Genomic DNA, 271,937 nt, shown 5'->3' on the forward strand with positions numbered 1-271,937 from the left:
ATCCTCCTCCCTTCTTATCATAACCATTGATGCCCTGACTAATTAAGAACCTATCAACCTCCACTTTATGTACACCCGATGACTTGACCTCCACAGCCATCTGTGGCAATGAATTCCAGAGATTCACCACCCCTGGCTAAAGAAATTCCTCCTCATCTCTGCTCTAAAGGGACGTTTTTCTATTCTGACGCTGTGCCCCCGGTCCTAGACTCCCCTACACATTTGCTATTGGATTAATGGAAATATAATGTGTGAACTAAACGTGGCAGCTGCAGTGAGCATGTGTCCTTGTAGCAATGGTCACCCCTCCTCCATGTGTCTTCACTGAACATTACACACTCCCAGCGTTTGTGCTCTTTTAATCACCAAGTTGGAGAAAGAAGTAAAACAATCAGATATTAGCCAAGATTATTGGGCAATCACTAAATGAATCAGAAATGGTTGAAGTAGAAAAAGTGCCAGTATAAACACCAGGAAGAGTTAGAACATAGAACCTAGATCATTACAACACAGTGTAGGCCCTTTGGCCCACAATGTGTGCTGACCTTCTAACCTACTCCAAGACCAATCTAAACCTTCCCCCCTACATAACCCTCCAGTTTTCAATCATCCATGTGCCTATATAAGAGTTCCTTAAATGTCCCTAATTGAATTGAATTGACTTTATTTCTTACATCCTTCACATACATGAGGAGTAAAAATCTTTATGTTACGTCTCCAGCTAAATGTGCATTGTGCAATTTATAGTAATTTGTAATAAGTAGAATGTACAACAGGACATTCAATATAACATAGAAATACAGTTGTATTAGCATGAATTAATCAGTCTGATAGCCTGGTGGAAGAAGCTGTCCCGGAGCCTGCTGGTCCTGGCTTTTATGCTGCGGTACCGTTTCCCAAATGTTAGCAGCTGGAACAATTTGTGGTTGGAGTGATTTGGGTCCCCAATGATCCTTCAGATCCTTTTTACGCACCTGTCTCTGTAAATGTCTTTAATAGTGGGAAGTTCACAACTACAGATGAGCTGGGCTGTCCGCACCACTCTCTGCAGAGTCCTGCGATTGAGGGGGGTACAGTTTCCATACCAGGCAGTGATGCAGCCAGTCAGGGTGCTCTCAATTGTGCCCCTGTAGAAAGTCCTTAGGATTTGGGGACTCATGCCAAATTTCTTCAACTGTCTGAGATGAAAGAGGTGCTGTTGTGCTTTTTTCACCACTTAGCCAGAATGTACAGACCATATGAGATCCTCGGTGATGTGTATGCTGAGGAATTTAATGTATCTGCCTCTGCCCAGATTCCAATCTCATACGGGTCACATGGGTGGAGTTCGACTCCGTGTAAAAACTTACCTCTGACATTCACCCCCCCCCCCCCATGCTTTCCTGTAATCCCCTTGTTTTAGCCATTTCAAAAACATAAGAGATTCTGAAAATGCTGGAAATCCAGAGCAACGCACACAAAATGCTGGAAGAACTTGGCAGGTCAGGCAGCATCTATGGAAATGAATGAACAGTTGACATTTTAGGCCACAAAATGTTGGAGGAACTCAGCAGGTCAAGCAGAACCTATGGAAAGGAATCAGCAGTTGACTTCAATGTCATCAATTTCTCTAACTTCCATTCTTCAACCAGATGCATGAACATAAGATTTCTCTAACTTCTGGTAAATTCTTTCTCTCCCTCCTCCTCCTCTTTCCCCTTCCCTCTTCACCACTCTGGCTCCTCTCTTACCTCTTCTCTTGTCAGCTGCCTATCACTTTCTCCTGTGGCCTCTCCTCTTTCTCTTTCTCCATTGGTCAACTCTGTTTTCCTATCAGATTCTCCATTCCTCAGTCTTTTCATCTCCACCTATCACCTCCTAGCTTCTCACTTTATCAACCCTCCCCCACCAATCCGGCTTCACCAATCACCATCTAGCTTGTACTCCTTCCCCTCCCCCCACCTTCTTATTCTGGCTTCTTTCCCCTTACTTTCCAGTCCCAATGAAGGGTCTTGGCTTGAAATGTTGACTGTTTATGCCTTTCCCTAGGTGCTGCTTGACCAGCTGCATTTTGTGTGTGTTAGCCATTTCCACCCTGGGCAAAAGTCTCTGGCTATCCATTCACTATTATATTGCTTACCATTGTAAGGGTGTACCTTGAGAAGTGGCAGCCTCCTGAGGTTTGGGATATGGTTGTAACGTTTTCTGTGAAGTCCCTCATGTAATGAGTAATGATTTTGCATCCCATCTGTTTTCTGGTATAGGTCATCCTTGACTTCAGCTGATACATGTGACTTTCCTCAAGTTAAGTTGGTAGTCCACGGAGTGTAAAACGAAATAGCTTTATAGTTCATTTTCAGAACAACACAAATCAATTCAGAAGGTCACAAGATAAAAAGAGATGAGGAAAACTGTTCAGCCCATCAAAAAAAAATCATTAAGTACTTTAAAATCTTTTGGTCTGCAATCAAAATCATTCACAAAACTAACAGCTTTATAAAACACTAATTAGGCTGCATCTCCTATAAGAGGACCACAACTTTGTTGCAGGAATTAGAGGCCTGTGTGCCTCATTGACCCGGAGAGCTCTGTTGGCTAGAGTCGAGGCTTTATGCTTCGGTTACCCGTGCCAAACAGGTCAAAGGGTAAAGGCCAGAATAAGAGTGGTCCATCGGTCCTCCAAGTTGTGGGTCAGCTCAGGGCTAACAACTCTGATTGGTAAAACAAGATGGTTACGTAAGCAGCAATGAAGAATCCTACATCTGAGTGCAATGGTAATACTGGGCCTCCACTCAGGAGATGCGTGACTGACAGTAGGGAAAACCAAGAGGAAGCTACTGACGTGATGAAGGAAACCCTGAACAGCACAAGCGATGGAGGACCTTCATTGCTGCCAAAAATACCACAGGAAGTAGGTAAGTAGGCTGCATCCGGAGTATTGCACAGAGTTCTGGTTGCCTCATTATAGGAAGGGTGTCGAGGTTTTGGAGAGGGGGCAGAGAAGGTTTACTGATATGCTGCCTGGATTAGAGGGCACGTGCTACAGTGAAAGGTTGGACAAACGTGGGCTGTTTTCTCAGGAGCGGCCAAGGCTGAGGAGAGATCTGATAGAGGTTAATAAGATTATGAGGGACATAGATAGAATACACAGACAGTTCCATATTCTCAGGGTTGAAATATCTAATCAGAAAGCATGTGTTTAAGGTGAGAGAAGGAGATGTGGGGAGGGGGGTGGTGCAACTTTTTTTACACAGAGGTTAGTTGATGCCTGGAATGCACTGCCTGTGGTGTTGTTAGAGGCAGATACATTAGAGGCACATAGATATGCACATGAAGGTGAGGGAAATGGAAGGATATGGCCATTGTGTAGGCATAAGGGATTAGTTTAGTTGACCACTTGATTACTAATTTAAATGGTTTGCAGCAAAATAGTGGGCCGAAGGGGCTGTTCCTCTGCTCTATAAATTCTCTAACAATTTAGGAGGGAGGAGGTCATTCAGCCCATTGTGTTCATGCCAGCCATTTAACTCCTGTGAGGACCTCGATGCCACAGCAACTCACTTCGAGTTCAGAATTCCCTGAAAACGACAACACAAGTCGGAGTGGGGAACACTCGCCTTCCTCAGTCGGGGATTTCAGTATGACTCAAGAAGTCATGTTGCAGCTGTGTAGAACTTTGATGAGGCCGCACTTGGAGCATTGCCTGGAGCTCATTACAGGAAAATTGTGGAGTCTTTGGAGAGGGTGCCATAGCGGTTCACCCAGATGCTGCCTGGATTAGAGAGTGTGAGATATAAAGGATAGTTGGTCAAATTTAGATTGTTTTCTCTGGAGCATCAGTAGTTGAAGGGAGAGCTGACAGAGGTTTATAGAATAAAGAGAGGCATGGATAGATTAGGTTGTCAGAATATTATTTATCCATTTTTATTTAAAGGCGATACAGCTTGGTAACAGGACTTTCCAACTCGTTAAGCCTGCATCACCCCCAGTCCCCACCCATGTGACCCGTATGAGATTGGAATCTGGGAGGAAACCAGAGTCATGGGGAGAATGTACAAACTCTCTATAGACAGCGGTGAGAATTGAACCCGGGGTGCTGAGCCCGTTACGCTCACCACTGCGCTTCTGCTGGGTGGAAAAAGGGCACTTCCACATTCCCTCTCACCCACAGTTGCCAGCTCTCCCAGCCCCACAGCAATCAGCAGCTGGGGAGAGCCGGGCCGAGCAGACTCCCCTGCTCACTCAGTAGGTTAGTGAGTCCGGCTGGCGGCTGCTCTTCCTGTCCCAGCACCGCTGTTTCTGAGCTCCTCTCCCACACTGTTCTCGGGAACAGAATCCTGTCGTAACCAGGGATCGCCTCCCCGGCCCAGGGAACAGCATCAGCATGTCCAACTGATTTCTCAGCTTAGTGAGTTGGAATTGGTTTATTATTGACACACACTCCGAGATGTTTTTAATTTTAACTTAACCAGTTTGGAAATTTTTAATCTTAAGAGATACAGCATGATAGCAGGCCATTCTGGCCCAACAAACCCACACTGTCTAATTGCATCCCTGTGAACAACTAATCTACCAACCTGTACATCTTTGGACTGTGGGAGGAGACCAGAGCACCCAGAGGAAACCCATGCAGTCACGGAGAGAACATACAAACTTCTTTCTTGCATCAGAAATACCTACGTCCACTTACAGTATCAACGGAATCAGGACTCAATTTCTGTTGCACTGCCACAGGTTCCTCTTCGGGATGGCAGATCACCGAGTGCAGAAGGAACGAATTAGGCCTGTCAAATCCCTGCTGACTCTTTGCACTGGTCCCACCCCACATCCCTTCCCGCCGAGGAAAAAAAAAAATCCAGAGCCATCTCATTACGTTTATTTAAATTCTTCAGTTTGCGTGATGGGGTTTAGAAACAGAGAAGTAGCTCAAAGTTATAATTGAAGTTAATATATGTCACCATATACTACTCTGAGATTCATTCTCCTGTAAACTAGGAAGCCCAATGCTCAGCCCAGCGCAGATGGAAAGCATGCAGTGAGCCTGCTGGATTCGAACCTGGGACCACTCGCCTCCAAGTCCGCTGCGGATGCCACCACACTGCTGGCCGGACTTTTGGTGTCCTTAACACTGAAAAATACCAGCAAGTGGATGACTGCCTTGGGTTTGGGATCTGATATGGGCCTGACTGAGTAAGGTCAGCAGATGTTCCCTGTTGGACATTCATTAGTGGACCATATGAGCTTGTGTTCTTTATTTAATGATCTGGAACGCTGGCTGTTAGTCAGTTTCTTAATCATAGGCAGTCCTTTAAAGGATGCTGTTTTGTTATTTTCCATTTAACTGTTGTAGATCTGGGCAGGGCTTCTCCAGCCAGAAGCTAAGGAAAATTCAGCACAGTTGTTGAATAAAGCCAAACCTTGCTCGAGGACAGCTTGTTGCTACGCGTTTATGAGAAGGTTGTAATTAACGTACAAATTGTGCTTGGGCTGTATGACACACAACGATGCTTCTTTAACTGAACCAGAATTTTAAAAGATAGCCCTGTACAGGAACCAAATGGCAGCAGAAACCAATAAGTTTAATTATAACGTTGAGCAACTTTGCTTGCTGTCCCCATTCAAGTCTTAGTGTGAAGTTAACAGAGAAAAAGTAATTTTTCAGGACTAAAATAATGCAGCACTTTTTATCAAACTGTCACAGGAATCCTGCAAGATTAAACAAGTTGACATTAGTTTATTTGGCTTGTTTGGTGTTAATAATATTGAATACTTGACAGCCATTGCCAATGCCATTTGTAACTCTTCAGCTGAAGTAAATTCTTGTGGGGGACAATTATTTTTATTATATTGAAAAATGAATTAAGTCCTTTTCCAGTAATTAACTCATATCCATCATATTCTTTTTAACTGTGTTGTTTTAATGAGCGAGCTTTCTCCGAAATTGAAAACAAAAATTGCTAGTATTTTTCTGCGCTTGACTCCCACATCTAATTGGACATGCAGCTGGTCCTGTTAGCATGAAACAGCAGAAAATACTGGAAATATTTTCAGTTAAATGTGCTGTAGATCTCATTTGTGCACATTTCATCTGGGCCAAAGCTGACATTGGTCAGGAGCAAAGATTCAGTGACATTTCTGTGTAGATTATTCATCAGAATTAGTCAGTTAGCAGACTTGGCAACAGGCTGATCATTTTCCATCTCATCTGGTATTTTAAGATATGTTTCCCCTCCCACAGAGTACATCCTCTCTTTTCCCACCCCACCCCTGATACTTTTACTAACCCTGTTAACCCTGCTTGGTTGGAGGCCCTCCTGGATCACAAGGCTCTGGCCCACTCCAGAGGCCAGACTCAACACTCCAGGTGAACACTCCAATGCACTGCCAAGGGAATGCTAACCCAGAGGAGGGCTGGGTCCCTCAGGTGACGATCACCTGGAAAGAACAGTGATGTTTTCCCCAGTATCCTGGCCAATGATTAACATTCATTCAATGTCACTGTCGTGGAGAGTCTGGTCAGTATCACATGCTGTTTGTGGGCACTGTGTGTAGATTGGCTGCCCCATGGTCATTGCCTCCTGGCCTGTGCTGGAAGGGGGAGGGTGGGGGAGATCTCATAGAAACCTACTGGATAATGAAAGGCCTGGATAGAAAGGACATAGAGAGACCATTCCATTAGTAGGAGAGTCTACAATTTGAGGGCATACTGTTGATCCAGAATAAAAGGAGGTCCCTTGAAACCTGAGATGAAGAAGAGTTTTTTTTTCAGCCACAGGGTGGTGATCTGTGGAATTTGCAGTCACAAGTGCTGTGGAGACCAAGTTATTGTGTGTATTTAAGGCAGAGATTCATAGGTACGTAAACACAAAAGATTCAGCAGATGAAGGAAATCTGGAGTAAAACACACAAAATGTTGGAGGAATTCAGCAGGTCAGGCAAGATCTGTGGAGAGGAATGAATTGTTGATGTTTTAGGCCCAGGATTCATAGGGTCTTGGTGGGTTTAAGAGCTACGGGGAGAAAGCAGCATAACTGGGTTATAAAAAAAATCAGTCATGATTGAATGGAGGATGAGATTCGATAGGCCTGATTCTGGTCCTGCTGTCCTATGGTCTACAGCAGTGAAAATACTTCAGACAGTACTTCTGGCTGTGAAGCTCTGTAGGACATCCTGAGATCGTGAAAAGTTCTACCACCTGACCTACTTCCTTGGCACCTTCTTGTTGTATCATGGTCTACTCAGCAAGCCTCCCTGACCCACCGTAGGAAGCCCCAGATAACTGCTGTCTGCAAGTATGTGCACTAGCTCTCTGATTAGGCTGGGCTATTGCTTTGTCCAGCAGTAACATTTTGATCCTGTTCCATCTGAGATACATTACTCTGACTGCGGCTCCCCCACTTCCCCTGACTCATCTGATCCCAACCCATCTCCTTCAGCGTTCCAGCACAGCTCCAAGCAGGCACCAGCAGTACTATTCCAGCAATTTAACACATTGAGACATTTACCACCCCCCCCCTCTATTTGTTTTCTTGCTTGCTTTCTTTCTTAATTCACTCATTTGGTCTTTTCCACCTTTTATCTGCTTTCTCAAACGGTTTCTCTAACCTCTGGTAATTTCTTCCCACCCCCCCAATCCCTTCTTGCCTTTTCCATTCCCCATTCTGGCTCCCCTCTTCCCCTTTCTCTCCTCCTCACCTCCCTCTGGTGACCCTCCTCCTTCCCTTTTCCCCATGTCCTACTCTCCTATCCTATTAGATTCATTCTTCTTCAGCTTTTACCTTCTCCACCTGTCACCTCCGTCTCCTCCCTCCACCCTCTTCTTCTGGCTTCTTTCCCCTTCTTTTCCAGTCCTGATGAAGGTTCTTGGCCCGAAATATTGGCTGTTTATTCCTCTCCATAGGTTTTGCCTGACCTGCTGAGACCCTCCAGCATTTTGTGTGTGCTAATCTGCTTTCTGAAACTAGTTTTTTGTCCCTTCTCTTCTTTTAACACCTCGTTCCTGCCAAGATATTGTGACTATTGTAATTATTCAGCTTTTCAACACTCTCTAGTTATTGATCAGAACTCTTTGAACTTATATTTCAAACATCTACCTGGATTTGTCTAATACCTCATCACATCTCACTGATCTTCCCCAAGACATGCCAGTGGTGAATAGCTTTGAAGTTCCAGTTCTGTTGTGATTGACTTGGATACAGCAGCCATTCTGAAGGCAGCAAGATACTGTAAACTGTGGAGTGCTGAAGGACCCATTTTATGGTTGTATGGGGGCAACACTGTGGAACAGCTCCAGAGACCCAGTTTCTACCCTGACCTCCGGTGCTGACTGTGGAGACCCTGTACATTTTCACAGTGTTTGCGTGAGTTTCTCTGACGTGCTCAAGTTTCCTCCCAGTCCCAGAGAGCTGCAAGTTGTTAAGTTACTTGACCGCTGTGTGTTACCCCTTGTGCACCACAAGAATCCAGGGAGGAAGGGTGTGGCTGGGAGGGGAAATAAAATGGGTCTACAAAGAATAGTGCCACACAGGAGCAAGCCCTCTGGCCCACATTTTCTGTGCTAACCGCGATGCCAATCCAAACTAATCTCATCTCCAGACATACATCTGCATCAGCGGATGTGTCATGCAGAGTATTCTGACTGGTTGTGTCACCGTCTGGTATGGCAGCACCAAAGCGCAGGATCAGAAGCAGCTGCAGAGAGCTGTAGATTCAGACAGCTCCATCACGGGCCTTTCTGTCTTTGAGGTTATCTTCAAAAGGCAGTGCCTCAAGCAGGTGATATCGATTATAAAGTTATAGAACATTACAGCACAGAAACAGGCCCCTCAGCCAACATAGTCCTTGCTGATCTATTACTCTGCCTAGTCCATCAACCTGCACCCTGGCCATAGCCCTCGATATCCCTCCAATCCACGTATCTATCCAAATTTCTCTAAAATGTTGAACTCAAAACAGCATTCAACACTTGAGCTGGCAGCTCGTTCCACACACTCACCACCCTCTGAGTGAGGAGGTTTCCTCTCATGTTCCTCTTAAACATTTCACCTTTCACCCTTAACCCATGACCTCTGGTCTCACCCATCTCCATGGAAAGAGTCTGCTTGCATTTAACTTATCTATACCCCTCATAATTTTGTGTACTTTATCAAATCTCCTCTCATTCACCTATGGTCCAGGGAGTAAGTCCTAAATCTATTCAACATTTCCTGATGGCTCATGTCCTCAAGTCCTGGGAAAATCCTTGGAATCTTTGAATCAGCTACTACCGCAACCTTATATTTCTTGCAACAGTCTACAGTCTCTCTATGAATTTGCTGCTCTAAATCCCGTGGACTGTTGGGTAGTTTGTCATATAAAACCATTAACTTGATCATCCTTTTTTATTCCTCAGTTCCACCCATATAACTTCAGTAGACGAGCTCTTCAGACTGTCCAGTATCCAAGCCCTACGTTCATCCACCTTTCCTACAATCCTCCTTGCACTGAAATATATACAGCTCAGAACATTAGTCCCACCAGGCTCAACCTTTTGATTCCCGACTTTCCATGTAGGCTTAACAACATCTTTCTCCGCAGCCATTCCACTATCTGTTCTGGCACTCTGGTTCCCATCCCTTGCAACTCTCGTTTAAAGAGAGCTGTGATGAACCCCAGTGCAGAGCAAGGTCTAGAATTGAATCAGTCTCGAAATAAACAAGGCAGCACGAACAAAATCCCAAGGTGAAATCACAAACAATGGTGCTAGAAATAGAACTGCTATGATTTGAACACTCACTGCTCAGCATGAGGCTTTTAACTACAGACCTTCCATGAAGGACTGTGGCAGGTGATAGTTGGCAGTCTGAGTGTTAAACAGACAGCAGCATCTAACCATCCTCCAGTGAATTAAGTGTCGAAGCTTGGGTTCTGCTGCTGTTCATTCAGGACTATGATAAAGAGTCCTTCATGAAGGACCCTTACTATCCCTGACATGCCCTCTTCTCGTTATTACCAACAGAGAGGAGGTGCAGGAACGTGAAGACGCACACTCACCATTTTAGGAATCGGTTCCTTCCCTCTGTCATCTAAACGATCCATGAACCCTGAACACTACCTCATTGTTTTGCTCTCTTTTTCCACTTGTAATTCACTTTTTATATATTATTGTAACTTACAGTAACTTTTTTATGTATAACACTGTACTGCTGCCACAAGACAACAACTTTGATGATACCGAGCTTAAGGTAAAAGAACTCTTAGGGGAAAGTGGACATAATATGATTGAATTCACCCTGAAATTTGAGAAGCTGAAGTCTAATGTATCAGTATTACAGTCGAGTAAAGGGAATTACAGAGGCATGAGAGAGGAGTTGGCCAGAATTGATTGGAAAAGAACGCTGGCAGGGGTGACAGCAGAGCAGTAATGGCTGAAATTTGTGGAAGCAATTTGAAAGGCACAGGATGCATACATCCCAAAGAGGAAGATGTGTTCTAAAGGAAAGATGACACAACTGTGGCTAACAAGATAAAGATGGAATATGAAAGTAAGCAGGTTGAATCAGTGGTGAAGAAGGCAAATGTGATGTTAGCATTCATTTCAAGAGGACTAGAGTATAAAAACAAGGATATAATAGAAACACAAACATAGAAAAACTACAGCACAATACAGGCCCTTCGGCCCACAAAGCTGTGCTGAACGTGTTCTTACCTGAGAAATTACCTAGGATTACCTATAGCCCTCTATTTTTCTGAGCTCCATATACCTGTCCAGGACTCTCTTAAAATACCCTATCATATCCGCCTCCACCACTGTCGCCAGCAGCCCATTCCACGCACACCACTCTCTGCATAAATAACTTATAATGTTGAAACTGTATAAAGCACTGGTGAGGCCTCACTTGGAGTATTGTGAGCAGGTTTGGGCCCTTATCTTAGAATTATGTGCTGAAACTGAAGAGGGTTCAAAGGAGGTTCACAAAAGTGATTCCAGGATTGAATGTCTTGTCATATGAAGAGCGTTTGATTGCTCTGGGCCTGTATTCACTAGAATTAGGAACGAGGGGTGACTTCATTGAAACCTATTGAATGGTGAAAGGCTTTGATAGAGTAGATGTGGAGAGGGTGTTTTCTATGGCGGGAGAGTCTAAGACCAGAGGACACAGCCTCAGAATGGAGGAGCATTCTTTAAGAACGGAGATGTGGAGGAATTTAATTTTCCAGAGAATGGTGAATCTGTGGAATTCTTTGCCCCAGGCTGCTGTGGAGGCCGTTCTTGTGAATACTTAAGGCAGAGCTTGATAGACTCTTGATTAGTCTGGGCATGAAGGGATACGGGGGAGAAGGCAGGAGACTGAGGCAGAGAGGAAAATTAGCTCAGCCATGATGAAATGGTAGAGCAGACGGTGGGCCAAATGGCCTAATTCTGCTCATATACCTTATGGTCTTCTAGTCTTATATATGTCAGTTATAATAAACCTGATTCTGATTCTGCTTGCCTGGTGGTCTTTATGCCACCATTACCTGTAGTAGTACCTGATTACTTATCTAATACACTTGCAGTAATTCACAGTTTTTTTCTTTTTATTGTGCACTGGATTGTACTGCTGCTGAAAAGGTGACAAATATCACAACATATGCTGGTGATTTCTAACTCTGTTCTAAATTTCTCTGAAACATTGATATTATATCTACTACCCACACTTCCCCTGCCAGTGTGTTCCCGGCACCCATTATTTCTGTGTTAAAAAAAAAACTTGCCTTGCACATATCTTTTAAACATCCCCCAAGCCTCAAGTTAAATCAATGCCCTCTAGTATTTGACATTTGTGATGACTGAGACGTGCAGGCTCTCGTCATCTTTGTTCCACAGCTGTGATGCAGAGAAAGTTAACTGGACAACTTAAATGCAAAGAAACATAACCTTAAGAAAAGGGAGAAGGTTTTTAAACATTGCAGGGACAAAGTGCTCACAGCATAGATGAGAAATCAAAATCAAATTAGAGGGTAGATGCAGTGCCTGTGGTCATTGCTAGCTTAGGCAAATTAAATTAAACAAATGCACAAAGGCAGTAATGAGGTCCCTTCACAATTTGATTTAGGGTTCATTTGAAGTATACAGTCTGAACATGACTTGTAAACAAAAATAATCTCAGCTGCAGTTAATGTGATAATGAAGGCTAGCTTTACTTGAGATGTGTATAAATGATACACATGCTGACATAAAAATATAACAGGCACTTCCAGTTTACAGCCATTATTGACAAAGTGGGCTGGTAATTGATGTTCACCATTTAACTCTTGTGGCGTTGGTATGTTCTTTTTCTTGATCAGAGGCAGCCCGAATGTTCAGATCTAATTATACCGAAAACTGAAATAATCTCCACTCTTGAATAGCGGGCTGCAAAAAGGTCTCTGTTATACAACCATAAGATATAGGAGTAGAATTAGGCCATTTGGCCCATCGAGTCTGCTCTGCTATTCAATCAAGGCTGATTCTTTTTTATGGAGCTTTTTGGATCTGTCTCGCAGCTGTCTAACCTGTCAGCTACTTCTGCAAGGAAGAGACTTGCAAAAAGTGCTCACCTGTCCGCCACACGATAACTGTAGGAGTAGAATGGATAAACCCCACTCTGACGGAAATTTTCAAATATTCTCAGGCCGTAGGAGGTGCTGAATTACTGGAGAACCATCAATCAGATGCCCTTGTTCATAAGGGCAGCAGGGAAAGTCGAGCTGATTACTAACCGGTGAGTCCGACACCAATGCGAGCAAAATCATTTCTGTAAGTAATGAGAGACAAAGTTAATCTTGGTTGGCAGAGAGTGATGGGTGACGGTCAGCTTGCCTTTATTAATAAGAGATCCTGCCTGCCCAATGTGACTGGTCTTGAGGAAGTGACCAGGTGTGGGGGCGGCACTGTCAATGCCAACAGTGTGGACTTCAATGCCAATGTGTTACAACCATCTGGGAAATGGAAATTTACCTTTTCAGAATTCACAAAGCACTACCCCAAACCTTGAGATATAGATTAAATCCGCTCTTACAGAACCTGTATGCAAAATAAATAAATAAATCGACACATAATTAATTATTTTACAGCTCATGTTTGTTTTTGACAAAGGTACCGACGAAGCGACTTGTCATTATGACAAATTGTGCTATGGTCCACTTTCTAGGAATGCAACCATCCCTCTGTAATGTAGGGCGCGCTTCTAATGACTATGATGGAGTTCCAACTGGGAATTTGAAAGGTAAGAGCCCATGGAATCCAGGATAATATAGCCAACTGGATTTGAAATTGACGTGGTTACGGCATTCAAGTAAAGTGTTCAAAGAAATGGGAATTGAGTTATGTGACGGAAATTGTTCCATTCTGTTGATACAACCTGCAACTGGAAATCTTACACTCTTTATTAAACCTCAGGAACTCAACCTGCCTTTTTCTATTTGCTGATACACACTGATCTCCATGCATGTTGGGGCTAATTTTGCATTTTTCTGTGAAAGGAGACAAAAACCACAATGTGGCCGGCTACAATCCAGTTCTCATTTTGTGAAACTTTTACTGTAATGAGATGATTGAAATACTTGCTTTTGGCAGTCGGACCCTTCCCTGATTTTCCTGACACCATCTGAAGCATGGTTTTATTTATAATGCTACCTCACGTGAAGTTGAAAGTGAAAGCCTCGGAAACAAAACAGACAATTGTAAAAGTCAGAGGAGCAGGAGGTGATGCTCAGTGAAGGAAAACTGCTGACTCCTATTCACAAAGCTTATTTTCTATCTGAAGGAAGTGTGAAGAGAGAGTGAAGAGCAAAGTGCAGGCAAGAAGAGAGGAGTTGGAGGCTTCATCTCCATCTACTCCCTCTGGTGCCACTCCTCCTTCCTATTTCTCCTATGGTTCAGTCTCCACTCCTATCAGATTTCTTATTCTCCAGCCATTTACCTCTTCCACCTGTCACCTTCCCAGCTTCTCAGTTCATTTCTCCTCATCTATCCACCTTCCCCCCTCACCTGGTCTCACCAGTCACCTGCCAGCATGTATTTCTTCCCCTCCCCCACCTTCTTACTTAGTCATCTTCCCCTTCCTTTCCAGTCCTGATGAAGGGTGTTGGCCCAAAACATTGACTGCTTATTCTCTTCCAGTGAGGGGAAATTTTCAATGTGTTGAATTGGAGACTTTGACAGAGAGAGGGAGAGGGAGAGAGGAAGAGAGAGAGAGAGGTGTGAGATAATTAAAAGGAAAAGGATGAGAACAATTTGTTGTGAATTTGAAGGAGAAGGGGATATATCACTGAATGTAATGATGGAAGAATTGAATTTTTCAAGGATATATGAAGGTAGGTTTAGAATAAAAATGTACAAAATGATTTCAAGTAATTTGCTGGAATCAACATGAGCCAGGAAGCGTGGTTTCAATATTTCCTGACTTGGTCTACTTGGAAGTGTGCTCACTATAACAAACCTTATGGCAATTTGTCAGCAGATATTTTCTTTGGCAATTTTGATCTATTATAAAATAGATTCCATTCTTTGCAGTCCTTTCTTCACTATTGTCAGGACAGACAGTTTGTGGCATTCCGCTATAAGCACGACAGGTATATGAGGCAGATACTATTCCCACGGGTGGGCCCATCCAGAACATGGGGGCACAATTAACATTACAGCTAAACTGTACAAGAGTCAAGCCAGGAATAGATCAGTGGAAACCCCGAAACCCTTTCTTAAAGGCTGATACTTTACCTGATAAACACCCAGATAAGACCACAAGATCATAAAACATAGAAGCAGAATTAGGCCATTTGGTCCTTCGAGTCTGCTCTGCCATTCCAACATGGCTGACTTATTAACCCTTTCAACACCATTATCCCACCTTTTCCAATATAATATTTGATGACCTTACTAATCAAGAACCTATCAATGTCTGCTTTAAATATGCAGAAGTAGAGTCCACAGATTCACTACCTTTGCCCCTTCTCCTGTCAGTAGAGACGGTTCTGCCAGGCTTGTAGCTAAGTCACATGTGAAAACCAGAAACTGGACTTGACTGTCAGAGGCTATTTGAGGTGCACACCGTTGGGAGCATTTAATAGGTAATGGGAACTTGTCCCCATTGCCACCCCTCCTCCACAGCTGTAACAGACTTAAGGATACCATAGAAGTATTTATTATGAGTAATTATACACTCATATATTATGCCAAATACAAATATTCATTTACAAGATTTGTGATATTCTATAAGCTTCAACAAGGTCCCCATAATTTTTCCTGTAACTTCAAGAACTCCTCAGAGCCGGGGTAGCAGTCAGTCCTTCTCTGCAAACTCTAACATCAACAAGGCACAAGCTAGGATCTGAAATACTCCCAACTTATGAGGTTGACTGCAGCTCTGACAACGCTCAAAAAGTTCAGCAGAGATGTCCACTTGGTTGGTCACCTATCAACCAGAGCATCTGAGTCAGGTTTAATATCACTGGCATATGTCGTGAAATATGTTGTTTTGCACCAGCAGGATGTGGCCATACAATAATTAAAAGCTATAAATCACAGTAAGAAATCTGTGTATATAAAAAACAAAATAAATTATTAGTGCAAAAAGAGAGCGAATAAAAGAAGAAGTAGTGAGGTCACGTGAACGGTTTCATTGTCCATTCGGAAATCTGATGATAGAGGGAGAGAAGCTGTTCCTAAAACATTGAGTGTATGTCTTCAGGTTCCTGTACCTCCTCCTTGATGGTGGCAATGGGAAGAAGGCATGTCTTGGATAATGGGGTCCTTAAGCATCCAAACATTAGGTTTCTCGACCATTGACATGTCAGTTACTGACCTAGGCCACCAGGGCAGCATCTCCCAAACATCAGAATCAGAATCAGACTTTAATCGCCAAGTACCTATGCACATACAAGGAATTTACTTCCAGCAGATGTTGTCTCTCTGCTCATAACAATAATAATGATAAATATAAATGAAAATATAGATTATACATACAGGTAGTGCAATCCAAGTAATAGTTATCCGACAGTTAACCGGCAGTTAACTGTTCAGCAAAGTGACCGCAGTAGGGAAAAAACTTCTCCAGTGCCTATTAGTCTTAGTCTGGAGGGATCTGAAGTGCCTACCAGACGGAAGCAGATCAAACAGTCCGTGCGCAGGATGGGAGGAGTCCTTTATGATGTTCCCCATCCTCTTCTTCAACCTGGAAGAGTACAGGTCCACAATAGAGGGCAGGGAGGCTCCAATGATGTGCTCGGACCTTATCACCTGGAAGAAATGGATATTAGTTTGATGGGAACACCACCACAAGCAAAGGGACCAGAGATTCATACATAACCCTTCTCCCGCATCTTTTCTTCACCTAAACTTCCAGCTCCACTCCTTCTCCTACTGCCTATCTCCCATGTATCCTTCAATCCAGAGGAACGGTCTCAACTTGAAATCTCGACTGTCCGTTTCCCTCCACGTTGACTGCCTGACCCGCTGAGTTTCTCCAGAAATTTGCTTGCTTTCTCTCTTTCCCAGTTCAAATGAATGGTCAAGGACCACAAAAACTGACTGTTTCCTCTTCTACAGATGCTGACTAACTTGTGGAGGGTTGCCCGTATTTTCTGTTTTTGCTTCACTACCAGCAAGTTCACCTATACACCCAGAAGCCACTTTGGCCATCTGCTGCCGTAGCCCATCCCCTTCAAGGTTCGATGTGTTGTGCATTCAGAGATGTTCTTCTACACACCACTGCTGTAACTTGTGGTTATTTGAGTTACTGTCGCCTTCTTGTCAGCTTGAGCCAGTCTGGCCATTCTCCCCTGATTTCTCGAATTAACAAATTTTTTTTTCACCTCACAGAACAGCCATGCACTGGATTTTTTTTTTGTTTTTCTCTATACGCTCTACAGACTGTTGTGCATGAAAATTCCAGGAGATCCGCAGCTTCTAAATCCTCAGACTACTTCATCCTGCACCATCATTCCACAGTCAATGTCCCTTACATAGATTACACTTCTTCCCCATTCTGATGTTTGGTCTGAACCTAGAATATAGAAATCTACAGCACGTTACAGGCCCTTTGACTCACAATGTTGTGCCAACCATGTAACCTACTCTAGAAACTGCTTAGAGTTACCCTACTGCATAGCCCTCTGTTTTTCTAAGCTCCTTGTACTTATCTAAGAGTCTCTTAAAAGACCCTATTGTATTCTCCTCTACGACTGTCACTGGCAGTGCATTCCACACCATTCTCTGTGTGAAAAACTTACCTCTGACATCCTCTCCGTACCTAGTTCCAAGCACCTTAAAACTATACCCCTCGTGTTAGCCATTTCTGCCTTGGGAAAAAGCCTCTGACTATCTACATGATCAATGATTCTCATCATCAAGTCACCTCTCATCCTCTGCCGCTCCAAGGAGAAAAGGCCACATTCACTCAACCTATTCTCATAGGGCACAACTGAACCTCTTGACTATGTTGGCATGCTTTTATGGCTGATTAGATATTTATATTAAAGAGTAGGTGTACCTAATGAAGTAACCACTGAGTGTATGTATGAACTTGGACCATATTGTTATTCCTTTATGGTCTAAACCATCTCTTCCCAGCAATATTGTGTGGAGCTACCTCACCAGGATCACCACCTTTCAGAAAGGTTGATTGCTACTGCCTTCTCAGGGGCAATTAGTGAATGCTCTCCTTACCACTGATGACCAGAATCCTATGAATGAACAAATAAGATAAAATATTATTTTAAAAGAAAGAAAACAATAGAGTGTAACCTGTTCTCACTTTAGAAACTTTAGTTGAGATTCAGATTCAGAACAGGATCACAGGCCTTAGAGACAATTATTTGACTATTGTATCAAAACTACTGCAATCTACTCTGTGTATTTATAAGATCTCCAGTATTCCTGTTCATCACATAATTTGATTTGTGCAGGAGAGAGACATATTGTACACTACAGCATTGTATGAGCAGAGAGCTAGCTTCAGATTCTGCCAAATTAATTTTTTGCCAAATGCTTTTCCATTGCAATAAATCAACATCAGTGACATATCTCCTTTCACTTCTCATTGATTCCCCCGGGTTTCCAAAATATATTCTCTTCAGATTTGTGAACATCTTTCTACAACTCAGATGCTGTCTGAGTCTTACCCATTAATTCACTCAAGTCAACTTCCAGATGGACTTAAACCACAGGTCGCGAATCAAACTTACTCAAAATCTTTATGACACAGTTTTAGTTTCAAATGGGGTTTTGATTGGCGCTTGGAGTTTATTTGCTTTAATTTGGTTAAGGGAGCATAAACTTTTATTAATAAACATTTTCCAGAATAGGCTACTTTTTAGAATAATTGAGGAGCTGAGCATTCTTGTGCACCAAAGAAGGAATATGTATCCATGGATTTCCATTTTTCCAAGAGATTCCAGGATGTTGGTTGGTGTAGAGCAGGACAATGTAGATGGGAGAACATGGACAGAATTACCCAGTGTTTGAAGTTGCAATCTGCAGATTGTGAATTGGAATATAGCCATTGTCATGACATTATCCAGCAACATTGTTTTGCTTGTTATAGGGCATTTACATTAACTTCAGAGCAAGTGGATTTATCTGTGTACTAACCCTAACCTTGTGTCAAATAAACTTTGTATGAAGTCCAGATATGACTCTGAAACACTTCCATTCTCCAGGCAGTCCTGATTCTGATAACAGGGTGATCTTGGCTCTGGATTCACAAAGTGGTTCAAAAGTTCAAACATTCAAAAGTACATTTATTATCAAAGTATGTATTCATTATACAACCTTGAGATTCATCTCTGTACAGGCAGTTGCAAAACAAGAAACCCTAAAGAACCCATTAAAAAGTCTTAAAAGCACCCAATGTGCAGAGAGAGAGAAAAAAACAAATTCTGCAAACAATAAAAGCAAGCAAACAGCATTCAGAATGAAAGTGAGTTTATCACTGTGAGAGAGAGACAGAGACGATGAGAGAGAGAGAGAGAGCGCGCACACGCTATGTAATGAACTTATGTTACAAATCTAAGGCTCTTCAGCTTCTCACCACACTTCAGTGCAGATGCACCCCTCAAGAATATTAGTACATTCTTGCTATCATTAATAAATAATACAATGATAGTCACATTAATAGGAATCTTGTTCCTTGTTTTATGAAAGCTCAAAATTAAATTATGGTATGATTAGTCTGAACGTTGGTTGATAATAGACTCAGACTCAATGGGGCGAAGGGATGGTTTCACTCTACGTCGCTGTGAAAGCTTTCGCCAGTGGGTCCCAAACTTAAAAACAGATAACAAATATACACAGTGGCCACTTTATTAGTTACGTCCTGTACCTAATAAAGAGACCACTTGAGTTTATGTTCATGGTCTTCTGCTGCTGTAACCCATTCCCTTCCAAGTTCGGCATTTTGTGCAGTCAGACACGCTCTTCTGCACACCACTGTTGTAACACACGGTTACTTGAGTTGCTGTCGCCTTCCTGTCTGCTTAAATCAGTCTGACCATTCTCCTCTGACCTCTCTCATTACCAGACATTTTGTCCACAGAACTACTACTCTCTGGATTTTTTTTTTGTTTTTTGCACCATTCTCTGTAAATTTGAGAGATGGTTATACGTGAAAAATCCTAGGAGATCAGCAGTTTCCGAGATACTCAAACCACTCCCTCTGGCACCAACAATCATTCTATAGTCAAAATCACCTAGATCACATTTCCTCCCCATTCTGATGTCTGGTCTGAACTACAACTGAACATCTTGACCTTGTCTGCATGTTTTTATGCACTGATTTGCTACCACAAAGATTAAACATTTGGATTCATGAGCAGGTGTACAGGTGCACTAAATGAAGTGGCCATTGAGTGTATAAACCCACTACTTCCAGCAATTTGTGCTTTTCAACCACAAAGATAATGCCTAATGTTCCTCAGTAACACATAACCTGACGACGAATGTACCAACTGCAAAAACATAACGGTGCAGTTGGTTTTGTTTTTTTAATGTCACATGTGCCGATATGTAGTGAAAAGCTTGTCTTGCGTACTGTTCATACAGATCAAATCATTACACAGTGCTTTGAGCTAGAGTAAGGTAAAGCAACAACAATGCAGAATAAAGTGCCAAAGCTACTGAAAAAGTGCAGTCCAAGCAAACGATAAAGAAGAAATGATAAACATTAGCTGCAATGCTGCTTGATGGTCAGCGCCAAAGCCCCAGTCTGAATGGAGTCTAACTCCATTCGATCCGAGACGCTCCCCCAGTCTGGTTACACAGGATTAGAGAGCATGCTTTGAAAATTATCGAGTCACTCTGCTCGTTTACATCATTTGCCAAGACAATACAGTTGGCTGAGTTCAAAACTCCTTAAGGCTTCCTGAGCCTATGGTAAAATGCTAGTGATAGACTTATCAGGCGCAGATACAGAAGACACCCAGAGACATTTTCCCAGGGCAGAAGTGGTTAATCTGAGGGGATGCAGCTTTAAGATGTTTGGAGGAAGTATAGAGGGGATGTCAGAAGTAGGTTTCTCACACTGAGAGTGTGGTAAATGCATGTAACGCGCTGTCAGAGGAGGTGGTAGAGGAAGCTACATTAGGGACATGTAAGAGACTCTTAGATAAATACATGGATGAAAACAAAATGGAGGGCTTGTCGAAGGGAAGGATTAGATTGTTCTCAGAGTAGGATAAAGGGTTGGCACACCATTGTGGGCTGAATGGCCTGTACTAAGCTGTCTTACTCAATGTTTCATGTTCATAGCAACTAGTCACTTTTCTACTTGAACAGAATTTAATTATTGTTCCTGATGAGACAGAAGAGTCTATCATTCTTCTCCCATTTCTGGGACCATGGTCGTGGAGATGTGACATAACACTGTATTTACCTATTCAAGACCCTCATGAATAAGGAGTTTGAATACTTTTGTGCCCTCTTTATTTTTCTTAATATAAACTCAAGCTACTGTTCAATACAAAGGACTAGATAATTGTCCTTAAACAGAGGACTGCTCCTCTGATTTAAAAAGGCAATGAGAAAATTCAGTACACTACAGGCCAGTCAGCCTTACATCAGTGGTGGTGAAATTATTGGAGATGATTCTTAGGGATAGGATCCACTCAAATCAGAAAAGGTACATACTTATTAGGGATTATCAGCATGGCTTTGGGTGCAGGAAGTCATGGCTTGCAAATATAGTTGAGCTTGTTGCAGAAAAGGCAAAGATGATTGAAGAGGGTAGGGAAGTGAATGTTGTATACATAGACTTCAGTAAGATCTTAGCCAAGATCCTTCCTGGTAGACAGTCCAGAAGATTAAGCACATGAGGGACATGGAGAACTGGTCGATTGGATTCTAAATAGGATCAAAAACAGAAGATGGAGGGTAGTGGTGGAAGGGTTTTATTCTGACAGGAGGTCTGTGAACAGGTAGGTGCTACAGGGAACAGTGCTGGGACCTCTGTTGTCTGTGACATTCAGTACATATAAAAAATAGGAGACGTAAGACATTCTACAGAAGGTGGAAATCTTGAGCAACGCGCACACACAAAACATGGAGGAGCTCAGTGGGTCAGGTGGGATCGATGGAGGGAAAGGAACGGTTGGCATTTCAAGCTTGACCCTTCATCAGGATTCATGTGGGAGGCTGAGAGGCAATCGGAAAGATGTATATAAAATTATGAGGAACATAGGTAGGGTAGATACCGTAGTCAGAATCTTTTTTTCCCAGGGTGGAAATGTCAAATGCTAAATTCAATTCAATGCTAGAGAGCAAAGATTTAAGGTGAAAGGTGACATTTTAAAGGATACTTGTGAGGTAAGTTTTTTATGTTGAGTGGTAGATATGTGGATGAAGCTGTCTAAGAGGTGGTGGAAACAGAAACACCATAACTGCACTTAGACAGGCAGGCAGATTAACAGACAGGAAATCGGGGAATGTAGATCTTGGGCAGGCAGAGAAGGTTGGTAAAAATTGACATAGCTAGCAGAGACATGATGGGCCAAAGGGCCTGTTTCTGGGCTTGCTATTTAATGTTCTATGTTCTGTGCTCTCAGCTCAGAGATTTTGCCTGTGGCGGTGGTGTTGCAATTTGACCTCTTCCTGATAGTGGATGTTGTACCTCAGGGTGTTCCTGTTCTCCCCATCATGGGCCTGTGGTCAAAAGAGTCACTTTTAAACCCGCCACCTGTCTGAGGGAGAAAAAAAAGTCATAATCTGGCAAATGGTGCAAAACTTAATAAAATCACAAAATTCTGGAAACACACGGCAGATTGGGCAGCATCTGTGGAAAGAGAAACAGACGTAATGCTTTAGGCTGAAGACTTTTCATCAGAAATGAAAAAAGAAAGTAGGTTAGACGATGAAGCAGAAAAGGTTGGGAAGGCAATGATTCTAACAAAGGGAATTTCTGTAATTTGGTGAAATGGTGCTGACATTATGTGGACAGATAAGTTCCTTTGCTTAGATAGTCTGATAGAAACTTGTTCAAAACACAACATAGTTCAGATAGAAACTTGCATAGACACCAACATGGCTTTCCTTGATTAACAATGCCGCTCCTCAGGGAGAGCTGGAACTGCCTTAGGTTAATGACTAACAGTCTGGGCTCCGAGTCAGAAACCTCTGGGTTCTAATCCCATCCCAGATACTTGAGCTTAATCTTGGCTGAGGTTCAGGGTCAGTAATGGGTGAGTGCATATTGTGATTCTGGCTTTCCTTTGGATAAGATCTTAAACCAAAACCCTATCTTCCTCCACAACTAAATGATCCATTTGATCTTGCCATCCGTCTGGGTTCTCACCACACTAATGAAACGGGTCTACCACAGTCATTATTACAAAGCTCCAAGTACACGTGATTTTAGTCAGACCATTCAGCCCATTGAGTTTGCTCTAACATTCCCGATCCCTCTCAACCCCATTCTCCTGCCTTGCCCCCATAACCTTTTACACCCTTATTAATCAAGAACCTATTAACTTCTGCTTTAATAATACCCAAAGACTTGGTCCCCACTGTCACCTGTGACAATGAATTCCACACATTTACATTCACTATAAATGGACATCCCTCTAGTCCGATACTGCGCCCTCTGGTCCTAGACTCACCCACTATAGGAAACATCCTCGCTACGTGCAGTTTATCTGGACTTCTCAATATTTGATAGGTCACCCTACCCCACATCCTTCTAAACTCCTGCAAGGACAGACCCTTGGGGGCCCAGAACAGCTCACAAGTGCGGCCTCACCAGTACCTTTGAAAGCCTCAGCATCACACCCTTGTTTTTGTATTTCTAGTCCTGTCAAAGTGAATGCTAACGTTGCATTTGCTTTCTTCACCACTGACTCAACCTGCAACTGAACCTTCAGAGGCTCCTGTACAAGTACTGTCAAGTCCCTTTGCACCTTGGATTTTCTGAATTTTCTCTCTGTTCAAAAACAGTCTATGCTTTTACTCCTTCTGCTAAAACGAATGACCCCACACTTCCTGACACTGTATTCCATCTGCCACTTCTTTGTCCATTCTAATTTGTCCAAGTCCTTCTGCAGCCCCTCTGTTTCCTCAATGCTATCTACCCCTCCACCTATCATTGTATTGTCCACAAACTTGGCCACAAAGTCATTAATATCCATCGTCATATTCTTACCCTCACCGGCACGTGGCACAGGCAGCAATCTAGAGAACACTACCCTGGAAGTCCCATGTTTCAGTTGTTACGTACTCGTGACACGTGACAGTGGTACCCTTGTCACGTGACTGGGGTTGAAGTTATACTGGACTTGAGGTAATGGTCTTGTGATGGTGGAGTGACGTCATTTTCCCGCCAGTAGAGGTCATGTGACAGGTTTTTTTTACAGGGTATAAGAGGAGGACCCCACCCTGTGGGGAGGGGCAGTTTGTGGCTGGATTTGCCAAGTTGACTTCATGCCACTGCGTGATTTAATGTTATGACGCAGTTTAGTTGAAAGATGAAGTTTTATATAATGCCTAAAGTTTAAAAGGTCATTGCCAGCAGTTTCTTTACAGTACTGTTAGTGGAGAGTGAAGATAAGAGTTCGGGAGTTAAAGATCGAGGAGAATCGAATTTCGACGGTGGAAAGTTCGACCTTGTGTGATCCTCATTCGGAAGGATTTCGTTGACTGTTCTCGTGTTAATCTCTGCGGGATAGCAGAAGATTGAGGACAGTGTGATAAAGGGAAGGTCAGTGCCTTTAAGCCGTTACATTTCATAAAATTCTTTGTGGGAAGAGTTCGATGCCGGGGATTGAAGGAAAACGTCGTGGAAGAGAATTTAAAACGCCTTAAAAAGTCTCTCCTTTTAAATGGACTGAGCATTTTGAACTTTTGGCAATATCACTTTAAACAACTGTTAGAGCTGCATCGCTTTAAGAACTGTTAAGCTGCCGCACAGCAGCTGTTTTCCGGTTACGTTAGTGTTTGTTTACTTTTGGGGGGTTTGTTTTCAGTGTTTAATAAACATGTTATTTGTTATAAAAACCCTTGCCTAACTCACATATATTCATTGTTGCCTGAATACGTAACACAGTTTTCTACATAATTCCCTATATTCTGTCTTCAGCACCTCCTCCTGTTTCCTACCTATGTCATTGGTACCAATATGTACCATGACTTCTGGCTGCTCACCCTTCCCCTTTAGAATGACGTGGACCTGATCCAAGGCATCCCTGATCCTGGCACCTGGGAGGCAAAATACCATCTGGGTGTTTTTATCACGTCCACAGAATCTGCTGTCTACTCCCCTAACTATGGAATCCTCTATTACTATTGCACCCCTCTTCTCCCACCTTCCCTCCGAGCCACAGTGGCAGACTCAGTACCAGCAAGCCACTTACTGTGGCTTCTCCTTGGTAGGTTGTCCCTCCCAACAGTATCCAGTGCAGTTATTGTTGAGGGGAATGGCCACAGGGGTACTCTGCACTGGCTGCCTAATCCCTTTCCCTCTCCCGAATGTCACCCAGGTACATGCCTCCTGCAATTTAGGACTGAGTACCTCCCTGTTGCTCCTATCTATCACCTCCTCGTTCTCTGGTTTGAGCTGCAGCTTGGTGTACTTTGTACAGATTTAGTTATTAGGGAGGCCGGAGGTCTCCCGAAGTTCACTCATCTCACACAAGGAACATACTGCACCACTAACTCTGGACCCATTCTCAGTGCACTTGCTATGCAATAACACAAAAGAAAAACTTACAAGAAGCTTAACTAGAACCGCCACCTATGCTCGCCCAAGCTTTTTCTTGTCCAAACCTGTTGAGCCAAAGCCGGGCCGCTCTAACACTGCCCCACTCCAACAATGGCAGCTCCGCTTACAACTCCTTTCTTTTTATTGGCTCAAATGATACTCACTCCCGATGAGACTTGCAGTTTCAGAAAGACTCCCGCCCTGCAAGTTGTCACTCTCTCACTTGCTACTTCAAACAATGACTCACTCCTGATCAGACTTGCTGTTTTCAAAAGGCTTTCACCCTGCAAGATCCATTTGTTGCACAGCCAGGTTAGCCCACAAGGTACCCAGCTGCGTTACATTCTCTCCTGGCACATACTTCAGTGATTGGTAAATGTGCATCTCACTAGATAACCATATAACAACTACAGCACGGAAACAGGCCATCTCGGCCCTTCTAGTCCATGCCGAACACTTACTCTCACCTAGTCCCACCGACCTACACTCAGCCCATAACCCTCCATTCCTTTCCTGTCCATATACCTATCCAATCTTTTTTTTAAACAACAGTATCGAACCTGCCTCTACCACTTCTATTGGAAGCTTGCTCCACACAGCTACCACTCTCTGAGTAAAGAAGATCCCCTAAACTTTTGCCCCCTAACTCTCAACTCATGTCCTCTTGTTTGAATCTCCCCTACTCTCAATGGAAAAAGCCTATCCACGTCAACTCTATTTATCCCCCTCATCATTTTAAATACCTCTATCAAGTCCCCCCTCAACCTTCTACGCTCCAAATAATAAAGACCTAACTTGTTCAACCTTTCTCTGTAACTTAGGTGATGAAACCCAGGTAACATTCTAGTAAATCTCCTCTGTACTCTCTCTATTTTGTTGACATCTCTCATATAATTCGGTGACCAGAACTGTACACAATACTCCAAATTTGGCCTCATCTGGGAGATTACCCGTCTTCCCCAAGGAGTAAGACTGAGAGTATTACTGAATAACTCAGTATCTACTGACAGGGTTCATCTCTGATTTGGAGTGGAAACATGCCCTTCAGCCCATCATGTCATAAAGGTTGGTGGTATTGTGAATAGCGTAGAAGGTTGCCGTAGGTTACAACAGGACTTTGATATGATGCAGAGCTAGGCAGAGAAGCGGCCAGTGGGTTTCAATCCAGAAAATTCTGAAGTGATTCACTTCGGAAGATTGAACTTGAAGACGGAGTACAAAGTTAATGGCAGGATTCTTTCCAGTGTGGAAGAACAGAGGATCTTGGGGTCCTTACCTGTAGATCCCTCTAAGTTAAATTTAGGAATACTGTTGGTAAAAATTACATATTGCATTTTCTGTCCTTTTCTACCTTGAAAGGAGATTAAGCTGCACTTACCTTTGTAAGTGGATCAGTAAATCTGGCTATGGTAGACATCACCCCTTCATCTAAGTCATTTCGACTATAAGACCATAAGAAATAAGAGCAGAATTAGGCTATTTGGCTCATCGAGTCTGCTCCGCCATTCAATCATGGTTGATCCTGTTTTCCCCTCCTCAGTCCCACTCCCCGTAACTTCTGATGCCATGCCTAATCAAGAACGTAACAAGCTCTGCCTTAAATACACCAAACGACCTGGCCTCCACAGCTGCCTGTGGTAATAAATTCCACAAATCCATCTAGCTAAAGAAATTTCTCCGCATCTCTGTTTTAAATGGACACCCTCTATCCTGAGGCTGTGCCCGCTTGTCCTAGATTCCCCCACCATGGGAAACACCCTGTTCACATATAATCTGTCTAGGCCTTTCAACATTCGAAAGGTTTCAATGAGATCCCCCCTCATCCTTCTAAGTTCCAGTGAGTACAGACCAGAGCCATCCAATGGTCATCGTATGATAACCCTTTCATTCCCGGAATCATCGTTGTGAACCTCCTCTGAACACTCTCCACGTAGTATATGGTAACATATACGCACTTTGAACTTTGAACTTTAATAAAGATGCACCTTCATAAAACATGCTAAGAAATATTATTGGGAGACATCAAAGATATGCAATAAATCTCACTGTTGGAAGTTCATGGAGGGAGCTATCTATCTTACTGTTACAGGGAGGAAATTTTCCATTTCAGTATTGCCTGTGTTCCTGTTTATAACCTTAATGACTAGATATAGTCATGTTGGTCTGCTCTGCATTTATTATTGTTATTTTAATAGCTACAGGCCTCCTTCCGTTTCCAAATAGTGGAGGGAACAAATGGATCTTGCTTCGTTTATCTGTGGATACAAAAAAATAGTCATTTCCAAACTTAATGGCAGCAAATTTTGATCAGGATACTGCAGATGCTCATATTACCCATACAGTGCATCTGTATGGACTCCAGATGTCAAATAACACACCCGGTAAAGCTATATTACCAAGAGAGAACACAGAACATAGAACACTACAGCAAATTACAGACCCTTCAGCCTATGGTGTTGTGCCAACATTTTAACCTACTCTATCTAAGATTAATCTAATTCCACACGCAGCAGCTCTCCATTTTTCTATCATCCATGTGCCTATCTAACAGTTTCTTAAATGTCCCTAATATATCTGCCTCTACCACCACCTCTGGCGAGCATCCCACACAACCACGACATTCTGTGTAAAAAAATCTACCACTGACGCCACCCCTAGTCACACAGTGCACCTAATAATGTGGCCACTGACTGCGTGTCCGTGGCCGTCTGCTGCTGTAGCCCATTCACTTCAAAGTTCAACATGTTATGCATTCAGAGATGCTCTTCTGCACATTACTGCTGTAATGCATCGTTACTTGTGTTACTGTTGCCTTTCTGCCTCTTCGGACCTCTCTCATTAACAAGGTGTTTTTGCTCATAGAACTGCCACTCACTAGATGTTTTATTTTTGTTTCTCGCACCATTCTCTATAAAGCCTAGAGACTGGTGTGCGTGACAGTCCCAGGAAATCAGCGGTTTCTGAAACACTCAAACCACCCTGTCTGGCACCAACAACCATTCCACAGTCAAAGTCACTTAGATCACATTCTGTTGTTTGGTCTGACAACAACTGAACCTCTTGACCATGTCTGCATGCTTTTATGCGTTGAGTTGCTGCCACATGATTGGCTGATTGGATATTTGCATTAACAAGCAGGTGTACTGGTGGACTTAATAAGTGGCCACTGAATGTACTTTCCACCAATCACCATAAAATTATGTCTCCTCCTTTTAACTATGTCTGCCCTGAGAAAATATCTCCGCCTGTCCACACAGAGACATTTTCTTTTGTTATTTTATACACCTCAGACAAGCTACCACTCATCCTCATTCACTCCAAAGGGAAACGACCTAACTCACTCAACCTATCCTCATAAGACATGCTCTCCAATCCAGGTAAATCTCCTCCGTACCCTCTCTAAAGCTTCCACATCCTTCATATAAGGCAACCAGATTCCAAGCATGGTCATATCAGAGTCTTATAGAGCTGTAACATTACCCCGCAGCTCTTGAACTCAATCCCCTGACTAATAGAGGCCAACGCACCAAACCCCTTCTTAACATCCCTGTCATCTTGTGCGGCTCAGCTCTTAAAAGGTTTGATTGCTTATGAATGTATCTGACTTGGAACATATCCAAAAACCTGAAAAGGAGATTCACATTGAAACATTCTAAATGATAAAAAAAGTAAATACTTAAAAAAAGATGTATTACATTGAAATTAACATGTGATTTATTAAAAAGGCAAATGACCAGAAATGTACCTCCTTCTTGATTGAAGTGAGTGATTCCACTGACCTGCACAGGTTGGATCTGTCGCAGGTTCAGCAGGCAGATATCCTGACATTGCTGACGGGGAACTGTGGAGAATGACTCTCCCCGACTGGAATCCACAATGCCTAGCTTAAGTGTGCAGGGATACTGACAGCAGCTATCAGCTGTATGGAAATTCAGGAGCTCCCAGCTTGTACGGAACAGAGAGGCGATGCCAGGCTTTTCCACTGGTACAGGGGCAAGTACCAGAATATGTAATTTTGCAGAAATTTTGGGCCAATATTCATTTCCAAAAGTCAAATTTATGAAGTCTTAGAGAGTGTCCTCAGTAAAACAGAAACTTTATCCACAGAGAACAGAGATAACTAGCAGTTAGTGTGATGCTATGACAGCTTGGGGCATTCCAAAGTTCAATCACGACGCTGTTTATTAGGAATTTGTACGTTTTCCCCGTGAACTGTGTGAGATTCCTCCGGGTGCTCCAGTTTCCTCCCACAGTCCAAAGAAGTACCAGTTGGTAGGTTAATGGTCATTGTAAATTGTTCTATGATTAGGCTCGAGTTAAGTCGGGGGTTGCTGGGCAGCACAGCTCGAAGGGCCAGAAGGGCCTGTTCCACACTGTATCACTAAATAAATAAATATATACATATATATAATGGGTAGCGAGTACCCGATTTCTGCTAGAAGTCCTTAATCTGCAACCGTCCTTTCTCTCTGTGAGCCAGCAATGATGATGTAATCATACATGCTACCACCGTCGTTCATTATTTTGGAGTTGGACTTGGTTAACTTTTCCATAGAAAACTTGCATGTTGATTCATCTCGTGAATGGCAGAGTTAGATCAATAAAAGAGGAACTTTCTTTGCTGTTTGTTTTAATTATTCTACATGTATTTGAAGTTTGCAAGCCTGGCTGTGTTAACAATCGCTGACTGTATCTTCACTTTGATGGGCACAGCTGTATAAACAGTTACAATATTGGCTCTGAATAAAGCCTACTTGCATCCAAACCCTGAATCTGTTATTTTCCCATCAACCTGTGCTTGCACACATTAGCATGTCTCTTAAAGGGGAATTTACTTTCTCCCCTGTCCCCTTTCCCAATGATCCCACTTGCTTTCACTGGCCACATTCCAGTAGGTCCATTGCTCCCTGGGGCTGCCAAACCCTGAGGTTTGACTCTGGGATTATAGGACTGTGTATGTGCGTGTGTGGGATAGGGAAACGGGGTGTTTTTTTTTGCTGTTGTTGTTTTGTTGCTTGTTGTGTTCTGTGTTGTTCTGCTGAACATTGTGGGCATGTCATGTTAGTGCCAGAATATGCGGGGACCCTGGGGGCTGCAAGTGACGCCACGCATCCCTCGGGTGAACTGGCTGTTAACGCAAATGACGCATTTCACTGTGTGTACACTTGACAAATGAACTTGCATGTTGAATCTTGAACCTTGAAACAATTCAAGTCAGCTTTGACAATAAAGCTTACGACAGTAACCAAACAATGGGGTGTTGGCATTCACCTAGGTCTCTTTTGGGGGGGTGGCTTTTGTTATTAGTTGTATCATGGGGAGGGTGGGAGTCAGTGTTTGTGCTGGTGCAAGTGGGGAGAGGGTTGATGTTTCTGTCGTTGGTTGTGCATGGGAGGGGAGCTTTGGGGTTCTGATGTTTCTATCATTCATCCTATGTGGCTTCTTGTTTCATGGATGTCTGTGAAAAGTAAGAATACTGTATACATTCCCTGATATTAAATTAAACCATTTGATTCGAACCTCTCACACTGCTAGCGTGGCTACTGGGCTGGTATCACTAATCTGGTTGAGCCATCAGAGATTTTTGGAGGGGTTGATACAGCTTTCCAAACATCATTGCTAATTTAACTTGTGGCATGGTGATTTGGGCCAAGGCACCTGTTCTTCATATCATCCATTGTTGAATTGGAGTATAAAAGTGTGACTTGTCTTGTAGTTTAACTTTTCTGTATTTTTCACCGATATACATGTAACTGTTCATTGAATTTTTCAATAATTGTAGTACTGATGATTTGGTATTTTTCCAGAAGTTCCTGTGCAGCAGATGTCAAGCCACTGAATCTGGCTATTTTATAGGTTATTCTTATAACCATATAACAATTACAGCACGGAAACAGGCCATCTCGGCCCTTCTAGTCCGTGCCAAACGCTTACTCTCACCTAGTCCCACCAACCTGCACAGCCCATAACCCTCCATTCCTTTCCTGTCCTTATACATATCCAATTTTACTCTAAATGACAATACCAAATCTGCCTCTACCACTTCTACTGGAAGCTCGTTCCACACAGCTACCACTCTTGAGTAAAGAAATCACTAAAATCACAAGAAATCGCTAAAATCACTAAAAATGTATTGGTTTGGTCAAGTCTGAGCTCGCTTTTAGTATAGGACAACCACAACTTTTTTGGTCATTTTGTTTTTTCCTTTGTTTTTAATAATAAGCACATAATAAATGACCAAAGCCAATCAACCAAAAATGAGATGTTCTTATAACACCTAATAAATGGCTGAAATACTCGAGGTGATTTTTGCAGAATCCAACAATATGATTCCATAACACTAAGAATGTAGCATCATAGAAATCTCGGTGATTGTTCCAGGCTTCCTGACTTTCCCTCTTATTCTGCTTACAAGACACACTGAAGTTACCCACCCAGATTTACCTCTGCCAGCGAACCCCTGACCTCTGTCATTAGGAAGGACAAGGAGAGCAGGTTCCACACCAATCAGAAACCAGTCTGACTTGGAAACGTATCACTATTTCCCCACGGTCACCGAGTCTACTTCCCAAAACACCCTCCCACAAGCAATTGAACCTCAGGGTTGTACATGTACTTTGATAATAAATTTACTTTGAACAATTGCAGGCACTTACTGGTCGGCAAATCTGAGTTTTCCTAAAGCTCCCTCCTGGAGAGCGCTATACAACAAAAAGTTAATACCATCCGAAAAGTTTCTTCCCCTAGGTGTTTAATCTGCTCAACCGTTCTAGTTAGCCCTATGCCCCCCATCTATTACCTCAGTTACTGCACTGTGAAAACACTTTAAAACTCTTTTTACAATGCTGTCTACATTATAAATGCATGCTGGTGTTAATGTATTTATGCATATTTATTCTATATTCATACTTTAACATTTAACTTTACTTTTTATATAATTCTTTGTTCTTTATAGTTGTTGAATGGTGTCTTTTTTTTGTTGCATGCCACTTCCTGACCAACAAGCCACAGCAAATTCTGAATACATTTAAATGTATATGGGGAATAAAATCGACCCTTGTTCCTTGATTGTTCTACTGCACTGAGGGTGACCTGACATCAGAAGGACTACGGCAGTCCAGGAAGCTGGCTCATCATTACTTTTTCAAGGACAAGTAAGGATGAGTAATAAATACTGGCCTTGTTGATGACCGCTGAATCTAAAGGCTAACTATAAATAACTAAATGTTGAACAGTAAAGAGTAATTAATGGAAAACAGGCAGACCTAAAGCTCAGTATTTTCATTTTATATAATTGGTAAATAATTTAGAACATAAAACATAGAGCAGTAAAGCACGTTACAGGCCCTTTAACACATGATATGGTGCCAGCCTTTTAACCTACTCCAAAATCAATCCAATCCATCCCTCCTACATTGTTCGTTTGTTATGTGCTGTGTCGTATGACGTGGGCCATTGTGGTCTTTTTGACCATGATTGTTCTTGGCAAATTTTTCTCTGGAAGTGGATGGCCATTACCTTCTTCTGGGCAGTGTCTTTACAAGATGGATAACCCCGGCCATTATCAATACTCTTCAGAGATTGTCCGTCTGGCATCTGTGGTCGCATAACCAGGACTTGTGATAAGCACCAGCTGCTCATACGACCATCCACCACCTGCTCCCGTGGCTTCACATGACCCTGATCGGGGGCTACACACTCCTACACCTTGCCCGAGGGTGACCTGCAGGCTAGCAGAGGGAAGGAGCACCTTACCCCTCCTTAGGTAGAGATATATCTCCACTTCCTACATGTCTATGTCATACAGGGGGGCATTGAGACTGGACCCAAATGCAGGACACAGACACTGAAGTACTAGGAACAGGACGGGGCAAAACCAAAGGACGGGATAGGTCGCAGACAGGGCTGGGGAAGCAGGACCGGGATGAGGGACTGGGAACAAGGAGCCTGGGGTGGACTCCGAGCTTGAGACTGGACATGGACCCAGAGCCTAGGCCTTGACTCAGGCTCGGACCCCCAAACTAGGCAAAGACGTGACAAGGCCTGGGTTCTAGGAGTTGGAGACTTGGATTCCTGGAGTTCTCGGGTAGCTCAAGCTAGCCTCCTGGGCAGGACGCAGGACACAACCCGACAGAGACAAGGAACAGGAAGGGACAGAACCAACCACAGGGTAACGGCAATCAGCCTGGCTTACCCGACAGAGACAAGGGACAGGAAGGGAGCTCGGTCTGGGGTGGCTCCAAGACTCAAGGCGGCTGGTAACCCCGGCAGGCTGCAGAACAGCCAAATCCATAACTCACTGAATGAGCTAGCCTGCCACTGGTGGGCTACTCCAAACAGAGACTGACAAGACAACCTCCCCCCACCAACTACACTCAATCCCAGAGCCACTTATATTCCCAGCCAGCAAGATGAGCATCAGGTGCAAATGCTTGAGTCCAACCAAAACAAGGGACAGTCGGAGGACCCGGAGTCCGCGGACTGGAACGTGAACCGGAATACGGACTTCAGACCGGACCATGACAGTCTATTGTATCTATTATGTATTGTATTATACATATCTACTGTATCTGGTGCTCTCTGTATATCGGTGAGACCTGACGTAGATTGGGAGACTGCTTCGCCAAGCGTCTACGCTCTGTTCATCAGAACACGCGGGATCTCTCAGTGGCCACCCATTTTAATTCCACTTCCCATTCCCATAGCTCCATCCGTGGTCTCGTCCACTGTTGCAGTGAAGTCACACTCAGGTTGGAGGAGCAATACTGATGCACCATCAATAACTCTCAGAGACGGGAGGCGAACGATAGGCTTTTATTTGCAGCAAAACGGAGCACAGCATCTCGGAGACTGAGGGGGGAGCAGTGCCTCCAATCGCCTTTATGCAGGGGTCCGTGGGAGGAGCCACAGGAGCAGTCAGCGGGAGGGGCGTGTCCAGACAGGTATATGTAGTTTACCACAAACACCTTATGTTCTGTCTGGGTAGCCTCCAACCTGATGGCATGGACTTTGATTTCTCAAAGTTCCGGTAATGCTTCCCCCCCCCCCCCCCCCCACTCTCTATTCCCTATCCCCTTTACCTTGTCTCACCTTATCTCCTTTCCTGCCCATCGCCTCCGTCTGGTGTTCCTCCCCCCTTTTTCTCTCTTCCACGGCCTTCTATCCTCTCCTATCGGACTCCCCCCTTCTCCAGCCCTGTCTCTCTCTCACCAGTCAAAGTCCCAGCTCTTTATGTCACCTCTCCCCCCTCTCAGTGTCACCCTATCGCCCCGTGTTTCTTCATCCCTTCCCTTCTAACATGGACTCCTCATCCTTTTCTCTCCAGTCGTGCTGAACAGTCTCAGCCCAAAACATCAACTGTATTCTTTCCTATAGATGCTGCCTGGCTGCTGAGTTTCTCCAGCATAGCCCTCTATTTTTTTTTATCATCCATGTGCCTTTCTAAAAGTCTCTTAAAATGTTCCTAACGTATCTGCCTCTACCACTAACCCTGGCAGTGCATTACGTGCACCTACCACACTGTGTGTAAAAGGCCTGGTACTTTCTTCTAGTCACCTTAAAATCATGCTCTTTCGTATTAGCTGTTTCGACCCTGGGGAAAAAGTGCCGACAGTCCACTCTATCTCTGCCTCTCGTTATCTTATAAAAAAACAGGCATCCGTTAGTCTTGAGAGACCATGGATTTGCGCCTTGGAAAGTTTCCAGGGCGCAGGCCTGGGCAGGGTTGTATGGGAGACCGGCAGTTGCCCAAGCTGCAGGCCTTCCCCTCTCCACGCCATCAATGTTGTCCAAGGGAAGGGCAAGGGCTGATACAGCTTGGCACCGGTGTTGTCGCAGAGCAATGTGTGGTTAAGTGCCTTGCTCAAGCTTATCTTATACACCTCTCTCAAGTCACCTCCCATCCTCCTTCACTCCAAAGAGAAAAGACTTGGCTCTTTCAAACTTTCCTCATAAGACTTGCTGTCTAATCCATGTAGCATCCTGATAAATTCAACACACCATATGCCTTCTTAACCATTCTATCAACTTGTGCAGTAACTTTGAACGATCTATGGATGTGGTCCCAAGATCCCTCTCCTCCTCGATTCTGCTAAGAATCCTGCCATCAACCCTGTTCTTAGCCTTCATTCCACCTTCCAAATTGAATCACTTCACACTGTTCCAGATTGAACTCCATCCACCACTTCCTAGCCCAGCCTTGCATCATATCAGTCTTGTTGTAACCTAAATATATATTTATCATAGATGCATCTCATCACTGCAGAGTTAGGATTCATTTTTACACTTAAGTTTGTTAACTGGAATTATTTTTATGATTAAGTTCATTAACTGGAATTATTTTTATTACTTTTACAAGTAATATGGGGAAAAAGCCGGAAATTAGAACCAGATGGGAGAATAGTTTCACTCAAGGTGGAGTGGCGGAGCAGACTCGATGGGCTGAATGGCCTACTTCTGCTCCTTTGTCTTGTGACCTTGTGAATACTCAGCAGTGTGCGGCAGGGGCTTGTTGGGCTTGAAAGACTTGTATCTCTAAATAAAAGAACATAATCTTCTCTCTGATGCTACCCCAGTCAGCCCGAGCGTAAGGTCAAAGACTAGTTCACTTCACCAGGGGCCCTCATCCTGGAGAACAGGGAAAATAAACGTTCCCTCTTGAATTTATTTTGATTCAGTGTTTTTGTAAATTTGTGAATGTCGTAGCAGCAAAACTAATCCAAAATCAAAACAAAGCAATTACCACCAGCCTGCGACCACCACGGCAACGTTATACACACCCTCAGCTCCGACGAAATGATGGTTCCAAAGAGCTGAATCCTTAATTTGATCCTTTATTAGCAATTAGCAAACATACAATCCTGAAGTGATGGTAAATGGTGAGCAAAGATGACCTCCGCTGGTCCCAAGCCACAAAATAAGCAGGAATACGCAATTTATTCCCTTGGCTTTTTCCACGCCCCCACTCATGCAGCTAGTTACCATAATGAGCGTAATAAAGGCACAACACAGAATACAATGAAGACAGAACAGATGTATACCTCCTACAAATCTTCTTGTACATCTGAATCAAAGTTACTTTTCAATTTATTTAGGTAACCGCAATGCGAAATTTCTCAAATTATTTAATTATTTCCACCACGTAACAGAGGAAGACAGCTAGGAGAATTGCTGCATTACAGCCCCAGAGACTCGGGATCCATCATGACCTCGGTCCTGTCTGTGTGGAGTTTGCAAGTTCTCCCTTCATTTGCATGGACTTACCCAGGCTACTCAGGTTTCCTCCCACATCCCAAAACCTTGCCAACTGGTAGTTTAATTGGCCACTGTAAATTGCCCCCAGTGTGTTGGCAACCGGTGGAATCAATGAAAAGTGATGACAATGTGGGGAAATTACATGGGATTAATGTAAGATTAGTAAATGGGTGCCTAAAGGACAGTGCAGCCTTAGAACCATAGAACATTACGGTACAGTACAGAAACAGGCCTTTCGGCCCTTCTTGGCTGTGCCGAACCATTTTTCTGCCTAGTCCCACTGACCTACACCTGGGCCATGTCCCTCCATACACCTCTCATCCATGTACCTGTGGTGAACTAGATATACCTGTCTGACTGCTCCTGTGGCTCCTCCCACAGACCCCTGTATAAAGGCGACTGTGGGCTGCTGCTCTCCCTCATTTTCCCCAGGATGTAGTGTTGTTTATTCTTCCAGTCAATAAAAGCCGATATCTCGTTTCCTACGTCTCAGCGTGAGTTATTGATGGTGCCTCAGTACCTGTCCAAGTTTTTCTTAAATGTTAAAAGTGAGCCTGCATTTACCACTTCATCTGGCAGCTCATTCCACACTCCCACCACTCTCTGTGTGAAGAAGCCCCCCCCCCAATGTTCCCTTTAAACATTTCCCCCTTCACCCTTTCAACCTTATTAATATCTACTTGTTGGGCCAAAAGGCCTGTTTCCATGCAATATCATTCTATAGCAATTCTAATGCCTTTTGAAGTGTCTCTGATACTAGATGTTTAAAAACAACAAATCAGCCCCACACAATTTGAGCAACACACACAAGGTACTGCGGGAACACCAGCAAGTCAGGCAGCAGCTGTGGAGGAGTTGACATTTCGGGTCAAGACCCTTCATCAGGACTGGAAAGGAAGGGGGAAGAAGCCAGAATAAGAATCGGGGGGAGAGGGGAAGGAGTACACAGAGGCAGGTAACGTGGAAAAGGTAAAGGGCTGAAAAATAAGGAATTTGATAAGATGGGAAGGTGGGCTACCAAAAAAAGAGAAGGAGAAGGGGAACCCGAGGGAGCTAATGGGCAGGAGAGAAAAAGAGAAGGGGTAAGAGGGAAATCATATGGGGAACGGAAAAAGAGAGAATGGGGTGGGCGGATTACCAAAAGCTTTAACTTCTTCCCCTTTCCTTTCCAGTCCTGATGATGTGATAGTGGTTTGTTCTGTTCTATAAATAACCTTTCAGTGAGGGCATGCGGCATTTTCAACTCACTTTCAAGGACTCCTTATAATTCTTGTTCGCAGTGTTATTTTCATTTGCAGTTTGTCTTCATTACTGTTTGTCAGTCTTTGTCTGTATATGCAGTTTTTCATTAAATTCTATTGAATTTCTTTTCCCCCAGTAATTGCTTGTAGTATATGGTGACATATATGTACTTGGATAGTAAAATTACTTTGAACTTTGAAATAATGCAAGAGAGAAAAGAGCTTCAGGTAAAGGAGACGTGTGACAAATGGGGTTGTTGTGCAAGAAGCGTGAAGCTAATGGACAAATTAGCTAATGGAAGCTCTTGCTTCATGCTATAAAGTAGCCACTTTATTAGGTACACCTGTACACCTACTTGTTAATGCAAATATCTAATTATCTAATTATGTGGCAGGAACTCAATGCACAAAAGGTCAAGAGGTTCACTCGTTCAGACCAAGCATCAGAATGAGGAAGAAATATGATCAAAGTGACTTTGACTGCAGAATGATTATTAATGCCAGACAGGGTGGTTTGAGATTTTCATGCACAACAGTCTCTAGAGTTTTCAGAGAATAGAGCAAGAAACAAAATAGAAACAACATCCAGTGATCGGCAGTTCTGTGGGTGAAAATGCTTTGTTAATGAGAGAGGTCAGAGGAGGATGGCCAAACTGGTTCAAGCTGACAGGAAGGCAACAGTAACTCAAATAACCACGCATTACACAGCGGTGTGCAGAAGAGCATCTCTGAATGCACAACACGTCGAACCTTGAAGGAGATGGGCTACAACAGTAGAAGATCATGAGACTGTAAGATATAGAAGGTGAATTTGGCCCATCGAGTCTGCTCTGCCATTTCATCATGGCTGATCCATTTTCCCTCTCAGCCCCAATCTCTTGCCTTCTCTCTGAATCCCTTCTTGCCTTGACTAATCAAGAATCTATCAACCTCTGCTTTAAATACACCCAATGACTTGGCCTCCACAGCTGCCTGTGGCAACAAATTCCACAGATTCACCACTCTCTGCTAAAGAAATTCTTCCTCATCTTCATTCAAATGAATATACATTCAGACCATGAGCACACATTCAGTGACCAGTCTATTAAGTACAGATGGCCCAATACATAATCTTATGTTTTGGCAGGCCTGGTATGGTGGGTCTGTGAATTCTGAGCTGCACTTTGGGATTGGTGGAAATTGCATGCTCTTAAACATTTTGTGGTAACAATAAAAATGAGAGACCACAATGTCCTTTCTTGGGAACGTGAGGCACAGATGGGGGTCCAGTGATGGCGGGCAATTGAACCTTCTTTAAAACTGCTCAAGTTGTGTGTGGCTCATTCAGAATGAGGAGTTTCGATTTGATACCTTCTATATTTCAATCTGTCAATAATTAATAAGAGAGAGCTTGGTTCAAACTTGCTTGGATTTTTTTCGCTGTTTTCCTCAGCTCTGAACAGTCTGTTAGTGAACGTCTTAAGATGAAATGCTGGTACATGTCAGCTCAGGACACGTGGGAGGGAGCAACCAGTGTTTGCAATCTGTGTTGCTTAAGCTGGAGATCATCACAATTAAGATGACATGAGCTGGAACGGAGGTAAAGCCATTTGTTTTGTCGCAAGTGTGCACACAGATGTGTGTCTGTGTGCCCGTGTGTGTCTGTGTACCCGTGTGTCTGTGTGTGTATGTTTGTGTGTGTGTGTGTGTGAGATGTATTGTATGTTTGTGTGTGTGTGTGTGTGTGTGTGAGATGTATTGTATGTTTGTGTGTGTGTGTGTGTGTGTGAGATGTATTGTATGTTTGTGTGTGTGTGTTTGTGTGAGATGTATTGTATGTTTGTGTTTGTGTGTGTGTGAGATGTATTGTATGTTTGTGTGTGTGTGTGTGAGATGTATTGTATGTTTGTGTGTGTGTGTTTGTGTGAGATGTATTGTATGTTTGTGTTTGTGTGTGTGTGTGTGAAATGTATTGTATGTTTGTATGTGTGTGTGTGAGATGTATTGTATGTTTGTGTTTGTGTGTGTGTGAGATGTATTGTATGTTTGTATGTGTGTGTGTGTGAGATGTATTGTATGTTTGTGTGTGTGTGTGTGTGAAATGTATTGTATGTTTGTATATGTGTGTGTGAGATGTATTGTATGTTTGTGTGTGTGTGTTTGTGTGAGATGTATTGTATGTTTGTGTTTGTGTGTGTGTGAGATGTATTGTATGTTTGTGTGTGTGTGTGTGTGTGTGAGATGTTTTGTATGTTTGTATGTGTGTGTGTGAGATGTATTGTATGTTTGTGTGTGTGTGTGTGTGTGTGTGTGTGTGTGTGTGTGTGAGATGTATTGTATGTTTGTATGTGTGTGATGTATTGTGTTAAGGTTCTGCTGTTGCTCCTGGCACTTTTCTGCCAGTAGTGACAGAAAGCTGTCAGTAGTGCCATCTTTCAAATATCTGGTGAGCATTCTCTCTGAGGATAACGACATTGACAATGACATCCAGAACCACATTAAACTGGCATCAGCTGCCTTTGGGAGACTTTGGCATAGAGCCTTTCAGAACAGGAGCCTTCGTCCCTCCACAAAGGTCGCCGTATACCAAGTGGTTTGTGTCACCATCTTCCTTTATGACTGTGAAGCTTTGGTAACCTATAGCTGTCACATCAAGTCTTTGAAGCGCTTCCACATAAGCTGCCTTCAGTGCATCCTGGGAATTACCTGGCGTGAGCGGGTGCCTCACACTGAAATACTTGTAAAGACCAACTGCAGAAGTATTGAGGCCATTATCGCCCAGCGTCAGTTGCAGTTGTCTGGGGCACGTGATAAGGATGCCCCCAAGTCGGCTACCCCGCAGAGTGTTACACGGCCAGTTACATCATGGTCGATGCTCAGCTGGACGGCCAAAGAAGCACTGTAAGGATCAGATGAAGAATGCTTTAAGGAAGTGCAAGATCAGACCCGAGGACCTGGAGGATGTTGCTGCTGACCATACTACTTGGCGACAGCTGTGTAGGGGTGGGGTTTGTGTTCTGGAGATGGAAAGAACAACCAGAGGACAGCAGAAGAGAGCCAGGAGAAATGCAGCCATGGTTGCCATCACTACCACCACCACTACCACATATACATGTCCCACCTGCAAAAGAGCTTGTGGGTCCAGGACAGGACGGTGTAGTCATCAAAGATCTCACCGTTAAAGGAGTGGACGTCGTCATCGTATTTCAATGGACAACCGAAGAAGAGAGAGAGAGTGTGTGTGTGTGAGTGTGAGTGATGTATTGTGTATGTGTGTGTGATGTATAGTGTGTATATGTGTGTGTGTGATGTATTGTGTATATGTGTGTGTATGTGTGTGTGTGTGATGTATAGTGTGTGTGTGCGCGCGCGTGTGTGTCTGTGTGTGTGTGTGTGATGTATAGTGTATGTGTGTGTGTGTGTGTGATGTATAGTGTATGTGTGTGTGTGTATATGTGTGTGTGTGATGTACTGTATGTATGTGTATGTGTATAGTGTGTGTGTCTGTGTGTGTGTGTGTGATGTATAGTATATGTATGTGTGTGTATATGTGTGTATATGTATGTGTATGTGTGAGTGCGTGTTTCATCACCTTCAGCCCTTTGTTGCCTCCACCTATCACCTCCCAGCTTCTGGCACTATACCCACTTTCCCCTTTTCCATCTACCGATGACTCCCCTACCCTGCTCCTCCACCTTGTCCCTCCATCCCTTTTTACTGGCTTTCTCCACTATCCTTCAGTCTGGACCCACATCTCGACTGTCCATTCCCCTCCCTGGATGCTGCCTGACTAGTTGAGTTCCTCGGCATCTTGTGTTTTCCTCTCGATTTAATCACTGGTCTAGATACTTCTTAAGTGCTGTCAGTATTTAAGAAGTGCGTGTAAGTTCTGTGCCAATGTGTAATCTGGTTCTGTGCATAAGACTGCGAAGATGGCTAAAATCCAGTTTAAGGTGGAGTTCGGCTGCAATATACAGAGAAGCTGGTGTTAAAGCAGGATTTGCATTATTTCCATTGGGACCTTGCTAAATTTCACACATCATCCAGCATTTTGCTATGAAGAAACCAGTGATGCGCACTGGTTCTTAAAGGAACACGCCCCGCAGCAGCACACGTGGCCTGCCGTGGAGGTTTCAGGCACGGGAGGGGGAGGGCTCTCAAAATCACTCAAAAGGATGTGTAGATCTGCAGTGCATCCACAGATGGATGTGGGGAATTAGATCCCATCTGCTGGGAGTTAGCTGATCAGCACAGTTAGCATAAGTGACTTGTGTTCAATTCCCGCTGCGGTCGGACCACAACAAACTGTAGAGAGTGATGGACACAGCTCAGCTCACCACAGAAACCAGCTGCCCCTTCCTGGACTCCGTCTACATTACTCACCACCTCAGTAAAGCAGGCAGCGTAATGAAAGACCCCCACCCACCCCAGACACACTCCCTTCGCCCCTCTCCATCGAGCAGGTTAAAAAGGCCTGAGAGCACGTGCCTGCGGTCTCAAGGACAGATCCTGCCCCTCTGTTATCAGGCTCCTGAACGCTCCTGGTTTGCAATAATCTGTACTTCCAGCCTCACAGTCTACCTCGTCATGATCTTGCAGGTTATTGGTTACCTGCACTGTGCTTTCTCTGAATCTGTTACTGTTACAGTTTGTTCCGTATTTAATGAATTGATCTGTATGAAGTTAAGCTTTTCACTGTATTTTGGTACATGTGACAACAATAAACCAATTTCAGTTCCACCTGCTACACATGGAATTTACAGTAGAGTAAGCTCCTTATAGGTCCTCTCCTGGTTACAAACACGGATTCACGTACTGCTTGTACAGATGATCGAGTGTTTGGAAGCCTGGCAAGAAGGACTTGCTGACTGCTGCAAGGCAAATCCACCTGCCAGGCTCCCAAACGTTCTCTGCCAGCTGGGAATTCAGTTCACATCCGCACTTGCGACTTGCGAACGGTCCAGAGCCCAGCCTTGACCCGGGGACGAGTTAGTGCCGGAAGCAGTGGTGAGCAGTGAGTTGGGAGAGTTGGGGGTAGGTATCTGGGGAAGATCCTGTGGTGAAAAGCAGAGAGCCAGAATCAGTATCAGGCTGTCACGGTGTGCGCTGACAGACAACTGATCCCAGGTGCGGAACAACAACAAACTCCCATGTTGAGACAGAAACAAGAATTTATTCATCGAACGCCAACTGGACTTTGGCGGTTTGACTGAGTGACACCGCGAGGCGAATCATTCTCAAAGCACACACACGTACAAGGACCCTGCTGTAGGGGTTAACTGGGGGGGGGGGGGGAGGGTCCACATTAAAAAATCACAGAATGCAGAAACCCCATGCCAGTAATAATTACCCTGACAAGGTTAAACAGAAAGTTCAAAGGCTTAACGACTCTAGTGAAGACAACAATTAGTAAATACAGGTGCTTGAGAAACCCGGATGCCCAGCGCTCTATGGCAAGTGCAAAGACCCAGCAGCTCATGACGGAGTTTATTGTCAGTGACACAGGTCAGGGAATTTGTTGTTTTCTGACAGCAGTACAGCGCAGGCATAACAAATTACTATATGTTACTATTTTAAAAAATACATAGTGCAAAAGAGGAAGAGGGAAATATCATTCATGAGTTTGTTGCCCAGTCATAAATCTGATGGCGGAGCAGAAGGAGCTGTTACTAAAACATTGAGTGTGTTTCTTCCGCTCCTGTACCTTCTCCCTAACGGAAGTAGTGAGAAGAGGGCATGTCCTGGATGGTGAGGGTCTTTCGTGATGGTTGCCACCTTCTTGAGGCATTGCTTTTTGAAGAAGCCTGTGATGGTGGGGAGACTAATACCCATGATGGACTGGCTGTGTCTACAACCCTCTGAAGCCTCTGGTTGTGCTCCTAGATCTGGTCTCCAAGGACAGTTATGCTGTGAAGCCTCCCGCACCAGGTTGGGAACTCGCACTACATGTCCGACGATGTTATGACGAATACCAGGAGAAGATCGGGTGAGTTAGCATGGAAATAAGAAAGAATAAACTGCAAGGCTGTAAGGAAATGGGGAGACTGGGATAGATTGGATTGCTGTGCTGGGATTCAGCCTGCCCCCTCACCCCCATGGGCCAAATGTATGGTCGTAAGTGACGAGTTCCTGGATCAACTTCACAAATGCTTCAGTGGTGGGCAAGTTGTTGGAGAAGATTCTGAGAGGCAGGATATATGAGCACTTGGAGAGACATAATTTGATTATAGATAGTCAGCATGGCTTTGTCATGGCCAGGTCATGCCTTACGAACCTGATTGAATTCTTTGAGGATGTAACAAAACACACTGATAAAGGTAGAGCAGTGGATGTAGTGTATATGGATTTCAGTAAGGCTTTTGATAAGGTTCCCCATGTGAGACTCATTCAGAAAGTAATGAGGCATGGGATCCAAGGAGACCTTGTTTTGCGGATCCAGAATTGGTTTGCCCACTGAAGGCAAAGGGTGGTTGTAGATGGTTTGTATTCTGCATGGAGGACGATGACCAGTGATGATCTGCAGGGATTTGTTCTGGAACCCCTCCTCTTTGTCATTTTTATAAATGACCTGGATGAGGAAGTAGAAGAGTGGATTAGTAAGTTTGCTGATGACTCAAAAGTTGGGGGTGTTGTGGATAGTCTGTAGGTTTGTCAAAGGTTACAGCGGGACATCGATAGGATGCAGAATTGGGTTGAGAATTGGCAGATAGAGTTCAACCCAGATAAGGGTAAAGTGGTTCATTTTGGTAGGTCAAATATGAAGACAGAATATAATATTAATGGCAAAGACTCTTGGCAGTGTGGAGGATCAGCGAGATCTTATTCATATTCATTGGACACTCAAAGCTACTATGCAGGTTGACTGTATTGTTAGAAGGCATATGGTGTGTTGGCCTTCATCAAGCATAGAATTGGGTTCAAGAGCTGTGAGGTAATATTACAGCTACTGTATATAAGACCTTAGTTAGACCCTACTTGGAGGATTGTGTTGAGTTCTGGTCACCTTATTCCAGGAAGGATGTGGATGCATGTGGATTCAGAGGAGATTTACAAAGATGTTGCCTGGATTGGAGTGCATGTCTTATGAGAAAAGGTCAGAATATGAATCACAATCAGGTTTATTATCACTGGCGTATGACATGAAATTTGTTAACTTAGCAGCAGCAGTTCAATGCAATACATAATCTAGCAGACAGAAAAATAATAAATAACGTCAAAATAATAATAATAAATAAACAAGTAAATCAATTACGTATATTGAATAGATTTTTTTAAATGTGCAAAAACAGAAATACTGTATACTAAAAAAAAAGTGAGCTAGTGTCCAAAGATTCAATGTCTATTTAGGAATCGGATGGCAGAGGGGAAGAAGCTGTTCCTGAATCACTGAGTGTGTGCCTTTAGGCTTCTGTACCGCCTCCCTGATGGTAACAGTGAGAAAAGGGCATGCCTTGGGTGCTGGAGGTCCTTAATAATGGACGCTGCCTTTCTGAGACACCGCTCCCTGAAGATGTCCTGGGTACTTTGTAGGCTAGTACCCAAGATGGAGCTGACTAGATTTACAACCTTCTGCAGCTTCTTTCGGTCCTGTGCAGTAGCCCCTCCATACCAGACAGTGATTCAGCCTGTCAGAATGCTCTCCATGGTACAACTATATCGAGTGTATTTGTTGTCATGCCAAATCTCTTCATACTCTTAATAAAGTATAACCACTGTCTTGCCTTCTGTACAACTACATCAATATGTTGGGACCAGGTTAGATCCTCAGAGATCTTGACACCCAGGAACTTGTAACTGCTCACTCTCTCCACTTCTGATCCCTCTATGAGGATTGGTATGAGTTCCTTCATCTTACCCTTTCTGAAGTCCACAATCAGCTCTTTCGTCTTACTGACATTGAGTGCCAGGTTGTTGCTGTGGCACCACTCTACTAGTTGGCATATCTCACTCCTGTGCACCCTCTCGTCACCATCTGAGATTCTACCAACAACGTTTGCATAAACTTGGCCTTTACTCCTTGGAGCAACAGAGGATGAGGTGACCTGATAGAGATGTATAAGATGATGAGAGACATTGATCATGTGGATAGTCAGAGGCTTTTTCCCAGGGCTGAAATGGCTAGCACAAGAGGGCACAGTTTTAAGGTCCTTGGAAGCAGGTACAAGGGGGATGTCAGAGGTAAGTTTTTCACACAGAGTGTGATGGGTGCGTGGAATGCACTGCAGAGAAAGGTGGATACAATAGGGTCTTTTAAGAAACTCTTGGTTAAGTACATGGAGCTTAGAAAAGTAGAGGGCTATGCAGTAGGGAAATATCAAGCGTTTTCTAGAGTAGGTTACATGGTTGGCACAACATTGTGAGCTGAAGGGCCTGTAATGTGGTGTAGATTTCTGAGTTTCAACTGGATATGAATAGGCTCAGGGTGAAAATGTATTCCATTGCACTGAGTGGAAAGTACACTGCTTCTTATCTTGGTAGAAAAGGGAACTTCAAGGATGCCCTATATAGATAGCATGCTAAACCCTGATAAACCAATATCACTTTTTCCAATGTCAGGTCACTCTGGCAATAGTTAATCAGCTCTGACGTTGTAGCTAGCTACAGAACTAAATTAAGTTTAATATGAAGGATACACACTTAGCAATTCATGCAACCTATCCTTTATCTGTAATATAAGACCGTAAGACACAGGAGCAGAATTAGTCCTTTTGGCCCATCAAGTCTGCTCCACCATTTCACCATGGCAATTTATTATCCCTTTCAATCTTATTCTCCTTCCTTCTCCCTATAACCTTTGACACCCTAACTAAACAAGAACCTATCAACCTTTGTGTTAAATATACCCAATGACTATCACAGAGGAAACAGTCAGGAACCTGAAGTGTGAGGCTTCTGATGTCAGAGGATTGAGGATTAGCGCTGGAGTTATTAATTCCTGTTCTTGTGTCAACAATGCAAGGTGTAATCAATGCACACACATTGCTGGCAGCATCTGCAGAAAGGAATGAACAGATGATGTTTCGGGCTGAGACCCTTCATCGGGACTGGAAAGGAAGGGGGATGAAGCCAGAATGAGAAGGTGGGGGGAGAGGAAGGAGTACGAACTGGAAAGTGATCGATGAAACCAGGTGGGTGGGGGAGGAGGAATGAAGTGGGAAGCTGGGAATGATAGGTTGGAAAAGGTAAAGAGGCGAAGAAGGAGGAATCAGATAGGAGAGGAGAGTGGACCATGCGGGAAAGGCTATTGCAGTAAGAAACCTGAAGAAAGAGGCTTTTAATGTCAGAGAAGTGAGGATTAGTGCTGGAGTTAGTAATTCCTATTCTTGTGTTAACATCACAAGCCTTAGTATGAGTTTCAGCCAACACAGTTTGTTCTTTCCATTGATAAAACTTATCATTTTATCTAAGTGGTGGTTTACAGTCACTGCCGTTTGTGAGGGCATGTCACTACACTCCCTCTTCTCATAACAAATGCTACACTTCCGAAGCACCGCCTGCAGCAAAACCCTTTCTGACATCCTGTCGCCGTGAAAGGTGTTTGATTTATTTATCCCATGTACATCGATAACGTACAGCAAAACATGTCATTTCAGTGAAGTGTACGCTCTGGGAGTGTAGCAGCTTGCATGACACTATTGCAGCTTGGGATGTCGGGATTCGTCCAAGGGGACCACAATCTTGTCGTCGTTTGGGGGTTTGACCCACAGAACTATGTTGGCTGGAGTCAAGGCCTTGTGCTTTGGCTCTTAGTAGGGTCACCCATGCCAAACAGGTCAAAGGGCAGAGGCCAGACTAAGAGTGGTCCACCGGTCCTCCAGGTTCAGGGGTTCAGCTCAGGGCTGACGACCCCGCCTGGTCAAAAAAGTTGTTACAGAAGCAACAATGAGGATCCCATCTATATCTGTGTGCGATGGTTTCACAGAGATGGAGGACCTTCACTGCTGCCCAAAGAAGTACATGTCAGAGTTCAGAGTTCAATTCCAGCGACATCTGTAAGATGTTTGTACGTTCTCCCGATGACCAAATGGGTTTCCTCTGGGTGCTTGGGTTTCCCCCCACGGTCCGAAGACGTCCCGGTTGGTAGGTTAGTTGGTCATTGTAAATTGTCCTTTGATTAAGCTGGTGTTAAATAGGTGAGCTGCTGGGCGGGGCAGTTCATTGGACTGACACGCTTAAGGGTGTTCTGGGGTCAGTCCACAAGTGTCGCCACAATAAAATAAAGTTTGCTCTTTCTTTAAATGATTGAAATGATAAATTGACGTATATTTACATTTTACAAATACCCAGCAGACATTTTCATGAACTATTTGTAAGGAAGTCCGAGTAATTAGGATCACCCTATGGTTATGGTTAACCATAGCGTAAGCTATGGTTAACTCTAAAGGCTTAAACTGCTGCTGTGAGAAGCACATTAAAATTGACTTGTTTGTAAATGACAAATTGATGTTCATATTTTGGCAGCAATTTTTCTGCAAAATTACTATAATTATGTAATACTAAGTGGCATACGCTTTCTACAATTCCACAGATGCACCTCGTCTGCCACAAGAAAACAGGGAGCTCCTCCACACACTTCCAGTATCTTAAATAAATCAGGATTCCCAAATGTCACACGCAAAGAGCCAGGTCAATCAGGTTGTTTGCAATAGACAGTTTCCTGCAACTCGGTTCAGTTCTTGTCCTTTTTCCCGAGGCAGCCCTTCGGTCTCAGGAGTTTCCTAGCTCCGGTTCTGTAGGCTCTGGGGTCGGAACTCATAGACCCTGCCACTGGAGGGAGAAGAGATCACTGGGCAGGCAGGCAGGTCGTAGGAGAGGTTGCAGGTTTTGTAAACTCCCATCGCACGGACTCAGGGTTCTTCCTACCATCCCGAATGCTTCTTCCCCAGAACGTTATGGCAATGTTGGAGCCTTGGAAGAGATGTTTATTTTATTCATCTCGCGATATAGCATCGTAATAGGCCCACCCAGCCCATTGGGCCCACACAGCGGGTGACCGATTAAGCTGCTAACCCAGGCATCTTTGGCATGTGGAGGGAATCCAGAGCCCCCAGAGGAAACATTGGGAGAGCATTCAAACTCCTTATAGAAGGCAACAGAATTCAACCCAGATCTCTAACACTGTAATAGCATAACGCTAACCGCTAAGCTACCATGTTGTCCTAGATTTTTATATCTTTATCACCTGGAGGTGAGGTATCAGAAGACTAGAGGGTAGCTAACTGTCTTTTTTTTAATAAGGGCAGTAGTGAGCTACAGTGAACCCTACATCAATGGTGAGAAAGTTACTGGAAGTGATTCTGAGGGACAGGACTTATTTACGTTTTGAAAGGCGAGAAATGATCAGGGGTAGTCAACCAACAACACGCACAAAATGCTGGTAGAATACAGCAGGCCAGGCAGCATCTGTAGGGAGAAGCGCTGTCAACGTTTCGGGCCAAGACCCTTCGTCAGGACTAACCGAAAGGAAAGTTAGTAAGAGATTTGAAAGTAGTGGGAGGAGGGGGAAATGCGAAATGATAGGAGTAGACCGGAGGGGGTGGGATGAAGCTAAGAGCTGGAAAGGTGATTGGCGAAAGTGATACAGAGCTGGAGAAGGGAAAGGATCATGGGACGGGAGGCCTCAGGAGAAAGAAAGGAGGTGGGGGGGGGGGAGCACCAGAGGGAGATGGAGAACAGGCAAACAACTAAATATGTCAGGGATGGGGTAAGAATGGGAGGAGGGGCATTAACGGAAGTTAGAGAAGTCAATGTTCATGCCATCAGGTTGGAGGCTACCCAGCCGGTATATAAGGTGTTGTTCCTCCAACCTGAGTGTGGCTTCATTTTGACAATAGAGAATCAGAATGGGAATGGGACGTGGAATTAAAATGTGTGGCCTGTAGTCAATGTGGCTTTGCACGTGGGAAATCTTGTCTCACTAATTTCACTGAGTTCTTATGAGGAAACGACAAAGGGGCTTGTGGTAGGCCGCTCTGGAAAGCTGGAACACATGGGGACCATCCAAAGTAGACACAAAATTGTCTTGGTGGTAGGGGGTGGATGGTGGTTGTGGGGGCCTGCGATCAGTGGTGTGGTGCAGGGATCAGTATAGTGTCCTCTGCTCGTCATACGTATAATTGAAAATGTAGGTAGCATAGTTAGTACATTTGCGGATGACGCCAATATTGTTGGTGTGGCGGACAGGTTTCTTTTATCGATGCACTATAGAAAGCCTTCTATCTGAGTGCATAACGGCTCGGTACGGCAACTGCTCTGCACGGGACCATAAGAAACTGCAGAGAGTTGTGGACACATCACAGAAACCAGCCTCCCCTCCACTGATGATGCCTATGTATCTCGCTGCCTCAGTAAAGCAGCCAACGTAATCAAAGACCCCACCTATCTTACCCCCTCCCTTTGGGTAAGAGCTACAAAAGCTCGAAAGCACGTGCCACCAGGCTCAAGGGCTACTTCAATCCCACTGTTATCAGGCTCTTAAACAGACCTCTTGTCTGATAAAATGGACTCTTGACCTCACAATCTAACATGCTACGATTGTGCACCTTATTGCCTGCACTGCACTTCCTCTGTGGCTGCTACACTTTATTCTGCGTTGTTATTGTTTTAGCTTGTTTGGCCTCATGGATTGTGAGATGAATTGATCTGTGTGCAAGACAGGCTTTTCACCATGTCTCAGTAAAGTGACACTAAACCAGTTCCAATTCCAATACCTTCCCTTTCTTGAATTGGCTACTTTTCAAACACATCCCCCTCACCCACCTGCCCCTGGCCTCTAGTCTCCCCTTCCACAACCTCCATCCCAACTCCTCCATCCAACCTCCCTGGCTCTCTAGCTCTGAGAGATCGCTAGCCCATGTGTTGCCCCATCACCAACGAGCCAAGGCAGCTGCTCCCTTGAATCGCAACTGAAAGGACCTCATGGCCCTTTGCTCAGTAAGTCTGAGAACATCCATGGAGATGTCCCCTCCTCATTCCTGTTGTCCCTCGGCCACCAAGCCATGTTCCTCCCATAATGAAGGGTCTCGGCCCGAAACCGACTGTACTTCTTCCTATAGATGCTGCCTGGCCTGCTGTGTTCCACCAGCATTTTGTGTGTGTTCCTCCCATAATGTTGCCCAGGCTCCCACTCAGAATTTGTTTCTCTCTCTATTTTCTCTTCATCTCCTCCTGTGCCCTCCTTGGACTCACCATGCCCCTGTTCTCTCGATCTTACTCCCATGTAACTTTCCCTCTAGGACCCAAATGAGATGATATCATCAAAAGCTCCTAGTCACTGGTGTTGGTTAAGGCGTAGAATTATTATCCTCTTTGCTCTTTTCTTAGTTTAACTGTCCTATGCTTGCTTGTATTTTTAGACAATCACTTATATACATGTAATTCTTCAGGGAATTTTCCAGTAGTTACGATACAGTTTGCTTCTGTTTTTTTCCTGGAACCTTCTAAGTTTTCAGATGTAGGTGTCACACCACTTGAATGTGGTTATTTTACAGATCATCACTGGAATTTGTGTTATTTTTGCTCTGTGTGTGAGACGGCCGTGACAGTTAGTTTCCTTTGTCTTTGTTCTCTCAGCTCCTCTTTCTTCGTAGTTTGTTCTTGTAATGCTAAATAAAGTCGGGTAGTAGCAAGTTCTATGCCTCATCCTTGACTTCCCAAGAGCCTTTAGATTGCAAAAGCACCAGAATCTGACACTGGGTACCACCTCCCTTGTTTTGAAATCTGCAGAAGTCAAAGGTTACTTTGTCCCAGGATGCAAAAGGTCATGTTTCAGCATCATTCCAACTTCCTTCCTTCTATGTGACCATCAGCAACTGAATCATCGTCCATAGACCAACTCTCCTTGCTGCTCTGCAACACATTTACAAACCAAGGCGTTTCTAAATGGCCATGATGCGTGAACACTCCTCAGGCTTCTCGATCCCTCTGCGGCTTTTGACACAGTCACCCGCTTCATCAGTCTCCCACACCTCCACTCCACATGGTGTTACTTCTAAAACAAGCACACCCTCATTCTCTGACACCATTGTCCTGCTCCCCCATCTGCACTCTGATGTCCAACCTTAACTTCCAGCTCTTCATCGATTCCAAATCAATATCTTTACAATTACATGCACGTCTCTTCACTGCTTTCCTCTCCCTCTCTGTAAGCTCATACAACCCGTCATTGTGTGCAGTTCTATTCAGCTATCTACAGGGAAGGTATCAATGGGATAGAAAGAGCACGGTGGAAATTTACTTAGGCCAGAACTTAAGGACCTAAGTTATAGGGAAAGATTAAATGGAATATAGAACATAGAACATTACAGCATAGTACAGTCCCTTCAGCCTACAATGTTTTGCCAACCTTCTAACCTACATAGCCTTCCAATTTTCCATCAGTTAGGACATTATTCCCTGGAGCATAGGGGAATGAGGGCAGACTTGATAAAGAGGTATACAAAATTACAAGGAATATAGATAGAGTAAATGCAAGCAGACTTTTTTTCCACTGAGCATGGGTGAGAATAGAACTGGGGTCATGGGTGAAGGGTGAAAGGTAAAGTATTTAAGGAGAACCTGAGGGGGAACTTTTCCATTCAGAAGGTGGTGAATGGGGGTTTGATTGCAACATTTTTGAGAGAAGTTTAGCTAGGTTCATGGGTGGGAGGGATATGGAGGGCTATGCTCCATGAACTAGGCAGAATAACAGCTCAGCAAGGTATAGATGGGCTGACAGAACTGTTTCAGGTCTGTGGTGCTCTATCTTCTATGACTCTAATCTCATGTTTCTCCAAGTCTGGCCTTCTACTCATCACTCAATCTCTTCATATGGGCAATGTGAGCCATGTCTTCAGCCATCTTGGACCACAGCTCTACAACTTCCTCTGCAAATCTCTCCTTCACAGTAACTTTAATAAAAAAATAATTAAACCTCCCTCTTTGGACAAAATTTTAGTCATCATATCTAATCTCTTTCTTTAGCATGCCAACTTTGTATCTGATACTACATCTATGAATCATCTTAGCACTTTTGATTAAGTTGAAGATGCTCTCTAAGTTCATGATGTTGCCCTTCATGAGGACTGAGCTGTGGTTATTTCTACCAATGTTACTCTGGGCAGAAGCACTGACTGCCAACCCTATCAGGTGGGTTGCTTCTTTATGGAGCCAAGTCAAAATTTTTCTATCTTGGTGCAACTCTGTTCGATTAATAATCACAGATATCCTGGCCTCATGCACATTTTGGCTGATGTGTTATAAGTGGAACATCTGCAAATGATTTTGACATCTGTTTCTTTGTCGAAAGGCTGTGTTAATGCTAGTTATGGCTTTATGCAGTCAAACCGCATGGTGGTAGAAAACTGATATAGCATTTAACTTTCTTTTGAATCTCCTCTAATCCGTTTGAAAGTTAAAAACCAAGCTTATTACCTTATGCACTGATACATGTCATGGTTGCACGGGTGCAATGAAAAACATAACCGCAGCAATATTACAAGTAAACAGTATCAGGTACAAAATATTCACAGGATAAATAAAACAGAAATTAAATGTAAATTACATTCCTAAACATTCGAATTACCGAACCATAAATGGAATTGGTACATGTACTGAGTCTAAACTTGTCTTGCATACACCCAGCGACCCCCAGTTTAACCATAGCCTAATCACAGGACAATTTCCAAAGACCAATTAACTTGTGTGTCATTGGCCTGTGCACCTGGAGGAAACACACGTGTTCCACAGGGACGACGTGCAGACCCCTTGCAGATGTCGTCGGAACTGAACTCTGAAGTCGGACACCCAAAGCGTTGTGCTAACCGCCATGCTACCGTGGCGCCCAAGTGTGAATATTACGAAAACAAACACTTAAAGTGCCTTTCAGTTTTCAGGCCGTGTAGAAATTCCCTGCTCCGAGATTCGTTGGTCCAAGCAGCTGTAAAAATAATTAGAGGGAACCTTGGGTATGACTTAAGTCTCACTCAGTACTCCAGTATCTAATGCACTCTCTGCATACGCAGTCCACAATCTCTGCTTCTGAATTCTGTCATTACCCCTTTCTCTATGTTGTGATCTGTCTGCGGTGGGAGTAGGCTTAGTGAAAACAGTCAATTGCACAGCCGACACATTCCACCCTGGCCGTCCATCTTGCACAGGTGGTTTCAGCAGGGAAAGGAGCAATAGTGTCATGTGAAGAATAAAGAGATTGCTCAATGACCTTTTGCTGTTTTTGATTCTGCCTCTGATAGTTCAAGAACAGAGGCCTCACTGTGGCTGTGGCCTAACTTCCCTGGCAGAAGATGTCTCATCATTGGGAGGCCATCATAAAGATATTCCAAGGTACTTGGAAGGATTCTTCAGAGAGTAACACATACAAAATGCTGGAGGAACTCAGCAGGTCAGGCAGCATCTGTGGAAAGGAATCATCAGTTAATGTTTCGGGCCAAGAACCTTCATCAGGACTGGAAAGGAAGGAGAAAGAAGCCAGAAGAAGAGGGTGGGTGGAGGGGAAGGTGTACAAGTTAGAAGGTGACAGGTGAAGCCACGTGGGTGGGGGAGTGGGGATGGAAGAGGAGGGTGCTCCAGGGGAGGTGTTACGAATGCAGCAGCAATGAAATGAAACTGAGACAGGGTTTAAAACAAATCCCGAGAATTATTAACGTCTGCTCAAAACTTAGAAAAGTAAACAAATGACTAACTTAACCGGAAGTTAAAAGTTAGGCGGCAATATCTAACAAACAGTCAAACTTAGAAACTGTTCTTAACAAGTTCTCATCCCAGCACAGACTTAAAGTGATAAATTCAAAAGTCCATGTGATTTATACAGTCAGTAAGGAGAGACTTCCCTGAAACAAACAGTTCCTTCGAAGTAACGACAAATCTGCCGATCCCACAGCCGGGAGATGTCTTGTTCGCAGAAATCATGAGGAAATAAAAGGAACTGACCTTTTGACTGGAGGGTGGTCACTGCACAAACCTTCCTGACCTTGCAGGGGTTCAACTCAAATGTGCATGCCACAATCCCTGAACAAAGTCACGAAGGTCTATCATTCCCAAGACGCTGAACGACATTGACTTTATCCAATCCTTTGCACTCAGATAACTCCGGTAATGCCTTCACTCTCCGATACCGGACTATAAGGGAAAATTAAACGTGCAACAAACAAAACCAGTGGAGCCTCCACACCTCCGACTGGCAACAGCGTTGCACAAAAATAAAAATGAGAACCGCGTCACAGACCATGGGCTTAGCTTAAATACTGTTTGGAACATGCCATCACGTGACATAACATCACCCCACTCACAAGACCATTACATCATCCCGCTGTCCCGTGTTCAAACTGTTGAGTAGGTAACAGAGGTGATAGGCAGATGAGGAGAAGAGAAAAGGTAAGAAAGGAGTCAGAGTGGGAAATGGAACAAGAGGGAAAGGGGAGGAGGAAAAATTTACTGGAAGTTAGAGAAATTGATGTTCATGAAATCAAGTTGGAGCTTTGAGATGTTGCTTCTCCAACCTGAGAGTGGCCTCATGGTGGCAGCAGGGAAGGCGATGGACAAACAGGTCAGAATGGGAATGGAGACTGGTGGCCACTTGTTGCCGACGGAGTGAAGGCGCTCGACAGAGTGGTCCCTCAGTCTGTGCCGGGTCTTACCAATGTGGAGGAAGCTGCATCAGGAGGCCCCAACAGGTTCGCAGATAAAGCATTGCCTCCAGTGGGAGGACTATTTGTGGCCCCGAATGGAAGCGAGGGAGGAGGAGAGCGGGCAGGTGTCGCACTTCCTCCGCTTGCGGGATTTAGTGGCAAGAGGGAGATTAATGGTGAGGGGCAAATGCACAAGAGAAAGCATTAATGAGGAATGGTGAGATAGCGCACATGGGCTCATTGTCCATTCAGAAATCTGACGGTGGAGGGGAAGAAGCTGTTCTTAAAACATTGAGTGTGTGTCTTCCAGCTCCTGCACCTCCTCGATGAAGTAGCAATGAGAAGAGGGCATGTCCTGGGCAGATTATTTCATGTATGGAGACTCACAGGTAGGGCAGTTGAGCTAAGTACATGAATCAGCACTTGTAATTATAATATTATTGCAATTACAAAAGCATGGTTGAGGAAAGACGAAGTTATGATGGCGCTAAATGGCAACTCCTTTGCTTGTATCTTCGGAAACAGATCTATTTCTATCTTTGATGTCTCTTTTTTCCTTTTCAAGTTTCTTTTGAAGACCCTGACCTGGAGTTACACTCTGACTTTGGTTCTTTGTGGGAATGGGACCCGCTCTCAGGGCCTCATGACCAGCCGCTTTTTGATATTCCATGGACATAGCCTGGAAAGCGATTGTACCTTCAGGGTTTCAGATCTTCATGGCTCTGGAGATGTGCTGATTCTAGGCTGATGCTCCTGACTGAAGCATCGCGGGAGAGCATGGAACATTGGGTTAGCTGCCGGGTGTTGCGTGTCCAGAGAGCTGCACCTTTCTGGGACCAACTCTCTGGGCACAGAGCTCAGAAATAGCAACGCTTTTAACGTGGTAACTCAGTGAGTCGTTTGTTATGTCTCCCCTCTCACTGTGAAACGGGGACACCTCTTTTTCCCTTATTAGAGCCTGTGTTGTGTCGAATGACCAGGTGAACGAGCAGTCTTTGGGGTACTGCAAGTCTGTGTCTTTATTGATGCTTTGCTGCACACTTGAGTGCTCAGTGGAGGGTGTTGATGCTTTTTTGCTGGTGGGGGTGGTGGGAGCTTGGTGGGAGCTTGGGGGGACTTTGGAGTTCTAACGTTTAACTGTCATTCTTTGGGGCACTCCTCCGTTTTTGTGGATGGATGTGAAGAAAAAGCATTTCAGGATGTATATTGTATACATTTCTCTGACTTTAAATGTACCTATTGACCCATTGAGGACAGGACTGATTGCTTAATGTTCTGTGATGTAGAAGCTTCAGACATTAAAGGGAGAGGATGTAAAAGAATAGCAGTGTGGCACTATTGTAACTGAAAATCTTTCTTATTTTGACCTTGCACTTCACTGTCTTCCTGCACCGCACCTTCTCTACCCACTTTAATCTGCACCGTATCGGTTTTTTACCTTGTACTACCCCAATGCACTGTTATAATAAACTGATCTGTTTGGATAGTATGCAAGGCAATTTTTTCTTTGTGCCTTCACACCAGCTGCGTATTAATATAAAAAAATAGCTCCAAGCTGAGCAAAAAAAATAGTTCTTTTTTTTCCCCATTTTTGCATGAAATGTTAACAGTATCAACATAAAAGTTACCCCTCAACTCTTCCTCACTCCGCAGGACAGAGTGATCATATATAAGAATAAAGTATAGCATTCCAAAGCAGAATAAGCCCAAAAAGAACAATTAATACTCATGCAACACACACAAAATGCTGGTGGGACACAGCAGGCCAGGCAGCATCTATAAGGAGAAGCACTGTCGACGTTTTGGGCCGAGACCCTTCGTCAGTAATACTCATGTATTCCTTTCATACAAAGTGCTGAGACATTAGATGTTTCTGTTTATGAGAATCGGGAGAAGATCCCACACCACCAAGTTCAGGAACAGTTACTACCCCTCAACCATCTGGATTCTGAACAAGCCTAGATAACTGCACTCACCTCAGCACCAAACTGATTCCACAACCTATAGACTCACTTTCGAGGACTCTGTGATTCTTGTTTTCTCAGTATTATTTATTTACTATTTACTTATTACTATAATGATTGTCTTGTATTTTATTTGCACAGTTTGCCTTCTTTTGCACGTTGGTTATCAGTCCTTGGGCATTCTTTTTCATTGACACTATTGTATTTCTGTGTTCCGCTGTGAATGCCTGCAAGAAAATGAATCTCAAGGTAGTTATGGTGATGCATGATAAATTCACTTGAACTTTGATGTGCTTCCTTTACGACAAGTAAGACCAGTGATATTTAATTATTTTCTATCTGGCAGGATATTCCTCCAATCCTCCAGAGCGAAGGCCGTGACAGTGGAATTTTTCATTAAACGTGGGGTATTCACTCCCCAGTCCTGTTAAGTGCCAAGTAAGAGGCTTTAAATCTGCTGCTCGTAACAAAGTCTTCACTAATAAACCCTCAAATGTCCCATTGATGAAAACAACATCTACAATCTGCACAGTCTACTGCTTCAGGAATCTGGTGGACTCTTGCAGGAACAAGGAAAGTTTTGATCAGTGAATCAGTGTCACTTCACCATTATCTGAAGTCATCTGGTTGATTTGCCAGCCCACAAGGAGTGTGTATTTACTAATAATCAAAAGTTTTCCTTCCAAGAGCAGAGAGGCTCTGTGGGGAACATGAAGGCCTGATTCTCCCTGCGTCCTGAGGGTGGCAGACAGGTACTGCCCTGCAGTGGCTGGGGTAATGGAAGTGATTAAAAGGGGCAATGCTGCCTTGAAGTCCCTCGTGGATACTGATGGAGTGAGGTGAGCAATGGTGAAGGAACAGATTGCACAACATACGAGCGGTGGTGAGGAAATGGGTCGCAGGGTTTGTTAATGCATCCGCGGAGCAAGAACAGCAATGCGGTACTAGGGTTAATCGTTTTTACTGGGTCCTGTTAGCCACGGTACACGCTGGGCAACATAGTGCAGGAGCAACAAACTGGGCCTGCTGAGATGAAAACGTGTGCATTCAGGAAAGCCTGTGCGAAAAGAGAGGGCCTCTGCGCGTAGAGGGCGCAATCAACTCACCGTGTGATCGATTGGCCAGGTGCGCACTTGCCACATTCATGCAATTGATCCAGTACAGTTCAGAGTTTTATAGAGAGGACACACGCGAACAGTGGTCAGGGAACGGGTTGCAGGCTGTCGTGATGATGGCTAAAAAAGGAGGAAAACTGTTTAAAAAAAATTATAGATCCAAATGAAATCATCAGTCTTTTGTTACAGGACTCGCTAATGAGATTGGTATTTACATAAAATGGAGGAGTTATATTGCCTGAAGAATAAAAATCCAAAGTAGAACTGGTACTGTCTTTCATAGTTTATTATGTATGTTAATAATCTAGATTAACATTGAACATAGAACATGGCAATCTACAGCACATTACAGGCCCTTCAGCCCACAATGTTGTGCTGACCATGTAACCTACTCTAGAAACTGTTTAGATTTATCTTACTATATAGCCCTCTATTTTTTTTACCTCCGTGTACCTATCTAAGAGTCTCTTAAAAGACCCTATTGTATCCACCTCTACCACCGTCACTGGCAGTGCATTCCATGCACCCACCACTCTCTGTGTGAAAAACTTACCCCTGACATCTCCACTGTACCTCAGTGAAATGATTAGAAAATTTGCAGCTGACACACGTTGGCAGTGTGGTGGACAGTGAAGACATTTGTCTAATGTTCCAACAGAATCTAAGCCAGCAGAGAAAGTGGGCAAGAGAATGGTATTTAACTCAGCCAAGTGTAAAATGATGTATTTTGGGAAGTTAAACCAATCTAGGGAAAGGCAGGGACCACAGGATAGAAACTGAACAGCAAGAACTTAGGGTACAAGTGGAGAAGAAGGAGGTTATGCGTTCTAACCGTGATTGCAGGGTTTCCTCGGGGTGGTCTGGTTTCCTCCCACGTTCCAAAGTGTTAGTAGGCTTAGTACATTGTGGGCATGTTCTGTTGGCACTGGAGGCATGGTGACTGTTGTGGGCTGCCCCCGGCACAATCCTGCTGATCCAGTCGATGTTGGAGGATCCCATCAGGTCAGGAAGCTTGTGTCCTGCCACTGGAATTCTACCTTGCATCGTTGTTTTTAGTATCGTGTGCTGGTCACCCACTCCAGAAACAAGGCCAGGTGTTCACCATTTAACACGGAGAGTGGGGAAGAGTTAAGCAATATCCTGCTCAAGGTGGACCATGAGGAGGCAGCCCTTTTGGACAGCAGGAGAGAAGCTGAGGTGAAGAGGTGTTAGGGCTAGTGGCAGGGGAGGGGGTAAGTAAGTGCTTGAACTTTGTATGTTGGAAGACCATAGGACACAGGAGTAGAAATAGGCCACTCGGCCCATTGAGTCTGATCTGCCATCATTATCCCTCTTAACCCAATTCTCCTGCCTTCTCCCTGTAACATCCTTACGAAAGAAGAACCTATTAACATCTGTTTTAAATATACCCTATGACTTGGCCTCCACAGCCGTCTGTAGCAATGGATTCCACAAATTCACAAATTCCTCCTCAGCTCTGTTCTAAAGGTACATCCTTCTATTCTGAGGCTGTTTCCTCTGCTCCCAGACTCTCCCACTATAGGAAGCATCCTCTCCATTTCCGCTCTAACTAGTTCTTTCGGTGGGCATTAGTGAGATCACGCCCCATTCTTCTGAACTCCAGCGAGTCCAGTCCCAGAGCCATCAAATGCCCCTGCTTTCAGGAGGAATGGATCCTGAAATTGGGATTAATTGTCAGAAATCCAGGATGGCTGGACATAATCTTGGACTAGGTCTGAAAGGACAAAGACATTGCAGATCTCCAGCAGTGCCACAGAACGTAATTGCCAAGCAGGGTGTGGACTGGAAATGACAGGTCAGAAAACAGATGCTGCCTCATAATTTGGCATCTGGATAAAGAATATGATTTAAAGAGCCCCATATGTGCTGATAAATATCAAACAGCTTGCTTAGATGGATCGTCACATTTGCCATGAGGTTCCAGTTTTAAGGATAACTGCAGAAATAATTAGTTTTCTATTGTAAAGTTCATAAAAGATGAATATCAGGATTACTCATGGTGCAATGATTTTATTTCTGGATCTTATTCAGCCTTGGTACTAACATATTAGTCATAACCGATCTTGGTTGGATTAATCTTGATGCATAATGTTTCACATCAAACTGAGCTCTGGTTTGTGAAGGTTTGATTTCTCGGCAATGAAATGTCAAAAGCAGTTAAAAGAAATCTCAATGGCAGCAGAAGATTAAAGACCTGGAAAACTTCCAACTCCAATGGTCTATTTGACACAACTAATAGGTATCACATTTCCAAAAGGCAGATATTGATCCAGTGAAGTTTACTTTCATTAAATAGAACATTATTGCTACTAATAATGTATCAAATTAATAAATGAAAGCCGTACCTAATTTTTACTAACAGGATTTTTTTAATCCAGACATGAGACAGCATTGTTAGACTTCTACGTGACTTTTCATGACCGTCCATTACCAATGACGCCCCACCACCCAGGCCGTGTTCTCTTCTCACTGCTGAAATTAGGAAGAAAGTACAGGAGTATCAGGACCCCCACCATCTGGTTCTGGAACAGTTATTATCCTTCAACCATCAGGTTCATGAACCAACATGGATCACTTCACTCACCTCAACACCGAACTGATTCCACAACCTATTGACTCACTCTCAAGGAATCTACAACCCATGTTCTCAATATAATTAATTGATTAGTTGTATTATTTCATAATTGCATAGTTCATCTTCTTTTGCACATTAGTTGTCTGTCTTTGTGTGTAATTTTTCATTAATTCTGTTGATTCCTTCTGTGAATGAATGCCCACAATAAAATGAATCTTAGGGTTGTATATGGTGACATATATGTACTTTGATAATGAACTTACTTGAACTTTGGGCTTTAATCTAACACTAAATACCCATTGTGATACAGAGTCTTTAATCACTAACATCAGAGAACTTCTGATTGTCACCCATACGATGCAAATTGAAGATTCTGAGCAGGAAGCTGCAAAACTAATGAAAAACTGTTTCCCATTTCAGCACTAGTCTAGACCACATTACATTCCTGTCATGACCAGAATATAGCAAGGGTGTAATGCTGAGGCTTTATGGGGCATTGGTCAGACCACACTTGGAATATTGTGAGCAGTTTTGGGCCTTACATCTAAGATTGGATGTGTTACCATTGGATAGGGTCCAGAGGAGGTTTACGAGAACAATTCAGGGAATGAAAGGGTTAATGTGTGAGGAACGTTTGATGGCTCTGTGTCTGTTTTCGCTGGAGCTTAGAAGAATGGGGGTGGGGGGAGTAAATCACATTGAAACCTATCAAAAGGCCTAGATAGAATGGAAGTGTTTCCTATATGAGGGGGAGTCTAAGACCAAAGGGCACGGATGCACAGTACAAGGATGTCCCTTTAGAACAGTGATGAGGAGTAATTTCTTCAGCTAGAGTGGTGAATCTGTAGAATTCATTGCTGTGGAGGCCTAGTCATTGGGCATATTTAAAGCAGAGGTCAATAGGTTCTTGATTAGTAAAGGTGTTAAAGGTTTTGGGGAAAAGGCAGGAGAATGGAGTTGACGGGGATGATAAATCAGCCATGATGGAATGGTGGAGCAGGCTCAATGGCCAAATTGTCTAATTCCGCTCCTATGTCTTTTAGTCTTGTGACTTGAAGCAATGTTCCAATCATCATATCTACATCAGTCTCTCAATATCCATTAACACAAACAAGTTGTTGCTCATTTTCTCAGACAATCGCCTCTGGGATCAGTAGGGTACGGCAAGCCAACATGCGTTAATTGGATTTGCAGAGAAGTGTGCTGGATCAAAATGAAGACAGAGCAATCAAAACAAAAGTAGGTTATAAACAACAATCATGAGCTTTGTGGCAAGAACAGGAAAATTCATATAAAAATACTTCTGGAAAAATACTTCCTTCGCTAACTATTTTATGATAAATGCACAGGATCATCTTCTGGTAAAGGAAAATATCCAAATAACTGACCTCTAATGTGCAGCAGTTCTGAACATCACATGTACAAAGTGCTGGGGGAGCTAAGCAGGTCAGGCAGCCTCCATGGAGAGGAATGAACAGACGATGTTTTGGGCCATCAGGGCTAGACTATTTATTCCTCTTCATGGATGTTGCCTGACCTGCTGAGTCCCTCCAGCACTTTGTGTGCTCCTCTGGATTTCCGGCATCTGCGGAATCTCTTGTGATTGGTATTTCTGAACAGTTGCACAAGTGCAGTGATTTGCCTGTCCTCTGCCTCTCCTCTTCATGAACAATCGATGATGGTGTTTCAAATTTAATTCCCAATGAAATATTAGTAACATCTCAAGATCTGCAAATTGTTTATGAGTAAAACGAAAATTTCTATTCTAGTTTACTTATCAACAATCTAAAATTTGGTCCAATTCACAATCGTACAGTGTTTCAATGCAGAAAGTGTAAAGTTCTCTGAATGCATTTCATATGCTTTATAGTCAAGTGCTTGGGCTTCCCACTTTTCAGGCTGAGACCTTCAATCGAGATGAAGGGTCTCGGCCTGAAACGTCCACTGTTTGTCATTTGAATAGATGCTGCCTGGCCTGTTGAGTTCCTCTAGCATTTTGTGTGTGATGCCCTGGATTTCCAGTATCTGCAGAATCTCTTGTGTTTATGGCTTTCTCCTTTGCTTTTTGTCTATGTTTTTTGTGTTAGCGTTAATGTTATTTGTTATATGCCTCTGCACATTGTATATTACCTTTCGTTTGTGACTCCATATTAACAAAGAATTTTCATGGCTCCAAATTAACAGAGAAGCTATACAAAACAGTTTTAAAATGCTGTGCTAATTTATTCCCCATTCTCTTTCTATGGGTACTTTACAATGTGTTGCATTCCACAGTGAGGGGGCAGGAAGGAAACAAAGCTTCCAGCTCTGTGCCAGTACTCTGACCATCTGCTGGAAGGTGCTCAAAAGCAACTCACAGGGACTCTCCCTTTTCGTGTTTTTCTTCCTCCCCATGGAGTAGTTCCTATGCTATACTCAACACCTTTTGGCTGCAGGATTGCCAGGATCAGTAATTTACCATTTAAGGAACCACGGGTGTAAACTTGCTGCTGACCACACTGAAACTTCCCGCTGTGTCAGATTTATACGGGCCCCTAAATACCATATAATGAAAATGAACTGCAGCTGTATTTCTCACATTCTGTTGGTACAGTTTAAGCAACTTAATATTCAGGCTAAAGGTTGTATCAAGTACCTCTACAGAGATGTGTACAAGCACGAGGATCACAGATGGATGCATATTATATACTGTCTTTTCCCCCCAGGGAAAGGGAATCATAGAAAGTTAAGGTGAGGGGAAATATTTAAATAGGACAGGAAGGGCAACCTCTTCACACAGAATGTGAGTATATGGAATGAGCTGCCAGAGGAAGTTGTTGCAGCAGGTACAATAACATGGCATGTCAGTGTAACAGTTAGCATAATGCTTTACAGCAAAAGCATTTGGAAGATTGGGGTCCAATTCCCATTGTTGTCCTTAAAGAGCTTGGATGTCCTCCCTGTGATCGTGTGGCTTTCTACCGGGTGTTCTGGTTTCCTTCCACATTCCAAAAGTGTACGGATTAGGTTTAGTAAGCAGCGGGCATGTTATGTTGACCCCAGATGCACAGCACATCCATGGTCACTGGGGCAAGTGACACATTTCAATGTACAGTTGTCAAATAAAGATGATCTAAATCTAAACACCATTTAAAAGACACTTAGACAGGGACACAAATAGGCAAGTTTAGCAGGATTGGTCAACTTAGATGCCAACCCAGACAGGCTGAAAAGCCAGGGTGTCGGGATCTGAGGCAGGAGCTGATTTCTGAGGAGTCAATTTTGGTTCGGAATGTTGTTTGCACAATTTGTGTTTATTTTCTTTCTCTTGCACATTGGGTGTTGGTCTTTTTTTTCTAAAATTGGTTTATTTTGGGTTTCTTGCTTTGTGGCTACCTGTGAGCAAGCAAATCTCAAGGTTATATAATTTATACATTCTTCAATATTAAATGTACTTGAATCTTGAAATGCAGGCAATTGGCATTAACTATGACGTGCATGGTCAAATTAGGCCAATTACTTTCCAACTCGACGTAATTCCCCTTTTATATATATCAAGAGAAGGGAAGAATAGTCTTGCAGTCGTCTAAAGAATGGTTGGATGCTGTTTTGGTGAGGAGGACTGACTGAATGAGTTAATTAAGTCTCTCCATCAGTATGGGTCCTGTAATTGGATGACCAGTTGCACGCACGTCGCAGCTTGAGATACAAGTGAAACTGCAACTGTCATGACTGGAGCAAACAGCAGTTCACTTCTTGGAAAATCCAAATATTACCTTGTTGAATCTAGCACCTTTATTTAATAAAGACAATTTCCACAGTCAATGAATTGATATACACCTTTATTTAACATAATTATATAGTATGACAAAAGATCAACATTTTTAAATTTTCACATAAATCCCTTTCCAACAGCATATGAAAAATAGACATGAGCAGAACGCAGCCCTATTAAGTAGGTACAGACACCACCTGCTAATACTTACAAAATCAAATAGTACAACCAGCAGGACTGGCCTTGTTCCTTTAAGTAAAACAGTGAGGTAGATATATTTTTAAAGGGAAAGAAAAATGAAGTATGAAGAACAGAAAAAATTTACAATCTCAATTGAATTGTTTCTCCAACAGTAATATATTATACAAACATCCAAATTTGCAAAAGGTACATATCCTCTGAAATTTCTAAGTACAGAGCTGCCAAAGTTCACACTGAATCACTAGAGTGAACCTACCATAATGTTTAAAGCAATCCAATTACCGGTACTCCCAATTGTTTCAGTAATCCTCTCCAAAAACAGATCAAAAGTCAAAGAGAAAACAAAGGCAAGAAGACGTAGGAAATTACATTCATTTTTATGCATCATTGCAATGTTAGCCCAAATGCATTCTTATATCTGCATTTAATTCCATTATACAAAATATTTTACATACAATTTAAAAAGCAGATTAATGTGCAGTTTGAAGCAAAGTGGAGGGCATTTTTTTCCCAGGCAGTGAGCTAACTTCCAAATATTTTCAACTTATATTGTGGCAAAAGAAACATTCCTGTAGGGTATTTATCCAATCATGGAAAAAACAAGAAAAAATAGTACTACAGTGACAGCAGCCTGAAAGATGCTAACTTTAATTACCACCCAACAAGCCACCAGATAATCTGTAATATTACAAAGTAGTCAGTAGGTCATGCCAGGGAAAACTTTATTTTATGTAAAAAGATTAATGGGTGATGTCATTGTTTACTTTACATCAGTGACTCCTAACCTTTCTCAACAAAAGTCCTGCATCTATACTCAGTAAAATACTACCCCTCCCAACACGCACACACACAGAAAATCTGAGGATGTCCCAAGCTACACCTTTTTAAAGAGCTGGGACTATCCCAGGGACTGCTCACAACCCCATAGGTGGAACAGCTGATATGCTGAGCATATCCTCACTTTTGGGAACTTTACAACTGTTAACCTCAACATTATTAAAACCTTGCAGAATTCTACAGGTCATGATTGGGATCCACAGCTTTACATTATTTATTTGCCTGTATCATTTAACACAAACTTTCAAAAATTTATAAAATTGTGAAATTGCCCTGGTTTGTAGAAAGAAGAGAATAAAGTGCTAATTTGCTCATTAGATCCATTCATCACTGCTCTCTCAGAAATGTTTTGAATAGGGAAATAAAAATTAACTGAAAATCAAAAACACTGCAGATGCTGGAAATCTGAAACAAATAAAGACATTTGTGGAAAAACAAAGTTAACATTCTAATGGAGGTTTTTTGACCTGAAACATTAATTTCATTTCTCTTTCTGGATATGATGTCTAACCTGCTTCATCATTTTCTCTTTTTATTAATAAAAAAACTGACAGCAACAAATGCCTCAGTTATGATGAACTTTATCATTTGCTCTTTTCCTGCGTCATTACAAGGACATGTTACTGAATGCCCATTAGCTTTCACTAATTGACATTTTTTTAATATTAATTTTAGAGCTGTATCTACAATAAAATACTTCCAAGCTCAATTACAAGCTTTGGAAAAGTGCATATATTTGATACAATATCTTCAGCTGACAATGACCATCTTAAAAATGAAGTTAAGATTTGCACCTAGAATCTTAATTAATGTGATTCCAATTCTGTCCATTAGTATGGATTCTGAATGAACAATTTCTATTACCCAAACAGACATTCTGAGGGAATGAGTAAAAAGCAAAGTAGCAGAAATCTATTATAAAATTCAATGAAAAATTCACAGTTAGCAAAGTTAATATATTTTATAAAATTGAATTTCATTTTTATAAATTTAACAATAAAGGGTAAATTCAGTAATCCTATAATTTTAAATGGGAAAGCTAGTTTCAGAGGGAGTGTGAGGCAAACTAACGTCGTACAAGGAAGGAAATCCGACATTCTCACTGCTGTCAAACCAATCCAATTGGGCCATATCTGCCTCCTCATTTCACAGGCAATCAGAGGTTGATAATAAATGCTGGCATTACCAGCAACATCCATACCCCAGTGCAGTCTGTTCCATCTGACCTCACCTGAGCCTAGATCCCCATTATCATTCGATGACCAAGTCTACCCTTGCAACATTTACACCAAAATCCAGAATACAATAAAAATATAGCTTATATGTTACTAATATACTCTGTACTCTGCTCTGGAGAGCTCTATAAATGTTTATATACAAGGTATACATTATTAATTAATGTCCTAAAATACATTCAACTGTACAGTATGCAACAGTCAGTACTGTGAACAACACAGCCTGCTGAACTGCTGAAAAATACAACATTCATGATGTGGGACAACTTGTATCACAATGATGGACAACTGCTTTTAAAAAATATTTTTTTTTAAAAAGTTAAAAAAAAAGGAATTTAGAGTGTGCTTTTAAGTCCCATCTTAAAGTAATACCAACTGCTGTCAAGACCCCTTGAAAATGAACAAAAACGAATCTTCAAAACCCACCTGTCCAGATAATTTGAGCAAACAGCAGAAAGTTCTGCTTTGGTCTATGTTTTCACTGTTATATCAATTAGCTTAAAACACTGATTTCTTAACAAAGCTGTAAATATTCTTAAAAACTGGATAACATATTTAACAGCATATTTAAATACAGATTGTCCAGAGGGAGGGTTTTGTTTGTACAGCTTTTAAACAATGTTTCTATGGAATCTATCTAACTGGTAAAAAAAAATCTGATGTGTGATGGAAACACTGAATGTTTAAAACTGTCATCTTTGGTTAATCAGAACATGGTGCTTTCATTCTCATTCAGAAAGTTGCTGGTGTTTACACAAAATATATCTAAAATTAAATGGCCGCATTCTAGAAATTAAGCAGCACTGAAAAAAAATCTGGTACAAATTTCACATAAGGAACTCAAATCGTTAGGAAGTTCCAATTCAGGGTAATTAGTAGTTTTGTCACATATGTGTATTTTGTAACTATGCGCTCGAGGGAAGTCAGTTTGCCTAAAGTATACAGCAACTTAGATGATTTTCTTTTGTCTTGAAAGTACATATCAGCTTTCAAGAGGCAACTGAAGATCTTCCTTCTATCCTCAGGATACCAACCAACAATTAGCCACTTTGAACTTTGCCTCTCTACTCCATTTCCTTGTAGCTACTTCCCTCAGGGTTAGGGCGTGCTGCTGCTCGAACAGGGAGTGCTTTGTGTGCTGCCAATGCTATGAGCTGTGCTGCTATTTTCTGATGCTGGCGGAGATGTAGGGACCTGCTGCCTTCCAGCTGTTTCACCTGCACAGATAAACAATTGTCAATTAGCTGGCTGAATCACCACACAAAGCAAAGCCCCACCACACAAATTTAGTCTCCATTTGTGAGAAGACTGACCAGTGAACTTCCTCTTTTGTTATGCACATTCATTTATCAATATTCTTCTGTGAAAGATTATCAAGTTTTGTGAATTACGTAACCTGATGTAAATAAATTCTTCATTTTTAAGTATATATTAAAACCTTCCAGAATAAAACTAACTTTCAAAACCCTAGAAGCTCTTGTTTTCGACCCCACTGCTTGAGATGTCTTTTTTTTCAAAAATATCAGAATCCCTTTTCAAGGCCTCCCAGCTCTGAGTATCACTGCCAAGTTAAAAAAAATAATTTGTCACAGATTCATGCAAAAATCAGAACAGGGCCCCAATCCCCTACTGTTATCCCAGATTAGTAGCTTAATTCAACCCTTTCCCATACAATATTATGATAAGCATTTTATTTAGGAATATAATTGCTTTTTAAATATTAATGACATTTGGTGAAATGAAAATCAGTGTAGCATTCAATAAAGGGATAAAGTTATGACTTGCATGGAAGTTTAAATAAGACTATAAGTGTCCTCCAAATTGCCAAATAACTGCAGGAATATGTATTTCTGAGCCACTCCACTAAAAGTCTTGTTGAGGGGTCTCAGCCCAAAACGTCGACTCCACTCTTTTCCATTGATGCTGCCTGGCCTGCTGAATTTCTCTGGCATTTTGTGTGCGTTGCTCCACTAAAAGTCAACTCAGTTTCAGAAAGAGCCAGGTTTATCAGATTGAATGTCGTGGGGTGTAACACAAATGATGTTCTGTAGAAATAATTTGCAACTTTCAAACTAAAACAAATATAGGTCACAGTAGATAGCTGTGCAGTATTGGAACTGGCTGCCAAGAAAATCCGACATACTTTTCCATTTGCTTGTGTCTAATCTGGGTTTGTTTTGTCAGATAACTTCAATCGGGGAAGTTGAAAATATCAAGGTCTGCAATCATGATAGTTATTTTATTTTTTAAACTCTAGGGAATAATAAGTAACTGATTCTGACAATTATAAACAGATGAAAAACAACTAGTGTAAGATCAAGAGCCTTAAGCTAAATGCAGACAATTGATGTATTTATCACCTAACATGATGCTTAATAGATTGAATCAGCTGCAATTCTCAAATATGGTTCTAAATAATAAATGGAAACTGTACTGTAAACCTGAATACTTAGCAGCTGGATATGTCCATTTTTTGAGATGAACACACTTGGATCTTTGGTCAGAATTTATAACATGCATTGAGAGACAGAGGAAAACAAGTTAAATGAAACATGTGGATTCAGTGAATTATAAAGGATGACAATGAAGTGAGTTTCCACCACAAGGGATGAATAATAGTGATTCAGACAGCTGTTGTATCTTTTGCTGAATTACAATGGATGATTTCAAGGAAATAGGGTATGTTCAGTACAACTTCATCACAGTAACATATTTTGCTATTTGCCACCTCTGGTACTTTGAGCTTTGTAAGTAAAAGACCTGATAACCAGCTTTGTCATTTTCCCTTAGAGAGAAATAAATAGCTTTCCTCTCATGGAGGTTGACTGGTTCCTATAATTTATGGAATATTTCCGAATTAGAATTGTTCAGCTGCTTTGTAAAATTAATGTCAAGACGGATGCTACAAGTCTTAATTCTAAGAAAAAGCAACTTAAATTTGTTGTACAGTTTAAGAAAAACCTGGGTTTATTCCCATAGGCTTGTAACAGCAAGGTCAACAATGTGACCTGCCAGCTGCTTTATCATTTCCCAGTACACAAATTAATGAGGAGTTCACTGTTTCAGATCTGTCATCCTTGATAAATGCAAGATTGTACTTGTGTCATATTCAAAGAAACCTCTGAATTCATCTATTGGTCCTCATGAAATGCATCAGTCTAGCTCCTTAGTTAAAAGTCAAAGTCAAATTTATGGTCATATGCACTAATCAGCGCAGTGCTTCACAGCTCCACTTCAATTCCCACTGCTGTCTGTAGTGAGTTTGTGTTTTTACCCCGTGACCTCTGGATGCTACGGTTTCCTCCCACATTTCAACGATGTTCAGTTAGGGTTAATGAGTTGTGAGCATGCTATATTGGCACCAGTAGTGTGGTGACACCCCCAGCACGATCCTTGCTGATTAAGATTTGACACAGACAACACATTTCACTCTATGTTTTGAAGTACACGTGACAAACAAAGCTGATCTATTAAATCTGGAGCGAAGAAAAACTTATTAGCAGCAATATCATTTTGGTGAGCAATCAAGTTTTACCAATAGCATCTTATGTTGTCGTGGTCATTATGAGCCATGTCGTACGACGTGGTGATCATGGTCTTTCCATGACCATGATTGTTCCTGGCAATTTTTCCTGTAGAAGTGCTTTGCCATTGCCTTCTTCTGGGCAATGTCTTTATAAGACAGGTGATCCCAGCCATTATCAATATTCTTCAGAGATTGTCTGCCTGGTATCAATTATCACACAACCAGGACTTATAATATGCACCAACTGCTCCCACATCTTCACATGACCCTGATCGGGGGTGGGGGTACTAAGCAGGTGCTACACTATGTCCAAGGGTGACCTGCAGGCTAGTGGTGAGAAGAAGTGCCTTAGACCTCCTTTGATAGAGACGCATCTCCACCCTGCCAAGCATCTTATGTACAGGAGTGAAAAAGTTTCTTCCATGTCAGTAAACAAATACTTAATCTTTTCTCAGAAAACTATTAAACTAATTATACTATTAAATCTTTGGCGCTATGCACTAAGAGCAAACCAAAATAATTTTTCACTGTGGCAATGTAAGGATTCCTACTCAACAGACAGATGATGGTGGAAAACAACATTCAAATATTTATCTCCACTCCACCCTAAAGGGAGTGAATTAATTGCACATCGCTCATTAAGTAAATGAATGAAATATGAAAGGTATACTTGTCTTCCATCAAATGTTCTCCAGATTAATTTCTGATATGGACATTATACCCATTGAGCAGAAGGGTCAATGCTCTCTGGAGTTCTGAAGAATGAGATGTGATCACCTTGAAACATACAGTTATTGAGTGGTGCAACAGGGCAGATGGAGGAGTCAAGATCTAGTTAGTATTGTTTCCAAATAAGATATCAGTCACTTAAAGCTGAAAACACTTACAAATTTCCATAGATGTACTGTTGAGAGCATTCTAACTGGCTACACCATCATCTGGTATGGGTAGGGGTGGGGCTACTGCAGAGAGTTGTAAACTTAGTCAGCTTCATCACCAGGCACTAGTCATCATAGTATCCAGGACATCTTCAAGGAACGATGCCTCAAAAAGGCAGTGTCCATCATTAAGGATCCCCATCAGCCAGGTTATGCCTTGTTCTTATTACTACCATCTGGAAGGAGGTACAGGAGCCTAAAGCCACACACTAAATGGTTCAGGAATAGCTGAAAAGAATTTCATGACCTATGCCAGCGATATTAAACCTAATTCCGATTCTGAGAGTAGAGAAATTTCTTTAGTGGATCGTGAATCATTGTAATTCTCCTCCTCAGAGAGCCATGGAAGGTAAATCAGTAAATATTTTTAAGGCACAGGCAGATTGTGGGTGGGAACAAAAACGGAGTTGAGGCCAAAGATCATCTTTGTGAATGGCAGAGCAAACTTGCAGGAAATGGACAGTCAACACTTGTATGTTTTCACATAATATAATCTGGTCTAAGAGTCTGATTATGATCAACTTTGTTCCACGTTATGCTTTTCCTTATTCCTTTTTAAAACTCTTAATTGCTATTGTGAATTTTGCTTTCTCAACAAAGATCAGTATAATAAAAAAAAGCCTCCCCTGACCACTCTTTGTTGTTTTGGTATTAATAAATATTTTGGAAGTACCTTCTTTTTCAGTCTTCAGCTAAAATAGTATTTTTAAATTACAAACGTTTGTACCTTTACCCAAACTTTTCTCATTTTGGGACCTCTGAAAGTAAGGAAATAATGCTGGAGACTAACAGTTTTGATGAATATGACCAAGTATTAAAGATAAGACCACAATACATTGGAGCAGAATTAGGCCATTCAGCCCATCAAGTCTGCTCCATCATGGCTGATCCCAGATCCCACTTAACCCCATACACCTGCCTCCTCGCCATAACCTTTGATGCCCTGACCAATCAGGAAACAAACAACTTCCGCCTTAAATATACGCACAGACTTGGCCTCCACCACAGTCTGTGGCAGAGCATTACACAGATTCACTGCTCTCTCGCTAAAAGAAAATCCTCCTTACTTCTGTTCTCAATTTTGAGGCTGTACCCTCTAGTTCTGGATACCCCCATCATAGGAAACATCCTCTCCACATCTACTCAATCTTGTCCTTTCAACATTTGATAGGTTTCAATGAGATCCCACCGCCTTCTTCTAAATTCCAGTGAGTACAGGCCCAAAGCTGCCAAATGCTCCTCATATGTTAACCCCTTCATTCCCAGAATCATCCATGTGAACCTCCTCTGGACTCTCTCCAATGACAACATATTCTTTCTGTGAAATGGGGCCCAAATCTGATAACAATGCTCCAAGTGCGGCCTGACCAGTGTCTTATAAAGGCTCAGCATTATCTCCTTGCTTTTATATTCTATTACCCTTGAAATAAATGCCAGCATTGCATTTGCCTTCTTTACCACAGACTCAACCTGCAAATTAACCTTTTGGGAGTCTTGCACGAGGTCTCCAAAGTCCCTCTGCACCTCTGATGTTTAAACTTTCTCTTCGTTTAGATAATAGTCCACACTATTGTTCCTGTTTCCAAATTGCATTATCATACATTTCCTAATGCTGTAATCCATCTGCAACATTTTTGTCTATTTTTTCAATTTGTCTAAGTCCTGCTGCAATTGCATTGCTTCCTCAGCACTACCTACCCCTCCACCTATCTTCATATCATCTGCAAACTTTGCCATAAAGCCATCAATTCCATTATTTAAATCATTGACAAACAATGTGAAAAACAGAGGTCCCAACACAGATCCCTGAGGAACACCAGGAGTCACCGGCAGCCAACCAGAAAAGGCCCCTTTTATTCGCACTCACTGCCTTCTGCCTGTCAGCCACTCCACTATCCATGCCAGTATCTTCCCTGTAATACCATAGGATTTTACCTTGTTTAGCAGCATCATGTGTGGCACCTTATCAAATGCCTTCTGAAAATCCAAGTAAAAGACATCCACCACCTCTCCTTTGTCCATCCTGCTGGTTACTTCCTCGAAGAACTCTTAACAGATTTGTCAGGCAACATTTCCTTTTACAGAAACCATGCTGACTTTGACTTATTTTATCATTTGTTTCCAAGTACCTTGAAGCCCCATCTTTAATAATAGTCTCCAACACTTTCCCAATCATTGAGGTTAGGCTAACTGGCCTATAATTTCCCTTCTTTAAGAGTGTAGTGACATCTGCAATCTTCCAGTCCTCTAGGACCATGCCAGAATCAAGTGATTCTTGAAAGATCATGACCATTGCACATGTTATCTCTTCAGAAACTTCTCTCAGGACTCTGGGATGTGGTCCATCTGGTCCAGGTGACTTATCCACCTTAAGACCTTTGACTTTGCCTAGCACTTTTCCCCTTTGTAATACTGATGGCACTCACTCTTGTTCCCTGACACTCATGGTCCTCTGGCACACTGCTAGTGTCTTCCACAGTGAAGAATGATGCAAAGTACCTGTCAAATTCATGTGTCATTTCTTTGTGTCTAATTACTACCTCACCAGCATCATTTTCCAGGGGTCTAATATCAATTCTCATCTCTCTCTAACTCTTCATATAACTACAAAAACTTTTGGTATCATGCTTTATATTATTGGCTAGCTTGCTCTCGTATTTCATCTTTTCCCTTCTTATAGCTTTTTTAGTTGTCTTTTGTTGGGATTTTAAAAGCTTCTCAATCATCCAACTTTCCACTTACTTTTGCCACCTTATACAGTATGTCCTTTCCTTGGCTTTTATGCAGTTCTTAATTTCCCTTGTCAGCCACAATTGCCTACGTCTGCCATTTGAAAACTTCTGTTTCTGTGGGGAATATCTATCCTGCGCCTTGTGAACTATTCCCACAAACTTCAGCCATCTCTGCTCTGCTGTCATCCCACCAGTAGCCTCCTCCAATCCACCTGGGCAAGCTCCTCTTTCATGCCTCTGTAACTCTCTTTATTCCACTGTGATACTGATACAGGTGATCTTGGAGATTTACTTAAATTGATCAAATCTCATATGGGGGGTGCTCCCAGTCATGGAACAGTACAGCACAGTACAGGCCATTTGGCCCAAGATGTTGTGCCAACCTTTTAACCAATCTGATGCTTTGCTAACCATCAAGTTCCTGAACCAGCATGAATAACTTCACTCACCTCGACTCTGAACTGATTCCACAACCAATGAACTCACTTTCAAGGGCTCTACAACTCATGTTCTCAGTTTTTTGTTTGTTTTGGTCAGTTTCTTTATTTATTACTTTATTTGGTAGTTACAGTTTGTCAGTCTTTGTATGCAGTATTTCAGTGATTGTATTGTATTTCTTTGTTCTTCTGTGAATGCCAAGAAAATGAATCTCAGTGACATACATACTTTGATAATAAATTTACTTTGAGTACAGCCCTCCATTTTTATTTCATCTATATGCCTAAGAGTCACTTTAATGTCCTTAATGTATTTGCTTCTACCACCATCCCCACCAGTGCATTCCATGCACTTCAATCCAATGTGTGTAAAAAAAACTTAACCTGATATTACCCCTGTACTTTCCTCCAATCACATTAAAATTGTGCCCCCTCATGGTAGCCATTTCTGTGCTGAAAGAAAAGTGCTATCTGTCTGCTCAGTGTCTTTTATCATCTTATACACCTCTATCAAGTCACTTTTTATCCTTCTTCACCCCAAAGAGAAAAATCTAGGTTGTTCAACCTATCCTCATAAGACATTCTCTCTAATTCTCATTTAAATTTACCCAAGGGATATACAAGGACACAAGAAAATGAAGCGGGGGTATGCAACCCATCTCCTTGTACTTGCTTTGCCATTCAATTAAGATAACGATTGATTTCATGCCACTTTCCTGCACTAACCCTACGTGCCTTAATTTCTTTAAAATCTGAATTATTCCTCCAGATACAAAAAGGAGAATAATAAAATGATGACAGTGCATAGTTATATGATGAATCCTAAAACCTGTTTTGCTCAGCTACACTGTTTCCCAACACTTTCTGCTGAGAAATAATGTCATTAGGTCAATGCTGGATTCAGATACAACAGGTCATGATAAAGATCTTGCCATTTCCTGGAGAATTTACATTGCCCAGAGGGGAGTATACTGCAGCAAAGGGCTCTGTCAATAGAATGTGCAGTAACACAAAGAAAAGTCTTGGAGCTATCTTTGAACTATATATTTAATTTTTAGTGTTACTTTTCCATAAGTAATTCTTTTTATTGCTGTGACCTATCACCACGTGGGAATGTCAATGACATGGGGGGGGGGGGGGGGTTCTCCATAAACACCATCAATTATATTCTGTGATCAGACACAGGTAAGCTGAATTTTTGATTGGCATTGCTCTTATTTCTCCTTTTCCTCCTAATTCCAATCTGTACTTTTCTTCTGTGAGATGTTTTCTGTGTTCAGCAAGATGGGGCACTTTAACATTGAACACGAGGAAGTTCTGGGCTCTCCATCAATCGTCTAGTAGCACACAGAGAGGGGCAGGTAGGTCTCAATGCACTGCCTGATACATGTGAATATTCTGTTTTTAAACACCGTACTGAAACTATCTGTGAAATAAGATCACTAATTTGGCTTTGTGTGGTGGGCCTACAGTTGAAATAATGGGAGAAAGTCCTAGAGTACATCAGATAAGAAAGTCTACATTTGCTAATACAAAAAAAATGAAACCCAGTCACTCAGCTCAAACCCAAATGTCAAGGATCAAGTAAATCTCCAGTGAAATAACTTATACATTTCTAAATGGAAAACGACATAAGACCTCACAAAAATAGAGAATACATATATATATATATATAAATTTCGCTGTAATAAAGAATAAAGAGATTTATAAAAATAAAAAAAACAAATCTGCCTTCCTTGAAGAGCTGAGAAAAAAAAGAATGGCCATTTTACTTGCTGAGTCAGACACACAATGCCATTAAAAAACCCATCAATTTAACTTCAGCTACTGACATAAATTATATGATTTAAAATGTTGATTATGTGAATATTTGCACTATATGATTAAACCTGCAATGGAGCAATGCATTTGCCTGGTAAATTACTGAGATTTAGTAAAAATACTTCTGAACTATTTCTATCCCTGATTACTCAGGCATTACTATGAAATAGTAATGCGTCTGTCTTATACCTGTTGTGAGAACTAACAGTTCAGTTTATTTTGTACATTAACATACCAGTTCTAAACATTTCATGTGGATATTAACATTCTAACACCAAGCTAACATATTTCCATAAAATGCTGGTAGAATTCATGCAGTTATAACAATATTCCATCAAACAACAGAGGTGAATTAATATTAGCTCTAGTTCACCAACTTGCAAAATATCTCACTCTTCTTACAAATTATACACTGTAGTATTTGCTCTATTCATATTCTTCAGCCTTGGATCAGTATGTAACTTAATTTATAACTAATTTTCCCTTGACTACATTCAGGTAATTTTTTGACAATATTTTTCATGAATCAATGATTGTATCCTAACTACTCTTTAATAGAACATAGAACAGTACAGCAGTGGAACAGGCCATTCAGCCCACAATGTTGTGCCTAACCAGCTAAAAAAGCAAATCCAAAATACCCAAACACTAATCCCTCCTACCTATGCCATGCCCTTATCTTTCCATCTTCCTTACATCCATGTGCCTGTCCAAATGTCTCTTTAAAGCCTCTAATATAGAACATGGAACAATACAACCCAGGAACAGGCCTTTCAGCCCACAATGTTATGCTGAACCAGCTAAAAAGCAAATCAAAAACACCCAAAAAGATGCAAATGAGGGACTTTTTTTTATTGAGAATAGGCCATTCCAGCCCTTCAAGTCGCATCGCCCAGCAACCCCCTCGATTTAACCCGAGCCTAATCAATGGGACAATTCACCTTTGGACTGTGGGAGGAAACTGGAGCACCCGGAGGAAACCCATGTGGTGATGGCAGAACGTACAAACTCCAGGAATTGAACCTGGGTCACTGCAACAGTAAAGTGTTGTGCTAACCATTTCACCACCGTACTGCCTATATTCAGTATTCCAGAGCCTAACTGCATCTACTTGTATGTATTTTAAGGGAATAGCCAACAATTTAAAATGTGAATAACATTATCAATGCCCTTTTTCCTCCTGTTAAAATATTATTTTGAAAACATTCCTAAACACTCAGCAAGTTTAAAAAGAAACACAACACCATGATTTGGAATCAATCAAACTGGAAATGTATATAATATTTTGCAAACGCAGACAAGGATCTGCATCTTCATCACTATATTAAGACCATGAGACACAGCAGCAGAATTAGGCCATTCAGTCCATCAAGTCTGCTACACCATTCCATCATGGCTGATTTATTATCCTTCTCAACCCCATTCCCCTGCCTTCTCCCTGTAATCTTTGATGCCCTTGCCAATCAAGAACCTATTAACCTCCACTTAAACATAGTCAACGACTTAGCCTCCTCATCCATCTGTGGCAATGAATTCCACAGATTCACCATCCTCTTGCTAAAGAAATTCCTCTACACCTCTGTTCTGAAGGGATGTCCTTCTATTCTGAGGCTGTGCTCTCTGGTCCTAGAGTCCTCCAACTTCAGGAAATTTCCTCTCCAAGTCAACTCTATCTAGGCCTTTCTAAATTCCATAGATTTCAATGAGAAAACTGAATCCTTCCCCTCCCTAACCTTCCAAAAAAAATTAATTGTTATACTGTACCCAAACAGAAAGAGGATAAAATTACTCCATGGCTATAGATAATTAAAATAATTAACAAGATACAAACCTGTATGAGAGTAAATGTACCACAAAGCTCCTGTCAGAAGTGCACCAATCACAAATGCTGCAAATGCAATTCCCACAACTGTGGGGGTATCCAGACCATAAATTATATCTGAAATAAGAAAGAAATATATTACAGGTTTACATGCATTACAAATCTAGCTGGAATTACTACTTAATAAAAATTATATTTAATGCATAAATAACTCTTTGGTTGAGATACTTAACAAAGAAATGTTATCTTACAGTGTACAGATTTAGTTATACATAGCACCATAATGACAGTTGATCTAGTGTTTAATTAAGATTTATATTTAAGTAGTTAAGCAATTAACTTAATTGCTTAAGATATGATGTATATTATTTGGTTAGAATAATAATTTAAAATTTCATTTTAAGAGGTGCAGATTTATTTATAAGTAGTATAATAATGATAATTGATCTGGTGTGTAGTGAAACAAGTACATGCCAATAACTGAGCAATTAACTTGTCCACAACTTTGATTGCCTCCTTCTCTAGTAATACAGTATCTTTTTTAAACACAAGCTGTTTATAGGGAGACAATAAGACCTATAGACATTGAGTGCATAAAGGCTTATTTGTGTGTGCTGGTTTGTGTCTGGTTCAGTTCACTGCCATCTATTTTGTCCTAATTAAAGGTTTGAAACCATGATTTAGAATGGAGTACAAAGTGCAATCTCAATAATGTTGACTCCAAGTGAGCAAGAATTTAAACAGCTCAGAAGGTAGTAGAAATTGTATTTACCGGAGATAAAGTAATTAAAAATACCAATTCACATCTACTTGATGAACTCAAAAGTGTTCAATTAAACAACCACTTTTACAACGTTATCCATTATCGTTTCACAGTAATTTGACTTCAAACAGTGAGTCTATCCTTATTGTTAGACTAAGAAATACACTGTTGGCTTCTACTGCTGGTATCTTTTGGGGTATTATTTGTGCCTCAATTCTCTTTTCATTTTTTAATAATAATCATCTCATTAAGGGACTTAAAAGAATAGTATTGCAAGTTTAGTACTTAGTGTTAATTCTCTCTAAAACAGCATTACTATTACAGTTAAGAAAATCAGAATCACTTAATTGCCAGTATGTGAAACAAACCAGAAAATATTGTGGTTCAGTGCCAAGCATGAAACATAGGACAATACCAAAACAGACAACACAATAGCAACTTATAATTTCCAAGACAGTACTACACACAGCCATGAGCAATCAACTATCAGCAGAATGATTACATGTGCAAATGTCAATAATCAGACAAATAAATGTGAATGTATGAACAGAATCAATAATTATCAACAGAACAAGGACAGCAGGTCAAACAATTTAAAGGATGTTGTGTGGGATAATTAGAATATTACACCTGAGTTAGTTTTGTTGAGAAGCTGGACAGCCACAGGAAAGAAGCTTCGGATGTGGCATCTGATCCAATTCTTAGTCCCAGACAAACAGATCAGTGTTCACATATAATTACCACATTCTTTCTGCTCTTCCTTCACGTACAAAACTTTGGTGAGCTTTTGGGGATGGATTTCACTTTGATATAAACCTGCCACAATACTTCTGCTGACAACATTAACTAATCTTGGCTGCCGAGTACATGCAAAGTTGTGGCTTGAAATACAGCTGCTACATTAATTAGCAAAACAAAGAAATGGTTGTGAATTAATGCTTTCATTTGCACACACTTTCGTATTTCTGAGTCTAGAGACAGGGTGAGACTGAATAGAAAGAGGAATTAATCCACATTATTCAACTGTTTCCAAGTTTCTAAACCAAATATAATTATATACAAAATCACTCTTCAAAAGAGGACGGATCAGAAAGAATGTATGAAGGCAACTCTGAGTGAGCGAGGCTGCTAGAACAAAGTTTTTCGTTGTGCCTCTGTATATATGTACTTGTGCAAAGGACAATAAACTTGTCATTAGCCAGTTTTGTCCAAGAATCCCAAGCAGCGAAAATACACTCTGTGGCCACTGTGTTAGGTACTGGAGTGGAAACTGCCATGGTCTTCTGCTGCTGCTGCCCCATCCACTTCAAGGTTCAGAGATGCTTTTCTGCACACCACCATTCTAATGCATGGTTATTTTAGTTACTGTTGCCTTCCTGTCAGCTTGAACCAGCCAGGTGAGAAGTAAAAGGTCAGAATGGGGAATAGGGGGGGGTGCAGGGTTGAATTTGTTTACCAGAAGAAGAAATCAATGTTCATATCATCAGGTTGGAGGGTACCCAGACAGAAATATAAGGTGTTGCTCCTCCACCCTGAGGGTGGCCTCATCTCGTAACGGAAATGGGAATCAGAATTAAGATTTGGCCACTGAGAAGTCCCGCTTGTGGTAGTTGGAGTGAATGTTAACAATGCTTGGAAGCCACTAAGTGCATGAAATATAAAAGCTGGATCAGTCATTATGCTTGTTCTATTATCCACTAAGATTATGGCTGATCACTTACTCCAGAACTATTTTTGTGCATTATCTGCTTCATTCTCCTATCACTAAAAAAATTAATAAGCATGACAGTTGTACAGCTAAAATAATATTTAATAATTTAACTTACAAGGCCGTGGTTTCTCTGCATTAGTCAGGTCTTCAAATTTTACTACAAAGAAAACAAAGGCAAAAATATGCATTACATTATTTGTATTTGGCCTGACATCATACAAGACAACATAATGAGATGTAATAAAATATTAGAACATATATTTCTATAATCAGTGAAGAACGTGACTCAGTTACATACTGGTGTGCATATATGGTGCTCCCCAGCAGTTCTACATTTCTATTGCCTAAATATATCACTCACTTACAGAATGGCTTTGATCGATGCTTGGAAGAAGCTGTCCATTTTCTCTCTTGGCTGGAGAAAAATGGGAGCAATGGGGGTGGTAAAAGCGGTTTTGATTCAACTCTGCAGTTAACCATAATTCTTCACTGCATTTTAAGTAATGTAGTGTGTTTTGGCTCTTGTTGCTCCTCCTCGGTTTTTTAAACATCATTTATCATTTATGCAGAACAAAAAAGGGTTTTAGCCCAAAATATCAACTGTTTAACTCTTCTCCATAGATGGTGCCTGACCTGCTGAGTTCCTCCAGCATTTTGTGTGTGTTGCAGAACAAGGTTTGTATTAAATATTTTCCCCACTGCTCTTGCATCCTCTAGAAGGAAATTTATCCAAAGTTATCAAAATCTTAATGCTCCTCTGGTCCACTCTGTCAATAGTGGCAGCTCTGGCAGCTGGCATAATCAAAGACTTCACCTACCCCGGACATTCTCTCCCATCGGGCAGGAGATCAAGTCAAGTCAAGTCAACTTTTATTGTCATTTCGACCATAACTGCTGGTACAGTGCATAGTAAAAATGAGACAACATTTTTCAGGATCATGGTGTTACATGACACAGTACAAAAAACTAGACTGAACTACGTAATAGAAAAAAACACAGAGAAAACTACACTAGACTACAGACCTACACTGGACTGCATGAAGTGCACAAAAACAGTGCAGGCATTACAATAAATAATAAACAGGACAGTAGGGCAAGGTGTCAGTCCAGGCTTTGGGTATTGAGGAGTATGATAGTTTGGGGGAAGAAACTGTTACATAGTCTGGTCGTGAGAGCCCAAACGCTTCGGTGCCTTTTCCCAGATGGCAGGAGGGAGAAGAGTTTGTATGAGGGGTGCATGGGGTCCTTCATAATGCTGTTTGCTTTGCAGATGCAGCGTGTAGTGTAAATGTCCGTGATGGCGGGAACAGAGACCCTGATGATCTTCTCAGCTGATATATAAAAGCCAGAAAGTATGTACCAGGCTCAAGGTCAGCTTCTATCCCACTAGACTACTGAATGAACTTCTTGTAGAATGAGATGGACTTTCAGCCTCATAATTTACTTCGTTATGATCTTGTACTTTATCAGTTACCTCACTGAACTTTTCTGGTAGCTTTTACACTTTATTCTGCCTCAGTGAACTGTACAATGATTTGATCTGTAGAAACAGTATGCAAAACGGGGTGGCACAGCCGTGTAGTTTTTAGCACAATGCTTTGCAGTACCAGTTACCCAGGTTCAATTCCCACCACTATCTGTGAGGAGTTTGTATGTTCTCCCTGTGACTGTGTGGGGTTCTTCTGGGTGTTCTAGTTTCCTCCACCAGTCCAAAGACTTAACAATCGGTAGGTTCATTGCTCATTTTAAATTGTCCTAGCAATATCTCAAATAATTTTTAAAAAAAAGCCATGGCTTTCAATGTACAGTATTGTGCAAAAGTCTTAGGCACATATATCTATTAACAGTGGAGTTCAAAAACATACGCTGTCACACACTGTACAATCAAGAGAGAGCAAAATGAATTTAAGACTTCCATTTCTGCCTCCTTCTTACTGTCTAAGTAGAACAAACACAAGTAAATAATTTAGTAAATTCTTCCCATATAAGTACAGCTTGTTTCTCTCATAAAAGAGCAGATAAACAAAGTCCATATGCTATGAAAACATGTTGTTTATAAAGGGGTGTGGTTATTTAATCCAGATGACCATTTTGTTTTTCCCAGGCCACATCAACGTCTTCAGAGTTTCGGAGGATTGGATGTGGAAGGCAAGTGAGGAAAGATTTGAAAAGTGAGTGCCAAGTAGGCCTCATCAGTTGCTTTCTCCTGAGATGATGCCAATGTTGTGAATAGTCTGCATCAGACTGTTAGGGAGTGCTGTTAGTGCATAGTTACAGAGTTTGTGGCAGAAGCAAAGAAAATTGCATTGTCCTACCTATTGTTTATTTTGATAAAACTGCATATAATCTATAATAGGTACCAACCAATGTAGAGGCAGTAAGGTATTAAGAGATGTGGGGACAACGGAAGGGGTGGTGTGGTGCTTTGTTTCAGCTTGTTTCCTCTGGTCAGGGACTCTAAGACCAAAGGACTCAACCTCAGAACAGAGGGACATCCTTTCAGAATGGAGATGAGGAGGAATTTCTTTAGCCAGAGTGTGGTGAATCTGTGGAATTTGTTGCCACAGGTGACTGTGGAGGCCAAGTCATTGGTTATATTTAAGGCAGAGGTTGATAGATTCTATATTAGTCAGGAGATAAGGGATATGAGAAGTCAGGAGATTAGCACTGAGAGGGAAATTAGATCAGCCATGAAGAAATGGCCTGATTCTACTCCTACATCTCATGGTCTTATGAATAATCACATAGGATGTAGCAGGGATAGGGAAACATCACGAATGGATCTGTGGCTGACCGAAGGTTAGAAAGAGAAAATCATTGATGGAAGTGGTCTTGCTCTGTGATCAGAGTGACCAGGCTAGAAGCAAGCAAAAACAATATGAATTATTCTAAATTAGACCTCCAATCACAGTCAATTTATGGCTTTGCCACCAAGATAAATATCCAGTTCATAACTTTTGTTTAAAGTCTTCTGTAGATTTTTCTCTAAACAACTGTTCTTAGTTATCTAAAACACTATTTTTAGGGAGCAGATTTAAATAATAGCATACATATGTATATATGGTTAGATTATCCTTCTTCTTCTTCTATTCAATGATCCTTTTAAGTAAAATATGCTGTGCTACCACATTTTAATAGGATCCAAATGCAATTTAATAAACAAATCTACACTAGAAAGCAAACTTCAAATTTCTGCCAAGGCATAAAACAATGGTTCATTCACTTTCCTTGCGAACAATGCCATACTGGTGCTCTGCTTAGTTCTAGCCTGCAGACTGCTGATCTGTCACAGTGCTTTTGGTCACTCTGTATTTCTCCCCAGAACTTTAATAAAGACATCTGCTCAGGCAGTGTCTTGTGCCAGCAACGTACTGAATCTACCACCCTCTCCCTGGGAAGGTGGATGTCCAGGACCAGGTGTGAACCCATAGTCGCTGCCCTGTGCCACCTCAGCCACGAATTGGTCAGGGGAGGGAGCTATTATCTTGGTGAGCGATGAGGCTACTCAGAATGGAGATTGGTACAATGACAAGGGTGGAGCACAATAAAAGCCTGATGAACACAAGAGGAGGCATCATCAGGGACTGGCAACAGTTCTCTGTGTTGACAGACCATCCAGATCCTACTGTTTTTCTTGATACTCCCTGTTTGATGCGATGAGAGTTGCGTTCTCTTCCTTTCTTTGCCTGCACAACTCTCCCCAGCTCAGAAACTTCTCTGTAGTAACAAGTTCAACAGTGGTCACCAGTGACCATGTACCAAACTCTTAACAAATTACATGGTACGTCATAACCCCTTGACCATCTTCAACCCCTCCAAAGTACGTGCAATGGCTGATCATATGAATCTCCTTCGCAAATACCCCAGCTTCAGATCTATAAGTTGCATTTTACTACATTGATGTAGTCATCAATTTCGGCTAACGATAAGCCTTCCTTACACACAGCATAAGACATAGGAGCAGAATTAGGCCATTCAGCCTATCGAGTCTGCTCCTCCATTCAATCATTGCTGGTTTATCTTCCCTCTCAACCCCATTCCCCTGCCTTCTCCCCATAATTTTTGATGCCTTAACTAATCCAGAACTGATCAACCTCTGCTTCAAATACACTCAATGATTTGGCCTCCACAACCATCTGTGACATTGAATTCCATAGATTCACTACCCTCTGGCTAAAGAAATTCTTCCTCATCTCTGTTCTAAAGGGTCGTCCTTGTATTCTGAGGCTGTACCATTAACTAAAGTCAATTATTTATCACTAGCTCCCATTATAGCACATTCCTTTTCCAAACGGGATTATCTTCCATGCATGTGCCAAACTGGTGCCACCCAACTCAGCTTCTGTGCCAACCCTTAACTACACTGACCTCCTGTATTCAAATCAAGGATATGTCACAATTATATTTAATCCTTCCAGATAAAGGCATTATTTATAGCAACATGCAAGGAGCCCTGTTCATCTGCCCATAATTCCAATGCTCTCCCTGAAAACTGACTCAATGTAAACAATGTAACCTTGATGGCTTGATGTACTCTGACCCAAATTTCAAACCTGTGTTCCAGGTCAAAAGCTACACTATCAGTGAAACCTTGTCATTCTACATCAATTAAATTAATGGTTTCCTTGGTGGCCTTCCATTATTCAATATCTTTTAGTCTTATATACTTCTAGATAGTTTAACAACCAACACCCTTGTCCTAACCTTGTGAAGAATCTCTTAAACCCAAAGTACATTGTGCTTTGATTCCCTGTAAGTATAAAGATGTCAGGTGATTAAATACTCTTTTAGTAGTTAGTTATATTTTTGAGTTCTAAAGTTTGGGTGTAAGAAAATAGTTCTATGGAATTACATATTAAAGATAGGAAGATATCTTTAAAGATAATCTTTAAAGATAGCACCTTTTTTGAGACAAAGTAGTTCACATCATTTTAAAAGCGGAGATTGATAGGTTTTCGATTGGCCACAGAATCAAAGGTTATGGGGAGAAGGCCGGGGAGTGAGCTGAGGAGGGGGGAAGAAAGGGATCGGCCATGATTGAATGGTATAGCAGACTCGATGGGCCAAATGGCCTAATTCTGCTCCATTGTCTTATGAAACACACACCCAAATGACTTTACTGTTAAGTATTGCTCTTTGATATCCAAATTATCTGAATTCTTATCTATAGTATCAAAACCCAAACTGCCCTTTTATATCCACTGTAAAACTTATAATTTCTTCAGAAATCTCTGCACTTTCTCCAGTCTACCACTTTCTACAATCTTCTCCAGCACAGCTCTGTGTCCTGAACCTTCTGCTTTTGACTTTCCTGTTCTCTTCAGTCACTTAAGCATTCATATCTGGAACCTTATCCTAAAGCCCTTATGCTTTTCTAATTCTCTGCCAACTTCTAAAATCCTCAGAAGTTTTGGACTGCTTTCTTCTTGCTCTTGGAATATGCTATTGCTTTGGATGTTACAGCATAAAAGTTGTTTCTGTTAATGAAGTCAGAAAATAAATGAAGTAATTTCAAAGTTCAGACAATCTAAATTCTGCAGCAAATTGGCTGTTTGGATTCAGAACTGGCTTGCGCATGGAGGACAGAGGGTAGTGGTTGAAGGGGCATATTTGAGCTGGAGGTCTGTAATTAGCGGTGTTCAGCAGGGATCTGTGCTGGGACCTTTGCTGTTTGCGATGTATACAAATGCCCTGGATGAAAATGTAGATGGGTGGGTTAGTAAGTTTGTGGGTTAGCAAGATTGGTGGAGTTGTGGACCGTGCAATAAAGATCAATTGCAGATATGGGCAGAGAAGTGGCAGATGGAGTTTAACCTCGATAAGTGCACCTTGGTAGGGCAAATAGATAGATAGATAGATAGATAGATACTTTATTTATCCCCATGGGGAAATTCAACTTTTTTTCCAATGTCCCATACACTTGTTGTAGCAAAACTAATAACATACAATACTTAACTCAGTAAAAAAATATGATATGCATCTAAATCACTATCTCAAAAAGCATTAATAATAGCTTTTAAAAAGTTCTTGTCCTGGCGGTTGAATTGTAAAGCCTAATGGCATTGGGGAGTATTGACCTCTTCATCCTGTCTGAGGAGCATTGCATCGATAGTAACCTGTCGCTGAAACTGCTTCTCTGTCTCTGGATGGTGCTATGTAGAGGATGTTCAGAGTTTTCCATAATTGACCGTAGCCTACTCAGCGCCCTTCGCTCAGCTACCGATGTTAAACTCTCCAGTACTTTGCCCACGACAGAGCCCGCCTTCCTTACCAGCTTATTAAGACGTGAGGCGTCCCTCTTCTTAATGCTTCCTCCCCAACATGCCACCACAAAGAAGAGGGCGCTCTCCACAACTGACCTATAGAACATCTTCAGCATCTCACTGCAGACATTGAATGACGCCAACCTTCTTAGGAAGTACAGTCGACTCTGTGCCTTCCTGCACAAGGCATCTGTGTTGGCAGTCCAGTCTAGCTTCTCGTCTAACTGTACTCCCAGATACTTGTAGGTCTTAACCTGCTCCACACATTCTCCATTAATGATCTCTAATTATCATTTAGATTTAGATTTAGATTCTCCATTAATGCAAGGAGACAGTACACTGTTAAGGGCAAGATCCTTAACAGTGTTGCTGAGCAGAGAGATCTGGGGATCCCATTTCATAGCTCCTTGAAAGTGGCTACATAGGTCAATAAGGTGGTTAAGAAGGCGTATAGAATGCTTTATTTTATTAAATGAGACATGGAGTTCAAAAGTCAAGAGCTTATGTTGTAATTTTATAAAACTCTGGTTAGGTTGCATCTGGAGTATTGGTCGCCCCACATAGGAAGGATGTTGAGGCTTTGGAGAGGGTGCAGAAGAGGTTTACCAGGATGCTGCCTGGTTTAGAGGACATGCACTATCATGAGAGGCTGGATAAACTTGGGCTGTTTTCTCTGGAGTGCCAGAGGCTGAGGAGAGATCTGATAAGAGGTTTATAAGATTATGAGAGGCATAGATAGAGTGGACAGGGAGTATCTGTTTCCCAGGGTTGAAATGTCTAATACCAGAAGGCATGCATTGAAGGTGAAAGGGGGTAAGTTTAAGGGGGATGGGAGGGATAAGTTTTTACTCAGTGAGTCACGGATGGCTGGAATACGTTGCCTGGTATGGTGATAAAGGCAAATACATTAGAGGCTTTTAAGAGACATTTAGATAGGCACATGGATGTAAGGAAGATGGGAGGGATATAGACATTGTGTAGGTAGGAGGGATTAGTGTTTGACTTTCTGATTTGCTTTTTAGCTGATTCGGCACAATATTGTGGGACGAGTGGCCCGTTCCTGTGCTGTACTGTTCTATGTTTTACACTCTATATTCACATAAACTTAGATCATTTGAAGAACAACTTTTATTTATAAACAAACTACAAATTATTCAGCCACATTGATGTCTTCGACCAAAGGAAGATTGCTGTAGGTTAACGCTGACTACATAATGTAAAAATGTTACCATCAGTCTAAACACAAACATATTTGAAACATAGCATTTCCTGAACATTGCAATTTTTATAGTTCTGAACCTTTTATCCTCTGCAATATGCTGGAAAATGCCTACCACAACAACAACTAGAACTTACGCAGCCCCTTTAACATCAGGATCAAAATTAAGCTAAATCTGACTAGAGATTGATTTAAGGAACGAAAGGGGATATGGAGAGATTGGAGGGTTGAGGGCAGGAATTTCATAGTTTATGGAGGGAGAGTCATGTGGCACAGTACAAGGCCCTTTGGTCCAACTTGTCCTTGCTGACCAAATTGCCCAAAGGGAGTCGGGGACGTCAGTTAGCCTAAACTGGAGAAATTCATCGCTAATCTCAATTGGATTATCAATTATGCAAACCAAGGCACACATAAACCACGGCCAGGCTTTTTATGGTGACTAACCTTGTGGGTCGGGCAGAATTATTCTTCCAGAAACAACTGCCAGTGGCTTTGTAAATGATTGCCTGTTTCTTGCCATAGCCATTATTAATTGGAAATTCACATCAACGCAAGCTTCATCAGGAGGAACACACTGCAGCAAGAGGTAAATAACAATACATGGTCAAAAATAAGCAAGCCTGATGGTTATCATGTCTCATGTTATCAGCAATGGCAAATACTGATTACATTTTAGTAACCAATGATTTGAATGCTTTTATCACTGGAATTTTTGCACAAGTAAATTTGCTGCCAATGGATAACAGGATATGTCAATGATCAATCTCAAATGTTTACATGCCACAAATTTAAATTTGTATTCATGTTTACCAATAGACCAACTGCACACATGGTGGTAGAATAAATAACCCATTAGATCACAATTGTACAAAACAAGTCTGATAACATTTTTCAAAAGGTTACACACACGCATATACCCAAGCTTAATTATGACACTGCAGAACTTAAGATACATGTTTGGAATTGTCAGGAGATAGATAAATCACTCTGGTGATTCAAATTAAATATTTCAGCCTTCAGGAAATCTATAGCATTTTTTTTTGTTTAGGCAGAGTCTGTATGTTGTGTTATTCATAACTGGATTATGTTCTAACAACTTTTATCATGGATGAGGAAATATAACTATTATAACACATTAAAGAAACATACAGCTTATAAAAAATAATTCTTTCAATGCAACGTTCTGGTATTTATTACTTTTTAACATCTTAAATTCAGATTATGTTCTATTGATTATAAAAACAAACCTTGGGAAGATTAGGAAATCCTTGGCTACCATCGTCATTTTTATTGCATAACATAATTTCACAATGAAGGAAAACCAAGGACATGTTATAGACTGGCTTAAAGATAAAGCTGAATCTCTTTTTTTCCATCTCTGCGTGTAGGAAATCGAGCTTCTGAGAACTGTAGAAGGCCACAGACTCTTCCTTTGGACAAATGTTTTCAATAATGACATAGTCTGAAGCAGCAGCAGGGTCTGATAATGGAGAAATGTAGCAGGTTTGGATGACAAAACTTATATTTGGGTTAGATTTAGTTATAGAGACCTAAATCCAAGGAGCAAGAAGAAGAAAAATCATTAAAATGCTCATTAAAATATATAACATCACAACTAAATCAGCTGTAAAGGGGTAAGAAAAATCATATGAAAAAGTTTTTTCACCATTAATTATATTTTACTTTATTGCAGTACAAATTTATTTTTATCAAGTGAATACTCTGAGTGTCTTTGTAATGGAATACAGGTTAAATTAGTCTTTCACACTATAGAAAGACAAAAAAATATAACACTATGCAAAGAACCAACATGTGTGGAATGGAAACAGATTTGTATCAAGTGTAGTTTGGAAAATTGCTTCTGCATTATTTTTTGTACCTATTTTTAGCTTGGAAGAATAATGTGGCTGATGTGAAGCTCCCACCTGACATTGCAACAAGAGAACTGATAACCAAACTGACCAAGAGATATGTCTAGCCATGATCTCCTCCACTATTGTGCAGAGACCACACTCAGGTTGGAGGAACAACATCCTTCACCATTCCCCATCCCCTTTTCCCTCTCACCTTATTTCCTTGCCTGCCCTTTGCCTTCCTCCAGTGTTCCTCCCCCACTTTTCTTTCTTCCATGGCCTTTGTCCTCTCTTATCAGACTCCCCCTTCTCCAGCCCTGTATCTCTTTCACCAAATCAATTTCCCAGCTCTTTACATCACCACTCCCCCTCCTGGTTTCACCTATCACCCTGTGTTTCTCCTTCCCCTCTGCCCCACCTTTTAACTTTACCCCTCATCTTTTTTCTCCAGTCCTGCTGAAGGGTCTTGGCCCGAAACATCAACTGTACTCTTTTCTATAGATGCTGCCTGGCCTGCAGAATTCCTCCAGCATTTTGTGTGTGTTGCTTCAAGAGATGCCTCTGGTTGGGCAGAGGTGCATTTAGACATTGATTTGGTATTATTGCCTGGGTGATTTTGATAAGATGCTGTATATGATCTTGCTGAATCATGAAATTATTTTGAATTAATTTAGTTTTCACTATAAGTAGGGATCAAGTGACTCAACAGACAACCAAGGAATTTCTATTTGTAACTTGAATGAGGAGTACCTATTAATACTATTATCTAACTTGAGAAAGAAGCTAAACACAAGAGATTCTGCAGATGCTGAAAATCCAGAACAACACACACAAAATGCTGGAGGAACACAGCAGGTCTGGCAGCATCCACGGGGGAAGAAGCTTATGAGAATTATGTAATGAGAGTACAAGCCCTCCCCAGCTTACCAACACCTGACTTATATACAGTTTGTACAAAACAAGAAAGTGTTTTGGAGTCCAATGTATCTCTTCAACTTTGGATAAAGGAAATGCAGACTGGGTGACCATTTTGTGGGATATCTGATTTCAATCTGTGGATGTGACCCTGATCTTCCAGTCGCCTGCCACTTTAATTCGACCACTGCACAGCCTAAACGAGTTCGAGGAATAGCACCTCATCTTCCACCTGGGCAAGTTGCAGCCTTCCAGGCTCAATACTGAATTCTATAACTTCTGGTTACTCTCTTTTTCTGCTTGCATCAGAACTGACCATTTCAGTTGTAAAATTATCCATCTATAAAACTGCCTCAGTTTTATATACCAGACCCAAAATGGAGGAACTCAGCAGGCCAAGCAGCATCTATAGAGGAGAATAAAAGGTCGACGTTTCGGGCCAAAACCCTTCATCACGAAAGGAAAGAAGAGGGAGGAAGCCAGAATAAGAAGGTGGGGGAGAAGGAATACAAGCTGACAGGCGATAGGTGAGATCAAGTGAAGGAAAAGGTGGGTGGATGGAGAGGGGGGAAATGAAATATGAAGCTGGGAGGTGATTGGCAGATGAGGTAAAGGGTTGAAGAAGAAGGAATACAATAGGAGAAGACAATGGATTATGGAAGAAATAGAAGGAGGTGGGAACCAACAGGTGTTGATATGCAGATCATGATGGCAGAAAGGAGAAAAGAATGGGTGAGAGAGCAACTAGAATAGGAAATAGAAAAAGAGTTTCTCTCTCTCTCTCTCTCCACCCCCCCCCCCCCCCACCCATGAGTACAGGCTGACATTCTGAGCATGTCCTACAGCCCTGAATTTCTTTTTACATTCCATTGCTTCTCACTTTTGAACTGATCTAATGCCCACCAACCGGATGACCTCAACTACTTATCCCCAAGCACCCATCAGAGATATTCCCCTTGGCCTATCCATCTCTACCCCACTTTTCCTGCAACTTAGAACGAACATGTCTTCAATAAAAAATAAATTACAAAAAGGTGTTTGACCTGAAATATTAACTCTTCCCACAGATACTGTATGCCCTAATTAATGTTTCCATCAATCTGTTTTTGTTTCACTTACTTCAACTTTTTAAAAGTAACTTGCAATTCATCTATAAAATCACACAGAAAGAAGTAGGCAATTACAATTAAATTCCCATTAATTCTTGGCAGAGCTGCAAGGATCTGAGTGAACACCTGACTGGTTTGTGGTTTAAATTTCTTGGATTAAATTAACTCTTAGCTACTTTTGTGTGGAATATTGTAGACAACAGTGAGTGAGAATGAGGTAGACGCTTTAACACAACATCTTCAACAGATCATTTAGCATCAGGAAACTCAGCAACTTGTGTTTGTTTTTGAGGACATGAACACTGGTGCAAAATACCAATCACAAACAAGAGGAAATCTGCAGATGCTGGAAATCCATGCAACACACACAAAATGCTGGAGGAACTCAGTAGGCCAGGCAGCATCTATGGAAAAGAGTAAACAGTCAACATTTCTGCCCAAAATGTCAACAATACTCTTTTTCATAGATGCTGCCTGGCCTGCTGAGTTCCTCCAGCATTTTGTGTGTGTTGCAAAATACTCCGGAGATTGCATGCATAAAAGCCTGCTGAAGATGATCACAGTGCATTCCAATGCTGTTTATTAAAATGTGAATCTCACACCAATTAACAGGAACTTAAATAAATATGAATATAATTCATACATAAAGTGAGTACTTAGAGAGACCGTTGTAACATTATTAAAGTTCCTGGTTTTATAAGTAGTATTATTCACCAGAATGAAATTATGGTCATTGCGTCATGAGAATAATCACTTTGGTCAAACCTCAGTATCACTTTTGGGCTGAAATTTCCCCGGTCAAACCAAAGATTGATAAACCACAAGCTAACCACATGTTCTTTTGCATGTACAACTGCCAAAAAGTAATTCTGCTAAAAGCACAGACTACACAATTCTTCATTTGCAAGCTGGCGAAGCCATTACCTCAACATATAATGGGCGATTTTCTGAAACGGTGTGCACTCCTTGCGAGGGAGTGCGGAACAACTCTGTGCTATACAGCTTCATATTCAAAGTTGCATTGTTGACTTGTGTCACAGGAGGGAAAAGAGGATGTGAAGGCAGTTCTGATTTCTTGCTTGCTGTCGTGTATGTGCAGTTAAACTGAAACAAGAAGTAAATTATTATTAAGAGAGCTGTTGTGGTTGCGAACATCTATTAAACTCTTCCTAAGAATTCTAGGGCACGGACTCTCTGCTTAGTACTTTCCAACAGAATGCTGATTTATTATTGCAACCTTGGTCCTGGAGCCCTAACACTCAGTGCCTTCTTTAATCTTCCTTTAACTCTGAGAATGCCATCTCTACCTATGAATGGATTCCATTTAGCAAGTGGGCTCTTCTTGTTAAGGCTTCCTCCCTCAGAAAGAAAGTCAAAGAAGGTGGCTGTCTGTGTAGAGTGGATTATACGTTCGTTGCCTAGGACAGTACGCCGGTGATGTGGGGTCTCAAGCATCCATGACAACCTCTGCACTTAGTAGGGAGCTTTGTGGTAGGCTTGGAAGAGTACACAATGTGTACCCCCCTGTACATGGAAAAATACACCCATAAGCAGGCTGCTGATGTGCTTAGAAAATGGTGTTTCATCACTGCATGGCTTGGTGTGGAGTGAACCATGGAAGCAATGATCTGTGGCTGCCTGCGAGAGCTAGTGTGGGCAGGAAGAGACCAGCGTTGCTTCCACTCAATGTAGAGGTATGGGGCGCAGAACTGTAGTGAATGTAGGCCATTGTTGCACAGGTTTATAGACAGTCTGGATTCCACACTTTCTCCCACCATCTTTTGTAGTATGCTGGATATGATAAAAGGGTGTAACATTCACTCTTTGCTGGCCAACACGGCTCTCTCCAGCCTTGAGACTCCGCCACAATAACAAACTCAACAATGCACACTGGCTTTTAAAGAAATCCACAGGTTGGGGAGAGCTGCACAATGATAACGGCAGCTGATACTCCCAGTTCCCAGTAACACCTGCACTATCTTGGTAGGCCAAGAGCAACCCTGAGCCCTGCTTTCTGATGTTGAGAGGCTGTACACCTCAACTCTATCCTCCTGACACCAGCTCTCAAGGCCATCTTCTGCACATTCTCCCGCTGGCTCACTCCACCAAGTGCTGGTCGCAATGGCTACATTATCATCCAGTTTTCATAGGCAGTGTGGAGAGGGCAGAGTCCTTGTCACTAATGCAACTCTCTACATATATTGTGACACAATCCCTTTCAGTGCCGAATCTATTAGTATTCTCATTCCCAATTCAGATGTATTTATCACATGTACAGTGAAATCTAATCGGAGAACATTAAAATTTGTTTTTACTTTATATATCAATGACTTGGATGATGGAATTGATGGCTTTGTTGCAAAGTTTGTTGATATGAAGATAGGTGGAGAGGCAGGTAGTTTTAAAGAAGTAAAGAGGCTACAGAAGGACAGGCAGATTAGAAGAATGGGCAAAGAAGTGGCAGATGGAATACAGTGTTGGGAAGTGTATGGTCACAGACTGTGGTAGAAGAGGAAAACAACATTCCAAGTGTGGTCTAGTTAGAGTGTTATTGAGCTGCAATCTTACCTCACATTTTTTGAACTTAATCCTCCTACCAAAGGAGGAGGATTAAATCATACACTTCCTTAATCACCCTATCAACTTGTATGTCAACTCAGAGCAATGCATGGACTTGCATCCCAACATCTCTCTGTTCCTCCACGCTGCTAAGAACCCTGCCATTAACCTTGTACTCAGTCTTCAAGTTTGATCTTCCAAGGTGTATCATTACACACTTGTCTCTGATGACATTCTACTGAACTTTCAACCTTTGTATCATCTCTTTTATGAAGTCTAACCCATTCTACATACACAAATGTGAATGGAAAAACAATATGCAAGCTGCATAGCATACCAGAATGGTTCTCGGTCTACTTCCAACTAGGTCATCACCATCTCCAGGGTAGCCGTTGTCTCCTGACTCTTCATTATCACTCTGCCATCCACTTCCTTCAGCAGAGGACTCTAACTGCATCACAATCTATCAGTGAGGGAAACATTTAAAAATACTTAAATTTAAATAATTTTTTTGAAATACTTGATCTGCAAAGGTCATTGGTCATGATTAAAACAACAGGAATAATATTTCATAATCTCTAATTAGCTCTCTTGCACAGTGCTACCTATCACTATTCCATGCTCTCTCCATCAGCAGCTACACATAATTTCTCCTCTGCCATCCTTAGTAACTTTCTCCTTTAACCGCCTAGCCTTACCACTCACTGGAACATTGCATTTTTGGAAGATTCCTTTGTTTCTATCCACACCTCTGTATGAATATATCTTCATTTTACCTCCTATTTTCTGCTTACATTCCTTCTCCACCACAAAGAGAAATCTCAGATACCATTGTTAGTGCAGAATTTTATAAAAGTATAATTTTCCTCTTTTTCTCTCTGTCTTTTATGGAAGAGCACAGGTTGGCACAGCAGCATACAATGACATACAGATTTACTGGCCTCTCCTTCGTGTGTGCATCACCTGTTGACAGCCAAAGTTGTACGTGCAGGAACAGGCCTACATAATATTTACAATGCCTGCTACAGCACCAGTTATAAAGTAACTGGCTGGGGCCTACGGAGTCTAGTACAGAGATTTTGCCTCAGATGGGCCTTCTTTGAAGAATATACTTTCCTAGTCTTTCCCGTGGGCTTTTCAATGACCTCCAATTACCAGAAATGACTGCTAACTACGTCCTCAATCTTTCACTTGTCAGACTGACTTCCTTCCAATCTCCAAATGCTAAACCCTCTAACTAATATTCCAGCTGAAGCCTTCTTTTAATTTATAGACTCATTTTTCTATCATTCCTTGACTGTAGATCTGTTATTTCCAGTGGAAGATCTGTTGACAATGGCATGCCTAAATGGCGCTATTCAATTTTCAAGCAATAATCTTGATCAAAGCATTACTTTCATCTTCAAAAAACATTGACAAGAGCTAACAATCAGCTGGTGGACAGGACAAAAAATTCTGCTTTGATCATTCACAGCTAGTTAAAAAAGGCAACATCAATTGTTTTACGTACCGAATTCAAATAGATGATGGAACCATCCATAGATTGATACCTGGTCGTCTCACAGTCAGTGAGTGAAGATTCCAAAATGTAATGTGTGGCATTTACTTTTGCTTTACAATTTGGATCTAGTAGAGAAATCTGCATTACTGCAGATATGTCATCCTGTATAGGGATAGTAAAATGTAACACATCTGTTCAGTACAAGTTACGTTCTTACAGCGATACAATTAAAACAGATTTTAATAGCAACGGCAGGAATCTAGTGTAATACTGTAGATGATGGCATTACTAATGTGACTGCAGGTTGTCGATTTTGGTTCATTCATAGCCACATACAAGATCTGTAAATGGCAGAATAAACTGTGTCATTCAGAACAGAACAATACAACACAGGAACAGGCCCTACGGCCCACTACGTTGCACTGAACCAAATAAATAATCAAATGGCCAACTAAACTAATCCTTTATGCACACCCTTCCATTTTCTATATCCATCTAAATGTCTCTTAAAAGTACCTAATGTATTGTCCTCTACCACCAACCCAGGCAGCGCATTCCAAGCGTCAACTAAATTAATTCAAATTATTTTTTAAATGATCGTTCCTAAAACTAACTTGTCCCCTTAAATTAGAAAAAAATGCAATCATTTTCTTTCAAACAAAGGCCAAATATCTTTCAATCACAATGTCATGGAAAGCAACAGTGATTCTTTCAAATACTATCCATGCATTGCAAATACACTGAGCATTTTATTTGAAAGTGTAGTTCTTTTGTTGAATTACCTTCAGATTAAGAATACAAGTAAAGCTTGTTCAACACTTTACACCTTCTCCACCATTCAATAAAATCACGGCTGACCTTCATCAATTTCTTCTCATGTTTGAATAGTTGAGTTTTATTTTGAGATTGTGACCCCATATTCTGGACATCTTAAGTGGCAAAAGCATCATCTCTGCATCAGACTATACAAGAATTCTAAATACTAATTTTCCGGAACTTAAGAGAGTACAAAGCTGTTTGCTTAGTCCTACAACCTCAACCAAAGGATCAAAGTGGATAACCTTAATTGCAAATTACAACCTGAAGAGAACAGATTTTTCAAACACCTTTTCTTTTCATAAATCCATGTTGATTCTGCCCATTTTAACTTTCTAAATGGCCTGTTACAATTTCCTTCAAATCTCCTTTATGGCCACAGAAAACTCAAGTACTGCTGTGTCTTTAGCCAGAAATGAACTGAGTCAGACCCATACTATAACAGTCTAGCTTGTTATGGCCTTTCACCTTATTGTCTACCTGCACTGCACTTACTCTGTAAATATAATCTTATACTACCTCAATGCACTGTTGTAATGAAAACGACCTGCATGGACAGCGTGCAAGACAGGTTTTTCATTGTACCTTCGTACATGTAATAAACCAATTTATTTATAACTAATAAGGGCTTTTAGGTTTTGCATCATTAGCATTGCAAATATATTAATTCACAAACACATCACAAATTATTAGAGTTGTTGAAGCACATAATGGAATTAAACAAACCTGCAAGCTGCTCTTTTCAATTGCAGCTATCATTTTTTCATCCTCACATTGAACGAACAGGGCCACATTATCAATGGTTTGAATTTCTTGTGGTTCAAGGAATCCATTTTTCATTAGATTTACAAGAGTACTCTCTGATGGTATCTGTGGAAGCTTGTGAGTTGTATCCAACCTGCCTTGGTCAAAGGGAAATGGAAACCGAAGCTTTTCTTTCATACCAGGCAAGGCCTGTTCAGGTGACCATAATGGCTCTCTCAGAATAGAAAGCTCTGGTGGAAGGAAGGAATCCATCTCTTCTTCATCTAAGGATGATGGAAAAACAGGAAGCTGTCAATACTTTTGTTTTAAAGAGTACAAGACTTAAAACAAGTTTTCACTTCGAAGTCAATAAAATGCAAGGTACTCTGCAGAAACTGGAAATCCAGAGTAACACACACACAAAATACTGGAGGAACCTATCAGGTCAGGCAGCATCTATGAAGAAGAATAAGCAGTTGCCGTTTCAGGCAGGTCCCTTCATAAGGAGTGGAAAGGAAGGGAAGGAAGCTAGAAAAAGGTGGGGAAGAGGAGTTTATTCCTCTCCATAGATGCTGCCTGACCTGTTGCCTGACTCTAGCATTTTGAGTGTGTGTTTCCCTTAGATCAGGTCTACTCCAGAGTTACAATTATACTAATACTGCTTTGTTGTATTTAATTTTATTGCAAACTATCAAACAGTTTGGTGATGTATAGACTGTTCTATAGGTCAGGATTAGTTTCAGCTCTTGTCTTCAACAGCTCGAATTCAAATTTTCAAAAGGCTCTCAAATCCTAATGTCAAAAACTCTGAACAGTTGAACACAACACTATTATACTATTTAATATCATGGTCTGAAAAAGGAACAATAGTATTACTGTACTATTACAATGTATTACATACTGCAAAAGTGCAATCTGAACAATAACAACATTCTCCAGCATTGAGTTTTCTGGTAGACTGAATGAATCTATGTGGGCTTGCCTCAACAACAGTATTCAGATTGAGATTGAAAAAAATTCAACATTTAAATTACTTTACATCATAACAGTCCACATCAGCTTCCAAACATTCCATGAATAATTAGATATTTTCAAATTGGAGTTGTGAATTTTCTCTTTATTCTTTCTCCTTTTTTAAGTTAGCCCTTCACCGTCCGACCCTTAGATTGAATACAAGGAATTTTCCATGAACAAGACCTACAGTGATTTCAGGAACTTATCAGTTGCAACGAGTAGGATTTACTAGTTCTTCTCCCTATATTGTTTGGCCAAACTGACTGACTCAGTCTCCAGAGAAAGGCCAAGCAGTTGAGTTGATTAAAAAGGGGGGATAGAAACTTAAATGTAAAAATGTCAATATTACTACTTCAACCACATCTATAACTCAATACTACTTTTGAAGATTGATATTGCATCCATAATAATATTTACTGCCATTCCCTTAAAAAGAAAGTAAGAAATTGCAAGTTCTGTGCATCATTAGAACCATCCAGGAATAACGAGACAAAAGACAATCTGTAAGATCATTTAATAAACACAATGCCTTAATGTTATGATAGCTTTCAAATGAATAACATGTATAATCTGGTATTTAAACTTTTATTTTCTGTTACAATATATTCTGTTGGTTAACATCAATGGGGCAACTGGACTATTTTTGTTCAGAGAATCTGTGGTTGGTGCAAACTGCTCCAGTATCTGGACCTCAAGATGACATGATCCCTATGAGCAATTCCTTTGGGTCAAAATACTGTGCAAGGTATATGGTGCTGAGGAAACCAATTCTGTTAATAGTGAATCATACCTTGAAAATTGGAAATATTTACAAGCAGAATTGCCTTGAGTTAACTGGTCTTATTGGTCCCTTATGGATCATCTGCTACTAAAATTTACATTTTATGGTGGAGAACATTTTTTTTTATAAGCCTTTGAATGCTTTCATCAAGGTTTGTTTGATAAAGCCTTTTGAAGCTGGGGCTTCTACTGCTTAGATCAAAAGTGCATGGGTATTGCAACATTATCACTTCCAAATGCTTTCCAAAGCATATGTGGTCTGATCCTGGACAAGAGAAAATCTGCAGATGTTGGAAATCCAAGCAACACACACAAAATGCTGGAGGAACTCAGCAGGCGAGACAGCACCTATGGAAAAAAAGTACAGTCGATGTTTCAGGCCGAGACCCTTGGCAGGTCTGATCTTGATCTGTATTGTCAGCCTTCCTTCATTACTGGGTCAAAATTGTGATTATCACAATCTAACAGTATACTGTGGCTTAAGCAGTCTCATCACTTATTGCAATGATTCACCTTAGAGCTACAGTGGGGGAGCCAATGTCCTCCCTTCCAGCAATGAGAAAGTGTTCAATGCTACCTTTTCCCTTCATAAGAAAACTGTTTGTCAGGAGTTGTGCTTGTTCCTTCTGTTCTTGAGTTACAATTCCTTCCCCTACTCATCTGCTTCATTTGACAGCTTAACTCATAGTAGAGTTCTGAAGAAATGTGTTTGCTGTGTTACTTCATTTTTGACATAGAGAAAAGGCACACTTCCCACCATCCACATTACATTTGTGCCGTGCCTTTAACAAAACTAAATAGAAAAAGAAGGAATGCACATTTCAAAAGATATCAATGTGAAGGAAAGTTATTGATGGAGATAAAATAGCAACAGGAAATAAAACTGTAAACCCTAGGTAACATGTTAAGAAAAATGAAAGCAAAAGTGGTGAAATAAAACACAGGAATAAAATTTCATCCTCTGGTTAATGTGCTAAGTGTCATTTGGTAATGTACACACATACAAATGGCATAGGTAAGCCAGTTTCTGAAAGGCAAACATTTTTGGAACAAATAAGTGAAAAGTGACAAACAAGAACACATTTTTAAAAAAAGTGGTAATATACCATTTGGCTCTACTTTTTTAACATACAAATTAACACAGCACTACAGCATGTTGACCCATAATTTTAGTTTACAGGCAACAGAATTTTGAGCATTTTCAGCAGCCGCTTATATTCAGTCCAACACTTGCTACAGCACATCATTGCCTCTTGTCAATTTACAGTGGCATGCATAAGTTTGGGCACCCCTGGTCAAAATTTCTGTTACTCTGAATAGTTAAGTGAGTAGAAGAAGAACTGATCTCCAAAAGTCATAAAGTTAAAGATGAAACATTCTTTTCATTATTTTAAGCAAGATTAGTGTATTATTTTTGTTTTGTACAATTTTTAGAGTGAAAAAAAGGAAAAGAGCACCATGCAAAAGTTTGGGCACCTCAAGAGATTTGAGCTCTCAGATAACTTTTACCAAGGTCTCAGACCTTAATTAGCTTGTTGGGGCTATGGCTTGTTTACAGTCATCATTAGGAAAGGCCAGGTGATACAAATTTCTAAGCGTGACTCCTCAAATCAGCAGCCATGGGCTCCTCTAAGCAACTGCCTAGCACTTTGAAAATGAAAATAAATGATGCCCACAAAGCAGGAGAAGGCTATAAGAAGATAGCAAAGCGTTTTCAGGTAGCCATTTTCTCAGTTCGTAATGTAATTAAGAAATGGCAGTTAACAGGAATGATGGAGGTCAAGTTGAGGTCTGGAAGACCAAGAAAACTTTCCGAGCGAACTGCTCGTAGGATTGCTAGAAAGGCAAATCAAAACCCCGTTTGACTGCAAAAGACCTTCAGGAAGATTTAGCAGACTCTGGAGTGGTGGTGCACTGTTCTACTGTGCAGCGACACCTGCACAAATATGACCTTCATGGAAGAGTCATCAGAAGAAAACCTTTCTGGTGTCCTCACCACAAAATTCAGCGTCAGAAGTTTGCAAAGGAACATCTAAATAATCCTGATGCATTTTGGAAACAAGTCCTGTGGACTTGTGAAGTTAAAAGAGAACTTCTCAGCCAAATGAGCAAAAGTATGTTAGGAGAAAAAAGGGTGCAGAATTTCATGAAAAGAACACCTCTCCAACTGTTAAGCACGGGGATGGATCGATCATGCTTTGGGCTTGTGTTGCAGCCAGTGGAACGGGTAACATTTCACTGGTAGAGGGAAGAATAAATTCAATTAAATACCAGCAAATTCTGGAAGCAAACATCACACCGTCTGTAAAGAAGCTGAAGATGAAAAGAGGATGGCTTCTACAACAGGATAATGATTCTAAACACACCTCAAAATCCACAATGGACTACCTCAAGAGGCGCAAGCTGAAGGTTTTGCCATGGCCCTCACATCCCCCGAACTAAACATCATCAAGAATCTGTGGATAGACCTCAAAAGAGCAGTGCATGTAAGACAGCCCAAGAATCTCACTGAACTAGAAGCCTCTTGCAAGGAAGAATGGGCGAAAATCCTCCAAACAAGAATTGAAAGACTCTTCGATGGCTGCAGAAAGTGTTTACAAGCTGTGATACTTGCCAAAGGGGGTGTTACTAAATACTGACCATGCAGGGTGCCCAAACTTTTGCTTCGGGCCCTTTTCCTTTTTTGTTATTTTGAAACTGTAAAAGATGGAAATTAAAAAAAGTAATGTTGCTTAAAATAGTAAAGAAATGTGTCATCTTTAACTTTATGCCTTTTGGAAATCAGGTCATCTTTTGCTCGCTTTGCTATTCACAGTAACAGAAATTTTGACCAGGGGTGCCCAAACTTTTGCATACCACTGTAATGTTCATTCCCTGATGAGATGCAAAGATATATTTTCACTTTGTCACATTAGAAGTGACTTTTCTTCCTCTTGTAGCTCCTGCACCTGTTACTTCACCATTTGTTGCACAGAGATTTAGATGGCAAACATCCCCCCATAGCAGCTGCAGCACATCTCTTGTCTCCCTTAAGAATTTCTGAATTATTTCCAGCATTTCAGTTTCAAAAAAGACCACAAATTTTACGGATCTTCAACTTCAAAACACGAAGAAGTAATTTATAACTCCTTAAATGGATAATGATAAACTATTGAACATTCAACTAACTTTGATCCACTAACAGATGGTGGCACAAGTCCACCTCAGTTGAAGCCATTTTCTTAATTTATCTTATAGTCCTGTTCAGAAATTTAAAGATTTTATTTCATTCAGATTCTGTGCTGTTCTACTGAGTATTGTGGGCGTGCTACACTGGTGCTGGAATGTGTGGCAACACTTGCAGGCTGCCTCCAGCACACCCTCGGTTGTGTTGGTTGTCAATTCAAATGACTCATTTCACTCTATGTTTCGATGTACACATGATAAATAAACTTGAATCTTGAATTAATACTTGGAAGCTTGCTAATGCCTGGCTTTTGTCAGCAGCAGAAAACCATGGGTCAGAAGTTACTTTGTCAGCTCATGTATCCCTGTGTGGGAATGCTTTATTTTCCACTCAGTACCTCCAACACATTTCACAATTTGGAGAAGTATGCAGATTCCAGTACTACTCACAGCTGCTCCAACAGTGAAATGGGACTTGGATAACATCCAGAAATTTGTAGCGCGTGCCAGGTTGCCTCTCAGTAAAGTGCTCAGGCAACTATACTACTTTCACTGATACCCACACTGCATTCCCCACCATCATCATCCTCAAAAGTATCTCAGTAGCTTAAACTTGTGCTTTAAGCTGTTGCTACCAAAATTGTGGATAATGCTATGCATGGCCTGGGTCTTTGTAAATGTGATTCTGGTCTCCTTATTTATTTAGAGATACAGCACAAATCAGGCCCTTACAGCCCATTGAGCCACACTACCTACTAACCCACCTATTTAACCGTAGCTGAACAACAGGACAATTTACAATGAACAATTAACCTACTAACCAGTATGTCTTTGGATTGTGAAACTTTGGAAAGTATGTTTTTGAAACCCATGTGCTCATGGGAAAGATACAAACTTCTTACAGATAGCATCAGAAATCTCCAAATTCCGATGCCCCGAGCTGTAATAGCGTCACTCTTTTGTTAAGCTACTGTGGCGTCCCTTTAAGTATTCATAAGGAGTTGATGCACAATAATACTTAAAGGATGTTTATCCCAACACTTCATTAATGCTTATGCTGCTGAACAATGAACTTTTGGGGATCAGGAAAATGATGCCAATTCTACCTATTTGTGTTTGGTTGGTCCATGCTGTTTCACTGCTCATATAAAGACAAATGGTCCTAATCAATGCACCACACACAAAATGCTGGTGGAATGCAGCAGACAGGCCTGGCCTGCTGCGTTCCACCAGCATTTTGTGTGTGGTGCTTGAATTTCCAGCATCTGCAGATTTCCTCGTGTTTGCCTAATCAATGCAGATAGGCTTAAGGTAAAGTTAAATAGCGAGTTTTCTGTGCTGTATAACTCAATGTCTTGACTACGTACTTATAAGTGACGCAAAAAAACTTACAGGTATTTCATACAAACAGGACATCCATTAGATGAAATTACTGCAGTCTGTTCTGATAATGGTGTACCATCTAATTCCTTACAATATGCTTTGATACATTGTTATTCCTTTCCATGCACATCCGGCGGCAACCTTGCCATTTCTTTCGCATTTTTGTCTCGTTTTTTTTTACGAGGCAGAGTTGCTAGCTCGACTCTCAACCCAGCACGGATTGAAAGCATGCAAGGAGCTGGCCGGATTCAAACGCGGGACCACTCACCTCGAAGACCAGTGCGGATGCCACTACACCACCCACTGCCAACTGGGTACATTGTTCACATATAATGAATATTCATTGCTGGTGGAATTTGAGATGTTCAGATTACAATTGAGCTTTAACTTTTGCTAAAGATACACCTATTCTTTAACGCTTACCAGTTTCTTGAAGCCTTAAATGTATTTGATTAGCAACTGAAGCCTTTGTATAAGAAGTGATTATGCTGTGACCACGTTCTCGAACCCAGTGCATAAGGTCAATCCTGGCAGATGTCAGATTAGATGATGTTTTCTTCACCACTATCATGGCTGCTTCTGTCTCTCGGCTAAATTTGAGACTGTCCCTGTCAGAAATCTTGATGAGGTAGAAATAGATGTTAACAACAATATTCAAATGAATTACTTCATTCATTTTTTTAAAAAACCGTAATTAACTCCAGAAATCCATGCAACTAAAATTACATATTCATAATCATTTCTAGATGTAATGTGTACTTAATAGGGGCCCAGAGCCCAACCAGACCACTGGCTCTGAGCTCAAATTGACCATCTTCTTCAAGCTAGGTTGCTTCTCATAGCGATTTGCTCCTCTGCTCCACACCACTCCCTGTTGCCCAAGTGAATTCCTTAACTAGCTCCATTCTGAAGTGCAGGAGACTGTGAATGAAAGACTACTGCTCTGATACTTACAATGTCATTGGTTTTTGCAAAAAGAGTAAGTTTCCTGGGGGTCATGGATTTATCTCTTGGCAAATCACATGCTGCATAATTCAGTGGTGGAAGTTAGTAACATGATTTAACAACTAGAGGGGAGATTTTACGTTTTCATAAAAGAATAGAAATCAAGGCAACTTCGAAGAATTATTAGACATTATTCTACTAGCTGCTAACAGATCTGAAATGGTATTGAAACACATTTCGTAATAGAACAAACACAACCGAAATTCAATTCTAACAGAACTGAAACCGAAGCTGCACGGGCACTTTAGATAGGAAAGGGGAAAGACACTGAGCCTTAAACCTCATAGCTGGGGCACAGTATGTGACATGAGAGAATAAGAACAGGGGCATAGAAACAAACTGTTCTACTTGTCCCTATATTGGAAATCTCTTTGGTTCTCTCTTCTTGAAAATGATGCTGTGCATCTGTACTAATTTATAGTAAAATTTAATTAAAATTCAGAGTGCATAGTTATAGAGTCATATCAAATTGCAGCACAAAAACAAGCCCTTCAGCCCAACTCACCCATGCTGACCAAGATGCCCATCTAATCTAGTCGCATTTGCTCACATCCCTCTTAACCAGGGATTCTCGACCTTTTTTATGCCATGGACCTAAACCAATAAGCAAGGAGTCGTGGGCTCCAGGTTGGGAATCCCCACTCTAAACCTGTCCTATCTTAGGGTTGATAAAGGTAAGATCATAATGGAAGAATCAAACCATACTTCATGACTACAAGTTGGAACGATATCTCCTAATGACTGAAGGTGCTCCATCTCTCAGCAATCAAAAGAGATGAAATGGCTCTTAAGATAGAGGATATCATAAACATTAAATAAAATCAGAGATTATAAAAGTGGAGCGTGCAAAATACAGCATGGAGAGCCATCTGGCTTATTGTCCACTTGCAGTGGGAAAAAGGCCAGTTATGGGTCCAAAGCCATGGCACCTCAAGTGCACATTCAAAAATATTTTGATTGTATTTGGGGCTTCTTATGTATGAAAACATCTGTGTGTGCAGCAGATTTATTCAGGATAGATATCAAGATATTTCCACCAGTAGAAGGGTCTCAAAAGAGGGTACAATGTCGCACAAATAGGACCCAGCATGTGAAACTGAGGTGCATAGATCTTCTTCCATTTCACATACATCTGCTCTTACCCCATCCTCTCACCACCCCACCCAGGATAGGGTTCCTCTTGTCCTCACCTACCACCTCCATGTCCAACACATAATTCTCTGAAACTTCCACCACCTCCAGCAGAATCCCATCACCAAGCACGTCTTTCCCTCTTCCCCCGCCCCCCCCCCAACTTCTGCTTTCTGCAGGGATCACTCCCTACGCAACTCCCTTGTCCATTCATCCCTCCCCATCGATCTCCTTCCTGGCACTTATCCTTGCAAGTGGGACAAGTGCTACCCCTGCCCCTACACCTCCTCCCTCACTACCATTCAGGTCCCTAAACAGTCCTTCCAGGTGAGATGACACTTCACCTGTGAGTCTGTTGGGGTTATATGCTGTGTGCGGTGCTCCCGATGTGGCCTCCTGTATATTGGGGAGACCTGACGTAGACCGGGAGACTGCTTTGCCAAGCATCTAAGCTCTGTCCGCCAGAAAAAGCGGGATCTCCCAGTGGCCACCCATTTTAATTCTAGTTCTCATTCCCATTCCAATATCTCCATCCATGGCTTCCTCTACTGTTGTGATGAGGCCGCACTCAGGTTGCACAAACAACACCTTATATTCATTCCATTTTGGTAGCCTCCAACCTGATGGCATGAACATAGATTTCTCAAACTTCCAGTAATGCCCCCCACACACCCACCTTCACCATTTCCCATCCCCTTTTCCCTCCCTCATCTTATCTCCTTGCCAACCCTCTGGTGCTCCTCCCCCTTTTCTTTCTATCATGGCCTTCTGTCTCTTTCACCAATCAACTTCCCAGCTCTTTACTTCATCCCTTTCCCCTTTTCGCTATTAGCTCGTATTTCTCTTTGCCCTCCCCCCACCCTTTAAATCTACTCCTCAATTTTTTTCTCCAGTCCTGCCAAAGGATTTTGGCCCAAAATGTCCTCTCGCATTTTGTGTGTGTTGCATAGATCTTCGTCTCACTGAGAATAGTACACCTCTAGAATCCCCTACCTCAGAAAGTTGTGAAGGCTAGACCATTGTGACTGTTTAGAGAAGTAGGTAAATTTTTGAAAGATCAGGGAAATGGCACAGTAGAGGAAATGAGAGTGCAGATCAGCCATAATCATCCTGAATAGTGACATATGTTTGAGATGCTGAATGGCCTACACCTGCTCCTACTTTCTTCTGTTCTTATGTTTGTTCTTAAAACCATGCATTCAGATCTAGGCCTCATATGGAGCCAGTGATCATTAATGGAGAATGTGTGGAGCAGGTTAAGACCTACAAGTATCTGGGAGTACAGTTAGACGAGAAGCTAGACTGGACTGCCAACACAGATGCCTTGTGCAGGAAGGCACAGAGTCGACTGTACTTCCTTAGAAGGTTGGCGTCATTCAATGTCTGTAGTGAGATGCTGAAGATGTTCTATAGGTCAGTTGTGGAGAGCGCCCTCTTCTTCGTGGTGGCGTGTTGGGGAGGAAGCATTAAGAAGAGGGACGCCTCACGTCTTAATAAGCTGGTAAGGAAGGCGGGCTCTGTCGTGGGCAAAGTACTGGAGAGTTTAACATCGGTAGCTGAGCGAAGGGCGCTGAGTAGGCTACGGTCAATTATGGATAACTCTGAACATCCTCTACATAGCACCATCCAGAGACAGAGAAGCAGTTTCAGCGACAGGTTACTATCGATGCAATGCTCCTCAGACAGGATGAAGAGGTCAATACTCCCCAATGCCATTAGGCTTTACAATTCTACCGCCAGGACTTAAGAACTTTTTAAAAGCTATTATTAATGCTTTTTGAGATAGTGATTTAGATGCATATCATATTTTTTACTGAGTTAAGTATTGTATGTAATTAGTTTTGCTACAACAAGTGTATGGGACATTGGAAAAAAAGTTGAATTTCCCCATGGGGATGAATAAAGTATCTATCTATCTATCTATCTATCTAAGTTCCTGACTCCATCTTGGTGAAAAAGAAATCCATTTATATCTAACCTTTTCAACAATTACCTTCAATCTATTCATTTAGTTTTCTCTTTGCCAAGGAAAATAGGTTCCTTCCTTTCCATCCTCTCACAAGAACATAAGAAATAGGAGCAGTGGTAGGCCATCTCCTTCCACCATTCAATAAGATCATGGCTGATTTGACCATGGACTCATCTCCACCTACCTGCCTTTTCCCCATAACCCTCATATTCTCATAATATGCAAAAATGTATCCAACCTTGTCTTGAATACATTTACTGAGGTAGCCTCCACTGTTTCATTGGGCAGAGAATTTCACAGGTTCACCACTCTTTGGGAAAAGCAGTTCTTCCTCATCTCCATCCTAAATTTACTCCCCCGAATCTTGAGGCTATGTCCCCTAATTCTAGTCTCACCTACAAGTGGAAACAGCTTTCCTGCCTCTATCTTATCTATCCCTTTCATAATTTTATATGTTTCTATAAGACATTTCTGGGCCTTGCAGTATAATGCATCTTAATTAAATCTTTGCTCAACCTCTTCTGTGTTAAAGAAAACACACACAACCTGACTAACCTTTACTCACATCTAAAAATTCTCCAATCCTGGCACAAAGTAGAATATGAAACAAGCTTTTACTTATCTTTCAGTGTTCTATCTATTGTTAGCCTTACAGACTCGCATACAGCTTTATTTGTTATTACCTGGATGCAGATCTTCTAAAAATTGGGAAAGCTCTCATGATTAAAGATATCACATTTCTCAATCAACAGTAAAAATAATTTATGTTGCCATGTCTTAAAAAAAATTACAATTGGCTTCATAAGTTAACTTGAGTTACAAGGAAATTCACACTCACCGCATGTGAACAGGGTGGAAGCGTGGTAAGGTTAAATTTTTAAATCTGTTTTGCAATGTAAATGATTTGTGTATTGTTCTGTTTGAAGACAAGGAGTTCAAGTTAAGCTAACTATATTCTGAAACTATCACCTGTTGATAGCATTTAGTAAAATAAACTTGTCCAAAGGGAACATCTAGCAAATCCTCTTAAGCTTTCAGTAGACAATCCATTATGAGGCTGGAATACACACATTAAATTAATTTCATGGTCTAAATGATGTTTTCCATTGAAATGTCTGATCACTTTACAGGCGTAATGCAGTGTATCTCTGCTAAATTCCCCATTTGTTCCTCATTCTACTTGCCCTTATTGTGACCAAATTTTAATCCTTTCCCACTGAAAATTCCCACGAATTCACCAATGCTCAACTGAGGTCCACTACAGTTACATTGCTTTTAGGAACATTTAATTTTTTTGTTATACTTCGCTGACCTTATGGGAAAAAAAGGCCACACATAATCATTCAATGGATTGTGCATTTCTTCCCAGAAGCCAATAAATTACTATTTAATCATATTTCACAAAATAGGTACCCACTCACCAGCCGTCACACATCTTCAATTGGTCAGATACCCACAACGATCTAGCCTCTACAACCCAATTGCACCTCCATTTAAACATTGCCCCACACACATGATGGAGGATCTCAGCAGGTCAGGCAGTATCCATGGAAATTAATAAACAGTCAATGTTTTGGGCTGAGACCCTTCATCAGGATGGGAAAGGAAGGGGGAAGGGAGCCAGACTAAGAAGGTGGAGGGTTGGGAGGAAGAAAGAACATGTTCTACTGGTGATCTTAACATCTACCTTGAATAAATCTGTTGCACTCACAGATATTTTGATAGCAGAGAAACTCCAAAAAAAATCTCTCCTGTTGTTTAAGTCTCACATTTATTTAGATGGTAATTACAGATTTCATTAGGTGTATTTCAATGTTCTGAAAACAATGCTACGTTCTTGCTTTAATGCCTCAACCAATGCACTACAAAGTTGTTTTTGCTCTACATAGGTTCATTTTTCAAACCCACTTATTACAATCATGTGCTGTCAAGAAAATAATTGTGATTCAGAATCAAGTTTGCCTGACTTCCTCTTCTGTGATCTTACAGATTTCGTGCTTTGCGCTGAAAGCTGAACAAATACTTAACCTAGAACTGCACTGTCATGACTAACGCATTCCCTATTTAAATTTACAAAGACAAATTGCTTATTATATTGCCACACTACATTCCTCATACACCATCTAAAGACTCATATTCAGCTCTGAAGATTTTCATTAGTAAAACCTTTCAATAACAAAAAATTATTTTCTGACTGTTCTTCAACAGGGATAATCTCTAGTTGGCAAATAATTTATAACAGCAAATGAAGTAAAGAAACCAGCATGAATAATCACAAAACTATACAAAGTGGGTGCCTTCAAAGATTCCAAGGGATGAAACACTTGTCAAGGTTAAAATGGAGAAGATGGGTGTATTCATCTTAGAACAAAGAAGGTCAGGAGATACATGACAGGTGCTTGAGATTATGACTGATTCAGGTGAAGTAGAGGGAAGCTATTCCCATTAGCAGATAATGCAAGCACAAGGGAGTAAAGCTTTAAATTCAACGTAAAAGCCAACACAAGACGGATATGTCAGAAAATATGTTGTTGGAGAGGTGTAGTCATAATCTAGAACTCATCAGCGTCAGGATGTTGGAAATTAGATTTTTAATTTATTCATTTTTTTCAGGATGTGGCCATCACTAACAATATTCAGAGATTATTGCGCAACCTGAATTTATGCTTGAGATGGCGGTGGTGAGCTGTCCCCTTGAACAGCTGCAGTCCTTTTGATGGAAGTGCTCCCACAACACTGTTAGGTAGTGAGTCCCTGTAATGAAGAAATGGTATTAATATGTTGTGTGACTTGGAGGAGAATCTGGAGATCAAGGTGTTTCTATGTCCCTGAAGCGTTGCTTTGAAGAGCTTGAGAGTGGCTTCAGGTTGGATGGTGAAATCTGAACCCAGAGCGAATCATTCGATGGCATGGTCTAGGCCCTGATCCCTTCACAGCAGCCGTTCCTAGTGTGTATAAGCTTTTCTGCACACAGGAATGGCCTGCTTCATTTGCTGAGGGGTTGTAAATGGAATTGAATATTGGAAAATCATCAACAAAAATATAAACCACTTTGCCCTCTTAATGGAAGGAATTAATGTGTTTGGACAGTTGTAACTCAAGTCATTAGATGAAATGCCTCATGATGCAGTTGTCTCTCTGATTATGGGAAAGGCTTTTTATTTAAATATAACAGACATTTCCTGCATCATAGTTTGAGTCACTTCAAAAAAAATTGTGGATAACAACAAAAATATAACAAATTCTTATCTTCCCGACTACAAAATGAATCCAAAAGTGATAGTTCACAGAAAGATGCTACTATGGATTACAGAAATGTTGAATGAGTGCACCTTCAAACATTAAATCTGCATCTGAAATTAACTACATCTGATGGCTTGCTACAGAGTATCTTATTTGTTTATGCCAATGTTTACACCAAATTTATATGCACTGCCAGTACGTAAATGCGCTATCTTAACACACGCACATCCTATTTATTTTACAGCTAAACAAAGTTCAGTACATTCATTTTGACAAGATGTAGACAACAGCACCTTCGGTTTTACAAAATAACTGAAGTTCTACTTTAAAAAAATGTAATTTTATCTTTGGGGAAAAATATTGCATTAATATAGATCACATCCTGACCTTCATGCTTTCTTGCTAGTGATCTACTTCAGAAGTGCTGCCACTTTTGTAATGTTGGCAGCCAATCTGTGCACACCAGGCTCATAATTACGGTCAGATAATTAAAAAATATATATATTTGATGCAGGGCTAAATATTGGCCTGGATATCATGCAATCTTTTACCTCCAAATATTTACGTTCTCCTCGTGGACACATGGGTCTCCTCCCACTTCCCAAGGACATGTGCGTGGTAGGTAAATTGGTCACTGTAAATGCCCCTAACATTAAGGTGTAGAATCTGGGGGGAGTTGATGGTAATATAGGAAGAATAAAATGGAGCAGGTCAAAGGCTAGGAATCCTGTGGTGTGTAATTCACCTGATTCCCCAAAGCCTGTCCACCATCTACAAGGCTCAGGTCAGGAGAGTAACAGAATACTCACCACTCACCTGGATGAGTGTAGCTCCATCAACACACTCAGGAAGCTTAACATCACCCTGTACAAGGCAGCCCACTTGATTGGTACCCCTTCCACAAGCATCCAAACCTTCCACCATCAACAAACAGTTGCAGCAGTGTGTACTATCTATAAGATGCACTGCAACAACACACCAAAGCTCCTAAGGCAGCACCATCCAGACCCACGACAACTACCATATCTAGAACAATGAGAACAGCAGATTCCTGGGAACACCACCACTTGGAAATCCACCTCCAAGTCACTCACCATCCTGACTTAGAAACATATCACTGTTCCTTTATTGTTGCTGGATCAAAATCATGGAATTCCCTCCCTAACAGCACTGTGGGTGTACCTACACCTCAGGGACTGCAGTGGTTCAAGAAGGCAGCTCATCACCACCTTCTCAAGGGCAACTAGGGATGGGCTTAGCAGGTGACACCCACATACCATAAATGAATAATTTTTTTAAAATGGAGAGGTACAAATCCAGGCACCTTCGAGGTTCCATGGGTAGATTTGCTCTTCAGCACAGCTTGCAACCTGAAGGCCTAACATATTAGAGGGCTATAGGTAAAGCCTAGGTAGTTCTAAAGTAGGGATATGTTTGGCACAGCTTTGTGGGCCAAAGGGCCTGTATTGTGCTGTATGTTTTCTATGTTTCTATATAATCTTCTTTATCATTACCATCAGACCATGGGACCAGTCCTTGCACAATGGCCAAGAAGTGACCAGTTTATGAAGGGAAACACCAACCATTTATACTTGACATTTAGTGGCATTATCCTAGGCAATCCTCCACCATACACATTTTGAAAACTCCACTGATCAGAAATTGACCAACTTAACCTATGGTCCATTTCTTAAGTTAAGCAGTGTACTAACTGAATCACTTGTTCAAACAATGTTCAGCAAGTTTAGTACAGTCAAAGAGAAGCAGCCTACCTAATTGGCACCTTAACATTTATCCTCTTCAACATGGTACCACATAGCTAGAGTGTGCATTATATGTATCAATTTACCAAGGGTTCTCCAATATCACCTCCCAAAACCCACAACACCTAAGGACAGTTGCCCAATGACAAAGCCACATTTGCACATTCCCCAGCAGTCACACCTTCAGAGAAATGCCAACACAGAAATACATTGCCATATCCAATGCTGCATGACCAAAATCCTGAAACTACCTAGCTAAGCAGCACGCTGCAAATATATTTATCCCAAAGACTGCTGCTGTTCATGAAGGAAGCTCGCAACACTCGCTTGAGCTCAGTGAGATAATGCTATAAATATATACTTACCCATGATTCTCATGAATCAATTAAGAGTACAAAATAAACTGAACATTTCACTCACAAAACAATTCTGAATAACAGGGATGTGATTCTATCTCAAAATTGGTTCTTTGATTTTAACCCACTTATACCTTTTTAATGAAACACCTCTATTTTGTACTAATCTGCTGATTATGTAGCATTATAGAAATAGCAAAAGTGGACTCCTGTGAGGACTCATCTTCAAGTCCAGAGGTGCTCCATAATGTTCTGAATGGGTGGGCATGCTATACATTTGGCTCCTCAGCTCCATTCCTGTCATACCTCCATACCCGATGAGTGCATCAATGTGTGTTTTGGCTCTATGTTTTGCCCAACTGGAGAATATAATCACATTTTTAAAATATTTTTTTTGATCATATCATAAAGGAGTGCTGAAATGTTTCCAATCTTAAATTGCTCCTGGCTTGTGTTACCAAAATCTCGAGGAAGAAAATCCTGGAAACTTACAGCAATACAAATGGAGAACTGTGTTGAAGTCATAAAAGAATATCATCTGCTCTTGAGAGCATGGCATGTGAAGCTGTAGAGTTACTCTGAGAATATTTTGTGCAAATACTGAACTCGACAGCCAACACCTCGAGGGAGCCAGCAGAAAAATGCACTCTAAGGTTGTACCTCAAATTGCACTCTGCAAGGGCCCCTAACCTGTACTACTATGCAAAGACAAGGAGTCAAACTTTTGCAAAGAATCAATTTTTTTTGGATGAACTGTGATCCTCGATAAAAACAATTTTATTTCAATAATTTTTACATGTATGAAAATAACATATTTGTAGATTGAAGTTTTCTGTAGCTTTTAGAGGAACACTTCTTTAGAAGATTTCTGCATTTTAAAAACCACTTACTTGCTAATTCATCTGGAGAGTTACAATGACTAATAAAATAACAAACCTGATTATAGTAGTTAGATTTCTGGTTAACAATTACTTAGTCATTAACAGGGCTTAATGCATAAATACTTACAATCACTTCTAGCTTTCCACTGATATCATGTGACTTGATTACCCAGTTGACTGCTTTTTCGCACTTGAGGATCAGCAAAATATTTCTGGAGAGCACAGTATCTGCATGCATTGGCCGTATGTCGACAACTACGTCCACTTTGAAAATCCTGCTGTGGAACAGCATAAAAAAGTTTGTATATGTGCCAGAATTTTTACTTATGTTCAACCTTTTCCAGCTGAATATGTCTCTAGTGTCTGGCCAGTTGATTAAAATGTTGGAATTAACCCCAGACGATAGAACATGTGCAAAATACGCTACAATGCAATATGCATTTTAAGATGATTCATAATAACACTCACTCAAAACAATACTACACACTTTTTCCAGAAGTAGTTGAAGGGTCAGATTTTTGAGGCTGCATATAGACCATTAATCCAACTCTCTTAAATATAGTTTAACTTGCACAGACAAATAAATCAACTTTGGTTTTTGTTGAACTAAATACCATCATGTACACAGAAAATTTACAAGGATGCTGCCGGGACCTGAGGACCTGAGTTACAGGGAAAGTTTGAATAGGTTCAGACTTTATTCCCTGGAATGTAGGAGAATGAGGGAAGATTTGACTGAGGTATACAAAATTATGAAGGGTATAGATAGGGCAAATGCAAGCAGGCTTTTTCCACTGAGGTTGGTGAAAGTAGAATTAGAGGTCATGGATTGTGAAAGGTGGAATGTTTAAGGGGATAATGAGGGGGAACTTCTTTACTCAGAGGGTGGTTAGAGTGTGAAACGAGTTGCCAATGGAAGTGATGGATATGGGTTCAATTTCAACACTTAAGAGAAATTTGGATAATACATGGATAGAAAGGGTGTGGAGGGCTATGGTCTAGGTTAGGACGCTGTGATTAGGCAGAATCTTAGTTTGGCATGGGCTTAATGGGCCAAAAGCTGTTCTATGACCATCCATGATACATCATTGTTACAGTTGATAATTCTTTTCACTGTTTTCTCTTATATTTAGATAATATGGTCCATGCATCGAGTATGACCAAAATGAACCTTCTCCATTGCTCCTGTTAGGTGGAGCAAGGGCAAGTACAAGCAATTCTCTGATATTTGCTTGGCACATCTCAAGCGTATCCAGCAAACACGAGGAAATCTGCAGATGCTGGAAATTCAAACAACAAAACACACACAAAATGCTGGTGAAACACAGCAGGTCAGGCAGCATCTATAGGGAGAAGCGCTGTCAACGTTTCGGGCCGAGACCCTTCATCAGGACGAAGGGTCTATAAAATTAAGTGGCACTAAAATGCATTTATATATTTCAAATTTAAAACATTTATTTTCAGTAAAGTGTCTTGCAAATGTTATCTTAACCTGAAAACTTCAGTTACTAATTGTGGCCACTTCTGATGTAAATGCTGCCTCTATTGGCCCTCTGAGGTATTATTTCTATTTCATTGTATTTTCCATGGAATGATCCTTTAATCCCTGGTGATGACACCAGTACAATTAAATTTCCTGGACATAACATTTGACCATAGCACCCTATATTGCACAATTAAACTTCAACAACAAGGAGGCCAAATATGACTATCATCCCTATAGATGCTGCCTGGCCTGCTGTGTTCCACCAGCATTTTGTGTGTCAAATCTATCCAGACAACTTTCCAAGTCAGGGCACAGCTGACCATTATATTAAATGCTGGAATAGACATTTTAGACCATATACCAAGAAAAAGAGGACAAAACAAAAAGTGCTATGTCCAATATTTTGTATTTATTACATAGTTACATTTGTGAGAGGACAGAAAAAATGATTGTTAAAATGGGAATCCACAAGAGGAACGTTTTAAAGGTCTGTTATGTGTGTTTATAAAAAGAGTTACTAAGTTTGTTAAAAGCTGAGCTGACTAAGTCTTCAGTGATGGCTAGACAACATTGTTGTAGCAGATGGGTATATTATCCTTTGAATTGCTTTTATCAAGTGATTGAAAGTCATATTTGGCCTCCTTGTTGTTGAAGTTTAATTGTGCAATATAGGGTGCTATGGTCAAATGTTATGTCCAGGAAATTTAATTGTACTGATGTCATCACCAGGGATTAAAGGATCATTCCATGGAAAATACAATGAAATAGAAATAATACCTCAGAGGGCCAACAGAGGCAGCATTTACATCAGAAGTGACCACAATTAGTAACTGAACTAAAGTTTTCAGGTTAAGATAACATTTGCAAGACACTTTACTGAAAATAAATGTTTTAAATTTGAAATATATAAATGCATTCTAGTGCCACTTAATTTTTTAGAAACATAATATTAAAACACAATGTGAATTTGCTAACACCTAACTTAAAGCTTAACAAACTGAAGTTTCTTTTGGTAAACTTAGGAATTAGTAGGGGGAGGTAATTATGGAAACTATTGCATCCAGTTACTATGACACAAGGCGTCATCAGGAACTATTTCCTGAGGTTAGATGGAGCATTCCGAGAATCCTGCAATGTGAAACACCGCTGCTCCATTAAAACAGTCACCAGGGAGTCATCTGGAAGTAGTTAGTTGTGTCAAGTAATGGAAGTTTAACACGATGCAACTAGACATTAGCCTAGAAATTCATCCTTGGGAAGCCAGAAAAACGTAACATTAACCAATTTTGCGCAGATTTCTGGAGACTTACTGCTAGTCGTAAATAAGTTCTGGACATAGTGGAAAAGATGTTAGAGAACCCTGGAACTGAATTTCTAGTATCCAGCTTGCTTAAATTACTGACAGTACAACACCCAAAATTAATTTCTACTCAGAGCACAGGTTTTGCACCATTTTGGTCTTCACACTACCTGGCGTTGTTCACTCCCAAAGGAAGAAGGTTCAACCAAACATATTTAAAATGCAGCCAAGGGCAGTGACTGTGTAACTCTCTGGAGGACAAACTTGAAGCTGTCGCTGTACCTAGGTGCTTTTAGCGCGAGTCCCTCAAGATTTAGTGAGCAAAAATGTTAGAAAATATCCAATGAAATGGGAAATGGTTCCAGGTTCATCTGATGTAAAATGAGTCAAGACACTGTCAGTCATTTCACAAAAGAGGTGGCATTGAAAGTTTCCTTCAGTCATCACCTCCTATCAGAACTATGCCTATGCAAACACTGTCCCAAAAATTAGCTCTGGTCATATCTGGGGCCGCTGATCACCTCAGTGGCAGGCTCAGACAAGTACCTTATAAACTAGATTACAACTTGCTGTAACAAAAAAAGAGTGATTTAAAAATGTGTATTACATTTAGAACTAATAAATTTTAATCATTAAATCACCTATTAAAAATAATTAGCTACTTCTAGGTAACATGATAATGTTTAGCTTCATCACACTGCAGTTCAACATTTTAAGAGGAAATCAGCATTTTAAGAAGAATCAAAGATTCAAATCAGACCAAAATTCTCACTTACCTGTAAGGACTCGAACTTGGGGATTCCAAGTCAATAACATGAACCTCCTTTTCACCTATTGGGTTTGAGGATGTACAACCCTGTGCAGGTTGCATTGTCAAATAAGCTCCGAGATAATTCTGAGACAGAAAGTTCTTCTCTATAATGCATGTGGGTAACAATGAAGGATCTAAAAAAGTTATAATTATTGTTTTATGATCTATTCAGTATAACTGTGGCTAACAAAAATCTTAAATACTAATTTTACCAAACATTATGGAAAAACTATATAGACGTATTAAAAGCTAAACAGTTGATTAAAAAAAATCAAACCTCTCATTTACCTATTAGGACTAATCACAAGGAATTATACAAGAACAACTATTACTTACAAACAGTTGTATCACTGCCAAAAAGTTAAAACAAAAATCATTTCAGATTGAAGCCATAGAATAAGATGGACTTACCTTCACCTACTTTGATGTAAATATTATTAACCTTGTTCAATTCGGTGAAAGATGTCACAGATTCATATTTTTTCTGAGTCCACTGCAGTAAATGTTTACTATCTTGAGGCATTGAATGCTCTTCCAATGATTTTGATAAGGTAAAATTTACTGTTGGAAACTGGACAGTAGAATTCTTAGTCACCTGAAATTAGGAAGAATGAAAGCATTTTGTTAAACCTATTCATGTTTATAAACTTAAAAATTGCTTAATATTTAACACTAACAGTCTAGATTGCTGGTATTCAGTAGTTCTTATTTTTTTGAACAGGTTACTTAAAGTTGACTGCTGGACATAGTTGAAGCTGAGCTTCAACCTGTGTGCAAACTAACGCAGATGGCATAAAGATGTGGCCTCCATTACTTTGCCCCGGATTATCTTTCTGAATTATATAATCTAGCATGGGATTTTTTTAAAAAACAAATACAGCAGTATCATGTTAAAAAAAGAGTATAATTATATTCTTGAAAACTTCTTGATAAATCAGGACAAATGTTTAGTATAAATAGGTAACAGGTAAGATTTGCAAATATTCTAGTGGTTCATGGTGAGTTCATTTTTCTTATAACATGAAAACTAAGGTTTCATTTAGTCATCCGCGTGAACTTCAACGTCTGAATTGAATTGACTTTATTACTTACATCCTTCATATACACGAGGAGTAAAAATCTTTACATCATGTCTCTGTCTAAATGTGCAATATATAGTAAATTTATAATAAATAGTATGTACTGTCATAGTAGAATAAAATATAGACTAAGAAACAGAAAATACTGTGCTAGCCTCCAAGGAAAATTTAAAACTTCAGAAATTTCTTGTTTTATGTTATGCCTTAAATATTATATCTGATATTAGACTTGGAAATCAAAAAGCAAAATAAATAGCAGTTGTTGGAAAATTAAAAAGTTAAGAACACTGGAAAAAACTCAGATGATCAGTCAACATCTATTGAGAGAGAATCAGAATCTGATTTAACATCAACTGCATATGTCATGAAATTTGTTAAACATCCACACAGTTTATGTTTTGCCATTAAATCAGTGTATCAGAGTTCTTCTCATACTGTTTGTGACAATTGCATAGAGTGAAAACTGCATTTCCAAAGTTCGCAGATGAGCATTTTTGGTTTTCCCTATGTAATGCTGTATTGAAATGTTTCAGCATGGTGTTCCCTTTCAACATGCCACAAACTTTTATAGATGCTACAGGCAGTCTTTGAGTTGAAGTAACACCATTTACACAACACTTTTCCAGCTACCTAGTATAGATACTGAACGATAGAGTGCTTCAACATGGTTATGGTGGGGGGACAATGTTCCTAGGGGTCCAAAGGGAACTGGATGGCTTTGAAGAAAACACTGATAACATGAGGCATGATATTTTATGCACAGGGATTAAAAAAAAGTCCAAGGTCACAGCCAGACTCTCCTGGAATGAAGTCAGCAGGGTATTCCCTGTAAGGACACTAATGCAGTCTTTGAATGCCTAATTGTTGAGGAAACCTGCAGGGCAGGAAGATGCCCTGTGAACTGAAGGCATAGTACATTACTACTCCTGTCTTTGGCTATGGAGCTTTGGCGACCTCTCAAATTCAGAACTAATCAACTAAATGTGAGCTATGGCAGCAATCAGCTAGGATGAGGAAAAAGAGTGACAGCAATTCTGAGGGGCAATGCAGTCAAGATTTTATCTGAAGTCAATGAAGTTTCCTTATCTCAGAAGGAAAAGACACAATTTCACTGTTGACACAGTTTTAAGCAAAATGGATGTAGTAAAAACAGGATGTTTTAAGAGTAAATAAATACATTTTTCAGACCACTGAAGAAGTAGTCCACAAATTTTGCAAGTTGTACTATTTTTTAAGTCACCTGGGACAGCTTTATGCCAGAAAAAAACTGATTCTAAAAAAGAGGGACAAAATTTGTAGCTAGTGCATCCAGAGAGGTAGTTAAAATTTTTAATTTTCAGTTATGGAGTTGTGTGAACAAATTTTGAGTCCAATAGATTTTAAGTCTTAAATAATCTCCCTGGTATTAGACATTAACTGGTAGTGTTATGATGTCTCATTCCTTCAGATTTTAATTAATGTAGGAGTCTAGGAGGTAGTGTGCCATTTCCAATTACTATAAACATCACTGCAAGGGTCCACAGGAAGTCCGACTGAGTGCCTGTGCAATAGACAATGGCTTACTAAGTCCAAGCTCAAATTTTGATCGCTGTTTCTTAGCCATGATTATTACCTTCATAAATTGGAAACAAGAATTTATTCAAACTTAGCCTTTAAAACTTGAAAATAATTAGGGAATAATAGTTGTGCCGGAATGAATGAAGACACTACAAAGTTTACTAACATTTAAGCATAACATTGAGTAAAATTTGGCAGCTACAGACCCAGAGCAACTGGCTTTATTGTAGCCAGTCCAATACATTTCATGTTTCAGTGATAAATAACATGTGCCCTGCCCAGCAATTTGCATTTTGATACGCCTACCTCTGGTCTAGACAGTCTCTGAAATCAGTTTTCTGCAAAAAAAACATGCTGTTTGTAGAAGGCGGAGAATAACTTACAATAGGATTTGTTTAATTTACTTATTATTATTATTTCCACTACCAACACTCCATTATAATGGAAGTTGTACACTTTTCCACCTCAAGTTTCTTCATAAGGGCTACTTTCCCAGGGCTGTATATTTTCCCTTCTAGTTCCCTGATAGCTACATGCTGCAGCACAAATTTAATGCAGATGGATTGGACTCTGACATTCCATTGATTGGTAAGAAGTTACAGATACAGCCAGCTGTTCAACCTTTAGAAATAAGCCTTTGGAATTTTTTTTTGTGCAATTAAACAAAGTAATAAATGCAAGATTTAGTTTGGTACAAACTAAAAGAACCATAATTAAGGCCTGTCATGGTATCAACAACAACGTATATTTATTTAGTACCTTTAATTAAAAGTGTTCCAGGGTGCTTCACAGAACAGTATGGCACAGGCAACCAAAAACTTGGAGCAGAAAAATGGTAATGAGGTGGTGTACAGCAGTGAGATAAATCACTGATCGAGTAATGTCGCAACAACAACCTTGCACTCAATGTCAGTAAGACCAAGGAACCGACTGTGAACTTCAGAAAGAGGAAGTCAAGGGAATACTCACCAGTTCTCACTGAGGGATCAGCAGTGATGAGGTTCAAGTTCTGTGTGTCAACATCTCTAAATATCTATTTTGCACCCAAAAAAACTGATGCAATTAGAAAGAAGGCACGACAGTGGCTACATTTTATTAGGAGTTTGAGGAGCCTTTGTATGTGGTCTCACGTGGTCTGCACATACCAGCTGCATGGTGAAAAAGGCACAACAGCACCTCTTTCAACTCAGACGGTTGAAGAAGTTTGGAATGGGTCCCCAAATCCTAAGAACTTTCTACAGGGGCACAATGGAGAGCATCCTGACTGGCTGCATCACTGCCTGGTATGGGAACTGTACTATACTTCCCTCAATCACAGGACTCTGCGGAAAGTGGTGCAGACAGCCCAGTGCATCTGTAGATGTAAACTTCCCACTATTCAGGATATTTACAAAGACGTGTGTGAAAAGGGCTCAAAGGATCATTGGGAACCAGAGTCACCCCAACCACAACTTGTTCTAGCTGCTACCATCCGGGAAACGGCACCACAGCATAAAAGCCAGGACCAACAGGTTCCAGGACAGCTTCTTCCACCAGACCATCAGACTGATTAATTCATGGTAACACAATTGTATTTCTAAGTCTTGTTGTACATACTATTTATTATAAATTACTATAAATTGCACATTGCACATTTAGACAGAGATGCAATGTAAAGATTTTTACTCATCATGTATATGAAGTATGTAAGTAATAAAGTCAATTCAATTCAATGTCACCAAGGACACTCGCAAATTTCTACAGATGCAACATGGAGAGCATTCTAACTTGTTACATCACCGGCAGGTATGGAGGGGCCACTGCACAGGACCAGAAGAAACTGCAGAAAATTGTAAACTCAGCCAGTTCCATCATGGGCACTAGGCTCAACAAGCACTGAGGACACCTTCAAAAGGCAGTGCCTCAAGAAGGCAGCGTCCATCATTAAGAACCCCCGTCACTCAGGATATGCCCTCGTATTGCTACCATCAAGGAGGTGGCACAGGAGCCTGAAGATGCACGCTCATCATTTTAGGAACAGCTTCTTACCCTCCATCAAATTTCTAAATGGACAAGGAATCCATATACACTACCCCTCTTTCTTTGCACTACTTACTTAATTTAAATAAATAAAAATATATATTTCTTATTGTAATTTATATATATATTTAAAATTATGCCTTGCACTGTACTGCCGCCATAAAACAACAAATTTCATGACTTGAGCCAATGATATTAAACCCAATTCTGAACCAGTGCAGTTTAAGAAAATCCAATTTCAAGGCACCAAACAGCCACCCACAGTTGGCTGAAAAGAAATGGAAATATGCAGATTTGACAGGGATGCAGGGCTGGGGGATAAAGAAGCTTGATGGATGGACACCTGCATGCATCTGTGGGGAGGAAGAATTAAAATTTGAGATTGTCATGTGAACAGGTGAAAGTCAATAAATACATTTCTGAATTGGTTTATCATTGTCACATGCACCAGGCTGCAGTGAAGAAGCAGTCTTGCATACCATTCATGTAGATCAATTTATTGCAACAGTGCATTGAGTTAGTAAGAGGTTAGGAAAAATAATAGAATGCAGAATAAAGTACTACAGTACAAAGAAAGTGCAATGCAGGCAGACAATAAGGTGCAAGGCATGACAAGGTAGACTGTGAGGTCAGGAGTCCATCTTTTTGACTGGTCAATAGCCTTATAACAGCGGATTAGGACTGTCCTTAAGCCTGGTGGTATGTGCTTTCAGGTTTTTTTTAATCTTCGGCCTGATTTATTTTAGGGAGAAGAGAGATTGTCCGGGATGGGGGATGGGTGGTGTCTTTAATTATGTTGGCAGCTTTACTAAAGCAATGTGACATTTAGGCAGATACAACAAAATTTCCAAATGTAGAGAAAGTTGGGAGGGGAAGAGAAAGCACATGGGCAGGTCTGTGAGGAAAAAGAAAGCAAAGATCATAGTGCAGGGAAAATATGGACAGTAAAGACATTAGTGAATAGTAATTGATCAGTCTCAAGGAAATGTAGACAGAACAATTACTTAAAACCAAGAGCAGAAAAAACTGAATGGTTAAAACATTACATTTAAATCCTGAAATTGTAGATTATTTGTAATTGCTGAACTGATTATTTAATGTGGAAGACAAAATTATGAGAAGACTTTAAAGCTTAAGCTGAACTTCATTGGAACAGTTGTATATAGTCAAGTACAGAGAGGTCACAGTTGGGTTGGGGATTAGGAGAGCTGGTCCCTGACGTACACCTTTCCAGCACTTCTTGCATCCAATACGTATATTATTTGTTTTCTTTTGGATCACTAGGTATGTGAATTTATGAAATTTACCATCCAACATAGATTACAATGGAAGACAAAATGTGCTTTTATTAATTATGACCTAATTATTGTAGTTCATCCCTTAGTGTGACTAAAACGGTTAGGGTGTTTTTGGAGTTAGAGCATATAGCAACTAACTTCAGCTTCCAACCTTCAAATCTGAATATAGACTGTAGATTAAATTTAAAATTCAGCCCTGAACAATGGGTTCTTAAGAGCTGTGAATCACAGCTAGAAAGACCAGACAATGTTGATTAAAATTCATTTATGAGTCACAGCAAGTGTGACTCTCAATTCATAATCTCAGCTACATTTTAAAGAGTCAATGTATCAGTAAATGAATGGTGCCTTAACAATGGAAATAGTAACATTCAATGAGATGCATCACTATAATTATTTGTGAGTGCAATAGGGTGCAGAAAAGACCTAATTTTCCCCAGAAAGAGGGAAAAGCTGCTATTCTTATTAAAAACATGTGTAGACATAACCATGTAGGTATTGAACCCCTGGATACAATTCAGAAAGACTTTTAATGAACTCACCAGGTCCAGAAAAGTAAATTTGTTTTTGTACTGTATCAATTTAAGACAGGGCCTACACCAATACAACCATCAAATACTCTCCAGTAAGACACTTAAGTAGGACTTTTCCATAGTAGTAATACACAGCTTGGGGTTACTTGTGGAAAGTCGTAGACTGATGGGTGAAATCTTCTCCGATTCTGCATAGCTGGACACTTATATTGAACTTTAGGAAGTTGTGAACAGAACCAGGAAATGCCACTTAGTGGGGAGTAGGGGGGAGGGGATGCAAAGACAGTAACAACAAAAAAGCACATGCCATACACTGAGGGAACTGGAAGGAATTTGGAAATTCAAAATTAAATTTTCAATGACAACACCAATTTGATGGCTATCTTATTTTAAATAATTACGTCTGCCACAGCATTGTAAACAATGTAAATTACTATTAATGGCATTGACTGAAACTACATAGTACAGAAAAGCATTATGCAGCATACTTTAATACTTGGTGCTTAAGTTTAAGTTTATGCAATGAAAATTTGAATTCTTATAATCTGGATGATATATTTCCAAAAACTATGCGGCACAGTTGTTCAGCTATTGGAGCCACAGCCTCACAACACCCATGACCTGTCTCAATTCTGGCCTCAGGTGCTGCTTGTGTGGAGTTTGCACAATCTCCCTCTGACAGTGTGGGTTTTCTCCAAGTGATCCCGTTTCTTCCCACTTTTCAAAAGTGTGGTGGTAGATTAATTGGCCACTGGAAATTGCCTCTAGGTGAGTGATAATTGCTTCCAGGCCAACTCAATGAGAATGTATGAAATTAATGTAGGATTAATACAAATAGGTGGTTGTTGGTCGATGCAGACTTGGTGGGTCAAAGGGCTATTTCCATGATGTGTGTGTCTAAGTCCTGGCAGAGGTACCATCTTACTACTCTATGCTTAATAAAATATGCAAATCTTCAGATTTTGTTGTATAATTATTTTCTCCCAAGCTTGGCCATTCCACGTTATCATTTCTTTTTAAGTATAAAACAGGAGACTGATGATAAAACAACTCTTGTTGAACGTGAACCTAGATAAGGTTGATTAGGTCATCTAAAATAATGGAATCTTTCTCATGCCTCCTGAATGGTGGAAGCTATTGATGTAATTTTTTAAAAGTTTTTGTTTTCAAATCATGTACAATAAAGTATTTTCAATTAAGCCTTTAGTTTGATTAACTCTATGCCCCTCCAACCCCTACAGATCTTTTTCTCATTCTCTGTTGTATAAATTCCTACATTTGGATCAGGATTTGTTTTTTAAAAAAGCAGTATTTATAGCAGCTACTTTTCTATAACTGGTTTGCAAGAGTTAAAAAAAGAAAAACATGTTTGTTTGCCTGTTTTGACATCCTCAGGGCATATGAAAAAACATTACCATCAATGGTACTTTTGTTGCGTGCTGCAATTTATCACAAGCATTAATCAGATTATTTAAAAATATTTTTCAATGTTGCTGGTTGGGCACATTAATTGGTCAGGGCCTTAGGTACAAGAGTAATGTGTTACTCACTTTTACTGCAAACAAGAGAAAATCTGTAAATGCTGGAAATCCAAGCAACAGACACAAAATGCTGGAGGAACTCAGCAGGCCAGGCAGCATTCCTGCCAAAGGGTCTCGACCCAAAATGTCAGCTGCACTCTCTTCCATAGATGCAGCCTGGTCTGCTGAGTTCCTCCAGCATTTTCTGTGTGTTACTCACTTTTACTGATCTGCTTTTAGTGACTTCTGAGCAATTCAAATAAATAATCTAAAATCCATCTTAAAAGTCAACACTAAATATGAAGCTTAGAACTTGAATACACAGTTCATCCTTTAGGTCAACGGCCTGAAGTGAAAACTGAATAAAGTTTGAAATGAAATATTCTGAAGTTGCAGAGTAAGTGGAGAATGGCAGACAGACCAAGACAGAACATTCTTGAGAAGATGGAGACCAACATAGATCTATTTTTGATAAATACTAAAAACATGTAGTAAAATAGAAATGAATGAAAGCAACTATGGTAAAAGAAACATCCCCCTTAGATGTTTGATTTGCTGAATATTTCCAGAATTTTCTGCTTATTTTCTTTTAAAAATAGTGAACAACAGTTATTTCACAAATGGCGTATACAGTACGGTGCAAAAGTCTGAGGAGCATATGGATGGCTAGGGTGCCAAAGACTTGCACAGTACTGTAGTCATTTTATGTACTGCACTGTACTGTTGCTGCAAAATGAAAACATTTTTCATGACATGTGTGTGTGATGATAAACCTGATTCTGACATGGGTCTGTATTGTGGACTGAGATTGGGAAGGGGGCAGGGAAAAGGGGGGGGGGGTCGAGTAGAGAGACTTTCTGTAATGATCAATGAAGCAATTGTTTGGAATTAAATTACCTTGCTTGGTATCACAGCGCTGAGTGTGTCTGCACCCATGCCACCTCCCGTCCCACCTTCTCTGCCATCTGTCCCACACCCTTCCCATGGTACTCTACTTTTGCTATTCCCAACGTCCTTTGCTCCTGCCAGATTCACAAATTCACTCTTCGCTTCATGTAGGCAAATACAGTATTGTACAAAAATCTTAGGCACTCTAGCTTTATTTGTTTCGGATGTTTGCAGAGTGCTATAAACACTGAATTATTACTTGAAACAAGTTAACAAAGGTCTTAAATATTCAATTAGTCTTTCTTTTGACAAGTTATGATTAAAAATATATGGGAGTATTGATGAAATCAGAGTAAAGTGAGCTTTTGTCATATTCAAATTAGTTGATGAAAAGTTAAAACAAAATATAATTCTATGGTGTGAAAGACATTCCTGATATAGGCATTAAAAAGCAATGTATTTGCAAAAATCAAGTTAGTTATTCAAATTATTCAAAAAATCTATGGATGAAGGTATTTGGCAATTTATTTACTCAATATTTCATGGATAAGGTAATATGTTGTTCAGTGTGACAATCTGTCAAATTTAGCACTATACTATGTTGTTAACAATTTACTTTTGTCAGCTAATTTTAAATTCTTCCTTTGAAATTCAGAAGTAGGTCTGCAAAGTTGAAAGATAATGGTTAGATCGATAACCTAAGAGGCATAGATCCAGAGGACAGCCAGAGACCTTGCCCCAGGGGAGAGATGGCTAATGCAAGGGGGATAATTTTAAGATGTTTGGGGGGGGGGGGGAATGTCAGAGGTAGTTTTTTTTTAAAACAGGTAGCTGTTTGGAACTCGCTGCCAGGGTGGTGGTAGAGGCAGATACATCAGGAACGTTTAAGAGACTCTTATATAGGCACGTGGATGAAAGAAAAATGGAGGGTTTTGTGGGTGGGAAGCTTAGATTAATCATGGAGTATGTTAAAGGGTTGGCAATGTTATGAGCCAAAGGGCCTGAACTGTGCTATATTGTTCTATTTAACCTGGAACAAAGAAAAACATTAAAATGAATGACATTTAAAACTGATTTATATGAAAACATCAATCTGTTAATAAACCTTATGGAAAGAGTCAGGAAAGAAATTTCAAAGGATTCTTATGGCTTGATTAAAAGTTTACTTCTTCACTGTATGTCAATATAAATGATTAATTTATCATGCTTGATGGCTACATAGATGGGTTCAAGTAAATAATATTAATTATATTTGCATAACTTCTGAAAGTATTCATGATGCATAACCAAGAGATAACTTTGAAAGTAATAAGCAAAAGGATGAAGGCCAAATTCCATGTTTCAGGATTAGATTAAAACAAAATTGAAAATAGTGGATGATGACAGTTTAATTGTTAAAGTAACTCTGTTTAAGCCAACATGCCATTCAAATTTGTAATTTGGTTTTAAGAAGAAACAAGACAGTCATTTGTTTAAACATCTGGAATGTTTAATTGGCTTGCTCTGAGATTATAAACATAAATTATAAATTCAGCAGAACTGGTGTATGCATTTTCCAAAAAAATGGAGAACTGACACAAATATCTTTGAGCTGCCTGCATTAGTACAAATTTAAATTTCAAACTTATGTAAGATTAATATATCTTCAGTGAATCTTTTCAGCTTCAATTGCCACCTGTTCTTCAGGAAAACTCTTAAGACTAAAGAAAATTTGACCATAAAACAACCCAATTGCTTACAGGGATAAATGTTTCCTTACCCAACTTTGGTTTTGTGTAGACAATTTGGCCCCAGACCTTTTACATAATCCAAATGGCTGAATTAAAGAGTGAAGATGGCACAACTGCCCTCAGTATTAAGGAGCCCTGGTAAAACAGAATCAAGTGAAAACTCTCTGCTGGCTGGAGTCAGACCTCACACAAAGGAAACTGGTATTGGTGTTGAATGTTGATCATGTCAACCCCAAGGCATCACTCCGGACAAAGTGTAAAACTCAACTTCTTCACTTGCTTCATCATTGACCATTTCCAATCATCATGTCAGGGATAGGGTGTAAATTCCACGTGCAACACTTCAGCAAATGGATTTGCCCTTGCCTTCATACAGCCACACCTTGACAACATTCAGACAAGATCTAATTGACAACTAACATATGCTCCGTAAGAGTGACGGGCAATGGGACAATATCTAACAAGACAGTGTTTAAGAGCTTATCCTCAATATTCAATAGCCTCCCTCTCACCAAGTCTCCCACCATCAACAACCTTTGGATCACCACTGATCAAAAAACTCAACTAGACCAAGCATACATATGGCTATCAAAGTGAGTCAGAGGCTGGGTTTTCTGTGGCAACTGATTTGTCTCCTGACACCCCAGATCCTTTCCAATATCTGCAAAGTACAACCTGGAATGCTCTCCATTTCCCTGGGTGACAGCTGCACTAGCACCTCTTAGAAAGGAGAGCGAATGAGTCCACTTGGCTGGTATCTTACCCACTTCAGAGATTCATTGCCAGTATGCAATGGCTGCCAAGTGCACCATCTACAATGTTCACTCCAGGTGCTGATGATTACTCCAAAAGAGAAGAGGCAGCAAATGTACATGAGCACCAACACCAGCAGGCACCCCTCCAAGCTGTGTATAATTGGAATAGATAATACAACCCTGTATACAATAATATGCTGCTGGCAACGCATCATCTCTAGGCTGCTATCCAACAAAACAGCAGGATTCTTTCACCAAAATGACTGCGGCAGTTCAAGAACATAGCTCAACACCACCTTCAAGGACAATTAGAGATGAGAAATAAATGCTTCCCTTGACACTGACACCCATACGCCAAAAACTTCATGAATAAATAAAAAAGAGGCTTGAATGAAATCACCTAGAGTTACTCTGTACGTTCTAGAATACCCCTATCAATAATTATGAATTAAATCCATATGAGTCATTCGCAAACTCAGCAAGTACATTATCTGATGGGAAGTATTCAAGTGCTGTTAACAATGAGCACATCTACTACTGAAACTTTCAACTTTTCCTTTGTTATCACTAGACTTGATCATTTCAATGTACATCTGACTGGGGCCCCTTGTTCTGCCCTCTTGTTAACTGAAGGTCATTTTTTTAAACTACTAAGTATTAGAGTTGTCCGTCTTAGCCCTAACCCAAACATTCAGCAGCTGTAGCTTGCCTATTACCCCAACACTCAGATTCACCAACTCAGAGTTAAGCAATGATTTACTTAAAAATTTTTTAACCTAGTTTTTAAAAAAAATTGATCGCCCTGCCTATTCGACATAGTTTATCCCTATCTTTGCCGTCTGTCACAGCCCTAAACCCTCCAAGATACCTATGCTTCTCCAATTCAGATCTTTAAAGCATCACCACATTTAACATGTAGACATGAATTTAGTTAGGCTCCTCTTTACATCCGTTTTCCTTTAGAATGCTCCTTAAATTCTAACTCCATGAGTCTCAGCGGAGACCAGATTAATACTATCACTTAGCACATCAAATAGCTGATCTATTAATAGTTGAAAGATGTGTGTACTCAGAAGGTCTCCTCTCACAGCACAAGTTGTGGGTATCTGAGAGCTCTGACCCCAAAAATTTTTAGAACACCTATGTGAAAAGTTATCTGAAGAAATATCACATTTGTGTGAAGTCACCCAAGTGGCAGAAAGGTAAAAAAAGTGTAAATGTAAGAGAGCAGTCCAGCTTATTTGGAACGGTCCAGGAACATCAAGAAGAATGACAAAAAAACAAGGTGAACTAGAATCCATTCCTCTACTTATGATTACAGACACTATGTTTGTCTACAACTCAATGGTATGTCTTTTTAGTTTATGAGAATTGTACCTGAGTTTTGGAAATAGTTTGTGTTTTAGAAATAGTTAAGTCATTTGGAAATCTTTTATAAGATAGAAATCCTGTGAGTTTTAAATGTTCTAAAAATTTTATGAAAATTTAAGCATGTATCACCAAAAGATGAATGAACTGTGTTTAAGCTACTTCGTTAGGTGGAAGTGTCTCCTCCTCGGTATGTGGGGAGGGGGGACCTACCACTCAAATAGTGAGTACTTGCAGCTAAACTCACCGTGGAGGAAAAATAGGGAAGTGAACTTGTCTTTGAAGAGTAGGTGGTTACAGTAATTGTCCTTTAAGTAAGTACTCCCATAGTTCTCTGTATTGGATAGGGCTTAAGACCTTCATTTGAGTTTAGACTTTGTGGTCAGCAAACCCAATACAATCACACCACACCCACAGCTTCTTACTAGAATAGGAAATAAATTTCTGGGCAGGTCAACGGAAGCAAAATTATGGAATAACTACATAACATTTGAAATAACAGGGGCAGATAAAGAAAAGCTGTTAGTGTGGACAATTATTGTGTTTGTCTATGGATAATTAATATGGATGAGTAATTTCTTTCATACAATGAACCTTGAATCTTGAGGTATTGTCTATCCTTCAATTTGTGTCCACTACAGATAACTTCGCAATATCACACCTATGCCTATGAACATCAATTGTGGGTGTCACTGGTGCTGCTGACCAATTAATGGATAGATACCTGATTGGCCAATTTACAGTAAAAAAAAACATGATCTCACCATTACTGCTATGGTACTTGGTTATAGATAATTGAAATTATGCCTCAAAATATTTCTTTGAAAACAAAGACATTTAGTTTATTTGGTTTTTATAGCTTAAGCAATACTAGGACTGCGACTGTTTTAATTATCCTTACTCTTTTTGGAAGAAAACCATTTTTTGGCAAAGATGGAAAATTTTACAATGTTTAGATTTCTGATTTAATATATGTCTTAATATTTTTATGGCATTTGCATAGCAAATGAATGATTCTTATGTTTGGTCCTCCTGTTGCATTATATACCCAGTGGCCACTTTATTAGGTGTAGGAGTGGAACCCAGTGTGGTCTATTGCTGCTGGAGCCCATCCACTTCAAGGTTCAATGTGTTGTGGGTTCAGAGATGCTCTTCTGCACACCACTGTTGCAACACGTGGTTATTTGAGTTGCTGTTGCCTTCCTGTCAGCTTGAACCAGTCTGGCCATTCTCCTCTGACCTCCCTCATTAACAAGACAATTTTGTCTATATAACTGCTGCTCAATGGATGTTCTTTTGCTTTTTGTACCATTCTCCATAAACTCTAGAGACTGTTGTGTGTGAAAATCCCAGGAGATCAATAGTTCCTGAGATACTCAAACCACCCCACCTGGTTCCAGGGTCAAAGTCATTTAGATTATGTTTCTTCCCCATTCTGATGCTTGGTTTGAACAACAACTAAAACATTTGACAATGTCTGCATGCTTTTATGCACTAAGTTGCCACCACATGATTGGTGGATTAGATATTTGAATAAATTAGGTGTGCAGATTTACCTAATAAAGTGACCACTGAATATGTGGGGAAAGTCTTTGTTACTTCATTCAGATTGTGGAGATAGTTTTTTTGTGTTCAAGTACATTGCCAATATGTCTGCCTTCAGAGCAAACTACTTTGTTAATGCTAGGATTTTGGCAAAATATGTGGGTAAATAATGCCCAATTTTAAATTACAGATTTGGCATGATTACCAACTTTAACATTATAATAAAATTACTGAATAAAAGAACAATTCATTGTTCAGTGAGAGACGTAATAACATATGTGCAGTTGCAAAACATTTAATAATATGAATTTAGGGCACAGATGGTGTCAAAGTAGAGAGCAATGGACACATGCGTAAAATAGGCTATTGGGTAAATTAAGTAAACATGCTGAGAATCATTACAGCACAGAATGAAGTCATTAAGCCCACTAGCATATCAGCTGTTTGTAGAACAATCCTGTTCTTCACAGACCTGTCCAATTCTCCTCTAAAAGCTTTGACGAACTTTATTTCCACCATGCTTAAACATGAGTTTTAGTCATAAGCACTCCATAAATAATGAAGATTGCTACACATTCCTGCAGTATTTTTACCCCATCACTTTAAATTTGCGGTTTCTAGACCTTGCACAATTTAATTGGAACAGCATCTGCTTATCTACCTTGTTCAAACCCATGATCATGTTGTACATTGCTATCAAATTGACTCCAAACATTCTCTGCTGCAAGAACAGCTCGAGCACTCAAGTTTAATGGGCAAAGTCCTTCTTCTCTAGAAAAAATACTAATTATATCTTTTCACTCCCTCTTTTAAATTACATACTTTTCCTAAAGTGTGGTGACTCGAATTGAATGTAATATTCCACTGGTGACTTCACCAGTTTTATAAAGAATTAATAAAAACGCCCTACTTTAATACTCTATGCATGTATTTCAGAAGCCCAGAATCAATGTGCTTTAGTAAATACCTCATCAACATGTCCTATAACTTTTAATAAGTAATGCAAGCTTACACTGAGGCACTGCCATTCCTGCAGTTAATTTAGAGCTGTGCTATTTTGTTTGCATCACTCTCCTCAATATTTCTGGCAAAACGTACAGCTATTCCTCAATTTATAAAAGTCATGCATTCCTGAAAAAATTCTGTGATGTGACTTGCAATGTCATTTGATGACATCTGACACAGGAATTCAGGATTGGTAATGTGGATCACATGTAGAACTGTCCTGTCAAAGGTAATGACTGACATGGTTTAATCAACTCTGGGTAAAAAATCTGTGGGGTTTGTGCCTAAGAGGTAGGTGATACCTGTTCCAATTACTGGTCACATTGCTGCTTCAATGACTTGTATGACGAATACAACCTGCTAGTTAGCTAGTATCATTAAGAGTAAGCCATGGGACAGAAAACTTGTTGAAGGTGGCGACTCCAACTTAGCAGAGCAGAAGAAAGTCTTCTTTAAATGCCATTTTGTGTCACCTCAGATGTGACCTTCTAAATCAAAATGTATATGTTATTCAACCTTCAGAACTAAACATTTGTTGAGCAAGACAAAAGACACCAGGCCAAATTTGTAAATACTTATAATTAAGTGATTGTAACAAACAATCTATTTTCTTCTTCATAATACAGGATTAATTTTATCTCATTAGCTTCTGCACTCTGTGCATAATAGTTTGTAGCTTAAAGAATACCACGTATAATGATTACTTAGTTTAAGTGGTATCATTAGCTCATACCTGGCATGTGCAAAGCAGACAAATTTGTTTGTGTGGGCATTTTGCATAACTAGATTGCGTGTCTGAAATATAATACATTTAATATAAATTTTGACTCAGCTAAACAAATCTGTTATTCATTCTAAGAAGAAGTTGAAATGATTCCAGCTCCCTCCGACCAGTATGGAGCACAAGTTTATGAGTTTAACAAAGTGGTACTTCTCAGATAAAATTGAGAATGGTAAAACTTTATTCAGGTATCCTCTATAATTGTTTCTATAATATAATGTTTTATGGTGGAATTCAATTCTGGATCTGTTTAAAACACAACTGAAAGGTCCACCTTTCATTTACAGATAAATAATTTGGTGAAGGAAACAAACAACACTGGTGTTCCAGCAGGTTTGTCACCCAGCCAAATGTCTAGTGTGAAGCAGCAATGCTCAGTGGTTTAACGGTTTTAGTCCTAGTCTAATGAAAGCTGACATTATGCAGTCTTATAGTAAAAAAAAACTAGAATCTGGCTAACTGAAAAGAACATGGGAATACTTTTAAGCTGTGGGTAATGAAAAGTCCATGCTGAACACAGCAAGACATGGACAAAATCCAAGCTTAGGCTGATATGCAGCAAGTAACTTTCAAATCATGCAAGCCCCAGTTAATGACAAAAGAAAGGAATTTATATCCATGAACTTATTATTCTTGATCATACTCAAGGATCACCCACACCACCCCATCCCCTCCCCCTCACTCAACTACCAATAGAAACAAACTCAACCAGGTCCTTGAGCACAGCTCTTACTGTAAGTTAGATACTCCATGGTGGACTGGACATGATCAGACTCTGGAAAGTCTTTCTACTATCTGCAAAGTATCTTAATGATGTCTAATGGCTTGGATGAGGGCAGTTTTGGATGGAAAAATACTGAACCAGGACAGAGTACACTTGATCGGCAATTCTATCACTTTAAAATTCATTTGCTCTATCATCAGAGTGATGTGGCTGCAGAGTGCATCATCTATGGGATGCAAAGCATCAACTTGTCGAGGATTCTCTGACAGTAACGCCATTTAAAAAAAAACGTAAATTTCTTTTAAAAATGCAAATAGTACACTAGTAAGTTGTTGCAAAAACTTATTTCTAATTTGACATACTAAAATGAAAGTTGAGTCATTTTCATATTAAAGCTGCTGTCTATTGTGTTCACCAATAATCACAAGTGCTGCTGCAGTGACATCAGAATGCTGGATTAAGCTACTTCTAGACCCATTTTGTGATCCTAATCAAGCAGCAAAAGTTTCACTACAAAGGGGAAAAAGCAACAGAAAGTAATAAATATTGACATAATAAACACTGATAGCCCTGCTTAAGTGTATTGGCCCACAACATGGACTGCTCATTTTCCTCCATAGATGCTGCCTGACCTGCCAAGTTCCTCCAGCATACTCAATATTTCCAGCATCTGCAGAATCTCTTATGTGAAAGCATTGTTATGATACTTCAACAATCTTTCAGAGGAAATATTTATATGATTTGCCTCTTGAATTGCCATATCAGATAGACTTTTAAAAAATCCTTTAATATTTTCTCTGCCTTTTTCACAATTGTTCATTTACATTTTCGTGGTGCCAATTTAATAACCTTAATCAAATAGTTATTTTCACACAATAGCCTTGATATAATGTCTAGAGTTAAGTTCGCTTGTAAAGCAAACCAGGTTCAAGCCTGACTAGGATGCGTAGAAATTGATAGGTCATTGTCTATGACTAGGCCAAAAGCTGAGCACTATTTTGTTTCAACTTATATTAAAAAAAAGTCACTACAAGTTGTTTGAACTCATCTCAACTTCAGTTTGGTATGTACAATGTAAAACAGCAAACTGACTATAATTCCAGAAAATAAACAGAGAAAGGTAGGGATTATAAACACAAGAGATTCTGCAGAAGCTGGAAATCGTAAGCAATATTTTCAAAATGCTGGATGAACTCAGCACATCAGGTAGCATCTTTGGAGCAGAGTAAATAATGAAAGATAGAGAATGGTGTAAAGTAGAACTCCTTACAAGTAAGAAGCAAGTATGATCATCGATAGTATCTTTTGAGGTGGTGTAAATAATAATTAGGGGATGAAAGGAAAATACACCAAAGGGTACAGTAGCAGCACAGCAACTAGCAGAACTGCCAAAAAATAATCAATCTACTTGATCAGGTATATTTGTATTCTGGCGCCGTTCGGCCACAAATTCAAAATCTATTTAACTTTCCCCCTACAGCTTTTCCTACACAACTTACCTGAAGAGTCTATTCCACATAGTCAACACCCTTTACATCAAACACAATTTACAATAGAGGATCAGACAGTTCAAAGAAGATACATAAGAGTCAGTGTTTGTTTTTTTTGCCCTTTTAGATGTTTTTAACTGAACCTTTGATCAGTAACCCTACTGCTAAACACGAGTAAGAAACTCTACTTGGGCAGGGAATAGATAGCTAAGTAATCTATTATTCAGGTTTTAGGAGAAATGGCAGGTTAGGGATAAGGTGGTTATTTACAAGGAAAATAAAGGATTCAAGATTGTTCATTTTTATTCTTTAGTACACAACGATAAAGACGAACAAAATGTTTGTTTCTCCAGATACAATGCAGCATAAAAAAAATAAGCATAAAACACAACAAATAAACAATCCTATAAAGCACAATGTTCAAGTAACTGTGTAGCCATATATACACAAGATTAGCTTCAAGTGTGGAGTGTAAAGGTAAAGTGGCAGTTTATGGGGGGAAGGATGAAGCGTGCTGAGGGGTTGTGGAGAGGAGTGGCTGATGTGAATGTAGTGGTGGTGGGGACTGCTGGAGTGGGCTAATGGGCAAAAGTGTTGATCAGTCACCAGCAGCCCAAGAACTAATATAAGCTCTGCCAGTATTATGACAGTAAGGATGCCAGCTGTTTTTTGAATGCCAAGTAACTATTTAGTTGGCGAGGAAACAAATTCTGGAACTGTCTGGATCATGACTCTTACTGAATTGATGTAGTGAGGAAGGTTCTATTTGGATATTTTCCATGTTTACCAAAAGGCTCAAAAGTCTGAAAACAAAGTCTATTACAGAGTTTTTCTGGCTGCTTTCTGTGTTCTCATCGGCTGCTGCATGGAAAGGGAAGAGATACAGTTCTTCAGATTTAGGTGTACTATTCAAAGAAAACTAAAGAGAGACTGAAAACTTAAGCTATTATCCTGTACTTGTATAAACATGCATACTATCTGGAAACTTAACTTGTGGTTCTTCCATATGCTCAGCTAAAATAACTAATTTTTCATTTCTGTGATTCCACGCCAGTCCTTCGGGCATACTGCCTAAAAGATTGTGGGTAGTGTGTCTGCATTAATTTTCCTTTCCGAGAACCTTCATCGTGTGCACACAATTTACTATTAATGGGGATGTTTCCAGTATTTGCTTAATGGGACTACATCCAGATTCAAAGAACGTAGTATTTTGTATATATATTAAAAAAAAGAATAAACTGCACCTGATTCAAATTCCATTCAGGTGCAGAGGTGTGGGAGTGTCTGTGTCCGTGTATGTCTGTGTCTGTGTTTGTGTGGTGAGGGAAAGAGTTGAGAAGATGACCAGCTGTGATATATTGTTGCCAAAGTGGTAAATAAACTGCTAAAGGTAAAATAGGGTATGTATGTCAACCCAGAGTGACTGAATGGTGTTAATAATGTTCCTTATTAATTAGATTTGTTTTATAAAGTTCATAGTGCAGGACATTTGATCCTGAACAGCCTCATGCATAATACCAACTCATTTGTATTCTGTGAATATTTTTTCTTCTTGATCACCAAATAACCTCCTGTCAAAAAGAAGGATTGAAAGCCAGACAGCTACACTTCAATGTCAATTGGAGGAAACTTACATACTTCAACTACTAATGCCAATTAAAATGTACTTGGTAAAGCTGCTAAATTGAACAAAGATCTGCAGAATTTGTTTGTCTGGACAACGTTTGTCTGAGTTAAGTGAAGCCCTGGATACTGAAAAATCACTTTTTGTACTCTTGGCATCCAAGTTCAGCATCTATCATTGCTAGACAGAGAATGAAACTTATTATAGTCTCCCAAACATCTGGAAGAGCACCTTTTCAATTTGGCTAAGTTGGTAGAATTTTTCATTCTTGAAGTCATAAAGTTGTAGCGTCCGGACTTGGTTCTGGACATAGTCTAGACGTACACTTCAATTCAATACCAATTTGCTCAGACATTGCAAATCCTAAAACGTAATTTTATGTTCTTACATAAAGAGTAGATTATTTGGATAATGTTTTCCACTTAAGCACCATCAACAAAAACAGATTGACTAGTCAATGATTTCATTACCAAATGTAAAACATTTTTAGATCATAAAACCATAAGACATAGGAGTGGAATTAGGCCATTTGGCCCATCAAGTCATTTAACCATGGCTGATCCTTTTTCCTCCTCCTCAGCCCCACTCCCCAGCCTTCTCCCCATAACCTTTGATGCCGTGTCCAATCAAGAACCTATCAAGCTCTGCCTTAAATACACCCAACCTCCTGGCCTCCACAGCTGCCTGTGGTAATAAATTCCACAAATTCACCACCCTCTGCTCGAGAAATTTCTCTGCATCTGTTTTAAATGGTCACCTCTCTATTTTTGTTTACTGAGTAGAAACTTACAAGGTCAGTGAACACATTTCAAGGCACATTCACTGACACAAAGTGAGAAGAGTTAAAAGGTTCTGCGTTAATTAGACTCTTAAATTAACTAATTATCTACCTTTAGTTTTAATAATTCAATTGGTGAATAATTTTGTCTTCAAAATTTGTATCAATTTAAAATTTTGCATCTGACAAATTATTTTATTTGTCTTTATTGGGTCCAGAATCATGAAATGGAAGGACTCTAATTCTTCCAGCTATACTGTCAAAAGCCTTTCTTCTCTAAATATCTATTAATTCTGTTTGAACACTAGAAAATCTTAAACCAAACTTTAGATTGATAAACAGATTACAGGATTGGATTTTCGCAAGTATTTTTTCTTTGTTCAACTGACAAACATTATTATAACCAAGCTACACCTCAGCCTTTTATTTTGAAACCTTTAAGTTTTCTGTTAATATTGAAATAAAGAACACTAAAACATTATGGAGGTAAAAAATAGGAGGCCAACCTTCATTGTATTCTGAAAAGCATAGGTACGATTTCTTTTATGTTTAGAACATAAAGCAGTACAGCAAAAGATTTTTCAGTCCAAGATTTGATACCAACCCTATATTAACTTGCTCAATGATTGATCTAACCCTTCCCTAATGCAGCCCATAACCCACCATTTTTTCATATATACATGTGCCTAACAGTCTTTTAAATTGCATCAGACTCTATCACCACCTTAGATTGAGATCATTAGCTTGTAATTTTGCATTGGAGAATTTTTAAAAATCAGAGTCTAACTGCCCAAAGATGTCAAATTAAGCAGAGAGTGAGCAAGTTTCTTGTCATTACACCAGATACAAAAGTTAATCTGAATAACGGTAAATATTTTCCACCACCTTAATCATGGAAAACAACAAAGGCCATTTCTTTAAAAAAACAATTTCTTTAAAACAATGCCCAAAAATATTTAGAACAGTTTTAATATCTTTTTCTATCAACTTTCTTTACATTGCACACCATCTACTTTCTTTCTGTGTCTTGTTAACTGAGTCTTATCAACTTACATGGAACAAACGTTTTACTTCTGGTGCCAGTTGCTTTGCCTTTATAATCCAAGCCACAGGTCTTGGGGAATTCAACACAAATACCAAAGACTTCTGATGGACTTCAACTGAGGAAATGGGTCTCAAGTTCAGTGTCACCTTTTGAAAAGAGTGAAAGAGAACAATTGTCATTTATTATAGCTAAAGTAGCCTTAAAATGATGATACAAGTTCATTTGTTGCATAGTTTTAATGATTGGCTTTGCTGATGTTAGTCTTCAAACTATCTGCTATCTTTGTGAAAGGTTAATAAATACACAGCCCTACATTTTTAAGAAATAATAAAACAAGTGTTGTCTCTTTTTTTAAAAGTGTATTTGCTGCTATCTGTTAAAAGGGCTCATTAGTGAAGAAGATATCCTCAGCATAACTACTTCAACTAGGAGTCAAGAGGAGGCAGCGCGCAGGTCGATGGAGCAATGCCTTATCACTCCCACTCCGACATGTCTGTCCACGGCCTCCTCTACCGTCAAGATGAGGCCGCACGCAGGTCGATGGAGCAATACCTTATCTCCTGCCTGGGTAGCTTCCTACCTGCCAGCATGAACATCCAACTCACAGACCTCCGTTGATACCCCTGCCCCCCTGTTACCCCCATCCCTATCTATTATTTCAGTCTGGTTCTCTTTCTCTCTCTTTTTTCCCCCCTCACTATAATCTCCCCCCAGCCCTACCTTTCTTTCTCTTTTATTTCCCATAATTCTCCACCTTCCCCCAGCCCATTTCCCTCCAACCTATCACTTCCTAGCTCTCTACTTTATCCCTCCCCCCACTTCTTATCCCCCCTTGACCATCCCATGTTATTTCACTCCTGATGAAGGGTTTCGGCCCGAAACATCGTCACTACCTCCTCCCATAGATGCTGTCTGGCCTGCTGAGTTCTGCCAGCATTTTGTGTTTTTATTTATTTCCAGCATCTGCAGATTCACTCGTGTTGCCTAGTTTAGAGTAGATGGAATCAGAAACTCAGAAAAGTTAGCAGAAACCATTTAAAAGAATGGCAATCATTTTTGTAACTTATATTTTAAGTATTAACACAGCCATAGTGATTTATAATAGTATATCTCAGTCAGTACTGCAAAGTGTTTTTCACTAACCTGTGGTGATAAGAGTCAAAATTGAGAACATCCTCACACAGTGTGATTAAGCAGTCACAGGAACATATCTTTCACCTAACACCCAAAACTCATTTATCACTACCTTTGATTGTGTCCTGTGCCATGACAGGAACAGGACACCTGACCATTAACTCTCCACTCTCTCCCCAGAATCATCCTTATGAACCTAAAAATACAACTAAGTCTGAGCCACTACCTCGACGCACATCACAGCTTGGTGCCATCTTGACCGGAAGTGCATTAAAGACTAAGTCATGATAGTAGGGACTGATCATGGGTAACATGCTTGCAGTCATAAAAACACAATCACACTTTGCATGCTGCCACTAATACAATTTTAAAACAAAATTTCCATGCTCTTATGGATCCCTGTGAGACACTGTCAAAGGAATTGATAAAATCAATGTAGACATCATCAAATATACTGCCCTCAATCGCTGTTACTTCCTCAAAAAAAAAGCTAATTTATCTCTTCCTCTCTTTTTTAAACATTAGTAAACTGCTAACAGCCCTCAAACTTACTGGTGCATCTCCAGTAGCCAGTGGAATTGAAAAATATGTCAGAGTCTCCATGATTTCTTTCCTGGTTTCTGGGGTATATTTAATCTGAGCCAAGCAATTTATTCATTTTCAAACATCCCTCTTTTTATTACATTTATCCTGGCCAGTATTTTCACACTTGTCTTTCTTAACTATGCACTTTTTTGTGAATATAATTGCAAGATTTTCACAGGAATGCTACCCACATCCTCTGCTTCCACAGATGGGTTACATTTTTGCTCTCCAAGAGGCCCTACTCATTCCTTAGTCATCCTTTTGTTAGTTTTTTCAAACTTGTTAGAAGTCTTTGGATTTAGATTTCTGTGCTATTGCTTCATAAACACTAGAGATTCTACAGCTGATGGAAATCCAGAGCAACACACAAAATGCTGGAGGAACTCAGCAAGTCATTTAGCATCTACGCAGGGGATATACAATCAACATTTTAGGATGATCAGGACTGGAAAGGAAGGGGGAAGACCATAAGACATAGGAGCAGAATTAGGCCATCTGGCCCATTGAGTCTGCTCTGCCATTTCCAATCTTCCACTCAGCCCCAATCTCTTGTCTTCTCCCCATATCCCTTCATGCCCAGACCAATCAAGAATCTATCAACCTCTGCCTTAAATATACATAAAAACTAGGCCTCCACAGCTGCCCGTGGCAACAAATTCCACAGATTCACCACCCGCTGGTTGAAGAAATTCCTCCTCATCTCTGATCTAAAAACAAACCCCTCTATTCTGAGACTGTGTCCTCTGGTCTTAGACACTCCGCTACACATTCACTCTTTCACCTTTCGCTAGGTAGAAGCCCCCTTCTGGCTTCTCTTGTCCTTTCTAGCCCTGATGTAGGGGTTCGACATGAAACACCAATTGTTTATTTCCCTCCATAGATGCTACCTGATCTGCTGAGTTCCTCCAGCATTTTGTGTGTTGCTCATTTTGCTTCGTACATTCTCTTTACTTTCCTAATCTCTCATTTGATTTCACTTTTACAAGACTCTGCTTTCTGCTGAAAAAGGTACACTTGGCTAAACTGTGAAGTATATTCTACTACTTTGTGGTATTGCAGCACACTGTAAAAGTAAAGTTGCCTTACTGAGAATCTACTCCTAACACAGAACGATCAGTTATTTCACAGCTGTCGTGCAACAATTTATTAATAATTACCAATTTCAGTTATTTGCAGAAATTATTATGAGTGTCAGAGACAAAGGTCCAAGTTTTAGAACTGGTAATTTCATTCAGCCAAGCTGAGCAGTCAATATAAAATATGGTGCTGGTCATCTGGCACAGGCTCTATTGCTCTGCTGCTTTTAGTGCTCCAATGGGAACTGCCTGAAAGGCCCCATTCATCCAGACAAGGTCCATCTTCTCAGATAACCACACTCACTGCCAATTAGATAATCAGAGAAAGCATAGTGCTCTGAAAATTCAGGGTTACAGTGATACCATATTTTGCAATGCTTTCAATTCTATCACATACTTTCAGTAAACAATCTATCAGAAGAAAGAAATTTAAACCCATTTTAAACATTTCAATTATCATTGAAAATATTTATTTCACAGTATTTGACAGAAGGAAAACAGCATTGCTGACCTTATCTGATGTAGTGAATTACTCAAATCTACAGAAGACTTAACCTTAGTGTCATTCACAAAAGGATATGTGACAATTTTCTGTAAGCTCCATATGTATTCTGTTTGTCTATTCTACTCAGACAATAGCAACAAAGTCAGAAGAAACTTTTCAACTGAGGCCCCATAATAGACATACTTGATGTCAATAGGCCAAAGACAGCTGCACAAGTTTTGTTTCCCAGGAGACGATAGTTTCATGCAAGGCTGAGAATTGCCACAGCAACCGACTATAAAAACAATTCCCTGATTCAGGCCTTCAGCTTCTGCTAAAACAATTTAAATTGTATCGCAAGACCAGAAAGAAATGTTGAAAATGATCAAAGTACACAGGGTCTTTAAAATGCCATTTTGTTTCTCCCACAAAGGTGACAAGTCACAACCTGGAATTGAGTTACAACAGATGAAAATGTGTGCAATCAATCTGTAAACTGATTGAACAGTTAATATTGTACGAGTCCAGCAATAAACCACTTGATTGACCATTCACAACAACTACTCCAAATTTACATTAATCGAAGGGCTTGGAAGCATATTCTGAGTTATATCAGATTTCACTGCAACATAAGCTGTCTACACTTCAACAGCTGTTGTAAGCTGAACTACAAAAACTTATTTTCAGACAAATATTCCTCAGAAGTTATATGGAAGTAAAATGTTTTAGCTATGTGGTAATGATACAAAATAGCTGGCAAGTGAAAGTAGTAAGGTATTGGAACTTGCACCAGATTGGTGAAAAGTGTGGCAAAAATATTAAAACATGCTTTGTTCTAGCAAAATAAATATCACTTTTTAAAGATCATCTGACAAATGTCAGTTGATAACACCTACAGGAATACAAACAGAAATTGCCTACTACAGTTAGCCAAGTCCTGATGAAGGGTCTTGGACCAAAATGTACACCCCCGATTCCTCTCCATAGATGCTGCCTGACATGCTTGGTTCCTTCAGCATTTTGGGTGTATCATTTTGGATTTCCAGCATCTGCAGAATCGCCTGTGGTTAAATTGGCTTGATGTATTTTTTTGTGGTGCTCAAGACTGCATGGCTAGGCACAGCTCAAATGGCATCTATAAATTTGCTGATGAATTTCAGACGGTGACTAGAAGACGTACAGGATTGAGAAAGATCAGCCGGTTGGGTGGTGTCGCAGCAACAGCCTTGCGCTCAAAGTTAGTAGGACCAAAGAATTGATCTCAGACTTCATAAAGGGTAAGACGAGGGCATACACACCAGTCCTCATCGAGAGATCAGTAGTGGAAAGGATGAGCAAATTCAAGTTCCAAGGTGTCAATATCTCTGAGAATCTATCCTGGGTCCAGCATATCAATGCAATTACAAAGAAGGCAAGACAGCAGCATATTTCATTAGGAATTTGAGGAGGTTTGGTATATCACCAAAGGCACTCATAAATTTCTGCAGATGTACCGTAGAGAGCTTTCTACTGGCTGCATTACTGCAGAGGATCGAAGTAAGCTAGAGAAAGTTGTGAACTCAGTCAGCTCCATCATGGGCAGTGGCCTCCCCAGGAGTCCCCAGTGGCCTCCCCAGGATCCATCTTCCGGGAGAGATGCCTCAAAAAGGCACCATCCATCATTAAGGACCCCATGATCCAAGACATGCCCTCTTCTCACTGCTTCCATCATGAGCCTGAAAGCACACACTCAGTGATTCAGGAATAGCTTCTTCCTTCTGCCATCAGATTTCTGAATGGATATTGAACTCGTGAACACTACCTCACTACTTTTCCCCCCTCTTTTTGCACTATTTATTTAATTTAACTTTTAAAATATATAAATACTTATTGTAATTTACAGCTTTTTATTATGTATTGCAATGAATTTCCACCGCATAAAAACAAATTTCACAACATATGCTGGTGGTATTAAACCTGATTCTGATTCTGCTTACAGTTTATCATCTACCAGTATTGTGCCAATGCTCTCCCTCCTTTTCCAGCATGCTGCTGAGGTTAATCCTCTCCAGCCATCTTCTTATCCGTGCCAAAATTAGGCTTTGCTTCAAAAAGTTGGACTGTAGATGGACAGTTAAGCGTAGCGTAAAGGCATGGGATTGCAAAGGCATGAGCTTGCTAGTGCCTGTGTTTTGAAAAAATAAAGCAACAAAATTGTCAGTGATATAAGCAGATAGAAGAATGAGCATGAAGGAATGAAAAAAAAAGAGGAAAACATTAATACAATAAAGCTTATCAGGAGCCATTTAGCTCATGGGTTGAAAATGGTTGCAATATCAGTTCACTTAAGAGTTGGAGAGTGGTAAAGAAATTGTGTAGATTTAAAATTCTGATGAACAACAGCGTACAGCTTAAATCTTAGTTTTCTGCTGTTTCTTATGTATCTCTCTATTCTGGAGCAGGAGTGAAACGATTAACGCCTATGTCAGTAGAATTTGCTTTAGGCTATTCATTTTTTCTCCATCTTTATTCTTTTTAATATGGCCACTACAACTGCGAGTAAAATTTTTATTTTGCTTTTCCATGTTTCCACTTTTAGCTTTATTCAGCCTCTCTCTTTAGCAGCCTGCTACTCAAATATTTAATCATTGATATTTAATTTAGTCAACTATTTCAACTTTTAACATTCTCTGAAAATTTTGATCTTTCAAAACTATACTTACTAGCATGAATTTGCTTCTTCTCTTCCTGCAGGAGCTTGGCATTTCTAGTTCAAAGAGTAAATGCAAGATGGTCCCACTCTCAGGGTGGAGGAGCAACATCTTAGATTCCAAACAAGAGAGAATCCGCAGCAGCCCAAAAAGCTGACTGTACTTTTCTCCCCCCATAGATGCTGCCTGGTCTGCTGAGTTGCTCCAGCATTTTGTGTATGTTACACCTTAGATCCCGTCTGTGTACCCTCCAACTTGATGGCATTAATATAGATTTTTTCCTATGATAAACAAATCCCCCCCCCCCCCATTCCTCACTCTGACCTTTTGCTTCTTCTCACCTGCCCATTACTTTCCCCTGGCTCCTCTCCTTCTTCCCTTTCTTCTACGGTCCACCGCACTTTCTATCAGATTGCTTCTTCTCTGGCCCTTGACCCTTCCCACCCACCTGGCTTCACTTTTCACCCTCTAGAAACCCTCTTTCCCTCCCCCCACCTTATTATTCTGGCTTCTTCCCCCTTCCTTCTCAGTTCTGAAGAAAGGTCTCAGCCTGAAACGTCGACTGTTTATTCTTTTCCATAAATGCTGCCTGATCTGCTAAGTTTCTCCTGCATTTTGTGTATGTTGCTTTGGATTTTCAGTATCTGCAGAACTTCTTATGTTTAAGGTTATATTAATGATTGATTAAATTTTCATCCTTAGTACGGTTTCTTGCCACCTTGTGACCACTTTTTAAATATTGTATATAATAAGCTTTCCAATGTTCTTAGCTTTCCTATTTGTGTCACAATTTATGTTCAAATCTATGCTAAATGTATAAAAATGTCCCTGATCTGATAATAAACGTAGACTACCAATCCCTTTTTAATTGGCTTTGTTCAAACAACTACCTATCATTTATAGAAATAAATTATTAATATGAATTAAACTTGAACTTCTGAAAACTTAAGGTTTCCTACCAAACAATCCATCAATCTTGTTCAGTGATGACACTTATAATTCGTTCCTAATAGCGTTGACAGTGCTGAATAGGCAGAGACATAGATGGAAATTCCAAAACATAAACATCTGCATCTACAGATTTTTTCTGTAGTAAAAATTTTTTTGCTGGAGTAGCCAGCATGGATTTGTGCGTGGAAGGTCATGTTTGACAAACCTTATTGAATTTTTTGAAGTAGTTACGAGGAATGTTGACGAGGGTAAGGCAGTGGATGTAGTCTATATGGACTTCAGCAAGGCCTTTGACAAAGTTCCACATGGAAGGTTAGTTAAGAAGGTTCAGTCGTTAGGTATTAATGCTGGAGTAATAAAATGGATTCAACAGTGGCTAGATGGGAGATGCCAGAGAGTAGTGGTGGATAATTGTTTATCGGGATGGAGGCCGGTGACTAGCCTCAGGGATCTGTTTTGGGCCCAATGTTGTTTGTAATATACATAAATGATCTGGATGATGGGGTGGTAAATTGGATTAGTAAGTATGCTGATGATACTAAGGTAGGAGGTGTTGTGGATAATGAGGTGGGTTTTCAAAGCTTGCAGGGAGATTTATGCCGGTTAGAAGAATGGGCTGAACGTTGGCAGATGGAGTTTAATGCTGAGAAGTGTGAGGTTCTACATTTTGGCAGGAATAATCCAAATAGAACATACAGGGTAAATGGTAGGGCATTGAGGAATGCAGTGGAACAGAGAGATCTAGGAATAACAGTGCATAGTTCCCTGAAGGTGGAGTCTCATGTAGATAGGGTGGTGAAGAAGGCTTTTGGAACGCTGGCCTTTATAAATCAGAGCATTGAGTACAGAAGTTGGGATGTAATGTTAAAATTGTACAAGGCATTGGTAAGGCCAAATTTGGAATATTGTGTACAGTTCTGGTCACCGAATTATAGGAAAGATATCAATAAATTAGAGAGAGTGCAGAGACGATTTACTAGGATGTTACCAGGGTTTCAGCACTTAAGTTACAGAGAAAGGTTGAACAAGTTAGGTCTCTATTCATTGGAGCGTAGAAGGTTGAGGGGGGATTTGATCGAGGTATTTAAAATGTTGAGAGGGATAGATAGAGTTGACGTGAATAGGCTGTTTCCATTGAGAGTAGGGGAAATTCAAACGAGAGGACATGATTTGAGAGTTAGGGGGCAAAAGTTTAAGGGAAACACGAGGGGGTATTTCTTTACTCAGAGAGTGATAGCTGTGTGGAATGAGCTTCCTGTAGAAGTAGTAGAGGCCAGTTCAGTTGTGTCATTTAAGGTAAAATTGGATAGGTATATGGATAGGAAAGGAGTGGAGGGTTATGGGCTGAGTGCGGGTAGGTGGGACTAGGTGAGATTAAGAGTTCGGCACGGACTAGGAGGGCCGGAATGGCCTGTTTCCGTGCTGTGATTGTTATATGGTTATATGGTTACCTACACCCCCTTATATTCTCACCAATGGCCACTGAGATTTTCATGCTTGTGCCTGTAGGCTTATCAAAGTTACTGGATAGTGAATTAACTCTTAAAGAACTAGGTGAAGCTTGACTGTCAGTCAACTGGAGAATTTCCCCATTAACTATCTTTTTAAAACTAATAAATTAACCTAAATTGTGTGTTAAGGAAACAAACCTGAATCACTTCCTAATGTTGTCAGGTCATGCTTTACACATCCTTGGGATCAACAAGCATTTCTAGGGTCAGTGTAGAATTGGGGACAGTGGCAGGCTAGTACAGAGTCACAATTAAATGGAACTCATTTGACATAATCAATTGGATGAGAAGGAAATTCATTCTAAAAAGCTGAAACTTCTAAAAGTGATTTCCCCTCTGGCTTTGCTTTAAAGTGCATAAGGCTAACCAGGCAAGAATGAATGCTGGAAATTCTAACACAATAAATGTCACTTGCACCGACGTTTTCTATTCCATGGTCCCACTGAGCATGAATCCCCATCAGAGGCACAAAAATTAAAAGAAATATGTTTTGAAGAAAACAAATGGAAAATATATGCAAATTATTACAAGTATTTGGCTGTTTGTTCCATTGGGTCCATCCTACCTCATGCCAGTCCAACTTAGCACCCCCACCTCTAGCCTTGCAACTTACTGTCTCTCAGGTACCTATAATTTCTTCTCTCATTTATTTTGATGGGTACTTCACAGTAGCCATTTAAGCTTAAAAGAATTCACTTCATATTTTTCTTCTGTGTTAAATGCACAGTGTTAATGAATTTATTTTTATAACTATTTTCTGAGGTACATTCTTGATTAACATTGCTTCCAATAAGAAGGCATTTTGGCAGTTTTTAGAAATTCACTTCAGAAGTCTGAAAGATACTATAATTTTCACTATATGTATTACAAATTCAGTGCTGAATCTACAGTTACAAAGAAAAATGAATGGTAGCCTCCACCTTGCTGTCAACCTTCATAACACTGCATTTGAATGTGTCCTTGCATCACAAAGCACTTTTCTCTGGCAAATTCAAAATACCAAAACATACATAATTCTCTCTGAAACATCACTTTCAACTCTAATAATTATTTTTGGCTCAGTATCAGACAAATACTTAACATACTCACAAGCAATTCACTGCTCTGATTCCTTCTCTGAGATAGTAACCCATTTAAAATAAACAGGTCAATGCTTGCTTTAAAAAATGTAGACAGCCATCTTATCAACTGATTATTCATTTAACTGCTGATGCCTCTGGTAATTTCCACGGTAAAATTATTTGCAAATCCTTTAACTTGACATTTCTGACTGAAATTCATGGTATTATTAAAGGTTCAACATGAAAATTCATGTTAAATTAATCTAAGTTCAATGAAACATCATCTTAGCACTCAGTGCTTGTCATAGCTGAAATATGAATTAAAACCACACAAAGCTATAGGAAATAATTCCTTTGATAATCAAATGCATTTAAAAAAGTACAAGAATATTTTATTATTGAGTGTAACAATTGTATCTGTAAAGTAATATGTTATTTAATACTGAAATGTGAATAATTAGTATTTACTACTGATGTTTTCTGAGGAGCACAAAGTTACTAGGTAGAATGCAGAGGATTCAAGGAAGACTGGTAAACTGGATCCTAAGTTGGCCTGGTAATTGAAGGACGAGAATGATAGTGAATGGTTGCTTTTCAGATTGGTTATCTCTGACCGAGGGTGTACAACAAGGATCTTTGAGTTTTGTGTTAATATATACTGTATATTAACAACTGGGACATGAATGTAGGAGGCATGATTACTAAATTATCAAATAACTCAAAAATTAGTGGCATGACAGAGGAGGTTGTCAAATGCTATAAATCAGGATATAGAATGTTGGGTAGAGCAATGGCAAAGGGAATTTAATCCCAACAAGTGCTAGATGATTCATTTTCGAAAGTCAAATAAAGGCAAGACTTATACAGTGCCTAACGGAGTGTTGATGAACAGAGATCCCGAAGGTACAAGTACATAGTTTCTTGAAAGTGGCAACAGTTTGATAGGGCGGTGAAGACAGCATATGGCAATACCTGACTTCAATGAATGTAGCATAGAATGCAAATATTAATGTCATGTTACAACTCTACAGAACACTGGTTAAGTCACACAAGGAAAATGGCGTGTAGCTCTGGTCACCATACTCAAGGAGGGATGTGACTGCGCTGTAGAGGATGCAGAGCAGATTTACCAAATGTTGCCTGGACTGGAACACCTTCATAAAAGGAGAGATCAGATAGTGTTTATGTTCCCCAGAACTAAGTAAGCAGATAGGTTTAAGGTGAGAGGGAAGAATTTTAGAGTGATTCAGAGGGTGTGGCTGATATCTGGAACATTTCCAGGGCAAGCAGTGAAGGCAGATGTAATCACAATATTTAAAGGCAACAGGACAGGTATTTGATAGTCAAGACTAAGAAGGCTAGAGATCTAATGAAAGTAAATTAGATTAATATTGGCAGGCACATAGTTGGCATGAATGTAATGGTCTAATGTGCTGTACAACCCATGACTTTAAATATGAAACATATTATTCAATTCAATATTCAAAGAGTTTTCCTGCATAGATGTTATGTAGTTGATTGTGATCAATGACAAAAATCGATCATGAAAACACCATTGCATTGTTATGTAATTTTAATCATGAATTGTACATTTAATAGTTATATATTTTCTAAATTGACTGAACATATCATTTTTTCTTCACCTGATAAAGATGTATTAAACCTCTCAAGTTTAATCAAATGCACTCCACTGCTTTGGATCTACTAGAACAAGCTCAGCTAAAATAATTTTTTTGTGAATATTCTATCAACCCAAGCTGTTGGAAATACGCAACAAGTCAGGAAGCATCTGTGAAGAGTGGAAAAGAGATTTTATTTTTCAGCTCTAAATGGTTTCAGCATTTCCTGTTTTTACTTCATATTTCCCACATCTGCGTTTTGAATAAAACTATTTCCTTGAGAACACAGTCTCCCACAGCTATTCTGATACCATCTCTTCTCAGTTTCTCTGCCTTCATCCAACACCAGTGCTTTTGAGGCACCTACATTTTGCGTTAATTTTGATTTCTCATCCACTATAGTTGAAATTCTGAATCATGTCGGTATCATTTCCTAATCTTATCCATATCTCCTGTCACCCAGAACAAAGGCAGGGTACCACTCACCCTTATCTTCTATCCCACGGCCTCCCATATTCAGCAGATGTCATCCACCACCATAAGCAATTTCTCTCTTCCATCAGTATAGCATAACTTGCTCTGAGTTAGACCATAAGACATAGGAGCAGAAGGAGGACATTCGGCATATCGAGCCTGCTCTTCCAATCCATAATGACTGATTTATTATCCCTCTCAAACCCATTCTCCCCATAAACTTTGACGCCCTTACTAACTGCCTTAAATATATCCAATAAAACTCATGTCCAAGACCATCAAGAATATCATGGCACTACCAATAGTTGCAGATTACCCAGGTGTCACACTATCTTTAGTAACCTAAAATAAAAGGACTGCAAAGAGCTCAATAAAGCTGTCTCATCAATATCTGGGAATAGGGAATAAATGTTGGCCTTGCAGGCAGCTTCTCAGTGAATCAAATTGATTTTTCAGAAACAGGACTCAATTTGTCTAATTATACAAATTTTGAACTAGAACTTTCAATTAACAAAGGTTTAATCAATACTTTGAAATTAAATCTTATCAATAATAAACAATGCTTCAGTCAACTGCCATTTGCTCACTTTTACCACCATTTAAGCAGAGCAAATCTATCAGCCTGTATACAATTTATATATTCTCAGGAAAATCTACTTTCCTGGATTTATTGCACATTTAGCTATCCTTTTTATCACTTAATATATAAAAACAAGACTTAAACATTTTTTCCCTGAGTACATCAATCCACAGCAGAGGAAGCCAACTGACCAGTGAAAGGCTACTGTTAAAACTAATCGCTGCTATTTCCTGACTTGTATTAATAGAAGGAGAGATACAAAAAAAATCAATGTATTACATGTGGGAAACAGAACTGTGGAAAGGAATCTGTCAACACAACTTGTTCAAAGATACATAAATTAAATGCTTATATTAGATCCAAGAAAGAACTTTCATTAAGCACTAAGCCAAATGGTCAAACATTCAATTAATATTTAAATATGCACCAAAAATGCACACTTTACCAATGTGTAGCATAGCAATGGCAATAAATGATAGATCAGTCTTTGCAGATGACACCATTGCGGTGGGCCAGATCTCTAGCAACAGTAAGAAAAAGTACAGAAAGAAGATAGAGAGCTTAGTGGCATGGTGTCAAGACAATAACCTTTCCTTCCATCCCTTCAGGAAGTGGATACAGAGTATGCCCTTGCCTTTATCAATGGTGCTGAAGTGGAGCTGATTGACTGAAGTGGAGAGGTGATAGGCTGATAAACTAAAGGATGGAAACAGCAACAAGGGCTAAGAGGTGATAAGTCAAGGCAAAAGAGGAGAAAATGATGGAATCTCATATGAGGAAGGTGGAGCATAGAATCAAATAAAGGAAGTGGAGTAGGCAGGTGGGAAGTGGTAAGGGATCTAGTGCTTGGGTATTGGGCCAATGGTGTAGGTAGAGGGAAAACAACTTGGTGAGGTATTGTGGTGAATGCAAACCGTACAAAATGCTGCTGAGAGATTTGGTATCTGGGAAGATGATAAAATTCAATGGCAAGGATATTCAACAGCCAATTTTTCCAAGATCTAATGGAATTACAGCTGGGAGAGTGGCAACGAGAAAGCCACTGTTGAAAAAACCTCACATGTGATTTTGGTTAGAGTCTGCCAGAAGGCATGTGGGAGGAAAGCTGGAAGAAGGTTGTATGGTCTGATGAAACCAAAATTGAGCTTTTTAAGCATCAGACTAAATGCTATGTCTAAACACTGTACATCATCAAAAACACACCACCCCTACCATGAAGCATGGTAGTGGCTGCATTATGCTGTGGGGATGCTTCATTGCAGCAGACCCTGGAAGGCTTGTGAAGGTAGAAGGTAAAATGGATGCAGCAAAATACAGGGAAATCTTGATACAGTCTGCAAGAGAACTGCGACTTAGGAGATTTGTTTTCCAATGACCCCAAGCATAAAGGCAAATCTACAGAGGAATGGCTTAAAAGCAACAAAGTTAATGTCCTGGAATGGCCAAGTCAGAGTCCAGAAATCACTCTAATTGAGAATTTGTGGCTGGACTTGAAAAGGGGCTGTTCACTCATGATCTCCATGCAACCTGACAGAGCTTGAGCAGATTTGCATAAAAGAATGGAGGGGGGAGGATTGCGGTGTCCAGATGTGCAAAGCTGCATCTACTAAATACTGACTTAAAGGGGGTGAGTAATTATGCAATTTAATGATTGTAATAAGTTTAGACCAATTTGTAGAGATTTGTTTTCACTTTGACATGAAAGTCTTTTCTGTTGATCAGTGTCAAAAAGGCCAAATTAAATCCACTGTGATTCAATGTCACAAAGCAATAAAACATGAAAACTTCCAAGTGTAGTGAATACTTTTCATAGGCACTGCACCTCCATCCAGTCATCCTTCAGCATCCTCTGCTTCAAGGAAAACAAAGTCAGTCTTTCCACCCCTCTTTCTAACAGCAGTGGGCCAGGCAACATGCTGGTGAAACTCCTCTATAACTTATCCAGAACAAACACATTCTTCCATATGGTGTGACCAGAAATGCAGATAATACCTCCAGTATGGCCTAACCAATGTTTCAGAAATCTGGAGCATGATGCCCCAAGCTCTTCATTATACACCACAGCCAATGATAGTAAGCTTCCCATGCCTTCTTCACCAGTATATTCATGTGTGCTGCAGCTTTCAAACATCTATAGTCTTCTACCCCAAGGTCCCCCTTACTTATCAACATTTCCCAAGATTCTAACATTTAATGTATCCATCCTATCCTTGACAGTCTTCTCTACCAAACTTCATCCCCTCTGCCATCAGAATTCTAAACAGTTCATGAACCCAGTAACACCACCTCAATATTTTGTTTTCACTTTTTTGCACTACTTATAAGACCATAATCTACGGGCAGAGTTTGACCATTTGGCCCATTGAGTCTGCTCCACAATTCCATTCTGGGTAATCCATTTTTCCTCTCAGCCCCAGACTCCTGACTTCTCCTCATATCCCTTCATGCCATGACTAATCAAGAATCTATTAACTTCTACCTTAAATATAACAGCCACCTGTGGCAACGAATTCCACAGATTCATGAGTCTCTGGCTGAAGAAATTCCTCATCTCTGATCTAAAAGGATGCCCCCCAATCGTGAGGCTGTGTCCTCTCGTCTGAGACTCACCCACTCTATCGAGGCCTTTCAACATTCAATAGGTTTCAATGAGGTCACCCTTCATTCTTCTGAATAAATATATATGTTATACAGAATATACAATATATATAGTATATTTATTTCTTATTATGTTATATTGCACTGTACTGCTGCATCAAATCAACAAATTTCACAACATATCTGTGATAATAAACCTGATTCTGATTCTGCATCAACTCACATCTGTTAAAATTGACTTCCATACTTTTTCCAGACTTCCAAAAAGTCTGCCCAACTTTTTAGCGGATCTAGCCATGTCTTAATCAATCTGCCTCGCTATCTACAATAGCGCTAATTTTTGTTGGTCCCTGCCTGCAAATTTTGAAAATGTCTACAAAATAGAAAAGAATAGCATTTTTTCTTAAAGCACTGAGAGACTGGGTATTAATGGGTCCCACGTGTCATTGAACGCTAGTGTGCAAGAACAGCAACCATGAAGGCAAATGATAACTTGGCCTGTATTACAAGAAGATTTGAGTACAGCAGTAAAGACATCTTACAGCAATTCTGTGTGTGCTCTTTAGGTCTCTTTACCAACTGCAACATTGGAGGAAGCTATGCTAGCTCCCAAAAGATCAATCCAACTGTTTAATTTCTCTGGCCTTTCAGGTTATTCTTTCTCAAGTGCCCATTATCTGCCCTTTTGATCAAACTAGAATCCTTGGAGCTGTGAAGCATTACAAGTAACTGTTGCATTACTGTGCTACACTTATCACTGAGGAAATGCTATTTACTTGATGGGCTCCAAGGGTGCCCTAAGAGGTGAGACCAAGTAGAGTAGGCCTGTATTCTCTAGATTTTTGAATTATAGATTTCAATTAAATTTACAAAATGCTTATAGGGCTAAGATTGGATACAGGGAGAATATGTCCTCTGATAGTGGAGCCAAGAGTCACAATTTCAGAAAATAGAGTTGGACAATTTAGAATGAAGTTGAGAAGAAATTTCTTTCTGGGTGATGAACACTTGTAATTCTCTACTCCAGATCACTGTGGGGGCTCAGTCACTGAGTTCATTCAAATCAAAGATTGAAAGATCTTTGGGTACTTAGGACAACGAGGAAATGTAAGTATACTGGAAGAAGTTGTGAGTAGAAAAATCTGCTAAATCTTGACAATGGCAAAGGCTCAAACAGACTAATCTTACTTATATAATATTATGTCTTGGTATATAGGTAGCATTAAGTGAAATTAGCTGACTGCTGTCGAGAAATGGTTTCATGACAATGTGATGAATATGCTTGCTGTCTTGAGGCAAATTAAAGTGAACAATCTCTAGGGCCTGACAAAATGTCCTCTTTGACATTCTGGGGAGCTAGTGCAGAAATTCCAGGTTTCTTGAGGTGCTGGAAGACTGAAGGATCACTACTGTTGTTTCACTGTTCAAGAAAGTCTCTGCAGCCAAACCAGGAAATTATGGGCCAGTGTGCCTGGTGTCAGTTGTGGATAAATTATTGGAAGGTATTCTAAGGGACAAGATATACAAGTAAATGGATAGACAGCGCTTGATTTGGATTAGTCAACGTGCACGGGAGACCGTGTCTGCCCAATCCTATGATTTTTTCAAGGGTACCCAGAAAGCTGATGAAGGAAAGGCAGTGGACCTTAGAGAGGCCTTCGACAAGGTCTCATGTGGAAGGTTGGTCAAGAAGGTTCAACCACTTGACATTCATGATGAAATAGTAAATTGAATTTAACACTGGATTTAGAGGCAGAAGCCAGAGTGGTAGTAGTTCATTTCCTCTCTGACTGGAGGCTAGTGACTAGCAGTGCACCACATGGATCAGTGCTGTGTCCATTGTTGTTTGTCATCTATTATTAATGATCTGGATGATAATATGGTAAAGTGGATCAGCAAATTTGCAGATAACACCAAGATTGAGGGCATAGTGGACAGACAGGAAAACTATCAAAGCTTGCAGTGAGATAGATAGCTACTTTATTGATCCCAAAGGAAACTACGGTGTCACAGCAGCATTACAAGTACACAAATTTATAAATATTAGAAGAGAAGTAAGAAAGAATAAAAAATAAGTTACCTCAAACAGTCTAACAGGAGGGGTTCCCTGGCTATAGGTTAACTCATTTTAGAGCCTAATGGCCAAGGGTAAGAAAGACCTCATACGGTGCTCTTTGGAGCAGTGCTGTTGTCTTAGTTTATTACTGAAAGTGCTCCAAGGTGGCATGCAGAGGGTGAGAAACATTGTCCAGATTGCCAGGATTTTCCGCAGAGTCCTTTATTCTACCACAGCCTCCAGTGTATCCAGTTTGACTCCCATAACAGACAGCCTTTCTAATCAGTTTATTCAGCCTGTTGGCATCACCCGTGTTGATCTGGACCAGTTGGAAAAATGGGCTGAGAAACGGCAGAAGGGACTTAATGCAGAGTAAGTATTAGGGTTGCACTTTGGGAGGACAAACCACAGTAGGTCTTGCACAGTGAATGGTAGGGCACTGAGGAGTGTAGTGTAACATATGGATCAGGGAAGACAGATCCATAATTCCTTGAAAGTGAGATCATGAATAGATGGGCTCATAAAGAGAGTTTTTGACACATTAGCCTTCATAAATCAAAGTATTGTGCAGAGAAGTTGGGAGGTTGAAGTTGTACAAGACATTGGTGAGGCCAAATTTGGAATACTGTGTGCGGTTCTGGTTACCTACTTACAGGAAAAGTATCAATAAGATTGAAAGAGTACAGAGAAAATTTACCAGGATTTTGCCAAGACTTGAGGGCCCGAATTAGAGGGAAAGGAATGAATAGGTTAGGACCTTATCCCTGAAGCATAGGAGAATGAGTGAAGATTTGATACAAAATGAAGGATAAAGATTGGGTAAATGCAAGCATGCTTTTTCTACTGAGATTGGATGAGATTATGGGTTAAGGTGAACTATAGTATTTTAAGGGTAACCTGAGGAAGAACTTATTCACTCAGAGGGTGATGCTAGTGTGTAATGAACTGACAGCAGAAGTGGTAGATGTGAATTCATTTGCAACGTTTAAGAGGAGTTTGGATGCATATACTCATGGGAGTGGTACTGAGGGCTATGGTCTGTCTAGGTGCAGGTCCATAGAACTAGACAATAACAGTTGGACATGACTAGATGGACTGAAGGACCTGTTTATAATACTGTAGCACTCTGACTCCATGACATTCCTTGCAGTGGTTCCGTCCAATTCCTCTATTTGCATCTATAAAAGGATACGAGAGCCCATTCCACAAAAACCAATTAATTAAACAAAATTCCTGTCTCCAAGATATTTGAAATGCTCAGTCTAATTTTTTGAAAATTACTTCTAACACAGTAGGAACATTACTACTAAAACATCTTTGAAGTAAACCTTTCCTGAAAGAGGAATTTTAAAGTGACCATGGCAGACGATCAAATTGCACCATGCAATATGCTTGCACCCAAGATTCCCCACCTGGTAAATAGGACTGCAGGAAATTCTGTCTGACCAAAATATGACTATTTCCTCTGAAAATGTAGTGTTTAAATCTCAAGAAGCTGCCAAACTAAGTCAAATCCAGTTATTGGCAACTTCTGCAAGGACTTTGAAAATAAGTTCTTTATGACTCTGCTCCAGAACAAATACTGACATATTCAGAGCAACTGGATCTAGATGTAACTAAGCTGCCTTAAATGTTTAGCTGTACTGTGAATGAAGTCATTTTATTTGCAATGTACTCAGATACCTTGCAAATTTGTAAAAGTAAACAGAATGTTGATTAATATGACCTTCAAATTAATTAGTGACAGTGATTCTTCAGGTTCAACTGATAAGCTTATCACTGTTCCAAGTTTTTATACTCTATTCTGATCAACACTAAGGAATGCCTTTAAGATAATACTGCAAATTACACTTTCTTTCAATCTGGTTTTATACAAAAATAAAAAAAATTAAAATACACTTTACAGCCATATATTTAACCACATTAAAATATCTTGTGCCTTCACAGACTGAAGTAAGCTTTCAAATTAATGCCTTAGCCTAAAACTTGAACTTTGCAGTAGAACCTTTTAAACTTGAAATTTTCTATGCATGTTGAGTTTTTAGAAAAACAATATGCAATTTATCCCTCAAATGAAACTGTTACACCTCAAACTTATGATGACTTGAAGTTCCTTTTCCCCAGAATTCTCAAACCTTTATTTTTAGATAGACAATTGTATTTTCTAACAATTGTTCACTTTTTAATAAGAACTACTCAAAAATACATGTAACATGTTTTCCTAGAAAAATGTTAATGAAACCAATATTTGTCTTTGTTTTGAACAGCAGGTTTATAAAGATAATTTTTGAGATGGGCATAGTTCTTTATGGAACTTCATATTTACAGAAACTCATTAGAAATGCATGTTGGACCAAGTAATTCCTAGTCACGGCTATCAAGTTTGTAAATCTATATAATCCACCACTCTATGTTTTCTTTCCTCCAATAATTTTAAAGACATTGATTGTTAAAAATGAACCCACCAACTTTCTATGCAGAATAGACTCGGAAGTGGTCATCAGGACCCAGCTCTTCTTAACCAAGGCCCAAGATGAGGGATGGTTGTGACATCCAATTCGACAGCATTCATTATTATTAGGCCTGATTTTGATTTTATTCACAAACAATGACTCAACCATTTACATTCTAATTGTTCACTCCTTGCAAAGCAAACTTGCACAAGATCACAGATTTTTAAAGCTATATGATGGATTCAAGATGCACTTTTACATTAAGTTCAGCAAAAATCTGTATTCACTAATCTCAAGTTACTTGTGCAAATTTTGGACTTCCCAATGGCTTCAGATATCTGTCTGGCAAGTATTAGTACTACAACAACCAGGAAAGCATTTGTTCAACCTCTGACTTGAGATTTAAGCAGAGACTGTGCTACAAGCAATACTACAGAACTTTACATATCTGGCAGGGAATCAGTCATGTTTACCATGCCCAGTGTTGGAAGTGAATCCAGTTCTATATTAAGACAGGGCAGGTGCATTTACTATATTAATTTTTATATACTTTCAATTGTGATTAAAATCCTCAAATAAATTGAGGCAAAATGTGATGCTAAGCAAAAAGTTGTGACTTCAAAGTGGAACTAAAATATACTAACTGCACCACAAAAGAGAACTTGTTTCAGTAAAATTTCATTTTATACACAAGCTCATAATTCTTGCAGAAATTTAAATATAGATCAGCATCTGTAAAATTGTGCACTGAAAAAGACTTATCTCTTTCCTGAACTAGGTTTCTCCGTTGAAACTGTAACAACAGCTTTTTCTTTCTTTCTGAATAGGTGGCTCCTCACTCACCTTTCTTCAAACTTCCTTGGAGATGGCAAAAGGAACACCAATGATAAGTGAATACATTCACAGATAATATTGATGAAGTGACAGTGCCTGATCAACAGTGCATTTGAATCAATAAATATATTTGTACCATGATAGAAAGGAAAAATAGCATACACAAAAGTTGCAAGGAAAAGAGAAGGGAGTCACTGGGACCAATTTAAGAAATTGTACAGAAATGTTAACAGAAGTCATCTTTAAGGCAGAGTCACTTTGAAAAATATATTAACTGATACTTCTATATCTTGAAATATCTAAAATATGTTGGGCTTAATGGCGTCTTTCTGTGTTGTGATATGTAAAGAATGTCTATGTCGAATAAAGAGCTTCTAAAAGAAAATGCATTTCTTCCATAATTGTTACCATTTCACCATCAGCACCTCAAACCATTTGTAAAGCAGATCAGTAATGCCAGTTATCACTTTCTTTCTAATATAATTTAACTGGTTTTATTACTTCATTTGTTGTTATTCTTGTCAAAGACTAACTTTAATTATGTGATTTTCTACGAAGATGTCAGACCACAAAGAGGGCAATTGGCGAGGAAGAAAAGCAGTCTTAAATCAAAGTTATATTCAGATAAACCAAGTCTAGAACCTTCCATGCTGTAAACAGATAACTGTAAATTATTTAGATTTGTTGATACTATGAATGAATAGACTGAGCCTAACCTGGCATATCATCAATAGATCCATTGAGTTTTCCTCATTAGTTTTAAGTCACCGAAGTTTTATTAACAGATAATGCAAGTGGATACATTCCTAGGGATTTCATTTTATAAAATTTCTAAATTATGAAATGGTCAGTGTTAGTATAAGTTGCATAAAAAGCAAACTCATGCAAACCAATAATAGATATGACAACAAATCAAAAGGATATCACATTCCTTAAATAAAAGATTTTGTGAACCAAAACTCTATTTCATATTTTTGTCACATGCCTTACATGTAAGTGATATACTAAGGTGCCCCACTATTTATATTATTAATTTTGGTGATCATTGGGAGACTTCTTTAAAATAAACATTTTCATGTGATGCAACTAGCTGTAAATACATTTTAAATTCCCTAGTCAAGAATCTACTGTAGGCTGCGTTAAGTAGGGTTATTAAGCCAAGACAATAAACATGTCCTCTGGCTATGGAGTGTAACATGCATAAAGGCCTGGAATGAGAAGAGATATTAAAATCCCGTGATGCAATGCAGGGTTTGAAGGAGAATTAGAAATGTATGCCAACAATCAGAGGCTTGGGAGACCACAGAATCAGGACATCAGGACCTTGGTTCTGAAATCATAAGTGAGGGAGGTGCCTGAAGGTTGAAAAGTTACACCTGGTCTCAATCTGGCACATTATCCATCTTGTACTTTCACCCATACTTTACATATACACTCAGTGGTCACTTTATTAGGTACCCAAGTCTTCTATTGCTGTAGCCCATACATTTCAAGGTTCAATGTGTTGTGTGTTCAGAGATGTTCTTCTGCACACCACTGCACCATACTAATGTGTGGGTACTTGAGTGACTGTTGCCTTCCTGTCAGCTTGAACCAGTCTGACCATGCTCCTCTGTCCGCTCTCATTAACAAGGTGTTTTCACCCACAGGACTGGATGTTTGTTTTGGTTTTTTGCACCATTCTCTGTAAACTCTGGAGACTTGTGCATGAAAATCCCAAGAGATCAGCAGTTTCTGAGATATTCAAACCACCCAGTCTGACAACAATCATTCCACAGTCAAAGTCCCTTAGATCACATTTCATCCCCATTCTGATGTTTGGTTTGAATTGAACTTCTTGACCATATTGCTTGCATGTTTTTATGCACTGAGTTGTGCCACATGATTATCTGATTCGATATTTGTATTAATGAGGTGTATAGGTATAGCTAATAAAGTAGCCACTGAGTCATATACAAGTACAGCACACAAACAGGTCCTTTGGCCCATCTAATCCATGCCAAACCATTTAAACTGCCTACTCCCATCAACCTGCTCCGGAACCATAGCCCTCAGTACCCCTACCATCCATGTAGCTATCCAAACTTCTCTTAAACATTGAAATCAAGCTTGCCTGCACCAGTTGTACTGACAGCTCACCCACACTCTCATGACCCTCTGAGTGAAGAAGTTCCCCCTCACATCTCCCTTAAACTTATCACCTTTCACCCTTAACTCATGATTTCTAGTTGTAATTCCACCCAACCTCAGTGGAAAAGGCCTGCTTGCATTTGCCCTATCTATACCCCTCATAATTTTGCATACCTCTATCAAATCTCCTCTCAATCTTCTGCATTTCAAGGATTATAATCCTAGCCTATTTAATCTTTCCATATAACTCAGGTCCTCCAGACCCGGCAACAGCCTAAGTGTGTGGATATACTTCAGCTTCATGAGTAACAACACTTAAAAGATTAGTAATAACACCTTTTCTCTACCTGAAGTTTTGCAACCACTGCTCTTTCAAATGCTCACCACATTTTGATATTGAGGCGGATGTACTTTTAGTTTGAAAATCCAATGAAGATTTAAAGGAGTATGGGAGAGGAAATAGAGTTGGTAATCCTCAAAAAAATAACACCATTGGAATGATGAAAGTCTGCAAGGGTGCCAGACAAGCTGAAACATGTTACCTGATATCACCATCTGCTAGAATTACATCACAGATGAAATCCAGTTATATGATATGGAAGAAAATAAAACATATGCACATAACTGGAGAGGCAGATCATGTGAAAAATAAGCCTGGAATTTAGGGAAAACTTTACAATGCTTTCATTCTGTTTATTACTGCCACAGGCACCTTCATGTGTTTTGTAATTAACTTCTATTGTTTTGGTTTATGCACAGGCACACAAAATATAAATTTCCAGGAGGATGATTATGCATATGAATGACCTGTTGGAAGTCATGTCAAATGGGTATTCTTGGTTTAGTTTGCCAAACTCCATTAAAGGTACAGTATTGTCTCAAGATGCGTCATTATTAGGCATTTATCTGGAACGCCGATACAAATAAACTGTAGGAAATACATAATTTTTTTTAAGGTACAGGAATTAGAATTGCTTTTTATCTAGTTTTAAAGTAATTGGGTAAGGTAACATTAAGATAACAATTAAAATCTGAGCATGGTTACAAGACTATTTAAATCCATATTTAAACGTGAAATTGGAACACTGACACTTGTAACAGCAACAATATAATTACAGATTTCTATTTTAAGTATTGTTATTGTACTTGCCTAAACTACTTCCTCTGGCAACTCATCCCACATACACACTACCCTCTTTGAGGTTGTCCTTCAAGTCCCTTTTAAATCTTTCACCTGACAATTTAACCTTCTACTTTTTGAGTCTTATTCCCTGGGAAAAAGATTGTGTGTATTCATCCTATCTATGGCCCTCACGATGTTATACACTGATATACAAAGATCTCCTACATTTGAAGGAATAAAGTACCAGCCTTCCCAGCCTCTCCCTGCATAGATGGTACCCCAGACTCAACAATGTAGGTTCCTAACTGACCTCTGAGATTAAGGATGGCAAAAAACATGGGCTTTTGAGTACTGCCAAGTGCCAAAGGACAAATAGTCTGGCTATTTCTCCACATCTCCCACCCATGCACAGATTTCTAAAGTAAAGACACCAGATAAACATTTCAATTTTAATTCACAATCTTTTCCTAGTATAATTGTATTTTGTGTTAGAAGGAATAGCTCGCAAATATAAAATATTTTTCAACCTTTGGTATTTGGCTTACCACTGTTTGTCTACATTCATCACTGTTTTGCTGAACAATTTATGACATTAGTCCTAAATTAGTGTTTTTTGTTAGTTTTAACATCAGTGAGGATTTCAGTAAGATATAAACTCACTGCACAGGGATGTGTAAATTTGGAAGAATAATATCATCTTACACATCTGGAGAAGAAGGATGCTTATGTGAGAATGCTGTTCTTGGACTACAGTTCAGCATTCAACATCATAATTCCCTCCAGGTTCGACAAGAAGCTCAGAGACCTCAGCCTTCAACCAGCCTTGTGCAGCTGGATTCTGGACTTCCTGTCAGATCACCAGCAGGTGGTAAGAGTGGGCTCCCTCAGCTCTGCCCCTCTGATCCTCAACACAGGTGCCCCTCAGGGCTGTGTCCTAAGCCTCCTCCTTTACTCTCTGTATACCCATGAATGTGTCGCCACCCACAGTTCCAATCTGCTAATTAAATTTGCTGACTATACTACATTGATTGGCTTAATCTCAAATAATAGTGAGGCAGCCTACAGAGAAAAAGTCATCACCCTGATGCAGTGGTGTCAAGAAAACTATCTCTCCTTCACCGTCGCAAAAAACAAAGGAGCTGGTTGTGGACTACAGGAGGAATGGAGACAGGCTAACCCCTACTGACATCAATGGATCTGGGGTTGAGAGAGTGAACAGCTTTAAATTCCTTGGCATACACATCACCGAGGATCTCACGTAGTTTGTACATACTGGCTGTGTGATGAAAAAAGCACAACAGAACCTCTTTCACCTCAGACAGTTGAAAATGTTTGGCAAGAGTCCCCCAAATCCTAAGAACTTTCTACAAGGGCACAATTGAGAGCATCTTGACAGGCTGCATCACTGACTGGTATGGGAACTGTACTTTCCTCAAACGCAGAACCCTGCAGAGAGTGGTGCAGACAGCCCAGTGCATCTGTAGATGTGAACTTCATACTATTCAGCACATTGACAGAGAAGGGTGTATAAAAAAGGCCCGAAGGATCATTGGGGACCTGAGTCACCCCAAACACAAACAGTTCCAATTGTTACCATTCGGGAAACGGTACCGTAGCATAAAAGCCAGGACCAACAGGTTCCGGGACAGCTTCTTCCACCAGGCCATCAGACTGATTAACTCATGCTGATACAAGTGTATTTCTATACTATACTGACTGTCCTGTTATGCATACTATTTATTACGAATTACTATAAATTGCACATTGCACATTTAGACAGAGACATAACCAAAGGTTTTTACTCCTCATGACATGAAGGATATAAGAAATAAAGTCAATTCAATTCAATTGTGAAGAAGATCCAGAGACAAGACAAAAAATAATGTTTTAAGGAGCCAGAAGTTGTAAGGTGATAAAGTACGGACAGCAAGTTTTGATGCAAACACTTCAATAAAACAACCTCAAAAGGAAGCAGCTTTCACAAAACAAGTCCTCTGAAGACAAAGGTATCTTAAATTACATTACACTAACCAAACTTAACAACAATAGATAAAAGAAAGGAAGTCCTGCAATACAAGTTTTAAACTGGAGCTAACAGATCTTAAGATGTACACAAGAATTTTAGATCTCTAGCTTCCTCTAGGTACCTACAATATTACATCACACTTTTTCCCCTTGAAAGACTGTACATTTTACAATAAAATCACTTTCCTTTAGCATTTGAACTTTGTCCTTGGGAATTATGTCAGATGCCTTTTGCCGTTTGAAGTCTGAAAAAGCAAACATTTGAAACCCCTAGGACAGGACTGTGTGTTTTTATAATTGTAATGTCTCATATTAGCTGAAAGGGATAACCACTGTGCAAAAGCTCAAAAAGACTTGCAGAAACATAGTATTAATTTTATTTTATCTCTCTCTTCTCCCTGCACCCAATTTTAAAGAATATATGGTCAATTCTTAGGAAAAAGCTTGAGGGTAAAGGATAGCCAAGACTTGCAACACAGGGTTCCCAATGTTTTTTATGCCATGGAGCCTTACCATTAATGGAAGGGTCTATGGACCCCAAGTAGGAAATTCCTGCCTTAGGAGAACATCATACCCAAGTCTGAGTGATTGTACTCGTACTATTACCTTGAGACTCAATAACCCACAAAACATCGGGAGAGACCTGGACATATTGGTCACCTAACAAAATGTAATCAAAACAAGTATTTCTATTGTAATCACATTGGAAAGAAAAAAACCAAAAGAATACCATGATGTTTAAGAGAAGCAGCCTTTCAGCACTCAAATCCCTGGAGTCCCAGAAAATGCACACTCTCATGGGAAACAGTTCTAAGTGCATGTGAGACTGAATCGGTTATGTTCTTGGCTTGTTCTCCCAATTCAACAACACAAGAGTTCCAAAAAGTTCAAACTTGTAAATTATCTACTTTTGTGCCAAACAAAAGTTTATATTTGCAAAATAACATTACGTTTGTATCTGATATCATTTTTGAATATCTTTGAAAGCTCTTTAGACAATGAGCCACTTTCAAACACCAAAATAGAGTGGCTGTTGTGTGTGCAAACACAAATAATCCAGACAGCAGAGAGAAAGGCAGGGCTAAAATCATCACTTTACTCTCAAGTTCTGTTTCAAGATTTTTAAAAAGCTGTTTAGTCCACTTTGTAGTGTATTTCAGTTACTAATTTGAAACTTGTCAGGCATTTTTCTCTTTTCTAAGTTTCCTTTCTGCATTCCCTCCCCCACCCACAATCATCCGATGGATTCCCCAAAAGACCCACACAGATAACATGTTCACTCACTCAACATCAATACTCTGCTGCACTCAAACTAGGAGGGGTGGTGAGAATCAGAATAGAGAACATTGGCCAGAGTCCAAGAGCAAGTTTCTTTTTGGGATCAAGCCAACAAAAAGGAACTGTTTCAACCTTGTGACTGGCCATAAAGATGAGCTGAGTAATACTTCGGTATAGTCATACCTCTGAGCAATTTAAAGGCATATTAATGCTATGGTAGTTTGTACTGGTAATTATATTTCTTTTGTTTTATGCACTGGTCATATTGATATATTTGCTGTTATTGACTCTCTGTTCTCTATTCTCTTTTCCCCAACACATTTCTTATTCTGCTGCTATAATAAATGAAAAGATTGCTCCAATTACACTAAAGAAAACACCAAATAATATCCCTTTGCTCTTTTTGATAATAAAATCTTGTCTTTGGCACGGGTTTCTGAAATGCTTAATAATATCCATTCACTTCTTTGTATCAGTCATTTTCAATAACCATCTTAGATGAGAAAAATTCCACAGTATGTATCACATTTAGAAAGGGATGCAAGAATTGACTTTAGTGCTGTAACATTACAAGATTTGGAGTACAAATTAGGCTGTGTGAGGATCAAATTCAACTCGCTTTCAGTATTTGATTCCAAAGTTTGCATTCAGTAGAATTAAACATCCTCTGCATAACAAAATAAATTCCAATTTGGTTTTAACTAATTCACTTCAATCATAACAAAACTGAATTCAAATGCCTTAGTTTATGCAGATGTACAACAAATATTGCAAATATTGCAAAGTAACATAACAAAATTGGCATCCCTAACTTGGTCTTTAAAAAATCTGACATCCTTCATTAGGCTTTGATAGAATTGCAGTATAAATGTAACTTTTATAATAAACGGATGCCAGCATTGGAGAAGGGAGAAAATCAGCAACTGAAAATCAGTATTAATGGTCTAGTCATTTAATGACTAGGTACAAAAGCTCAGGCATTGTATTAGATTTGGGTATGTAAAGTAACTGTTCATTTAAATACATTAATCCTAAAGTAGCTTCAGCCATTTTTCTTATACATGTGTAGAATAAACACAGGTTTTATACTTTACCATATATATGTGAAATGGAGAATTATGCTCTATAGGGATCTGAAGGCATTCCTAAAAGCATTTCAATCTTTATATCTACCATTATTGCTAATTTATCCTGTATTAATGACATGATAACTCTCAAGCCAGGGTTCCCAACCTTTATGGACACCATGAACACCTAGCATTAACCAAGGGGTCTGCGGACCCTAGGTTGGGAACTCCTGCTCTGGAGCATGCTGCACGTCCTTATATTAGCAAAGTTTTGAATTCAAGCAGGTTTCTTCCTTTACAAGTGCTGATCACTGTTTTGCTCCATATGCAGGTTAATTCAATCAACCAGAACACAATTCTGTTCCTTCCCAATCATCCACAAAAGACTCCTACAGATACTAAAGATATTCAGTGTGAATATCAAGATAGAATTATGATGGAACAAAAGCTGCTATGCTCCTGAATTAAGCTGAACATACTGGGGCAGTCTCCTGATGAAGATATAAATGGCTGCTGCTCTTCTCCTATAGCTTATGATGCCACGAGTGTTAGCATATTAAGTTGCTATTAAAAACTTCTAATTGGGACAATTTTTTAGAATGCATTGAGGTGTGCAACAATTTCAGCATTAAAAACCAGCTTAAAAAAAAAGTACGGTACTTCAAATGACCAGCTCTTTTGTTTTGCAGACATTGAAGGAAAGGTTGTTGGCATGACACCAAGTCACTAGGCTCCCTATCTCCTTCCTATACTCTGACTCATCTTTATTTGAGATGCTGCCCACTTTAAAATTGTAGATGTAGTTCTCCACCGAGGTCTTATCACTAGGACAGTGAGCTGTTTACTGATTACCTGTGCTGCACACTACAGGCATTTTGAATTATATTTTATTAACTTACTTGCGGCAATATTTTGGTTTATGTGCTGTGTGTGATATATGTTTTGTGAGTGCACCATGGTCCAGAGGATTGCTATTTTGCTTGGTGTATACAGAGTATGTACAGCCAGATGACAAACTTGAACTTGAGTTGGGGCAGAATCTGGCCAGGCAGTACTGTATAGGGAGTAGAGTTGGAGGCTGAGGATGCAGCCTTGTGAGGCATTAAGTATTGAGAATAATTGTGGCAGAGGTGTTGTTAGAAAGCTATCAGTTATATTCCTAACAGTATTGTGAGTATACACACATTCAAAGACTGCAGCGATTCAGGGTGGCAGCAAACCACCACCGATAAGGGATAAACAATTAAATGCTGGGTCTGCCTGCAAAAACCACGTATTTTGTAAGAAGGTATTTTTAAAAATCACTACTCATGGGATTTAAAGTATTTTTTACAGTAAATATCTAGTTATTTCACACACTGAATAAAAATAAAAACAAGATAATGGGTTTTTGGAACTACAAAAAGACATTCAAAATAAATGATATAAATGGCATGATACAATTGAACAAAAGGAGAAAATGTACATAAATCTGAAGTTTGAAACTGTAGGGTAAATATTGAAAATTGCAAATCATAAAAGAGTTAGAATACTATTTATCATGCAAGCCATCAAGCACAACCTGATCTCTGTGTATACTTCACTGTATTCAGCTGCCAGCAACTAGAATGAACAGGAAACTGTGAAGCTTAGGAGAGGAACATTAGCCATTACAAATTGTTATTATAGTGGTGGAACAAAGGCAGCAGACAAGTGACGCCTAGCATCAAAATCTGCTACAAAGAAGAAGAAAACCGTATTACAACATGGCACTGCCAAATCTTTGAACACAATTGTGTAGTTTATAAACATCGTTAGGAGAGAAGGTCTAAGTTTATAATCCTGCTAAATTTAGAAGAGGTAAAAACAATTTCAATTATGTTGAAGACAATTTAAAATTGACACACCAAGTATGCTTTAACAATAGAGCAATCAGTCACTAAACATCCAATACGGATTCATAGAAAATCATTTACTAGCAGAGCGGTAAATATATGTACTGTATAGTGCACAGTGAAAAATTATCTTGCATGCCATCAATAGAGATTATTTTATCACATTAGTACATAAAAGTTATACAAGGGAAAAGCAATAACAAAATGTAGAATACAGTATTAGTTACAGAGAGAGTGCAGTACAGGAAGTCAGTAAGGTGCAGGGTCATGAGGAATTGCACTGAGGTAAATAGTCCATCATATTGTACAAGATACTTCATGCATAAATAGCAGAATTGGTAAATTAAGTCAAATGACCATTTCCTGTGCTATAATTTTCGTGTGGGTTATCTCACAGATACTTCAAAATTACCTTAAATTTTACAGTGAAAGATATGCAGAGATCTCAGAGGTAAGTTTTGGCTGCAACTGTAGAAGCAGAGGGATAGTCGATGTTTCATTTTGAGACCCTACATCAGGATTTGTTCCAGATTACAACATCTGAAGTTTCTTGTGTCTCCTCAGCTACCACAGGTCTTAAGGGCAAGTTTCCCAGCGTGCTCACATGGAAATACTGAACTTAGTGGATCAAACCAGGGGACCTGTCAGCATTCTGCTGTGAGATATGGACCACTTTTGCCTGCCCAATTCACTCAGATTCCTCAGCTGGGATGCTACTGCATTATACCTTCAGGAATGCTTGGTTGTAAATGTTCAAGCATCCAGTCGTTACAGAGACGCCAGATGGCATTAAATGTCCTACCACTTCAAATGGTCCTTTACTACCATATCCGTAACACTACCTGCATTTATATAGCTCCTTAAAGCATAAGCACTACATGATGTCCCATTACACAGTGATGGTTAAAAATAAACACCCAGTCCCAGAGATAACAAGATGAATGCCCAAGACGAATTTGAAAGAGTAGAATTTAAAGTGTTTTTTAGAGGAAAAGAAATAGAGCCAGAAAAAGATAAGGAAAATCCACAGCTGGCAGAAGGTACTGCTGGCAATGATGATGAAATTAAAATGACGATAAGTAGCAGGAATGCAAGAGACTTGAAGGTATACATTGCTGTTAGGAAGTTACACAGATAAAGAGGAATAAGAATATGGGCGGTCAAACACAAGGGTGAGAACTTTCGAATATTGAAATTGCCAAATATGGGAGTTAAATTAGAGCTCAGATAACGATGAATGGAATTAGAAGTGATTTAACACATGGACTGTTAAATTTGGATGGTGCAAAGGATGAGTCAAATAGTTAAAAACTAGAGGCATCAAAAGGCTTGGGAGATTCAGCAGGAGATAAGCAGAGGAAACTTATCTGGCATTTAACATAAGCATACAATAAGACTAGTAGCAACCACATCCTTTTTCATACATCTATCGAATAAACAGATGCTGGGGTAGAAACTTAAATGAAAAAAAGTGCTAGACTAGACACTTTTCATTTCTCCCTCAGTAAGATTGTCGATACTTTGGCTTGCCTTATCTTTATGGTTGGCATCTGTTTCTGCATTTTTTCCTTTGCCTTGGTGGTCGGGGTCTTTTCCAGTACTTTTTAAGTTGATAATGTGCACCTCGTGAGGGAGGCCTGCAGTTCCTCCACTTGCACAGCCTGACGAGACAGTAAAGCTCTCCAGCAATGTCTTCACTGGGTGGGATTCATCTACTGGTGCAAGTACACAATCATTTCTTGCCAAAGGACCTGCAGATAATAAAACATAAAATCAAAGCTTACTGGAAAGATTACTCCAAAAAAACTTGATCATTTCTAATTACAAATAGCTGTTAGATGTTAGATCTAACATGTTAGATCCACTTGATGCAAGACTTAGAAACCGACATAGTCCATTTCCTGACAGGTTAAAATGCTGGAATAAATGATGACTTTCTGCTCACATAGCTGTACAGAATGAGCAGGTGATACACTGGCCCAAACAGTAAAAATAACTTTTAATTATTTGCATGATTTGGTTTAGTTTGCACATTGTTTGTTTGTCAGTCTTTGTTTTTCATAAATTCTATTGCATTTCTTTATTTTCCTGCAAATGCCTGCAAGAAAACAAATCTCAATGTAGTATGTGGTAATATATTTGTACTTTGATAATAAACTTACTTTGAACAGTCCAACAATGAATAAAGTTATCAATACACATTTTCAGATTAAAGGTGCCAATTCTAAAGAGCCACTTGGAAAACTTAATGCGTTCTTTAAGTTAAAAGAAATAGTTTCAAAATATTCAAATAACTTACTCAGTACTGAAATACTACAATTCAAAATATGTCAGCACAAGCTGAATGGGTTTATCCAGACACTGAACACTAACTTAGGATCTGAAGATTTGTATTTCTACAAAAGTAAACAAAAATCCAAAAGTAAGGAATCAATTACTATAAATTAAATTTCCATTTCTGTGCCCTGTGCTTGAAGTCAAAGTTACCCCTATAACTTCAGTATCTATTTAATCGAGACCTAATGAGAAAGCTAACAATAAGTTAATAACTTCAAAATTCTTTGTTTTGCAACAATTAAAATTGCAATGTGCATTTTACATTGTGCTTTTATCCCCCACTAGATCTGATGTCAAAGAATTAAACTTACTGCAATAGAAACCATTCATCTAAGACCGAAATAAGCTGAAGTGAGTGTTCTGTTTTCAGAGAAGGAGAACTGAAATTGTTAACTTTCAAACTACTTGTTAAATCCATATGTGGATGGAACATTCATTAATCACAACCATTTTTCCCCCAGCAATCTGCTCATTTGCCAAGTTGGCAGGGTATTTTTAGAGACATGAACAGGAGTTTTATTTCATGACATAAGTTGATATTAGTATTTTGTCCTTTTTGACAACACCTTCAAGCCAAAAGGTACAAATTAAACAACTAAGTGTACCAGACAGTTGAAATTTGAAATGGCAATGAAACATAGCACTCAAGATTGAAAAACACGACCTATACTTTTTGATTAATGGTATCTTTCTTCTGTGGTGATCTGTTGTCCTGCACATCTTGGAAAATTACTTCAGTTTTACAACTAAGAAAGCTCTTAAACATGTCCAACATTTCCCCTAATCTCACAGACAAGGCCTCCAGCAACCACCAATTGTTTTGCAGGTCATAAACTGAATGAATAACTTCAAGCTGTTGATAAATACAATAAATGCACAGCATTGCTAGAATATTCCACACTGCAAGAAAAGAAAAAACTTACATGATTTTTAGTGCATATGTGAATAAAAGGAGAATAAGCCCAAGCGATTCTAAGATATTGTGCTTGGTTATATGATCCAAGTTTAGAGCTTTGACCTAGCAAAACTCATATATTACTTTATCTTTAAATGCAGAAGAAATTCATAAATATGTTAACACGTACAACATGCTGGAGGAACTCAGCAGGTCGGGCAGCATCCATGGAAACGTTGACAGCTCATTTCCTCAGCTGCCCGACCTGCTGAGTTCCTCCAGCGTGTTGTACGTGTTGATTTGAACACAGCATCTGCAGTGTACTTTGTGTTCATAAATATTTTGCCTGGGATTCAGCTACAACAAAGAGAGAGCATAGGTTGGAGCAACACACACAAAATGCTGGTGGCACACAGCAGGCCAGGCAGCATCTATAGGGAGAAGCACTGTTGACATTTCGGGCCGAGACCCTTCGTCAAGACTGAGTTGGATTTGTTTTCCTTGGAGAGAGAAAAGGAGGAGGAACTTGACTGAAGTACACAAAATCATGGGGGATAGATAATAAGAAACATATCCCTATAGCAGAGAAGGCACAAGTTTAAAGCAAATCTTCTGATTTACAACATACAATACAGCACAGTGTAGACCCTTCAGAAGGTCATAGCTGAAAAATAAAGGTCCATACAAGGAACCAATGCAATATTCAGTGAAGAAAAAGTTGAATAGGAGAACAAAAGAAAGACAAACCAGATTCAGGTCTTTCATGTGTTAACTGGTGCAAGTAATAGATTGGAAGGCAAGAATAGTTCCAGGTATGAAAAATGTTATTTATTGGATTGATTTTAGGAATGAGTGATTTCAGCTGCAGGGCTTGGCAGAAAAAGCTGGAACATCCTCCATGTAGCAAAGATAGTTCAGAGCATATTTTATAGAGGTGTGTAAGGTACTTTTAGATTTAAATTTAGTAAACACTTCTCAAAAGTAGATGGATTAAAGACGAGAAAATAGAAGTAAAATGAAGGGCAATAAACTAAGAGGAGATGCGAGGGAAAATCTTTTTATTAACTAGAGACAATCAGGGTCTTCTTGAAAGACGTAATTTGCAAGGATAGGAGTAGAAGATGGAAAGAGGAAAGAATAGGACTTACTAGGTTCCACTGCAAAAAAAGTCCAGAATTGATAGCGCAAATGATTTTCTTCTGTGCCCAAAGGTTCTATAACTTTGTGTTTCAACATTGATGATTAATTGAGCCTTAAATTCAGATAATGCTGTTGGATATTTCCTACTGGGTAGGGGACTTGCTTATAATATCCTCTTTATTCTAGAACAAAGGTTCCTAACTTGGGGTCCATGAAACCCCTCCTTAATAGTATTGGACCATCCCATAAAAATGGTTGGGAACCCCTGTTCTAAAGCAAGGACAGGAGATACAAATCTAATTCATATTATGTGAATTTATTCCATTAAAAATAAACCTGGATAAAAAATCCAGTTGAAAATAAACCGAATGGCATCAAGCTAAGTCAGAGTCAGAGAAGTACAACATTAAAGAAACCCCTGGGCCTACACATCTATGGAGAGACAAATAAAATAGTTAATATTTGAAAATTATCTAACCAATTAGGTTGGGGAAAGCAGTATGAAAGGCACCCAAAATGATATTGAGTATTGGAACTACTGAATGCATGGATTATACATCCCATTGTTCTATTTTAGGATAAAGGGCATGAAGGGTAGAAATTAGTTTTGCATAAAACTTTGATTACTTTAAAAGCAACAAAAAGACTCATGACTGCACACAGCTTTCTCATAATAAGGGATGGAAATGATGTACTGAATAGTCTTTCTTCTTCACTAGTAACCTAGGCCGGAGTTTTTAAAAAAAATTAAATAATTTAAACAATAATATACTTATACCAAAAAAACTGCCTTTGTCCTAAATATCCTCATTCTGTTTCCACATACAAACAATCTAGCAAACAGCTTTACCAAAAGTCTGGTAGAATTGATGTCCAGGTCAAAAAGCATTTAGATTCCATCCCTCCCCTACTATTACTTTACCCTTTTAATTCAAATCCACATAGAAAGTTTGCTCTTCTAAAAATAATGAAATAACTATGAAGTTCCCGCTGCTGCCTGTAAGGAGCTTGTAAGTTCTCCCTGTGTCTGTGTTGGTTTCCTCCGAGTGGTCTGATTTCCTCCCACAGTCCAATGACGTATCAGTTGGTAGGTTAATCGGTCATTGTAAATTGTCCCATGATTAGGCTAGTGTTAAATTGGGGGGATTGCCAGGCAGTGTAGCTCAAAGGGCCAGAAGGGCCTACTTCATACAGTGTGTCAATAAATAAAAATAAATACATTCATCTACTTGCTAATTGTTCTTGTTTTCTCATGTCTTGAAGTTCAATCCACTGCAAGATCTATAAATAAAAAACAATTAAAACAAAGCAAATGTAGACCTAAATGCAAAAACTGAGGATGAGAAAATTTGACATGGATAATTTAAGATTCAAGATTCTTTAATAGTCAATTCTAGAGCACAAGTATAAAGGAGAATGAAATAGTTGTTAGACATACAAAATGCTGGTGGAACACAGCAGGCCAGGCAGCATCTATAGGAAGAAGCACAGTCGACATTTCGGGCCAAGATCCTTCGTCAGTCCTGACAGAGGGTCTCGGCCCAAAACGTCAACTGTGCTTCTTCCTATAGATGCTACCTAGCCTGCTGCATTCCACTAGCATTCTATGTGTGTTGCTTGAATTTCCAGCATCTACAGATTTCCTCATGTTTGAAATAGTTGTTACTCCGGATCTGATGCAGCACAACATAAAAACACAATGATAAAGAACACAATAATAAAAAACAGAACAAATGTAAATACATAAGGTAATGTAGAATCATAGACTTATTGTATGTCCATAAAGTGATGTTAGGCACAAGACTGTCTGTACATGAGGTGACTGACAGGAAATGATAAAATAGTGGGTTGAGGGTGTGGAGAGGTGGGTAAGTGACTGGAGATGTTGACCGGTCTTAGGGGAAAGTAACTGTTTTGGAGTCTGATAGTCCTAGCGTGGATGCTATTTCAACACTAACAACAAAATGCTTTAAAAATATGTACACATATTCAAGGTTACTTGGGGAAGTAAACAGTTACATGGGGAAGTTACTTGGTGAAGTAAACAGTTACTTGAGGAAAGTAACTGTTTTGGCGTCTGATAGTCCTAGCGTGGATGCTATTTTAACACTAAAAACGAAATGCTTTATGTACACATATTCAAGGTGGATGAACTTAAGACTCCAATGGATAAGATGGTAATTGTAGACTTGTTAATTGAACACTTTGTTTAGTTCTTCTCATGTGAAAATAAATGCAAAGTACCACTGGTATAAAAGAACACCAAAACGAGTGACGAACAGAAGTATAATCAATGAAATCATACTTGAATTAATAGAGATAATAACAGAACTTAGGATAAACAGATCTCCAGAGAATCTAATAAACTCCAGAGAGAAACTGAGAGAAATAGCTGAGGTAATTAACCGTCACTGTCAACATGCAACTAGATTCCTGAATAATACCATTGGACTGGAAAATTGTGTAATACTCCACTACTTTAGAAAGAAAGAGGGAGAAACATGATAATTACAGATCTATCAGTTTGATATCATTTGACGTTAATGAGAATTTCAACAAATTTTAATTGATCAAAGAACCAGCAAAGACTTCTGACTAATCTCTTTTAAACTTCTAAAGAAATTGCTAGCATGGTACAAAGTGAACTTCTCCTGATCTTGCAAATGTCATTAACTAAGTTTGCACACAGAGATAAATAATACAAATCAAAAACTGAGTAACTGAAGATATCCTTGGGACGTATATTGTGGAGTAGATCGGGAACCAAAAGAGAGAGAGTAGGAAAAAAGCATTTATTCTAAGGTTTGCAAAAAATGAGAGAAACCAAAAAAACAAGGCTAGCAGAGAATTGCTCCATATTTCATTACAGGTCAGAATTTAGAAGAATTTAATCTTTTAGTTACAGAAAGAATTAGAGCTACACTATTAAGCAGTGAAAGCAAGCAGCACTTTTCCAAAAGATAGCAATAATCTGGAAAATCCTTCCACATAAGATGCTGTTTTAATTGAACTCTTCAAGCTAAATATCAAAAAATTTCCATTCACTAAAAATATCATGGGATATGGCTCTTCATAGTTAAACAATATAGCTGACTTCAAGGCTCAATTAGGTTCCATCTCCTGTCTTTTCATGTTCCCGCACCTGTCATATTTACCCCTCCAGCATGAATGTTTCCAAAGCTCAATCCAGCTTCTTAAACAAAAGGTTTTCAATTACCAGACATGCCTAGTCCTGTCAACTTTTTCTCCTCTTCACATAAAATGCTTTACAGACTTAGTTAGGACTGCCCCAACTTGTCTATAAGACAAGTGTGAAAGCTGAGAGATTGAAAGTCAATTAGAATTCAATAATTTAGTGCTATGGTTACCAAGCCACGATAACTTTAAAGAAGTTACCAAAACATTATCATTAGCAAAGGCTTGCACAACATAATGCATATTGAATTAAAAACTAAATGTAATAGGATTATAAACAAATGCTATCACAAGAACATAAAGACAAACCAATAATTAACATGATTTACAAGGCCATACTTTTATTAAAATTCTTCATGCAACATGAAAAAGTGTACAAATACAAATAGCTGTGAAATGATGCAGTAACATTTGATTATCAAAGTAAAAAACAAACCAAAAACAGCTAGGTAACCTTACTCTGTTTTGCATTCAACTAGTGAAAACTTTTATCATCAGGCAGAGTTCAAAATTTGCTATGGCAACTGTTCAGCTTTGTTTATCTGAAAAGTTCATTCACTTCACAGTATCGGCCTCTCGAGGAGAATAATAGCTCCGAGTTCTGAGCATAATAAAATCAGATTCAACTCTTATGCAAATATTGAGTACTTCAAAGGGCAAAGAACCAATTACCTTCAAAAAGACACGTCCTGACATTCAGTAATACATATTAATTTCCAGAAAACAGCATACACAGTTCATTTTCAGTCAAAGGTAAGGTTTCAGACATTACCGCTACCCAAACTATGAACTAGAAGCTGTATCAAATTAGTGGCACCTCAAGCGTAACGGGAAGTTTGTTTATGCAGGAAATTTTGATAATATGAAAACAAATTTCAGTGTATTTGTAAGTCTGGAGCTGGTAGCAAACCACTGGCATTGAGGCAGCAGACATTGCCATCTCTTAGGCCAGCACAATGTGGCCCACCTGGATTGTATTGGCACTACTATTCACCTTTTATGATTTGTGATATTTCATACCCAGGATACTAGTATTTCAAGTCACTCCTTTCAAGGCCCCCAGTAACTATAATCTTTTAAAGTGAGCCATGCACAATAAAGAAAATCATTCAGGAGGCATTGAGTCATTATGTAAGGGTGTGTAAAGAATGGCGAACAGTGCATTGGGTACTTCATATTGTCTTATGCTGCTGAAGTCCAAGCTGCCCCTCTACAACGAAAAAATAATACACGTAACAACGTTCCCAAACAGGAAGGATCTGGCCCACTGCTCAGAATTAGTGATGATTCTCAGCACTTGGGAGGTGTCCAGAGTTAGAATTAAACAGCAACAAGGCCTCTGGTAAGGCTCTTGATGCCTGGCTCAGAATCAGGACTTCATCTGCTGTCAAAACCCATTTTTAAATATCTCTGAGAAGAGTTAAATAGAAAATATCCAATCTTTATAAAATAAACATTTTAAAATATTTACAAATGAATAAAATCATTAAAGCAAAACTTAAAGAAAACCACTTCACTATTTTCCAGGCTGAGAATTCCCAATTAAATTAATAGGGCAGTGATATTCTTAGGAGGCGCTAGGGGAAATAGAAGTCGTCAGAGGGCATTCACGGTTCTTGGGGGGGGGGGGGGGTGGCATAACCAATATCCTAACTCGAGGCACGAGACCTGACCAACCATGTCGATTTGCTGCTGCCGTCATCATCCGATTGGCATTCCCAGTCTCTGTTAATTTAAAATTTTTAATTTAACCCATTAATGATGGATAAATACGAGTCTGAAGGGAGTGAGGCCTTGAATTCTAATCCTGCTATGAAACAGAAACTACAGAAATACATCAATACAATGTTACATACTGGGAGTATGGTTTTATTCCATTCCTGTCAGATCAGCAATGCCCCATCTATTATTTGTAATACTGTCTAATAAAGCCATGAAACCATCAAGATTACAGGAACACTTCCATAAAAGACATCCTGAGAAGGCTACTAAGGTATGACTCAGTTCCAGAAGATAAAAGAAGCATTTGAAAAGCGTTGCACATTCAAGTCATTTGCTAAGAATGACCTTGATGGTGGCCTCATTGCTTCTTATAACATTTCCAAAATGATGGCAGTGTGGAAAATCTCATACAATTGGTATTATTAATAATGCCTGCTGTATCACTGTTACCACTGTTCTCAAAATGGATACCACCATTTTAAAATCAATTCCTCTGAGTAATAACTCTGTAGCTTGTCGTATTGATAAAATGAGTGAAGACATTAAGAATCAACTATGCACAGGGTTGCAAAAAAATAATTTGGGATACAACTGTGCAAGACAATCAAAAATGGAAACGTTTATGGAGAGATTCTCTTTTGCAAAAAAATCAAGTATCAATGGAGAATCAATCTACGGCAAGCTCAAAGTCTATATAGAGGATAAATGTAGTCCGATTAGGTACATAATTTCTTCTGCAACAGATGGAGCTCCATATATGACAGATTGCCATGCTGGTTTAGTGGCATTTATGAAAAAAGAAATTCCAAGTCTGTTTGCAATCCATTGTATAATTCATCGTCAACATCTCGCAGCCAAAAACCGCAGCCAGTGACTTTTTTCAAGCATGACTCTTGTAATATCTGCTATCAACAAAATTAAAGCTCATCCATTAAATAGCAGAATAATTTTCCAGTTATGCCAAGGTAATGATGAAGTTTGAACGTTTGCTTTTTCACACTGAAGTGAGTTGGCTGTCAAAGGGGCGGCGGCATAAAATGTTTCTTTAATCTTTTTGACACTGTTGTTGAATTTATGCTCAAAGTCAACAAGAGCTTGGGAAATAAGATTGAACTTCAATGTGGAGATGTGCCATCACTAGCCAAACTGTATGACAAAATGAACATTCTAATGTGAAAGTGCAGGGCGAGAATTTCAATTAAATCCAGGCTAAAAGTGCATTGTCCACTTTTATAAGAAAATTGTAAATATATAAGCAAAACATTGGGAGAAGAATGTTCTCACAGTTTCTCGGCATGGAAAATAAGTTACTGTCTTTCACAGATGGTGATTTGCAAGAGTACTACTTACACCTGCAGTAACTGAAGGATTTTCAGAATCAATTCATGGATTTGAACGATCTGGAAATTCCAGACTGGGTAATTAACCCATTTCTTTGCAAGGTTGAAGAACAGCAAGAGAGCTTGCAAGAAGAAATTATTGAAGTTCAGAATGAAGCAGCAAAAACACTTTTCAAAAATGTTGACTTTTGTGGTATGTGGCTAAACTGTCATAAAAAGTTTCCTGGTCTTTGGAGAAGAGCCAAACTGCTGTTGTTGACAGAGGCTTCAGTGCAGTGAACCACATTCTCACAAAAAACAGGAACTGCTTGGACATTGTTACTTGTGGGGACTTAAGGCTTTTGAAGACTCAACTTGAACTAGATATTTCAACTCTTGCTCAAGGATCACACTAATATCAAAGCTGCTCTACAGCACACAGGTACTGGGTAAACTAGATTTAAAGACAAATAAAAATTTAAAGCAGAATCATTTTTCTCATGTTAGCATATGGTAGACATGTTTTTACACTATGGCGGCACCAGAAAGTATAATGTGCCTAAGAGGGGTATTGGCAAATATGAAGGTGCTTTAGGGAGACCTTAGCAAGTATGAAAGTGCTTTAGGAGTGCGTTGGACTAAAAAGGTTGGGAAATACTAGAATAGGGTCTAATCCTAAAAGATCTGACTGAAACAAAATTAGAGATTGTTTATTTTCCACAGTTCCACCTTCAATACTATAATTCCAAGCAAACTCATTTCCAAGCTCCTAGTCAATGGATTCAACACCACCCTTTGCAACTGGATCCTTAGCTTTCTAATGAACAGTCTGCTATGATTATTCTCAACATTGGCGCTTCACAAGGCCACATCCTCAGAGCCTCCTATTCTACACCCCATTACTCATGACTGCATGGCACAATCTGCTCTAACTTCATCTACTAGTGTGCAGATGATACCAAAATTTTGGGCAGCATCTCAAATAACAATGAGTCAGAGTACAGGAGGGAAAGAGAGAGCGTGAAGATGTGGTGTCATGACAACAACATTTTCCTCACTGTCAGCAAAGCAAAAGAGTTGTCAATGACTTCAGGAAGGAGGGCAGTGCACATGCATCAAAAATGCTGAGGTCAAGAGGGTTGAGAGTTTCAGCTTCCTAACAGTAAGCCTGTCCTTGCAAACCATTAACAACATGGCCTACAAAGCCCACCAGTGCCTCAGCTATCTCAGTATACTAAAGATATTTGACAAGTCCCCTTGGACCGTAACCAATTTTTATCAATGCACACCGGAAAATGTCCTATCTGGCTGCATTATGGCTTGGTATGGCAACTGCTCTGCCTGTGATGGCAAGAAATTGCAGACAGATGTGGACAGAGTTCAGAACATCACAGAAACCAGCCTCCTCTCACAGACTGTTTATGCTTCTCACATCCAGCATAATCAAAGACCCCACCCACCACAAACAGGAAAGAGAAACAAAAGTCTCAAACCACGTATCACCAAACTCAAGGTCAGCCTCTATCCCACAGTTATAAGATTACATAGAAAACCTACAGCACAATACAGGCCCTTCCACCCACAAAGTTGTGCCGAATGTGTCCCTACCTTAGAAATTACTAGACTTCCCCATAGCCCTCTATTTTTCTAAGCTTCATGTACCTATCCAAAAGTCTCTTAAAAGACCCTATCGTATCTGCCTCCACCAGCAGCCCATTCCACGCACTCACCATTCTCCAAGTAAAAAAACTTACCCCTGACATCACCTTTGTACCTACTCCCCAGCACCTTAAACCCATGTCCTCTTGTGGCAACCATTTCAGCCCTGGGAAAAAGCCTCTGACCATCCACACAATCAATGCCTCTCATCATCTTATGCACCTCTATCAGGTCACCTCTCATCCTTCGTCGCTTCAAGGAGAAAAGGCTGAGTTCACTCAACCTGTTTTCATAAAGCATGCTCCCCAATCCAGGCAACATCCTTGTAAATCTCCTCTGCACCCTTTCTATGGCTTCCACATCCTTCCTGTAGTGAGGCGACCAGAACTGAGCACAGTACTCCAAGTGGGGTCTGACCAGGGTCCTATATAGCTGCAATATTACCTCTAGGCTCCTAATTCAATTCCATGATTAATGAAGGCCAATATATCGTATGCCTTCTTAACCACAGCATCAACCTGTTCAGCTGCTTTGAGTGTCTGATGGACTCGGACCCCAAGATCCCTCCGATCCTCCACACTGCCAAGAGTCTTACCATTAATACTATCTTCTGCCATCGTATTTGACCTACCAAAATGAACCACTTCACACTTATCTGGGTTGAACTCCATCTGCCACTTCTCAGCCCAGTTTTGCATCCTATCAATGTCCCTCTGTAACCTCTGACAGCCCTCCACACCCATCTCTCCACTTCCTCATACAGGTCATTTATAAAAATCACTAAGAGTAAGCGTCCAAGAACAGATCCCTGACGCACACCACTGGTCACCGACCTCCATGCAGAATATGACCCGTCTACAACCACTCTTGGGCTTCTGTGGGCAAGCCAGTTCTGGATCCACAAAGCAATGTCCCCTTGGATCCCACGCCTCCTTACTTTCTCAATAAGCCTTGCATGGGGTACCTTATCAAATACCTTGCTGAAATCCATATACACTACATCTACTGCTCTTCCTTCATCAATGTTTAGTCATATCCTCAAAAAATTCAATCAGGCTCATAAGGCACGACCCGCCCTTTGACAAAGCCATGCTGACTATTCCTAATCATATTATACCTCTCCAAATGTTCATAAATCCTGCCTCTCAGGATCTTCTCCATCAATTTACCAACCACTGAGGTAAGACTCACTGGTCTATAATTTCCTGAGCTATCTCTTCTGCCTTTGTTGAATAAAGGAACAACATCCGCAACCCTCCAATCCTCCAGAACCTCCCCCGTCCCCATTGATGATTCAATGATCATTGCCAGAGGCTCAGCAATCTCCTCCCTCTCCTCCCACAGTAGCCTGGGGTACATCTCATCCAGTCCAACTTGATGCTTTCCAAAAGCTCCAGCACATTCTCTTTCTTAATATCTACATGCCCAAGCTTTTCAGTCTGCTGCAAGTCTGCACTACAATCACCTAGATCTTTTTCCACAGTGAATACTCAAGTAAAGTATTCAATAAGTACCCCTGCTATTTCCTCCGATTCCATACACACTTTCCCTCTGTCACACTTGATAGGTCCTATTCTTTCACGTCTTATCCTCTTGCTCTTCACATACTTGTAGAACACCTTGGGGTTTTCCTTAATCCTGCCTGCCAAGGCCTTCTCATGGCCCCTTCTGGCTCTCCTAATTTCCTTTTTAAGCTCCTTCCTGTTAGGCTTATAATCTTCTAGATCTCTAACATTATCTAACTCTCTGAACCTTTTGTAAGCTTTTCTTTTCTTCTTGACTAGATTTATTACAGCCTTTGTACACCACGGTTCCTGTACCCTAACATAACTTCCCTGTCTCAATGGAACATACCTATGCAGAACTCCACACAAATATCCCGAATATTTGCCACATTTCTTCCGTACTTTTCCGAGAACATCTGTTCCCAATTTAAGCTTCCAATTTCCTGCTTGATAGCCTTACTCCAATTAAACGCTTTTCTAACTTGTCTGTTCCTATCTCTCTCCAATGCTATTGTAAAGGAGATAGAATTATGATCTCTATCTCCAAAATGTAAGATCTGACACCTAACCAGATTCATTTCTCAATACCAAATCAAGTGCAGTCTCTCCTCTTGTAGGCGTATCTACATATTGTGTCAAGAAACCTTCTTGAACACACCTAACAAACTCCACCCCATCTAAACCCCTTACTCTAGGAAGATGCCAATTGATATTTGGGAAATTAAAATCTCCCATCACGACAACTCTGTTATTATTACACATTTCCAGGATCTGTTTCCCTATCTGCTCCTTGATATCCCTGTTACTATTGGGTGGCCTATAAAAAAACACCCAGTAAAGTTATTGACCCCTTCCTGTTCCACAGAGACTCTGTAGACAATCCCTCCATGACGTCTACCTTTTCTGCAGCCATGAGACTATCTCTGATCAACAGTGCCACGCTCCCACCTCTTTTGCCTCCCTCCCTGTCCTTTCTGAGCATCTAAAACCCGGCACTTGAAGTAACCATTCCTGTCCCTGAGCCATCTAAGTCTCTGTAATGGCCACCACACCATAGCTCCAAGTACAGATCCACACTCTAAGCTCATTCGCTTTGTTCACAATACTCCTTGCATTAAAATAGATGCATCTCAAACCATCCATCTGAGCACGTCCCTTCTCTATCACCTGCCTATTCTCCCTCACACATTGTCTCCAAGCTTCCTCCATTTGTGAGCCAACCACCTCTTCCCCAGTCTCTTCAGTTCAGTTCCCACCCCCCAACAATTCTAGTTTAAACACTCCCCAGTAGCCTTAGCAAACCTCCCCGCCTGGATATTGGTTCCCCCTGGGATTCAAGTGCAACCCATCCTTTTTGTACAGGTCACCCCTGCCCCAAAAAAGGTCCCAATGATCCAGAAATCTGAATCCCTGCCCCCTGCTCCAATCCCTCATCCACCCATTTATCCTCCCCTTCATTCTATTCCTATACTCACTGTCGCGTGGCACAGGCAGTAATCTCGAGATTACTACCTTTGCGGTCCTGCTTCTCAACTTCCTTCCTAACTCCCTAAAGTCTTTTTTCAGGACCTCTTCCCTTTTCCTACCTATGTCATTGGTACCAATATGTACCATGACCTCTGGCTTCTCCTGTACACTGCAGGGTATCTTGGACATGATCTGAAACATCCCGGAACCTGGCACCTGGGAGGAAAACTACCATCTGAGCTTCTTTCCTGCATCCACAGAATCGCTTGTCTGACCCCCTAACTATAGAGTCCCCTATCACTACTGCCTTCCTCTTCCTTTCTCTATCCTTCTGAGCCACAGGGCCGGACTCTGTGCCAGAGGCACGGCCACTGTTGCTTCTCCCAGGTAGTATGTCCCCCCAACAGTGCTCAAACATGAGTACTTATTGTCAAGGGGTACAGCCACAGGGGGACTCTCTAGTACCTTACTCTTCCCCTTCCCCCTCCTGACTGTGACTCACTTGTCTGTCTCCCATGGTCCCGGTGTGACCACCTGCCCATAACTTCTTTCTATCACCTCCTTGCTCTCCCTGACCAGACGAAGGTCATCGAGCTGCATCTCTAGTTCCCTAACTCGGTCCCTTAGGAGCTGCAGCTCGACACACCAGGTGCAGATATAGCCATCCGGGAGGCTGGGAGACTCCAGGACCTCCCACATCCTGACACCGAGCACAGAAAACCAGCCTCACACACAAACTACTTCCTTTCCACAATTAACACAGGTAAACCTGTGTTAATTGAAAGGATTTGTGCGTGGAAAGTCATGTTTGACAAACCTTATTGAATTTTTTGAAGTAGTTACGAGAAATGTTGACGAGGGTAAGGCAGTGGATGTAGTCTATATGGACTTCAGCAAGGCCTTTGACAAAGTTCCACATGGAAGGTTAGTTAAGAAGGTTCAGTCGTTAGGTATTAATGCTGGAGTAATAAAATGGATTCAACAGTGGCTAGATGGGAGATGCCAGAGAGTAGTGGTGGATAATTGTTTATCGGGATGGAGGCCGGTGACTAGCGGGGTGCCTCAGGGATCTGTTTTGGGCCCAATGTTGTTTGTAATATACATAAATGATCTGGATGATGGGGTGGTAAATTGGATTAGTAAGTATGCTGATGATACTAAGGTAGGAGGTGTTGTAGATAATGAGGGGGGTTTTCAAAGCTTGCAGGGAGATTTATGCCGGTTAGAAGAATGGGCTGAACATTGGCAGATGGAGTTTAATGCTGAGAAGTGTGAGGTTCTACATTTTGGCAGGAATAATCCAAATAGAACATACAGGGTAAATGGTAGGGCATTGAGGAATGCAGTGGAACAGAGAGATCTAGGAATAACAGTGCATAGTTCCCTGAAGGTGGAGTCTTATGTAGATAGGGTGGTGAAGAAGGCTTTTGGAACACTGGCCTTTATAAATCAGAGCATTGAGTACAGAAGATGGGATGTAATGTTAAAATTGTACAAGGCATTGGTAAGGCCAAATTTGGAATATTGTGTACAGTTCTGGTCACCGAATTATAGGAAAGATATCAATAAATTAGAGAGAGTGCAGAGACGATTTACTAGGATGTTACCTGGGTTTCAGCACTTAAGTTACAGAGAAAGGTTGAACAAGTTAGGTCTCTATTCATTGGAGCGTAGAAGGTTGAGGGGGGATTTGATCGAGGTATTTAAAATGTTGAGAGGGATAGATAGAGTTGACGTGAATAGGCTGTTTCTATTGAGAGTAGGGGATATTCAAACGAGAGGACATGATTTGAGAGTTAGGGGGCAAAAGTTTAAGGGAAACACGAGGGAGTATTTCTTTACTCAGAGAGTGATAGCTGTGTGGAATGAGCTTCCTGTAGAAGTAGTAGAGGCCAGTTCAGTTGTGTCATTTAAGGTAAAACTGGATAGGTACATGGACAGGAAAGGAGTGGAGGGTTATGGGCTGAGTGCGGGTAGGTGGGACTAGGTGAGATTAAGAGTTCGGCACGGACTAGGAGGGCCAGAATGGCCTGTTTCCGTGCTGTGATTGTTATATGGTTATAAACCTACCTCACCTCGTTACCGCCTAAGCCCTTTGAGCCAAAGCCCTACCACTCTGCTATCTCTCACTCCGCTGCCAGCTTGAATGGTTCCCTACTATGTTAATTGTTTTACCTTGTTCAACCTTAATGTACTGCTGGAATGAATTGATCTGTATGAATAGTATGCAAGATGAGCGTTTCACCATACTACAGACTATGTGACAATAATAAGGGAAAATAATAATACAAAATAAAGGGAGGAAAGTTTAGGGGAAACATCAGGGGTAAGTTGTTTTTTTTTTTTTACACACACAGAGGGTTGTGAGTGCCTGGAATGACTTGCCAGGGATGGTGGTGGAGGCTAAAACATTAGAGGTATTTAAGACCCTCTTGGACAGGCACATGGATGAAAGAAAAATGGAGGGTTATGGGGTAATGTGGGTTTAGTACCTTTTTTAAGGATTATATGGGTCAGCACAACATGGAGGGCTGAAGGGCCTGTACTGTGCTGTAGTGTTCTATGTTAATAAACTAATTTACCAATTCATGTGTGCAAAGATGCTCATTAGAAATAAAAACTTGATTTTTCCTTGCATCTACAGCAATCTGAAACACTGTCTATAGTATTGACAGTCTTTTAGATTGTTTCTGTTTACGTGTCTCCAACATTTGAAAGTAATGATTATCTGAAAAACTTTAATGTGCACACCACCACAGACATTTCCTCTGTTCTCTCCACCCCTCCTCCCTTTGTAACATCCTTGTTTTCTCATCTTTCCGGTTCTGGTGATGGCTTTCTTGACATGAGAGTTTTTCTCCTCTCTGATTCTGCATGACCTGCTGAGTGCTTTCAGCATTTTCTGTTTGTTTTGGATTTCCAGAATCAGTGTTGCCTTTGATATCTACCATTAGCATGCTTCAGGGCAAAGTCCCACATTTTTACAACTCAGTGCAAAGAAATAATTCCTCCCAAGTATTTTGTTTGATCTGTTACTGGTAATTCCAAATTCATAACATGATGCTGGCCATCCCAGGGTAATGAAGGGATTGTCTTTAAAGATGCCCATAAGACAATTTTGTTCATAATCACTCAACATACCTCCATTGTGCTGTGAAATGTGAGGCATCAAAAGCACACAAGACTGATAAGAAGCAGCATCTACTAAACATGGAGACCGAGACCAAATTAGTTCTGACATAGGCAGATACTGATACATGTATGTGCATCAGACTATTGAGTTTATTATGGGTATGTAAGAGCATCCATAATCAGGTGTTCTCGATGGCCGGCACTACTCTTCCCTGCAAATTGAAACAAATGCTCTGCATCTGACTATGAAACAAAAGAAAGAACACTGAGAAAAGAGGTAGGAAGCAAGTAAATTTGCTTCATGAGGAATAAACAGTTGACATTTCAGACCTAGCCCTTCATCAGGACAATTTGTTGCTCCATTGCAAAGTCTTTTGTCTTTATAACAAAGCATCAATGTCGCTTTAAAATAAAGAGAACGAGCAGTTTTTCCACTTTAATGAATAATGTTTTCAGCTCTGAACTATTTGATAACAACCTTGGAAATGATCCAATTATTAGGCATGTGATCAGGCTCTATATTCATTTATCATGGTAGGTTTTTCAAGATAACCTTGAGCATTCCATCAAAATTTAAAGTTTGCTCACTTCTTTCTGATAACTAAATAAATCTATTGATAAATTGTTAGCTTGGGTGTATGCATAATCCTACACCAACAACTTTTGTTGGTTTAATTGAAAATCTGGGCTGAGAAATAGCAGACGGAGTTTAGCTGGAAAAGTGTGTAGTTACATTTAGTGAGGTCAAGTGCAAAAGTATACAGTATATGGCAGGACCCTTAGGGACACTGATGTTCAGAGGGATCTTAGGATGCATATCTATATATCCATGTAAGTGGCAATACAAGTGGATAGGATGATTAAAAAAAGACATGGGGAATGTTTGCCTTCATCACTCAAGTTATTGAGTATAAAAGTTGGAAAGTCATGTTGCAGTTGTATAAAAATTTGGTTAGGCCACATTTGGAGTATTATGTACAGATTGAGTTTAACACAAGACGGGAAAAGCTTAAAAGAGATTTACAAAATAATTTTTTTAATAAATCGAGTACTGGAAGTAGGTGCTGGAATACACTGCCAGAGGAGGTGGTAGAAAAGACTAGATAGAAATATATAGTAGGTATTTAGACAAACACATGAACAGACAGAAATTAAAGGAAAAAAGACCATATGTACACAAATGAGATTAGTTATATTGGCAAAATGCTCTGCACAAAGTGGACTGAAGGGACTATTCTAGCACTGTTCTTAGCTACAAAAGACAGAGCTACAACTGCACCTCCCAAAAGAGAAACTGAGTTTTCACATATTGTCCCTATATTAATTATATCCACTTTTTGTGGAGTTGATATAGTTTTTACAAGTGAACTGGTTCCATATGGTTAGTCCTTTCAGACAGTTTGCATTTAAATAGGTCTAACAAATCCATCTTGAAGAGAAACAAGCCAAGCTAACATAAAAATGAAGGGAAATAATAAAAGCATTGTTAAAGAAATTGTTTGGGATGACAGGATGAAAAGTGCCCAAGGAAAGTTGGGAGAGGCATCATATCTGGGCACTTCCTATTGACTGTGAAACAAAAGAAGGAACACTGAAAAAAGAAGTAGGAAACAAGCAAATTTGCTTCATGACATTGTTGGCAGAAGATTCAGGCTTTTTGATGTGGAAAAACTCATATGCAAAGTGAGCTCTGATACACCCTGAGAGTACAATACAGAATCAGACAGAGAAACATTAATAAATATATCAACCCAGATTTTGTAGTCGTTTGAATGAACAAGTTACAACTTTTTGTTTATTTGTTTGTTAGGTATCTAATTTCATCACAGATTTCATACATTTTTATGCCAAGTGTCTGAAGACCAAATTTGCATCACAAATCCAACAGTAACTTCTCCACTTTTACATTTTGTTGTCTATGCATGAACGCCAAAAATCTATGCTAATATTTAGTTCAGATAGCCTCAACATTATTAGTTATGGTGCAAACTTTAGACCAAAATTATGTGCAGCATGAAAATAAAACAAGTCTCAAATAAATCACAAAAATAGTGATAGCCTATAGAAGCAGAATCATCCCAAAGTAATAACGTTTTTACAGTATTTTTGATATTTACAAAATTATTCGGTAATGACAAATGTTGCACAAAGTTGTGATTGTCTATCCCATCATACAAGTTTATTGATTTAGGTGATAGTATGATCAAAGTAAATAGATGGAAGTTTTAAATAGCAAAGATTTAAAGACTGGAAGTGAACCAATTGTGGAAATTTGAGTTGGCAATTTTTTTTTCCATTTTTGAGATGTGGTCATGAACAGGATCAACGTTTATTGAGATTGTTTTTGTCCGATATAAAAAAAGGACAGAACACAATAGTCTGTAAATGTTGGAAAGCCAGAAGCAGTGGAGATCCAAGAAAAATTGCTTCGCAGTATGAATCCATGCAACAAGGCTGCAAAAATGTCAATACCCTGACCTGAAGTAAACAGAAAGTCAACAAAGTAAAATGCAGACTTCCACAGGATAAGTTTGTTAGTGACAGATGGACAGCCAAAGCAATTCCATGACAGAAATGTGTTGTAATTCATCCTGCGAGGAAATGTGATAATCAAGTTTTTAAACAGAGAGTAAAGATAGCCAAGGTTACAGATGCATAGAACTGGCTCTTGGGCATACAGGCGAAAGAGACTGGAAAGAGCCAAATGGGATGAAGAAAGAGGAATCCAACATGAAAGAACACAAGAATATAAATGAAAGCAATAGTCATTTGGCCTTTTGTGTCATTCAGTAAGTTCATAACCAATCTTTTATCTCAGCACTATTTTCTTCCTTAACCCTATATTCTTGATTTCTTTAATATTGAAATCTATCAACCTCAGTCCAAGATATGTTCAGTGACTGAAACCCTACAGCACCTCTTAGGTGGAGAATTCTGAAGTGCATAAATTTTTCTCCTCATTTCCAAATGATTGGCCAACCTCTTATTTTAATCCCTTGTTTTGACAGTGCAACCAAGGAGAATATTCTCACTGTTTTTCTCTCTCTCTCTAAACATTCTTAAACAGTTGGGCTGTGTTTTCTATTTTTCAGTTTGTGGTAACATTCTCAAATCTATTGAATTTGGATTATGGCAACCAATGCCAATTTCTGGATCCTATTACTGACTCACTCAAAATCACACCCTCCTGTCCCTCTTAACTGAGTAACTCTAAAGGCTGTGGCTGGATCCAGGCCAAGTTTCTCTTCCCTGACGTACTTCAATGTCCCAATGGTTTCCATAAACTCCCATGTTCCATCTCCCAGTTTGACTGCCCTGCCATGCCTGTTTATAAAACAAAAGCAAGATAAATGTATATAAAAAAGAAACTGGTTAGAAATCTCAGAAAATATGTAGCTTCCTACTTCACAAATGAGTTTCTGTAATGACAACCAATCAACTGATTGATAAATACATACAAGCCAAGCATTTGGAGTACACACCACAAGTGAACAGCGTACTGATGATGAACCTCTATGGTGACAAAACATTGGCAAATGGATTGCCAAGATTGGAGAACAACTCAACCCAACTAGCTGCTGATTAGGACATGGTTGGAACATCATTTGCAATTCTAAGCACCCAAACATATGGCTATTAAGCTACAGTAATGGAATATAATAATTAGCATATCATAAATAAATTAAAGGTATGAAGAAAGGTTTAAAATTCACAGGTGCCTGTTAGGAAATTTCACTGGGGAAAAATGAGCAAATCTATAAATAAGATTATGGAAGAGCTTGAGAGTGCAAATGGTTAAAACATGTTTCTACTGGTTGAAAACTCCTAAAAAAGCACACTGATCTAGGATTACCATGAAGAGAAGAAAGAAGAGATATCATAAACAGTGTTTGCAATCAGTGGCTGTTGGAACATGAAAAGCTTTCCACAGGTAATTACTGAAGCATATCTACATCATTTATAAGTAATTGGATAAGGAGCCAGAGTTAGTGCTTCTTTCTGCACTGTAATTTTTAACCTATCAAAGGAGTGATTAAAAGGCAAGAACAAGCTCTTCTGTACTGGTTATTTAGAAGTGAAAAACATTTTAATAAGGCTAACAGTATTGCAACACCATGATACAAGCTGCATGAAAAACAATACACAGAACAATGCACATTCAAATTGACAAATAAACCAGGATATTTTGAGTGAACAGCCCACCAAGGAACACTGCTTTTTCAGTTGTCACATGTAAAAAGTTTGTTCTAAGTGGTTGCCGGGTAACAGATTTGGAAGTTAAACAAGATAGGAGCCTGTGGTGCTACAGCAAAAATTTACTAGCACAGATAAAAAATTAGCTTAATGACAGAAGGCAAAATATGGGAATAAATGGGACCTTTTCTGGTTGGCTGCGGTGACTAGTGTGTTCTGCAGTGGTCAGTGGTGGGTGCACTACTCTTCATGTTATATGATAATGATCTGGATGACCAAATTAATGGTTTAATGGCCATGTTTGCTGATGATACAAAGATAGGCTGAAAGACAGGTAGCAGAGAGTCTACTGAAGGATGGACAGATTCGGAGAACGGGCAAAGAAATGGCAAATGGAATAGAGTGCAGGCAAGTGTACGGTCACAACAGTGCGCAAATTCAGAAATTGGAAGTGCAAAGGAATGTTGAAGTTCTAATGCAGGATTCCCTAAAGGTTAACTTGCAGGGTGAGTCAGTGGTAAGGAAGGCAACTACAAATGGTAACATTAATTTTGAGATAACTAGAATACAAAGGCAAGGATGTAATGCTGAGGCTTTCTAAGGCATTGGTCAAACCACATTTGGAGTATTGTGAGCCACTCTGGGCCCCATATCTGAGGAAGGATGTGATGGCATTGGAGGGGGTTCAGAGGAGGTTCAGAAGAATGATCCTAGGAATGAAAGGGTTAACATGTGAGGAGTGTTTGTTGGCTCTGAGCCTCTATTTGCTAGACTTTGGAAGAATGAGCGGGGGATCTCATTGAAACCTACTGAATATTGAAAAGGCCTGGAGTGCACGTGGAGGATGTTTCCAATAGTGGGAGAGTCCAGGACCAGAGGACACAGAGTCAGAATAGAAGGAGGTTCCTTTACAACAGAGATGAGGAGGAATTTTTTTTTTAGCCAGAAGGTGATGAATCTGTGGAATTGAATGACACAGAGGCCAAGTAATTTGGTATATTTAAAGTGGAGGTTGATAAGTTCTTGATTAGTAAGGGTGGCAAAAGTTACAGGGAGAATGGGGTTGAGAGGGAAAATAAGTCACCCATGAGTGAATGGCAGAGGAGATTCAATGGGCCAAATGACCTAATCCCACACCTATGTCTTATGGTCTCATGGCAACAGTAACTTGGATGAGATACTTAGTTGGAACACACCTCAGATTATGTTTAATTCTGTTCATAACCAACAACTTAAATTTTCCTACAAGGGTCATATGAGAACAAGGTATATGCAGAATCCTCTCTAAATGCTAGCCATTCAAGTCCAAAGATGCTCTGGTCTATTTCAGTACTCTCAGTGCTCAGTAAGTTGATTCAAATAACAACCTGACAGAGAAGATCAAAGCTGGGTAAACAAATTCTAAAGAGAGCAAAAATAACAGCTAAATATGCAATAAATTCATCACAGAAAGCTGTTCATCCTTCAACATCCTTCTTTACTAACAACCTTTAAGGAAGGAAATGTGCCATGAATATCTGGCCTTGCCTAAATACAACTACAGATTCTCAGGAACGTGCCTGCTGTTCAACTGCCATTAAACCGAGCACCAGATTCAGCCATAGCAAAGGCACACCATGTCCAATCAACACTGTAACATCCTCAACTACATCTGGGGAGCTATGCCAAAATTGTAAGTGCTGTTCTGCTGATTCCAGTCAATAGCATTGGGCCATCATGATCACAGAAACAAATTTCAGTCAACATTTCATCACTGGGATTCTCAGGTTCCATTGGCTTTTTGTGCAGGATGAAGATGGTGACACAATAGTACATATATCCCTGGGGAGTCATTAATATTGACCCAGCTCTCTACATTGTCACAAGAATAATGTTAAATTGCCATGTTTGCCTCACAAAGTGGAGGCATTTGTGAATGACACTACACCTAATCCCACTCTGTAACGTCTAACAGAAATTAAGCAAACAGTAAGAAGTAGAACAAAGAAGAAAAAAAATCTTTCTAATGAAAGTTAGCAATCCCATTCAAGTGAACAGGTCTGTGCTACATATGTCATCAACCCTGGCACATGCCTAGAATCAGCACAGAGCCCAATGATTATTGGGCTGAAGGGAAGGGAGATCCCAATGAAGGGAGATTATCTGACCTTCAGGTCTTCAGTTCCCAATTGCAAAAGGCCTGACCTGCACACTGCAATTAACCAACAGTTAACAAAATAATATATTACTATAGAGAACATCAGAAAGTGCCATGGATACCCATGCTATATTACAAAACACAAATGGAATTTCATTTTTACAGTTCTTAGACTCTCCTGGATCTCATGCTAGTTGACATATTCAATGGCTCCATCAACAATGCAAATTGTTTTGAAAGCCACCAGAGTCACAACATCTCCAACAATGGTTTTTTAAAAAATCATTTAGAGTATCATATCTGAAATTACCATACAATTCTTTCCTATACCTCAGTTACCTGACCCCTCTGAGATATATTATTGTCAAAGGCAGTAAGATTCAGCAAACCTCTCCAAAATCTTCTTTCACCTTCTCTGCTCCAGTTGTGGCCTTGCTAATATTCATAAACTTATTCCATGAACTTACTTCCTTTTAACCTATGCCTTGGCTAATGATGGCAAACATCCCATATGTTTTCTTATCTCACTACAACTACTTATAATACTTGAAGTATTTTAAAAGGGAGGATAAGGCAGCTGTGGCTAACAAGGGAAGTCAAAGTCAGCATAACAGCAAAAGAGAGGGCATATAGTACAGCAAAAATCAGTGGGAAGTTAGCAGATCAGAAAGCTTTTAAAAACCAATAGAAGGTAATGAATAGAGCTATAAGAAGAGAAAAGATGAATTATGAAAGTAAGAGAGCCAACAAAACAGGACAACAAAAGTAGTGTATATGGATTTCAGCAAGGCATTTGATAAGGTACCCTCTGCAAGGGTTATTGAGAAAATAAGGAGGCATGGGATCCATGGGGACCTTGCTATGTGGATCCAGAATTGGCTTGCCCACAGAAGGCAAAGAATAGTTGTAGACCGGTCATATTCTGCATGGAGGACGGTGACCAGTGCTGTGCCTCAGGGATCTGTTCTGGGACCCCATCTCTTCATGATTTTTATAAATGATCAGGATGAGGAAGTGGAGGGATGGTTTAGTAAATTTGCTGATGACACAAAGGTTGAGGATGTTGTGGATAGTGTGGAGGGCTGTCAGAGGTTATAGCGGGACATCGATAGGATGCAAAACTGGGCTGCGAAGTGGCAGATAGAGTTCAGCCCAGATAAGTGTGAGGTGGTTCATTTTGGTCGGTCAAATATGATGGCAGAATATAGTCTTAATAGTAAGACTTTTGGCAGTGTGGAGGATCAAAGGGACCTTGGGGTCCGAGTCCATGGGACACTCAAAGCTGCTGCGCAGGTTGATTCTGTGGTTAAGAAGACATGCGGTGTATTGGCCTTCATCAACCATGGGATTGAGTTCAAGAGCTGAGAGGTAATGTTATAGCTATACTGGACCCTGGTCAGACCCCATTTGATGTACTGTGCTCAGTTCTGGTCACCTCACTATAGGAAGAATGTGGAAACTATAGAAAGGGTGCAGAGGAGATTTACAAGGATGTTGCCTGGATTGGGGAGCATGCCTTACAAGAATAGGTTGAGTGAACCTTTTCTCCTTGGAGCGACAGAGGATGAGAGGTAACCTGATAGAGGTGTATAAGATGATGAGAGGCATTGATCATGTGGATATTCAGGGGCTTTTTCCCAGGGCTGAAATGGCGAACACGAGAGGGCACAGTTTTAAGGTGCTTGGAAGTAGGTACAGGGGGCAGATCAGGGTAAGTTGTTTTTTTTTTTACACAGAGAATGGTGAGTGCGTGGAATGGGCTACTGGCGACTGTGGTGAAGGCAGAAACAATAGGATCTTTTGAGAGACTCCTGGATAGGTACATGGAGCTTAGAAAAATAGAGGGCTATGGGTAACCCTAGGTAATTTCTAAAGTAAGTACATGTTTGGCATAGCATTGTGGGCTGAAGGGCCTGTATAGTGCTATAGGTTTTCTATGTTTCTAAAAGATTTTTTCCCAGATATATAAAGAGTAAAAGAGAGGCGAGAGTGGATATCAGACTACTGGAAAATGATCCTGGAGAAGTAGTAATTGGGGGCAAAGAAATGGCAGATAAGAGAGATATATTTTGTATTAGTCTTCACCGTGGAAGAAACTTGTGTTATGCCAGAAATTCAAGAGTTTCAGATGCAGAAGGGAGTGTATTTACTCTTGTTAATATGGTGCTTGGGAAGCTGAAAGGTCTGAAGATAGACAAGTCATTTGGACAAGATGGAAATGTCCAAAGTCCCTCTGTTCCTTGGGACTTTGTAGTGTCCTATGATTCACTGTGTGTATCTGACTTCTTAATTCACTCAATATGCATCACTTTTTCAGGGTTAAATTTCATCTCCTATTGCTCTGTCTATTTTACAAACTCATTAATTTTCTGTAACTAAAATCTACCCACCCTCACTTTCAACACCATCGTGAAATTTTGTGTCATCCGCCAACTTACCAATTACATCACCTACATTCACATCCTGTTCAAATCTAGAATAACCAGGCTTTAATTTCATTCTCCGCTCTACAAGAAGCTCTGCCACCTCGACAGAAATTTCATCCATCCCGGGTTGCTTGGGCTGAGACCGTGTTCCTTATCACTGAAGTCACATCCCACCTTGACGTGAGTTTCGGAAAGAGAAAGGAGCAGAACCTGCCCATTCAGCCCCTCAAGTCTGCTCGAATATTCCATCAAGGCTGATTACTTCCCTGCTCAACCCTATTCCCTTGCCTTCTCCCCATAAGCTTTGATGCCCTTACTAATCAAGAACCCATTAAAATCCACTTTAAATATACCCAAAATTTGACCTGCACAGGCCTCTGTGGCAATAAATTCCACTAATTTTCCAACTTTTGACCAAAGAAATTCCTCCTCAGCTCTGTTCTAAAGGGATGTCCTTGTGTTCTGAAGCTGTGCCCTCAGGTCCTAGACGGATCCACTACTGGAAATATCCTCGGCATGTCTACTCTATTTAGGCCTCCTAATTTTTGATTGGTTTCAATGAAATGCCCCTTATTCTTCTAAAGTCCAGTCAGTAAAGGCCTTGAAACATCAATAAATAGATACAGAATTACAGTTTTTTGGTACTCATTTGCCACCTCGACAGTATCTTAAACTTCTACTGTTAAAATCCTTTAGTCACTTCAAGAGAATTTCAATCCCCTTTTTACTGACTTCCTTATAAATGATCTAACTTATTTTCAATGCAACCACATGTCCTTATTATCACACTAAGTCAAAGTCCACCATCAAAAGGTGAAAGTACATTGACCTATAATTTTCCCAATTCAAGCTTAAACTTGTGGTTTGGATATTTAAACTTTTTTTTAAAGTAAAGGTTACTGCTCTGGTATGATTTTTTTATGAATTCAACATCAGACCACGCAAATAGAAATCTTGTTCCACCACAAATCATGCTGGGGAAAAAAAGTTTAGTTAACCACACAGATAGCACAATGAGCAAAAGAAATATCAGCAAACCATATCAATGTGCTTCAAGCTACACTGTAGGTCATCAGAACTCAAATCCAAGCCTTTGCTAGCATATGCTTGATTATCTTGGCACCACTGCCAGAACAGTACCAAAACGCCTTGTGCCTAGAACGGAAAGAAGTGGGTAGGAGGAATTATTAAAATAAATAAAAGTCAGCACTTAAGCAAGCTCTATTAACTTGCTATACAAAACGAATGCCTCAATTCATACACAAAAATAACCAAATCCAGTGAGGATCTAAGTAAGGCAGCCATCCATAATAAAATTATGGAACTATGTACTGGATAGCTTTGGCAATTAGGAAAAATTGAAGTCACAAACAAGAGGTTATGGTGAGAAAACTGTTGGGTGAGATCACAAAAGTTTCCAGTGAATATAAGTAACACACAAAATCTGGAGGAACTCAGCAAGTCAGATAGCATCTACAGAGGGAAACAAACAGTCGATGTTTCGGGCCAAGATCATTCATCAGCCCAAAGCATCAAGTGGTTTATTCCCTTCCATAGATGCTGCCAGACTTGCTGAATTCCTCCAGCACTTTTTGTGTGATGCTCCAGATTTTCAGCACCCATTTGATCTCTTATGTTTATGGTGTGCCAGTAAACAATAATACCTTTTTTTTGGTAAAGTAAAATAAAAAATACCAGCTACCGGTTGTAGATGTCCTTCTGTAATTTGGATTTCAAGCTTTTAAAAATGTTAACAAAACCCAAGATTTTTTTTAATCAAATGGCAAAATCCAATTTTCAGAAACATGTGCTTCTAAACACACTTATCCATTTCACACCTTTAACAGTTCAATACTTTTTTTTTAAATCCACCTTGGTTCTTTATTCTTTTCCCATCAAGTTCCTTTCTATTCCTTCGATTACTTAGTCAATTTTATTCAGCAACAACCATAAAAAAAAGTGTGCCCTTTTCCCCCGAGATACATTCATTTTTATTCTTCACTCTTTAGCCATTCCCTTTTTATTAGCTTAGTACTCCCCCCTCCATTTTAATCCACCACGAATAAACTACTAAATGAACATTTGAATCTTGAAGCCACACCTGGATCTTTTGGTCTAATAATATACAAAGGCGGGTTTAGAACTGTGCTTAGCCAAGTGAATTAAATCAGTTTAAAGATACAAGCGATAAATATTTAAAGAAGAAGATACAAAACTATGGAAAGATTGCAATAGTAGGAATTATGACCTCTTTTATAAACATCCTAACATACACACCAAAGGCTAAATTACCTCCTTCTGAGCTGGAAGTGTACATGCTTCTATTGGCAAAGAGTTACTTGTGGCAGGAAGCTTGGATTTTAAAGCCAGTATTTTGATAAAGAAGGACAAGTAAAAATAGGATTCTGCAGGCTACAGAAAAAGAATATTCAGTCCACTATGTACACACTGAATATCAGCATCTTTCAGCACTTGCACCTTAGCTTTCTACACTCAGTCTATTCACGTGCTCACCTAAACATTTAGATGTTCTTAGCAAACGTGCTTCCACAGCCTCTTAGCCAGTGTACACCAGGTACTCACCACACTCAAAGTCCCTCCCAGATGCCCTCTAAAACTCTTAACCCAAATCTATGTCATCTAGTTTTATTCATCACTGATTAGGAGAAAGGTTTCCTGCAGTCTATCGTGTCTAAACTCTTCATAATGTTATACATCTCAATCATGTCCAAAATAGCTTTTCCAATCTTTCCTCATAACTGAAACATTCTATGTCAGTCTGCAATCAGCCATGAACAGCATAAATAAAGACTTGCTTGGGATTTGAACCTTATTCAAAGGAACTCACCTGTAGACCCACCATGTATCAGCAAAAAGAGTAGTATTGCTTGAATTCCATTTGACGTCATGTTTAAGATACAATGCTGTGTAATTAGCTTTGCTTTCCAGTGGAGAAAGTCTATCTTTTAATGTGGCCAAAATTGCCTCCTGTACTGGGCAAGATTTACACCACTGTAGCTTTTCTTCTTAGCAAAATAAAATGGAATGTAAATTCTGATCTTCCTTTTCTCCTTTGGAAGCCTAAGGGAAAAATATACAAAATGAAAAGGTAAGTAAATAGATGACGATTCAATTTTAAGTGCATTACTATTTATTTTGACTAGGGATCACACACCAGTCCTCATAGGGGGATCAGGAGTGGAAAGTGTGAGCAATTTGGAGTTCCTGGGTGTCAATGTCTCTGAGAATCTATCCTGGGCCCAACATAGCGATGCAGCTGCAAAGGAGGCACAGCAGTAGTTTTTCTTCATTAGGAGTTTGAGGAGATTTGGTAAGTCAACAAAGGCCCTTGCAAATTTCTAAAGATGTGCCATGGAGAGAGAGCATTCTAACTGGTAGCATCACCAACCAGTACGGTGGGGGGGGGGGGGGGGGGGGGCGCTATTACGCAGGATCAAAGTAAGCTGCAGAGAGTTGTAAACTTAGATCCATCGTGGGCACTAGCCTCCATAGTATCCAGGACATCTTCAAGGAGAAATACCTCAAAAAGGCAGCATCCATCATTAAGGATCCCCATCACCCAGGACATGCCCTCTTCTCATCGCTACCATCAGGAAGGAGGTAGAGGAGCATGAAGGTACACACTCACTGATTTAGGAACAGCTTCTTTCCCTCTGCCATCTACACACACTTACTGTAATTCAGTTTTTTCCTTATCGCTATGTACTGCACTGTACAACAATTTCACGACATATGCCTCAGATATTAAATCTGATTCTGATTTTTCTGAATAGAATTTGAGTCTTACACTCATTGACAGACTGTCACATTTGAGAACAAAGTGGAACAGCCCAATGCATTGTAAAATACATGTTTTAATTTCTCACCCACCCCAAATATTTGGGGCATAAATAATATTCTGCAAATAAATTTAAGTCAAAATCATAAGAATGTAAATATTCAGTCTTTATCTAAATACAGTATATCCCATTTGATTCAGAAGCCTTCAGAATGGCTTAAATTGCGGGTATGATTTGTGAAACAATGTACCCTCAAGCAGTAATGGATTTGTTTTGCAAGAACTACCCAAAATCATCCAAAGCCAAAGAATAGTAAAGTTTCATTTGTTCACATTCAAAAAGCTACAGTCGAAATTTCAGGTTTTGCATGAACTGACAGCAATTTTCCAATGCAAGATTAGCTTAATTTCTTTAAGAAAACAACATATTACTTCGTGAATTACGAAGCAGGGAAGGTAATGTGATCCCTCAATAGATTCAGGCTAACAATCCTGTGGCCTCACACTGAACGACAGCACACAATTATGACTAAAAGAGCGCTGAAATGGGAGCATAATCCCATCCGCAACCAACAACAGACCACAAACACACTAATAAGTTCTCTGATTTTGTTGAATTAGCAGAAGTATTGAAACACAAATAAACTTTCAACAGGCAGAAATATTCTCCTTTACACCACATTTTGTGACCATGACCTCACTCAAAAGATGCCAGGAAGTAAAGGGACAAGAGGACAGGTGTCGCACCTACAGCCACTGGCACTGGAAGGTACTGTTGGAAGGAAAGCAAGTGCTCATGGAGATGGAAGAATGAATCAGTGAGTCAAAGAGAATAGCTCCTTCATAAAGCTGAAGGTCAATATGGTCCAGGTACAGGTCAATGGGACTGGGCAGATTAATGCTTCAGCACAGACTAGATGGGCTGAAGGGCCTATTTCTGTGCTGTAATATCCTATGACTCTATGAAACAGGAGACATGTATGGTGTTGGCATTCTTTCACATCTCCAAGGGCCCAAACATTCCTTCTAGGTGAAGCAGCAATCCATTTGCACTTCAAATTTAGCTTAATGCATTCGGTGCTCCCAAATGGATGAAGGGTTAGACCTGTCACTTCAACTCTCCATCTCACTACATCTGGGGCCTCTGGCATTGTTTCAATAAACCCCAATATAAACAAGGATGGGCATCTACACTCAGAACACATCTCAAACACCATTTATAAATTCCGCTGTTGTTGCCAAAATCTCAGATGGCAACGAGAAGGCATATACAGAAGTGAACAGTTTGATTGGTTGAATGGTATTGCAACAACAATCTTGCACTCAGTGTAAGCAAGTCCAAGGAACTGTCAAGGACTTCGGGAAGGGGAATAAAAATCAGAAGAACACATGCCAATCCTCACTGAGGGGGTCAATTGCGTAAAAAGCTGAGCAGCTTGAAGTTCTTGGGCATCACATTTTAGAGGGCATATCCTGGGTCCGACAGACTGATACAATCATGAAGAAAGCATGCCAGCAGCTCACTTCATTAGATATTTGAGGAGATTCGGTAAATAACCAAAGACCCTTACCGATTTTTATAGATGTACAGTGGACAGCATTCTCACTGATATGGAAGTTCCAATGCACAGAATCAAAAAAAAGATGCAGAGGGTTGTAAACACTACCAGCTCCATAATGGGCACAACCCTATGACCTTCCCCACCACTGGGAACACTTTCAACGGGTGGTGCCTCAAGAGGCAGCATCTGTGACTACGGACCCTGTCCAGCCACGACTGGCCCTCTTCTCATTACAATCATCTGGGGGGTGGAGGAGCCTGAATACTCACACAGTAATTTAGGAATACTGTATCTTCTTCCCCTCTGCTATCAGGTTTCTAAACAGGCCATGAACCCATGAAAACTACCTTGTTATTCCATTCTTTTTGCACTACTTACATTGTAATGTATAATTATAAATCTTTCTACTACCAGCTACAGCAAAACAATTTCAAAAAATAAGTCAGTGATAACAAACATGATCCTCAACTGCCATTTGGTTGTATATAGATAAAATGGGAAATATGCTACTGAGTTATATTCAGTAAATGAAACTCTGTGTAATACTTGTCGGCCTCTTCACTTGCTTTCGAAACAGTCTTTGGTACGTGGTGACATCTGGTAACCACAAAGTTGTATTTTTGATTGATCGATTCATCTACACCAGCTAATGGGTCAGGTTAACATTTGGATCAAAGAGCAAACACCATGTAACATTTGAACTGTTACATACCTTTCAATCACACTGTCAACTAAAACTGTTTACTACTCAAGACCAATTTCAAAAATCTCCTTCCTGTGTGCATCTTGAACTTGATAAGTTGTTAGTTACAGGAATTGGAAGTTTTTTTTTAATTAAAAAAACAGATGAGAAATAAACAAAAGCTGTGTAAAATGTTATTTTCTCCAAATCTGACATGAATCCACAGCTGCCACAGATCTAATCTAAAACATATGTCCAAAAGAACAAACATGGGTCAGGACCCCTGTTGTCCTATCACATGACGATTAAATCTGTGAATAGCAATCTCTTAAAATAGAAGAGATTCAGTGAACAAAATTTTCTGAATATCTTTTTGTACTCACTTTCTATATGTGAATTTATTAAAGTTTAAAGCTATTCATTGTTCAAGCAACTTGAAAAATAAATTGTGCATTTACCACAAAAAATATTTAAAGTTACAATTTAAACAGGACAACAAGAGTGAATTCAAAGGGAACTTTTTAGGTTGAATACAACTTGCTGGTGTGGTAACTGCAAATTCTCACAATAGTTCATGCATATTACAGCTTTAGTTAACATTTTCAAAAAAAAAACTTACCAGCAGATGGCACCCATAGTATTACACTGGGCCTTTGTATTTAAGACAAATTTAATAGATGTTGTTGATATGGGAAGACTAGCAGGAAAAGTTAGCAACAATGGCATGACATGCCAGAGCTAGAGTGTGTAATTTAAATCTGCATCATGATTTTATCAATATAGTAAACCAAAAAACTTTGCTGAATGCTTCTGTTGAAATTGCACCCTTTTATGAACCTCATCACACAGAGCCAAGCAAGTGGTATCCAATGTACATTCCAGTGAACAGCTGGCTGAAAATTGGCAAACATAAGATATACAATACTGACACATTCCTTATTTTCACATATTCATTACCTAAAGTCCGAACTCGCCTTGTCTTCTTTTAAAATACATCCACAGTACAGTTTTCTACAGCACTGTAAATTGAGGTTGATTGAAAGATCTAACAAGATTTGCAGGTCATTTATTACACAATACAATTCTACACTGATGCAAAGCAAGTTTAGGTGCACAATAGAATAGCTGGCTCCCAGTGAGAATGGAAACTTTCCCAGCTTGCAATAAGAAATAACTGAATTCCCTGGGCAGTTTTTCCATCAAACCAAGTGTATTTCTTTGACACTGACCTCAGTACTAATCCACACTGTTGTGAAGAAGGGCAATGATTGTTCCTCTAGCTGCACCTCACAATTCAAAGTTATCAGTCCAAGTGGATGCAGTATAACTGCAATCCATAACCAATTTGATTTGTTTTACCACATGAAGCAGTTCCAATATGCCTTTGGCATTTGAAGTGTTACTTTCAATACTGCAAAGCATTAACATAACAAATATCCATAGCCATTTTGATCCATTATAAGAGGTAGTTTTGTTCCCTAGTGCTGCACATACTGTGAAGTGTAAACCTTTACCTTATCACTCTCCTTTCAAGACAGCAGCTATATTTCATTAGATAGATAGATAGATAGATAGATAGATACTTTATTCATCCCCATGGGGAAATTCAACTTTTTTTCCAATGTCCCATACACTTGTTGTAGCAAAAACTCATTACATACAATACTTAACTCAGTAATAATATGATATGCATCTAAATCACTAACTCAAAAAGCATTAATAATAGCTTTAAAAAAAAGTTCTTAAGTCCTGGCAGTTGAATTGTAAAGCCTAATGGCATTGGGGAGTATTGACCTCTTCATCCTGTCTGAGGAGCATTGCATCGACAGTAACCTGTCGCTGAAACTGCTTCTCTGTCTCTGGATGGTGCTATGTAGAGGATGTTCAGGGTTTTCCATAATTGACCGTAGCCTACTCAGCGCCCTTCGCTCAGCTACCGATGTTAAACTCTCCAGTACTTTGCCCACGACAGAGCCCGCCTTCCTTATCAGCTTATTAAGACGTGAGGCGTCCTTCTTCTTAATGCTTCCTTCCCAACACGCCACCACAAAGAAGAGGGCGCTCTCAACAACTGACCTATAGAACATCTTCAGCATCTCACTGCAGACATTGAATGACGCCAACCTTCTAAGGAAGTACAGTCGACTCTGTGCCTTCCTGCACAAGGCATCTGTGTTGGCAGTCCAGTCTAGCTTCTCGTCCAACTGTACTCCCATTAGGAGTTTGAGGAGATTTGGTATGTCACCAAAAATCACAGATTTCTACAGATGTACCACAGACAGCATTTTAACTGGCTGCATCACCGTCTGGTATGGGGGGGGGGGGGGCTACTGTACAGGATTGAAGTAAACTGCAAAGAGTTGTAAAATTAGTCAGCTCCATCATAGGCATTAGCCTCCGTAGTAACCAGGATATCTTCAAGGAGCGGTACCTCAAACAGGCGGCGCCCACCATTATGGACCCCCACCATCCAGGTCATGCCTTGTTCTCATTGCCACCATCAGGGAAGAGGTACAGAAGTGTGAAGGCACACACTCAACAATTCAGAAACAGCTTATTCCCCTCTGCCAAACGATTTCTGAATGGGCATCAAACCCATGAGCATGACCTCACTCCTTTTTTAAAATCTCTATTTTTTGCAGTACTTATTTGACTTAACTATTTAAAAAAAATATATATATTTACTGTAATTCAGTATTTTCTCTCTATTATCGTGTGTACAGTGTACTGCTGGCACAAAGTTAACAAATTTCATGACATATGCCAGTGATATTAAACCTGATTCTAAAATTTTGTTACACATTTGGATCCAATTAAACCTAACATTTTTCAATGGACTCTTACAATCTTGCTCTTCACAGCAGTGTCTCCGATACAATAATTTAATGGTCTTTGGACATAAAGTAGTTTAGATTTTAAAAATCTGCCTTACAAGAAACCATTAAATGAATAACAGAAATACAGGGAAATGGCATCAAATCGGCACTTTGTCACAACTCAAAACCACATGGATTAGAGTACTGTATTCTGATTTCTCTGTGTTTTGACGTCAACTCTTTGTACAATTACAACTTGTCTATGTTTCGAGCTGAGATCCTTCATCAGGACTTGAAGGGTCTCAGCCGATATGCAAGCTCTTTATTGCTCTCCGCAGATGCTGCCTGACCTGCTGAGTTCCTCCAGCACTGTGTGTGTTACTCCGAATTTCCAACATCTGCTGAATTTCTTGTGCTTACAACTTGTCCAAGCAAGCTTTCTTAATATCTTCTGAATGCTGACTTTTTTTATTTAAAAAAAAATCACAGCACATCACTTTTTAAAAAATATTTCAAAGATTATAAATATCACCAAGCAAATTCTTGTATCTACAAGATAGGAAACTATTTTTCTAAAGTTTTTCATTTACAGTACAGCAATCCCACCCAATTTAGAAACATGTATATTAAATTCTTTGTTTAATATAGGGAGCAGACTTTATTTCCATGCTCTTGCCAATATCTTTCCCTCAACTAGATATATTTAAAACATTCAAACTGCCTTCCTTGCTGTTCTCCCACATAAATGGCCTGGAAAAGCTTTGGGGCATCTTGAGATATTGAATAAAAACAGTAATTTCTTTCAGACTCTGCAGTACACTGCAACTTCAACCTTCACATATTTTTTTGACGTCAAAGAGATAAAGAAAACAAAATAATTGGAAGTCTGTATCTACTTATGGCCCAAGGTACGCTTTCTGCAATCATTGCTGTCTATCTGGCCAGGATGAGCTAATACTTAGGGCTATTTGAACAATAAGTGAAGAGTCATTTTCAAGGACTCCTCATCTCATGTTCTCAATATTATTGCTTATTTATATTATTATTATTTATTTTATTGTTTCTTTTTGTATTTTCACAGTTTGTTGTCTTTTGCACACTGGTTTTCCACCCTGTTAATGTAGTCTTTCATTCATTCTATTATGGTTATTGGAATTATTGAGTACGCCCGCAAGAAAATTATAACATATATGTACCGTGATACTATATTTACTTTGAACTTTGAAATTTGGAGACTCAAGCTACAATTTAAGTAAAAAGAAATCGATCTTTCCTCCCAGTATAACATCCCTGTCAATCAATACAAATTAATACCAACTCTAATTGATGATTTTAATTCTAAGAGCCATCTAACATCGATAAAGCTCAAAACGAACACCGCAGCTTGAGCATGGGATCGCAGGAGTTGGTGCCATCAATTCAGATTTATACGAATTCAAAGGATTCACCCATTAATGTCGGGATCCCCAGGCTGATTTATAACATTAGTTTCTTTTTCAGGAGATATGCAATATTAACATTTCTCCAAAAAAAATCAATTGAACCTGCTTATCCTATCAACTGTTTAAAGGTAAAAAAAAATTACTTTTCCATATGGCAACAGATTTTACTTGGAATGTTGGCTAAAAGACAGGATTCTTCCCACCTCCAATCCCCTTTCCCTTTTGCGACTGATCCAAATAAATCGTTAAAGCTGAAAGTCACCTCTAACTGGTACTGATTCTGCAGAAATTGCCCACTGGTAAACAAATTCATTAGTAAGATTCACACATGTAGGCCTAGATGCAAGCTGCAAGTTATTATTTTGCACATCTACAACACCGTGCAACTCTTAACTCACAAATACTGCAGCATATGCATGCAAATAACAAATATGCTTTCATTCGGTTGACTTTCAGATGCTATCAAACGAGCCACGTGAAGGAAGGAACTCACCAAAAAATAAACTTCACACGGTTCGTGAAACATGAACGAGGAGCAAGGGGAAGGAGGAGAGGTTTGGGGCTATTCCTCCGGAGGCTCGGTGCAGCGGCTCCGTGGGCAGGTTCGGATCAAGTCTGCTCCTCAGCTGTTAAAAGGATCACATCCCGCAAGTTGCTCGAGCTGTCAAAACGGGGCAACGTAAAAACACTCACGGAGGCCCGAGTTTGAAACCTCACACTTGAGTTTGCAAAGGCTCTGGATCGGGGAGAGCTGTAGGTGAGAGCAGCTTCCGACCGTCAGCTTTCCTGAGGACACACACACACACACCGCCGGCTGCTCGTTGCTCCCCGGCCGCCGCCGTCTTCACGCCGCGCCAATTGACTCGTCTCGTTCTGACAGTGATTGGCACGAAAACCGCCAGGGCGCATGCTCCCCATTCGCGTGCGCCTCGGCCCCCGCGGCTCCGCCCACAGCCCGCATGTCGTTACGTCACCCACAGGTACACGTCTGATTGGGTGGACCTGCACACGGAGGCGGGGAGAGCGCGCAGATCGACAAGGGGTTGGGAACGAGCCGCGGGGCTTTGGTGGGGCTGTGGTGTCACACAGGATCACGTTTAGCGGGAATTAAAAGCTTTGAAATTCAGTATTTTGCCCCAAATTTCAGGGAAGGGTGTAGGCTTTTTGGAGGTAAGGAAGAGGAGAAAAATTATCCCGAGGATCGGGTGGAGCAATGTTTTGAAACAAGTGTGGCAAGTGAAAATTCCACAGCGGTTGCCCCATTCTGTAGCAGAGGTAATAAATTCGGACGTATGCGGCTCACAAACTGATATTTTTGACAGTTCTGTAGGGGGTTTCCCTCCTGCAAATTTGATATTTCCGAAAAGGAGTGAAATGATAAGTAAGCGAGTAAGTTGCACCAACACCGTGCTATTATTGGGTCTGAAAGAAGGAGCACTTGGAAATAGTTTAAAGTACGTTAACACTTTTCAACCACAAAAGAGATCGGGACGAGATCTTTGCAGGTTGGGAGCAAAAGGAGTCAGATTCAGCAAAATAATTTACCGCTAATTGTCTCATTTTAAGATGAGGCTAGCTAATTTTGATATAAGATTTTCATCTATTGAGGCACTTCAAATAAACTCCCTGTTGGGATGATTGAGCCGTCATTCTTTAGAGAACGTCAATTACTGCAATGAACGAGAAATCTTGTTGGTCAATAATATATTTTAAGTCCCATTGTTCAGTACATTTGCTTTATTTAAACCCGGTCTGTCACCTCTCGGCTCTCATTTTACCCCTACATCCAGTTGGAGCCATCTTCAAATTTGGCGCTTCTTTATCAAAACTGCTGGGCTAACTAGCACAATACCCTTTACAAAATGCTGAAGGAACTCAGCAGGTCAGGCAGCATCTTTGGAAGTAAATAGGCAGTCGACGTTTCGGAACGAGACCCTTCGTCAGGACGGAAACTATTCATTGCCATACAGGCTGCCTGACCTACTGAGTTCCTTCAGTATTTTGGGTGCATTAATGGTCTTGGGTTTCCAGCATCTGCAGACTTTCTCGTGTTTACAATAATTTAACAAGCACCTGTAATCCACTCTGCGTTTAGGTTTCTTCAATGCTACTATCTTGACTATCTCGAATGGTGCTATAAACTAATTGGGTTTTTTTGCATCCATCAGTTTGATTGCATTTTGGAGATACGTGTATATAACGTCTTAGAGATTTCTATAGCGCGTCAATGAATGTCTTTTGAAAATAAGGTTGTTAAGATGAAGCATGTTGCTTCTGAATCCATATTGATAACCTGACCAGATAGAGGAAATGCTATTCTGAGTAATCGATTTAACTATTTTACACATAGAGTGGTGAGCGCGTGGAATGGGCTGCCGGCGACGGTGGTGAAGGCAGATATAACAGGGTCTTTTAAGAGACTCTTGGATAGGTGCATGGAGTTTAGAAAAATAGAGGGCATGGGTAACCCTAGGTGATTTCTAAAGTGAGTACATGTTTGGCGCAGCATTGTGGGCCGAAGGGCCTGTATTGTGCTGTAGGTTTTCTATGTTTCTGTGTTTCTATATTAGATTGCTGACCCCTTTTTGAGGCTACATCCGGACAACTGAAACTTAGTGACGCCTTTACAACGATTGCTAATAGCTTAAACAATAACTATCTATGTCAGTATCGTCTTTAGTTAAGGGGGCTGATCGCTTTTAAAAAGATTGCCTCTTGGAAGGACATGTTGCTCAGGATTTTTACTCTGAATACTTGGAGAAAATGGCTATCGGTGTTCAGATCAGAAGACGCGACGTGTTGATGCTGTCGTGCTGACAAAGCACTGCACTATCACCAGTTGGAATCAACTTCAAAAGGGATCACCACCGGTCCTCTCAGGTGGGACTCAAAACATGGCGTGCCGGGGTCCACGGGCCCCTCGGTTAGTGGTAGGGGGTCCGTGGCATAAAGAAGGTTGGGAACCCCTGATGTCGTGCTATCATTCCAAAAAGGAAGTGATTTATCTTTAATATCCTGGCCAATAGTTACACCTCCACCTCGAACAATATTTATAAAACAGACTAATCACTGCACCGTCCCTTTGCAGCTTGCATGCGCTTTCTCAGCGTAAACGGACAGTTGCATTTCCACACTGCAATGCTTTATATATGAAAGTCTCTTGGGATAATGCATGGTGCTTATAAATAGAAATCTTTCTTTCTGCAGATTTCTGCACACTATATCTCATGTTCATCTGGCGTTTAGTCCCGCCTCCACCCCGCGTCTTCTATGTTCTCTGCTTCTTCTGTCTCTGGGGGTTCTGAGAGAGATCGGCACTGTTACAAAGTACCTTTGCGTCTCTTTTTAAACTCTCCGCGCTCCTGATCAAGTGATAGTGGAAATTACCTGCTGACCTGAGTTTTTGTGCACTATCTGGGCATTTCTCGTCGGGGTTGGTACTTAAACAAATCTTTATTTAAAGCAAATAAGGAATAGGGATACCGCAAATGCTGAAAATCCAGAGCAACACACACATAAAATGCTGGAGGGACTCAGAAGGACAGACAATATCTATGGAGAGGAGTAAACAGCCGACATTTATTTACAATTCTGATTTAAATCTGAATCACGAGCCCTGAGTTAAAATAAATGGAAGTAAAGGCTTCATTGGGAAAGATTACACCGTCAAAACTGAACACAAATTCCACTTTTTCATAGTTTAAAAAAGTGGAATGCAGTTCAAAACCGCCCCTTATTGCCCCATTACTCACCTGCCCCACTAAGCCAACAATATACTGTGACTTGCTGTAACAGATTGATCGTCTTTCTATCAATTGGCTGTGTAGGTTATTATCATTTTTCTAAGTTCCCGCTGTTCTAAGTATTTACTAAAAATGAGGCAAATGAGCAAATGAGGCCTAGTTAATTACCTACAGAGTGTAATTGCATGCAAGGCTGTACACAGAAGTTCTATACTGTACTTAAAGGATTAGAAATTATGTCCAAGCGCTGGCAACTGTTCGCCTGGGCATCTTGATCGGCACGGACCAATTGGGTCGAGGCATCTGTTTTCCACGCTGTATTCGTGACCGAATATTCTGGAATTGTGTAAACATTGGGAAGGTGCAGGTCGGGGCTTAACAATATCTGCTCAAAGGTAGCACTCAATATTTCCTCACAACTCTCAGTTTATTGAAATTGGAAGAGGCCCCTTCCGTTAAAGAAAGAGGAACGGGATGTGATTGTATAATACAGTGAAAAAATATAGCGCATGCTCCGTTGAGTGGAGGTACAAGTTGATAAAATATGCGTGACCAGAGAAAATATTATCATAAGCAGAGAAAAGAAAGCGAGCTAGAGATCTAGCTTGAGTGGAAAGCGCAGTTCAATCACTCCGATTCCAGGCAAGGATCCAGAAGTCACGTGCTGTGTATCACGCTCCTGACTAGATGAACATTTAGCTGATCCGTGCAATTCGTTGTTGCGATAGTGGTCCCCAAGTGCACCAAAATATTCAAAATACTTCAAGCCCCGCATTGCTTTCTGGAATATGATCTCAAGTTTGTTGCCTATTTGTGCAGTTAATTATTGGGTAGTATTTAAAATGAACACTAACTGCTAGCGATTGAACTCTTTTTAATCCTGGCTTTGAGTTATTGGCGCCAAATATTTCTGCATTCTTGAATAACTACCACGCGTTATTAAACAAATATCTACAACACCCTTGAAGGAAATATTTATTTTAAAAGCCAAAACGACACAGGACCCTAGAAGTCTTCGGAAACGATTCACGCTGAATAACAAGCTTTCTCCGCGAAATAAGTTCACATTGACAAAAGCCTCTGTTTTGGATCGCAAGAATTTTCGGATAGGATTCGTAAGTTAGCCGAGCCCAACACAAACAGTGTAGAAAGGGCGACCAAAGCACACTGCAAAACGTATCAGCCCAGATAATACATCAAATCCACTTTCTGAAGTGTTGGAGAATAATAACTCAATCTGTGCACGTTACGTTGTAGAATTTCCTTAAAATGTTAGCCGAGTGATTTACTAATTACTAAATAAAAGAAGATCTCTAGAATTCTGAGTATTATTACCACCACAATTGTCAATCCATTTAGCACCACACTGTTTACCTTGAATAATATTACGGAGCACTTAACAATATTAGTGTTACCTCAGCATACAGGTACATATCAAATCATAAAATACTGAAAATCCTACATGACTAAAAAAAACAAATATTACAACTGTACGTCTTCATTAAAAAATAGAATTAATTCCCCAACAATCTAGTTTACCGCTGCCACTTATTTCTAAGGTATCCATTACCTGCCAACAGTTGCGAAATTTGAGTTCTGGTTGCAGCTGTTAAGCCTATATTTATGTTTTAGTGAAAGCAGCTCTTTATACAAAAGCTAGATGAAAAACACATCCCACAATTGATGTCATTTTGTGGTTTGGACAAATCAGGGCAATCTAACAATATTGCACTAGGCTGCTGAGATATTGGACTAGTGTTGGTAGGTATAGGGTCATAATCACTGGTGCTTATCTGCCATCTGCTGGAACATAAATGCAATGCAACTTTAGTCCCTTGTGGGATGGTTACCGTCCATTGACGCACATAGGAAAAATGACGCCAACTATTTTAAGAAATACAGCCAAATTTTGTTTTATAGTCACCCCCCCCCCACAACTGGCGCAGAAAGTGATCATTCTTACAATATGAGATCCTTTCTCGACCTGTGTTTTTTTGCAGTCAGCTGTTTCTCAGCCCACCAGCTGCTTATCAATGTTTCAGTTGGTAACAGATGCGATTTTTTTTTACAGAAGTTGGCGTATTCAACAACTTTACCATCAGCGAGGTTAGTCAGAATGAACACGCACAGAGGTTTGTTTGCTGGCCACAGATACAGAGCGACCATAAAATGTGTTCGTGTAGTTTATACGGTCCAACGAGATGAAATCAGAATGGCAAAATCTACTTAGCTCGTCCAGCAAAATGTAACTAGTTCTACAACATCCAAGCGCTTTATCCTTTCTTTCCGGCATTACTGATCACAAACTCAGTAACTGACTGTTTTACTCAGGCGCTGATATCCCAGTACTTCAGCTGGACCTTTCTCATTCTTCACTTTCAGAAAGTCATACAGCATGGAAGCAGGCTCTTAGGACCAGTATGTCTATGTGAAAAATCAGATACTGTACCTATCTATAGTCATCCAATTGACTAGCACTTGCTCCATAGCTTTCTATGCCTTAGCAATTCCACAGCTTTTCTGGCTAATTCTTAAAAATTATGGGAGCATCGGCCAAACTTGGTGATGACCAGCCAATTTATGGACACCCCCACGTCAAGTTCAAGTTTAATTAGATAGATAGATAGATAGATAGATACTTTATTCATCCCCATGGGGAAATTCAACATTTTTTCCAATGTCCCATACACTTGTTGTTCAACCGTAGACATGTATAGAACTAAACATGTTCCTCCAGAGCCAAGGTGCAAAACGCAGTACATGCAGTCGCACACAGCTCACAGTGCATATCATTACAGGAGCACATACAATCTCACAAAAAAAAATTAGCTTAAGTCCCTGACTGGCGTGGCCTGAAGATTGATGGTGCATTGATGTTGTTGAGCAGCCATGTTTCTGCAAGAACAAGAATGCAGCAGTTGCTCATCTCACAATGGTTCAGCCGCACATGAAGGGAAATCTGCTTGTCCTATGGTGGGTCAACCACAGGCAATTCTGATTGAACAAACTCCTGTAATATTATTAAATTAAACTCTGATGCATGTATAAACATTTGTTCCTAGGAATAGCAGAATTAATTTCAACTCTCTTTTCTCTCCATTTTTTGTTTTATTTGTTTCAATATCCATATCACATGACATCCAGTGAGCCATCAGTGAATCTGATTATAGTCTTTACATATCCACTGTTCATTTTCCATTTTTTCAATGCAGGTAACTGCAAAGCATCAAAGATATCTGGCAAGTCAAACAACATCCATGGGAGGAAGGGAATGGTCAACATCTTGGTTCAAAACAGTGGACCAGGATTGAGGACACATTCATTTGAACAGCATGTTATTTAACACTGTGATGGATAGTTACTCCAGGCCAGTAGGCCTCTTGGTTGTCTGCTATTCTTGCTTTCTAAGCACAGCAGCTACCACTTACAAGATCACGAATAATTTTAAGTAAACTTCCAACTAACAGTTGTTTGACTTCAGGTCATAAATGGAGGTCAGTCTTCAGTTCTTAAAATGTAAGTGGCAAAAAGTAATCAGTTTGAAGTTAAAACAAATACTCTCTATAAAACATCTTTGCAAATGAGCTCCTCAGATAGTAGACACCCAGTCTGTGAGAAGTAAGATTTAGCTCACCACACCTGGTTTATTGCTACTTGAGATGCTGTATAAGGCAATGGGTCTTTAATTTCACTTGTTACAAACAGACAAGCTGACTCTGGGTTGCTTAGTTCAAGGAGGCATGTAGAACCAGATGGATAAAATCATTTAGCATATCAAATAACTGATGTGTTTAGAGTTTGAAAGTTTATGCACTCAAGGAATTGAATTGAATTAAATTTCAGTTTATTGTCATTTAGAAACCACAACTGCAATGCAGTTAAAAAATGAGACAACATTCCTCCAGAATGATATCACAAAAACACACGATGAAACAGACTACACCAGAAAATCCACATAACGTTTGACAACCCTCAATCCAGAGTCCGGAGAGGCTGCTGCGTATTAATATCACGCTATCATCTTAGTGCGTTCCCTGGAAAGGAGCTCCAAAACCCACTAGACAAAACAAGAGTACCCAGACACACCAAATCAGGAGACCAATTCTACCACCCAACAAACTAAAAACTAAAGCTACAAGACCCACACAAAACCACAGTTACCTATGTTACATATAGTTACAACAGTTACATCTAGTTACAACAGTGCAAACAATACCATAATTGATTTAAAAAAAACAGACCATGGGCACAGTAAAAATAGTCCAAAGATGTTAAAAGACTATAAGTTCGAAAGAAACCACCACACAGTTTCCACAAGTCCTCAGGGTCCCTATAGACTCGTCATCCCATGCAGGCGGTAGAAGGGAATACCCCCGCTATGGACTTCCACGGCACTGCTGGACTCAGCCTCGCAGACACAGCACACAGTGAAAGCGCCCCGACCGCAGTGGACTCCAAGTCTGTTGAACCTCCGAGCCTCTGACCATCCCCTCCGACACAGCCTCTCCGAGCACCATCCTCTGCCTCAGAACCTCACAAGGAGGTTAGCTTGTAACATTAATTGTGAACTGTGAACATTAAGCTGAGATCTATGTCTCCAAAATGCTTTTAGATCATTTGTATTAAAAGGGTATGTGAGGAAATATACGAGTGAAGTCACCCACGTGGTAGAAAAAAGGTAGATATACAGAGAGAGCAGTTTAGGCTTGTGAGGAGTGAAGAACATGAAGAAGAATTATAGGAAGATGGGGTGACTAAAATCCATTACTTTGGCTCCATTTTCTGCGGTGGACAATTTGCTTGTCCACATTATTGGCATGTGTTTTAAGTTTTGGAAATCCTTTGTGTTTAGAAATGGTTTATAATTTGGAGTGAGTTTTAAATGTTTTTAAGGACATCGTTTGGATTTACACATGTATCACTGAAAATACATTAACTGTGTTTAAACTACTTTGTTAGCTGGCAGTACTGTATCTTCTCCTTGGTAGGGACGGGGGACCCAACATTCAAATTGTGGGTATTGGCAGCTTGCCATTGAGAATAAACAGGGAATAAACTAGTCTTTGAAAATTGGGTAGTTACATTATAATTTCCCTTTAATGAGTGTACTCATGGTTATTTATATCTGATAAGACGTAAGGTCTTTCTTTGTGTTTAGAACTTCATGGTCAGCAAACTGAATACTATCACAACATCATGTCCTGTAGAGTCAATGAATCAGAGTAACACAGTCCAGAAACAAGTCCTTCAGCCCAGCTAGTCTTTGCTGACCACAGTCAGCCAATAACCATTCCCTATGTTTGGCCCATCCAAGTCCCTGGACTCCATGTACCTATCCAAATGCCTCTTAAATGTTGCATTTGTCCCCTCCTCAACCACTTCCTTTGTCAGCTCATTGTAGGTTCTCACAACATACTGTGTAAAGTCACCTCTCAGGAATTTTTCTTCTTCTATTTTATGTTGTGTTTGTACCTTCTAGTTTTGTATTCCCCAGCACTGGTGAAAAGATTATGACTGCCCACTTTATCCATACCCCTAATGATTTTATAAACCTGTATGAAGTCACACTGTGCACTAGAGCAGGGGTCACCAACCTTTTTTGCACCGTGGACCAGTTTAATATTGACAGTATTCTTGCGGACCGGCCAACAGGGGGAGGGGTGTGGGGGTGTTAATCACGACCGGAATATAGGTGATAAGTCAGCTATAAGTCACTTATAAATGGCTAATACACTCAATTTCATTTCTAAAAGGGTTTATCTAACAAATTTAATATTAAGCACACAGTGCTTTTTTCCTTGCATGAATATAGTGATAAGTCAATTATAACTCACTTATAAGTCAATAGCATCATAACATTTTAAGTAATGTTTGGATATTAAATACACAGTGCATATTTTCCTCGTATGAACATATAAGATCATTGCAACACACCAGTGAGAGGACAAGGTAAGGGCTGAAGGTCCCCATACCGCGGCCATGGTGGTCGCAGTCTGGAGAGAGCGACCGACTGAGCGAGGAGTGCAACAGGGCGCGTGCCCGCCCCCCCTTGTAGGTAGGTAGGATCTATTGGCCAACAAAAGTTTAGCTCAAGGGATGACTTTCAGTAGTTTGCAGCAAGGTAGCTGCTCTGCTACTTACGAAACCCTGAGCCTGAATTAGGTTGTCTGTGAATATTTTAGCACCGGGTTCCCCACGAACATTCAGTGTGGTAAACAGGTTTAGAGGCGGCGCCCATCTGTCCGTGCTCCAGGCCGGTAGCAGCGGCACTTCCCACTGGCGGGGCAAGGCAGCCGGTTACCCGATGCCAACCAGTGATCCCTGGTGCTAGGGTATCACTGCGTTTAGGTGACCGATGACCTCGCGTGGGTAATGACCTCACGTGCATTCAAGTTCAACAGTGGGCGTAACAGGGAATGAGGAAAGGTGCAGCTCACTCATAGCGTTTCATATTGCCAAATCATATCGTTTCCTCGTGGCCCGGTAGCACATGCTTTGCGGCCCGGTGGTTGGGGACCACTGCACTAGAGAATAAAGATCCATGTGCCTTTCCTTGTGCATTGGTCATCTTTTTCCTGTACCTGGACCTCAAATGACCCAGTCTAGAACTAATAGTTTTGTGTGATGTTTCAGGCCAAAGACCCTTCATCAGTCTCAGTCCGAAATGTCATGAAATGCCCCCCTATTGGGAACCTTGTGATTGCTTGTTCTCTTTATTCTAAGAATCACTTTACTATGTAGAGAGACCATATTTGTGCACAGTGTTTAAACTGTGGTCATACCAATGCTTATAACATTTTAACAAATGCTCTTCTAACATTGTTTGCTTTTCTAATTGTAAGCTGTACCTGCATGCTAATTTATTGACTTATTTTCAAGAAGTCAGAGTAAGTTTCATCATCATTGAAATCTATTATATTTTGAAGGGCCTAGATAGAGAGAAAGTGGGGGAGTCAAGGTTACAGCCTCAGAATAAAGTGACGTACATTTTGAACACAGATGAGGGCAAATTTCTTTAGCCAGAAGGTGGTAAATCCATGGAATTCATTGCCACAGGCGGCTATGGAGCCAGGTCATTGTGTATATTGAAAGCCAGGGTGTCAAAGGTTACAGAAAGAAGGCAGGACAATGGGGTTGAAAGGGATAATGAATCAGCCATGATGGAATGGTGGAGCAGACCGGAGAGTCTGAACAGGCCTAATTCTGCTTCTATATCTTATGGTCTTATGGCTTCATGGCATTGAATACAGAGAAGAGCTTGGTAATACCTCATTTGGAGTGCTGTATGCAATTCTACGCATTAAAATATAGGAATGATGTAATAGCGTTGGAGAGGAGAGGAAATTCATCAGGAGGGTGCCTGGGATGGAGTAGTGCAGTTACAAAACATGAGACTGGAGATATGTCTATCCACGGTCTCCCCTACTGTTGCAATGAGGCCACACTCAGGTTGGAGGAACAACACCTTTTGTTCATGCCATTGATCTGGGTAGCCTCCAACCTAATGGCAAGAACATCGATTTCTCAAACTTCTGGTAATGTCCCTCCACTTCACCATTCCCCATCCCTTTTCCCTCTCTCACCTTATCTCCTTGCCAGCCCATCGCCTCCGTCTGGTGTTCCTCCCCCCTTTTCTTTATTTCTTCCACGGCCTTCTGTCCCTTCCTAACAGATTTTCCCTTCTCCAGCCCTGTATCTCTTTCACCAAACAACTTCCCAGCTCTTTACTTCACCCCTCCCCCTCTTGGTTTCACCTTGTGTTTCTCCCTTCTCCAGCCCCCCTGCCGCCCCACCTTTTAACTCTACTCCTCACCTTTTTTCTCTAGTCCTGCTGTTGGGCCTTGGCCCGAAATGTCGACTGTACTCTTTTTCAGATGCTGCCTGGCCTGCCGAATTCCTCCAGCGTTTTGTGTGTGTTGCCTGGATTTCCAGCATCTGCAGATTTTGTCTTGTTTGTGATGAGACTGGAGAAGCTTGGCCCATTCTCCAGTGTCTCCTTATAACTGAAATGTTGCATGAGATGATAAGGGGACATGATTGACATATATAAAATTGTGAGTTGTATAGAGAGTGTCGACTAGGTAACCTTCCCCATATCAAAGGTAGATAAAACTAGAGAATTAGGGTAAGGGAAATGTGGGGGGGCCTTCTTCAACCAGCGAGGGGTAAATACTGCTTGACTGAGTGGTTGAAGCTTAGTTGTTGATAGAATTTAACAATTGTCCCTGAGAGCTCTTAAATTGCTTAAGCATAGACGGCTCAGGACCAAGTGCTAAGCAATAGGATAATATGGATGAGAAGGGCTAAATGGTCTATTACTGTACTCTATGATTCTCTGATTATTAATTGTATTAATTGTATTCATACGACCATTAGGCATAGGAGCAGAATTAGGTCAATCAGCTCCTTGAGTCTGCTCCTCTACTTCATCATGGCTAATCCAGTTCCTTCTCAACCCCATTGTCCTGCCTTCTCCCCATAACCTTTCACGCTCTGACTAATTAAGAATCTATCAACCTCTGCCTTAAGTACACCCAAAGACTTGGCCTCCACAGCCACCTGTGGCAACGAATTCCACAGATTCACCACTCTGTGGCTAAAGAAATTCCTCCTCATCTCCATTCTAAACAGACATCCCTCTATTCTGAGGGTCTGGCCTCTGGTCCTACACTCCCCCACCAGAATCGCTAACATACTGTACCTGCAAGAAACATCATGTATGCATTCCATGAATTCTTTCTCCACACGCATACTTCTACTTAATTTACCAATTTAGATGTAGATTATTCTTCCATATCGTGTGTTGGTGGAGTCGGTTGTACATCGTTTGCAACAATGCGGGAGAAGTTTTATAGTGAAAAAGCCATTGCATTGGGGCATTTCCACTCTCTTGGCCTCATATATCTTGGTCCAATTGTACGGAAAATTGTCACGACTGGAGATGTCCTCGGCGACAGTTGATAGCCATGACACCTTCTGCGCCTTGCCATGCCCTTTTCAATCCGCGGAGCATTGCAGCACCCCCCTCCTGGCCATTTGGTCTTGTAGTTGATCTCATCCATGCGGTCCACCAGAACTGGCTCCACATGTTGGGGTAGGCATATTGCTATCTCACCTGGTTTAGCCCACCTATCGAAGCAATGTACCGGGGGTGAATGGCCACTATCTCATGCAAACAGTTACTTGGAGCCACAGGTGAGAGCTGGGTAGCAGGTGGGGACCTGAGGAGGATGAGCTACCCTGGGTGGAGCACGGTAAACCGCCACCAGAGGTGCAACCCCTCCTGGACACCCCGAACACCCCATGATGTACATCCTTTGTTATATCCTCCTTTAATTTCCTGACTTTTACCTTTTCCGTCTATCACCTCCCCGCTTCTCATTTCATCCCCCATCTCACACCCACCTACCATCCCACTCACCTGGCTTCACCCATCACCTTCCAGCTTGTACTCCTTCCCCTCCCCACCTTCTTATTCCAGCTCCTTCCCCCTTCCTCTCCAGTCCTGATGAAGAGTTTTGGCTCGAACTGTCAATTCTTCACTCCATTCCATAGATGCTGCTTGACCAGCTGAGTCCCTCCAGCATTTTGTATGTGTTGTTCTGGATTTCCAGCATCTGCAGAATTCCTTGTGTTTATGTTTGACACCTTGCTCTGCTTTACCATGCTGTCTTAGGGGACCCGTAAACAACGCTTACCAATGTCTCCAGATCTTACTCAGTCTTAGCTCTATCCAAACTGATGCCACTTATGCTTTTCTAATTTCTTCTCAAATTTAAGCATCTGGGAATATTTAATTCCTTGGTGACTTTGCAACCACTTTTTTAAAATGATTGTTTTATCATGCCCATAATTAGACTGTATTCCTACTTGTACCATTAACTTGTCTGTCCTATTCCGAATGTAGCATGCGTTTAGATGGAATCTTCGGTCTTGTGTAACAACACTTTCCCAGGCTCTGACTCTAACTGGAGGTGTACTCTTATGTTTGTATGATCCTTTTTTTCATCACATATTTTACTTGTCATTACCCATGTCCTTTCTCATTCAGCTTTCCAAATTTCCCCCACCAGAACCAAGCCCTCCATCTCAAACCTTATTGCCAACCTTTGTTATTCAATTTGCTAGGGCATTAGTCCTACTTGAATTTAAGTGAAGTTTGTCTCAGTGGAATATTTCCCTCTTTTCCCAGTACTAGTGGCATGATTCAAAATCCATTTATCCCAGACTAATTTTCCAGACAGCTATGTAATTGACTAATCTAAATGATCACAAGCAAAAATGTAAGTGGCTCAGATAGTTATTACATATGCACAGAGCAAGAATGATAATGGAGTAATAGTAATAGATAATGGAGTAATAGAATTAAACATACTTATGTAACATGAGTCATGTTACCCAAGGTACATGCTGGGAACTTATAATGCAGGAGCATTGCTGATAAATGAAACCCCAGATCCTTGAAAGAGGTGACATAGGATTGGAAGATGTAGAGTCCTTGTGGGTAGAGTTATATACAGGTGTCCGGACAGTACCCAGATGTGAGATATAAATTTCAATGGGAAGTAGAAAGTGCATGTAAAAAAGACTACAATAATCATGGTGGATTTCAAAGTGCAGGAAAACAGGGAAAATCATGTTGGTGCTGGATCCCAAGAGAAGGAATTTGTAGAATGCCTATGAGATGGCTTTTTAGAGCAGCTTGTCTTTGAGCTCACTAGGGAAAAGGCAATTCTGGACTGGATGATGTGTGATGATCCAAATTTGATTAGGAAGCTTAAGGTAGAGGTCTTAGGAGGCAATGATCATAATATCATGGACTTCATTCTGCAGTTTGAGAGGGTGAAGATAAAATCAGATGTATTTGTATTACAGTGGAAGAAAGCAATTATGGAAGCATGAGAGGGGAGCTGACCAAAGTTCATTGGAAAGGGACACTAGCAGGGATGATGGCAGAACAGCAGTGGCTGGAGTTTCTGGGAGCAATTGGAAAGGCACAGGATAGATAGATCCCAAAGAACAAGAAGTATTCTAATGAGAGGATGAGGCAATCGTGACTGACAAGGGAAGTCAGAGACACCATAAAAGCAAAAGAGAGGGCATATAATATAGCAAAGGTTAGTGGGAAGTTAGATACAACTACCTATTAAATGTTCTCAATGGCGTGCATCTCAAATAGCCTCTGACAACCATGTCCAGCTCCTGGCCTTCATGTATGGCTTAGCTACTAAGCCCGTGGAATCATTTCTACTGACATCAGAAGGGGCAAAGGCAGGTTACTGGCACCTCAAAACCAATCGCTTTTGGGCAGAAGGGGCTCATCAGCTGCGGTTGGCAGCTCATCTAGGAGAAGGAAAACTCTGATCTCGAACCCCCACTGCCCTGCAGCTATACCCATTCATAGGGAAGATCTTTGGGAGTAAACTCTGAGGAAATATTTGGAGTTGGAGTCCCTAAGGCAGTGCTATGTTGAGTTCCACACTGACTGGCTTCTCTTGCGACGCCGCTGATGCTGAACTGTTTTGGTCTCTGCTGTTCTTTTGGATTCATCAGCTGAATGGAGAGGGGGAGCTTGCTACATGGCAACAGCTTTCTCTCCCCATTGTACTGGCTTGCATTTCACGTGGACAGCTGGGATCTGACATCTATAGTCAACCTCGACCAATGGAGGGCCTCAATGGGAAGTCAGAAGATTGGCAAGCTTTTAAAAACAACAGAAGGCAATGAGAAAAGCCACAAGGGGAGAAAAGATAAAATATGCAGATAAGGTAGCCAGTAATATAAAAGAGGATACCAAAAGTTTTTTTCAAATATATAAAGAGTAAAAGAGAATCAAGTCTAGATATTGGACTGCTGGAAAGTGACGCAAGAGAGGTAGTAATGAGACACAAAGAAATGGCGGAAGAACTTAAGAGAAAATCTGCAGATGCTGGAAATCTGAGCAACACACACAAAATGGTGGAGGAACTCAGCAGGCCAGGTAGCATCTAAGAAAAGAGTACAGTCGACATTTTGGGCTGAAGCCCTTTGACAGTCCTGGCGAAATGTTTCAGCCCGAAATGTCGACTGTTTACTCTTTTCCTAGATGCTGCCTAGCCTGTTGAGTTCCTCCAGCATTTTGTGTGTGTTGTTTGGAAGAAGTATTTTATGTCAGACACCAGCAGCATGCCAGATATTCAAGAATATCAAGGGGCAGAAATAAGCATAGTTGCTATTACTAAGGAGAAGGTGCTCGGGAAGCTGAAATGTTTGAATGCAGAGAAGTCACCTGGACCAGATGGTGTACACCCCAGGGTTCTGAAAGAGGTAGCTGAAGAGATTGTGAAGGAAGTAGTATTGATCTTTCAGGAATCACTGCATTCTGGAATGTTTCTGGAAAATTGCAGACATCACTTCTCTCTTGAAGAAGGGAAGGAGGAAAAGAAAAGGAAATTGTAGGCCAGTTGGGAAGATGTTCATGTCCATTATCAAGGATGAGGTTTTGGGCACATGACAAAATAGGCCAAAGCCAGCATGATTCCCTTAAGGGGAATTCTTGCCTGACAAATCTGTTGGAATTCTTTGAGGAAATAACAGACTGGATGGACAAATAAAAGTCAGTGGATGCTGTTTATTTAAATTTTCAGAAGGCCTTTGACAAGGTGCTGCACATGAGGTTGCCAAACAAGAGAAGAGCCCATGGTATTCCAGGAAAGATACTAGCATGGATAGAAGATTGGCTCTCTGGCAGGAGGCAAAGAGAGGGAATAAAGGGGGCCTTTTCTGGTTAGCAGCCATTGACTAGTGGTGTTCTGCAGGAGTTGATGTTGGGATGGCATCTTATCACGTTATTTGCCAATGATTTGGATGATGGAATTGATGGCTTTGTAACAATACGAAGATAGGTAGAGGTGCAGATGGTGTTGAGAGAGCAGGGAGTCTGTAGAAGTCCTTAGACAGATTGGGAAAATGGATTTAAAAAAGTGGCAGATGGAATATAGTGTCGGAAAGTGTATGGTCATGCACTTTGATAGAAGGAATAAGGGTATATTTTCTAAACGGGTAAAAATTCAGAAATCAGAGGTGCAAAGAGACTTGGGAGTCCTCCTGCAGGATTCCCTAATGGTTAATTTCCAAGTTGAGATGGTGATACGAAAGGCAAATGCAATGTTAGCATTCATTTCAAGAGGACTAGAATATAAAAGCAAGGCTGCAATACTTACATTTCGTAAGGTATTGATCAGACCTCACTTGGAGCCTTGTTGGTAGTTTTGGGTCCCTTATCTAAGAAAGGGTGTGCTGGGTTTGGAGAGGGTTGAGAGGTGGTTCACAAGAAAGATTCTGGGAATGAGAGGGTTTTATGAGGAGAATTTGATGGCTCTGGGCCTCTGGAATTTAGAAGAAAGGGGATGGGGGGGGGATATCATGAAAATCTATCCAATATTGAAAGGCCTAGATATAGTGGACATGGAGAGAATGTTTCCTATAGTGGCAGAGTCTAGAATAGAAGGACAACCTTTTAGAACAGAGATTAGGAGGTACTTCTTTAGCCAGAGGGTGGTGAATCTGTGGAATTCATTGCCCCAGATAGTTGTGGAGGCCAGGTCATTGAGTATATTTAAAGCAGAGGCTTATAGGTTCTTCATTAGTAAGGACTTCAAAGGTTATGGGGAAAAGGCAAGGGAATAGGGTTGAGAAGGGAAACAAGAAAATGGAATTGAGAGAGATAGTAAATCAACCATGATTCAATGCTGGTGCATACTTGATGGGCTGAACTGCCTAATTCTGCTCCTCTGGTCTTGTGGGATTAACCAATCAGATCTGTTAAGATGAAAACATGAACACTGGAAAGCCTGCACAAAAAAAAAGAGAGCTGTTCACATGTAGGAGGTCAGGTCGATTCATTGCGCGATCAATCAGTCACATACACACTTGCCACATTCTTGCAATCTATCCTACATGATTCAGGAGAATTACAGTGATTAATATTTCTATGTTTTGGTTTAAACTGGGACCCTAGCTCCTCATAAGCTTCAGCTGAATCACCTCCTCAGTCCAATCTTCGATCATATTTCCCACATGGAGGGGATAGCTGGATTATTCCCCTCTCAAACATGTTTCCTTTCCTAACCTGAGGAGATGTCCTTAACCCTAACACTGGCCAACTAACAGGAACTTTGGAACTAACATCTTTGAATCCGGATGAGTATGCCACAGTTATTAAAGACTTAATTAAAACCTGCGTGGATGAATGTATACCTACGAAAACTTGTTGTACATTCCAAACCAAAAGCCGTGGATGAACCAGGAGGTATGTCATCTGCTGAGGTCTAGATCTGTGGCATTCAAGTCTAGTGACCCAAGTCTGTACAAGAAAACCAGGTATGACTTGCGGAAGGCTGCTTCAAGAGCAAGGAAACAATTCCAAGTGAAGTTGGTGTTGACATCGGACGCATGGCAACTCTGGCAGGGTTTGCAGGACATTACTTCCTACAAAGCGAAACCCAATAGCATGAATGGCAGCAATGCTTCACCATCAGACGAGCTCAATGCCTTCTATGCCCTACACTCTCATGATGAAGCTTCCCCTCATGTTCCCCTTAAACTTCTCACCTTTCACCCTTAACCCATGACCTCTGTGCTATGGAGTTCCTTAAAGGAAGAGATAATGGGGTTTAAAATGGCTAAGTGCCATAGCAAATCAAAACGGGATTGCAAGTAGTTCCAACAAGAGGAGCAGTGAATTTTCATCACTGGTAGGTTTAGTGATAACGGTGGAGAAAGGGAGGGCATACAGTTCTTTAAACACAAAGGTTAGAATCTCACATAGAGAGTCCAGGGGATAGAGTGTGTCAGCAAATGTTCACATCAAGATGAACTTTGCAAAGTGATGAAAGGCAAGCCATCGGAACAGATTTTGAACAGCTGAATTTAGCAGTGACAGCTGATGGGCTGAGAAATGCTCAGATGTCGATCTGTACTTCCACGCTACAGAAGTACAAATGAACCGTCTCTGTGATACAGTAGTTATTATTTACAAGCACAGCAGTTACTCCGAAATAATGCAAGTTTATCGTTATTTTAATCCATTATTTGTTACTAAAATTGGACCAAGGTATTTGGGTGTGCCTATTTTTGAATGAGGCAAACCACAAAATTTGTGGCAGTTTATGAGACCCAGTGTGTTATTAAACAAGTGGCTGTGGTTGCAGGCTGAGGTAGGGTCGTAGAAAGCAGGGTTGTCAATGCAGGATTACGCCCTGCTCTACGTGCTTGCAAGGGCAGGAACAGGAAGATGGAGCAAAGGTGTGAGTGGCTAAAGAGCTGGTGCAGGTGGGAAGGCTTCTTCTATTTTTGACCTGGATCTACCTTACCTTATTCTAGCTTTTATCTTTTTCTAGTCTTACCTTATTCTAGCTCAATGCTCCGTGCAATGATATCATCTGTATAAACAGTACGAAAGATAAAAATTATGGCTTCCTCTACTTCCACTATGAAACCACGCTCACGTTCCGTCTGGGTAGTTACCAACCTGACAGCAAGAACATCAATTTCTCTAACTTCTGTTAATTTCTTCCCCCCCTCCACTTCTCTTTTGCTGTTCCCATTCTAGTTCCCTCACGTCCCTCTGCTGTTTCTTCTTCCCTTTGTTTCATGGTCCATCTCCCTCCCCCACCCACCCATCTTCCCCCTCACCTGGTTTCATCTATCAGCTGTCAGCTTGTAAACTTCCCCCTCCCCTCGCTTCATATTCTAGCTTCTGTCCCTTTACTTTCCAGTCCAGATGAAGGATCTCAGCCCGTAACGTTGCCTGCTCATTCTCCTCCATAGATGCTGCCTGACTTGCTGAGTTCTTCTAGAATTTTGTATGTGGTGCTCCAGATTCCCAGCATCTGCAGAATCTCTTGTGTTTAGTATATTCTTTCTGTCTTGGTACATGTGACAATAATAAACCAAAAACAATATCTTTTTCAGGGCAGAGGTGACCTGTACTAGAGGAATGGGTTGTCTCTGAATTGAGGGGAAATAGCATCCTTGCGGGATAAGCAAGTTCAGTGATGGAGGCAGAGATGAGTAGGAGAGGGAATGTGGACAGTCTGATAGGGTAAACTACCAGGAACCAAAGGCAAGGTTTGGCAGCGCAGGGTTCTGATGTTGAAGCTACTATGGAAACATACTGTAATTGAGGATAGACGGGACTGGAAGCTCAATGTTCCAGGGTTTCTATGCTTCCACTGTGATGGAGGCGGATGTAACAGAGGGGTGTTGCACTGTTGATTAGAATCAGTATCAGAATTAGAATCAGGATTATTATCTCTGACGCTTGTCATGAAATTTGTTGTTTTACAGCAGCAGCACAGTGCAAAACATAGAAAATTACTCTAAGTTGCAATAAGAAATTTTTTAAATAACCATGTCACACACAAAGGGAGCAAAAATAGTGAGGTAGTATTCATGGGTTCAGTGACCATTCAGAAATACGATGGTGGAGGGGAAGAATCTGTACCTAAAGCATTGAGTGTTTGTCTTCAGGCTCCTGTACCTCCTCCATAATGGGTGGTAATGAGAAGAAGGCATGTCTTGGATGGCGAGGGTTATTAGGAATGGATGCAGCTTCATGAGGCATCATCTGTTGAATATGTCCTCAAAGGTGGGAAGGGTTGTGCCTGTGGTGGAGCTGGTTGAATTTACAACCCTCTGCAGCTTTTTCTGATGCTGTGCACTGGCACCTCCACATCAGGGACAACATCTTGGCTGCACTTAGAGAAGATATCTTGGAGGAATGTCCAGTAAGGCCATTGGGTAGAGCTTAGAAATAAGAATAGGTGATCACATTGGTGGGATTATACGTGTTTGTTCGTTATGTACCATGTCATATGACATGGGCGATCATGGTCTTTCCAAGCACAAGGAAATCTGCAGATGCTGGAAATTCAAGCAACACACACAAAATGCTGGTGGAACACAGCAGGCCGGGCAGCATCTATAGGGAGAAGCACTGTCAACGTTTCGGGCCGAGACCCTTCGTCAGGATGGTCTTTCCATAACCATGATTGTTCTTAGATAGATAGATAGATACTTTATTCATCCCCATGGGGAAATTCAACATTTTTTTCCAATGTCCCATACACTTGTTGTAGCAAAACTAATTACATACAATACTTAACTCAGTAAAAATATGATATGCATCTAAATCACTCTCTCAAAAAGCATTAATAATAGCTTTTAAAATGTTCTTAAGTAGTTTACTTAAAAACATTAAATACAATCAACCCCGGCACTTTAACATATCTTACTCCTGGCGGTTGAATTGTAAAGCCTAATGGCATTGGGGAGTATTGACCTCTTCATCCTGTCTGAGGAGCATTGCATCGATAGCAACCTGTCGCTGAAACTGCTTCTCTGTCTCTGGATGGTGCTATGTAGAGGATGTTCAGGGTTTTCCATAATTGACCGTAGCCTACTCAGCGCCCTTCGCTCAACTACAGATGTTATACTCTCCAGTACTTTGCCCACGACAGAGCCCGCCTTCCTTACCAGCTTATTAAGACGTGAGGCGTCCCTCTTCTTAATGCTGCCTCCCCAACACGCCACCACAAAGAAGAGGGCGCTCTCCACAACTGACCTATAGAACATCTTCAGCATCTCACTACAGACATTGAATGACGCCAACCTTCTAAGGAAGTACAGTCGACTCTGTGCCTTCCTGCACAAGGCATCTGTGTTGGCAGTCCAGTCTAGCTTCTCGTCTAACTGTACTCCCAGATACTTGTAGGTCTTAACTTGCTCCACACATTCTCCATTAATGATCACTGGCTCCATATGAGGCCTAGATCTCCTAAAGTCCACCACCATCCCCTTGGTCTTGGTGATATTGAGACGCAGGTAGTTTGAGTTGCACCATATCACAAAGTCCTGTATCAGTTTCCTATACTCCTCCTCCTGTCCATTCCTGACACACCCCACTATGGCCGTGTCGTCAGCGAACTTCTGCACATGGCAGGACTCTGAGTTATATTGGAAGTCTGATGTGTACAGGGTGAACAGGACCGGAGAGAGCACGGTCCCCTGTGGCGCTCCTGTGCTGCTGACCACCATGTCAGACCTACAGTCTCCCAACTGCACATACTGAGGTCTATCTGTCAAGTAGTCCACTATCCAATCTACCATGTGAGAGTCTACTCCCATCTCCGTTAGTTTGTGCCTTAAGATCTTGAGCTGGATGGTGTTAAAGGCACTAGAGAAGTCCAGGAATGTAATCCTCACAGCACCACTGACCCCATCTAGGTGAGAGAGGGATTTGTGCAGCAAATACGTGATAGCATCCTCCACTCCCACCTTCTCCTTATACGCAAACTGAAGAGGATCCCGGGCGTGCCTGGTTTGTGGCCTCAGATTCTGTATTATCAGCCGCTCCATGGTCTTCATCACGTGTGACGTCAAGGCAACAGGTCTGAAGTCATTCAACTCCTTTGGTTGTGGTTTCTTCGGTACCGGGACAATACAGGATGTTTTCCACTGTCTGGGTACTCTTCTCTGCTCCAGGCTCATGTTGAAGATGCTCTGTAGTGGTTCTCCCAGCTCAGTTGCACAGGCCCTCAGTAATCGTGGGGAAACTCCATCCGGTCCCGCCGCCTTGCTGGTACAGATCTTCCTCAGTTGACCTTCCACCTGTGCAGCCGTAATCCTGGGCGTGGGCAAGGTCTCCTGTGAGTGGCTATTTTCCTGTGAGGGAAGTAAGACTGGTGCGGAGTTCTGTGGTGAGGATGAGATTGTGCTGTCGAACCTATTGAAGAAGTTGTTCAGCTGGTTCGCTTTCTCCACATCTCCACTTATGTTTGCCCCCCGCTTTGCACCACATCCGGTGATGATCTTCATCCCATCCCACACCTCCTTCATGCTTTTTTCCTGCAGCTTTTGTTCTAGCTTTTCTTGTTCTTGGCAATTCTTTCTGCAGAAGTCATTTCCCATTGCCTTCTTCTTGCTAGCGTCTTTACAAGATGTTTGACCTCAGACATTATCAATATTCTTCACACAGGTCTCTGTGAAAAATCCCTCATTTGGCTGCGGCTCATTCAGAACACTGTTATTAGAGTCCTCACTAACACCAAGAAAGTAACACATATCACTCCAGTTCTCAGATCCTTACGCTGTTTCCTGTCCATCAGAGGACTGACTTTAAAATATTACTACTGGCTTATAAAGGACTGTATGGTCTGGGGCCAAACCATATCTCTGATTTCTTGCTACATTGTGAACCTTTCTGAGCTCTCAGGTTGTCTGGTGTGGGTCTACTTAAAGTCCCCAGGGTCAAAACTAAACAGGGTGAAACAGCTTTTAGTTACTATGCTTCACATATCTGGACTAACCTCCCAGAGAATATGAAGACTGCCCCCAACTTTAAGCTCTTTTAAGTAGTGGCTTAAAACATTTTTTGCTACAGTTTTTAATTAGAATCTCCTGCACTGTACCTTCTATTGATCATGTCTATCTTTTGAGTGATTTTATTCTCTTATATATTGTCTGAAATTTGATGTTTGATCTTTATATCCTGTTATATATAAAGCACTTTGAACTGCCTTGTGTTTGAAAAATACTATACAAATAAACTTGCTTGCTTCAGAGGCTGTCTGCCTGGCGTCAGTGGTCCCATAACTAGGACGTGATAAGCAGTACCTGCTCATACGACCTGCTCCCATGGTTTCACGTGATCCTGATCGGGTAACTAAGTAGGTACTACATCTTGCCCAAGGGTGACCTGCAGGCTAGCAGAGGGAAGGGGTGCCTTACACCTCCTTTGGTAGAGACATCTCCGCCACCTCGCCACCTCGCCAAGGGGCGTTATACTACAGGCCCCTTAATAGTCCGCAGGAATTAGAGGTGGCGGCATGGATAGAGAAATCACCATTAGTTGTAGGAATAATAGGGTTGAAAGTAGGTGCTTTTAAATTCCCTAATGTCAGGGTTGCCTTAGATCAGAGGGGGCAGAATTTGCATAGTATGCCCAGGAAGAAATATGTTGATGCCCTTATTATAAAAGGGGTTAAATGACCTCCTCTTAGGAAACAGAGCTGGACAGTTTAGTCATTGTTATGTCAGTCAGGGAACACTTTAGAACCAGTAGCCATAATTTATTAGTTTCAAGATATTTATGGGAAAAGATTATCAAGTTGAAGTGTTAAATTGGGGGAAGGCTACTTGAGAGGCTGATTGTCCTACTCTTGCTTCCATTACTTGTGACAAGAGAATAATGCACATTGTGCTTACTTTATGACTCTCTCTGCCTTGGAATCAAACTCCAATGATGAAGCTGCACACTGTTGAGTATTAAGAGGGATATGAATTAATTCAGACAGGTGGGATTAGCATCGGTAGCCATGATGGCTAGCTTAGATGTAGTGTGCCAGAGGGTCTGTTTCTATGCTGTTCAGCTCTACGAAACCTATCGAATTTTGAAAGGCCTACATAGCGTGGATGTGGAGAGGACATTTCCTATAGTAGGGGAATTTAGAACCAGAGGGCACAGCCTCAGAATAGAGCACATGCATTTAGAACAGAGATGAGGAGGAGTTTCTGCAGCCAGAGGGCAGTGAATCTGTGGAATTCGATGCCACAGATGAGGCTAAGCCCTTGGATATAAGGCAGAGGTTTCTGACTTATTTCAGTCCACCCCAAAATACTGTATCTTATTTTTGGCACCGAAGCATAGGAATTATATATGGGCCTTATATTCATCCAGAATTTATCAAATAGGTTCTTGATTAGTCAGGGCGTCAAAGGTTATGGGGAGGAGGCAAGAGAATCAGGTTGAGAGGGACAATAAATCAGCCAAAGAGCCTAATTCTGTTCCTGTGTCTTTTGGTTTTATGGTCCTATGGTCTATGACTCTATGAGGCATGGGAAAATGAAAGCAGGAGGGCATCACACAGCCTCTCTAACCAAATTCAGAGATTCAAGTAGATTATGACCAATCTGTGGCTCAAATCAATTTATCTGCTGCTTTCCCACATCTTTTAATAGTCTTATTCAATTACCAGTCTTAGTTTTGAAGATGTCAAGAATCCTTTGCCAACAGGCTTCAGATTGAAAGCTCCAGGTATACAGTATACTATTATTTGTGCAATGAGTGCATCCTGGTTTCATTCCTAAATGGCTTAGGTCTAATTTTAAAATTATAATCTTTTGTTCTGAATTTCCCCCAACAGAGGAAATACTTATTTAATCTTTATTATTTTAAATACCTCAATTACATCACCCCCTCAACCGTTAAAACACAAGGGAAAACAAAGCAAGAGTTTTCAACTTGCCTTCTTAATTTAACTCTTTAAGATCTGATAAATTTCAGATGAATGTAAGGCCAATATGTATTTCCTATGCCTCGGTACCAAAAATAAGACACAGTATTTTGGATGGACTGAAATAAAAACTTTGGAGATGAATGGGATTATAGCAAAGTTCAATGACAATGGATTCACTCTTCCCAATATTTAACTGTTCAGGTAAAAATACGGAAAAGATCTGAACTATTTCCTTATATCTTATTATTTCTACAATTCAGTTACTTCTATTTTTTAACAACCAAATCTAGTTTTAGATTGCAGAGTTATTCCTCTCTGCCCATTCAGGACTTCGGAAGGTACAGATAGGAGAAATAATGAGAAACTTTTTTCTCCTCACCAGAGGTGTCTATATCAAAGAGAAAACTTTTTTTTTAGTGAGTGTTAGGAGATTTAAAAGGTACTCAAGCAAGCTGACTGCAAACTGAAATATATTTCCTGAGGGATTGATGGAAGCAAGTGACCTCATAACATTTAAGAAGAATTTAGGTTTGCGGTTCAAATGCCATGACATGGAAGGCCAAATGATAGTGAATCAAATTGGTGTAGATAAGTAACTCAATGACCAGCATGGACGTAATAGGCCAAAGGGACTATTTCCATGCAATGCACCTAAAATGCTGGAGGAATTCAGAAGGTCAGGCAGCTTCTATGGAAATGAATAAACAGTTGACATTTTGGGCCAAAGACCCTTCATCAGGACTGGAAAGGAAGGGGAAAGGTGCCAAAATTAAAAGGTGGGGAGGAGGGGAAGGAGGCTAGCTGCAAGAAGATAGGTGAAGCCAAGTAGGTCAGAACGGTAAAGGAATGGAGAGGAAGGAATCTGATAGGAAAGGAGAGAGGACCATAGGAGAAAAGGAAAGAGGAGGGGATCCAGGGGGGAGTAATAGGCACAAGAGAAGAGGTAAGAGGCCAGAATTAGGGAATAGAGGAAGACGGGAGGAGAGAGGGAAATTTTTTTTTAACCAGAGGGAGAAATCGATATTCATGCCATCAGTTGGGGGCTACACATTTCTATGCTGTGAACTCTAATATAATCATATTGTGTTTACTTCATTATGTTCCAGTCTCAGAAATCCTTTTGATCACTGTTGCAGCTGCTCATCAGATTGTGCATAAGTAAATCATTTTTAGCAACAGTCCCAAATCTGCCTTCATAATATGAAATTGAGACTTCTTGTTTTGCTACATTCCTTTATCTACAAGTGTTATTTTAAGCCTACATTCTCCATCCTCTTAAGTATCAGGCAGATCTAAAAGCTCCCATGAAAACTTGATTTTGAGGCAGAACATACCAAACTTATTAAGATTTACTGATATTTTCTTTGTGACCCTACAATTATTTTTGTTGCTCTCAGTTCTGCTTCAAAGGCTGCTTGTTTATGTCACCAAAACAAGTTTATACAGTTCAGACAAAAGACAATTCAGCTGATAGGTTAACTGCTTTTCTCTCTCTACAAATGCTGCCTGATCGGTTGACCATTTTACAACATTTAAAGTGTTTATTGCAAATTCCCAGTGTGTGCAATGTTTTGCTTTTTGAAAATGGAAGACGGATGCAGCTGTAGCAACCATTGCGTTGGTAAACTATAGATCTCATAAGGAATATTAATCAGAGGCCTACGAGAATTCTTTAACCCTTTCACCTCATTTCCTCATCGATAAACTATTTGCAGATTAACTATTCGCATGTAACAGATACCGATGCCTAAAAATAGCTTTCTTGACAACATTTTTGCAGTCTTGCAACATTATACCAGAAGTTTCTGGGCTAAGTGTGAGCTGAAAGCCTTATTAAGTTAGAAATTTCAGTTTAAACAACTAAATTTTGTCCTTTATGTTAATGAAGTTAGTAGGATTTTAACATCAAACAGTAGCAGATGGAGTTAAACCCAGAAAAGTGTGAAGTGATTCACTTTTGATCAGGGTTTCCCAACCTGGAGTCCATGGACCCTTTGCTTAATGGTACTGGTCCCTGGCATAAGCAAGGTTGGGAACCCCTGCTTCAGAAGGTTGAATTTTTAGCAGTGTGGAGGAACAGGGGGATCTGAGGGTCCATGCCCACAGATCCCTCAAAGTTTCCACGCAAACTGATGGGGTTATTAAGAAGGTGTATGATATATTGGTCTTCATGGGTCGTGGGATTGAGTTCAAAAATCCATGAGGTAATGTTGCAGCTCTATAAAACACTGGTTTAGACTCCATTTGAAATATTTTGCTCAGTACTGGTCATCTCTCTAGAGGAAGGATGTGAAAGTTTTAGAGAGGATGCAGAGGAGACTTACCAGGATGCTGCTTGGATTAGAGAGCATGTCTTATGAGGACGGGTTGAGTGAGCTGGGGTGCTTTTCTTCGAAGCTAAGGAGGGGTATGAAGTGACTCGATAGAGGAGTACAAGATGATAGGAGGCATAGATCAAACGGATAGCCAGAGACTTCACAAGGTGGAAATGGCTTGTAATTTGAAAGGGACATAATTTTAAGGCGACTGGAGGAAAGTATAGAGGGATGTCAGAGATAGGTTTTTAACAGAGTGGTAGGTGTATGGAACACACTGCCAGGGCTGGTGGTAGGGGCAGAAACATTAGGGGCATTTAAGAAACTCTTAAATCGGCACATGGATGATAGAAAAATGGAGGGCTGGCTACGTAGCAGGGAAGGTTAGATTGATTTTAGAGTAGGTTAAAAGGTTGGCACAGTATCATGGGCCAAAAGGCCTGTAATGTTCTATGTTCTATCATAAATATGTGATTATTTGGGGAGAGATAGCAAATCAATGGGCTCTGCAGTAATTTCATAACAATTCAGAAATAGATATCCTTCAGAGTCTGTAAAGTGGAATTGGTAAATTGTTTATTATTGTCACGTGTACTGAAGTACAGTGGAGAATTCATTACAAAGGTACATGCAGTAGTACATGGTAAAACAATAAGAATGCAGAATAAAGTGTTAGAGTACAGAGACAATACAGCACAGGTAGACAGTAAGGTGCAAGCTCACAATAATATACGCTGTGAGGTCGAGAGTCTAATTGTACTGGGAAAACAGGTTTGACACAACAGGATAGAAGCTGTCCTTGAACCTGGTGATAAACGTTTTCAGGGTTTTGTATCGTTTACCCAAGAAGGAGAGAATGTCCGGGGTGGAAGGGATCTTTGACTGCTTTAGTGAGTTAGCCAGCATTATCACCTTTCCCTCTCAGATACTTTTTGCAGTCTCCAAGACATTGGCACAATGAATATTTGTCATTGCTATAGATCATCTAAAGTATGGTCTCTCTTAACAAAACAAAACTCACTTCTGAAAATCCATACAAATAGTTGTGCATCTCTGGATATTAGGATACTTATAGAATTTATCTCAGCTCCAGTAATATTCATCCAAATCAAGAAAATATTATTCTTTTCAATTTTTCCACAAATTTTCAACAAATTTATAAATTAAATTGAAAACCCACAAAAATTATAATAGAGATGATGATAAGTAAAAAGCTTACTTCATAAAGCCATAAGACCACTGAACTCCCCACCACCACCCAGATCTCATCGCATTTGAAGCACCAATAGCACTATACTGTTTACTTTTTAACTTGTGTCTTTTATTGTGTTTCTTAATTTATTTGTGGTAATATTACATTGTGTGCTGTGCTTGCATCTTAGTCCGGAGGAATGTCATTTTGATTGGTGGTATACATGTGTAAGGCTGAATGACAGTAAGCTGACTTTGAACTTGAATTTGTACTTCCATTGAATCATGCCGCATACTCATTTTCATTAATCATGTGTGCTTCATGCACTGTTAACTGGCATCAAGTAACAGGGTGGACCCAAACTCAGGAACCCTTAACACGATTTAAAATTAGCGTGAACTGCACATAATTATCTTGCATCTTTTCAAGTGTAATGCATTGTGATTGTTGGTGGTGTGGAGAACAATTTAAACATTGTGCCGTGAAAGATCAAATAGTGGCTGATCAAGGGAGAAAATGTGCTTTATAGAATTTCAAAGGTTGCACTGGAAGGGCTAGACCACAGCGGTAGAAAGAAAGGACAATGTCTCGTACTCACAAGGGAACTGGAGACCTTCCGGGCATGTGCTCAGGAGAATATGGGACAGATCACTCCCGGGAGTGCAGTGCCAAGAACCTGACTGCAGTGCAGGAAGAAGTTTACTGCTGATAAGAGCTGTCAATGTAAAGACTGAGCACTAAGATGCAAAATTACAATAAATGCAAAGTTGCAATAAGTACACTGCTAGTAAAACAACTGTTCAACTCATTATATAGAAAAAAATCGCCTACCACCAACGTTTATGAAACAGGATATTCACATGCTTTATTTAATTTATTTATCACTGTTGGAAGCCTCAGAAATTGGAAGAGCATGGCACAGGAGCAGACATTTCAGCAGACGATGTCTGCTGTGATCATGCTACTGAATGAACTAAATATACCGCACTCTGCAAATATCTCAGGCTAGGGCGCCTAAGACTTTTGTGCAGTACTGTGGTAATTTTATGTATTGCACTGTACTGCTGCCGCAATCAAAGACAACCAAATTTCATGACGTATGAGTGATGATAAGCCTTTTCTCTGATATGGGTCTCTATTGTGGACTGAGAGTGGGAAGGGAGTAGGGAGAGGGGAATCATGGTTGGGAAAAGGGGAAGGGAGAGGGGAGGGAGCGGGAAGCACCAGAGAGACATTCTGTAATGATCAATATACCAACTGTTTGGAATCAAATGAGCTTGCCTGTCTCAGAACTGGGTGTGTCTGTACCCACACCACCCCTGCCCCTGCATTCCTTCTCTGCTACCTGTCCCACACCTCTCCCGTGATACTCCACTCTCACCATTCCCAACAACCTGTGCTCCCACCAGGTTTACAAATTCACTCTCTGGTGTCCGTTGACAAATGTAGTACTTCCATTAATGGGGCAGCCAGAACAGCACGAACCCTATGTTGGTAAACATGGAACTACCAGATCATCATAAAAAACTAGTTAGTTCAGTATCCCTTTTCAGAAAAGGAAGTCTGCCTTCTTTATCCAGACTGTGTGACATTTAACAACAACCTATCATTGTGGTTGACATCTTACTGCCTTCCAAGTTCTAAAACTATTAGGGAAGGATAATAAATACCACTATTGCCATTAATATCAGTATCCCACCAATGAATTAAATCAGAGATATAAATCTTAGAGTTTACAACCATTGGCATTTATTCAACATCATTCAAACAGTGCCCTGTACACCACCTTGTTAATGCAAACATCTAATCAGCCAATCACGTGGCAGCAACTCAATGCATAAAAGCATGCAGACAAGGTCAAGGAGTTCAGTCCAAACGTCAGAATGGGGAAGAAATGTGACAGAAGTGCCTTTGACTGTGGATTGTTACTGCCAGACAGAGTGGATAGAGTATCTCAGAAACTGCTGATCTCCTGGGATGCACAACAATCTCCAGAGTTTATAGATCATGGTGCAAAAAACAAAAAACATCCCGTGAACAGCAGTCCTGTGGGAGAAAACAGCTTGTTAATGAGGGAGGTCAGAGGAAAATAACCAGACTGGTTCAAGCTGACAGGAAGGTGACAGTAACTCAAATAACCCCACATTACAACAGGGCTGTGCAGAAGAGCATCTCTAAACAAACACCACATCATACCTTGAAGTGGATGGGCTACAGTAGCAGAAGACCACAAACATACATTCAGTGGCCACTTTATTAGGTACAGCAGGTAGATAATAAAGTGGCCACTGAATACACTGCACAACCACCAGTTAAACACTTCCTTCTTTATTTCCTGGTGGCGTTCAACAAGGGGCCATTTTGGCTGCTGGCCTCAGTGTGAAACCCTTCACAAATAAGGCATCTAGCAAACTTCAGACTTGAAAAGAGCACACAAAGCTCAGTTTTATGCTTCTACATTATCTTTCAAACCTCAGGTGCTCGAAGTAAACTTCCTTCAATATAGTTTTTTTGTTGATCTGAGTGATATATCTTACTGCAAGATTATGCTGACCTTTGCATGTCCTAAGTAGCTATAAAAACATTTCTGGTTATCAGCGAAACATTAACTTAGTTATCTATAAATAATAGGGCACATCAGTTATGATACATCAAAAATTTTGACATTTTAACAAAAATATGCTCCATAATTAATCTTGACAATGTAGGAAATCAATGAGTCCTGAATAATCGGTTACAAGCAGAACTTTCAGCAGACTTTTTTTCCCTCTTTTCAGAAATTGAGTATCTCAAACTTCAACAGATATCCTTCAGATCTTTTTTCTCTTTCACTTTTCTCTGACCTCCATCTCTTCTCACCTTTCCTTACTGCCCTGTCCCATCTCCAATTCCACTCCTGCAGCATTGTCACTATCCCCACTCCCAAATACAGTAATTAGTCTTCCTCAAGGGTCTGAGCATCCTCCTCCTCTGTTTTCATCTTAATGATTTGCTGCCCAGCATGACATTGGGGTAATTTTCTGCCAATACCGTCATCAAACCAATATGCAAGTGCGGCGGTGCTACGAAAGTTCAGTGAACTCGTCTTCATCACATAAAGGCTCTCAGACACCTCCTCTTACCATGACCAACATCAAAGTATTTATTTATTTAGTTTACCTAAAGCGATAGCATTGAACAGGCCTTGGATGTTGCTTTGGCCTAATCATAGGACAGTTTACAGTGATCAATTAACCTATTAACTAGTACATTTTTGAATGGTGGAAGGAAGCTGGTGCGCCTGGAGGAAACCCACATGCACAAGGGAAGAATGTACAAGTTTTCTTATAGAGGACGCCAGAACTGAACTCCGAACTCCGACGCCCCGAGCTATGTTGGCATCACGGTATCTAACCACACATTATATACTTCTAAGGGCTCTAGAAGGGCCACAAGTAGCACTGTCCAATTTAGATGTCCTCCTTCAGCTGTAGGACTTGTACTTTAACCCTCTTCTCTTTCCATCATTCCAGTACCCAAACTGCCCTTGCAGGGGAAGTAGCAATTCACCTGCAGTTCCTCACCGGAGCAGGAGAAGACCACCCGTCCTCAAGCCTGTCACATCCTTCAGTTTGATTGTGGCTGACCTATACAGGCCTCAACACCTCACCTTTACTGATGCCTCAAAAAAGGCAGCGTCCATCAATAAGAACCCCCACCATCCAGTTCATGCCCTCTTCTCATTACTAGCATCAGAGAGCAGGTACAGGAGCCTCAATATTTTAGGAACAGCTTCTTCCCCTCCGCCATCGGATTTCAGAAGGAACAATGAACCCATAAACACTATCTCACTCTCTGTGCTCTCTTTTTGCTCTACTTAACTTTTTTGATTATGTTTCTTATTGTAGTTTATAGTATATTTTACGAATTGTACAGTACTGCAGCTTCAAAACAATAATTTTCACAATATATGCCAGTGGTTCTGATTCTCCATAATCCTCAGATCTCTGATCTTACAAATATTAATCTAGAGGTTAATCTAAGGAATTAGTAGGGGTCCCAGAACTAACCTCCATGCAGAATATGACCCGTCTACAACCACTCTTTGCCTTCTGTGGGCAAGCCAGTTCTGGATCCACAAAGCAATGTCCCCTTGGATCCCATGCCTCCTTACTTTCTTAATAAGCCTTGCATGGGGTACCTTATCAAATATCTTGCTGAAATTCATATACACTACATCTACTGCTCTTCCTTCATCAATGTTTAGTCATATCCTCAAAAAATTCAGTCAGGCTCATAAGGCACGATCCGCCCTTTGACAAAGCCATGCTGACTATTCCTAATCATATTATGCCTCTCCAAATGTTCTTGAATTCTGCCTCCACAGCTGCCTATGGCAAAGAAGTCCACAGATAAATGTCAGATTAATGTCAGAATAATTGGCCTATAATTTTCTCCCTTCTGCATCTCTCCCTTCTTGAAGAGTGGAATGACATTTGCATTTTCCAGTCTACTGGAACCATTCCAGAATCTACTGATTCTTGAAAGATCATTACTAATGCCTTCAGGGTCTCTTCTGCTACCTCTTTCAGAACCTCGGGGTGTACACCATCTAGCCCAGGTGACATCTACCTGCAGGCTTTTCAGTTTCCCAAGAACCTTCTGTCTAGTTATGGCAACTTCACACACTTCTGACCCCTGACTCTCTCAAACTTCCAGATTACTGCTAGTGTCTTCCACAGTGAAGACTGATGCAAAATACTTATTCAGTTCATCAGCCATTTCATTGTCCCCCATTACTACCTCTCCAGCGTCACTTTCCAGTGGTCCAATAGGTTCATGAGTATGATTCCGGGAATGAAGGGATTAACGTATGATGAGCATTTGGCAGCTTTGGGCCTGTACTCACTGGAATTTAGAGGAATGCGGGGGATCTCATTGAAATCTACTGAATGTTGAAAGGACTAGGTAGGGTGGATGTGGGGAGGATGTTTCCTATGGTGGGGGTATCCAGAACCAGAAGGCACAGTCTCAAAATTGAGTGGTGACCCTTTAGAACAGAGGTAAGGTGGAATTTTTTAGCCAGAGAGTAGTAAATTTGTAGAATGTTCTGCCACAGACTATGATGGAGGCCATGTGTATATTTAAGCCAGAATTTGATTGTTTCCTGATCAGTCAGAGCATTAAAGGATATGGCTAGAAGACACGTATATGGGGTTGAGTGGGATCCAGGATCAGGCAATATGGAATGGCAGAGCAAACTCAATGGCTGAATAATCTAATTCTGCTCCTCTGTCTTTCTTACTTTCTTAATGAGTTTTTTAGATATCTTCTGCTGGTTTTTAAAAGCTTCCCAATCCTCTAATTTTCCACTAAATTTTGTTCTATTATATGCCTTCTCTTTCGCTTTTATGTACACCTTGACTACTCTTGTTAGCTATGGTTATAGCATCTTCCCTTTTGAATACTTCTTCCTCTTTGGGATGTATATATCCTGTTCCTTCCAAATTGCTTCCAGAAATTCCAGCCATTGCTGCTCTGCTGTCATCCCTGCTTGTGTTCTTTTCCAATCCATTCTGCCCAACTCCTCTCTCATGCCTCTGTAATTCCCATTGTAATACTGATACATCTGACATTAGCTTCTCCTCAGATTTCAGGGTGAATTCTATCATATTATTATCACTTTCCCCTAAGGATTCTTTTACCTTAAGCTCTCTGATCAATTGCAGTTCATTGAACAACACCCAATGCAGAATAGCTGGTCCTTCAGAGGGCTCAGCCACTAAAAAGCTGTCTCTACGCCTTCTAGAAATCACCTCTCTCGGGATCCAGCACCAACCTGATTTTCCCAATCAACCTGCATATTGAAATCCCCCATTGCCATTGCCCTTCTGACACGCATTTTCTATCTACCATTGAAATTTGTAGACCACATCCTTATTACTGTTTGAGGGTCTGTATTCGAATCCCATCAGGGTCTTTTTACCCTTGCAGTTTCTTAGCTCTACCCAAAACGCTTCAACACCTTCCAACCCTATGTCACCTCTTTCTAATGATTTGATTTCATTTTTTACCAACAGAGCCATGCCATCCCCTCTGCCTACCTGCCTGTCCTTTCAATACAATATGTATCCTTGGACGTTAAGCTCCCAGGTATATATAATCTTTTCTCAACCTTGATTCAGTGATGCCCACAACATCATACATGCCAATCTGTAACTATGCTACAAGTTCATCTACCTTATTCCATAAGTTGGCAGTGTGGAGGATCGGAGGGATCTTGGGGTCCGAGTCCATAGGACGCTCAAAGCAGCCGTGCTGGTTGACTGTGGTTAAGGCGGCATATGGTGTATTGACCTTCATCAATCGTGGAATTGAATTTAGGAGCCAAGAGGTAATGTTGCAGCTATATAGGACCCTGGTCAAACCCCGCTTGGAGTACTGTACTCAGTTCTGATTGCCTCACTACAGGAAGGATGTGGAAACCATAGAAAGAGTGCAGAGCAGATTTACAAGGATGTTGCCTGAATTGGGGAGCATGCCTTATGAGAATAGGTTGAGTGAACTCGGCCTTTTCTCCTTGGAGCGAAGGAGGATGAGAGGTGACTTGACAGAGCTGTATAAGATGATGAGAGGCATTGATCGTGTGGATAGTCAGAGGCTTTTTCCCACGGCTGAAATGGTTGCCACAAGAGGACACAGGTTTAAGGTGCTGGGGAGTAGGTACAGAGGAGATGTCAGGGGTAAGTTTTTTACTCAGAGAGTAGTGAGTGCGTGGAATGGGCTGCCAGCAACGGTGATGGAGGCAGATACAATAGGGTCTTTTAAGAGACTTTTAGATAGGTACATGGAGCTTAGTAAAATAGAGGGCTATAGGTAAGCCTAATAATTTCTAAGGTAGGGACATGTTTGTCACAACTTTGTGGGCCGAAGGGCCTGTATTGTGCTGTAGGTTTTCTATGGTCCTATGTTTTAAGTTCATCTACCTTATTCTGTACCTTTTACCTTTCCACCTTTTCTCAGTGCACACTTTGCTCCAAATACACAGAGTTCATAATATTAACTCTATTTTGCAGTTTTTGACAGAATTACTGAAAACAGTAATAACAGGTTCTTTCAAGGCATTTATACCATATGATCTTACCAGAGTATTGCAGAGTTTCAGATTGGGGATTTAGATTCAATTTATTTGGCAAGCTTACTCTGAATACATAGCAGACATAAAAAAATCATTTAGTCATGGAGCTACACTGAATGGAAAATGGGCCCTGTAGCAAAACCCATCTGTGCTGAACAAACTAACTGGGCTAGTCCCATTTATCACTGTTTGGGCCATATTCCTTGAAATCTTTCCTATCTATGTAACTGCTCAAATGCTTTTTAAGTGTCATGACTGTACTCATCTCTACCACTTCCTCTGGCAGCTTGTTCCATATATTCACCACCCTAGTGAAAAAGTTGTCCCTCATGTTCCTTTTAAATCTCTCCCCTTTTATTTTAAACCTTCTGGTTTTAGACTACCCTACCCAAGGGAAGATTTTAGATATTAATCTTACTATGCTCCCTAATAACAACACACACAAAATGCTGGAGGAACTCAGCAGGCCAGGCAGCATCTATGGAAAAGAGTACAGTCGAGTTGCGGGCCGAGACCCTTCGGCAGGACTGGAGAGAAAAAGATGAGGAGTAGAGTTAAAAGGTGGGGGTTGGGGAGGGAAAAGCACAAGGTGATATGTGAAACTGGGAGGGGGAGGGATGTAGTAAACAGCTGGAAAATCAATTGGTGAAAGAGTTACAGGGCTAGAGAAGGGGAAATCTAACAGGAGAGGACAGAAGGCCGTGGAAGAAAGGGGGGAGGAGCACCAGAGGGAGGTGATGCAGATATGGTGAGATTGAGAAAAGGGGATGGGGAATGGTGGTGGGGGGGGGGGGGGGGGGAAGGTGGAAGCAGCATTACCCGAAGTTCAAGAAATCGATGTTCATGCCATCAGGTTGGAGGCTACCCAGACCAATGGCATAAACAAAAGGTGTTGTTCCTCTAAGCTGAGTGTGGCCTCATTGCAACAGTAGAGGAGGCCATGGATAGACATATCGGAATGGGAATGGGAAGTGGAATTAAAATGGCTGGCCAATGGACGATCCCACTCTTTCTGGTGGACTGGGGTCTCACCGATATACAGGAGGCCACACCAGGAGCACTGGACACAGTATGTGACCCCCCCCCCCCCCCCCACCCCCCGTAGACACACAGGTGAAGTGTTGCCTCACCTGGAAGGACTGTTTGGAGCCCTGAATGGTAGTGAGGGAAGAGTTGTAGGGGCAGGTGTAGCACTTGCTCTACTTGCGAGGATAAGTGCCAGGAGGGAGATCACTGGGGAGAGATGAATGGGCAAGGGAGTCGCATAGGAAGCGATCCCTGCGGAAAGCAGAAACTAAAGACTTTAATAAACCTCACCCTTGGGTCTTTTCTGGGAGAAAAGTTCCAGTTGATCCAGCCTCTCCTTGTCACCCAGCCCTCCAGTGAATTTTTTTTGCACCCTCTCCAGTGTAATGTTACCCATGTTTCTTTCAATCCCTCTTTTACACATTTCTCCCAGGGTAATGAAACTATTTCAAAAATTCATTCTGTGTTCTTTTCTAATTCGGCAAGGTGCATTCGCAGATGTGTTTGCCAAAGAAGGAATCACTGTACACGTGTTAAACCAGAAGTAATCACTTTATTAGAGTTATATAAAACACAGAAAGAAAAACAAATGATTAATGAGGTACTAGTACAGAAAACAAACTAATACTTATCATCCACTAAATGAGCTGATCTGCAGAATGCCGCAGGAAACCACAGATCCAACAAACTTCACTCTCCCTCTCTCCTTGTCTCCTACCCTTAGCACTAACACTAGGCATGACCCAACCTAAGAAAAGATTCCCCCCAGCACAAAGAAAGTACTCCTTTTTATACCCTTCACAATCCCTTCAAAACTCTAATATAAATCTTACATCAGTCAGTACTTCCTCATGATAAGGCACCATTCGGTACCTGCACCTGCACAATGATCCTTAGACAAACATATATTCATCATTATCTACTCTCAAGGCTGTAGACTTGTACTCTTTTAACTTTCTCAAAACAATCCGGCTTCCAGGCTAACACCATTTTGTTTTACAGAATTCCATTCCATATACTAAGGAGAAATCACATTTAACTCCTTTCTTACACCCAGCCACAGACCTTTTTTGATTTTCAATCAGGGGTCTACATTTGTCTATACTTTTATTTGCACAAGCCAAAAACACTTGCAAAATTTTTGATGCGATATTTCAATCAAGTGTGTCGTTCTTACAATGAGGAATTTTTTAGTGCAATATCAGAAACAGCGGTTTTTCTGCTGTAAATCTAAATCACCTCCCTGTAACCCAGTTGAATGTCATTTCCAAATCTGACTCAAATTCTAGGGCACACAACTTGATTCAAACAGACCAGTGATGCCAATGCCTGGCTGCAGACTTGGTTCTCCTATTGGCTGTACCCTTGTGGGATATTTCTGTATCCAGAGCACTAAAAATAATCTGCTAATTGGAGGTGAATAGTCAATCTTGAGGCCCTCCATTGGCTAGGGTCGACCATGGATATTGCATCCTGGTTGTCTACATGACATGTAAGCCAGGGCAGTACAATATGGAGAGCAAACTGTTGCCTATGTAGTAGTCTCCCCCCTCTCCACACAGCTGATGAATCCAAAGGAAAGGCAGAGACTGATAAAGTTCGGCACCAGTGGCGTCACAGGATTCAAAGCCAGCCAGTATTGTTCTCAACATAGGAATGCCTCAGGGTCTCCAGCTCTGGATTTTCCCTTGGGGTTTACTCCTGAAGCCTTCCCCCATGAGTGGGTATAGCCACAAGGTAACAGAGATTTAAGATCAGAGTTTTCCATCTCTTAAATGAACTGCCAAGCATGCCTGATGAGCCCCATCTGGCTGAAGCGACTGGTTTTTAAGGCGCCAGTAACCTTCCTTTGCCCCTTCTCCTGTCAGTAGAAACAGTTCCACTGAGCTTAGTAGCTAAGCCATATGTGAAGGCCAGGAGCTGGACTTGGTTGTCAGAGTCTATTTGAGACACACGCCATTGGAGCATTTTATAGGTAATGGGAGCTTGTCCCCTCTACCACCCCACTTTTAGTAACCTTAAGGAACCAAAAGACTATAATATGGGTGAATTGCACCAAAATATAGAAACACATAAACAGGCTTAGAGACTGTGAATAAATGACAACTTTAATATGGTGGGGATGTTTATTCTCAGAAAGTGAAGAGCTAAATAGGGCCAGAAAACAAATATGTGGAAATAATTTTAGTGGTCTGCTTCATTCTAATAGATCATTTCTAATTCTGTATTAAATTATGTAAACCACAATAAATGAGAGTTATAGTTTCCCAAGGGAATCAACTTTAAAACTATCATTAGTCCTTTTACATATTTATCATACTGTATATGCAAGCAAAACAATACCCAGATTAGCTACTAATTATAATTTTTTCATCTGAATAAAGGTATTTTAGGATAACTGAGGATTTGCATTCAAGGTTTTAGCTGGCACAGTGCCAGTCTCTAAACCTTTGATCTGTCTCCTTCATAATGAAATTGATTAACTCTGCTCATCTTCTCTGCAGGAAACCAGCCCAATAAAACAACAGGAATCTCTGGCTAACCATTCAAAAATTAAAGGAACATGTGGATTTAAATATGAGTGTCAGCATTTTGATAAATAAAGACAAATCCTTATTTTGCCTTGATCAGACTTCAAATATGGATCATATTTGATGTGTCTTGACCACAGCTGATGATGCGGTAGAATAAAGAATATTCAGGCATTGACTAGAGGAGTACTGAAGTGAGAGATGAAAACTTATTCTTTGGGGTAACATTGCACAACAGCCTCTCTCTTTCATGGTAGTCAACCTGTATCTTGTTCCCCATATATACATCTCTGTTTATCCAAGTATGTCCCTCCAAGATCTCAGAGAGGGGATACCAGAGCCTGAAGATTCACATTCAACAGCTTCTTCCATTCTGCTGTCAGATTTATGAATGGTCCATGAATATTACCATGTTATTCATTTTTCTGCACAATTTATTTTCTGTAATTTATAGTAATGCCATACTGGTGCCACAATACAACAAACTTTACATCATATAGATTAGTGATATAAGTCTGATCCAGATCTTCAGTTACATGGGCCATTCACCAATAATTTCACTTTGCAAACATCTTTTTCTCACCCAAGATCAAGAATGACTTACTACCACTCTATTTTTGTGGCTTCTGAGGTGACTAATGACGCCAATATGAGGATCTCACACGATGGAGCAAGAAATGTCTAACAGGAAGAGGTTAGGTAAGATCTTTGAAGTGGTGGTAGATTGTGAAATTGTTTCCTCCTGCTGCTAACACAGAACTTCTGAGTTAAGATGCATGGACTCAAGCTTCTCAAACTGAGTGCCTCTTCTGCATTTTGACTGGTCTTGTGCCAGAAGTTCCCAGAATCAGTGCAGATCAGTCAGCAAAATGAAGGAATTGGTTGTTGACTTCAGAAGGAGTACGACCTTCGCACGACCCCATCTACATCGGTGGTGTGCAGGTGGAACAGGTCAAATGCTTTAAGTTCCTTAGGGTCAATATCACAAATGACCTGACTTGGTCTAACCAAGCAGAGTCCACTGCCAAGAAGGCCCACCAGTGCCTTTAATTCCTGAGAAAGCTGAAGAAATTTGGCCTGTCCCCTAAATCCCTCACTAATTTTTATAGATGCACCGTAGGAAGCATTCTTCTAGGGTGCATCACAACCTGGTATGAAAGTTGTCCTGTCCAAGACCGGAAGAAGCTGCAGAAGATCGTGAACACAGCCCAGCACATCACATAAACCAATCCTCCGTCCTTGGACTCACTTTACACCACACGTTGTCAGAGCAGTGCTGCCAGGATAATCAAGGACACGACCCACCCAGCCAACACACTTTTTGTCCCTCTTCCCTCTGGAAGAAGGTTCAGGAGTTTGAAGATTTGTACGGCCAGATTTGGGAAAAGCTTCTTTCCAACTGTGGTAAGACTGCTGAACGGATCCCGACCCTGATCTGGGCCGTACCTTCCAAATATCCAGACCTGTCTCTCGGTTTTTTTTTTGCACTACCTTACTTACCCTTTTCTATTTTTTATTATGATTTATAATTTAAATTTTTATTATATTTACTACTGCTTTGTACTCCAGGGAGCGTGAAGCATAGAATCAAATATCGCTGTGATGATTATATGCTCTAGTATCAATTGTTTGGCAACAATAAAGTAAAGATTTCTTTTCAAGGAAGTTTTGAGTATATCCATAGATCCTTTACTTTATCAATCTGGTAAACTTTTTTCTTGACAGAGTTCTGTTTTAAGAATGGCATCATAAGACCATAAGACATAGGAGCAGAATTAGGCCATTCAGCCCATCGAGTCTGCTCCATCATGGCTGATCCCGGATCCCACTCAACCCCATACACCTGCCTTCTCGGCATACTTAGTCCTGTAAATGAACAAAATATTCTGCCTCACACAGCTGACTTGGTGTAACAAAGGCTTCAGTACTGGGGGGTATTGGACCAGGAGAGGACAATGACCATGGTTTCTTTATTCTTTCATGGCCTACTGATCAGAAGTGACACTTGCCCTTTTACTGCATCTCCCCATTATTAAAATATAACATAAAGCTCTTCAGCAAGGTTTTGACCCAGTGCCTTAGTATCTTGCTATTGCATCCCTGACATAAAACACATCATATACTGTGAGAAAGATGTAAACTATTTCATCATTACAGGCACATTGACTAAACATTGGATAAGAATACAATCAACATGTTTTCTTCCTTCTTGTAAAAGGTTGTATTCAATTTTCACTAGTTGCTGTTGCTGGAAGAAGCCATGCCCATGTAGTCACCCTCTCCTTGAGTATGCTGCACCTTATGGCCCGGAGAGTAATGTTACGGTCAGTACCGATGCTGGTTCTGAGCTTGGTTATAGTAGCTTTCAATCATTTGCTGACATTTCATTTAAACAACATCACTGTGCACATTTTGCACAGCATATTGTTGTTGCTTCACCAAATCTACCTTCCTGCTTTTCCTTCAAAAATATCTGCACCATTCTTTCATCGCATCAGTGAAAAATGCTGAAGCACGGCAATGTAGCAGTCAGCATAACATTATTATAGCACTAGCTGTATGATCAGGATTCAATTCCTGCTGCTGTCTGTAATGAGTTTGTATGTTCTCTGTGACTGTGTGGCCTTCCTTCCACGTTCCAAAGATGTACGGGTTAGGGTTAGCAAGTTATGATAAGCTCCAGGAGGATTTGAATATTTTTCTTCAACATTTAAAGAGAATGGAAGGGAGAGGTAGCAAACATGTACCTCTTGTTTGAGTACATAAGATGTAGCTGGCCCAGAGTGCAACTACTCGACAAGAGGGAATAAATGTTCAAGGCGGTGAATGAGGTGGAGTGAGATGAGAGGCAGAAAGTGGTGGAGATTTGACACTCATCCAAAAATGGTCATTGTTAATTTTAAATTTGAGCTACATCACTGATAATCCAAGGTATTAAGTAGTGTGTTGAAAAGATAAACACACTACTTAATACCTTAAAAGTTTCAGATCAGCCAGGTACCTCGGCACAGGAACAGGGTCACTTCAGCCCATAATACTGCATCAAACTAATTAACTGATAATACCTGATTAAACTAATCCCTTCTTCCTGCACAGTGTCCGTATTCCTCCACTCAATTCCTATGTCAGAACCTCTCAAAACAGCTCTATAGTAAGTGCCCCCTCAACCACCTCTGGAAGCATGCTACAGGTACCAACGCCCTAAAAATAGCTTGCTCAATACATTTCCTTTGAATTTTTCCCTCTCTCACCATAAATATATACCCTCTAGTATTAGATATTTTGACCCTTGGAAAAAGATACCAATTCCCCCCCCCCCCCCCCCCATCTCGGAGCAGGTATGAATTTATCTCAAGTGAGCCTCTTTTTCAACTAGACTAACAATAACAAATTTAGTTTTCTAATTTTCCAACTGGATCAACTAAAAATGAGCAAAATTCATAAAGGTACATAAGAAAACAGGATAAACTTAATTGTCCCTTTATAACTGAAATGAAATCTCCACTCCTACGGTTCTTCGTTGTAAAAACAATGGCCGCCTCTTAAACTCTAAATGGTATTTTAAAGGAGTCTAAAACGATGCTCAGTAGTAGGCATTAGGTTCTTTGTCGAAGCTTCTACAACTTTGTCTTAATTTCGATGATTAAATTTGAACCAGGGACCAACTTTTGTTCGCTAATATAAACAAGCTGCGTCCAGGGTGATGTCATCCGGGCCGCGCGCTATTTACGGTCGCGCCAGTACGCGTGCACGCGTCCTGCTCGCTCCCGGTCGTCATTTTGAAAAAGGTCAGTTCAGTACTGTAGTTGGTTTAATGGCTCAGCGACAACTCGAAAAGATACTTTCTCCTACAGAGTCACAGGAAATGAAAGCTTCTTTATATTAAAACGGAGGTCCTGCTGGTTGTTTTCCCATTGGCTGGAGTGACCACCATCCCAGTCCTTCCCAAATCTCAGTCAGCCCTGTATGCATTTGGGCGAAGGGACAGACCGTGCTGTGACTGGTTTGCAAACAGGAATGAGGGGAAAATGTGAGAAGGGCGCCTGCCTACTATGTTCGTGTCATACACAAAGTTTATTAGTTTAAAAATGCCATTGTATCTTCTGAGAATGCACAGGGTATGGAGTATTATGGAATTAATAAAAAGTTAGCTTGATGGTTGGTAAGGATGTGGTGGGCTGAATGGCCTGTTGCACTGTATAAAACTATGACTAACCTAATTTGTAACTGGCAAAAAGGGGACTGTGTGTTTTCACTGCTCTCCAATTTGGTCAGCTGTCTCCTCTGGGGATCAGATGTGGGAGTGAAATTATAGGAAAGCCTTATCTTTTCAACATGCCTGGAATTTATTTTCTTTTATGGTAACCTCTGCCCTCTTCCTCCAACCACATATAGACATGCTGTTCTTTTTTTTAAAAATTGTTATAAACTTGTACCTTGGTGTTATTTTAATTGAGTGAAAATGTTTCCAACTTCTCCAAATTGGTGCAGTTAACAATGGCATACTATTGGTACTAGAAATCAGTAACAATTTTGTGTGCCAACAGTTGAATATTATTGGAAGTTCTTAGCAAATCAGGCAGCACCTGCTCAGAGAGAGAGAATTAAATGCCAGGTTGAATGAAGTGATTTCCTGAATTGAACATTAATCAGAATCACGTTTATTATCACTGACGTGTCATTAAATGAGTTACTGAGCTATGTACTTTTTATTGTTTTCAATTGATTAAGTTAAATATAGAAAAAAAATCTATATATGAAATTTTTTTAAAAAGCAACATTTTTGCAATTATAAGTAAGTCACAGCCTCGTCCTGAGCAGTTTTAATAGATTGTATTGAAAATAAATGGGGTACAATTCAGCAATTAGTTGTGATTCTAATCATGAGATTTAGAGTGAGCCTGCACTAGATGATGTGAAATAACAGCAGTCTTGCCTGCTTTTGTAGTGTTGAATTGTCTATGGTGCTAGTATTTGCAAAATTTAATTCAGTTCTTTTATACAAAGTTGTTGGTAGTTGTCAATGTTGGTAATGGGAATTTCTAATCTTGACATGAACCATTACCAGTGTGGTCTAGCTCCAAATTGAGAGGCTGTCTTTTTGTTTATAACTTTTTGGAGTGTTCCCAAAATACCACAGCCATAAGATATTGCAGAAATAAGCCATTTGTCCCATCGAGTCTGCTCTGCCATTCCATCATGACTAATTTATTGTTCTCCCTCAACCCCATTCTCTTGCCTTCTCTCCATAACCTTTGACACCTGTATTAATCCGGAACCTATTTCTGAACCAACGTGTTGAGGAACCAACTAGACAGCAGGCCATTCTAGATTGGGTATTGAGCAATGAGGAAGGGTTAGTTAGCAATCTTGTCGTGCAAGGCCCCTTGGGTAAGAGTGACCATAATATGGTGGAATTCTTCATTAAGATGGAGAGTGACACTTAATTCAGAAACAAAGGTTCTGAACTTAAAGAAACATAACTTTGAAGGTATGAGACGTGAATTAGCTAAGATAGACTGGCAAATGATACTTAAAGGGTTGACGGTGGATATGCAATGGCAAGCATTTAAAGATCGCATGGATGAACTACAACAATTGTTCATCCCAGTTTGGCAAAAGAATAAACCAGGGAAGGTAGTGCACCCGTGGCTGACAAGGGAAATTAGGGATAGTATCAAGTCCAAAGAAGAAACATATAAATTAGCAAAAAAAAGCGGCATACCTGAGGACTGGGAGAAGTTCAAAGACCAGCAGAGGAGGACAAAGGGCTTAATTAGGAAAGGGAAAAAAGATTATAGAGAAAGCTGGTAGGGAACATAAAAACTGACTGTAAAAAGAAAAAGATTGGTCAAGACAAATGTAGGTCCCTTACAGTCAGAAACAGGTGAATTGATCATAGGGAACAAAGACATGGCAGACCAATTGAATAACTACTTTGGTTCTGTCTTCACTAAGGAGGACATAAATAATCTTCTGGAAATAGTAAGGGACCGAGGGTCTAGTGAGATGGAGGAACTGAGGGAAATACATGTTAGTAGGGAAGTGGTGTTAGGTAAATTGAAGGGATTAAAGGCAGATAAATCCCCAGGGCCAGATGGTCTGCATCCCAGAGTGCTTAAGGAAGTAGCCCAAGAAATAGTGGATGCATTAGTGATAATTTTTCAAAACTCCTTAGATTCTGGATTAGTTCCTGAGGATTGGAGGGTGGCTAATGTAACCCCACTTTTTAAAAAAGGAGGGAGAGAGAAACCGGGGAATTATAGACTGGTTAGCCTGACATCAGTGGTGGGGAAAATGCTAGAGTCGGTTATCAAAGATGTGATAACAGCACATTTGGAAAGAGGTGAAATCATCGGACAAAGTCAGCATGGATTTGTGAAAGGAAAATCATGTCTGACGAATCTTACAGATTTTTTTAAAGATGTAACTAGTAGAGTGGATAGGGGAGAGCCAGTGGATGTGGTATATTTAGATTTTCAAAAGGCTTTTGACAAGGTCCCACACAGGAGATTAGTGTGCAAACTTAAAGCACATGGTATTGGGGGTATGGTATTGATGTGGATAGAGAATTGGTTGGCAGACAGGAAGCAAAGAGTGGGAGTAAACGGGACCTTTTCGGAATGACAGGCAGTGACTAGTGGGGGTACCGCAAGGCTCAGTGCTGGGTCCCCAGTTGTTTACAATATATATTAATGATTTAGGCGAGGGAATTAAATGCAGCATCTCCAAGTTTGCGGATGACATGAAGCTGGGTGGCGGTGTTAGCTGTGAGGTGGATGCTAAGAGGATGCAGGGTGACTTGGATAGGTTAGGTGAGTGGGCAAATTCATGGCAGATGCAATTTAATGTGGATAAATGTGAGGTTATCCACTTTGGTTGCAAGAACAGGAAAGCAGATTATTATCTGAATGGTGGCCGATTAGGAAAAGGGGAGATGCAACGAGACCTGGGTGTCATTGTACACCAGTCATTGAAGGTGGGCATGCAGGTACAGCAGGCGGTGAAAAAGGCAAATGGTACGTTGGCATTCATAGCAAAAGGATTTGAGTACAGGAGCAGGGAGGTTCTACTACAGTTGTACAAGGCCTTGGTGAGACCGCACCTAGAATATTGTGTGCAGTTTTGGTCCCCTAATCTGAGGAAAGACATTCTTGCCATAGAGGGAATACAGAGAAGGTTCACCAGATTGATTCCTGGGATGGCAGGACTTTCATATGAAGAAAGACTGGATCGACTAGGCTTATAGTCACTGGGGTTTAGAAGATTGAGGGGGGATCTTATTGAAACATATAAAATTCTAAAGGGATTGGACAGGCTAGATGCAGGAAGATTGTTTCCGATGTCGGGGAAGTCCAGAACGAGGGGTCACAGTTTAAGGATAAAGGGGAAGCCTTTTAGGACCAAGATGAGGAAAAACTTCTTCACACAGAGAGTGACGAATCTGTGGAATTCTCTGCCACAGGAAACAGTTGAGGCTGGTTCATTGGCTATATTTAAGAGGAAGTTAGATATGGCCCTTGTGGCTAAAGGGATCGGGGTATGGAGAGAAAGCAGGTACAGGGTTCTGAGTTGGATGATCAGCCATGATCATACTGAATGGCGGTGCAGGCTCAAAGGGCCGAAGGGCCTACTCCTGCACCTACCATTTTCTATGTTTCTATTCACCTCTGCTTTAAATTATTTGGCTTCCACAGTTGTCCATGTCGATGAATTCCACAGATTCGCACCCTCTGGTTAAAGAAATTCCTCCTCATCTCTTTTGTCCTTGTCTTCTGAGGCTGTGTCCTCTGGTCCTAGACTCCCCCACTGTAGGAAACATCCACTCTATGTCCACTCTATGCAGAACCTTCAATGAGATCTCTCCTCATTCTACTAAACTCCACTGATTACAGGCCCCAGAGCCATAAAACACTCCTTGGACATTAACCCTTTCATTCCTGGAATAATTCTCGAGCAACTCCTCTGTAACTTCTCCAATGCTAGTGCATTCTTTCTTAGAAACGGAGCCCAAAACTACTCGCCATATTCCAAGTGCGACCCAACCAATGCCTTATAAAGCCTCAGCATCACATCCTAGCTCGTCCCCTCAAAATGACTGCTAGCATCATATTTGCCTTCCTTGCACTACCCATTCAACCTGCAAGGAATCCTACACTAGGAATCTCATGTTTTCCTTTTGGTCTATGTTGACCTTTTTTCTGTATAGTTAACATTTCAGTTTTCAACTTTATTGACGTTCAGTGTGGTGAGCTTTCAGTTTTACTAGCTTTAAAATAAAATATTTAGAAAGTAAAATCCTAGTCAATAGGTTGCTCTAAAAGAAATCAAAGACATGGACTGATGTGATACATTTGAATAGTGATTATAGAAGCTACAAGAAGTCTTTATTCTTTGATTGTAGAATTATATGTGTAAGGTGTAGTGATGCATGCAGGCCTAAATTCTTCTTGAAGGTTGATTTTGCCATTTGCTGACTCTTTATTCAAATATGCTTGAATGTTGATGTGAACCTATTGTGCAATCTGCCAGAAAATGGACTTGGCCATTGGTTTTTGTTTACTGAAACAATTAGCTGCTTGGTTAAATATTGGAGATGGTTCACAAAACTTGCACTAGATGACACAACCTTTAAAGATCGTAATTTTGTTTCAGTTCCATGATTGTCCAGGATTTCTTTTTATAAACACAAATGCGTCATCATTCAGTTATTCACATACACTGCACTGCTGAATGTCACCTCGCACCACTAGGTTCAAGAACAGTTACCTCAACCATCAGATCCTTGAACAAAAAGGGGATAGCTACACTCACTTAAGAACGCTGTTATATTGTTATTTCATGCTTATTATTTATTGTTATTTATATTTGCATCTCACCTTGTTTACAGTTAACAGTTCCTGATGTTTACAGTTACTGTCCTATAGATTTGCTAAGTATGCCCGCAGAAAAAGAATCTCGGGGTTGTATGTGCTGACATGTATGTACTCTGATAATACATTTTACTTTGAACTTTATAACTGAAATAAATCCCTCAATGATTCCTTTGTCAATTTGTCCCTCCCAGCACTTAACCCTGCAAGTGGCCTAAGTGCTACGCCTGTCCATTCACTATCCCCCTCACCTCCATTTAGGGTCCCAAACGGTCCTTCCAGGTGAGGCGACAGTTCAGCTGCAGGTCTGCTGGGATTATCTGTTGTGTCTGATGCTCTCGATGTGGCCTCTACAATTGTGAGACCATGTAAATTAGGGGACTGTTTTGTTAAGCACCTCAGCTCAATTCACCAAATGTAGATCTTTCCAGTCACCAAACATTTTAACTCCAAATATCATTCCCATTCCGACATGTCTGTCCACGGCCACCTCTTGTGCCAAGGTGAGCCATGAGGCCGCCCTCAGGGTGGAGGAGCAATACCTTGTATTCCGTCCAGGTAGCCTCTAACCTGATGGCATGAATATTAATTTCTCCTTCAGTAAAAATATTTTCCCCCTTCTCTTCTATTCCCCATTCTGACCTTTTACCTCTTCTTGCCTGCCAATGACTTCCCCCTGGGTCCCCTCCTCCTTCCCTTTCTCCTATGGTCCACTCTTGTCTCTGATCAGGTTCCTTCTTCTCTAGCCCTTGACCTTTTCCATCAAACTGGTTTCACACTTTTTATTCTGGCATCTTCCCTCTTCCATCTCAATCCTGAAGAAGGATCTCAGCTTGAATTGTCGACTGTTTATTCATTTCCTTAGATGCTGTCTAATCTGTTGAATTTCTCCAGCATTTTGTGTGTGGTGTTCTCCCTTCATTGCTGCTGCAGTTTGGAGGACATGGGTAATTCACTTTTTGCTATTTTTGTGCTAATATTTTTAGAGCTCAAGAAGTTCACATATCTACATGTAGACTGGTAAATCAAATTAGGGGTGATAGTGTGGGGGATGAATTTGTGGAGTCTGAGAGATGATGTTCTAGATCAGTATGTTGAGAAACTAATGAGGGACAAACCATAAACATGAGAAGTTCTGCAGATGCTGGAAATCTAAAGCAACACACAAAATGCTGGAGGAACTCAGCAGGTCAGACAGCAACTATGGAAATGAAAAAGCTGTTGACATTTCAGGCCAAGACCCATCTTCAGGACTGGAAAGGAAGGGGGATGATGACAGAATAAAAAGGTGGAGAGATGGGAAGGAGGACAGCTAGAGGATGATCGGTGAAGCCAGGTGGGTGGGAAAGGTAAATGGCTGGAGAAGAAAGAATATGATAGGAGAAGAGAATGGACCACAGGAGGAAGGAAAGGAGGAAGGGACCCAGGTGGAATTGATAGGCAGATGAGAAGAGGTAAGGGGTCAGAGTAGGGAATAGAAGAAGGGAGGAGGGAATGAGTTTTTTTTACCGGAAGGAGAAATAGATTTCCATGCCATCAGTTTGGAAGCTATCCAGATGGAATACAAGGTGTTGCTCTACAAGGGTGGCCTCATCATGGCATAAGAGGCCATGGACCAAACTGTTGGAACAGGAATGGGAATCTGAATTAAAATGTTTGGCCACTGGAAAGTTTTTGCTTTTGGCAGATGAAGTGGAGGTGTTCAACAAAGCGGTCCCCAGACCTACAACAGGTTTCACCAACGTTGACAAGGTCACATTGGGAGCACTGGACATAATAGATGACCCCAGCAGATTCACAGGTGAAGTGTTGCCTCACCTGGAAGGGGCCCTGAATGAAGGTGAGGGTGCAGGTGAAGGGGCAGGTGTAGCACGTTGGCCGCTCTCATGAGGAAAAAGGCTGTTTTAGATCTACAGTGAGAAAATATATATATTTTTTTAGAGGCCTTTGGGGAAGGTTTCAAAGGTACATTTAATGTCAGAGAAATATATACAATATACATCCTGAAATGCTTTTTCTTTGCAACCATCCACAAAAACAGAGGAGTGCCCACAAAGAGTGAATGACAGTTAAATGTTAGAACCCCAAAGTCACCCCCAGCTGTCCTCCCTCCCATGCATAAGCGGCAGCAAGCAATGATCCCCTCCCACCCATCAGCAAAAAAAAAGTCAGCACCCACCACCACGTACTCAAGCATGTAGCAAAGACACAGACTTGCAGTACCCCAAAGACTGCTCGTTCACCTGGTATTCGACATACCACAGGCTCTCTTTCTCTAAGGGAGAAAGGGATGTCTCCATTTCACAGTGCGAGGGGAGACATAACAAACAACTCACTGGTTTACGATGTTAAAAGTCTGTTCTGTCACTTTTTCCGAGCTCTATGTCCAAAGATCTCAGGACTTTGAGCACACACCCAGAGATCTTCTGATTCCCATGAAGACATGCCAATTTCCAGCTGGGACACTGACCTTCGATCTGCCTGTCTCCAGAGCCACGAGATCTTGGACCTCCGAAGGTGAGCTAATCTCTTGGGCCACGTCCTTGGCATGTCGAATAATGGCCAGTCATGAAATCCCGACAGCGGGTCCCATTCCCGAAAAAATTGAAGTCAGCATGTAACTCCAGGTCAGGGTCTTCAAAAGAACTCTGAAAGGGAAAAATAAAGATATTAAAGATAGAAATAGAGCTGTTTCTGAAGATGCAAACAAAGGAGTCACCATCTAGCGCCATCATGACCAAGGTCAGGATTGGCTACTTGACATTCTGGTGTTCAAAAGGGATAGGGAGGGGAAGATTATATATTTTTTTAAAAAGAGGTGAAAGGGTGGCATTGCTAATCAGGGATAGTACCACAGCTGTAGAAAAGGAGAATGTCTTGGAGGAATCATCTACTGAGTGTGTGGGTGAAGTCAGAAACAGAATGGGAGCAATCATTCTTTGGAGGTATTCTCTAGCTTTAAACACCCTCCCCCCCCCCCCCCCCCCCATAGTAAGAGGGCATATCACTGCCTAGTATGGGAACTGTACTTCAGTTAACCGCAGGTGTCTGCACAGAGTGGTGCAGACAGCCCAGCGCATCTGTAGATGTGAACTTCCCACTATTCAGGACATTTACAAAGACAGGTATGTTTAAGGAAAAAAGGATCATTGGGGACTCGAGTCACTCCAACCACAAACTATTCCAGCTGCTACCAACCGGGAAACTGTACCACAGCATAAAAGCCAGGACCAACAGGCTCTGGGACAGCTTCTTCCACCAGGCCATCAGACTGATTAATTCATGCTGACACTACTGTATTTCTATGTTATATTGACTATCCTGTTGTACATACTATTATTATGATTGCAATTTCCACATTTGAACGGAGACATAACGTAAAGATTTTTTATTCATGTATTTGAAGGATGTAAGTAATAAAATCAATTCAATTAAAGTAGACAGATTTTGGAAAGGTGCAAAGAAAATTCTATAGTATTTCTTTATTTTCCTGTAAATTCCTATATGAAAATAAATCTTGTGGCAGTATATGGTGACAATTGCATATTTTGATAATAAATTGACTTTGAACTTTGAACCTCTCCAATAACTCAGAACCTCTAATCCAGCTAGCAACCGTGTAAATTTCTTTTTCACAATCTTCAGCTTGAGAATGTCCTTTTTCACCTGAACTGCAGTGAATCCATTGGTATTCTACACCTTAGAGCAGGGGTTCCCAACCTTTTTTTTATACCATGGGGCTCCTACCATTAACTGCAGGGGCTGTGGATCTTGGGTTGGGAACCCCTGCTGGGCTTTGGGGGCACAATCACAGATGAAGATAGTTTAATTGTTTTTGTTTGGATAGGAAGGGAATCAAAGGATATAGAACGAAGAGAAATAAAAATATCAGCCTTGACATTATTGAATGGTAGAGCAAGCTTGAGGTTTCATGGCATGTTCCTACTACTTTTTTAATCTATTATTTTGTGAGCTGCTTTGTAAGATTAACAGTATGTACTTTGGGTTTCTCCCTGCTGTTCAAGGAAATGCAAGTTCTATTTTAATAGTCTTCTGTTTTTGTTTAACTCTCTCCCTGCCCTTTATTGTAATAAAACATTCCTTTTCATTACCTTACCTTCTCTTGTTAACCCCCTTTCCTTTATGCTTCTTTCAATCTCTACTTAACCAGTTTGTCTTTTGTGCTTGCTGGCTTAGTTTAGCTCCTTAGTTCAGGCATGTTGAAAATTGCGATAGGTATCCTGCCAGTTCTTTCCTGGACCCACCTGCTTGATAAAACTTGAACTAAAATATATCTTCTGCAATTTCCAATCATTCACAAAATGCTGGAGGAACTCGGCAGGTCTGACAGTATCAATGGAAGTGAATGAACAGTCGACATTTCAGGCCAAGACCTTCCAACCTGATGGCATGGATATCGATTTCTCCTTCCGGTAATTTCCCCCCCCCCCCCCACCTCTATTCCCCTCTCTGGCTTTTCTCAACTGCCTATCACTTCTCCCTGTGCCCCTCTCCTATCCTTTCTCCTCTTGTCTACTCTCCTCTCCTATCAGATTCTTTCTTCTCCAGCTCTAGACCTTTTCCACCCACCTCGCTTCACCTATCACCTAGTTAGTCTCCTTCTCCTTCCCCTCCCCCTACCTTTTTATTCTAGCATCTTCCCCCTCCTTTTCAATCCTGAAGGAGGGTCTTGGCCAGAAATGTTGACTGTTCATTCATTTCCATAGAAGCTGCCTGACCTGCTAGGTTCCGCCAGCATTTTGCATGTGTTGCTTTGGATTTCCAGTGTCTGCAGACTTCCTTATGTTTATGATTTCCAATCATTGGCATTCTTAATATTTTGTCTCTTTTATGTTGTTGCATCACGTGCAACTTCTTTTTGAAAACTAACTTGTGATTAAATTGTGACTTAGTTTACCACTTAGTTTAATTGGACAATTTTGATGTATTGATGTTGTCCTTTAAATTGTGATAATGATTGCGCAGATTTATACCCAGTGCACCATAATCCTATGGCATCTTTTACGGTCCAATTCAAACAGTCCTAATATTTGTATAAAAGAAGTAGTGCCCACAGTGTTTCTGATTAACTTTATGCAGTTCATTCAATTGTATATGTGTCATAATTAAATTTTATTTTCATAAATAAACACATGTATTTTCTTTTTGAGGTAAGCTGGCCAGCTGGCAATTACTCATAATTTAAAACAAGGTTGATAATCCTATTTTTAAATGCTTATTGTAAAAAGAACACTATTTTTAGACTTCTGTTTTTTTTTCAACTCAAGGGAAATGTTAGTTACTATGTTTGCTGGTTGTTAGTGATTTGTAATATGGAATAACATCTTCAGAAGTATATTCTTAATACAATCATGAGCCATGATTCTACTTCTACATGTAGAGGAAAAAAATGAGACTGCACCAATAATACCACTTTGCTCCAGCAGATCAGGGGGGAAAAAACACGCATGCATGTCAAAGCACTCCAATCGCAAGAATTTCATTCCTTGGTATTTTCAATGTTCGGGTCCATTCTCAAACAAGGTTATTAATTAGAAATACAGAACCTCATTCTGTCTGGGTAGTCCATGGCCCAAAGGCGTGCATATTGAAAGTTCCAATTTCAGGTAACCTGCCCCTCCTCTGGTCCCTTTCTTTCCCATTCTGATCTACCCAGGCTATCCTACAATCCCCTTTTTGCTTAGTTCCCCCAGCTCCCCATCACCTTGGATAACCTGGAATCGAGTCTAAATTGGCATAAAGTTGCAAGTGGTAGTTGATCATTGCTTTACTGACGAAGAGCTTTGGCAAAGTACGGTTCCAGTGTGTCGGCAGATAATTTACTATTACAACAACCATTCTTTGAGTCCTTTGAGGAGGAAAGTGATCACTCTGCATGTTGGTATTAATCCTGTACTTATTTTTGTCCAAAAAAAAATCGCTTCCATAGCGTTAATCATTGTGCTTCCTTTTGTTTGGATTCATCAGGATTGCATCGCATTTGCACCTATTTTGCAGCATCAGTTTTTTGTTGTTGTTGTGGTGGACACCAATGGTAAGAAAGAATTTACTTTTTGTCTTTGACTGTTCCTGATGTTACTGATCTGCTGCCTTAAACTGCTTCATTTTCTATTGGTAAAGCAGTAGCCGTGAGGCTTTTGTGTAGGGAGTTTAAGAATTGTTTCAATGATAATGAACAGTTGTGGCGACCCACTTCCCAGCGCACTCGAAACCAGCTCACAAATCAGCGCGCACCGGCATTGAGGCCAATCCCAAAAAGGGCGCCAAGTCTGCTTCACCAGGAAGGGGAAAAGCCCGCGCGCAGGATGGGACTGTGAATACGCGCCCCCTACAGCATTCCCGCCCAGGGAGGGCGGGATCAGGAAGGCTTTAAAGCGAGGCCACGAAGTTCGAATAAATCTCTTGCAACTGCAGCTCATCGACTACGTGTCGTTATTTCAGCGCTGCGTGTAGCACACCGCTACAATTGGTGACCCCGATGGCCCAAACGATATTTGAGTCGAAGATGAACGACGCCGCATCTGTTCATGCAGTTTCGTTAAAACTGCCAAGCTTCTGGACGCTGCGACCTCGCCTATGGTTCCAGCAAGCAGAAGCCCAATTCCACATTCGGCAGATAACCTCGGATGCCACACGTTATTACTACGTGGTGAGCTCCCTCGACCAGGAAACAGCGGCCCAGGTTGAGGAGTTCATACAGTCTTCCCCAGCGGACGGCAAATATACGGAATTCAAAGCCCTGCTCATAAGGACTTTCGGACTCTCACGGCGCGAGCGAGCTGCCCGTTTACTGCACCTGGATGGTTTGGGAGACAGACCGTCATCGGCTTTGATGAACGAGATGCTGTCCCTGCCTGGAGGACACAAGCCCTGCCTCATGTTTGAGCAGGCATTCCTGGAGTAGCTGCCCGAGGACATACGCCTGCTGCTGTCCGACGCGGATTTCAGCGACCCCCGGAAGGTGGCAGCCTGGGCGGACTTGCTGTGGAAAGCCTAGAAGGAGAGTGGGGTGTCCGTCGCACAGATCACCAGGCCACGCTCCCAGCAGCAGACCAGACCAGGCCCGGCAGCAGAGCCCACTAACCCCAGAGGGGGAGGGGTGAGGAGACCAACGAACAATGGTGCTTCTACCACCAGTGGTGGGGCGCAGAAGCCCGCCACTGTCGCCCGCCCTGCAAGTTCCCGGGAAACGCCAGGGCCAGCCGCTGCTGATGGCTACAGTGCTGGCCATCGGGATAGCCTCCTATATGTCTGGGACAAGCAGTCGGGACGCCGCTTTTTGGTCGACACCGGAGCCGAGATCAGCGTCTTACCTCTGACGAGTTACGACACCCGCAACAGGGCACCGGGTCCCACCCTGAGGGACGCGAACGGCAGCACAGTAAGGACCTACGGCACCCGTACAGTGCGGCTACAGTTCGGCTCCAGACAGTTCACATGGGACTTCACACTGGCCACCGTAGCTCAACCGCTCCTGGGCGCGGATTTTTTGCAGGCTCACAGCCTACTGGTCGACCTGCCAAGGAAGAGACTGGTCCACGCTGAGACCTTTCAAACGTTCTCCCTGGGTGAAGCCCAGTTGCCAGCCCCACACCTAGACTCCATCACCCTGTCCGACAACGACTTCACCAGAGTCCTGGCGGATTTCCCATCGGTTCTGGCACCGCAGTTCACGGCAGCCATGCCCAGACAAGGCGTACAGCACCACATCCTGACACAGGGACCACCCCTCCACGCCCATGCTCAAAGGCTTCCCCCGGACAAGCTCCGACTGGCGAAGGAGGAGTTCAAGAGGATGGAGGAATTGGGGATCATACGGCGGTCCGACAGCCCATGGGCCTCCCCCCTGCACATGGTGCCCAAAGCATCAGGGGGCTGGAGACCATGCGGCGACTACCGTAGGCTGAACGAGGCTACAACACCGGACCACTGCCCTGTGCCGCACATACAGGATTTTGCAGCAAACCTGCACGGCGCACGGATCTTCTCCAAGGTGGACCTCGTCCGGGGATACCATCAAATCCCAATGCATCCGGATGATGTCCCCAAAGCAGCAATCATCACCCCTTTCGGCCTTTTCGAGTTCCTCCACATGCCGTTCGGCCTGAAGAATGCTGCACAGATGTTTCAGCGGTTAATGGACGCGGTGGCACGCGACCTGGACTTCGCTTTCATCTACTTGGACGACATCCTCATAGCCAGCAGCAGTCGTCAGGAGCACCTGTCCCACCTCCGTCAACTCTACGCCCGACTGAGTGAATATGGCCTGACAATCAACCCGGCCAAATGCCAGTTCGGGCTCGACACCATCGACTTCCTGGGCCACAGGATTACTAAAGACGGGGCAACCCCTCTGCCTGCTAAGGTAGATGCAGTCCGCCATTTCCCCCGACCCAACACAATCAAAGGCCTTCAGGAATTTGTGGGTATGGTAAATTTCTATCACCGCTTCCTCCCTTCAGCTGCCCGAATCATGTTCGCCCTGATGTCGGGTAAGGGCAAGGACATTACCTGGGACGAGGAGTCCGCCGCCGCTTTCATTAAAATGAAAGAAGCCTTGGCAAACGCCATGATGCTAGTGCACCCCAGAATGGACGTCCCTACCGCCCTCACAGTGCACGCATCTAACACGGCAGTCGGTGGGATACTGGAGCAACTCATCGAGGGTCGCTGGCAACCCCTGGAGTTTTTCAGCAAACACCTGCGGCCACCGGAGCTCAAATACAGTGCTTTCGACCGGGAACTGTTGGCGCTATACCTGGCAATCTGGCATTTCAGGTACTTCTCGGAAGGTAGGCCCTTCACCGCGTTCACGGACCACAAACCGCTTACCTTTGCGTTCACGAAGGTGTCCAATCCCTGGTTGTCCCGCCAGCAGCGACATCTGTCCTACATCTCTGAATACACGACGGATGTCCGGCATGTCTCGGGAAAGGACAATGTCGTGGCGGACGCTCTCTCTCGCCCTACCATTCAAGCCCTGTCCCAGGGGGCAGACTATGAAGCGTTGGTGGAGGCGCAGCAGGCAGACGAGGAGATCCCAAGTTACAGAACCGCAGTCTCCAGTTTGCAGCTCCAGGACCTCCCCGTAGGCCCAGGTGAGAGGACCCTACTCTGTGACGTCACCACCGGCCAGCCCCGTCCCGTCGTCCCGGCAGCCTGGCGGCGGCGCATTTTCAACTCCATTCATAACTTAGCGCACCCCTCCATCAGGACAACCGTCCGGATGGTCTCCAGCAGGTTCGGTTGGCACGGACTCCGCAAGCAGGTCAGTGAATGGGCCAAAACGTGCATGCACTGCCAAACAGCCAAGGTGCAGCGGCACACCAAAGTTCTACCGCAGCATTTCCACCCCACCCGCCAGCGTTTTGACCACATTCACATGGATATTGTGGGCCCTCTGCCAGTGTCGTGCGGAGCGCGGTACCTCCTCACTATCGTGGACCGGTTCACAAGATGGCCAGAGGCAGTCCCGCTCACCGACACCACCTACGAATCTTGCGCCCGGGCATTGATCGCCACCTGGGTATCTCGCTTTGGTGTACCGGCCCACATTACCTCCGACAGAGGCGCCCAGTTCACCTCCAGCCTGTGGTCAGCTATGGCCAGCCTTTTGGGGACACAGCCGCACCACACCACTGCATACCACCCACAGTCGAACGTTTCCACCGTCACCTGAAGTCGGCTCTCATGGCCCGCCTGAGAGGACCTAACTGGGTGGACGAGCTTCCCTGGGTCCTACTCGGCATCCGCACGGCGCCCAAAGACGATCTGCACACCTCGTCGGCCGAGTTGGTGTACGGCGCACCCCTGGTCGTCCCAGGGGAGTTCATACCAGCCCCAAGGGGGCAAGAGGAAGAACCCGCAGCAGTCCTGGGCAGACTACGTGAGAGGCTCGGTAACCTGGCCCCCATACCCACTTGGCAGCATGAGCAGAACCCGACCTGCGTACCCAAAGACCTGCAGCACTGTAAGTTTGTTTTTGTACAGCAGGGCGGACATCGGGCACCGCTACAGCGGCCCTACGAGGGGCCGTTTACGGTGATCAGAAACAACGGGTCCACATTCGTGCTGGACATTGGGGGAGAGAGGAGTTTTTCACGGTGGACCGACTCAAACCGGCCCATGTGGACGTGGCGCAGTCGATCGAGATTCCGGCACCGCGGCGCAGAGGCAGACCTCCCAAACAGAGTCCGGCCCAGACTGTGGACATTGGGGGGTGTATCACCGGTTCTGGGGGGGGGGGTTATGTGGCGACCCACTTCTCAGCGCACTCGAACCGGCTCACAAATCGGCGCGCGCCGGCATTGAGGCCAGTCCCAAAAAGGGCGCCAAGTCTGCTTCACCAGCAAGGGGAAAAGCCCGCGCGCGGGACGGGACTGTGAATACCGGGGAGGGCGGGATCAGGAAGGCTTTGAAGCGAGGCCGCGAAGTTCGAATAAATCTCTTTTGCAACTGCAGCTCATCGACTACGTGTCGTTATTTCAGCGGTGCGTGTAGCACACTGCTACACAGTATACATTTCCAAATCGTGGTGACCTAGAGGGAGACGTGCAGATAGTGATACCTTTTGTCCATAGAGATGGAGGTCACAGATTATGGTGTCAAGTTTCTTTAGTTTTGTTCAAACTGCACTTGCCCCAGCATTTACCCCTCCCTGTCCTACCTTGTAGAGGGTGAAAGCATTTTAAAGACCTAGTTATTACCTTAGTATGTTTGACTTCTTACTTACCTCGTTGTGATCTTACACTTTGTTAGCCTGCAGTGCACTCACTGTAGTTTTTACACTTTATTCTGCATTGTTATTGCTTTACCTTGTTCTACATCAATGCACTGTGTAGTTTGATCTGTATGAGCAGTATTCAAGACATCTTTTCATTATATCTTGGTGCATGTAAGAATAACAAACCAATACCAAAACTGTCCTCCTGTGGTAGTAACATAATTGGGACATTGGGTCCTGATGAAGGGTCTCAGCCTGAAATATTGACTGTGTATTCATTTCCATAGATGCTGTTTGATCTGTTGAGTTTCTCCAGCATTTTGTGTGTTGATTTGGAAATTGGAATTGTTTTATTATTGTAACATGTACTAAGGTACAGTGAAAAGCTTGTCTTAAATCCTGATCATATCATTACACAGTGCATTGAGGTAGGACAAAGTAAAGTAATAACAATGCAGAATAAAATGTAGAGAGAGTGCAGTGCAGGTAGACAATAAGGTGCAAGGTCATAATGAGGTAAATCGAGAGATCAAGAACTATTTATTGATGAAGTTCCCCCTTCCAGCTGTGCTGCCCAGCAACCCCCAATTTAACCCTAGCCTAATCACAGGACAATTTTATAATGACCAATGAACTTACCAACTGGTACGTCTTTGGACTGTGGTTGAAAACCAGTGCACCCAGATAAAACCCATGTAGTCACAGGGAGAACATACAAACTCCTTCAGGAAGCAGCGAGAATTGAACCCACTTCGCAGGTACTGTGCTAACCACTACGCTACTGTGCACGAGGGAGCCATTCAATAGTCCTGTAACAGCAGGGTAGAACTGTTGTTAACCCTGGTAATACAAGCTTTCAAGCTTTGTATTTTCTGCTTGGTGGGAAAGGGGAGAAGTGAGTGTTTTTGGTTGGTGGGGTCTTTGATTATGCTGTCTGTTTTACTGAGGCAGCAAGAAGTATAGACAGGCCATGGAGGATCCAGTTGAGCTTCTAGTTGATAACTTTTTAAATATATATATTTGGCATTGATAATAGTATTGAACGCAAAGATTAATGGTTTAGCCTGTTTTGTTGGAGGTGGTAATTGCTTACAACTGCAGATCAAAGGTGTTGCTTGCATCTCATTCTTGAATTTTATCAATGCATTGCTGCATGGCTTCCATTCTCTGAGGAGGTGAGAATAAAATTCTATATTTTTAGGTCTTGAGTGAAATTCCCATTTCTCTCTGTAATAGAAGGAATGTTATTGATGAGTCAACCTGAAGGTGACTGACCCTGAGACACTAAGCATTTTCTGCAGTGAAGACCTGAGAAGATGATTGTGGAAGGTGCAATTCCAACTGTTGGAGAATATTTTTTTCTCCTCTTGGTTTTTATACCTGGGCTCAGAATGCTTCATTAAATCAAATGCTAACTTGACGGCATTCAGAGTAGTCATGAGCTTGGGAATTTAGCTGTTCTGTCTACGTTCAGACCAAATCAACACCTAGTTGTCCTAGCAAAATCAAACAGTTTTTCAGTGGATATGTATTATTTTACAGCACTGTTGATGTCAGCTTCTATCAAAGTGAGAGATTTTTGGATTGTTTTGACATGCATTTTAAGCACTCTTGGGGTAGTTTTCCATTCTTGGTAAATTCCCAGTTCTTGGTGAGGTGGACTTTGTATTGTTGATGGACTTTGCCTTATTTATATCTGTTTCAAATGTCCATGCCGGTCTTTTTTCATATTTCTTATTGAAACAACTGAAGAGCTTGCTTGGGTTATTCGGACAGCAGTCTGATGTTCTCAGCTCTTTGTGAGAAAGATAGTGAATCTGCTTCAATTCTAAGCCCCATCTCTGGTATCCTGCATTGTTTCTGTGTCAGCTAGATTTGGATGTATTACAGACATCGGCACTCTACACTGAATTAAAAAATTCCACGTTGTTGGCCTTTTCAGTCTTGTAGCTCACATTCCCAAGATATAATTTTTATCTCTTACAATTTCAAATTTCAACAGTTCTCTTCCAGTTACATCAACTGCAGATTTCAGACATTTCGTTTGACACTCTCACATCCTCACTTTCTCTACAAGTTAAAACTTGTTTCATTTGCAACTTTTCCAGTTTTCCAGTTATTGACCTTTACTGTTGCCTCACACACACACATGCTTTCTAGTCTGAGTATTATTAGAATTTTCAGTTACTATTTTGGATATGTGATATCTTCAATATTTTGCTTTTGAATGCAGCTAATTGCTTTTAGCTGGCTTCCTTTCTTGGGGATTAATGTTTATGAACAGTCATATTTCCTTGACTAATTGGCACTTTGAATATTTTGAGGTGCACAGTGTGCAAATGGAGGTACTAATTTTAAATGTACTACAAATAATTGAAAAAAACAAGATACTTTAACGAGAGAAATAAGATGTCTAAACAAATAATTGAATTATTTTGAAATCCTCAGTGAAACTGGGTTTTCACTTTTTTGGTGGGTGTAACAGGGTGAACAGGAGTAACCTTACCTGTCACACTTTTTAAAAAAGTGCTTGTGAATATACCAGTGCTAATTCCTTTATACATTTTAATGTAAATATGTAGACTTGCATATCTTAATTGTCACAGGCTGATTCTACTGTTGACCTGAAAATACTCCATGAATGCAGCCTGACAATTGCCACACCTTTCCACTGATCCTTCTGGTTTTTGGGCCACTTTACTTCTAAATTTATTCTGGAGCAAAGCTGATAACATTATCTCAACCTAATGTGCTCCTGGAATGAGGCCACTGTGAGGTCTTAAAAACAATCAATAAATACAGGTCTGTGCAAAGCAGCTAATCTTTCAGATTTCCGGCATCTGCAGTTTCTTGATTTTGATCAGCTGCTACTGGGTTCTTTGCCTTGACATCGTAACGTTTCATCTTGTGATTTTAAAACATTATCTTGCATTCTAGCAGAAAAGTAATATTTAATATTTGTGCAATCCTTTTCACTAACTTTTTAATCTGATATTCTAGATTTGACAAGCAATGAGTGAGAATTTGGCTAACTGGGTTACTTTTTAAAAAAATTTTAATTCAAAAAAAAAATTTGAACTGATCAGAAATGTAGACTGAGGTGCTAATTGGTAAATTTTCAGACAAATTGTGGAAAGTATTCAAATGTTGCAATACATAACTGGTGCATATCCTTAGAAGGCAATAGTTTCACTTGTGAAGTTAGTCAGCAAATGAGTTAAGAGACATCATCCAGTTTTTTTATTTAAAAAAAAATCCAGACAGCTATAAAAAGCAACTACGAGATATCAAGAAACAAGGACAGGTTAAAGTAAAGAATCTATTTTGTCTTTTACACTGTACCCTACACTTCCAGAATCTGGCAACAAGAGTCTGGAAATTGTCCAGAAAATCAGTTTGGAACTTTGCACAGATTAAGTATAATTATTTTTTGCATTTCTGACCATATAAGTGAAAGCTTTTACTTGCATGATTCTGACCAGATGTAAATAAAAACTATCTGACAATTGATATTCCTGTACATGTAAGGAGTTTTCACATCCTGTTAACTTCTAAAACCTAAAATGTTCATCTCAAAGCCATGAAATTGGTTTTGCAAGTGAGTGTAAGCCAGCTAAACTGATCAAGTTTACGGAATGTAAGATGTCATATAAAAAGCTATTACTGTCAATTAAAAGGTAATTCTAATGTCAGATATTTTGGTGCTTTGAATTATTGTGTAGGTTGTGATTATCGACACAATAATTCTAAGTACATTTATAAGGGGAAATATTCACACCTGCATTTCATTGTTGCTGGAGGGATAAGTGGATTCTTTGTATGTGTCTGAATCAATAGCACAAAAGGGACTTCAGGTAGAATTGCTAAGGTCAAACAAAGCTAGTAGTGAATGTATTTGGAAGAGTATTACAGGTTTAATGTTTGATTGTAACTAGTGAGCAACAGTAAAATGATTATACTATCTGATCACAGTGAAGAAATATGTTTGAGTACAAGGGATTACAAAACAGAATCATCTTCCTGTATTTATTTAGGTAAGGTTTCAGTTGTTATGTATTTGCACACTATTTCTTTTGAGCTACGTGTTACCAGAATTACTAGAAAATGTGAATGATTTGTATTTTTTCCATTTGAAAGGGAAAATTTAGTTTGACCAACAATACATATTTGAGGAGGTAACAGAATAGTGAATGGTAGTGCAGTAGAGGTAAATGTAAATTTTCTAGAAGTCTTCAGTAAGAAATCTAATGGTAGAATAATGAGTACAAAGTTTGTGGATTGCTAACTGCTGAGGACAGAAGGCAGACAGTGGGGCAAAGGGAAGCCATTTGCTGTGGAATAACGTAGGTGCCAATGTACCAGGGAAATTGGCCTTGGGATCATGGCTGGTCACAATTTGTATCCATAATTAAGACTCTGGAATCAAAAACTTGATTCCTATGTTTAAGGATGATATGAATTCAGGCTGAATGGCCAATGATGAGGTGGAAGGACATTTATCTTCTTTGTCAATGCACCAATAAAGAGCAATATTGACCATTCAAGACTTCAATTCACACCACAAATATGCCGTCTTGTCCAGGCAGTTCAGACAATCAACTCCAAAAGGAAATATGTGGACTATTGATTGCAGTGATTCTATCTGAGAAAAAGTGTGATTAATACAGTTATAGTTTAGTCTGTTTTGTTTACTACCAGCACGATGTCACTGTGCTTCACCTGTAACATCTTAAACCAGAGATAATTTAGCAAATTTCTTTGGACTCGGGGCAGGCCTCAGGGGAATGTCATGCCACTGTTTACAAAAGGATTTAGGCAAAAGGCAGGCAACTGTGGGCCAGTTTGTTTAACGTCTGTAGACAGGGGAATGCTTTAAGCCATCTTCCGGGGAAAAAATAGACATCTGGATAAAAGTGATTTCCTCAGGCAGATGCAGCTTGGATTCATGAAGGACAAGTTTGACAAACTTACTGGAGTTATTTGAATGCAATGGGTAGAGGGAAACGGGTGAATATTGTATACATGGATTTCCAGAAGGCATTTGATAAGGCGCCACACGAAATACTTGTCCATAAGATAAGGATCCATGCAGTTGAAGGTAATGTATTAGCATGGATAGAGGATTGGTTAGCCAGTAGAAATCAGAGGAGGAATGGATGTTTGTCAGGCTAGCAATCAGTGATGGGTGGAGTTGTACAACAACTGTTTACGATATACCTAAATGATATAGAAGAGGGATAAGTATTGCCGATAACAGTAAATAGTGGATATGCAAATTGTGCAAAGGTATGGAGAATCTATGGAGATATACACTTTATTAGGTACCCCTTTACACTTTGTTAATGCAAATATCTAATCAGCCAATCTTGAGGCAGCAACTCATTGCATATATGCATACAGGCATGGTCAAGAGGTTCAGTTGTTCAGAGCAAACATCAGAATGGGGAAGAAATGTGACTTAAGTGACTTTGACCATGGACTGAGTATGCCAGACGGAGTGGTTTCTCAGAAACTGCTGATCTCCTGGGATATTCATGCACAACTGTCTCCCTAGAGTTTACAGAGAATGGTGCTTAAAAAAAGACATCCAGTGAGCAGGGTTATGTTGGTGCAATTGCCTTGTTGATGAGAAAGGCGAGAAAAGAATGGCCAGACTAGTTCAAGCTGACAGAAAGGCAACAGTAACCCTGCATTACCTATTAAAGTGGCCGTGGAGTGTAACACACACAAATTGCTGGAGGAACTCAGCAGATGCTGTATGGAAATAAATATACGGTTGCCATTTCAGGCTGAGACCCTTGATCAGGAACATCAACTCTAGTCATTTCCATAGATGCTGCCTGACCAGCAGACCTCCAGTATTTTGTGTTTTGTTCTGGATTTCCAGCATCTACAGAATCTCTTGTAATTTTTTAATAATGGCTGCTGAGTGCATATAAGTTGAATGAGTGGGAAAGGGTCTGACAGATGGAGTGCAATTTTGGTAAATTGCATTTGGAAGGAGAAATTGAAGATTTTATTATTTAAATGGTAAAAGATTCCAGTATCCATTTGTACAGATGGACTTGAGAGTGCTTGTGCATGAATCCTAGAAGGTTGATTTGTGGATGCAACAGGTTGGTCTTCATTACTAGAAGGATTGAATTAAGATCAGGGAGGTTATACTGCAACTGTAGTGGGTATAAGTGAGGCTGCTTCTGGAGTACTGTATGCAATTCCAGTCTCAAGATTTTTATAGCCAAGGGTGATAATGGGGATACTACCTATTAAATGCTCCTGATGGTGTGCACATCAAATAGCTTCTGACAACCAAGTTCAGCTCCTGGCCTTCACATGTGGCTTAGCTACTAAGCACAGCAGAACCATTTCTAC

General features: G+C 40.6%; 1 protein-coding gene across 4 annotated transcripts; it reads right to left on the reverse strand.

Moving 5' to 3' along the window:
- Positions 1-64,736: 64,736 nt before the first annotated feature.
- On the reverse strand, positions 64,737-212,110 carry tgfbr3 (transforming growth factor, beta receptor III). 4 transcript variants are annotated; one of them, XM_073062659.1, is made up of 17 exons: positions 212,060-212,110; positions 199,294-199,526; positions 170,848-171,068; positions 139,723-139,860; positions 118,387-118,570; positions 117,941-118,109; positions 114,506-114,653; positions 104,454-104,649; positions 97,671-97,972; positions 96,138-96,290; positions 94,965-95,090; positions 92,993-93,172; positions 89,439-89,741; positions 88,636-88,765; positions 80,825-80,866; positions 78,245-78,352; positions 64,737-68,176 (listed from the first exon to the last, which is right to left on the reverse strand). In XM_073062659.1, exons 2-17 carry the CDS (start codon positions 199,352-199,354, stop codon positions 68,058-68,060), a joined length of 2,580 nt encoding a protein of 859 aa, XP_072918760.1. In that variant the 5' UTR covers positions 199,355-199,526; positions 212,060-212,110; the 3' UTR covers positions 64,737-68,057. The 4 variants fall into 4 exon arrangements, 3 of the variants coding, with proteins under 3 accessions (XP_072918760.1, XP_072918758.1, XP_072918759.1); XM_073062657.1 differs by having other exon boundaries at positions 114,506-114,656; XM_073062658.1 differs by lacking the exon at positions 212,060-212,110 and adding an exon at positions 207,240-207,640 and having other exon boundaries at positions 114,506-114,656.
- Positions 212,111-271,937: the final 59,827 nt, after the last annotated feature.

The sequence above is a fragment of the Hemitrygon akajei genome, chromosome 12, assembly GCF_048418815.1.
Source record: "Hemitrygon akajei chromosome 12, sHemAka1.3, whole genome shotgun sequence".
Lineage (NCBI taxonomy): Eukaryota > Metazoa > Chordata > Chondrichthyes > Myliobatiformes > Dasyatidae > Hemitrygon > Hemitrygon akajei.

Bases quoted from the DNA above. Each gene is read 5' to 3' on its own strand.
- tgfbr3 (XM_073062657.1), bottom strand. From the start codon at position 199,354: ATGACGTCAAATGGAATTCAAGCAATACTACTCTTTTTGCTGATACAT. The intron at 96,291-97,670 runs GTTTGTTTAATT...ATCCCTATACAG, and splicing joins TTGAAAAGAGCAGCTTGCAG to GATGACATATCTGCAGTAAT. The intron at 89,742-92,992 runs GTAATGGCTTCG...CCTTGGATTTAG, and splicing joins ATCGCCCATTATATGTTGAG to GTCTCTATAACTAAATCTAA.